Genomic DNA, 203,449 nt, shown 5'->3' on the forward strand with positions numbered 1-203,449 from the left:
ACTAAGTGTTTATTAAAGCAGATAATACATCTCAGAGTATATTTGTGAAAAATTATAATTTCTCACGTGAAGACATATGTTATACTATTACAATTGTGTTTTACTATATTGTCATTCATGATCTGTTTATGAACCTGCCTCCACTTATGGATGACCACAGCAGGAGTTTTGTTGTTGATGAATACATCGATTCGATCTGCTTACATCTACATTATAGTATGTTTAAAACCATTTACAAATCATAAACTGTTCATGTACTACTTATAAATGCTAAAATACAGGATATTAAAGTAAAGTGTTACCGTAGATACATTTAAAATGTTGAAAATATCTTTACGTTTACCTTTTACAAACTAGTGGACTTGAATGACCATCCATTCACATCTGTTTTGGTGTCATCTATAAATGGTATATATCTTTCATTATTGACCCACTTTTATTTGGATGTTTGTGCTGGATTTCATGTATTTTTTTGTGTCATATATATATATCGCACTCACCCAAGCTTTATGAACAAACTGTGTGACAGCAAATCGTCAGTATCGTCAGCATTGTTTTTGTACAGTCATAGTACACAAGGGTTGTCATTTAACAGGAAGAAGAGACAAGGATGTCACTTGGCAGGAGCCCTCCTTTCTTACCTGCTGAGGTCTCTGCACAGACAGGTGACGCGATATGTATCTTTTTACATTTAGATTATAGAAAAAGTAAGCATGTGAGGTTGAAATTAGGATTATCTCACTATGATATCAAGTAGATTACATGCATGATTGTAGCACTGCTAGCCTCAGTGTTTTTACATGTAACTATTCTTTCTTCATACATATCTTTTTAATATACTGTATGTCTTAGGAAATAAAACACAAAATACCTTGACTAGAGTGAAGCAATCCCATTGGTGAGGAGGAGGCTGATCAGGCATTGCTTGTTATACAAATACATATACACACACACACACATACACACTCATGCACACACAAATGTTAACGATAAGATGCATTCCAGTCACCAGCAGCTCAACAGCAAACCCCTGAAATTCTTGTCAACACGGGGCCATGATGTTGTCCAGAATTTTCATCCTTCAGCTCCAAAACTGAGCAAGGCTGGCTGTGTTTGTTTGTGTTTCTGCTCCAGCCCTGCTTCCTGTAGTTCTGTGGTGTCAACCCGCCCACCGTCCTCCCATCAGACCCGGGGAACACAGCCCTGCTGCCACAGCGCACAGGCACCCCAGCGACTGAGGTTTCCTCTTGGACTGACTGAAGTGTTTGCTGTTTCCCACATTGTTGGAATTCAACACCAGCCTGTTTACTGGTCCCCATGTGGCTTCAGTCTCTCTCTCTCTCACCCTGTTTCTTTCTCTTGTTTTTTCTCAACACACCTTCTTTACATGGTATACACACCCAGCATTCATACTAAGTAATGAGATAGTACACTACCACCAATAAAGAAATCATGTTCTTGTCTATATTACTGTTTGAATATTACATTGTTCATCCATATTTGCTACATATATGTGAGATATAACTCAAATCAAACTAGCCAATAAAATGTTGCTCGAATTGATTTTAGCTGTTATTACAAAAATGGTTACGTATGCAAGTGTGTGACCGTACTTTTAAATCACTTTTTTGAGTTTGAATGGAATTACACTGAAAAAAAAATATTGTTTGCTATAAATAGTAAAAATGCCAGATGAAATATAATCTATAAAAGCGTGAATCTTAAGTGTAGAAGCCAAATGTTTAGGAATGTTATGACATGCAGTAGAGCTACTGCTTTCATGTACATCCACAGTAATAAACCAATACCCTCTACAGTAAGCTGAATGTCAAGTAGAAATAAGCTTGAAGCATTACTATCCATGTCCTCACTGTGACATTTGTTTTTTTTTCCACTATATGGGCATCAGGGACATCATTTTCATATGCTTTATTTTGCAGCTGACAATGAATCATACAATGAATCAAAGGAAATAATATACATCTCAAGGAAAATGTTAAGATGATGAGGCGCATGCAAAATGAGAATCTCTTCTTTATCTGCTTTGTTTTTTCACTTCCTTCCCTCGGTACAGCCAGATGGCAAAGCTCCAGCTCTGCAGTCCTCTTCATACACTCATCATATTTGATGGGCATCCTGCTGCCGAGTTTCAAGGAGGCCATGTGTTTACGAAATGACACTTGTGACAAAAGAAAACTTCTATTTAGCAAGCTGATTCTTGGGTGGGGTGCAAGGGGGCAGCAGCGTGTGTGTTCGTCTGTGTTTGTTTGTATGTGTGTGTGTGTGTAACAGTGTGTATGGTGGAGAGCAAGGATTGCGGGAATGTACAGTATATATTGTGCTTACATAGGAGCAAGGCAGTGGGAGAAAGGTTGCATGTCGTCGTGTGTGTGTGTGTGTGTGTGTGTGTGTGTGTGTGCTCGTACCAATAACATCCATACTGTCTCTTGTTTCACACTGTGGTCATGTTGGATGCCTTCTGTCTTTTAACCACATCCTGTGCCTTTCTGTGAGGTTTTTTTTTTTTTTTTTTACTATGTTACAATACATTTTATTTTCATTTTTGTGCATGTGCCATTCCAATACAGACAGTTTTTTTTTTTTCACATTGATATCATAAATATCATACATAGTGGGGTCTCCTCCGTTGATGGATTCAAACATTCAGGACAAACTTTTGTTTAGAAAAAATCATCTGTTGTACATTTGCAGCTGAAACAGGTTTTTATGTTGTTTATTTGTTCTCAATATTCTATCATCTTATCCTAATATTGTCTTTGTCTTCAATGGTGAGGAATTCCCATCAAAGTTTTCCCCTTCTGTTAATACTTTAGGGAATTTTCAAACGTCGGGATGTATGGCTGTAATGCCCCAAGATTTGTTCTCCCTGAAAGAAATGATAGAGTAAGAATATATTAACTACAGAGCAACCTGGCTTTACGGGGTCTGCATTTACTCTTAATTCATTTTAGGTTTACCAATATGTTATGCATAAATATATACTGCATATGTATATAGATATATATCAATATATGCTTTGCAGCATTCCTTTGATTTAAATTTTAAAGCCATGTTCATGCATTAAAAAGCAATTTCATGTTTTTGACTGCAGGGTTTAGATGCAAATCCATGGGGCATTACGTTAAAAACCATAAACATCATAAAATAGGAAATAGAAATTAAAAATGGAAGCAAAAATGAGGAACGACGTTTAACTGGTCATTAATAACTGAATGCTTTCTCTTTTGTTGATGTGAGAAACGAAAATTGTATTCAAGAAAGAACACAAAAATGGCAAGTGTAATGAAAAATAAAACCCATTTAAAGCAAAGTATTTTTTATTCACACAAATTTAATAAGATATATAACAACCGTTTGGTCCATAAATATTTAGGGGGAAATAGTTTCTATACACCATCTTTATCAAGAAACAGGGAAACATGGACAATCTTGATAGAACACTTACTGTACTCAACTATTAACACGAAGATCAATATATAAGGTTCTTGGATTACCCAACTATATCTGAAAGAGTGCACAAATGCTTTCTGTGACATCGCTGCCCCCTTTTTAACAGGATACACCATAAAAAGATCTTCGAAAATAAGATGCAAAACAGTACAAAACTAGTGAGGCGTCAAAAGGATGTGAATCAGTTAACAAAGAACACATATATCCTGAATTTCACAAACTTTCTCCCAAGTTATAGCATAAGGCACATAGTAGAACTGAGTTAGGCATCTACTTCATTAAGTAGATCTAGAGTACCACTTTGTTCTACAATAGAACAAATTGTGACGCTCACAATGAAATGTATCAACTCCATTGAAGATTTGCTCTCTTTCTCTTTCTTTTATCTCTATCTTTCAGCCAGAAGAAACATGTTTTTGGTCTGTTCAGTGGCAAGTGTCATTAAAGAAAGTATAAATATGGCCAAAAAGGAGAACACATGGACAATGATTTCCCACTGGCTGCCTCTTACGACTCCACCTATCTGAGGTCATTTGAATGTTCATGTCAGCTCTACAAATCTAGTCTGCAACGTTGCAACCACTTAATTTCTCACCCCTACTCCTTTTTCCCTTTTAAAATCACATCGTTACCCTGAGCAACATGATAAAAACTATAATGCACTTTTCACCGGGCAGTATATTGTCACTGTGCAATTGAGTTTATCTGTGGGTCTATGGATATGTTTGCTAGTATCCATTTGACTACGGCTAATCTATGAGGCCAACAAATCCGAAAAAGTGCTCTGTCATGAAAACAATCGATTACAACAGTGCCCATAAACTGCTCTCCAATCGGAATTTCTCTTCCTGATCTCTAATTATCAAACCATTTCTGTCAATGTGACTGCATTACATGTTGAACAGTTACCACTGTACAGATTGTGGGATTTGCTTCTTTCTCTTTATCACAGTAGAGTTTTGAATCAAGACAAAACGTTATGTTGTGGTTTCAGCATCTACCCGCCATATAAGCTGCAATAGTTAGGTGCTTAGGAAATCCAATTTAGATGTTTAACATGTAGCTCTGTGAGATATCCCAATGTCTGATTCCATCCAACTCAGTCTAAAGACTGAAACATTCGGAAATAATTAAAGCCTGTTTTCTGGAGTTACCCATATACAGAACATTCTACAAGTTTATTTCCCAAATTATTCAAAAACAGAAAAAAAAAATCTTTAAATTGGATAGTGCGAACACAGTGCATACATATACAGGTTTCTGAGGGCAAAATAGTCATATTATTTTAAAATTACCAATTAACCATAAATTAGGAAGGGCTCACTTTATCATAATTCAAAACAAATGTACAAATAAAGTCAAATCAAGTAAAAAAGAATTCTAGTTTTCCAAACAAGCTTTGAGTTAACTTATTTTTTTCCAGTGAATTGTGGAATCCATGACAATTTTCTAATGCTTTCAACTTCAAAATGTCCCGTCCAGAATCAATCTCTGCATACTGTAAGTCAACTACAGACACGGCTGCCATGCGGTTTCAAATGCTACACATTAAAATGATTTTCTTGTGTTTTAATGTGGTCGCTGCTGTTCTTGCTCTTGTTGTTCTTGTTTGTGTACACAGTACAGCACTTTCTGTTCCAAGGAGCTGTCTCTGGTTGATTTAAAGGTGTCACTTAAAAAAATAAAATGTAAATTGAGGAAAGAAAATTTAAAAAAAAAAAAAAAAGAAAAGAAAAAACAAAAAAAAAAACCAAAAAAAAAAAAATCAGATAAAATAAAAATCAGTCTGCTAGAGATAGCTTGTTAGAAAAGGTTTGTCAAGGTAGTTTGCGAAGGGCTCCCCGAATCATGGCTGTCCAAACTAGAGGTGACGGAGGTCACTACAGTGATAGAGGGGTTTGTCAGGTCTGTTAGTGTGGCCGCGCTGGAGGGGGGGGTCAGGGCCCCACTCTCGGATGAGGGTGGAGGGAGTGAGGTGCCATCAGCCTTATCAACACCTCCATTCTCCTGTCGCAAAACGTTCCTTCTGAATTTGGCTCTTGCGTTTTGGAACCAAACCTGCAAACCAATCCCAGTGTGGCTTTTACTTTTTGTGTTTAAGTAGGAATTATTTTTTAAAAAAGAAAGTATCATTTCTCTCCATGAATATACAGTAGTTTACATTACATGTTATCACAGCTATTACTGTATCAAGTTGCCTTATGTATATATATGGCAATTTATGGCAATTTTCATACATTATTTTGAGCTTTAGGGGCAGAGAACAATGAACCAGTTAGCACCTGAACACTGAATACAAGAGTGTGGATTTTAATAGCAATCAAAAAGTATCCCATTATTTTAAATATTTTATCTGTGAGAGTTTACTTCAGTTCCACAGATAAAAAGGACATGTGCACTCTCATTATAAATAATATTATCTACAGTTTAACACTTAGCTTTCTACGCTTAGGAACTACTTTTCTCCTTTCTTTCCCAAAAAAATAACATTTAAAGATCTACAAAATTTCAGATAAAAAAACCCCTGGATATACATCTAATGACTAAATGGACCAATCAAACAAACAAAAACAAAAAGATGACTTTAGTGATAATTTGGGTGTGAAATGAGAGGGACATGGAGGAGGAGTGGGGTGCAGACACAGATATGGGGGTGATCAGATCAGTAAGAAGAATGGCTCTCTGCTTACCTGTAGAACTCTCTTAGTGAGGCCTGTTTTCTGGGCCAGCTGCTTTAAGTCCTTGGCATCTGGGTTGTGGTTGATGGCAAAGTAGGATTTCATTGTCCGCAGCTGATGGTGCTTGAAGGAGGTCCGCATGCGTTTGGTCTTCTGTGTTGGAGGGTAGGACTGCTGGTCCCGGTCCAAGTGATCGGTGTCGTTCTCGTTACAGCCTGAGAGGGCAAAGAGCAGAGCACAGGGACGGCTGAATGTCTGAAAGGACTTCAAAAACTGTAAATAAAAATTAAACTCAGCAAGGGATTTAGTTTAATTTACGTGAAAGTTTACTCCACCCAAGGATTTTCTTGAGACAAGTGATAGACGACTGACTGGTAATAAAGAGGATTACTCCAGTATCAAGTTAATGTTATTCAAAACCAGAAGCTGCTTAAATCAAATTATTTGCACTGGCGACTAATGAGATGTTTCGCTAGTTTTACAGCCAAATATTGAATTTAAAATATCGTTGCATGTCAATTTTAGCAGAGAGAGAAATGACTGTAGTTTCATTAATTTCCATTGACTTGTTATGTTATAATTGTTATACCTGCATGTCATTAAATGAGGAATTAGTGTATTTAAATGTAATAAGAATATGTGAATCAGCGACAGTGAAAAAAGTGAATGAACAGATAAAAATGAAATTAATTTAGGCTCTTTACATGTGTATAATTAGATATTTCAGTTATTGTGGTTTTAACATAAACTGCAGTTGTAGATTTCAAACAAAGCAAGTAGATGTATTTTAAACACACACTGGGACTGGGATAAATTATTTCTGCTGGTGTTTGCAAAGATTAATAGGCCTAATGGGCCTCATTTGTCAATAGATTAGTATGTGTAAAATACTTAAAGATGGTGCAAAAAACGGATACACTAAATTAAATGCGTGCACGGCGAAACAGTGCTGGTGGAACATTTATCACTGTATTAAGAAAAAAATTCTTAACACACAACTTTAGTGGGATATTTTTTTTATAAATGCAATCTCTGCAAAAATACCATACTGTTGCGCCAGTGAAAATCCCAACGCCACATAAATACTTGTAAGTTAAATTAGGAAATGAGTGACTGTAAATACACAGCGAAAACACCCTCAATGAACACTGATTCTTTATTGATTTTTAATTTTACTATAGAATCTAGTTTCTAAACAAGAACAGGTGTTATAAGATCTCAACTCTTACTTTACTGCAGATGCAGAGAGAAGAACTAGCCAACAAACAATAAGCATAGGATTTCTAAATTATATAGTAGGTTGTATTGATTTCTTTGTTTTCTTGTAACCGAAATGCTGACCAGTTGTTTTTCTCAGTGGCTGAAAAAATCTCAAATGAATTATGCCAACACTTTATCATGAGGATGCAGTGCAAACACTTTCCCACACATCAATTACTGGGTCATGGAAAATAACAGATCATTTTAAATAAAGGAGGTACAGATTTACTATTCTACATGGCAATATGTTATGGTCCATGTTACAATAGTGTGAGTGATGTTTTTTGTTATATGAGACTTCTTCTGACATCTATACACACCATTAATATGACAATCATTGACATCTATGCTCTTCTGTTCCAGCCTTCACTGGATTGTGTTTCACTTGATATTACCCACTAGGGGTCTCTATATCCAAACAAGACCAAACTTTACTGAGTGGTGTGGAATACACAGTAGACCCACACCTTTCCCTGGTGGAAACAAACATGAATGTGCTCGCTACAGAAGAAACAAAACCTCAAACAAAACCTCATCCTATTTGTCATGAATATGAGTTTCCTGATCTGCAGAATGATATATTAACCTACCAAACAGTGTGAGACTGAAATGAGAGGTGTGTGTGTGTGTGTGTGTGTGTGTGTGTGTGTGTGTGTGTGTGTGTGTGTGTGTGTGTGTGTGTGTGTGTTTGGGATATTATATCCCTGCATAGAAAAAAAAAGAGCACTTTGGAAAAGAGAAAATAAAGACTAAATCTTGCAGTTGTTTCCGATCTAAATTAATCTCAGTTTTTATTTTTTCATTACATTTTTTTTATATCCAAGTTAGTGGCTAATTTGAATCGTATGTGGTGGTCAAAAATCCATCACAGAATTATAACATTTACAACATTTAAAAAAACAAACCAAAAAAAAAAGGCACTCAAGCATAAAAAGCCAATAAGCTTCTTTTGAAATATGAATATATTCTATTCTATTCTATTCTATTCTAGTCTATTCTTCTTCCACCTATTTAAATATCCCAAATGAAAAATATAATATTCCCACTGGGACATTACTGTGTCTGTGCTGCTTAATAATGACTTCACAGGGACATTATCTCACTGTATTTTATTTTATGCCTTTTTCCATTACTATGGGATTTTCTTTTGTGCATTTTTTTTTTTTTTTACCTGTTGTGGTTGATGTTTTAAAGCTTTTCTGTGGTTGGCATGTCGTCCTATTAAAGAAAAATCACAGGACTACTATAGCTATTTCCTATTAAATCATCCATGAGAACTTTAGGATTTGCATAATCTCTTGGAATTGTGTTTACGAATAACAAACCAAAGCCCTTTCAACCGGAGCGCTGACTGTACAGTGCTGTGTTTTTCAGCCCCTGGCCTCTCCCTGCAGCAGGCCCCTCTGCACGGCGCTGCTGTGTCCCTGAGAACTGTGCTGACCGCCGCACAGGAGGCCAGGGATTCCAACGTCACCTCCAATTAACGAAGAACAATTAACGCGCAGATTACCCTTATTCCTCCCTATTCAGCAGGAACAGAGGAAACTTGGCGCACAATGACAAACTTTCTCAACCGCACACTAATTCGCAGAAAGCGACAACAAAATGGGGACGCTGCAGGGGGGGGGTGGGGGTCGGGTTATAACATTCAGCGATTCAATGCAAGATCTGAGATGAAACCTATTTAACAGTAGCTTAATGTAGACTGCGATGTTTTTTCTACCCCCAACAGAAGTCAAAGACAGGCAAAACATTATTTTTATTTGGCCACAATTTTTACGCAAACTTAATTTACCCCCCTCAAACTAACTCTATTCATCTATTTTGACCTAATATAAGCCTTAATGATAAAAGTCGATGCGCAAGTTGACGGCGAGGTCAGATTTCGATCATTCTCGTTGCAACACACGCCAAAGTTGCAAACACAGAAACGGTGCGTAAAAGACGCGTGGACAGAAAGCTGATCAATTAGCCCACGGCTGCAGAAGCCGTTACACGCAGACAATGTTCACTTATATTTTCATAGCCTACAGGACGGATGTATTCATTTCAGAAATGTAAGGCAGAGCTACAACTGTTACAGCTGGAGCATTTAGGAACTATCTGGATTAAAAAGCGAGGGTCTTTGTGCGTAATGGAAACAAAACCTACCTAGAAATTAAGATGAAAAACTGAATCATATTAATGAAGTGACTTATTTATTTGTTTATTTATTTACGTATTCGTGTGTGTAATTTTGACTTAATTTTCCTGATGTCGTATTTCTCAGCAGAGTCATTAGATTTTAATGAAGAATACAAAAACTACAATATAGCAAATATAGTAAAGTTCGGTCATTCAATGTCTCCCAGAGGCGTGTAGCCTACTTAAGAAATAGTTCAATGTTTACATTCACAGTAATTTCGGTGTGTTTTACTGCAGATTTCACCGTCCCACTGCTAGGCCTGTCTACATACTATTTGGGTAAACAGTTTTACGCTACAGGTCAATTCTGCACTAAACTTAACCATGACCTCCTCTTGCAGACTGAATGTAAATTGTTTTCTAATGTGTGTTTGTCCATACTTGACGTGAGGCCCTGGTCTAAGCAGCATGCTGTCTCACCTGTGTTATAGCTGGGTATATCTATCCCCATGGCCGGACTCTTCCTCTTGCGCGGCCTTCCCTTCTGTGCCGTGCCGGTGCCGTTAAAGTAAGGGAGGGTGAGGCCGCCGCCCTTGGCTGCCAGCTCGGCGAAGTTGAGCTGGGGGTGATAGTCCGGTCCCTGCACCAGCGTCTCGAAGTGGAGCCGGCAGTACACCAGACTGTCCTTCATGCCGAAGTGGTCGCCCGTAGTCAGCGTCTTGTTGCAAGTGGTGCACGTGAAGCAGCTCAGGTGGTACACGGAGTCGCGCGCTCGCATCACCATCTCAGAGGCCGATATCCCGAGGTGGCAGCGCGCGCACCTCTGCACGGAGAACCTTCTGGAACAGACAAATCGTCAAAACACCTCGACCAAATGGGACAAACACAAAGACAGAAGCTCTGGGCAAGTTAACCTAAACATAACCTGCACTGTCAGGCTAAAAGTCGGCTAACATATGCCTTTGAGGGGTGTGTATATCTGTCAGTGTTTTACTGTTCATGGCCCTACTATAACAGGCCTATACATTGACATTACAATATGAGCTAATAGCCACGTCTGGCCTGAAACTGAGTTACGGCTTTTTGTATGGGCAACATTTTGTTTTGTGTATGTGGATTAAAGAATATTTTCGCTTTTAAAAGTTCAGCTACAGCCTCAGTGACAAAATATACAATTGCTAACTGACATTAAACACTAAAGGCTACTGGTGGGCAAAATGCTAGTAATGGTGAGACAGCTAACACTTTTGGCCTTGGTATTTAACGGCCTCACTTTTCTTTCATGGGTTATTTTTCATATAATACTGCATTAAAGGCTACATAACGTTTTGGCCTCTGCATTGTTGCCTATAACCCCGTGTTACAATCAGGGACAACAAATCTGACTCACAACACCATTTTTTCATTGGTTATTTTCCATATAGCCGCTGTACATACTGACAAAAGACACAAAGGAAGCTGAAATCGCACAAACACAAATGCACAACACTGTGCTCTTTTGTTTCTAATGAGGTGACACATATAGATTCAGAGATGCAGTTTTACACTGCAGTCAGAGCTTTAGAAACTATTAGCTCCATCTGAACCACAAATAAATAAAAATACAAATTCACATTCCTCCTTAACACTCTGCAGGGCTCTTGGGAGATTGTTTTCGATACTATTATATTTTATTCACACAAGATTGAGGCCTAATTGGGCCAAAAGTCTTCAGCATAAATCCTGGTGAACAACCACAGCCTGTTGAATCAGGGCTAACAGTGGTTCTTTAATGTTTTTTTTCCCTAAAATAGTCGTTGTTTGTTTATTTAAGAGTTTAAAAAGCATTTTCCTATAAAGCCAGCAGCGTACAGTAAACGGCCCGCCGCGTGCATGGCTGAGTGTACGCGCGTGCATGCGTGCGTGACATACTGACAGAAAGAGGGGGACTACATTTTTCTTTCTTTTTTTTTTTTTTTAGAAGACTTGTGGGGTAAATTTATAAAATGCTTAACCTTAATTTTTCTTACCTGTAGTAATCCTCCTTGCAATAGATACTCCCATCCTTGGCAAAACACGTTAGCTCCGATTCCAGCGCTAGTTTACATTCACAGCATTTGAGACACCGCAGGTGCCACTGTTTGTCCACGGCCAGGAGGTAGTATCTATCCGAAATCTTGCCACCACAGCCGGCACACAGAGCAGGCTTCTCCGGGCTCATAGAAGGCATGGTCTGGGTCAGAGAGAGAGAAGAAAGCTGATGGCCACTACTTTCTTCAACAGACTGGTAGGAAAATCTTATGCAACGTAAATGATTCAAAATAGTAACAACAGGATTACAGTGGCTTTTTTTGGCTATGTTATATTTAAATTTTCCCTATATTCCCAGCATAAAACGGCCTTTTGAAGACCAAACTAAACTCGATGTTAGCAAATACAGGCTTGGTGTGACAACAGGCCCCACCGAGGGAAGAAAGACCATTTATGAAACCACTGATTTTGTGAAATTAAGTGAATATCGATAAGTTTGAATAAAATTTACATTGATAACCTAACATCTCATTAGTTTAATCGATATTTTTCTTCGTAGGCAAATTCAAAACAAATTCACTTTAACAGTTTTGGACAGAAACATATTTTAAAATATTAACAACTATTCTTTTCAATTAAAAGCAAAAAGCACAAATATAATAATATTAATAATCATCATCATAATAAATCAACATGTTTTTTGTCAACAGTTATTTGTAGATATGTAACTGCCACAACTGAAATTGCTAAATTAGTTGTCAACAAACAAAATAATACAGCTCAATAGGCTTAGACATTATTTATGATGACAAGGGTAATACTGTAAGTCTTAAATATGTTTGCAGAGAACAACATGTCAAGTTGTGGCCAGTTACCGTTTTTACTAATTCTTTTGTGCTGATAATTGAGGAGCTATTAGGACATTTAAACTATCCAAGTGAAATTCACAATCCAAGAGAAAATGTATTGTGGATAAAGGTTTAGAACAAATTATTCTTATCTGAACTGAACAAAAAGGCGTAGGTGGAAATTTCTATCTGTTCTCCTTCCTACTCCAAAAAACAATTGCACGTTTCCTTGCACGTCGACGATGCCACAGTCGTGGTTAACGCAGCAGCAGCGGCGGCGGAGGTTATAAAAAAAAAAGAGTTTTATATTAATTCAAACACAGGTCGAGCTAGCTCTTACCGACTCCCTCCCGTTGAGCTGCATGCCCTTCGCCAGGCGCGACTCCGTTTTCGACCTTCTCTCCATCTCCTCCATGATCCCTTGGATGTGATCCCCGGAGATCCCGTGGAAAAGCATGGCTCCCGGTCCTGGACGCAACGTGCAACTGCCTGCCTCTGTCTTGCAGCCCACAACTTCCATATACTGTACTGTACTGCAGCGCTGCGCCCCGCTCTCTCAGCGCATCCAAATGGGCTTAGAGGCTCTGAGAGAGGCACACAAAACAACACAACCCCAAAGATTCAGATCACCTCCTCGCTTGAATGCAAAGGCAACTGGAAGAAAAGAAAAGAAAAGGAAAAAAAACCCCGAAGAAACTACAACATGGGTGGGACAGGAGGAGTGGTGGTAGTGGTGGTGGTGGTGGTGGTGGTGGTGCACCAGCTTTTTCCTTCTTCCGTGAATGTCTCTCCTCCAGGAAAAATATATAGTCCAACTGATGCGACAAACCGGTGTGGAAGTGGTAGTGGTGATGGGGAGGGAGGAGGAGGGGAGGGGGGGGCTACAGTGTAAACACTCGCCAAAAATAAAGACACAAAGTTTTTGTTGTTTCTTTTTTAGTGATTTCTCTCTCTCTCTCTCTCTCTCTCGCTCTCTCACTCTCTCTCTCTCTCTCTCTCTCTCTCTCTCCCGATTTCCCAGTCAGGGGTTCCTCGGTGCTTGGAGGTCAGGTTGGGACTGCCTGGATTTGAGAACCGTGTCCTATTTGTGAAGAGAGCAAAGCCTGCCCAGTCTGAATAATTTGGTAGGAGGAGTTCCCCCCTCTCTCTCTCTCTCTCTCTCTCCTCTCTCTCTGTCTCCCTCTCTCTCTCTCTCTCTCACTCCCTCTCTCTCTCCTCTCTCTCTCCCTCCATCGCCACTGATTTCTATTCAGCAACAAAGAGCTGTCACTCTTCCCTCAAAAACTCCCGATTCTGGCTGCGCGAAGGACCACTACTTTATGGTATTGACATTTTCATTACTTTTATTCCCCCATTTACAGGAGAGGAAGCTGGAGTGTAGTCATAAGTTGCATAAAACTGAAATTGACTTTTTTTCAAGTGTAAATATTTCATTTGTTTAACATCGCCTCGAACAAATAATACGCATATAAAGTATCATGAAAAAGTGTTATTAAAAGGGTCAGAAATAGACATCAATGAGTATAGATGACGTGCTCTTTGAAGATAGTTTATTTGATTTAATTATGAGCCTGATTTTTATTATTATATTATTATTTTGAATTTTTTTTTTAACAATTTAATTTGTCCTTAATCAGGTGGTTTGGTTGTCCCAAAATAACATTATAACTGTGTGTCTGTGTGGTATATGTTGTTTGGGGCGGGGCAGTGATCAGTGATAGGCTAGAGGGCGGGGACAGATTGCATTAAACAATTTGAAAGAAAAGAGTTGTTTTTTTTAACACAAATGAATGAGATTTTTTTTGGTTAAAAAAATAAAAGCAATTCTTTACGCCATGACAACCTCTTCACTCAAATAAGATAACCACACTCCAGGTTTTTTTTTTCTAAGCACTTAACGTGTGATGCTTCATGTATAATAAGCTTAATTTGATGTGGCGACGAAGCAAACACCTCTTTTATATAAATGTAGGCGAGTGTTTGCAATGCGGGATCAATTTTGGTCTCCATTTAAACGCTCATTTGAAACAGGAATTATTCAGTGGCAGAGCGTTCATAAACACGGCTCTTGTCTTTTCTCTGTCTCTTGAAATAGGCCAGAACCGTGTTACATATACAGGAGAGTTGATTTTTTATGAAAGCAGAAACAGGATTGTAACTGTAAACATATTTAATTTATCTTACAGGATATACAACGAGAAGCATGTAGAGAGATGAAATGTAAAAGAAAAAAACACCTCCAGTCAGTGGTCACCACATGGAAATCCCCTCTAGTTATTACATATTTTCAGAAAATGTTTTACAAATCTCTTTTATAACTGACGTGATATAATCTACGTTATCCAGGCGGCTGTGAAGCTGCACTATAAAGATCTATCTGTGTCAGTTTTAAAGGGTGTGAAAACTCTGTAACGCATTTTCTTTTAAAAAGAAAGCCAGACTGAATGGTTTTACCGTCCTGTAGTTGGCTACACAGGCCAAATATGATGACAACAAACCCAAATGAAGCAGCTCAAGGTCTGTTTTTTTGACAAACACAACACAGGCCTTTGCAGCTGAAATCTTGGACAACGAGGCAAGGTCGATGACTGAAGATTTTTTTTTTTTTTTTGCCATAAAACAATACACCCTGGCTCAATCTGTGACTCGGCTTTGGTCCCATTAATAGATTTACTGAGGCTCAGGGGGGTTTGCAGGTGTGGATGCTTCATCTCAAGACGTGTTACATTATCTCATGTGTGCACCCCCCCTCCTCCTCCTCCTTCCACACACACACACACACACACACATACACACACACACCATGAAGTTGTGTTGGCTTTAATTGGAGGCCCCTTGATAACAGCGCTATAAGACAAGGCTGTAACCCTCCTGGACGGCCTGGACCTGCAGCTGTGCGCTCTGTCAGTGTCTCAGCACCAGCGAGAGAGCGGTGAAAAGGACACACGGATTTCATTTCACCTGGACACAGACACCCTGAGAGGAATGATCAACTCAACTCTGTGTGATATTTAATCTGGCTGCTGTTTTTTGCCCCCACCTCTCCCCTTAAATCTTCTCCGGAAATAAAAAGAGAAAGGCAACAACTGATTTCCCCAATTTGGACACATATTACATCGCGTATATGTTCGTTTTTTTTTTTTATGAAGACATCTATCATACCGTTAATGTCGATAAAGAATACTGATTTGACCCGTTGCCTCCAGCAGTGACATTTCATTTGACTGAAGAGGGTTTAACAATGTGTCAGTGAACACAAGGGGCTGAGGGAATAATGTCTTTTTGTTGTCGTGTTGTTTTGTTTCCTTTCTTTTGCATCTAATTGGGATGTTACTAAATAGGAGGCAATATACTAATGACTTGTTTTGCCTTCTGTAATCATTTCATAATGTCACCATTTTCTGCAGAGATAGGCTACAATACGTGAAATCAACCTTTTATCAAAACTAAGTGCCTGAATTTGAAATAATAATTCTGTTTTTTAATGTTTTTCTAAATCCATGTCTTGAATTTATCCATCTAGTTATTGTATGTTACCTATCACATGTCGTTACTGGCTTAAAATAAATGGAAGTAAGTTAATCTGGGCGATGTTGTGTCATTTTTCGTTTAGTTAATGAGAATGATTTGCCCTAATTTTAGATTTGTGATCTTGTTTGACCAAATTAAGGCTTGAAAAAAAACGCATAATACTTGCTGATTATTCCTCTATATTACCGTGCTTCGTTTAAAACCTGGGCGCCTTTAAAAAAGAAGAAGAAGAAGAAGAAGAAAACAGAAAAAAGTGAAATTAAAACAGTATTAACAACCATGTTTACAATGGCGTGTACACCCAGGATGGCTCAGTGGGCCACGGACTTTTACCATTTAAAATAATAATAATAAAAATAATATTATATCTCAGCTATTAAAACAAAATTACTTAGACTATATTTTCAGAAAAGCGTCACATTATATTTCCCCCTGTACCGTCCATAGATCCTAAATGACTTTAATACTTCGTGCAAATGCCTTGTTAATACATTTATATCATTAAGATTTATGTCAGCCTAAAAATATTTGTTTACAAAATTCCGCAAATAAAAATATAGCATAAGAGGAGTGAGTTTAGGTGGGCTCACCTTCCTTCTCATCCCTGAGACCATTACCTATGTCACTGTATTTATTTATCATGCATTACATCAGTCGCGCATTGCTTCACACGCTTTCCTCCCGCCGTTTTGATTTATATTTTTGTTAATAAATCTCTTATTTTTCCTAAGAAGACATATAGCTACTATAGAGAAGCTCTTACCTGAGGCTGTGCTGTGTGAGATCCCTGTGCAGAGTGCAGGCTGAGGAGCTCCGGACTGTCTGCAGCGTGCAGAGGAGACAGAGGAGACGCTGCCGGTAGATGGGGGCTGTTCCTCGTTTCTGAGCTACAGTTCTAGTTCGAGCGTCAATTAAAACACAAGACATTTAAATATTCCTCTGTCATATGCAGGCAGCCCTCAACGCACCACAGCACGCGCAAATGCACAGAAAAATGTGCAGCCATGAGCCAATGGCCTACTCAGCATGTAGGTTATAATGTGTGATGGAGCCAAAGATTACAGAAGCATAAACTACATGATATAGAGCCGATAATCGCCACATGGCAAAGGAATATCATTACATACTACAAGATCTACGAATATTTTAGGTGTATTTTTCTATATAAATGCTATTATAACTATAATGTAGCTATTAATTCAGACCCTAAAGTTTTGTTATAGAGCCAAAGGATGAATACATTTTGCAACCAGTATTAGGTAGGTTCAAGTGTATAAATATATAAGCTATGATGGAATTAATAACCACAAAATGTATAATTGTTTATACGTTAGTTCATACTGTATGAGATCCAAATCAAATGAGTGCAGCAGCTCTAATTACAGTGGTTAGAGAACAGAGGTTTGTGTGGATAAATCATTAGATAAGTCTATAGTCAAACCAGATCAATCAATCTGACAAAGATATGGAGCACAACAAAACAAGCCTGCAGGGAAAAGAAGAAAATGGACTGACAACACCAAATGACAAAATACGAAATCATTTTCGACATGAAAGTGCTAAATATTTTAATAGTTTAACTCGTTTTTATTGTGTGGACTTGGATCTAAATGTGGGAGAGTAACCTAAACCAAACAGTGGTAGTCTAACGATTACAGAAGACTTTCTTTTTATGGCGGACGATCATTAATTTCAACGTCATCAAAACAGTGCAGGTGTAAATAATGCATTCAAGATGAAATTTGATGGGAATTGTATAACCGAGCTCATCCTCTGGATTATATTGTCCATTGATTATATTGAATGAATCCTCCAAAAATAGCAACATTATTGAAATAATTTTATTTTGGCGTTAATATTTCGTTTCCTGGGAACTGTGACGTAAGCTGTGCGTCTCCATCTATCTCACCTGGAGAATCGTGCTGACAAACTTCATATAAATTCAATGCAATATTGATTGTTATTTCTCACTCTACACACAGTTGGCCTCATATTGCAACATCTAATGAATAAACACGTTTTGATGATGAAAAATTCACCACTACTTAATAATGTCAAGTTTTAAGTAGCCTAAATATTAATATTGTTTATGTTTTGAAGATGTTCTGGTTGTACTTGACCTCTAATGAGACAATATAATGTTGCTTTTTTTTCTCCATTGCATTGGATTATTATTCACCTGATAGGCTGAACAGAATGACAACCAGCCACTGAATAATCATAACACTGGTAACAAAATGTAAAACACTTTTAAATGCATGGTGCCTCCACCTGAATTATATATTTACTGTTAACGTGACAAAGGGAGGTCATCCAGAAGACAGGGTGACCTAAAGCTACTCATACTGGCCACTTGGAGGACGAAACACTGAGGTTTAGATGGACTGATTTCAATAGACAACAAGTGAAAAGAATAATGTCTGAGTGAGCACTGAGGCTGAGAGCGAAGGGTGACAATTAATTAAACCTCTGTACTGCTTGCATAAATGATCATGTGCCATACTGCTAACAGTCATTTTGCTTCGCTCCTTCCGCCTGGTTTGACATCACAATGTATCTCATCAATAATGCAACGGCACTGAGATCCATTTCACTGTGTACCAAGACGCGTACGGAGCACACAGCGTTTTCCGAGAATGATACCCAAGCAGGCTCTGCAGCATGCTCGGTTCAACGGGAAACCACAGATATACAGCACCAACCGGGATGCCTGACTGCCTGCCTGCCTGCCTGCCTTCCTCCCTGCCTGCCTGCCTGCCTGCCTGGCTCCTCTCTGCTGTAGGGCATGGTGGTTAGATTACCACACATCCAGGGTTCATCTGGCGTTATCATTTCTGGGTCACCTCAAGTGACACTCAGCTCTCAGTCACTCCCAAAGCATGGCCAGAAAAGCAACGGAGGAAGAGAGGCAGGGAGGAGGAGAGGAAGGCGGAGGAGGCGGGAAGGCTCTCCCAGGATCCACTGTGGTGCAGGGAACCACAGGCTAAACACTGACAGAATGAAGGAGAGGAGTGGGAAGGGAAGGGAAGGGAAGGGAAGGGAAGGGAAAGGGGAGGGGGGGGGGGGGGGGGGGGGGGGGGGGGGGGGGGTTTGAGGAGGAGGAACAGAGGGAGGAGTGAAGCACTGTAAAGCTGTATCCCAGTCACATGTATCCCAGTCACATGAACCTGGTGGGTGGGTGAGAGGATGGTGAGACATCCTGGAAATATTTACAAACACACAGTGGACATGGCTTCATAATTATTGGAGGAAAGGAAATATCAAAATGCACAAGCAGTGATGAAATACAGCCAGAGTGCTGTTTTTATGGCTGATACCCAGAATTAAAATGTCTAACAGTGATTCAGTAAAATAATGATAGACAAGAATAATCCTATAAATAGATTTTTGCGTCTCAATCCCCATGTATCCTGTTTTTCATTTCCACCCTTATTTTCTCTCTCCAGGTCTTTCTCCTTCACTTTTTCCCCTCCTCCAGCTCCCCCGCTTCTTCCACTTTCTCTTTTCTGTCTCTTCCAACCACGCTCCCCCACCCCTCCCTTCACCCCCTCACACACACCCCACACCCCCCCCCACCCCTCCCTTCACCCCCTCACACACACCCCACACCCCCCCCACCCCACCCCCTACTTCCCTCCACCCCTCCTTCGATCTCCTCCCTGCTCTGCTCTGCTGGAGCTCAAATCACAACCCCGGTCCCTGGCAGATGGAGGATAGGAGAGAGAAGCTCTTAACTAGCCAGCCTGAGCCTCTACTCTCTGCACACCAACTGCTGCCTGCCTCCCCTCCCTGCCTCCAGAACAGCTCCAATAGCACACCGCCACCTCCACACACACCCCCCTGCATCTCCTCTGGGGACAGAGTATCCTCCTGGGGAATGGTGCACGTATTAGTCCATATCTGGCCACACTAGAAAGGACATGGAAACATAATAGATGGATGTTCTTTATCGCTATAATATAACCTTCGGGGGCAAAGCAGCTTTTCTGGGTAGACACACTGGTTTGGGTGATGCTTGCATATGGTCTTGTCAAACAAGCTACTTCTTTCTACTTCAACCATTCATTTAAAGACCGAATCAGAAGGAAATGTAGTGTGACATATTTTAGAGGTTACACTTTAAAGGCAATAAAAAAAGAGCCATTACATCACTTGTCTTGTAAATGTAGACAAGAAATCACAGATATGACTGCACCAATAAATAAACAGGCCAAAGTGCTTCTTGGACTCTTAGGTGTCGGTGACTGCCCCTGACTCTCGTTTTATCAGGGCTCATCTGGCGGCCGTGACTTGGCCTGGCATGAGCCTGACCACCAGTTGCGGTCTGAGGGAGAAACTGCTCCTCTGTGCTATTTGCAGCCCTGTCTGTCCAAAGGAATCTGGTGCGCTGACTGTCACTCAGTGGCCATGTGTGTTTTTTATCACTAATTCTACCACAGGGATCTGGTTGTCCATATGACCACTGCGGAGGCTGCTGCCCCGAGGCAAGCTGACATTTTCTGTGTACAACGACCAGACGTTGATGTAGGGGCTGCTCAAATGCTGCTTGAATATCAAGACACATGTGCACGCGTCAAAACACGTGCACGTGCGCACACAAACGTACAAAGCAGTGCCCGGCCAATTGCTGGGACTGATGTTCCTTTCAGCCATCATAAGGCTGACACTCAAGTTTTTTTTTTTTTCCCCCCGCCAACCCTGTGTCAGTTTCTGGCTGGTCTGGCCAGCAATGATGGAGACACTGTAACTGACTGTGGTTGGGGCCATTGGCCGCAGGGCTGCTGTGCCTGTTTGAGATAGAAGGGAGGGAGGGGGGGGGGGGGATTGAAGGAGGAGGGGGCTGCTTGGCCTGTCAACTGGTTGTGACTACAGCCTGTCTGGTCACAGTTCCAAACTGGACAGCTCTCTTTTTCTCTGCGGCTAGTGCCATCGTCCTGTAGAAAGGCACACGATATGTAGCTGCCACTCTGCTCCAGCACAGCATATGCTTCAGCTGAAGGTCAGAGATGTTCAGTCCAAAATGCCTGAAATAAACACCTCACATGTCTAGTTGGCTGTTGTAACTTGGGAGCACATCTGCACTGAGGGGATACCACTGTCTGTGCTTATGTGTGTGTGTGTGTCTGTGTGTGTGTACAGGTGTGTATATTTGCCTGTATATTGAGAAATAAAACTTTACAAAAATCCAAAAAAAAAAAAAAAAAAAAAAAAAAAAAAGGGGTGGGGGGGTTTGGTGGTTGCATAATCCAGCCAACATCAACAACACAAATTTATTCATGAATGAGGCAGGTTAAGGTCTTCCTGGGTAATAAAATGTATGCTATAAACTTGTCAAATACATTAAATTAGGTATAATTAATTAAAGGCTAGGTAGGCCTGTTATTTAAAAACACCTCAGAGCAGCAAGTAAGAAAGAAATGGATGATCATATTCTTTTTAGTTGAATGCTCTAACATTGTGGAAATAATCAGTCATTAGGGGGGGTGATTAAAGAAAATGCACCAAGACAAAACTCAACGTTTTTAAATTTAAATATGATGATTGACCAGTCTGGTTGTAGAGGGAGAAGATGATTTTCAAAGCTTTCTGCAAGTAAGTTTCTCCATAAATCTGTCGAAGGGATTGTTGTGCTGTTTGTGTCTCACTCACCAACTGCTAGGCTAGAACATGATGAAAAAAAAAAAAAAAAAAAAAAAAACATTTCAAACTGTGCCATCACTGGATTGGGTAGACGTGGAGGGATGAGGCAGACATGAAAGTTGGCCTATTTCATGGTCAGGCTGCGGGACCGCCGAGGCCCCTGAATGGCAACGCATCTACTTTAATGTGACAGACAAGTCCCTAGGCAAAACCCGCAGAGCCGCGGCAGGCAAGCGGGCCCAGGTACTTGATGAGTGTGACACCTTCACCGTCCCGCTGTAGAAATGTTGCTGCCGCACGCTCCGCTGCCTCAGTTTAGAATAACACCAAATAAATTCGCCTCTCATCCCGCCTGACGACGCGTCCCCAAGAACCTGTCCTCCCCAGCACTGTTGGGATCATGAATCTCCTTGTAGCCGCTCACAGGGCTTTGCTCCGATCACTAAGCACTTGCCTTTGGGACCCACCTGCCGTGGAAAACTGTGGCCGCGCCAGTAGGCGGCAGCGACAGAATTCCGCGGCAGACACATCCTCTCATCCCGACGCTGTTTGCCCAATCAGGCGGAGACAGGCGAGTGTGTGTGGCAGGTTCAGAGCCAGCGCCTGAAGGCATCGCGCTGCCTGCCCACATGCACTCACAAATCAAGTCGCGCATCTTTCCTCAACATCTCTAGCACGCACAGGTAGCTGCAGTATGAGCGCTTGACCTTACGTTGTACTATACTGTGGGCTACAAAGTGCGCTGTGTAGTGCAACCTTTATTCTATATTGGCCTATTAGAAGCCACAGGGTGTTCTGATGCTGCTTATGCATGTGTGCTTCTATGCATGCTCTTGAACATGAGCTGATCTATTGCAGGGCTGGGATAAGAGGGCCCAGGAGTTCATTAGGCTGCAGCTCAGGAGAGCAGCCGCAGGGTGCTGTGCTGTAGCCAAGTGTTGCCAGGAGGCTGAGCTGTGAGTCCGGTGGGGAGGGCTGCTGTTGATGTCCATGGCATGTTTGTTAACAGCCTGATTCCATCAAGTGGTGTAAAAGCAGCACAAGTGTGAGGGCCAACCCTTGGCCCCTGCCTATTTTTAACAACACAGTAGCCTATTTCAGTCAAAGGTAGACAGTTTAGTCGAGCACTTGTGGAGTGTAAATTATGCTAATATTCATGCAGTCGTACATTTGGGAGAAAGAAAAATAAGAAGAGATGCAAAGCAAAAGAGCACAAGATTCCATCTGAATATCTGCAGTTACTTTTGCTTATATGCCCTTTATCTTGAGGGCGAAGATCTAAAATGCACTTTCAGTCTTCATCTCTACACTCCCACAACCCTTGTAAATGCATCAGAACAGAGCAGAATACCACAAAACATTAAATACTCATAAAGAAAGATGAAAAATGAAGCTCAAGGCATTTCATTGGACATTCAAGAGAAAATATCTGAAAAATATAACACAACAAAAATGCGATAAAAGACTATTTTACATGAGTTTCTAGTGAACAAATCCTTTCTCCTCCTTCCCTGTCTTGTGAGAATGGAAAAAAAAAACCTAAGAATTGTAATTCATAGGAGGTAGGTATTGCACAGACACTACCCATATTTCATCATTTAGTACACTGATAAAAAATGACTCTCAAAGTAGTCCAAATAACGACAGGCAGAAGACAAGCAACATGTGGTGGGCTCCATTCTAAACAGTATCTTGCCTATTACCTTTTGGCCTGTTAGGCTTATACATAAAATAGAGAATTAAAGTGTTTCTTCATCGCAGGGTCCTTCACGTTGACTTGGCCATATGGACACTGGAGGAGAGAATGAAATAATTAAATGTTGTCGAACGGCTTCATGTGGAGTAGACTTTAAGTCACACAGAGAACAAGACGTGGACATGTGCAAAGAACAACACACCACAGAGGAAAGGATGGGATGAGACAGGACAGAAGAGAAGACGAGGCTGGATGGGATGAAACACAACAGGGACCAAAGAGACCAGAACAAGACACACTGGGACAGTGAGGAGACCAGGGCCCTGTTAACTAAGTATTTTGAGGCTAAGGTGATCATGAAAACCATCCTGTATCTATATCTAAGTACTTCCTTTTACAGCCTGTTTACAAAAACAGTTGTAACTAAAGACGTAAAAACTATTGAGTGTTTCCTGTCAACTTGTAGTTAAATGCTGCATCTAGAAAAGTGCAAACACCTGTGGAAGTAACTACGAATTATCTGTTTCATTCAAAATCTTTTTTTGTTTAGCCAATATCATAACCAGTAATGCTCTCTGTGAATAAAAGTGGTGCTTGGTTCCACGCAGGCTCGACCTAACAACACAAACAATAAACAAACTATTTGAGCCTTTTATATGTTAAACTGGTGATATCTGAAAAAGTGAAACCACAAGAGGAAAAAAAAAAAAAAAAAAGATTTTCTTCAATAAAATGTTGATTTGCTTCAAACACGGTGTGCAGCCTTTGTCACTATACTCCTCTTCTTGATCATGTAAGGGTGTCATTGCAAAGAAAGCAATGATGTAAAGCATAGTCATCGACTGGAATTAATCAGCAATGTGGTATTATACTTTAATTTACCATTATTTGGAGTGTGCCCTCTCACTAAACAAGATGGATTTTTGCCTATACTTCTTCCAATATCACATTGGCCATCATGTCTGGGCATTATTTGGCCAAAAGAACACCTTTCTTGATTTTTTGTTTTCAGTTACCATACTTTCTACTTTTAATTTGTCTATTGTGTTGTATTTTGCTAACAGAGTTCTCATACAGGAAGGTTAATCTAATGACAGAATGACAACATCTGCATTCATACCGCTCCCATTCAGGAATTTCTTAATTTATGCTTAAGGGCAATGCAAAGTAAAATGATTCAAAATATATACAATTCGTCTTTTGTTCTTGTATTTTTGTTGTGTTGTACTTGAATGAATCTTTTTCAGCAACAACATTCAGCTGATGTTAAAATGCTCTTCACAGCCATGCGCACACACTTGTTCTTAATGAGCATCTGTAGGAACATTGTTAACGTCCAAGTGAAATTATTACTGGAAAACAGGGCCCAGAGCGGAAAAGAAAAGAACAGGGTGGGACAGGACAGAATAGAGCTGAACTAAAACTAAACAGCAGAAGGAGTGAAGTAGAGGAACACACATCATGGCAACAACAGAAAACAAAGAGCTCACGTGTCTGCATGCGCTGCCACAGCATTTCCCTCTCTGAAGGTGGGCATACTCTGTGAACACCTTGTACCCACTGGAAGGGTCGACATACATCTGCTTCTTCGCCTGAACATAATGAAGATATTATTATTTAATTAGTACGACATACAAACATGTATGCTGCTGTGTGACCCCTGCATGCATAACCATGTACAGAAGATATACATTACACACTCAAATACAAAAGGCACAATAGTGAATATGATCATATAAAATGAGACAGATTGCTTTGGGTCAAGGAGAAGAGAGAAAAGATGACCTCCATGCATAGAAACAGATGTAAGACAGTCTATGTCTTATGATATTACTAATTAATTAGTGCTGTCCTTTTGTTTGCAATTCAGTAGGTGATAATCTGCAATGTTTATTATTATTGTTATGGTAGCTCCATAATAAGTTTGCTTTTATTCAATTCAGCTTTCCAGGATGCTTAAAAAATATTATGAACACAATCATCCTTTCTTTGTAACCAACCATTCATAGACACACAACCACCTTCTGCAAGTGAAGAACACTGAACTCCTCTGCCATCCCTTAGGAAGTTAGAAAATGTCATCTCTCAGTCTGTTTCAAACTGAGAGCCCACTAGTTGGTGAGCTTTGACAGGCCACAAAGGGAAAAAGGCCCCAGGCCTCTTGGTGACACGGCCTGTCATTTCACATGGCATTGCAGTGCCACATAGTGAAGTTGGCATAGCTGGGCCCCCTCTGTATTGTGCTTTTCCCACCCAGGCCCTACCACTCTCCTCAGGTCGCGGCCAACTTGCCTCAACTTCATCCACACTCAGAAGCACAATATTTACAACAGATAAGCCTAAAGGCATGCAGATGACACCTATTCACTACTGTCACCACCACGCAGCTCACTGGCTCTGTTTGATGGAAGAGCAACTACGATTTGGTGAATATGATGGATCTGACAAAGAAAATTATCATCATTACATATACTCATATGACATGTAGGTAGGTACGCTTGTGGTAAAATTATTACAAAAGTGTTAAAAAAAAGCTAGAATCTTCTTACAATATCAAGTGAATTGAATAATAACACATATTTACTTACTTGTGTAAATTCAGGTTTAGATTTGGCAGAATTTTGCATAATATATGACTAATCTACCCACAATTTCTTTGTGCTGAAAATAATATATTTATATTATATCTTGTAATACATAATATAGCAAAGAAGGTAAGAATGAAAAGACTGAAGCAAAAATAAACCTTTATAGTCACTTTTAGTAACAAAAATGACAGTAAATTTTAATTTTGCCATGGACCCATGGGGAACCCTGCCCTGGGGACAAGTGGGCTCTAGAGATGCACCACAGCTGGCATATCATCATACTATACTGGATATAAGCTTAAATAAACAAAAGTCTTATTGCTCCAGTTTTATTTGTATTGATGATATTTGGTTTATTATGGAATTGATATATGGGTTTGTTGTTTCATGTCACTTACTAGAAACTATAAATATGGTGGTATTCTTTAAAATAACTTAATTATGTCATATTAGTTTGAAAAGCTTCACCTGCACTGAGACACACAACATGCATATCAGGGAGCACTGGTGGTAAATATGGTTGAGAAAATACTGACTTTTGGTACAAGCTCTGGAAAATTGTCAAACAGATATCACATATTTTGAATTTGCAAACAGATTCAGGTTGTGTAGATTAAAAGACCTGTACTGTATTTTCACTGTAGCTTTTTTTCATAGAATTTTTTTTTTCTAGGATGTACTAAGCAAAGTGAGCAATACTTGATTCTCTGTAATCTATTAACTAATGACAGAATGCATCTGTATCATTTTATTCACTTGATTTTAGTTTAGGAAATAACTTTATACATTTTCTCAAGTACCTAATAATAGTATTGAGGTACATGTATTTTGCCTGATTATTCCATTTTGTGTTTCTTCATTCTCCCCTGCATTTCAGAAAAAGTTGCACTTTTCTACTGCTATTATGACAACTATAATCACTTTGCAGATACAGACTTTACATACAAAACATATAATTATCTTGTAAAATATAGCCTGTCTAAAGGTATACAAAGGCAGGTGAATTAGCACCAAACTGACTTACATTGCAGTGCTGCTTACATGTTAATGCAGTGATAATATTGCAATAAGATCATATATATATATATACACAGTATATAACAATAAATAACTCTCATAATGAGTACTTTTGATACTTTTGAAGCATTTTGTAAAAATGTAAAGTAGAAGTTTTACTGGCCATATTTTACATTGTACTTTTGCTTTTTTCACTCAAATGAAGAATATTAATGCTTCCTCCTCTACAGTTATGCAATTCATTTCATTACATCGATTTGAAGTCTTTCAGATGATGCATCTTACCTCACAAGCCTCTCTATGGACCCTGTGGATGGCCATCTCTTCCTCCGTAAACTTTCTTGCAGCAGGGTCGTTTTCATCTCCTCTGCTGCTGACGTCACTGAGGTGAGCTTCACCCCTGTCCTCACTGATCTGTGACATACTGTCACCTTTGACTCGCTTATTCGAGCCGTCTTCTGAGAAGTCCGGTGTTGACATTGTTACAAGTGTTTTTTGAAACTGAACACGAAGAAGAATCAGTCTGCAGACAAATGCTTTACTCGGGTAATGTTGGTAAAGCATGTTGTGTGTGAGAGGTTTAAAAGTTGCTACTTAAGAGAGAACTTTTACATTGTTTCTCGTCTTGCAGTTGTGCGCAAAAAAAGATGCAAGACTCTAGGTAAATAGACCATCTCTGCATGAAACACAGTGACGACAGATTACATTATCCTGTGAGTTACTATCAAAGATTGTCTATTTTGCATGTTTACTTTCTGCCTCCTCCTCTCCTGCACAGAAATGTCCTTTACTTCCTCCTCTGCGTCGTCACATTGGTGACATGTGACCATCACGTAACACGGATCCACAGCTTCACACAGCGCCTCTGCTGTTTCAAAGCAGCTACTAAAAGACATGAGGATAACTGAATAACTGCACTTTACTGAGGAAAAAAACGCTAAAACAAAGGAGAAATCTTAACACATACAGTATATAAACACCGATTTTTTAGATGTTAAAGTCACAAAAGTGATACAGAGGTAAATAAAGTGTTCAGCACAAAGCAAACTGCCAATAGAGACAAAAGATTTCTTCTTAAATGAAATGTTGCACACGTTTGATACCAATTAAAGGGTTAGTTCACCCAAATTTTGAAGCGGTCTATTTCCTCACTTACCCCCAGTAGTATCTAGCCGTGCAGATAGTGTTGTCTTTATTTGTTTTGAAAAGTCCATATCTGAGATGTCATTGGAATTTCATTTGTGGTGCTCAGAGCACTGATAAATAGCATTTAAAATACATTCTTTCAATAAAACAGAGTCCCTACTAATCCACAGAGCTCAGTATGAACAGTTTTAATTAGAACTACTCTCTACTAAGGAAATTGTTACCATGAAAACTTCTGTCTGTGACTCTTTGACTTGATGTATCTAACATTTTGTGAACCATAAGATCTATTAGTGTTTATATAGGTGGTAATCCATGCAGACAGATCTTTACTATCCCTATAAATGTCTAGCTTGGCTATCCTTGACCAGAATGGATTGCAAACAAAGACACCTTCCCCATAATATTAAAGTAAAATGGTGACTTGGACTAAGCACTGCAAGGTTGATGAGTGGACATTAATGAGTCCTTTCAAGGTTATCCACCGCTGTAAGCCACCTCTGATGATGTGTCTCCTCCAGAATTATGGGTAATGAAACCTGACAAGTGTCTTTTGACTGACATTGTGGGGTCAATTTACCCTCAGACAAGTTACATATCACTGTGAAAAAAAAATTAATGTATGCACGCTCACTATGGGGAACACTGCAGAAAAGTATATGATGTATATCTTTTATTAACGTGGTTCTTCTCTATAAAAATCATTTTTCTTCTTTTCTTTTCCACATTTTTGCAGCCCAAGTGTTTATCTTATGCTGCATAACAACTTGATAAATGTAAGATAATACAGATGCTTCACAAATTTAAAAGGCAATAGACTGTAAACCAAGACTTTGTGTTGAGGCTGCATTTAGGCCAGACAGCATTTTTACAACATGAAAAAACACAGGGAACCCTTGTTGTATATTTTCTTGTAAGAGACATTTCAATTCAGCAAGATAAATCATGTGCAACTAAGCTTAGTCAAATGTTTCAAACCATTCTAAAATATATTTACAAGGCCTCAGAAGGACAATGGAGCACTGTATTGTCCCTTTTTTCAGTGTTAGCTTCTCTTAAATGATCATAATCTGGAACTGTTAACTGTTCACAGTTCCTTGAAATGTGAAACCTCTCTGGTTCCCAGTAGCCAAGACTAATAGCTTTATGTATGTGTCTCTTTGTATGTGTATGTACGTGTGTGTGTGTGTGTGTGTGTGTGTGTGTGTGTGTGTGCGTGTGTGTGTGTGTGTCATATTGTTTTTTTAAGTTAAGGCAGCAGCCCTGCCATTATCATTTCATACGGCCGCCTGAAACAGCATGCCCCAGTCTACTGCCACTTAATTACCTTCCAGTCAGCCTGAAGAAATCTGGCTCTGATCCAGACAGACTCTCTGGAGAGGAGAGAGAAGTACATCTAAGCCATTGGTTTCAATTTACCATGGGACAAATATTGCTTAAACATGAGATTCAATGCAAACATTAAAAGGGAAAGTCCACCCTAATACAGAATATACATTGCGTTGTATTCGACATCTATACAGAGATATAAATCTCCACCAAGATGGAAATCAGAGCATCAAAACATTAATTGATTATACCACCAGGTGTTACTTTAGGGAGTTGGTCCACTGACATATTAGTGACTGACGCTGTGGGCTCATAGAGGTTAACAGCTGTGAATCAGAACATGTGCCCATGAAAACAAGGAACTGTCCAACTGAAATTAAAATGCTGAGCTGTATAATGTTATAGAATAGAATATATTTTATCTTAGGGTGTATTTTCCCTTTAAGAGGCCAGTGACTCAGCTAAATCATGAGCAATTAGTTTAATGTAGAGTCCTGAAGTAGATTATAATAGTCATACACAGTCGGCTAACTCTATATGTGGTTTGTATGACACACAGTTTTCCTAATTTAAAAGCTTATGTAACTGAGTTATGTACCGCAACTTCAGCATTTATTTCTTACATGGACTGAAGTCTAACATGGTTACTGTGAGGAGCATATACACATGACACATTGTAATTCTGCAGGGGAAAGTCAAGTCTTCAGTCTTCACCGGTCTTCTTCAGTTATAGTAATGAGGGAGGGGCAAGTGTGACTCTTTCATTTTACCCACCTAGATTAAATTGTTGACCTTCCAGTTAAAACCCGCTTCTTTAACCTTTAGCCTTCCACTGCCCCAGTTGGAGATTAAGTGCTTCACCCGAGTGCAATTTATGTGTAGCTGAGAAATGTGACAGCATCAATATTCCAGAGTCCAATTGATAAAGGAATTTGAACCAATCACTCTCTTGTGAATGTGTGAGCCTTATTTTTGTGTGTAACCCCAGTTTGATAAACTCTGAGCATGGCTGGATTAACTTGTTGAAGGCAAAAATTTGCTGTTTGGTCCACAAATCTATCTACTATGTTCCCTGTCATCTTTGTTTTAGGAATATGATTCACATGAGTACAATGTAACATTGAAATAACAGAAGTCTTATATTAGTTTTGGACAGGACCCTGCATTAACACACCTCACTTGATGTTGTACTTAATGGTAACGGATTTGTAACTGTGAACCTGGGTGCTTGGGTACTTGGGTGCCTGAGACCCCAAGGCAGATGCTTGCTTTACCTGGCTAGTAATCCAGCCCTGGATGTGAGGAAGATTTCAGCAATATTGTTGTGCTGAACATTATATGAAATTGTCACATATACTTCTTATTGTCACTCACTGTACTGTAGGAAATAACTGTGAACTTAAAGCTGCTCTAATCAATATTTTCTTATTGATCAATTAACTATGTATCATGCAAAAAGGGGTCACTTGTAGTGACAATTAGAGAATTATTACCTGACTCTGCAGTTTCCCTCAGCTCTATGGAGCGTTTTAGTGTCTTTCAGCTCACTGTTTTCATGTTTTCACCAAACAACAGACAAAGTTAGCTACAAGTTGGTGAATATGTGGGGCATTTAGCCGCTAAAGAGGCAAAATAAGGCTAAAAGGAGACAGAATATTGGCCAGAAACATGACTAAAAATGAATGCTTATGTTGATCAGTGTCTCCTGGGTGTGTAAATAAGAGAGAGGAAAATAAGCAACTGTTTGCTATGTAAACTTTAGGCTATAAGGTGATAGTATACCATGTTACAGGTCTACAGGTTGTCCCGCAGCACCCAAGTGGCTAATAAATCAATTATTGCAGGTTAAACTACTTCTCATTTTGCTTCTTGGAAGCCTTTAGGCCAGTGGTTCTCAAAGTGTGGTCTGGGGACCCCCAGGGGTGCTCAGAAAAATGGGGAATATTTTCATTTTAATGGATAGAAGTTAGCCCAATGAGAGAATGCATAAGAATGACTAATCAGTTCATAGGTTTCACACTCTTCACTCTTATCTGCCCACCTGATAGTCCCAGGACCCCACTTTGGGAATCCATGCTGTAGGCTACCGCTGGCATAATTATTGAATAAATACGGAAGTCTCACGGGAAAACACGTTTTTATCAAAAGTAGAAATCACATGCATCAGGTCTGCTGTGTGCGTCAGGCTTGTTACTCATCCAAAGTGGAAGAAAAGATGCTCGCAGGCAGAACCAGCAGCAGCAGCAGCAGCAAGGTGCTCATCTGACGCGCTGACGTCACCAAATCTTTGACAGCACTTCCTGGAGTGGTGTTTGTTGTGGGAAATAACCACCGTGGTGCTGAATTGGGATTCAGGCCACATTAACGACGCAAGGACGGCACAGAAAACTACACTATCCCACCTCCAAGCATGTGGCCGCGGCAGCTTTCGACCGGTGTCAGATAAGCCAGAAGAAGTGACGGTGGAGACTGAGGAGCGGAAGGACGAGGTGGAAATATTCTCGGACAGCCGACAGCACGGAGCTGTCGCGATGTGGTAGCTAAACCATGGACAGCAGAATAAAGTAAGACCTCTTTGAGTTTTCTGTTTTTCCACTATTGTCGGCTTCGTGATATAGAAATGTCGAGCTAACGGCTGACGCGCGGTAACGTTGCCGTTAACGTCCAATGTGAAATACGAAGGAATGTTTGGCGTAATGTGAGCCAATCTCCAGCAGTGGATTTAACAGCCAGGCCAGCTGGCTCGACAGCATTTGGGTCAGTCTGTTGCTCTGTCTACTAGCTGACCACCAATTAGCAGCTCTGTTAGCCAACCAGACAACATTAAATCGGTTACTTGTGGACGCGACACCGAGCGACCAGCCTCTGCGCCCCAAGTTTGTCCAGATATGTAGTCAGAAATAAGAAAACTTGCATTCAGACTACAGCACTATCAGCTGTAGCTAAGCTGGTGTTAATGACACTATCGAGTTGTGACACTGTGATTCTTGTGAAGTGGGGCAAGTGACTACAGGTCCACTTAATGATTACACTACTCAGGTACACGTAATGGAATTTGACACATTTATGATGTGAACCAATGCTGAACGCACACTTGTTGCCAGTGATTCTGTGTAAAAAAACAAAACAAAAAAAACAACAGATGCCTCCTCTTTCTCTTTGCTTAACGGTGTTTTATTCTTTTCAGGGAGAAACCAGAAAGAACATTTGATTTGGTTGTACAGGTGGCATGTCCAGCATCTGAAAATGAGGGTAGGTGATGTAATTATTGACATTAATAATTTACTGTCACTGTAACCTTTGACCTGTCTGTCTTTCTCTACTTGGTGTAAACATGTAAAACACAAACGTTTCAAAATCTATGAATAGCACGAGGAATTACAGAGCTGGAGCTGCAACAATTATCTAATTATTTGATCTACAGAAAACAGCAACAATGTATTAATCACTTAGGTCATATTGTAAACCAAAAATGCCAAATATACAGTCAAATATCAGGAGTTGCTGCTATCCTTGGTTTTATATTACTGCAAATCTGGGTTTTGGACTGTGGGTCAGACAAAATAAGCAACTTAAAGATGTTAACTTTGATGGGCATTCTTCCACTTTTTTCTGACATTTCATAGATTAAATGATTAATTGATTTGTCTATGAGATAAATGACAGATCAATAATTAATAGTGAAAATAACCTCAGCTCTAGCATCTACTGTCTGTTGAGTAGGATGTAAATGTGTGTTTTGTATCTCGTGGATGCCTTGTGTTTGCTGAGATGTTTGTAGTGTAATTATAGTAATTGTAAGACCGTACAGTCAAGATGTCATGTAACATTGGAAGCAGTGTTTACCAAAAGAACTTGCACGGTATTTTAAGTCAGACAATAAGCGTCACTTAACTGCTCTGCATGACTGAGTCCAGTCTCGCACAGTAAGAGCAATCATTATGTCTGTAGTGTTGTTATATGCGCTCTGCGGTTTACTTTGTTAAGAAACCGAGGGCAAGAGAAGGTCAGCGCTAAGGTCAGCACTGAGGTCAGCTGTAAAAATCGCAATGTCAGAGATGTTAGTTGCTTTAATATCTTTATTAGTATCATGCATTCTTCATTAATTTGACTGATATTGACAGTATGAACTATTCTGTTACAGAGCCTGACCATAAGTTAACCAATGCAGGCATTTCCCATTTAACTGTGACCCCACAAAGATTGCTTTAGAAAGATCACGCTTGGGTCAGCAAGCTGCATTAACTGTTCTGCTGTTTGCAGTGGTCAAACATTCCAGCAGTTGCGGCCTGGACAAAAAGTGTTCAGACTAGCCCGGGAAATGACTGTGGCCACTGAAGAACAACACTTTATTCTACCTTTTTATGAATATTGGAAATTAAGTAAGCTATATTTCACATCAATATCCAGTGTCACCTATAAGTCAAATATCATGTAAAAACATTTTCACTACATATTACACCAGCTGTCTTATTTTGCCCGCTCAGTTTTGACGTTAAGGAGGTGTTATGTAGACGGTTCACTTGTGCAGCTGCTGAGCTGACCAGAGTAGACTGAAAGTTGTCCTTGGATGTAGTTCTGATATTGGATTTTAAACTAAACTCATAAACCACCGGCCTGTGCTGTAATAACTGACTTCCCCCATCTATGATTCAGGGTCAGACTCATATCCGGACTCTTGCTCCCCGGAGCACGGCTACAGAGCAATGTTTGCACACCCCCCGGGTCAAATGGAACATATGCATTCTGCTCACTCATTTGACCAAAAGGGCTCTCTCTCTCTCTGCTATGTGCTCAACCTTGATTGGCTATAAGACTGTCCCTGATGAGGAAGTTGTCATGATGTAGATATGTACTTTCTGCCAGCAGGGGCTTATGGTTGTGGTATATTGTCTTTTTAAAAGAGCGTTTCAGATAACCATATGAGGAATGAATCACTTCTCTCTGAATCTGATCGGTTTCCCTTTCTTTGACTTGACTTTACCTGAACTCTGTGTGTGATGAAATGTGTCTTGAATGCAAAAACCTGTGCTGCAAGAGCTTTTATCATTGTACTAGGCTGGAATAGATGATATTGTGTAGTTATTATAAATCTAAAACATGCGTTAAACCCTAAATTTAACCTGTCTCATAGCTGCATTAGTCTCAATTTTGTGGAGCTTAAGTTTGTCATGAGCTGAAGTGGTTAAAGCTATGAGTCATAACAGACAGGCTTTGACCATGATATGAAACCTCTACAGTCACTCACCGCAAAGTAGAACTGTTTCTCCTGCAGTTTAACATTAGGTACTCTGCCAGAAAGCACCACTTCACATTTACACATTATCTTCCTACTATCTCACATAGGCAAACAAACAACAGTGCAGTCATGACAGACTATAATTAAATTGTCATAGCAACATGGTGTATATTTGAGCATTTGGAGAGCTGGAGGAAGGTTTCAGCTTGCTCATATTTCTCATATCTCCTCCTTACGGTTAAGGGAATACAAGTTTAATCTTTTTAGCTTTTGTGTGCTCTCTCTGCCATGCATATCAATCCAGTTTATGGTGTCACGCTTTAAAGCCACTGATACAGTACCCTCATTGAGCGACTGGAAAGCTCGTCGTGTGCTCAATTTTGCTGATGCCGCATCACTGTTGCCACTCTCACCACATCCTGAAACTAGATCCATGTGCAATAGCATGACATGATACCAGTGTAATGTAGAGGGTAGCTCCCTTTGCTAATAGCAAATATGAAACTGCAGAGTTTAAAAAAAATGTCGTACGATTGTCAGACAAGAAAAGCTCAGCCTTTTCTAGATGGTCAATACGCCCCGTCCTGCTACTTCCTGTGTTAACTGGGTTTCACACCTTCTGTAGTAAGCACAGTGAGTTCAGGTGACACCCACATGTTTGCAGAGTCAGACAGGCCTGCAATATGCCTGTTTTTTATTAAGCTGCTTCACAGTGACCTTTTAGAACTAATGATCTCAGAATAGATTGCTCACTCATTATAAAGTTAACATTTTGGCACGGAAACTATGCAAGGTTTAAGGTCACAACTCAGTATTTCTTTAAGTGACAGGTTGTCAAAAGCCTGTGAGTGAGTGCTGAATGAAGTCATTAATAGACATTTTATTAATTGTTAACTAATTAGATAGTAGTTGGTTTGACCAAAAATACAAAGTCCTCCTAAAGGTAATTGTTCAAGCTGAATTTCTATAATGTTGGGATAAGTGTGATATCTATATGATGATCAGAGTCTGTGATGTGGGCATGGTGTGAGAACAAGAATATCATGGTGAAAGGTTTTGTTTACCTTCCTCATTTACCAAACCTTCCTTTGCAATATTGCAAAGCTGATCAAAGAAATGACTTGTCAAGAAATGGAGAAGACTTTGCTTTAAGTACGCAGTGTGTTTAGTCTACCTTATCTAGTCAATCTATTTCATGCCCTCCAAAACCACCTGGAAGTTATGCAGACATATTTTGTTTAAACCGGACATGTCATACTTTTTGTGGTTATTTCTATACTGTTATGTCGGATGTCTATTCTAAACATAGTCAGAGGTCCAAAACCTGAGGTGAACATATATAAAAAATGCTCCCTGAAAGTCAAAAGTCCAGCTTTGAATGCTCCATTTGTAAAGTTACCTCGAATTCCCCTCAAACTGATGTCAGATAGTGCGTGAATGAAAGGCTGGAACAATCAGACATCTGTTCCATAGCCTTTGTTTCTAAGGTTGATTGAAGTTTTTTGAACTGCAAACACCAGTAGAGCCCCAAAATATAAATATAGAGCTGGAAATGTGCATGATAACTCCCCTTTAATTTAATTTGTTTGGCCAGTTAACAATAGCTGTAGTGGAACCAGAAGCAGCAGTTTTGAGTGTTGCATTAGTTTGATTTGATTGGGACAGTGTGCAGTTTTTAAACATTAAAGATGCACTGCACCGGATTTAGCTCAAAGCTAATTTGCGTCCGCAGTCAGTTATTTGATTATTCAAATAATTTATTTTTGTTTATTTAAGTTAATACATAGTATAGCAGGGTTTTACTAACACATCGTCAATGTCATATCATTTTGTGTTTTATAAGTTTAAAATAATTATTGATCATCAACATTGTGGACAATTGGTCAAGATGGGATAAAATTCTTATTCCTAATCAATAAGCAGTGTTATAAATAGTCCAGAGGTAAGAGTTGTCAACTCAGTACATTTTGCCACTCTGTATTTCTAGTACCAAAAACCTGACTATGGACAAATCTAAAATAATTCCACTAAAATAATCTTGTGTGTCTTTGGTTTGTACTTTGTTTGTGAGTGTTTACACTGTACAGATCTGACTGTTTAGTAGATTGCTGCTAGCAGAGTCTTGTAAGATTCCTGAAGGTCTGTGATGTTCAGCCAACAGGACTATTCAGCCACTCTCTGAATGATACAGGCTTTGTTGCTATTGATGCATGACCTTTTGGACCTAACTTCACAAGTCTTACTTGCAGGCATCTGGATAAAGTTTTTGTCTTACTGTGGAAAAGGGGAATACTATTAATTTGTAAGTGTGTAGCTAAAAGCATGTAATTTAGGACAATTTGCTCTTCCAGTGTCCTTAGTGTGTTCCTGTTTGACAATGTCCCAATTATTCCTCCCGTGCGTAGGTTTGATTTTGTTCGTCTTTTTTTACAAAATACTTCTGGTAAAAAATGACATCCCTGTAGCATCATCATCACCCCACAGATCTGATTTTAGATATACAATAGTTAAATTGTAGTAAGGATTTTTTTCTGGGCTTGAAAATTCTCTGTAATTGACATTTTATGAGTGCATCAACATTCCATAACAGAAGCGTTGCTGGGCAAAAAAAACAAGAAAATAAAGCTCACAGCTACAATGGTGGCAGTGTTCATATCTGGACTTGGCTCCACACTTCTAACCATGGATGTGTGGATAGATGACAGACACTGGCCCCTTTTCCCCATGCAGGTCCAGGGAGACCTGGCCTCCCTGTTCAGCCCGAGCTCAGTTCTGCTTAGCTCTGTTGGCTCAGTGCTCTGTGGATGCTCAGGCTGTGAGCGAGAGCGTTGCCTGAGTGCGTGACTGGCATGCTAGCTACTAGCGGCCCTGGCTACATAAAGCCATATTGATGTGCTTCCAAGATGCTGCCAAAGCTAGCAGATGACGCTAACGCTGCCAAGGCAGTAGGTGGGGACAGATGCTACCTGTCCTCGCCCGCTCCCTCCAGCCAGATTGTTCCCAGTAACAAAGCAATAAACTTAATAGATCAGCATATCAATTTTACAGCTACATTCATGCTGCAATTAGGGGAAATGATTTACTGTTTAAAAAAAACCCCTCAGTGTGGGCAGCTTGGTTAGCACTGATGCCTCACAGGACTAAGGTCTAGAGTTTGAAACCTGGCTTTGGTTATTTTCTGTGTGGTTGATTTTGCATTTTTTTTTCCGTGTACACCTAAGTTTTCTTTTTCTGTGTCCTCCAGATTCCTCCTACAGTTCAGACATAAAGGTCAAAAGAATTGGGAGCTCTAAACTGCCCCCTATGTCTGAATTATTGTGAATATAAATATGTCTTTAGGTGCCTTGCGATAGACTGACATTCTGTTCAGTATGTGTCTCTGCCTTTAGCCCAGTGCATGCTGGGATTGGCCCCTGCCCCTCGTAAACCCCAAACAGGAATAAGCAACTATAGAGGATGGATGGATGCATAGATAGGTATAAACACTCATCATCTTTTTGCAAACCGACTGTATGTTTGCACCTGGCAGTTGCATACCACTGAACATGTGTCCTCTTATTGTCAGAGACAGCTGACGAGTTCATTGTCTGCTTCAGCATCTCGTGATAGCTTCTCACTCGTATTAAAATACACCGCTGGAGGTTTAACCGTTAAAATATCAGTGCATGTGCGTAGGTTTTAGGAGTCATTCAGACCTTCATTCCTTCAGATACATGAAAAGGAGAACCAGAAAGCGAAAGTATAGAGTAGACACATTTTGCCCTTCGATTCACATGGCCTTATAGCTTCACTTTGTCCAATTATGAAAAGTTACTTTTGTTCTGTATCCTAAGAACATTTTCGCTGAGACCAGGAGGTCTCACAGTGTCGCCTACTGTTCGCTAGTTAGTTATCAATCTGTTTCCATCTCTGCTGTAACCCCCTCAAGCGGCGCTGTGATGTTCCTATTTTTTTTTTTTTTTTTCCCATTGGCTTTCACCCCTTCCATTTCCACCCTGCGTATTCGTAGAGCAAAACTCCTGTGTAGTAGAACTTTTAGAAAAGGTTGAACGTTGACATTCTGCAAAATGTCAGAATTGCTCCTTGACCCATGCTTGCCGGGTTCTGCAGTCTGATTGGATTCCGGCTGCGTGTTGAGTTCACGGTGGGCTCACACTCAGATGGGAGGCCATTGGAGTACTAACAGATGCCATGGCAGCAAGAAGGGTGTTGATTGGTCATTAGAGAGGCCACACTCCTCCACTCACACTCCTGAGAGGACCCCAGGGTCTCACACTTTGTTTATCTCACAACCCTTCTGCCTTTCTCTTTTGTCTCACCCATATGACTTTGGTAAATTGGCTCTTTTAGAGAGAACCAGGCTTTTTCCTCTGAAATGAATTGAGGAAGTCTCTCAACTTCCCTGCTATGGTATGGTAATGACCTCAGTGCTAGTGAACTTTGAGAAATCCCCTCCCACTCTATTTCCTCTGACTGTCAATAAGATCATGTTTGACCGACAGTCTAAATTTAGCAGCATGACCTCTTTTTCTCTTTTTGTTTGCATTAAGTCAGTCTGTATTTCTTTACTGATGTCCTTTTCTTTTATGGACACTGTTAATGACATGACATACTGAAACATTAGGCATATGGTAGGTACTTCTGTCCATAATCCTACATCACCTGTGTCTAAAGCAGATCCGTATTAAAGAGGAGTTTCAGTTAGATCATAACGGCTCAGGCTGAAAATTTAAAAGACTGTAACTTAATGCGATTTAAACAGGAATAAGTGACTTAAATACGTATGTAAGGATGTCAATGGAATAGTCACATGTTCACAAGACTAGACTATTTTTTGATTTGTAATGTGAATTCAGTTTCCGTGACAGATTCTCCCCTTTTCAAAGCTATGTTTTCCCTGCATACCACCCAGTAAGCTATAAAATGAGACTCATTTGTAGTTCGATTTTGATTATTCAGATGACAAAGTTGGCTAGCCGATGTTACTGCTTCTTAGCTCAGTGCTCTCCAGCCTCGTTCTTTTGTTCGTGTCTGGAGTCATTTGTAGCTCCCTACTTGCAGTCACTCATCCATTTAGTACTGTGTAATGGCCTGCTGCTTGCTGGCTCAAGTTCCAGCTCTTTTTTCTTATTTAAAAGAGATGGAAGTAAGTGTTGTCCTCACATTTCACTTTGACCTGCTTTGTTTCAGATTATATGGGGAAGATCGATCTAAAAGTATTCAACTGTCATCATTGTTTGAGTTAGCTTTCGCCTAGCGGAGGGAAATAACGTGATTAGTTTTACACGTGAGGGCACCAATCAGTTTTCAAGCCAGATGAATAGATTTTTTTGCAGTCAGTATGTTTATGGTTTATAGGTTTTTGGCAGTAACGATACCCTACCACTATTTCAGAGCGGCTTTATTATTCCCCTATTTCTAATGCAGGAAAATTCAACATGGCAGAGAAGAAAATAATGCAAATTGATCTGCACCTGTTAATCTGGTTTTGTTGGTCTGGCGGGTTGATTGTGTGGACACACAACTCACTGTCAATGTTTCCCTCTGCCTATTTATTCTAAGTATAGCTTTCTCTTTCATGTGTAAAGGTTTTACCCACATCCCACATCTCCCACGTCTACCTGTTATTACTCTTGCATATCAACTTTTTTTCTTTGTGATCACACGTTGTTTGCACAATCACAAACAAGGCGCAATGCTTCTCGCCCCACTTTCTGATTATCACTCGTTATGACAGGGACAGACGGGCCCTACAGGGAGAGAGTGGAGAGAGAGAGGTACCAGGTCAGTGGGACTTTTCAGGTGGTGCCATGTGACCTCACGACACTCATTTGTTGGCACACAAACTCAAATACACACCACCACCCTCAGGACAGCTGGGAATGGACTTTGTTGTTCCTTCAGAATACAGAGCGTTATTGGCCCCAGCATGAAGAACTGGGGCAGAATGAGACAGGGTGGGGCAGATGAGGAGGGGGCGGGGGGGGGGGAGGATGGAGGAATGGATATGCTGATGGCAGTGGTCTATATAATGAGAGGTGAGATACTGTGGCGGTTGCCGGCTAAGCTTTCCCACTCACTGATGCAGTACTGAAACTCTGGGATTTTTGTGTGCATTTGTGATAACAGGTACACGTTTAAGTGTAGGTGTGCGAGCGCCAACTCGTGCGCATGTAGCACGGCTGCATGAATGTGTGTTGCTGTGCATGAGAAAAGAGACACAGAAACTGTGAGAGCTGGCTCATCTGAATTCACTAATGCTGCCAGACTGGGAGAACATGGAAAGACTTCTAGGCACTGACGCGTACAGGCTATTTTTAGACTTCCCCTTTCCATGGTGAAAAAGTGGGGAAAAGTAGGGACCCGATCAATAATTTAAAATGAGATGATTTTGATGAATGCGGAGGAGTTTCATCACATCAGCCTCACTCACAGCCTCACAGCGCTCTTGTTGGTGTCTTGCCTTTTGTTTGTGTGTGTGTTTGTGTGCATATTCTATGCATCTTTGTGAGATGGCAGATGATTTTATTCCCTTGTGACCACTCGTAAGTTATACTCCAGAGAGCTGTTGGAATTTTATGTGTTTAAAAATAAAAACCACAAAAGCACAGGCTAAGTTCATGTCCAGCTGAATTTAACTTTGAAAAACCACCGGTGTCATCTTGAAAAGCTAAGCTCTTCTTCACATGTATGTCAGGAGATGACAATCGGGAGACCAGGAGTATATGTTCGGCACAGCAGATGGCACAAGCATGTATGAAACAAACGCACACGCACACCCACAAAACACACACACAACCAATTATTCTGATTCAAAGAACAATGATTGGCTGGTTCTTATGCATGTAATACCAATGTGGCCTAGTTTAGCCCACAAATGAACAGGATTAGTGCAGCTCCTGCTTTAATGTAGCTTTGGTGATGGTAATCTATCCTAGTCTGGCAAATCAGATTTCAAAAAAAAAGCCGTGCGCAAAAATATGTTGACTTTTGTGACTGTCATGTTGAGCAGATTTTTATGATGACAGGATTTTAACAGGATTTGGGGTTGACTCACTTCTCATGACTACGTCAACTAGCCCACTTCTCTTGTCACATGCGGAGGGAATTATAACCAATACCAGAGGCTCATAAAGCTTGTTGTATCCAAGATCCCAAAGCATATTAAATAAGACTCGGAGTTTAGCACAAAAATGCATACAATTAATGTCTTCTGGCTGTTCACAGGCGCATATTATTTGTTCTGTATTATTAGCAAATCATGATACTTGTGAATGATGTGTATTTATTTTGCTGGGGTTTCTTAAGGGCTTTCTGGCATTGTGTAAACCTCACTTTTGGACCAACAGAAAAAGCAAAGAAATGCAGAGATTGTTACAAAAGAGATATAGTCTCAGAATGTATTCTGGCCTTTTACGAGCTGCTGCCATGTAGGCTGATGTAAAATGATCTAAAAGCTGAATGATGTAAAAGACAGAAATGTATTTTCTCCCGGCAATTAAGGAAATCAGTCTACTTATTGACATGATATGAGTACTGGTATTCTGACATCTAGACTGTTGTCCTTTAGACCTTAATTTTGTGGCCATGGCCAAACCCAAGTCAAGCACTAGTAGTGCTGTCTGTGCTGTCATCTCAGCTTCTATCCTCACTATTTACATGTCAACAGCTATGCCCCCAGGGTATGTCTCTCCATTCAAGGCCGCTCCTATGTTTCCTAACACCCCACAATTACTGTGAAGATGATGGAGCTTACGTGCATGTAGTAGCCCAACTGGCCCTTAATTTGGGTTCTGGCCTATTTTTCAAGACAGAAAATATAGGTCAATCTTGATGCCTTTGTGAGTGTCTGAGACCATTTATCAGTGCAAATCATGTAATTCATCCATAAGGGTTTGTTTTTCGATAGACAGACACACACAAACACACATTTATGTATCTCTCACCTTCCAATACTACATCTACATCCCAAACCCTGCTCCTAACTTCTATTGTGAGGGGAGTATTCCTTGATTATATTGCTTCATTGGAACCGGTTAAGATGAGGCTGACGGTTGTATAGACATCTAACACCCCTTTTATACTGCCACAATAATGTGGGATAAACCTGTCTTTGTGGTCAGACTGAATAGGTTAACACATGTTATCCAGCCGGGCTTCAGGACCTGCTCCTGACAAGCGTCGAACTGGTGAGATGCTGCTCAGCTTTGGTATAAAAGGTAGAACGTGTATTTCTATAATAAGTATAGGAACCTTATAGTAGATATTGGTGTCAACTTCTACTTAAAGATACTCAAATCTCCAGTATTAACATCGCAGTAACAACTCTAAATGAGCTGAACCGTGATGACACTGTTAAGCAAATATTAAGTTTATATTAGGTCTAGCACTGGAACTATTTGTCTATTGATTTGGCATCTATTGACAGAAAAATAATAGATATCAGTTTTCATAATAGAAGTTATGATAGGCAGTCAGTTCGCTATTTATCTGACATTTTATAGACTAAAGTAGATAATAAAAGAGTTCTTAGTTATTTAGATAAAATGCCAAATGAAGGAAACAAAAAAAAAATCAAGCAGTTTCCTTCATTGATTGTTGGCACCAGTAATAATGAAGTTCACTCAGTTTGTTTACTTTATTGATTAAAATTTATTGCATCAGTTATACAATTGATAATATTGCAAGGTACAATAAGAATAGTCAAAGAAGAAGCAGCTATAGATGAAGAGGTGCAGGCGACTGGCTAACCTCAATTTTGAGTGAACTGAAATCTTCAACACATCGTCAATGACAAACACGCAAAATTATTTTAATTTGCACATGTACCCCAGTTATCACCCAGTCAATTATCCTGTTAATAGAGACTATTTTCACTTTATCGATTTCTGCACACTGTTAACTTATAGATGTGTCGATGAGGCCAAATTATATTTAAAGCTGAAATCTGTGACTATAGCAAAGATAACTGAGCATTCAGTATATTATGAGTGGAACTGTTTCACCTTGTTGTTGGTATGCAGTGAAAATGACGTCAAATGACCGGCTTATGTGAACAAAGATACAGTTTGTCTAACAACGTGCAACCTTGATTTCATTTAAAGGTACATTTGGAGAATTGCAAAGAGAGAATAGGAAAACAAATGAACTATTTTTCTTTTTCTTAAAATGGCCATCACAGATAATCCCCTAAGAAGTTATGGTTCTGCAAAACCTGACATTTTTTACATTTCCACAGAAGCCAGTTAAATTATGGAGAATTGTGTGTGTGTGTATGTGTGTGTATGCTTGATGTATGACGGTGGTTGGATTGTATTTTCCCAGTATTTTTTAAGTATTTCGTCCATCAGTCCTACAGAGCATTGAGACCCCTGCGAATGTCTTTAGGATTAGGCGCTATTGTAGGCTTTTAACAGATACAGATGTATTGTCATCCCTGTGGAAAGATTGGCTGACTGTCTTGACTATCTGACTGCCTGACTGAGAGCTGTCTGTCTGTCAGCCTTTGCATGTGAACTTCAAATCACAGCTCAGCAGCACCGAGCATGTAGCCGCCAAAGGCAAAGCTTTGCACTGTCATCAGCACCACGCAGCTGCCTCTGGGTGCTGTGCCATATGACATTAACTGAGATCGATCCTCTCCACACCTCAAGGAGCTGCTGTGCTACACACAGTGTTTTCTCTGATGCTGCAACCATCACCTCAAAGACTAGAAAAGGAACTCTCCCCTAAGCATCTGTAACTGACTGACAATGACCTGATCACCAGCTTTTCTTAAACTTTATAACTTTAAAACTACATTTTGTCAGACTCATCAAACTAAGGCGCCATTTTCCTGTCAGACGAGACCCCGCCAAATAAACAAAACAACTAAAAAAAACATGGATTCCTACCTGACAGTTAGAGTTTTTGTAAAAGTGTAAATTTATGTAGATGTTAATGGATGTCGTTTTTGACTAAAGCAGATGGTTGGACCATATGGAGAGAAACATGTGATTACATGAAGAAATGTTGGTTTTTCAGCCCGCCAGCTAACAACCAGTGATGGAATCATCACCATAAACCTGTACCGGTCCCCGTCTATTTTGAAATAAAAATGGGTCATATCTCGGATTTCTAATATGTGGTTATATCTCATATTTTACTTGGGATTACTACCTTAATGTCAGCACTTGATTTGTGTTATTCTGCAGCAACTGAACATCATACAGTGAGGATAAAGTTGGAGAGTAGTCTGTCTCAGGAGATACCGGTTTGTTTTTTTTCGTAGCTTAGGAGGCTAACAACCCTCCCAACAAACATGCTGTCTGTGTGTTGTGTTGAAGATGCAGTCATGCAGAGCCGGTGTTTGACATAATGTTGGACCAGTATGGAATCTGACTGGGAATATCAACGCTGATATGTGGTGATACACAGGGGCTGTCACAAAGGTTGCATCCATATGCTGTGCCACTCATTCGTGAAGCTGTGAAATTGGGTTGCATCCCAACTAGCCTGGAGACAGTATCGCTTTCACTTCTATCTTTCCGTCTCTCTGTCTCCCGATCTCTCCACCTCGTCTCCCCCTCTTTCTCTCTCCCTCTCCCTCTCTCTCTCTCTCTCTCTCGCAGCTCATCTCACTGAAGCATTTTTCTCACATAGCCGGGAAGACGAAACAACTAATGTGGCATTAATAGGGTCACATCATCTCCATGCAGCTCTTTCTTTCTTCTTCTTCCAGTGAGGCTGAGGCTGTTGTTTATCTTCTTCAGATTATGCAGAAATGGCTTAGAAAATCCCCCAGGCCGGCATCTCTGAAGCTTTCCGGTTGATTTTTTGGCTGGTAAAGCAGGCTCTACCTTAGAGGTTGTTTTTCTTTTTGTTGATTCAAACTATTTTCAAGTATTGAAATTAAATTTTATCACTCCTTTGCATATCTAGGCCTATTTCTAGAGCTAATCTAGACCAATGATGTATCTGTATGGGTCTATTGTAAGAAATTATGTATTCTTTAGTGTGTTTTTAATCAGCATTTTCTGTTTGTGTTTAGATATAATGAGCAATTTAATATGAAACATAAATCTGTTGTAATTTAATGCAGGTATTTCATGATTTACCTCAGGCTTTCACCATTTCTATCAGTCCCCAGCCCTCATGTGTAACAACATAGTGTGACCAATCAGTATTAGTTAAACTTAAGGACCATATCATCGTTTAAGAAGTTTCTCTTTTCTCAAAACCTCTGCTCACTAAATCAGCATGAAATGTAATGCCATTTGCAGAGTGCAGCCTGAGACTCGATAGGCAAAAGGGAAAAAATGTTTTAAACGTCTGTGAGTGTGTTTTTCTTTCTGTTGGCCTTTGAAAGATGCCAGTTAATCTGCTTACTCCTTTAACTGTGAGCGGAGGGGTTGGGCCTCCTCCCGGCCAGAATAAGGCTACTGATCCAGAAGTAAAACGATGACCACCACAGTTATTCCTTCCTTTAGGTTGTGCAACCCCCCTAGTCTTCTTTAGCCAACCCTCTTCTCCTCCTCCTCCTCCTCCAAACCCTCCCTCAGAGGGAAGAAAGCTCCTTGTTCTGACAATAGACATTTTTTGCCATATGTTGGCTTGACATCTTCATCAGGTTCACAGCAGGTTACCTTAGTTAACTTTCACTCCACTGCCTGATGGGATTTTCTCCCTCTGTTTCTCCAATCGGCCCGGGCTCAAAGTCTAGACGGCCTCTGAGGCAGGGTCCTTCCAGCCCTGTGTCCACAATGGCCGTATTGTGGACACTTAGTAGCTTCCTCCCGTTACAGCGAACACGCTAGCGCTAAAACAATGCTTTTGTCCGGGGGCATACGAGGGGGGCCTAATCCACTACATACTGTGAAATAAATCTCTCTCAGAGATGAGAGAGTAAGCGAGAGAAACGGAGTGAATGAAATCATTGCCAAGGAGGTTAGAGTGCAGCAGTTTAACCCCTGGCCAAGAAAGAGTGAGGAGAGGAGGCAAAGGGAGCGAGAGAAAGGAGGAACAAGGAGAGGCAGGCGCTACATCCCTTCATCTCCGGAGCACGGATGGAGGAGAGGGGCTGCCGGTGGCTTTCACAGCCTCTCTTCTCACCAGAGGAGCTGCTGTTCACCATATGGGATTTGGCCTCTCTTAACAAACAGGCCCCCTATTCACTCACAACACACATTCAGTCGTTTGTGGAATAAGGTGAAAAAAAGTGCATTTTTTATGCTTTTAGAACACTGGATGGCCATGAGGGCTCGAAGTCTGTGTTTGATTCACATAGTATAGAGAATCATAAACTAAGGGCTTTCATCTAAATGTGTATTCACACTGGATTTAGGGTTAGGTCTTTTTGTGTTTTACTGAAATCTCTCAGTTTTAAAGCCAGAACATATATTCAGGCCACTGGTATTGAGCTGATAAGGAGATCTTATAGAAACACTGTGTGCCTCTGCACCGTGGGTTTGCAAAGGCTATTTTCATAGATCCATTCAAAGAAATTAAGTTGGGTTTTCCTTTTTTCGTTTTGTGACAAAATGGCTTAAAGTTAAATAACTTGCCATGCAGCGCTGGGCAGTATGAGGTTTCTGACACATGGTGTTATATGCCAACTTTTTCTTCCAGCCAGCAGCATTAGGAATGACATCCTCTGCCAACAGCTTCTTTTTAGCCTACTTGGAAATCCCAAAAAGCATAGATTTATGCCAAGATGAAGATGCCAACATTTTTCAGTTTTAGCCCACTTGGAAGCGCTAATAGACATAGATTTATGCAGAGAATTGAAGAAATAAGAGATGAAGGGGTAGGCTTATTTCTTGTTTCTCATGTATCAGTGCACACATATCTTGCTAATTTATTCTGTTTAATCCCATCACTTTTAATGATCCACCTGAGTAGGTAGGAAGAAGTGGTATCGAGAGTGGCAGAGGTCTACCTCCCACTTTTAGGCGATCCATCCATCCCTCACCTCAGCTCATCCTTCCTCCTCCCACTCTTTCCCTGTTGCCCTGCTCTCAGTTCCCAACACCCTTCACCTATTAACCCTCCTTTCTCCTCGCTTACTTTCCTCCACCGACTCTTAAAGACAGGCGTCTCAGGAATAGCCAAAACATTGATTTTTGACCATCTCAACCCCCTCCTCCCCACCCTCCACAGTATCTGTGTCACGGCTCAGGGGCTGCCTGCATGTTGCCCCCATCGTGACTGTTGGAGGTCAGCCACGCTTGAAGCCCTCAGGGATCAATGGACATGCTACTGTACAGTAAATATTCACTCCCAAGCTTGATATCTATCTGTAAACACGCTTGTACTTGTACAGTACACATTTGCACACGGACACACATTGCACATCGCAGAGACCAATGGTCACCCCCCTCACCCCCCACCCCCACTCTCCGAGCTTGTCGTCACATTTGCCCACCTCCGTTCCCTTGGGTGTGAATGGAGGAATCTAACTGTGGATAGGTGATTTCAATTCAATTCTCACCCACTGGATCTGTTTACGCTCCAGCAGGGTGAAATATGCTATAGGTTGTTTTCCCCTTGTCACACTAGCTGCCACTGGTGTCACATCAAATGGACTGTTTTTATGCTGTTTGCAACAGCTCTTTATAGATTTTGTCAACTGTAGGAAATACAAGAAACACATTTTGAATGCTTTGCATTTTTGGCTTCGATGGAGATTGGTGATGGAGAAGCTCAGGTCAAACAAATCAATGTATTATGCAGGCAGGCCTAACAGATCATAGTTTACTAGACGGATGTATGGATAAACAGGTGGGAGGCAGCGTTATTGCATGTTGGCATTTGTCAAAAGTATTACCTTACTGAAGTGCCCTTGAACAAAGTTGCGTAGGTGTTAACATACATGCGTGCATGTGTGTGTTTATGTGCGCTTGCCTGAATATGCCATGGCTGTGTCCTCCAGAACCCCTGTGTCTCCAACTTTCTTTTGTATTGGAACTGACAGTTACCATTGTTTGTTGCATGCAGAGAATCTTTTATGACCTTGCAAGCAAACCAAAACATTTATACAGTGCACTTGTAAAATCCACAGCCTCAGCCAGTGTGTCGAGATCCCCGAAAGTCCAAATCCTCAGAGGTTGCAGACAGAAACGTATCTACTGTGGACTCATGTCTGAACATTTTTCATGACATGCAACCTGAGTAAATTGTGACCATATATTTGTATCTCCAGTGTTTTTTGTTTTTTTTATGTGCTTAGAGAAAGATTATTTAGTACAGGCTTTGTCGGTATGTGTCACAGTTGACATTGATATTGCAGCAAGTTCAGAAATGAAATGTAGTATTTTTTTAGGCAGTATCATGCTCTACTGTGTGTGTGTGTGTGTGTGTGTGTTTTTTTTTGAAGGAGGGGAGGGTGGATTAACCGATGCAGGATCTGTCATGGTGACATTTGTGTCCCCTGGCGGAGCAGCAGGGGTCCTCTTCACCTCTGTAACCTTCAACTTTCAGCCTTAACCCCCTTCAGGCCCCCTCTTGCGTCCACCACACGCCCAGCACGTCTGAAGGGAGGGGTATACGAAGGCAAGAGAGTGAGAAAAATAGAGAGGGGAGGGTGGGGGGGTGTGCAGAAGTGAAGAGGACAGAGAGCTGCAGGGGAGGGCGGGATGAGGAGAAAGAAAGGTTGTGAGAAGGAAAGAAATAAGGAGGTAAGCATGGGAAACATAGAGGAGAGATGGAGGGCCAGAAATGAGGCAAGAACGGGGGAGAAAAAAGAAAAAAAAAAAACAGAAGAATAGGTGTAAGAAGACAGTGGGAAAAGAGGACAGAGAGGCAGAATGATTGGCAGAAAAATGTGGAGGTAAGGCAGAACTGAAAGAATAAGAGCCTGTAGGACAGAAAGGAGAGTGCGGAGAGGAAAGCGGAGATATGAATGATAGAGGAAGGTGTTTGGTAGTGCTCTGAATTTCTCATGTTCTCAGCCGCACAAGAAAAGTCTTCACTGTTCTCTGCCTCCTCTGCTCTCCCGCTGTGTGACTCCATGCTGAAATGAACATACTCAGTCCACATGTATAAAATGTTTTGGTGTAAGAGTGTTGATTTGAAGTTTATTGACATGATCTTACATCCGTCTACTCTTAGAGGGTGTATATACGGCATTAGAGCGAAAACAGTTAGTTTAGGCAATTGTTTTAAAATCATTAATAGCCATTTCAGTCATTTTTCAAGCAACGATACCAAACTTTCTGTAGATCTTGGTACTAAATTGTTTGGATGGGCTGCTTTTTGTTTTTCTCATGCAGTTACAAAATTGAATCTCATTGGGTTTTGGACTGTTGGTGGACAAAACAAAGACATTTGGAGACGTCACTGTGGGCTGAAGAACATTGAAACAGGCACTTTTCACCGTCCCTTGACATTTATTGACCAACAATTAATTGATTCATTGTGAAAATAATCGTCAGGTTAATCAATAATATAAATAATCCTTAGCCCTACATGCAACTCACAATTCTTTTTTTTGAAAATGTGTCCATATTTTTTTGAATTAATCAATTTAAGGTTTTGTTCTATTAAATGTCAACCGAGACAATTAACCATTACAAGATATCACAACCAAAACTGAGGGTACTGTGTTATTCTGTATGTATTCGCTTATTATTATTTTATTGATTGTCTAATCAATCAACTTATCCTGTTAGCATGAAATTGAGGTCCATCCTTCCTTCCCTCAACCTTTTTTCTAGTCTTTGTTTATTTTGTATCTTATGTTTTCACCGCATCAGAAAAGCTAAATAGTAAATACTTTATAGGAGCAGTTACCCTTAAATGTGGGATGATAATTAAATAAATGATTCATTTACAAGATGTACCCAATATACCAGCTAAATCTCCTGGTGTGTTTTGAATATAGTCCAGTATGTGTTGCAGCTGCTGTCAGAACCCATCTCGATTTCGGTCACACTCTTCCTGTCTGTTCTGTCAATACCGAGCGCATTGGTGCAGTTCACTTGTGAACACGGACACTGGCAAAGTGGGAACGTGAGGAATGTGGAACAAAGTTGTTTCTGTTCAGTTGGCGCTCCCCCCCCCCCCACCCCATCTTCATACCTGCACATCTGGTCAATCACTACGGAAAGTAGGCAAGGCTGCCAAAAGTTACAAACACTGGACACAACAAGCTGCCCCCCCCACCCCTCCTCATTTTCTTCTGCTCTTCTATACCTCCTGTCCCCTTTCCTCTGTCCTGTATCACTCTCCAGCAGCAGTTCCCATCCTCTCACCCAGTAAATCAGCATAAAATAGCCCTAACTGTGGCAGATCATTGGGTACAGAGAGAGAGAGAGAGAGGGGGGGGGGGGGGTGGTTGGAGTTGGAGTGCAGAGCTTTGAGCTTTGCTGCTTTTTTTTTTTTTTTTCTGTGCCGCTCTTTTCAAGATGGGGCCCATGAAATTATCCAATAGGATTATGTAAGGCATTATGGATTCTGCTGCGTCCTGTCATCCGTTTGTCCATTGTATTTCCCTCTCTCTCATGCAGCCTGGTGTGTTAGCCATGAAGCTACTCTACCCATTGTGTGTAATTGTATGTCCTCTATCCTGAAGTAGCCGAACCTATTCATAAAGGTCTACATTAATATTTTGGGCATATGTTTAGAGCGGGGATTATCTTGTTAAAATTATTTGTGATATTTCAGTTAAGGAGGTTAACAAACCTCATCGTGCATACCTGTTGAACATGTAGCTATCCTCGCACTGGTATGTGTCTTAAGGTGTAATACTTTCAGATCGTCTCTCTCTCTTAGCTAACCAGCTTTGTTTAGGCAGAGGTGGGGGTGTGTTCAGCAGCCTGTAGGCCTTTGTATGTCCATGACAGTGAACCTGGCATGTGAGAGCTCGTCTCTTCAAACCCTCGCTGTTCCCGCTGAGGTCACAGGGTGACCTTGGAGCTGTGGAAACCATGTTTACCAGAGACCCCTGTGTTCAGGCAGAGGCTGGATGGCTGCTTCCATTCAACCACACAGGCCTGAGAGAAGCAAGGCTGGGCTTTTGTGTTTGGAAGCAGAAAAAGTGAAAAATGACCTAGCTTTATGACAGATGCAAGTATGTTGCAGGGAGACTCAGGCGACACTAGGCTGGTGACTTAGTAAGAAGAATCTGATGATTTATTTTGCAACGTTTGGTATATTTGTTCCATTTTTGATGAACATTGCCCATCTTCACTGCTAATATTATTGTTGTACTATTTTTGTCTTTTTTTTTTTATAACACATTACACACTGTTTAAATAAAAATGAACATTATAAGCTGTCTGTAACTAAAACTAATGAATATTGTCACTGTCGATTATGTAATCTATCCGTTACTTTGATTAATCAATTAGCGGGGAGTCTATAAAATGTCAAAAAGAATAACAAATGCCCATCACAGCAAAGCACAAAGATTTTTTTTAAAATTTAGTCTTATCGGCAGTCAAACCCCCCCAAAATATTCCATTTATAATATAATTTTTGAAGCTGAACCCAGCTAATGTCTTGTAGTTACATGTAAATAGACTAAAACCGTTGTAATTAATCACTTTCCTATCGATCTGCGAATCAATTAATCATCTCGGCTAATCTCTCAAAAATCACAAACCAAACTGTTTTAATTACGCCGTAAACCCTTTTAGCTCAGGTTTTACATCTCTCCAGCAAATACCCAGGCTTGTGTCAATGTAGAAATAATTAAGCAAACGAACCAGAGTTGTGTACGTGTTGATACGACTTTCTTAAATGCAGATGATTTGGTGTATAATATAAGCTATCATATCTACACTGAGAATATAGATTTGCATATTTACAGCACATACAGCCTAGACACTCTCTTGTCTTTTCACTGTGCGCTGCTGTGTGTGTGTGTGTGTGTGTGTGTGTAAGCGAGTATATAAGTCTAAGCGTGTGTGTACGTGTGTGTGTGTGTGTGCGTGCACAGACTCGCAGCAGCCACCCTTGCCCCCACCCCTCTCATTAATATGTATGTGTTCTGAGGCAGCTAGCGAAGACGGTGTGTTTCTCACCCGCTGATTAATGCTGTCTGTCAATTACCTCTAGATCCAACCGTGCTGTGGAGCTTCCCCCAGGACCACACAGACCAGGTTGGAACACACTCTGCTTTTTCATTCTTCTCTCACTCTCTTCCTCTCTCCCTCTCCCTCTCTCTCTCTCCAAATCTCTCTCTCTCTCTCTCTCGTTCACTGTTACAGACAACCTCTACCTCCTCCTCCTCCTCCTCCTCCTCCTCCTCCTCTCCCATCTCCCTTCCTTTCCTAATGCCCTCACTCACCCTGCCATCCTGTGGTAACCCCCCCCCCCCAACACCTATCACCACCACCACCACTCTCCTCCTCATCACTATCAGTGCTTCCTCTCCTCCTCTCTCCCTCTCTCTCCTTCCTCCTCCTCTCTGTCTCTCTCTGTCTCATTGTACGTCTGTTGCTGGTAATGAAAAGCAGTGAGCAGGTCTTCAATAACTGACGAATCAGTAATTATCATGCAACCGTGACAGGAATGCGCACCTCTGTTTTCCTCCTTCTCTCTCTCTCTCTCTCTCTCTCTCTCTCTCTCTCTCCATATCTGTTTGTATCCCTCGCTTTCTCTCTCATTGTCCGACTGTGTTCTGCTCCCTTTTGTTTCACATTTACGGCATTATTGGCTTCATTTTCAGTCTTAAAGCCAAATCTGCAGCTGTTTTGAAGTACTTCTTGGCATAGTATGTTCCTCCTAAACTAGTCGGAGGTAAGTATCGAAGGGTTGTACACACCTCAATCACTCTTACCAGGCTGGATAGTTGAAGAATCGTATTTTTCATGAGTTACCATATTAAAGGTTCATTCCAGTTTATTGCATTTTGGATTGCATCTTTGGTCGTCTTTTCTATTTATTGTGGTAACGTTATACCATAATTATCCTCGAAGCCAATCATAAAACCTGTCAATTTTCTCAGGGGGACAACACGTGCACACACATATGTAAAAAATCTTTGGAATAATTTAAATTGATTTAATATCTTTTTTTTTTTTTTCATTTAAAAGGCCTGCTCTTTACCCTTAGAAAAATATGCTGCCTCAGCAGGGTGTCTTTGTTATTTCTCTCTGGCTTCACCTTCAAAGAACAACAGTCTAGATCCAACTTGATCAAAACGATCACACGGCCTGTAATAATAAGTGTATTTATCTCTTGTGTTGTGCACATTGCTCCATAAGAAGTTGAGGTTGAATCACTCTCCTGTTGTTGCTCCAGCATGTGATGATGCCATGACTCCTGCTCTCCGCTGCTGTTGCTTCTCAGGCAGCGTGCGTGTGACAATTAGTTAGTGGAAGAATGGCAGAAGACAGGGATTTGACAGCAAAGAAACAGGACATGCAACATATTGTTTCTGTGCCAAAAGCGGCCACAGACACTAAAAAAAAAAAAAACAGGTCCTGGAGCAAATCACTGGACTGCAGCAGCCCATCACTGGAAGAAAGGGGGAAAAGATGAGAGAAAAAAAATAGAGATAAAGACAACAATATGTGTGTAGGCTAACTATCTCTCAACACAGCAGCCAAGCCACTGATTTTAAACAGCTCTCCTGCTTCTCTGATCCACTTGGAGGAATAAACGGGCTAGAAAGATGCTTCAGGCGATGTCTGCCTGCCCCACAATAACCAGAGGATGCTATGAGAGTGAGAGGTAGAGGGAGTGAGGAAACAAGAGTGTGAGCAAGAAATTACACACTTATGGAGGTAGTCACAGGGAATTGTAGTGATGGAAAAGGTCTAAAAAAGAGCAGCTGAAACCATGAAATATAAAAGAAAAGAAAAAACAGTTTATGTGTTGACATGAGCCTGCCTCATCCACTTCTTCAACATGTCTCTTTTCTTTAGCCCCCCCACAACCTCACTTTTCTTTCATTCTGTTGTCGACCAGATCGTTTGTGTGGATAAGATGGCCCTTAAGATGGCTAGTTAGCGTGCTGTGTACAGAGGGATTGGCCCTTTCCCCCGTATACATAAAGGCTGTATTCACGGGCCTCATTACCAGGATTAGGGCTCCTTTCCTCCTTTGTGGGGCTGTAGGCTGGAGTCCTCTGTAGCCACAGACTCTGTCTCTTTCTGTGGCCCGAGCTGGCCAGCATATGGCAGCAGCAGCCAACAGTCTCCGCAGAGGGGCTCAGAGCTCAGAGCAAGGCCTCCTTTTGTTTAGGCCGTTATTGTTGCTCAGCGTAATGACATTTGTAGGCCGTAGGATCGGGGTGGAGGGGTTAGTCTACCCCAGGGGAGAAGGAAAGAGAGGGAGACAGAAAGAAGGAGAAAGAGAGAGGGAGAGGGATGGAGGGAGGGGGAGAGGCGAAGACATGCAGACAGACAGGAGTGTGGATTATGGAAATATGAATTGATTTTTTTTTTTTCTGTTCTGTGGTAGAATAGAAAGCTCAAAGGAGAACAGACTGCAGGCTGGCTGGCACGCCGGGGTGGTGCTGGGGAAATATGAAGTGAGAGGCGCTTGCTCCCTCTTTCTCTTTCTCTGTCTCTCTCCTCCCTTTTTCTTTTTCCCCTCCTGCTCCCCCTATTCCTCCCTCAGCCCCTGAGACTCTTGATGCCTGGTCATCCACAGATGCCACTTGGATAGAGAGGGGAGAGATGGAAGAGAGAAAGAGGGAGGGGAAGGGAGAGGTGGCTAAAGCATATATTTGAATCGCAAGAAGGGCTTTTTTTTTTTTTTTTTTTTTTCCAAATGAAGCAGACAGATGGAAATCTGTCCATTTCTTCTCAGATCTCATCCCAAAGTTGTGGAAAAAACGCAGCAGAGTGAACACACACACACACACACACACAGTCACACACAGAAAATGGTTCTGCCAGTTAATTCTAGCTAACCACAGTGTGGTGTATAGAAGACCCACTTCTCTGTATAGAACAGAGGATAATATGATAAACATTCAGCAAGTTCCACAAACAGACGACCATTTGAAAACTTGAACAGACTGTGAGCAACTCCACAATATTTAAAAATGTAAAAAATTGGAATCTGCTGCTCTTCTCAGCCCTAAATCATAGGCAGAAACATATTTTAAAGGTTGACAGACTCCAACAGTAACAATTTATTCATATTTTTATTTTCACATAAATCCGCATTTGTGTTTCTGTTTATTTATTTAGTTTTGGGTCGTCATGATGTTTGCTATGTCATTTTCAGTGAATTTGGCCGCTGTCAGCCCAACGTGGAATTAACGGATTTAACAGACAAGTAATCAAGTCTAATCTCCAGGATCGTAACGGTGTGTGCTGTAGATTATGTCGTAATGTCACCAGTCCAGATTCTACCCAGAGTGTCATTTCATCCTTGTATCTCATTGGAAGTCTGATAACCTTGATTCAGAGTTTGAACCGGTTCATCATTGTATTTCTGAAGGAGATCAGACATTCAAAACCAGAGAATCCATCACAAGTTATTCGGATATTCATAGATGCTTATAATGGTGAAAGTAACAAAGGGATTATTGGCAAATTATACAAGGGTATCACCTCAATAAACTAAACTCAACAATATAAGGCAATGTTGGGGGAAGAAGAGGTAAGAATGGAAATACCTGATGAGGTGTGGCGACAAGCCTGGGGAAGTATATTAACACTAAATGAACTGGGACCCAGTACTCTTGCTGGAGGGAGTGTGGATCAACTGGTGGACCATGCCTACATATTTTGGTACTGTCCTTATATTCAGTATTTTTGGAAGAGTTTTAGTTATATATACATGTTTCTGTATAACTGATACAGTCTGAAGATTTTTATGGCTGCAAGTAAAAAAACAGTTAAACAATGCTAACTTTAGTGAAACCCCCCTATTATGGACCTTTTCATAAAGACTGTCAACCATCTACACTCCATGGATTATATTATGTGACTACAGAAACACAAGGGTGAAAAATACTGGATGAAATGGGATTATTACTATCAGGAAAAAGACACCAGATTAGTCTACATTCTGCTCGTACTCTTGTTGAAGACTCCATCTTCTGTTTCTACACTGATTCTTCTTTATCTACTGGATATACTTCCCAACCGTCCTTCTCTGCTGTGCTCTCTTGCACATTCCTTCCTTACAGTTAAGAATAAGCTTTCCTCCCCCGTTTAGTAGCACATCATTCACATACATGCACTCCCATGCATACACAGAGATAACTTTTTGTTTGTTTTCTTGGCATATCATCGTTATGCGTCATTCTAGTTGACCCTCTTAGTGCTATTGCTGATGACTGTTTATCTTTTCTCCTATGTGTCACTTTCTGTCTCCAGTCCTGTCTTTTCTTGCTCTACCTTCATCATTCTCTTTCCGTCCATATTTCTTTTTTTTTTTGTATCCCTCTACCCCTTCTGTTCCCTTTGCATCTCTTGCTCCCTGCTGGCTCATCAACCCTCTTGTTTCCAGAAACCTAATCTCATATTTCCCCACACAAGACACTGTTGCAGGAAATTGCAAATTACATATAAACTGCATTTTTTTTTTCCTGCCAGCCTGGGTTTAGCATAATATCCAGAGAGAAATAAAGGAAATAATGAATTATGAATAGATTTTACTGCAAGGTCTTCTCTCAGCTATGAACTAAAGGTGATGTTAACTCTCTGTGGCCATTCCAGACATTTTAATGGGGAACCTTTGATCTTTCCTGCTGTATACTGTATCGAGTTGACCGTATAACATGCTATTTTTCATTTATGCCAAGGCTACAGTAGGTGGAATTAAATCCTGAAAGGAAAATCTGTGCTTTGATAAGGACTCATACATTGCTATGTATAATCAGGTTGTGATATTTAATGCATTTTAGGATTCATGTTGTGAGAAAATGTAGTAATATACTTTTCCTTCTGAGCAATTTTCCAGTGACTCCCTACATTTCCTAGTTGACCTTTTTCATTAGGTTTGTTGCATACGGAACATGTAGTCGGTGAATAGAGAAATTGCTGTTGCAAAGCAAGAGTTTCCTTAGTTGAGAAACCTCAGTCACTGTTCTTATATAAAACACATTATGTCTTAATTCTACTTTGTAGTTTGGACTAATAAGCTTAGATGGAGTAATTATTTGCTTTGTCTGTGATAGAGGTCTCCTTGTATAGTCATGCAAAACAAAGAGCCCAAAAAGAAGCTCTTGCCCTTTGGTTTAGTTGAACTGACACCAATATCTGATGTTTACAGCAGATGTTTTATACTGTGAAAGTACCTCCTTGTATCAGACTCCATTGTAGCAGAGCTGCTAGCGTCTTAACATAAAGTCATATCTCCTGCTTTTTGGAAATTAGACATGGAAATAAGGCAAATATAGCACAGTCTACAAAATGGATCAATTATTCTGCCTGTAGCTGTGTTTTTCAACAGTTTTAAATTCTTTCAGGCTTCTTATTTTAATCTCTTAAAAATATGGTATTTGATTGTTTTTATGCTTCTTTAGTTTCACCTGCAGTTGACTTTTTTGATAAGCCGTGACTTCACACTTTAAGTCGACTTATTCTCTGTTCACGTAGTCCTGTATATCCATCTCTGCTCAAAAGCTCACTGTCTCATCAGCCAGACAGAGAGAGAGAGGGGACAGACAAAGAGAGAGAGAGAAGGATAGAGGAAGAGGGTCTCCTGAGGCTTCAACCTCGGCAACTCAGAGCGTTGCTCTGACACTGCGCTCCATCAGGAAGGGCTTCCTGACACGCTGTGATTGGTGGCCACAACTCTGGACTGGCCTTGGGTGGGGGGAGGCAGGGAGGAGGCTCTTTGGAAGAGAGGTCGACCGGGCGGGTGAGGCAGCAGTGGTCTGAGGGATTGAGGTAAAGGCAAGGAGCTGGTGGACATGATTGGTGGCATTAGCCCAGAGGGAACTGAGTGTTGTCCCCGAGAAAATGAGGAGATCATGGTTGAGAGCGATGGTGGTGGAGTTAAGGTGGGTGTGAGGAGATTCAGTAGCAGGGGGCCAGAGATGCTAATTTGAAAACGATGATATGTGGCCTTCAAGAAAGACCCTGTATGGCACCTGAAGGGGGGACTAATGTAGAAAAGTGACAGTCATAGAGGTAGACGAGAGAGGAAAGGAGATGGAGAATGGGAAGTATAGGGATTAAAAAGAGATCTATGATTTTTTTAAAAAAAAGGGTGACAGTGAACATTGGAGGGAGGTGAGAAAGTCCTGGGATTAGTAGGATAGGGAGGCAGACAGACGAAGAGAAGGTGAGAAGCATTTGGAATCACAAAATGGGACACATGGCAAAAAAGACGGAGGACAGTGAAAATCAGAGTGAGTTCGTTTGTGAGACAGAAGAGTTGATAGAGTCAAAGTTTTAGTACCACAAAGCTGGTTGCAGATAACCACCTTCATATGAGTGAATGTTTCTATTACATGAAGAGTAATCATTTCCGCTTCAAGGTCTACAAAACCATCCTAAAATACTTGTGTGATCTCAAATGTTGTCTGTAATCCAACGATAAGGGTGTTGTCTACATTTCCTGATTAATTGACAGATTTAGATGTGAAACACCACCATTAAGTGATATAATAGGTGATATACTTTCAATGACAGAGTAATGCACCACATGGTAGAGTTTGTGTAGCTGAGTGCGGTTGACAGAGGAAGGAAGGAGATGGTTGATAACAGGGAAGGAGATGATGCTTGAGAGAAAAGTACAGCACCTCTGTCAGACCAGAGGCTTTTTCAAAGGACAAAGCCAACTTCCCCACCCATCTTCCAGAAAGACAGGAGACAGAAAATCAGTGATGTTTTGTGGCGAACTGTGAGTATTTTGTCAGCTCTTTGGCTGCTGCTGCAAGCCAGTTTTGTGAAGCTGTAACAGCGAGACACAGGGTGTGGGAAACGAAGAGATGAAAAAGATGGAAATTCATACCTTTTTTTGTGTTTGTGTGTATGTGTGTGAACGGGTATAGGCCTAAATGTGTGTGTGCATGTATTTGTGGACATGTATGTGTGTGATGTCTCAGTGTGTCACAGGGTTTCGTCTTTCCCCTTCACTGCACCCTGACAGAAGTGTCAAACAAGGCCTCATATGATCTGTGTATGTCTTTGAGAATATGTGTGTGTATGTGTCTGGGTTGATAGTGTTTTTATTCTTCTCTCTAACCCTTTTCACCCCATATCCCTGGGGTGTTCCAGGGTCTTGCCTAATGGACAGTCTCGCCCCACTAAGCTGGCCTTTGGCTCGGGCACTGAGCCGGACGCCTAACTAGGGCCCTTTGTTGCTCATGGGTCCTGATTGTGCTGACCTCTGGGCTGCCTTCCTGGGAGAATAACGGCGGTGGAGAGGGAAGAGGAGAGCAAGGGGAAGTGTTTTTATGCCTCGCTGCTCACATTTCTCCAGCAGCGCCCAATGACTGGCAAAAAGAAAGTGGTGGTGTGTTTTGGCAATAGAGTAAAGTGTTGTCGGCTGCTCGTGTTTTCCAAGCCGCAAGTGGACAGAAGCGGATTGAACTACAGATGTAGCCATCGTACAAGTCTTACAAGCTAGCCGCACTTTGGTTGCACTGCCATTCTGCTTCCAGGAGGAATTGTTTCAAAAGATTTGAGCTAAAGTAGTTCCTACCTGGTCAGTGACTCAGAGATATGTAAGTGCAATATTGAAAGTGGCAATTGAAAAGAGAGACTTTCATGAGAACAAACCACAAATATAATGTTTAAAAGATTGAATTTTTTTGACATTTAAGAACTTAAGTACTGGTGTTGGCACAGTGCAATACACTTGGATATTCATATTGAACACTAGACAACAACCTTACAGATAAAATGAGTTTATAGAATTAAACCCAAGTGTAGTCAAGCTTCATTCAAAGCACTCTTTGTTTGAAACTGTTTTTGCGCACATGGCCACAGTAAGGGAACAGAGACTTAAGAATAGGGAACAGGGAGATTTAGTCACGTGGTAAAACATTGTTCCACCTTGTTTCATTTTGAGGTCTTGATTCTATACTAGACTTATCATGTCATGCAACAGCAATACCATTAAAAAAAACATGCATTATATTTGTACATGCTGCCAAACTCTCAACCTATAATGGATGCAGTCACAGAGGAAGAAGTAGTATATCTACTCTTGGAAACAGGTTGTCCCTGTCAACAAGCAAACTCGTATTTACCCGTATTGGATGCCAGACTTACTCTGGCTCTGGACAGTACTCTCACACATATAACGATGTGGCTTAATTGGCGTGCATTTTTTTCTTAACTACCCCCATGGCACAATCAGCAGCCACCAGCCAGACACGGAGATGGAAGCAGTGGCAGAACAAACAGGGTGCTGTGTAAAGGGAGAGGATGGAGAAAGGGGAAGGAGAAGGAGGAAGAGGAAGAGGAGAGTGCAGCAAGGACCTGACCCTCTCTGCTAGATTCCATGTACATCTGTCAATGAGACGTCCACAGCCAAATGTTTAGGAGCCGGTGTTGCGCTGCTGCTCCCCTGCTGAGCCTCAATGTATACATTCTTTGTGTGTATGTGTGTGTGTAGGAAAGTGCATGTGTGTGTGTATGTGACGCCATGTGTTAGAGGCAGGCCCACATCAGGGTTCATACAGTCGAGCGAAGCCCAGTGGGAGCTGAAAGCTTAAAGAAGGAAATCCCCCCCGGCTGCTTGGTACACACACACACGCACACACACACACACACACACACACACACACACGTGCGCGCGCTCTCTCTCTATCCCTCTCCCTCTCCTCCTGGCACTTCATTAATGAAGCCCATGCTTGTATGTTTGGGGCATATGCAGCTCTCTTGGCCCAACACTACAAGTGTGTGTGTGCGTATGTGTGTGTGCGTGTGTGTGTGTGTGTGTGTGTGTTAGGGAGTGAGACATCTCCCCCTATCACATGGTAATATATTCAGTGGAAGATCACGGCAGAGGCATAATACTGCCGCTCTCCCCTGTCTGAGCCCATCTGTGATATGTAGAAAGGACATCAGCAGGACAGGGTATTAGCACTGGAATAATGCACACTGTTATTGTTGACGCCACATACTTATTCTCCGAGCAATATGCCCCCTCACCCCATAACATAAATACATCCATTGTGGAAAAAGCAGAAAATAAATGAGTGCAATACAATGGATGGCATGTATACTACCCCAGTGGAATGTTGTTATATTGGAGGTGACTCATTAACAGCTGATAGACGGGGAATGAGTTTGGAGCTGGACAGTGGGAGGTTAAGGGGACGTTATCCTTCTTGTTAACATGAATTATTGAATTCATTCTAAATGTGCATTATATATGTTATAAAAAAAATACTGAGGCAACATTTTACCTCTATGTTAAACTTTAAAAACTATACGGTTAAATGCAATGGCTTCTTGGACCCTAATTTCTCAGTAACATTTATATCCAAGGGGAGAATATAGGTAAGGTGTTGAGGTTGGTGGAAATACGTGCTGTTGAGCCCAAGCTGAGGCCTTCATTTTGTCCTCGGTTTACGCATCTGTGAGGTCCTTAAGGATCCAGAAGTACAGATTTGAAAATGACAACTATTTTCAGCCAACAGGGTTTCTGCTCTCTATAGAGGTGGCACATACACATATGAATATAAACATACATATATACCTGTCTGGTGTTGGCAAGTGTTTGAAGAAGCCAGAAGATCAATCTGCCACCTTCAACACCTCCTGAAGAAGGTAACTCTGGTAACATGGGACCATTGTTAACCAAAATAACCTCCCTCACCACAGAGACTGTGCACCAGAGGGGTCACTAGCAACAGAAACTTGTGGAGGGGGATGAAGAAAAAAAAAAAAAAAACATCTAGAAAGACAAAACTCCCTCTTCCCCCCCATCTCCCTCTCCTATCAGCCTGGGCAGAGCGAGCAAGAATGTGAAAATGTAACGCCCCCGTGTCAATTTGAAAGTGCACCTCATCGGCTCATGCTCATGTGCCCCTCCACCTCTCTCCATCACCACCCCCCCCTCTCTCCACCTTCCCCCTCTCAAGCAGCTCTGTTGCTTTGGTCCGGCTCTGAAGGCCGTTCTTATTACCGGCACAGAGCGCAGGTCAGAATGGCAAGCCGGCAGCATACTATTAAAGCCTAATGAAAGGAATCTCTGCAGGGTCTGAGGTCTGTAGCGGCCAGAGGAGGCTGTGTCTTTGCCCATTGTTCTTCTGCTCCTCTCCTCACTATTCTGTAGGTTTTTTTTTTTTTATTCTATCTCTAAATCTGGCTTCTCTGACATCTCCCGTCTCAGTCTGTGTGTGTGTCTGTCACTGTCTTTGTGTCCGTCACTCATTTTCTGTCTTTTTCCTTTATCTTGTTCTCTCTCTCTCTCACTATGCATCTTTAAGTTTGTCTTCACCTACCTCTGCAACAGATGATGTTTGTTGAGTTACCCCTAAAATATATATTGTAACTGTGGGCTCACACAAGTGCACGAGTGGCATCTGTTGCCATCGCATGTTGTCAATAATACAACAATTGCAGAGACTTAACATGAAGCCCTTGAAGTAAATATCTGTTCACTTTCTTTTTTTATAAATTTTCAAATCAAGATAGCACTGAAAAGGTTCCAGTTGAATGCCTTGTAATTATTTATGCAGGAATCACTTCTTCTTTTAATTGAAGATAAGGAATTTATTACATTGATCTCCACCAGAGAATAATCTTCATTTATGGCCCCTCAACAGGAAGGTCAGAGGTCAAGGTCACCAACAGAGCAGCAATCCTACAGAGTATCCCGCTCAAGACACAAATATGTCCTTAAATCAGGGATTAAACCCTGGTTGTCACTCTCTCATTATCCTGTCTTTACTACCTTCAGTAGCTGTGTGGTACTTACAGTATGTTGTCCATTTTTTCACAGGAAAATGAACATGTAGCTTTGTCATTTCTGCCATACTCTGAAAACAATTTTGCATTTTCAAAGACTGGTTTACATTGACATTTTAAACCATAATATTACTCATGCAAAAATATTCCAGTAACCATCATACCTGCAGTTATTTTATGAGCTTATAAATTAATAGCATCGTCCAAGAAGATGTAGCAGGCTGGTTAACATTATTGGAAGTAAAAGATGCTGATATAGATTTTTTGATACTTGTAAAGCATTGGATTAATATGCTGTGGTCTATAACATGACAGTAGATTAATCTCTGGTTCCTTTTCCATATTTATTTGTTAATTATATGGATCATACAATGTATTTGAATGTAAAGGTACTAGTATAGGAGGTATGAAAATCGACAGAAGTTGAAGAACTACGATTGTGCCCCTCTTTTTTTTTTTTCCTCAGAGGAACAAAAATTGCTCATTATAACAGATGCTACCTTTAGGAAGAAACAAATTTAATGTTTTTATTTCAGTGCCCTATTAAGGTGATAAACATTTACACTTTCCAAGTTTCATCTCTCTTCTCTCTCATCTTTCATTTATTCTTCTGTTCCTTATTTCTGTCTTTCTTAATGTCTTCTCATTACAGCTTTACATCTAGTAACCTATTAATATCTGGTGCAATTTGGAGATAACTGTAGAAACAGGAAGTTGTACAGGAAGTTTGTTGTTTACATTATATTAGATCACACTAACTCACCCCCTTCTCCCCCTAAAAGCACTGATAATAGTCAACAGTTCATTAGTTGTTTTGTGCTAAATATGTATTTGAGACATTTCTTTGTGACTTTTGTGTTTTTCTCAATTTTGAACCTACAATAGTTTTAATCTGCCAGTCTACCCAATCAAGGTTTCATACCATCATACATTTTTATTCTGCATTATTTATTTTTTCCTGTCTTTCTAAAACCAAGGCTCAGCTGTCCTTGTGCCTTTACACATTGCAAATGAATGCATATCCATGCAAATTCTTAAAAAAGAAAGGCTGAGAATTTGAATATTTTGCTTAAAGCTGCACCCAGGTCGACCCTGCCATTCGGCATTTGAAAGCAGTGTGTCTGTTTGAATACTGAGGATCTCTCTTTGTCATGTTCGCCAGAGGGGCTGGGTGAGCGAACCAGCACCGGCAGGATGGGCAGAGATCGGCTGGGTAGCTGCACACAGACAGACTAATTGGGAAAAGGGGGGCGAAAGGGAGGACGAGGGGTGTTGGTAAGGGTGAGGAAAAGGTGGGGTTTGCAGGAAGGGGGGAATCTAAGATGACGACAGGGGGTTTAGGAGGGAGGTGAAAGAGGACAGTGAGTTGGGGGGTGGAGGGAAAGATAGAGAAAAGAAGGAAGGGAGGAGGTGATGAAGAGGGCACAAGAGCGCACAAGAGGAAGAGGTGAAGGAAGGGTGAGTTGAGACACTGTGGTTTCCAGCACTGATGTGTTTGTGGCCCTGCTGACTATGTCATTATACTGTAGAAGCGCTGGCTGAATAACCAGGGTCCCTACCTGCTGCAATCCACTGTTGCTCAGAAAACTGCATTATACTGTGTGTTTGACAAATATAGAAGAGATTTCTTTGCTTAAATTTGCTTTTTTGCAGTTATCAAACATATTCAAACTGGAAATGGTCTCTCTTAACTTTAGACCTCCAAGTGTAATTAGATTCAATCCAACTGAGCGTGCACCAGTGGACATCCTCATATATAGTTTGGGATGACATTATTAATGGATTGTCCTGGGTTGTATGGTGTATGAATTTCAGCATCGTATGTCACGTAGAGTTGGACTGCTGTATGCATAAAAATGAGCAATCTGACAACAAGAAGAAAATGAACTTTACTCAAGATTCACTCACTCGCTTTTTTCCGAAGTTTTCAAGCACATCTCCCGGCCTTCCTTAGCGGGTGGAGTATGCTCAGTTGTCAAGGAGAAAGGCAGAAGCATCCTGGTTTTCATAGGATTTTTACTTCTTCTTAGGTAGTAAACTTCCAAGTCCATGGTATGTCATCCTCCTCTATTTTGAAATAAAATCATTCATTTACTAACTTAATCCACCATTGGTGATAACACATACTGACAACCTGACAGAATATTTATTTAGCCAATGTCGTTTATTATGCGCAGAGTTGTTTTTACATAGCTTCTTGATTAGTAGTTAGTATAGTAGTTAATAGTATTTTAATTATTGCAGCCCTTTTCTTTCAAGAATCTCTGGCAGGACTGACAGTGGTTCACCATAGATGAGCCTAAAGGTCATGAGTTTGAACCCTGAGTGAATGTGTAAGGCCACATTCAGACCAACATTAGCTCTGCGTGAGAGAACGCAGCCCTCTCGTTTATTCAGTTAAACAGAGCAGTGTCGGCCAACGACGAGGTTGAGTCTGGCGTAACTTTTGCTTTTACTTTCTAACATGAATGTCAAATTTCCACCGTCAACCTCGAAAGACAAAACAGTTGCTCTCAGGTTAACTTTACAGAGTTGTGAACTCCTGTCTACGTGTTACAAACTGTTGTGCATTGTTCTGATACCTGATAAGACTTTAAACGTCTCACCGGTACCTTAAACGACACGCCTCCACCAGCACAGCCTCCTGCAGTGTTTTAATGCAGGGGAGTTTTCGGTCTCTGGCTGTCTTCAGTCCCTGCTAATGCTATGGCTTCGTACTGTGAGTTGAAACTATTACATGGCTAAGGAGAGGTTTTTACCCCCGTAGGAATAAAATAATTCAGAGCTGGTTTCATGCCCCAATCCCTTGATGACTTGTGCACATTAGCTGACCATGTGTGACACACTGCTTCAGGACTTAGCGTAGTCCGCAGCTGAATCCTCGTGGAGATGCACAGATGTGTGGCGTACCATTGTGTTTTTGATTTTTGAATGCATTTAGCTACCTTCTCAGCTTTAATTGATTTCCATTCATTTCCATATGCTATGAAAAATCAACTTATAGAGAACTTGAGTTAGGTAATCCATCACAGTGAACATCTTGGCTGCATTATTTTGAGTTATGTTATTTTGTGTGGTAATGCAGCACAGACATTTCAAATCAGTCTGCACTTACAGTTACATTACCAGGAAATAATAAATTAACCTTGACAAAAATAAAGGCAGACAAGATGTTCACTGTGATGGATTATACAGTAAAAAAAAAAAAAAACACATTCAGAAATCTAAAACAGTACAACATCACTTTGAAAACAGCTTACAGTAATGTAAAGTATATGTGAATTGTAGTAATGGGCTAACACATGCAAAAACTCTGCTCAAAAAGTCTGCTTCTAATATTGCTATACTAGTGGTACGTTTACAAATTTGCCTGCCACCAGCCTCCATTCCCTCTAAAACTACAGCCTGTATAGAGGGCTCTGGGGGCCAGGCTGCACTGAACTAGGTTGAGTTACACTGGGTAGCCAGCTAGATTGATCTGGCTGCAGTAGCCAGGGGAATATAAAGCAGGGCAGGGGCTTAAAGTCTGAGTCCCCCCAGGGAGGAGTCCTCGCTGCATGAGGAGAGGGGCATGAACTGAGCTACTTCTCTCTCTCTCCCTCACTCCCTCCCTCCCTCCCTCCCTCCTTTCCTCCCTCCTTCTGCCGTTGTGTCCGTTCATCGAATACCTTCCATCTTTCCGTTTCTGGTGACATTCACTGGGTCAGTCTCTCCTTCCACCTCCATCTTTCTTTTTCTTGATTTTTTTTTTTTTTTTTTTTTTGCTTCATAATTTATTATTTCCAGCATTTTGCCATTTTACTCTGTTCTCATTCCATCCCTCTTTGCATCCCATGTTTCTGTACAGTACTCCTCTACCTCTTTCTGTTTGCAAACACATGGGAAAGTGAATATTGCTCATGAAGTTCACACTTGAAATCAAACACCATGGCTGATGCTGTTTAGTATTTAATCTGTTTATAAAGGTCACATTTTTTAAAAAAAAACTGGTTCGCATCATTCTGTCCACTTGCTATGATCTTGAAAGCTGGTTTTCCCCTTTTTAGTTGATGTTGAGCGGCCAAGAGGGGAGGTGCACGTATATGTGTGTTAGAGACAGTCAAGCCGAGCCCACACAGTATGATCTGTCACGTGTGAAATCCCTCAGTAAATGCTGTACGCCTCAACCATACATAGCTTAACCAACCACAATTACTTCTAAAAGAATCAGAGGTAGAGTAGGAATAAAAGTGAAGTTTAGGCCTATTTTTAAGAGTAGAAAAGCAAGACTGTCGCCCTGTGCAGCAAAGTTTGTTGCTCTTCCCTGCTGTATCGTGCTATTCTGCAGGGGTACGGCGCAAAGCTGCACAGTGCTGCTGTGTGCTGTTGTAGTGTTGTGGTGCAGTGATAGCAGGATCGTCCGCTGGGGGAACCCAGAGCATTCTGTCTCACTGAGTGATACCCCTGTCTCCACTCACGATAAACAGCACATACACACACACACACACACACACACACACACACACACACACCAGCGTCTGCCAAGCTAGCAGCAGATTCCTCCCTCACCGGCCCCCGCCCCCCTCGCAAAGCTGCAAATATATTAGCTGCCTCTTTTTCTTTTGTCTTGGGAAAATGGCAAGCAGGGGGAGTATGTGTATGTGTGGTGGTGGGGGGCTTACTGTAGTAAGAAACTGTGGAAGAACACCCCCCCCCTTTGTGCCATTCCTGTTTAGATATCCCTGTTGTATAGGGCCCAGTCATTGAGGGAGGAAAGCGGAAACAGAGTTACCAGTAATACAGGTATCATGTAGGAAACAGAAAACAGACTCGCAGATGAGGAAAAGAAAGATCGTCAGTGGCGAATCACACACAAGCAGTCTGCTTCTTTGGTTAAAACTGAAAGAGTTGCTGGAACAGCGACATTGTTGAGCTCAGCCAAATCACACAAAAAAAACATATTAGCTCACTTACCAATTGTGGTATCTAACCATACAGATAGTTTTGGTGTTATTCACACAGATATTAAGATATTTGTCTCTTCGATGCTAGATTCAACCACATCATCTCTTTGCATCTGGACTTACTTTCTGCCAAAGAATTAGTCCCAAGGAAAACATTTTAACACTGAGGAATGTGAATACACACTGATTCCAGAAAAAACATTGTGCTTTTAAATGTCATTTTGTCATTTTTCGATTCAGTGAGCACTAAAAAATTATTTCCATTCACCTCTGTTGTATTGGGCCGGGGCAGAAATCTCAGACAAGGATATCTCAAAACCTGGGCAAATAAAACCAAGTGAGAAAATGTTTTAGTAAATAAATAACTAGAATTGACCTTTTAACACAATCTGTGTTTTTAAACTGAGAGATATTTTTGCCTAAATCATTCGTTTGTGATAATGACTTACAATACAACAGTCAGGTAAAGACAAAAAGTGTTTTAAAGTGTCCCCCCCCCCCCCTTTTCAGCAGTTTCCATTCAAAGTTTTTGATTTTCTTCATGCAAACAGCATGAATATATATAATATAAATAGCTAGTGTGCACTCATAATCAGAAAAGAAGGGTAGTTGTCATATTTATGCAGGTATATTAAAGTTAAAATGATTAGTCTATAAATCTATTTACAGAGAGTTAATCAACAACAATTTTGATAGACATTTTTTGAGAAAATTTGCCAAATAATCATTGGTTGTAGTTTCTCAAATGTGAAATTTGCTGATTTTCTCAGTTTTATATCTTTGTAAATGGAATATTTTTGGGTTTTGGACTGTTGGACAGAAAAAATAAACAATTTTAAGATATTACCTTTGGCTCAAAGAAATTCTGATGACAACAAATTGATAAACTGACTGATATATTGATAATGAAAATAATCATAAGTTGCATACCTAAATGTATTACTATACATCGGTAGATAAAGAAGAAGGTAGATCTTGTCTGATTTCAGATCTGTCTTACAAGGATCAGCTGTCGATTGTTTCATGGCTAAAGACAGAAGATTACGGATGTCTCTAGAGTATATGATGGCAGTATACCTGAGGAAAGGGAACTGATACGTATACGTGGTCTTTAGAATGTATATATATAGAACATGTCTGCTGTTTCCATGTCACATTATACACACATACAAGCACATCACTTCCCACTGGTCCTGTTTGAGATCAGAGTCTCCGCAGCCCTGAGACTGTCACTCAAACGCAGATACCTGATGTGGGCGGGGCTGTGACAACTCTCAAATCTGGCAAGTCAAATGTTTTTATTTGCACGGAAAGCGAGTCCCCGTGTATGTGTGTGTGTACGCGCGTCTGTTTGGGTTTGTGTGCCATATGCAGTGCGCCAGGGAGGGCTCTCTGGAACATATTGGTGTGCGTACATAGTGGTTAATAATAGTAGCAAACGCATACAGCGATGGCAGCTCTGATGTGTGTGACAGTTTTACAGCCGCACACGCCAAGACACAGTCACACACACGTACACACACACACACACACACACACACACACACACACACACACACTCCCACAGCAGAGACAGAGACCTCCTCTGCCACCGAGCCCTCTGTCTTTGTTGAGTTCTCAATTTTATCACAGATCCTGATAAGTAAAAACAGCCACTTCCCACCCACCCCGCCTCGCCTCCCTGCCCCTTCCTGTACGCTCCTCATGTGGGCACACACACTAACCATATAGGCGAGTCAAGCTCAGCCACCCACACACACACACACACACACACAAACACACACTGATACAAATGTACATGCTTAACCACCCTCTCACATTGAATACACAAAGTCCTTGAAGCAAGCAAGCACTCACATACATCATACACTCAGATGCACAAACACACACACACACATACCCTCATCCCCCTTCTGTCATAGCTCATTGTTGCTGTTGCTTGCTTGTCTGTGGTTGTGTTATGCTGGGGTGGCAGCTTTAAGTTTTGATAAGGAGGGGCGGGGGGGAATCGGTGACTGCTCCCCACGGCGAGGTCTTAGCAACAGTAGGCAGCGGCGACAGAAGACACCCAAACCTGTCGTCCGGATCAGTCTCCGGGGGTGGCAGAGAGAGAGAGAGAGGGAGAGATTGACAGAGAGATGGTAGAGCAGCATCATCACTCTCAGCTCGGACATCTCCGATCAGAAAGACAGACCTCGGGCTCGAGCTGGCCGAGCTTGGCACACAAGCCAAGATAAAGAGGGGCAAGTAAGTGAGGCCAGAGCACAGACAGCCACCCAGTCCCCAGGATTAGTCTCTGAGCTTGGCAGAGCCTGGCCAGAACTGAGAGCAAGGTAGACGAGCAGAAGGACAGACGGCAAAGAAGACCTGGTGCCCTGCGCCTATTCTGGGCCAGGTTAGTAGCCAGAGAGACGAGGAGACAGAGCGACAGACAGAGCGGGGACCTGGTGCATCGGTGGCTGCGTGGCTGGTCTGGAGTGGCTCACCCATATGGTGCTCTGCTCTGTTCCTGCTCCCTGTCTAAATCCATATGCCGCTGGTGGAAAGGTGCCCCCCCACCCCCCACCCCTCCCCTCCCCTCCCACCTCGCTTGAAGAGCATACAGACCCTCCCCATACTCTCCCCCCCCCCCAACCCACAAGGGAGGTGTTGGGAGGTAAAGCCCTGAAGGCTTGTACCCCCCACCCCCCCCACCCCCTCCTACCTCTTAACCCCTCAGAGCTGCTTAGCCCATTGTCACTACAATCTGCCACCATAGCCTTGGTGTTGTGTCCTCTCTCTCTCTCTCTCTCTCTTTCTCTCTCTTCCTTCATCTTTTCATCTCCCTTTGGCACCCGATAATCGATGAACTTATTAACTGCTAATTATTCAAGCTGTGGATCGAGGATCCCTCCCTATCCTTGGAAAAAAAAAAGGGGAACCTTTCCACTCTGTTCTGCCAAATGAAGTGCTTTATATTGCCCATTCATTTGGATTAAGTGCATTTAGGCTGCAGTGTTCGGGATGTGAGGACTTTGTCAGATTGCTATCAGCAGCGTTTAACATTAATCCTCATTTTGTTCAGCCACTTGATAGTGCCCATTTAGTGGAAGCCCAAGAGATTTTTATATTGAAATACACACTTATTATTTGTTTTCCCTGTGATGTGTGTTTCTCTATAAATGGTGTTTGCCTCTCTCTGTTCTGGTTTCTCAGGAGGTCCTTCAGACGATACCAAAGTTCTGCTTTCCCTTTGACGTGGAAAGGTACGATTCCTCTCCCTCTCTGCTTCCTTGTTTTTTAGCACTGCACACACACACACACACACACACGCAATATTATATTACACCTAGCTCTCCTCCCACCTACAGACACGTGCTTTAAAACATGCATGCATTAAAAAAAATAAAGGAGATTATGTGTATTCTGTGCCTCACATAATTGTGTTATGATAAAATTAGCATAATTTGTAGAGACAGTCACTTGACAATTTATTGATTGTCAAAGTGTAATAATGAGTTTGTGTGTCTGCTCATTTGCACGTGGATATGATTTAAAGGAGCCTTTTAGGTCTTAAACCCCAACAAATGTGACATTTTCTTACATACAGTTTGTACTGACAAGCAAGCAACACAGCTGTTAGCAAAAATATCCCCAGAAATGAAAATGCTGTGATGGTGAGGTCACATGTTAATGATGATGAAGATGATGATAACGATACCAACAAATTTAATTAAGGATGATGCTGATGAGGTCATCACTGACCGGCCCACTTGATGCAAACTGCACAATAGCATGTTTATCACTGCATGTGTATGAAAGAGTCTAAGGACACGCATTTCCCTATATTATATATGTCCGATCAGGCCGGCAGCTTTCTGAAAAGCAATGGGCTTTCATTTTCAGCAAGGAAAATGACATGTTAAAATTCTCATTGTAAGGACACAGAGAGAGAGAGAGAGAGAGGTAGGGTGTGAGGGTGGACTGTGTGTTTTTTTTTTTACTGAAGCTGAGCTGCTGCCATCTAGTGGTTTAGGGGTGTACTGATCTACTCTGGAGTTTACCTTGGGGTTATAAAAGCTTTTTTTTTTTTTTACACTTTTTCAAGCAGCCATACTAGAGATATGTGACATTAGATTAGGACCTTGATTTGAGATTTAGCTCATGGAGAGATTTATACTGAGAAAAAAGAGTTTCTGGTTCAGCTAGACCAAATTGTGTTATATTGTATTTTAAATTTACATGACTTTATGGATTTACTGCACCCTATTGTATTCAGTTGATTGTTAAACCCTGATGTGCTTTTGATCATTTGTGAGTGTGTGTGTTTGTGTTTATCCCTCATGTTCTCTCCCAGGGTTTCCCAGAGTCAAGTGGGGCAGAATTTCACCTTTGTGCTGACGGACATCGACAGCAAACAGAGGTTTGGTTTCTGTCGACTCACTCAAGGCTGCCAGGTCTGCATATGTCTGCTCAGGTAACACATACACACACACACACTCATACTTATACATTCATGTGCTGTCTTACTTTTGTTTATGTTTTTGTGAAACAAACACTACTACAAGGTACATACGTTTCAATTTTATTCTTCATTCTAGATCACTTTGTTCTAATAAACTGTATCCTTGTAGTACTTGAACTCTGGGCATCATAAACTTTATCATTTTTAAAGTAATAAACTTACTAATCTTCCATAAATTAAACAAATGTCAAAAGCACAACTGGATGTGCATGAAATAAATAAATACAAATATGTAAAAGTCAGCCTTTCACATTTTACCCCCTGAATCAGAAACAAGGGAAGAACCGTAAAAAGACTTGTTCAAATAATCAATACTTGGTCTGGTCTACCCATTTTCTAATTATCTATGGACTACTCTCAGAACAGGATTTTTTAAATATCTGCATTTATTTCTTGAGTGTGATGGAAAAGAAAAAAAAAAAAAATTACCAGATCTTAGAAGTGAACGCAGGTTTTGAGACAGTATTTCCATTCATTCTCACACTGAGCTGCACTATGACAGAATAACAAATTTATATTCTCATCTGCCCACACAAATATGTTAGTGATGTGCCTATAATTATCCAAAAGTTTAGCCGTTTTTGATATTTCATAGGTGGATTTATCCTATCACAGCATACATAAATGAGGACACCAAACCAAGGGAAATTGCATTTTCTTCGCATAATTACTCTCCAACAAAGGCTATTATCATTTAATTCTTATGTAATTGCATGTTGACACAGTGTTTTTACAGATGTAATTACCTTACCATTACAAAGAAGGAGCACTCCAGTGCTAATCTCAGTGGACAGGCTTATGCACTTTAGAATAAACTGAGGAAAATGTACAAAATAAATGCATTTTAATGAATGTATTAAGCAGTTAAACAAACAAAAAACTGGAGAAGGAGCACAAAGGCTTTTCTTTTTCTCCATTAGTGTAAAGCAGCACTCCTGTAAGCGCTGCTCTCGCCTCTGTATGTAGTTGTGTGTGTGTGTGTGTGTGTGTGTGTGTGTGTGTGTGTGTGTGTGTGTGTGTGTGTGTGTGTGTGTCTGTTGATGGACAGTCGTGGGTTTGTCGCTGCCCTGATGAGCTGCTGTGAGGAACAGTGTCCCTCCTCCCCACACCACCCACCCTTCCCGGCCAGCTTCCACGGCCTTTGTTTTTCTTTTCTCTCTCTCTCTCTCTCTCCCTCTCTCTCTCTCCCTCTCTCTCTCTCCCTCCTCTCGCTCTCTCTCTTTTTCTCTGTCTCTGTCTCTCTCTCTCTCTCTCTCTCTCTCTTTTTTCTCCTCTTTATTCGGCTACTGCCACAGTGCGACAGCAAAGACGCTTGGCCCATAATTATGCATGAAGCTTCGCTGCCAATTAGCAGAGGCTCCCCTGTCCCTCTCGCTGAGTTAGACATGCTAATTCATTTGACATATGATGTATAAAATTCATTATGCATTCTGAGTAGTTTCCATGGCTTGCTTCATTTATAATAAAATAATGTATAGAAAGTTTTTTTTTTTCTGTTGATTTGAAATTGTTTGTGTGCTCCCCAGTTATGTTTTTCTATCTTTTTTTTTGTACTGATCTCTTTTTTTTTTCTTATCTTAAATCTCCCCCACTGTGTTAGGAAAATATTCTTAAGCATAAAAAACATTTTAGAAATTGAAGAAATGTAGGAATGTGAAAATGAAGTTCCCACGTCAAATGAGGGATTCAAGGTCCTTGGTCAAAAGGGATTTTTTTTTTTTTTTTTTGTTTATTATTCTTAAAACTGTTTTCAGATCTACTAAATTAGTTATGCAAGACAGTATTAAGAAAATGACAACAAACTGCCCCCGTTAAAAAAAATCATTACCATAGAAGAACAGAAAAAATACAGATACTTAAAGTTGTTTATCTTAAAGAATTATTAGTTAAAATGTGTCTGGTTAAAATCTCAAGCAGGAAGGCCCAGGCCCTCTAGTTTATATTCATTTAATCTCTCATTTCCCATGGATATAAAATAAAAGTAATTAAAACAGTTTGCGTCTCTGTGATTGTTGAAGTGCTGGGACCGTAAAATTGTCACCTCTGCTTACAGGAGGAAGTGCCTTAATGAGTAGGACAGTTTTATGTGGACGGCCCTTTGTAGTCTCATTGCTAAAGCCGTGGCCAAAAAGGTCCGCTCCCTCCAGGCAAACCTCAGGAAAAAAAAAAAGAAATAACTCCAAAACAAATAATAATAAATTTCTCTCTTGTACGCTGTTATTCCTTCATCTACTCTCTCTGTCTGACTCTCACATTAGGAAAAAAATCTCTTGAACATGTAAATTGTTAAGGGATGAAAAAAGGTGGATTTCCTCAGTTTTATTGGATGGCTAAGGCTTTAGGATATGTTTTAGGGACTGCATTTCTCTGGTTAGTGGTCACTTAGCGGGTCGCCGGAGGACACTTCCTCCCCTGTATTTAACCCATGACCTGGAAAAGTAAAGGTGTAATGAAATCTTCCACTGAGCCGTCTACAAAGTGTAAGATGACTTACGATTACAGGTGCCTGTGTGTTAAAAGAGATCTAAGACTCATCTAAGGAACAGGAATAAATGTCGTGCTTAACACCCAACAGGTACTTTATGGCTGCAAAAAGGGCTGAAATGATTGCTCCGCTGTTAAGGTTTAATCAGGTACTAGGGATGAATTTGATATATTGTAGGAGTGTGTGTGTCCACAGTATTTAGGGATTTTGTGAATGGTTTGTGTTATTTCCCTCTACAGTAGGTTTTCACTGTGGATATATACAATGCATGTGAAAAGAAATTTCGAAAGGCTCAGTGCAGCTGTATTGGTGTTTGTGTGCGCTCTTATCCATAATAGCATAATTGTAAGTTCCAAAGGCACCACCACGCCACTGTCTTCTGCTAAATATTTCCGTGCTGTTAGGTGGTCTGAGCCTGGGATGGAGAACACGACGGGCTGTGAGTGGGCCGCAGATTAACTGGTTCATTCCTTGAGTACATGGCACTTTGAGAAGACATGTGTTTAAAATGGCAGGAGAGATTGCGGGGCCCCCACGCACTGAGCACTCTAGTGATGGATGCCTCTCTCTCTATCGGAGGATTTGCGCAGCACAAACAGATCTGAGCAATGAACTGTGACGAGTAGGAGTATCTCTCTAAGCTTTCCAAACTTAAACTTTGCATCAACAGAGAGAGCAAAGCAGGAGGGGTGGGATAAGTGGGACAAAACAATACATCTTTAAGTTATATTCAGTCTATTGCATTTGAATAAAGCAAAATATATATATATATATTTGCTATTGCATGAAGATGTTAGAGGAATATTGATAATTTGCTGTTGGCTGCTTTCACTGGTGATCATGTGTTTTCCTCTAAAACAAAGGATTTATAGCACCTTGTTGTAGGAGTGTAATGACTGTGAGATCTGTGAGGCCTGACGGCTGCTCTGACAGCCAGAGTCCTATTTACATCCCCTCCAACAGTGAAAAATGAGGGATTAATGTCCAGAAGCCTGGATTTTTAAACAAGGCGTAGAGGAGGCAGATAATGAAAAGGCTTTGTTCTCCCCCTTAGTCATTATACCAGACTGAACTTTTTCTGTAATGGTTAAATGTAAACTGACCCCATATGCAGATATTTGTGTTGTATGTTTGATGTGGCAGAAATAGGTCTTCAGGTTGATATCCGGTCAGCATGTGAATTAACATAAGCGTCTTTGATTCAGGCCTTCCTGCGAGTGTGACCTGATTGCGGCAAATCTTCATGCAGACATCAAAATATTGGCTGATTGTTTCAGACTAATGGTCACTCTGCCTCTCTGATTGGTGCGCTTGGCTGCACTTCTCCGGGAACCCGGCCTGTCATTGGCCCCTTGTGGATTTAGCGATATGAAAATTTGCATTAGGTCCACTTTATTGTTTTCTTGTTGTCGGTTAATTCCAGTCTACAGAGCAGCCAGTGACCCATGGCCTGGAAACTCCTGAGTCTATAGCCAACTGCTTGAACAGGACTTATAAACTCACACACTCAAAGCCCCACTCTTACAAATGTATTATAATATAACCAAAAAAAAATACACATTTTGGCTCTTTGTCAGATTTTTTTTTAATTTGAATGGAATTATTGTTTTAATGACATGCATTTAAAACTATGTTCACTTTTGAACATGAACAAATGCTAACTGAAATTGAAGAGCAAATAAGAGTCCACTTTTGATAGATTGGTTCATTTGGCCACTAATTAATTTTTCAACCCCTGCATCCAGGCAAGTCAATGAAGCATTAATGGGAATTTCTGTTTATTTCATCTCAATGCTAAGAAGTCCTTATCTAGAATCATTATTCATGCAATGTTCAAAAATGCATGTTAAAAACCAAAACTAAATAAAAATTCAATACCTTGATAGAACACCATGTTTTTACAAATTGATTGCATAACATTAAATGAACTGAGCCCTCACAGCTTTTATGCCAAAAGAAAATGTTGGCCATCTTCCACCTAGAAAGCAAGTCGACTTGGCCAAGAATATGTCAACTTGGTAAAGAAAGCCATGCTGCAGATGCTTTTAGCTTGTGGTGGGTGTGCTTAGTGATTAGCTTTAACACAAACACTGCAGTATAAATTATTTTGAGCTTGTTAATGAATTTATTTATTTTACATTAATTACATAAGGCCAAGCTTTTCTAATATGTGAGGGGCATAAAAAGAAGCATAGAGAGAGGCAGAAGGAGGGGGGGTGGGGGTGGTGGAGGTGAAAAGGGGGGGGGGCAGGAGGCATCTTAGGCTGCATTTTTGTTAAGCCTGTGCATCTGGGAGCAGCATGCTTGTAAACCATAGCATCCCTCTGCATCACATGAAAACTGTGTTGGCCTGGTGTTTTTTTTTTTTGTTAAAGAATCTAAAATCCATTGTTTTTTCCTGCTAACCTTCCTTCCTATTGGCTCAAAGAGCAGACATGACAGGAATTCGTAGCATGTGGAGGCCCTGGGTACGAAGAATTTCATAATAAGGACTAGATAGCATTTACCTCTTCTTTTTTTTTTGAATACAACAATGACTCTGTGCTTTAGAGTAGCTTTTGCTGGGAACACTATACATTTTTAATGTTCTGTATACACATCTTTAAACAATAGGTCATCGACTGATAGGACACACAGTAATATCGCAAGGCTTTAATGGGCCTTTTATGGACATTGCGACTGGCAAAAATAGAGTTACAACAGCAGACTGAGTCATTTGTTGTATCTCTAAATGCAGCTGAAATGGAGAGAGTGATAAATAAGACATGAGCTGTTTTGATTCAACACATCTTGTCTGTTTATTGTAGATGATGATAAAAAAATTATATGACTTTTGCATGTACGAAATGTTAATGTTGAACCTTTTTTATTTCTCTGACTCTTGCAGTTATCTACCATGGTTTGAAATCTACTACAAGCTGCTAAATACCCTCGCAGACTACCTAACAAAACAACAGGTAATCATTTGTTCTTTTGGACATTTAACAACCATCAATAATGTAGATGTTTATGTACATTTAGTGAATTACAAGCACATAGTATGAAAATAAGACGTTGTTGTATGATTTGGCTGAGAAACAAGCACACAGTTTAGTGTATTTGAAACTGTACTGTGGTAAGATATTTCCTCCATTCTGTTCTTCTTCTGCATGCTGCGTGTTGTCTTTTGTGTGCAAGTTTTGTTCACTGTCTTGGGCTCGACTTGACTCCTGTTGTTAGCAGCAACAATGTTGACATTTCACAGACCAAACGCTGATCTGACACTGGAAGTTATTCCTGATGATTTACTGGAAAACAAATCGTTAAGAAAAAAAAAAAAAAAAAAACCCACACAAACACACACACACACACACACGAATGCTCACACTTCACAAAAGTCTTTTCCCCTGACTATTCGCTGCATTGTACTAGCAAAGGGAGGGGAAATGTAAAATATGCAACAAACTGGGGAGATGTGCAGCGTCTAGCGCAGAGGGTGTAGGTGATGTTCCCATGTTTAGAATGAAGAGAAAGGAAGAGGGAGGGAGACGGAGCAAGGGGAGAGATACACAGAGCTCTGGGGCCGCTTTCAATTGTCATGTAGTCACTGCTTCTTCCAAAACCCTCAGGGAGGAGTGATCAGGACCAAGAGCCTTTGCTAAAGTAGATAATCACTAACACATCACATAAAGATTTAGCATAATTGATAAAAATTCAGCAAGATAATCTACTGTAATATAGAGAAGAGGACAGTTTGTGTGTGAGAAAAGAGTGAGGAAGAGAGAGACAGAAAGATTGCTGGAAATCCTGGGTGACTGAAGTGTTAGTGTGCATGATTTGGTTTCTATTTACCCCGCTGTCCGTTCCAGGCGAGAGGGAGATGTTGACAGACGAGGGAAGACAGAAGAGCGATGAGGGTTTAAGGCGAGGGGTAAATGAACTGTTTCCCCAGGCCGTGTTGCTGACCATGCGTGTGAGCATTGAGCCTCTCATGACAGGAGGCTGTTCGATTGCACACTCCCTAACACCCCTCCCTCCCACCCTTCTTCTACTCTTACTGTATATTTCCGCCCATTCCTCTCAGGTTTCTATTTCTCCCCGGCTCGCACATGCACATACATACACACGCATGCACATTTCCTGAAACAAGCAGCGGCTCATAGCCACAACCAAAACAAAGTTCTCAGAGAGGGCAAATAGAAAAAAGAAGTGAAAACAAACAACAATGCCCGACCTCTGTGCTCACAGTAGTTTAGTTTGGTTTAAGTACAAGTTGCAGAGTGTTGTCCCACTCAGTTCTCCAGCTAGAGGCCCGAGAGTGTAAATAGCAGTCTTGTCGTGGAGCTCATAAATGCTGGAAGAATAATCTCGGGGCCTGTTCTGTGGTCAAGCTAGCTCTCTGACGGCTTCTTAAAGCCCCGGTCTTTGGAGTGGGGACCCCTGCTTAATTACTGACAGCCTGCTCTCGGCCGTAAATCAACGCTGCTGGATAATAAGCGTCTGCAGCCCTACACTCAGCCGTCTTTTAACCTCACCATTGCTCGTTAAACATATGTCAGTCGGATGTTTTGGAGCCCTTCAGGCTTTGCTGCAGGATCGCCCTCTGGTCTGCAGCAGCAGCGCCTGTCCCAGCACTGTTGTTAGATTGACACATAACTCATGGCATCAGCAAAACAAGTAAATAAAATGTATGTGTCCTATGTTTTCATGTCTTTTTGTTTTGTTGTTTGTTTCTCTCCCCCCCCTAGGAAAATGACTTGAATGACATGCTGAATTCTCTGTATGATCTGCCTGTGCCAAAGCCCTTCACGCCAGTCAACCTGAGTGTGGTAGGTATAGATCTCATATTCCCCCTTATCAGAGGTAAGATTTCTGAGAGTAGAGACAGAAAGAGGGAGAGAAGGACAGGTAGGTTACCGTGGTAGTGTGTTGCGTCAGGAAGGAGACTGCAGAAAAGAAGAGGAGACGATAACAGTTGGCTGAAGTAGTTTAAAGTAGAGCGAGAGACGCAAAAGACAAAATATATAATAGAAAAAAAAGTGGAGACAAAGAAGGAGGAATAATGAGAACTTAAATGAAATTGACACAAAGAAGAGAGCAGGAGCCAAAGATGGCATAAAAACAGACAGAAAGAAAATAGGGCAGACAGGCAGAAACAGGGAGAGATGGGCAAAGTATCGAGGCTGAGACAGAGGAGATAAATGAGGGAACAACACAGCAGACAGAAAAGTGGAGAGCAGGAGGAGGTTAAGATACACTAGGTAGAAACAGAGAGACACAGAGGGCCCAGGACTGACACTCTGTTTGGAAACAAGAAGTGGCGCTAACAGGTTTTTTGTGTGATAAGCCTGAGCTGGACATGTTTAAACTTGAAGGGTCCTTTCACAACTCGTCATGTCTCCCGCTTATCAAAAACTGAAATGGCTTAACGAGCCCCGGTCCCTCAAAGTCAGCCTGTGTTTGTGTTAACTCTGACACAATCTCTCCTCGTGCCTTTCCAGCTCATACATAAAACACTCTCTAACAGTTTTCATTCCCATACTGTAAGCCTGGCCTATAAAAGTAGCATGTAATAATTTTCAATGGGACTGCTAAACCTTACAGTATTTTGTTCACTAATATCTCTATTTCTTAGTTGCTTAGACTCCACACCTTAATGGGATCCAAAGAGTTTCAGTGTTAGCCTTTGTCCTTGAGGACCACCGCTCCTTTTTTTTTTTTTTTTTTTTTTTTGGACCAATTAAACAAGCAACTCTGGGGCTTTTCTGCGGCATAGGTCTCAGAAGGATATGCATCTATTTACACAGATGAATTTACAACATAACAAGACTAAGATGAGGTAATCAATATATCTCTACGAAGGTTAACAAGGTCAGTTCAGATTCCTTGTGATTTATTTTTTCTCAGTGTCAGTTTGTTTCTTTTTTTTTTTTTTTTTTTTTTTATCAGCTCTCTATGTGAACAAAATCTTTTCATGTGAATCTCAGAGCTTCATTGGGAAAGAAGCCCTGGAGAACAGAGGTGATAGCGTCATCTCTTTTCTGGAGAAGCCACCAGTTTGATATTTAATTGATGAAGCAGAATTATTCCCTAAAAGTGTGTTTTTTTTGTTTTATCATGGCAGCCAAGAAGAAGGATCATTGTCCCCTTTCATGTGTGAACCCTGTTTTGCTCTCTCTCTCTGTCTCTCTCTCTCTCTCTCTCTCTCTCTCTCTCTCTCTCTCTTTCTCATTGTGCAAGAATGAGCAGTTGTATATTGCCACTGGGCAAGTACTGAGAGATCGGCGAAGCAAGGAGCCGGTGAGTGGAGGGGAATGAGTGAACGGCAGAAAGGGAGGAGGAAAAGGAGGCTGCTGTGAAATATGAAACCGCTGCTGTACTAATCGCATGGGAGTCACGGCTTTCCAATTTGGCCAAATAAGCTGCGCTATCTTTTTAAATATAACAAAAACAAACTATCCTGGGCCTTGGTGTATGTTTCTTCTCCTCTGGAAAACAATCAAACTTTGTAAATGATTAATGCCATTCCACACTTCTATATTCTCTCTCTGAATATCAAAAGTTTTTTTTTTCTCTCTTTATGTTTAAAGCAAAGGCAATTGTGCTCAAAAAATCTCCTTGATGCCTTTCCAGTTAACCCACTTTCAATGTTTCTATATAAACATGTCTTCGAAAGAAGAAGAAAAAAGCAGATAAGCAAGCAAACAGCCAATGAAAGCCTGGGTTGAGTTGAGGAGCATGGCTTGTGATTATCACAATGCCATGAATTTGTAGACCAACAGGGAAACATTATTTAGCGCACAGAACACAAGCAAAGAAAGCCAGACATACAGAGAGATATATCCTGTACTAACTGTATTTATGGCTAGGGTTGTCCATAACCTCAGATGTATTGCCCAGAGTCCCAGATCTTTTCTCATAATTAATGTTTTTGGTTCATTTAGTTTTAATTGTCCCATTACTGGTTTTCTTTACTAGAGCTGCAATGATTAGTTGATTAACTGAGTCGTTTTTAAGTCATTTTTTAAATAAAAAATATCAAACATTTGATGGTTTCAGGTTCTCAAATTTGAGAATTTGCTGTTTTTCCTCATCTTACTTTCTAGTAAATTGAATATTTTTGAGTTTTGGATTGTTGGTTGGACAAAATAAGTCATTTGATGACAGTACCTTGGGCTGTAGGAAATTATGATGAGCTTTTTGTCGACCAAAACAATTCATTGATTAATCCAAAAAATAATCGGAAGATGAATCAATAATGAAAATAATTGTTAGTGGCAGCTCCATTCTTTACCATAAATAGGTTATAAATAGGTTTTCCTTCACAACTATTATTTATTAAAGATGAAATAATGATTTTCAACAACACTTGACCATTCAGCTTAATGCAACAGCTCAGGATGAGTTTAATGCCATACCAGCAGTCATTCACTCATTATTATTCATTACATTATTATACAATTATATTATTCATTATGTTCATTATAATTCAACAGTTGTTCAAATATATATTCTAATGAGTCAATGTTCTATTTTAATGGTTTTAAAACACAAGCTAAGCAGTACTATGAGCAAAGCCAGAAAGCCCCTTTTAACTCATGCTGATTAGAAAATGTAGCTAATGATGTTTTAAAACAGATCTCTGAGGAGTATTTCACAACGCAGGCAAATATAAGTAGGATTTACAATGAAAAGCTTGACTTCAGTAAACATGTTAATCCTTTCACTTTTCAAATGCAAATATACTTTTCTATCACTTTTTTTGAATCAATAACTATGTATTTGTATTCCTAAAGAATCACTTTATAAGCCACTAATGATGGGTTGTATATTTCACTATCTAGTATCTTTTGTTGTAATTTATGCAGTAGTGGTTGTGGTCTCACAGTAAACCATTAGCTCTGATGCTCACTAGCCTCCCCCTGATTCTTAGCTACTGTATAAACTAAAAAGTAAACAGAAGTATCCCATGAAATAGGGGATACAGTGGTGCAGAGCATCAGAATTCACTCTTGTCACCAGCTGATATACATTAAAATAAACACATTAAAAATGGGGTTGAAGAAAACCTCTTCTCCAGTCTAATAACTTAAGTAAACTATAGACCTGTTTAATTGGACCTTCCACCGAAAATTATTTTTAGATACATTTATAAACTTTTAGTAGCAGCTGTGCAAATATACATAAACAATATGGCTGCAGTAATTGAAACATTCACCGTAAAGAAGGGGCGTAGGAGTTGACAAATCATATATTCATACTCGTATATATCTTTTGCCCAGGAAAAAAAAAAAAAAAACAATTAAAAAACACAAAGCCTTGGATGTTGGTTCCAGTTTAGTGTTTGTTTGCGCTGCATCTTTATCTCCTCCAAGCTTTCGCTCGACTACAATGACCCTCCTCTGGGAATATGGCGATTGTTTACTCATGATAATTGTTTTCAAATTTTTCACACTTAATACACATGCGCTTAGGGAGTGAAATATTTTAGTTTGTTTTACATTAAACTCATCGTTCCAATGTCAACCACAGATGAAAACTAAGTGGTTATATGCTGCCATTGTTTAATCATTACAGTCTGGTAGTGTTTTCTTTGCTCAAACACTGTCACCCTCAGTCTTTTTACTGATGCTAATGAAAATTTACCACATTTCAGGCTGTAGGTCGAAATTTCCCACTGCTGAAAGAATATAAAATTTAAAGAAATTTGTCAGGCTCTAGAAAAATATCAACCAGCAGCACTTCATGTGCTATTGTAAAACCTGCGCACGGCCATTGTAGTTATTTGGATAATGTTGTCTGCTAGCTTGATGATGTCTAAGGTAAGGGTTAATCCAGCATTGTTCAAACTGGCACTGAATCAAGTGAGTTGGTTTGGGTGTTAATCGAATTGTCACAAACCTGTTAGACACGTAAAGCTGATGGGTTTGGGGTGTTTTTTTCTAGTCGATTTGTGCATTTCTGGATCTTCTCTGTCTGATTCTGATGGGCTTTTTCTTTTCTCTATGTTCTTATATCTCTCTAATCGGAGGTATTTTTTCTTTCTTGGTGGTTTCAGTGAGGCTGCTGATTTTGAATGGCTCTCCTTGTGTTTGCACACTCTTAAGCATGTTGTTTGTGATGTAATGTATTACTGTGCAGATTGACTGAAAACTACAAAACAACTACAAAAAATCATTTCTTATCAGACTTCGGTCATGAATGCAATGCTGTTTTGCAACCAACTCTCAAGTGTTGGATGCTCTTCTTCCTGCCACAGGGTCCACAAATAAATTCTTACACACACTTTGTAATAATCTGACGTTATTTGTTCATTATTTACTTTGAATTAACAAGTAAATTGTGGTCACTAGTTAAGAACCTGTGCAGTCCTAGTAAACAAAATGAATTTTTATTGCACTTTAAATTCTGTGCTCACAGTGTGAAAAAATCCACTGTAGACGTTACAGTGGATTTAAGGGAAGACCTGCAACAGATGGTCGAGTGAAGGCCTAGAGAAACGCAGGTGTACTAAGGATACAGGGGAGTGTGTGTGAGAGACACAATTGTGTGTTTCAGCTGGTGGTTTGTCTACCTGTCTCCAAACAGCACTTCTCTCAGGCCCCTTTGATCTGAACACTGAACCTGCCCTGCTCTCCCAAAGTGAGACAGGCAGCCCTGTGATCCTCTAAACAACCTGTGTGTGTGTGTGTATGTGTGTGGATGCACACGTGTGCTCATGTGCACATATACTTTTGTCTGTCTGTTGGTGCTCCGCAAGCCTTTTTAATGCTTAAATAAAGACTCAGTTTTCCACCGGAGACATCACCCCAGTCTGTGTCTATGGGGAGCTCAGCTGCTATTGAGCTTTCTCTGTTCTGTAGGCCTGATAAAAGCATTGCCACAGTTCAGACACCAGCTCAGCAATTCATATAGACAGAGCTGAAGATGAGCCATAAATCATAGAACAAAGTGAACGGCCCTTTTCCCCCATGTTCCCCTCATTCTCTTCTGTGTGAGTGGTATGCTTCACTTGTGACCTTCCCTCTTCTTTCTCCTGCATGTTTGTGTTTTCGCAGCACTCCTACTTCATCGCCCCGGATATCAATGGACTGCCAACTATCCCTGAGAGCGTAAGTATTCATGGAAAAAGAAAAGAAAAAAGAGACAGAAGGAGATAAAGAGATATCCCTCTCTTCTGAAAACATCTCTGCCTCTAATCGTATTTAATCAGATACACTTGTCACCTTTTGAAATTATTGCACCATCCTCTTGTTTCAGCTTTATCTCCTGTGATGCTTATACCTTTAATGCCGAAGTTCAGTGACTGCCACGGGGATTAGAGGATTCAAATTGAACACGTCTTTTGTTGATTTTGTATTCAAAATGTAGTTCAAGTCAAGCATCTCTTGTCTTTTTCAGCATGGGACACTAGATGAAAACTATTAATCAGGCAAATTTACAAAACTTTGACATCTGTTGTGAAAAAAGTGACTAAATCGGATAGATTAAAGGCACAAAGCTCTTAACCTCTTAAAATCTGTATTTCTTATCCATTTAATTTTATGGCAGTGTGTGCAGAGATGGAAGTCCAAGTCCTTTTTCAGCCAGCACTGTATGTCTCTCTTTATGGCACACTCTGGTACTTTTACTGTCTGTGGCGTTGACACTTTTACTATAAGCAAGTTGTGCAAGGACAGTTTGTTATATACCTGCATATCCTTCTGTTCTTGTCTATTTCCAGAGGAACCTGACAGAGTACTTTGTGGCTGTGGATGTCAACAACATGCTTCAGCTCTATGCCAGTATGCTGCACGAACGGCGCATCATCATTACCTCAAGCAAGCTTAGCACTGTGAGTCCATTCCCTCCAAGTCATTCTCTCAGTTAATATTTCTGGTTTTCAAAACGTTGTTGTCTGTGCTCACATAAGTTTCCTATACAGTTAATTCAAGTTAAGGTGAAGCTTTCAATCATAACATATTATGCTGTGATGTTAGATAATGTAGGTTCCTTGTAGGATATCTCACTTGCATCCAAAAAATGATATTGTACAAGAAGAAAATTGCTAATTTACAATCAAAAAGAGTCACTGTTACCATTTATGGCTTCATATGGAATTCAGATACCGATTTAGCTCAAATGTTGGAACTCTTTCCTTGATTGAACATGAGTTTCTTCATCAATATTCCAGCAGGATATCAAACCCTAAGTAGTACGTTGAGAATATTTATCTGACATGGCTATGCTACTTGTGCAGAGTGAGTTCAACTGATCTGTCTGCCCCCACACACCCCCTCCCCGCCTGGGCATCCTGCAGTCAGACAGCCACACTATCACCATGCTTTGACAAGCTGCGTAATTCACACTAACGCTGGATTATATTTGACTGTTTGTCTTATAACTGCAAAATATTATTGGGGTGAAAAGTCTTAAATTATCCGTTATTACATGTCTTAAATCTCTCACATAATTTAAAGCCACTTCTGTCTGTCTCTATGAGGGAGGAAATCTCTGTGTGTCTTTCTCCCCCTCTTCCTTCCTCTGTTCCTCATTCCATCCTCCCGCTCTTATCTTTGTGGCTGATGAGGCAGAGCCAAATGTTTATGACAGATGAGATGGGAGAGGGAAGTGATGTCATCCAAATCCTATCTGTATCTTTAGTGTAGCTGGTCCTGCCTCTGTATCTACAAGGCTGCAGAACACTCAGAACACTGTACAGCCGGAGGGGCCTGCGGTGGTGATGGGTGCTGGAGGGAATGGTACCCAAGGTCTCCCACAGGAACCATAATCAGGAGAAGCTGTAAAAAAAAAAAAAAATTACCTAGCCCTCAGAGAATTTCACCTGTCTCCTCTCTGCTCCTCAGACCAGCAGCACCTCCGCTCAGGATCTAGGCAACAAACTGTGCTGTGACACAAGGGTTACACGATGTAAATTATCAGACTCGAGGGTGAAGGTGTTTTTCTTTTTAGCAAGGGGAGGGGGTGATTTTTGTCTGTGATTTACAGTTTTCTGCAGCACGGAGACAAATGTTGCCTTGTTTTTTTTTTTTTTTTAACAAATATATGCCGACAGGATATTTTAAGAGCTTCCACGTCAGACCTTTACCTCTGTAAGCCTTTCATCTTCTGCAATCCTTCATCCACTCATCTGTCTATCCATCCATCTTCCTCAGGGAGGGGTGTTTTGGTTTGGTAGCTGTATATGTCAAGCAGTGTAGTACAAAGGTATTTTCACATCTCCACTGGGATTACTATCAGGCCTAGTGTTATTACCGCTCCTGTGATGCGTTATTTTTCGCTGTTGGGTAGATTGACCTCCTGGTTCAAGTGGAAATGACTGCTATGATTCTACATACTTAACTGCAAAGAGCCCGGCTCATTATCCACACCACTGTCATGTGATCAAATATCTTAAAGTACGAGAAATATATAATTAACGTCAGAGTTTGTCAAAATGTTTGTTAAAGTGAGTGTTAGCAGTCACTGGATGGACAGGTAATATTTCTATAGTCTGCTTGCCACAGATAGAGGATGTATGAGAGAAGGTATTGTTAGTAACATCGTTAGTACCATCCAGCTGCTTTTCACCACCTCCGCCTGTCCAGCCTCTCAGCCAAGCAGAGAGAAACAGGGAATAGAAAGTGGAAAGAGGGAGAGAAAGACACACACACACACACACACACACACACACACAGATATATACTGCATTTATTCTGCCTGCTCTAGGTACTGCCTGTGTTAAAGCCTCCGGTGAACCCAGTGTGTCAGTCTGTCGGTACATGGCTGGCGCGTCTCGCAAGCAGCCAACAGCAAAGGAATAAATCATGATCTTACAACAATGCGTCAGTTGACTTATTGCTGTTTCGTGACCGGAGGTGAATGGTACCACTGTTTTAAAAGGCCGGTCGGCGGTGGCGCAGGGGCGGGAGCCAGCCGAGCGTGCAGCCTTGTCATAGGGCCGTATAATAGGACTGCATCGGCCCTTCCTCTAACTAGTCAGTTGGGAGGACCCCCACCACCACCACCGCTGCCCCACCACCCTCCACGTCTTTCATCTGCCGAGGCCCCCCAGCTCTCGAGCCCAGCCTCTGCCCGGCCTATCGCCCAAATTCACACAGCCTGGCCCTAGCACCGGCTGACAGCAGCCGTCTCATCAGCCTGTCAGGCCTATGCTAACAAGGAGCTATCCATCCACCATGCCCTAGAGTGCCAGCTGTCTCTCTGTTTCCTGCTTTTTCCTCTGTTGTTCCACTCCTCTCTTTTCCTGACTTCTTTCTGTCTCTCTACTTTCTCTCTATCTTAGTTATTCTTCTTCTCTGACATATGATTTTCTGTCCATCTGTCTCTCACTCACTCTGGCTACACCTCTCTTTCTCTCTTGACTTTGCTTCCCTCTTACTGGGTGTCTTAATGTGTCTTTCTGTTGTCGGGCATCTGCAGAACATCGGGACATCCTCTCCCCCCCTCCTTCCCCTCCTTGCCCTCAATAGACTTATCTCAGCCTCATGCCATGTGTTTGAGTTAACGTGTGTGTGTGTCGTGCCGCCGTGACCACGAATGTGCATATGTGCATGTCGTGGGTGTCTGTGTCCTTTTTTTTTGCATGCATCTGTTTGTGTGTGTGTCTTCTGCACTCACAGGTGTTTGTGCCTTATGCCTTATGTCTTCCTGCAAGAGATTCAGTGATTGCGTGTGCATGTGTGGGAGGCCTGGCGTTAGCTGTTACCCGCGGCGTCCTGTGTGCCCTATCTCTCTCTCTCCCCGTGCCACCTACTTGTTCATGGCACACCTGCGTCGTGCCGGGCCTGACACCGGTGTTTGTCAACAGAGGGAAAAGCAAAAGCGTGGGTAATTGGTGACTTACTCTATGCAGAGGAGGGGAGAAGGAAAGGCTAACACCGCGATAAACCAGCCTGAGAAACGAGGGAGAGGTGGCAACGGACAGAAGGACAGCAGGAGGAGAGGAGGAAAACAGAATAAGAAATGAAGAAATGGGATGAAAATGAGGCACGGAACGGAGGAGGGAGGATTGAATTTGGAGAGTGGGTGGGGACAGAGTTGCAAGGAAAATCTAGTAGAGGGGAAATGAGCGTTTGAGGCTGGTGTGAGGAGGTCAAGAGCGACTGTTGATACCATTCCTCCTGTCAAATTGAATTACATCGCCTGCAGCAGGAGCTATTTGTCTCGCACTCTGCACTCACTTTAATTTAACATTTGCAATAAGTTCTTTCAACTAAGACTGTGTAAGCAGAGGGAATGAGTTTTGGTTCTAGAAAAATGGCTTAATCTCCACTGTATTACTCTTTTATATGTGAAAGATGTTAAATCTGTGAAAGCTGTGTTTGTTGGCCCCCACAGTAGCCTTTTTTTTCCCTTTTCACTTAAACATGTCCAGTTATTCAGGTAAAGAGGAATGGAGTGGGTGGAAAACACACCACTTACTGACAGAATCTGCAGTGTTGAGAAGATCTGAAGTCCCCGGTGGCTCCAGCTCTTTAAGGAAATCTCACTGTTGAAGGGTTATGTAGCTACTCACGCAGGTATTTTGAATAACACAATCTATAAATAAAGAGAGCTGTTTGATGGCTTGTGAGCTGCCAGATGAGTTAGGGTAGCTGCCCACCTGTAATTAACAATTTTTTTGCCAGTTGTGTCATAATTCTGCTTTTTGGTGCATCCCAGTTCCATACCACCTACTTATTCTAAGCAGGATTTTTGGTATGTAGTGTGGTCACACCTGAAAAGTGACCAAATTAAGTATTAAAGTCATTATGCATACTAAAAAATGCTTGAATTTAGATATCCAGAAGGGCTAAGTCAAGGACAGCTGGACTTGCTTTAGATTCTTGAAGATGTTTCTCCTCTCACCTGAAAGGCTTCTTCAGTTCATGAAGAACTGAAGAAAAACTTCAGCTGCTCACAACTAGAAAATATTAAAACAAATTGCACATGGTGAAGTGGTAAAACAGCTGTTAAATCTGTGCAAAAGCATTTTGATGTCAACTTGTGAGATTTACTTGTTAGTGACGTTCCAAAGTCACAGTCTGATTAATGTTTGTCTTTGCGTGTATTGCATCATTTCCTGTTAGTATGTTATTTTTTGTATACTAACTGCAAGAACAGCCTACTGAGACATTCAATATATATTACATTCTGTATACAATTAGTTAGAAGTATAGACTTGGAAAACAGCAAGTGACTCACACCTAGACACTATAATTGACAACACTGGCGTGTGACCTCTAGCTTAGGTGGAATGCTACCTACTTCAAAGCTGCAATGCAAATTCATTCTTCCTTCTTCTCCCACTTTGACTCCCTCTCTTTCTTGTATTTATATCTCTCTGTCTCTCTCTCTTTCTGTCTCTCCTTTATTTAGTCCCATTCAATGGATCTGGAAAAACCAGTGTTAGTGTGGACACTTTCTGTCTCAGCTACAGCGCACTAAGAAAGCTCTCAGGGCAGAACCAAAGACCTTGACTGCTTTTTGAAGCAGGCTGTCGCTGTATAATCGGTTAGCTTCTCTCAGAGGGAAGGGAACACACACACATACACACACACACACACACACACACACACAGTGTGAGAGGCAGGCAGCCCCTCATTACCGGGCAGAGCCCTGGTCCCTGAGGACTGGACCCAGCACCTAATCCTGTATTTGTTCTTGGGGACTGTATCTGTGATTCTCCATTGAATGGAATATTAAGCACCCAGGTCTTTTGTGGAGCGTGTAAGCCATTTGGCTCCACTCATCTATTATTTATCAGCCTGGCAAATATTTTATCAGCCTTAGCCTCTTATGACCCACTCTCATGTGAAGCCCCCCCTTTCTAAATGAAGAAAAAAAAAGAGGGGTGCGAATTCTCTTTTCTCCAATTTATCTTCTTTTTACTTTTTGCCTCATTCCCTGTAAAATCTGAACAAGGACACAGGGATTTGTATTAAGGTGAATTAGAGAGGCAAATATGTGAACTATTCCTCTGGAGTTCTCACCAAGTTACCTTATCTCGGGCTCACTGCCACCTCCATCGCTTTGGAGATAGCAAATAAAAGAAAACAAAAATCTAGATTTGCTTTATAAATCATTATCTTAGTTTCAGTAACCCCCCTCCACTCTCAGGCAACTCCCCCAAGACAGCCACCCGGCCTGAGAAGAAGAGAAGCAGAGAGAGAGACTCCTGTTTTCCCTTTCAACCTGAGAGTAAATCATGCCAGTTGGGGGGCTCACCTTGAGGCCTGGTGGAGATAATTGGAGTTGGTTAGCGAGGTGTTCTGTGCCATTACCTCCTGGTACCAGCGAATGGCTGGGGCTTGTCTCGCACTCCCAGAGGAGGAATACACTCGCCTGTTGGCTCTCCGCTTAGTGTGTGTGTGTGTGTGTGTGTGTGCGTGCGTGTCACATGTGTATGTATGTGTGTATGTATACCCGCAGCCAGATTGCTGACCTCTCTTCATCACAATTTAATGGCCCCTTACCGTCATCGCTTTGGAAAAGGGAGAAGGGTGTGATGATTTTGATAGTAGCTCTTCCACCAAGTGCTTCACTTTCACACATTAATATTCATAGCATTGATTTACTCTCAGAATTAACAAAAAAACAAACTGTTTGCCAGGGAATTAATCCTGACAGGAGCGTGGCATTGTTGTGTTTTATTTGAAGACGGCAGGCAGTGGAAATATGCATATTCAGATACACAGAGCAAGACACCAATTAAATGTTGATTAAGTCCTAACTATTGTGGGACTGGGTGTGTGAGAGATTTCACGGAGACAATAAAAAAAGATCATTGCTTTTTTTTTCCAGCCGATATGAAAAATGAATGCAGTTAAAACAAACATGCAGGGAGGGAGGCACATGAACTGACACACAAACACACACACAAACACACACACACACACACACTTTCTGTTGTGAGCTTTTCAGATGTCCAGGCTTGATGTTAGGGTAGATTGTGAGGGGTGGGGCCCTCTTTCTCTTTCTCTGGCAGCGGTGGTTTTCAGCCGCCAAGCTCACCCGCTTTTGGCCGGTCAATTGTGACACTTTGTGTGTCAGTGAGCAGGGGGTCTCCTGGTAGTTGTGTGTGTGATAGTGTGTGTCCGCTTCACACATTGACTGTGAAGCTGCAGCAGTATAACAGCGGCTGCTGCTCCGGGGTCCCGGCGGTATTGGCCTAGCCCGCAGTCTCTCTTGGCTAACTCATGTTTCATTCTTTGGCAATTTGCCCTAATGAAGTCCCGCAGGAGCCCCTCAGACCTCTGTTCTCTTTCCATATTTAATCATGTTATTTTAATCTGGGGGATGAGCTAACGCCTCTTTCTCCTGCCATGTGTGTGTGTGTGTGTGTGTGTGTATGCGTGCGTGTGTGTGCGTGTGTTGCAGGTCATTACTATAGCTGAGTTTTCATGAGATGGGATGTCAAGAGGGGGATGCTGGCTTTAAGACAATGGAAGACAATGACTTTAATTTTATGTGCAGTGGTAGTTTGACAATGTAGTGAGCTCCTTTGAAAAGGGATGTCATCTTCTTGTGATTTCTTCTCATTATTTGTTAAAAAAAAGAGGTTAATTATTCCATATTTTTCACCCTAATATCCTAGTCATAGTGGTTGAGATAATTTAGATTTTTATGGTTACTGTCAGTAATCTTTTTGGCTCCTTTTATTGTATTTGTGCAGGTCGGAGCACAATTCTTACTTTGACATTGAATTGAAAAGCAGTTTATTATGAACACCGAGCTTTGTTTAATTTCTTGTGTTCAAAATTGGCTCAATTCTGCACATTAAATTAATTAACAATTAATCATACACTTCCTAAAATCATGTGCAATAGTGTCAGAACTCATGCAGAGATAACCCACCAAAAGCAACTGCTGACGTTTAATACTTTTTCTTCTCACCTCTTTTCCTTTTTCTCTCCTTTGCTGTGCTCCTGTTATGAGGTTAAAGACAGGCTGCTGTCAGCTGGTTGATCTCCAGCTTTTCACTCTTCTTCTTCTTCTCTTTTCCTTCAACAATAGCTTGCAAGTTGTGTGTTCATCACAGCAGCACCAGACATGTCAGTGTACAATGTTCTTGCTGACATTGTTTGATTGTGATCCATATTAAAGGGTAACTCCTTGAAATCAAACATGTAGTATATCGACACATCAACAAAAACCTTCACAACAGCAGTAACCTTGATCACACTTCTTTTTTTTTTTTTTTTTTTTACACAGGATATTAACGGGATATTGTTTGGATGGAAAGAGGGCTTTGCTTATCTGTAGAGCCTAGCAGTGTAGAAATATAGTTGAATAAGTTATGGAAATTTATTAGAAAGAAGAAAAGCAAAGTATTTAGTTCAAATTTATTTTATTCTTTTTTCTTCTTGATGCTGTTCTTTCTTTGGCACAGTTCTTGAAAGTGAAATCAAACAAACTTTGAGTTTAAAAATGTGAAACCACCAGTTAACATACAGTGTGGAAAGGCATTTTTGTCTTTTCTTAGTTTTTGTGTCGCCATGATAAGTTATGCTGAGTTTGTCCTCCCGTCTTTTTCTCTCTCTGTAGTTAACTGCATGTGTCCATGGTGCGGCTGCTTTGCTCTTTCCTTTGTACTGGCAGCACATCTTCATCCCTGTACTGCCCCCGCATCTTCTGGACTACTGCTGGTAAGGCCGACCACCTCTGAAACACACACACACACACACGTACACGTACACATTGACATATACAGTATGAACACACACACACACACGTCACTATCATCGTAATAAATGTTTACACCTCCCCTTCTTCTCTTCTGCCACTTTCTCTCTTCCTTCCTCTAATTTTCAAGCCACCTCATGACACACACACATGCACACATACACACACACCTGACACGTTGACACGTAAACACACACATTATGCCATGTGTTCCGGTTATGCACCGAGCTCTGCCGCTAAAACCTCGGTGTAAAAGTGCAGACACACATGTTCACACATTTTCCCACCCGCTCTTCGAGTTGTTCTCACAATTCCTCTCATGGTGCGCCTCCTTCTCCTGTGTGGCCCCTCAACATAATGAACGGCCCCGGATCACCTTGCTCCATATTTCATGCCAGTGCTAGCACCACTCTCTCATCATCTTAGCCCTCTCAGGGGTTCATTACCACCCATCCAACATAAGTCCAACAAATCTGAATGGACTTGAGCGAAACTGAATGGAGAGCAGAAGTAACATCTCATCTTCAAATCTACATGTGTTCAGGTCAACTTCAGATCTGTACATATTTAAAGGAAAAAAAAAAAAAACACAGCGGGGAAGTCGGCTTACGTAAAAGGAGCTGTTTTTTGTCGAATCAGTGCTGATAGCTCATACAGTACAGTGCTTTACCATGAGGGACACATCAGCCTTAAGAAGCTATTCATCACTGACAGTAAAATGTGATTTTCAACACTCTGTGAAGACTCATCATTATCTTATTTAATCACAGGGGTGTCCTCCATGCACTAGATAACTTAATTATATTAGATGATATGTGTGTGTATGTACAGTACATTTGAGTTGCTGAATATGCTGGTGTGTGTTTATGTGCAGCATGTCTCTATCTGTGTAAATGTTGGTGGAAGTGAGTACTGTATATTCATGAAACGGAGAAAACAGCGACGCAGACCTTACAGGCCTGCTGTTTGTTTTTCTTTTGCACTAAGTTGATTACAAGCCTGTGGCTTCTGAATCATTCTGGCCAGGAATACTCTGACCCAAATCTATCCAATTATTGCTGCCTCTGTAAATGTCATCATAAAAATGGTTTATATTATTTGACTTTTGATTTTATGCATCTTGGTGGGATGGGCTGACAATCATTAAAGAAGAAACATACTTTATGATTCAACATGAATTTTCAATATGAAGATAAATAGAACATAAAATAAGAATGACATGATAATAACCATACAAAACATTGGGTTTTATGTAAAAAGAAAACATATGACACTTAAGCTTTTTAGTTTTTTAGTATCCCAAGTTCATTACTTTCTGAAACTACCAGTACAAAAATAGTCACTGATCATCCATTTTGCAAGAGGAAAAACTCCTTAAAATGTCTTGAAGAATGATTCATTGTTGTTATTAATTGTTTTTATCTTCATAATACTTTAGGTTGTAGTAGTAAGAACGATTAGTATTTTTAATTTTTTCCTGATAGATTAATGCTTACTGGTAGATGGTAGATCTTGTTTTTGACTGAATGTATGGAAACACTTTAAATTGTAATTCATTAACAGTTTAAAGCACAAATCAGTGACTGAAAACTAAAACTACTCATCGGAGGCAGAATTAAGACAAAACTTGTTCGTGTGGTAGCACCAGATCAGTTTCCCTGCTACACACACCAGTTAATCTAATAGTGTTTCCCATTTTGAGAGTGATGCTGGTTCTCTGGGAAATAATGTTCAGCAGCCCTGCCCTTCAAACACTGTAATATAATTGGGTTTAAAAACGACATATTGATGATGATCGTTTTTTTTTTTTGCTTATGTTTGTTATGACATGCACAGCCAAATCAAAATATACAGTTCTGTATATTTTCAATACATCTAATGCACATCTGTTGCATTTCAACATTTGTTACAGAATTTCTAGCAGCTGGTAAAATATATTTTACTTTTAATATAGCTGGTATCTTTATTAGATCTTCTACTGTTTTTTGTCATTGCTGAATGGTGTGTTGATTGTTTTTGGGTTGTTTTTTTTTTAAATCAATGATTTAGTTTGTGAGATGTTAAAAATGACAAATTGCAGTCACAAGTTATATCACAGGTCATGTCTTTCACAAACTCATAAACCCTAAGGACAATTTACATTTATATAAAACAGAGGAAACATTTAATAAGCTGTTGTTTTTTGATATTTTTTGATAAATAACTTGAAAGATTATCAATAGTAATAGTAGTAGTAATAGTTATTGAATAATTTTAAGAGTACCCTCAGTACCCATCAAGCTTTTTAACTTTTTCAGGTAGATTTGTAAAATGTGTTATAAGGGTGTAGCCTACAAAAGTTTTTATTTACTGCATGTAACCATCTGATATTGATTGCTAACAGATTTGTTTTCATCTCTCCATCCACAGTGCCCCCATGCCATACTTTGTGGGAGTTCACCTTAGTCTGCTGGAGGTACGTTACTTAATCCGTCAGTATGTGTACGCGTACGAAAGTGGATGTTTATAATTATGCATTGTTATACTGTATATGCATAATTATATATGCCGCTGCAAAAAGTTAAATGTTGATGTTCTCTAATTTGCATCAGATTTACAATATATTATGAATGTCAGGGGTCCTGTGATCCAGTGAATTTTCTTTAAATAAAACAACTTACATTAAGTGAGGATGCAGTAAATTATACTGTACATCGTCATAGTTTTTTGCCTCCGTGTATATGGTCAGCTAATGCCATACCCGGTTTAGTAAATCGTGCTCTTAATTTCGGTGTAAAATATTTGAAATTTCTACAAGGCAAATTTTGACACCTCCAACACACTGAATCAAAAAAACTGACTGACTGTGTTTTCCTCTTTATCTCCCTCTCTTGCTTGTGTGCATTCTTAACCAGAAGTACAAAAGACAGAGAGAGAAAGGCAGAAAAAGCATCTGCAAACAAAGAGCTTTTCTACTTCATTGTTGAAAACCTGTGTGTTGGTTGGGGGGCAAGCCGTCACCAGCACTGCTGTTTTGTGTGAATGCAAGTTGCAAACACGCGCACATTTGCACTTGTGTGTATGTGTTAGTATGTAAGTGTTTGTCTGTGTGCGCGTGTAATTGTACTTGTGTGTGTGTGTGTGTGTGTGTGCGTGATATTTGTCTGACAGTTGCGGCAGTGGCAGTATTTATCACACTCTGCATCCGAGACAGACCCCCTTTCCGCCACTACATAATTAGTCCAGATCAGCATGTGAGCCTCCACTGCACAGGCTGTCACAAAAGTGACAAACTAGAAATTCACACACTATGCTGCCTCCTCCCCCCCACCCCCCCCCACACCTGCCTGCATCCTGCTCCACACTGAAATAATTGTTGAATTTGTCGCCATCAGGATGCACACAGCACAGCACAGCATCACTGTGTTGTTGTTGATGCATGAGGTTTTGGTGCTGAGGAAAATGTTTTCGCTATCCAAAATGTTCCCTCTCAGTGCCATTCTTCATTTTTTTGAGCGGGTGTGTGTTACAGTAAAGATGTTCTAATATTTTTTTTTTTTTTTCCTACATGCTATTTTTCATCATTAATCGTAAAGAAGTGTGATGACCGCTGTGTTTTCTCTTTCCCGGGGCTTCAGGGCAGCAATGACTTTCTTTGCTGTGCAGTCAAACACCTGGGCAAAACTTAACATTTAAAATATTAACTTGAATTAATGTTTTATGAATTAATCATCAGATGATATTGTCTTTATTTTTCAACATATATCAAACATACAGGATTTTAAAAATGGATGAATTGCTATGGGGTATAATATACCAAAAAACAAATACTGTATGAAAACTTAAATATTGTATGAAATATTGCTGGTTCTCATTTTAGTCAAGAATCAGCATCAAATTCATTATACAAAAACAGAACATATTTTTACTTGTTAATATCTCAATAATTTAAATTCAACATTTTAAGATATTTAAAGGTGGAGATTTGTGCAATATTGTGAAATAGTGATCAGATTTGTTTTGAATTACTGTGACAGTACTGATGATGATACTGGACATTTCCTCTTTCAGAGAGTTCGTAGTCGGTCGCTGGAGGATGTGGTCATTCTGAATGTGGACACAAACACCTTGGAGAGTCCCTTTGATGACCTGCACAACCTTCCCAGTGACGTGGTACGACACACACACACGCACACACACACACACACCTTTCAGAGCTTCTCAACCTTTATCGTCTCATTACACATGACACACAGAAGGTTCATTTTTTCCTCTTTTATGCCGAGTCTCACTTGCATAAACACACATTTTCCTGCCTTCTCATATACTCACTCAGATACACTTGCACCCACGCGCACACAAAAACACACACACACACACACACACACACACAGACAAACACATACACATGAAGAAACTTGTCAAAGTATAGCTCTGTCCCATCCCCACATCATTAATGACTGCAGCACTGGCTCCTTAGATTGTGGCTGTCTAAAGTAAACTCCCGTCGCGTCGCATGACGCTTGAAGGAGAACAGCATTCCCCGACCATCAGAGGCTTGTGGGAAAATGTGCAACTCCCATCCCTTCATCTCCATCCATTCTAATCATTATTTCACAAAGTCTTGCATTTCTGCCTGCCCACTGGCACGTTTCTGAGAACGAGAGATAGGAGGAGGGAACAAGGCAGAGAAAAGAAAAGAAAAGGCAGAGATGGGTGATTTTCTAGGGGGAGAGAGTGGGAAGAAGGGGGCCAATTACCAGTGTGGGCAGTGAAGCCACCTGCCAGCGCATCGTCTCTTTAATTAATGGAGCACTGACGCCGTGGTGATGCTTCCTGTAGCACTGACCGGCGTCAGGGTCACTTGCACATTTATACACATTCTCTCTCACACACACACACACGCACGCACACAAACAATACACATGCTTGTCTTCCCTGTCTTTGTCGAAGCAGGAATCTGTTTGTTTAGCTGTTTTTCAGGCGGTGTGTATTAAAGCTCCTCTGTGAGGTACCGAGGCCCCGCTGAGGCTGCGGATGCACTATTACCCACGCTGCTAACAGTATATACTCAGATTCCACCGCCTACCGGACTCCTGCTGTACCAGCAGTATATAATTCAATCCACTGCCCAGCAGACTCCAGGAGTGCTCACACTCCCACACTTTTCTGGTTCTCCTGAATTAGCACTGCTCAACGTACTACGACTGCTAGTGTGCATGAATACCTCTTTACTACCTGTACATTTTATACAATTTCCTGCCTACTTTTTTTCCCCCTGTTTTCTTTCCGGCCTTATTGCCTGCCTTACTGCCTGGCTGCTCCAGCTTCATGACACCTGTCTGCCTTCTTGTCTCTCTCACAGTACTTACCGCCAGCCTGGACGTTTCTTGCACCCGCTGTTTGCTTCTCATGCTTCTTTGCCTGTGTGCCTGTCTGGCTACACTACCTTCTTCTCACTTCCTGCCTGCTTGCTTTCTGCACCCAGGGACTCAAGCCCTAAATTAAATTGCAAACTGAGTTTGTCATAAAAAGGAGTCAGGGCTTTTGAAAAGCGACAGAAGCAGAGAGAAAAGCCTTTGTCTTTGCCGTGTGATAAATTAAGTGGCAGGCTCAGAGCCTTTTTGCTTTGATCCCCTACTCACCATTTTTCCTGACTAATGACAGAACATAGCCCGCATATCATGTCAAATTACACCACCTGAAACTGAAACTACACCAGCATTAATATATTTATTGTAACAAATTGTTGTTGTTGTTTTTATTCCTATTCATTTTTTTCCCTGTCTCCTCTTATCTTTTCACCGGGGCTAGTAGATTAATAAGGAAGCGAGCAGGTACTAATTGAGTGGAATTCCAGGTCTCTTGTTAGTTTGCTTGTTAGTGATGAGGACATGCCACATGGCATTTGATGTTTGTGTTTGCACACAAAGAGATGTTTGAGGCATTGTGCAGTCAAACAGAGGCCTGAAATCTTGATTAATGCTGAGTGATTCTCTGCCTGGGCTGAGCTGCCACGCGTTGTTTCTGAGCTATTAAAACCACCCTTCATTTCTCTCTAATTCTCACTGTTACACTGGCTACTTAACACTCAGACTTTATTCAGTGTGAAACCGAAGCCCTGAGACCTATGAAGTAATGATTATTCTCACTTAAAAAGCCCAGCATCACTTTGTATGAATATATAAAGCATGAAATGGATTAAAAGGTAAAGGCCACAGGCAATTTTAGTGCATATTTCAAGTCTAACTAAGAGGGAAAACAAAGCACTCTGATGTTGATTTAAGCAAACCTTTCGAGATCCCTCTAATTACGGCAACGCAGGCTGTGAGCACATGTGGACTCTATTACGTGGCTCGGCTGACCAGTGGCCGTGCTTTTAGCAGGTTCAGAGTTCACAGTTGTCCTGAATTAGCCGCCCCCTTTCAGACAGGACCCCTACACCGGCTCCACTAGTGCCCGCCCCTTAATGGTCTTTTCCCGCAATTTCACACATAATATTTTAGATTTATTGACTATTACAAATGCTACCATGCCAGTAGCGGTTCCGTTTGGCAAAAAAAAAAAGGAAAGATCTGAATAAGAGAGTGATTGGTGACGGGTCAAAAGAGGATGCAACAATTGTGTGAAAATACTTTTTGACATTTCTTGAAATTGGAAAGGCATATCAAAGGGCAAAGACTGATCGGGCTTTTGTTCTGGATTTGTCTCGTTCTGACAGTATAAATTGACATCAATCTCTTGAATTTTTTTTCTCCTTCATTTTTTTGTAGTAACATGCTCTTATATTTATTGAAAGTCAATCGGAACATTTTAATTTTTAACCTGTATATTTATAGTACCTTTTGTATGAAAAATAATGCAGATCAAGAACTTTTTTTGTTGCTTTATTTACTTTTTGTTTTTCTTTTGTGACTTATTTTAGAAAAAACATTATGATATTATTATAGAAATATATACATGTGTATTTTTATTTTACATCGTATATTTTTAGCAGGATTTTACACATTATAAGATTTCTTGAGTTAAACTGAAAGTTTCAATATTTTATATGCAGTAATAAACCATATTAATCTCAGGGAGACTGTGCTTGTGTCAGTAAAATCAATGTGTTGACAAGCACACTGAAAGGAAATATTCAATAAAAAAGCAGTAGATTTTCCTTGGAAGATCAAGGTATTTTCGTTTCTTTTTCTGAGATACACAGTTCCTCTTCGGCGCAGACATTGTGCTGATAAAGTTATAATTGGCTTTTGGTTGGTTGAGCTGTTTACCGCGCTAGTCATTAAAAGTATCCAAGAATAGCAAATTAGGAGTCTGTTAATTCTGAAAACAAACAATATGTGACTGAATCAGATTTTTATTTGATCCCAGCAATTGATCTCAAACCAATGACGGAAGAATTTTTTCATGTATTATTCTTTCTGTGCCACCTATTCAAGGTGAGGTGCTACAATGCAGCTTACATCTTTATTTTCAGATGCTCTCTCTCACATCACAGCCTAATTCCTTCTATTCTCCTCCTCTCTGCCTCTCGCTACTTTGCTGACACCGTGTACCCATACATTCCTAGCCTTCATACATTTGATCATTTGTATTCCCAATCAAGGGGGAAATTTACAGCGTACACTCCTACTTCCTGTATTTCAAGCCTGCATTTGGAGGTTTACAAATGAATGAGGGGGTTGAGGTTGTGTCTGCACGCCTCTCCTGAGATCACCTGGCACACTTAATCAAACATCGCGGCTTTAATTTGGTGTTCAGTTTCCGACGCTCGCAGAAAACAACATCTACATCATCATCTACAACACAGTACAGCTGACAGCAGGCAAACACACACACACATGCAGATGCACAGACACACACACACACACACACACACACACACACACACACACACAGACATCTACACGTTGTCGGCCAGGAATGTTCATCAATGACTAAGAATTAATGAGAGATCTAGTTCAGGAGTAAACTTTTGCTACTCACAGATTTTGAGTTTGTCCACCAGATTCCCCCATTTTCAGCTTAGACGTGTCTTATTTCACTGTTGTCTTCTCAGTATAGCGGAGCCGCCTACAGTAAAACCCCCCTCACATGCTGTACTAACTACATGTTAGCTCAATGCTGGGAATGTGGTTGCTCCACCTCAGTTACATACTATACACTACTAACGATCCTCAGCGTCCAACAACAAGCTCCAAACAAAGTATTTGATTTTTTTTTTGTTGTTGTTGTTGTTCTTGTTGTAGAGTCTCTCATTTTACCAACTGCAAAATGTCAACATCTGTTCATTTGAAACATTATATTCCAGGTTACGATTGTTTTAAATGACTCTGAACTGTGCACACACTTCTTCTTCTCTGCAGTGTTACCAGCCCTTCATTTACTCATGCGGAGTTTAAAAGCTGCACTTCATTTTCACATAGTCGTTCTGCCGGCGGTTCGCTCTGGATTAGAAGTCAAAAAGGGAGAGCAGCATCACCCACTGCGTTAGTTATTGAAGTGAGAGATGACATTTAGCTGTAGTTAATTATGTATGCAAAACTCAGCCGCTCAGCTGCTATAAGAGGTCAGCTTGACAAAGTAACCCCACACCGGGGAGAATCTCATGGCAATGAGATAGCCCTATTAAAACACACACACACACATACACACACACACACACTCACACAGACCCCTTCTCCCCCTTGCTTTCTCACTCTTTTTCATTTTGCCTGAGTAATGTATTGTATTGCATGAACTTAACAGCAGATCAACATACTGTATGACTAATAATTAAATGTCTCCCTACATGCATTAATGGTTGAACTATTCTTGTCTTTTTTCATATTTATTTTATCTAGTCACTTTGCTAATTTAATATTCAACAGTTATTTTTGCTATCCTACCAAAGGCTAGTAGTTAGTGATCTTATGTGATAAAATATGAGAAATGATATTTAACTCCACCCCATCAGCCTAAGTAATATCCCCGTTATTGTGCAGTTTCTGTGTAAGTCTGAAACCAGAGGTTATTTTAAAAATATCATAAAATATGTCATATTTATTTTAAATTGAATGAATTAATGAATTTTAAAGAGTTGCACGCTCATTGTGTATATGCATTTGTGTGCATGTGTGAGAACACTTGCCGGTTCTCTGTGTGTCTTTGTTCAGATTTGTGTGTGTGTGTGTGTGTGTGTGTTTGCATGCACTTGTGTGTGTGTGTGTGTGTGTGTGTGTGTGTGTGTGTGTGTGTGTGTGTGTACAGTTCAGACTGCAGCACATCAAAAGAAAGTGGGAGATTTTCATAACTATTTTTTTTCTTTGTAGTTCTTTAATTGCGTCCCCATGGCTTTCTTTCCCTGGACAGAATCTTAAACAAAACATTCTTTTTTTGTGAGAAGAAAACCCAACTTTTTATTTTTTATTTTTTTAACAACAGACAAGTGTCAGGGTCGTTATTTGGGAGGGTTTTTTTTAATGCTCTAGTGAAAATTTAGTGGAAAATTCTAAATATATATTTAGAGGTTTGTGTGCAACTTCCTTTTCTTTCATTTACCCATTTTTTAATTTCTTAAATAGTAAATGTAATATTGTTAGCCAGGCTCTTAAAAGGTTCTTTCAATGTTTTGTTTATTGGTTATTAACTGACAGTAGAAGTTAATGAATTGTCTAATAGTTCGTTAACAGCAGTAAACAGGTTTCATATGTTTTTTTTGTTTTACTATAAAAGGCATTTAAAGTGGCATCATTGTATAGAAATGTCACTTGTTGTCATGTAGAAAATAAAAGGATGAAACATTTTGTCAGGTTAAGTTTTAGAAAGGTACAGTGGCAGTTGTAGTCTGCTTCATCTCCTACAAACAGTGAGATGTGTCAAAGCTCACCATAACAAAAGGTTTTCATTCTGAGATTCTCCAAAAGCTTGTATAGGTGTAAATGTATTACAGAGTACCAGTCAGAAGTTTGGACACACCTTCCCATTCACTTCAATGAGAAAGTGTGTTGACTGGTTCTGTATATAGTACCTGCAATTTATGTATACACATGCATGATAGTGTGATATGAGTTTGTATCCCAGATGTTTGTGAACGTATCAATGCAATCGAGGCACCGTGTTGTCTCAGCGCACACATGCACAGACACACACTCACACACACACACACACACACACACTCACACAGATGCCTGGTGTCACCTACAGTGGTATCATCCCTTACAGTCAGGCAGGGATCATCATTGCACCTGCTAATTACCATCTCCAGCTGGAGAGTTAAATGGAGATCTGTTCTATGTCTGACCTTTGACCCCATGCTCTTTATGTGACGCACTTCAAACCCTGTTTGGGGCTGGCTGGGCTGGGCCTTAATGAGGCCCCATGTCTGCCCTCTGTGGGCTGTGCGCCTTGGATGCCCCGCTTTCATCCCCGACCATCTTCCCTTGATGTAAATTGAAAAGATCACAGCTATGGGGAGAAGACCTGTACTGGAAAGGCCTCTCTGCATAGATTATGAATATCATAACTCAACAGTTTTTTTTTCTTTCTCTTCCCCTAACCACCCACTCCCCTCTCTCCTCCTGCCACCCCTTCCCTGTACAATGCTATAGTTCTAATTGGACCCAATGGGGGACTCTCTGCCTTTGATCTCATCACCGCCACTGTGACTTTACACTAAAAAATGTCACTGCCAAATAGGGTTATCACCTGTAGAGCCTGGCCTTCCTCTGATGCCTGTACGCATCTCGTTAGCTTCACTCAAACTGTAGAAGTTAATTAGTTTGACAGAACCATTACCGTGGAGGCATACCTGATGATTGTGGCGTAGGCGCCATATTCAAAATCCAATTACTAAACACACATTTATTTTTTGTGTCTGATACGTGAAGGAAGGCACTGTTGACTGTGCTTTGCTTTTCTATTAGCAAAACCTATATTCTGGTATTTGTCATGCACTTGCTAATATATTTGTGATATGTGATAATTTAATTAATCTCCACATGTGACTTAAGAAAAATATTTTTCATCATGCCTAATCTCATGAATAAATGTGAAACTTTGAACTTATCGCTTTATCACCCATTTTTCTCCAGCACTGAGAAACAAAACACAAGTGATTGTGTCCCCACCTCATTAAAAAGTGTTTGCCACTGCAGTGCTCTCACCCGTTCAAAGCTGCTGTACAGAACTCTGTGTGCAGAGTAAACTCAGCTATCCCATCTTCTCTGACAGTCTTTGGGGTATGCCTCCCCCAGTTAGACTGACATTGTGTTCGCTTTGATTCTCCCCTCGAAAAAAAAGACAGTTTAATGATTTGCAAGGATGAAAAAAATCAGTGAAAATGCACATAAACATGAAATATTAATTCTAGAAAGGGCTTTACATAAACATAAAAGCATTTAGCACAGTGAGTGAATATGGAGATGACACTTGTTAATTTAACCGTGATAAACTTTCTGTTTGATGCCTTGGAGCATTTGCAATGGCAGCACGGGGATGTTGTGGAGAGTGAGAAAGCCCAGGGGAGAGGAATCAACACTGTTCGTTTTGTCTTTGTCCCAGTTTAAGACTGCCACTCTCTCCGTCTCTCTCTCTGTTGGTTCCCTTTCTTTCTCTCTCTGTTTCTTTCTGCCTGTCCTCTGTATGAGCTTTTGCAAACGCTTTGCTTCTCCTCCCTGAAGTTTTCCTGATAGGCTAATTGCAGACACCAGACCGCAATATCCCCGTATCGCTACAGCTTCACAGCATGATATATTTGGCCACCTCTGATTGAAATAGACCTGATCAAAATTGTATTATAATGCAGAAGAGCATGGGGTAATTTAATGGTAGACAGAACATCAAATGTTCTGCTTTTATCTCTTCTTTCTTTTCCTGCCCGCAAATACTGCTGCTATCAATGGCAGCATTAAGACTAATAATACTGATATATGGAAATAATTATAAATGTGTAAAGAGTCTACACCACAAAATGTTGCACTGTATTAAGGGGTGATTGAATGGACTGGTAAAATATGTAGCACACTGTTAAATGTAAAAGGCAGACTGCTAACTAAAAATGTTAATTTACTGTTGTTTCACACACACTTTTTCAGGTCTTCATGTGTAGTCAGTTTTCTCATCCCATATTCAAGCAGCAGAGTGGTGTACCCAGAGAGCGTTGGTTTAATCTGCCCTGCTGTAGTGCCCATGAGCAATACACCAAATCCTTACCAGCCACAGTTCTGTAGGCGACCCTTCTCTGAGTTCTGGATAGAAAGACTAAGCATTGATCCGAGCATTTGTAGTCTATTATGTGTTGGTATACACTATAGAATATGAAATAAAACAATGCAAAGTTCTCAGTGAAGAATTACAATTAATCTGTTTTTTATCAATTGAGGTTAAATGTTAAACTTGTAGTTTTTTTACTTTTAAAATCATGATTCTAGCCCGTGCTTTTGCTAACAGCCCACACCAAACTGCATTACAGTAATCTAGACCTCCTGTGCAACTCAATCAAACGTTGTGCTTTTGTGCTAAGTTGGCACAGCCCACACAGAGAGCAGCAGTCCCTCGCTATCTCTGCCTCTTCGCTCTGCCACCACAGTCAGACTACTGCTGAGCAGGTGAGGAGAGCCTCTTGACAACTTCCTTCCCAGACTCCCCAGGGCCCAGTGGCCGGGGTGAATCTTTTGTCATCCTAAAACAAGCTCGGGCCTGCTGCTCCTCCACTCTCGCCTGGAGTCCTGGAGACAGAGCCAGGAGAGGGGAAAATAATTAAAGACATTTTATGTCAAGAGTCCCCTTCTAGAGGGAGTCTGGGAGAGCCAACAGGGGGAGGGGGGAAACAGGAGGACTGGAAAGAACAAGTAGGAGAGTAAGAAATGGAGGGAGAGGCGAAAAGCAAAAAAGGTGATGGGGAGGAGAGCGGGGGTGGCATCCTGGAGAGAGAGGGTGAGAGAGGAAGAGCAAGGATGCGAGTTTCTATTTCCTCTCTTCTGTCCCCTCCCTCTCGCTGCCCCCCGTCCTCTGCTCAATTAGCAAAGCAGCAGGTGCTCCCAGCAGCACAACAGATAAGCTTAGAGGGAAGGCTGAAGCTTTTTCCCTTTCTTTTCTTTCCTTTTTTGAGATGACCTGCAAATGTGATACTTCACACCCAGAATAGGCTAGCTGTTTCCTCCACCAATTTCAGAGGTGATAATTTAACTTTTACCCCTCCATCGCTCCTTTTCCTCCCTCCCTCCTATCTCTCTCTCTCTTTCTGACTCTGTGTCTCTCTCTTTCTCTCCCACATTCTCTCTTTTATGTTGTCCACCAGGTGTCCTCTCTGAAGAGCAAGCTGAAGAAGCAGTCAACAGCAACAGGAAGTGGTGTGGCGAGGGCCTTCCTGAGAGCACAGGCCGCTCTGTTTGGATCCTACCGAGATGCCCTCAGATATAAACCTGTAAGCCTCCAATGCCATTAATCACTACTATTCATCCTGTGGAATAACTTTTCTATGTCATATTAGGGCCCTTATATACTTAAATCAGTTTTAGATTACCTTATATGCTTGTTTGCAATGAAACCCAGTGTGAGATAGATCCAGTATTTGAGCTAACCTTGTTTAAATAGTCATCACACCCAAATTACAAAGTACAAATGTGCAAAGAAACACATTTACCCATTTCTTGCTGGTGTTATCTAGCCGTGCAAATAGTTTTTGTTTTATTTGTTGTGCGATTTCAGCGTACACCCAAATACAATGGAGGAATTTGGGATTTTGTTTGCGCTGCTCACACGATTGATTAATTTAATTTAAGAAGTTTAGTAGAAACGTGTCTTTCTAGAAACCATTTACCTCCTTGTTTCGGGGCAGACAGTGATTTCTCAAAACATGGACAAATTAAAACAAAAGTCATTACAACAGTTTATAATATTCACAGACAGGACTTAACAACTCTGGAACGTTGTCAAGGTGGCAGCTATTTTATCTTTTGTCAAGATGATTGTTAGGTAAAGATTGTGAGAATTAAGGCATTTTTTTAAAAGTAATCCAACGGGAATGTGAGCTTGCATGTACGTGATGATTGTCCAGTGTAGCACCTTGCCATGAGGCTTTGTTTATGCTGCAGCAAATGTTGAACCTGTTTCATATTTTTTTGCCTGAGCCCTCTGTTCTGGCACACCCACTGCACAGCCAGACTGACCCTATTCATATGAATGAGAGGGCTCTGTTTTTTTTTTCACATGGACACAATGGCACAAAACAAGCATAACTCCCAAAAGGAAGGAGAGTTCCTGTAAGACTGATTGATAATTACCATTTTTCAACAATGGTTAAATTGCATATGAATAACTAGACAACTTATTGATAAAATATTGAGTATAAAGCCCACAGACTGCATTTTCATTCACAAGCAGAAGTATTCACAGACAAGAATATAATATAAAATATATATATATATATATATATATATGCTCTTCAGAATGTGTAGCACGCTGTAGCGATCTCAGTTTAGGTGAACTGAGTCAAATTTCACTGGAGTCTGGTAAGACTGGGGCAGTTTTGACTGAAGGTAAAAGGTGTGTTTTCAGATGGAGTGCAGAGCTAAGGTGGGCCTGTCTGAGGCAGTGAAATGTCAGAGGAGCTGAAAAGAGTCAGGACGTTCCCTTTGAAGATCCCTTATAGCCACCTTTGGTGTTTTACTCTCCTTTACTAAGCCCCCCTAACATTTCTTTTCTGGATCTTTTCTGCTTATCAAGTCTGAGTCAGGGCAGAGCAAACTACAGCATGTCCTGTTTGTCAAATAGCGAAGCCTTTGTTCCTTTGGCTTTGAGATTAATTGGACTTTGTGGACTCCCGGAGTCAAGATGCTACATTATTGATGCTGTCTCTCTTTTCTCTGTATACAGACAGTATACGAACAAACTGCCTCCCCTCTGACATAAGCACTGAGACTCAGTGTATGTGTGTGTTTGTGTACATGTGCACAGCATGCAGTAATTTCTCAGTTCAATCATGCTCTCAGTGTTTTCTTTTAGACAGGATCTGTATAAAAGCCTTGGAGTTAACATACATGTACAAACTACACATCTGCCTACATGAAGGTACTGGTGATATACCCCATGCTCTGATATCTGTGGAGTATCACTTTGCTCATTGTTCTGAGCTGAGGAAAAGCTCTTCCTAGACAGCACTGATCCGAGCGCCTTGGTTCACGGGCCCATATGCCTTGACAGAAGGAGGGGTGTGGATGCTTGGTGGGAGTCTTGCTGAGTTGTAAATGAAACAATACTGGAAAATGATAATGAGTTGAAAAGCAATCAGCTGATTAGAACAGCATTTCTTAGGTCATCAATTTCAGTACACGTCGACGTTCCCCCAGGTGCCTCTCACCAGCTCAGAGCAGCGCACGTGTCTGGAAAATGAACCTGAAATAGCAATTCAAATTAGTTTTCACCACCATTGATGAAGCCAAGCTGGGTAGGTGGGTGTGCATATTCCAGACTGCGTGCTCTGTACTATTTAGGGGCAGAATTAGCAGAAGTTCTACTCAAGCAGGCATGTAACCAGTTCAAAGCATCCAACCAGATGTGAGAACTCTGGGTGTGGGAGGTCGGGGTGCCATCACATGTTTGAAAGTTGTACTGACAGTTTTAGACACCAAACTTAACAGTCTTGTGTACTGCAAATACATATAACCTGTGCGGTACGAGTCATGCTCAAGTTCATTTAAGTCTATATCGAAGTGCATCTAAAAACAGCTGAATAAATGAATAGTTGTTACCTCAGTGATCACTGTTATTCTACAGAATATTTGGTATTTCAGTCTCCTTAAACGGAAAGGAGCTTATCCTGGTCCTTTTAAAAGAAAAGCCTGTATTTTATCTGATTAATCAGTCCACATGTAACAATATTTAAACAATAATTTACATTCTTTGATAGCTTATTCTTCAAAAACTTATTAACAGCTATCAAACATTACTCACTTACTATGCAGATGAAAACAGTGACACATTTGCCAAAATGTACAATGATTTCTAGCACATAGGTCATGCAGCGTCCACAGATGAGTTTCATGCTCACATATATGAAGGATGGTCCATAATACATACTGCAAATGATTTAGTCCTTATGTAAAACAAAACATGTATGCATGTATGAATTTGAACCCTGACTTTGCCAGTCCATATGTCCAGGAAACATTTGGAATACAATGTTAACATGGTAGTACTACAGTGTGCGTGGAACAAGTTAACAAGTAGTGCTCCCCCACCACTCAGCATTTACTGTAAAAGGACCCTTCCCTTAAGCAAGGCTATAAACCCTTTGCTGTTTCAGTAAATGTGTTAGAGTTATATTGTGTTCATACTTTGTAAGTGCTACTATAGCTTTATTGGCTAAATTCAGCTAAAGGTCCAGTGTGTAGAATTTAGCGGCATCTAGCAGAACAGACTTTGCAGAAATGGAATATAATATTTGTAAGTATGTTTTAAGTAGTCTATAGTCCCATGAAAATAAGAATTGCTGTGTTTTCTTTACCTTAGAATGAGCTCTTTATATGTACATAGAGAGCGGGTCCTCTTCCATGGAGGCCGCCATGTTGCACCTCCATGTTTCTACAGTGGACAAACCAAACACTGGCTCTAGAAAGGGCCTTTCGCATCTTTAAGTTTTGCGGCCACCGTAGGTTCTCCTACACACTTGGAAGAGGAGGGTGCGGGGAGGGGTATTCATTTGGAATTGTATAAATTCTATATATTGGACCTATAAGTCATTGGTTTTTGTACTTGAACTGGAAGTTAATGTCGTCTTTGTTGTGCTAGGTGATGTTGGCAACCCTGTTAAAATGTTAACAATTTGGTGGACGTTTGGAGATTCCAGTAGCAGCAGCGGCAGTTGGCATTCAGTGCAGGCCTGTGTGAACCAAAGGGTTTTGTTGGATACTGATGTGTACACAGACCAAGTCTTAAAGTTCTCTTGGAAAGTTTTTTGTAGTAGCAGTTAGTTGTTAGTCTCAGCATGCTATTCAGTTTTGCTAGCTGCAGTATGGTCCGAGGCTGTAGCAACCAGATGGAGACTGGAAAGATGATTAAACTACAACTGAAGCTACTTTCAACTTGGGCTTTTACGAGAGAATACGCCTTAAAAACTTTTAGTGATGTAAGGGGAGCAGTATTCCTGTGATGTAATTTGGGCCACTGGTATCATCCGCCCATCCCTGAATGGGGTTAGTCTCCAGTGTTGTTAAGTTGTTTTTATGTGCCGCACTATGCTAAGAGCCAGAAACAGACAAAGCACATTGTTTTACACCAAAAGAATTTAGAGCATCATTGAAATATGTGAGAATTATGTTAATTATGAGAAAGCATGAATTGGAAATGACTGTGGGGCTGAGTGTGATTGGCCTGCAGTGGTTCTGTTGTCATCCTCCGTGTCTATAGCTCACAGGCCAACAGACATGATGTAAGAAATAGTAATAATGTGATAATGTGCTCATGTGGAGTACTGTGGAGTTTACTGGGACACTGTCTTCTGGTCTGAGGGAGATCGGGTGCGCTCTGCCAGGGGAACTGTTTTAAAGGGGACTGTTTCTTTTTCTTTTTACTTTACTCTTCCTCCTTTTTTTTCCCCTTCTTCCTCTTTCCTTCCTGTCCCCTTTTTAGACATTTCTGTTTTCAGGCCCACTTAGTTCACTAATGAAGAAATCTTTTGAAATAGTTACTTATGAGGGAAGAGTTTTTACAGTGCATAATGATAATATACATGGTGTGAATTACTTAGTTATTTATTTTATTACAAACAATATTGTTTAGTTTAGACCCCCTGCATTTCAAGGCACCAACCACATCTGCCTTCCTTCCTGGTGTGCATTTCTGAACTAAGTAAACATGGTTAAAAACAGATTGGTACAAAGAATAGTGAGCCAAAATTAATTAATATTAATTGTTTATTTTAATTTTTGCCAATGATGTCTCTGTGGACTCCTCAGGGGGAGCCGATCACATTCTGTGAGGAGAGCTTTGCGAACCATCGCTCGAGCACCATGAGGAACTTCCTATCCATGGCTGTCAACCTGCAGCTCTTCAAACAGGTACAAACAGCTGCCTGTCTGTGTGTTTGTGTGTGTGTGTGTGTGTGTGTGTGTGTGTGTCTGTGTGTGTGTGTGTGAGAGAGAGAGAGAGAGAGAGAGAGAGATTGTGTGAGTGTCTGAGTTTCTGTTAACCACAGTTACTACTCATTTTGGCACGCTGTAACCAGTAAAACTGATTTGACCCTAGAAAATGGGTAAATTCTGGACATGATATTCAACCTTCTGTGTAAAAACAGGACCTTTACTCATCCTCAGATCATAATTATAGTTGGCTAAACATCTGCTGTCACTTACATGGGTACGTTGACAGATGCACAGCTCTATCCTGAAAGCTATAGGCAAGCACAAATAGAAAAAGATGACTGAGTGCTTACTTGGTAGGTTACTCTGTCCTCTTCCATCAATGTCAGTTTTTTTGTTTTTTTTGAGGAGATCCTTTATTTAGAAGGGTGAAAGTCTTCATTTTTACAGATGAAAGTTGTCTCTTGACACCTCTTGTGCTCAGCAAACTGTCGACTTGGTAAAGTTAGCATTTAGTATCTTGACAGTTCAGTTGTTCAGAGTGATGAGAAATGGAGAAAAAAGAGAGGCCTGGTATTGTAGACGGTTATTGACCCTTAGAAAATGTTAACTATGGTGATCTCTGCACACACATTTTAATGTGTCTTTGTTTGCTCAATTTTTTCTGGTGCACAAACACAACCATGACAAGATAGGCCCATTAAAAGGATTTCTACCATATAAAGATATTTTCACTATTCACACATGCAGCTACATTGAGGAACATTTACGTCTTACGCCTTTTCACACATGCCATGTCAACGCCGGAATAAACAGGGCAAGGAACAATCCAGCAGATGGTGGTCATGCAACACTTATGGATGCCAACCGCTCTGCGCGGACTGAGAAGAACTCCCTTATCATAAATCTGTCCAGTTATCAGCCATTCTTGAAAAAAAAGCTTGTTTGCAAACAAAATAACTTGCATTGCTTGTTAGTTATCAAATCACATGCGAAAGAATTGGCAAGGCAATCGTAAACAAGTCGCAGATTCAAATATGTCATCAGCGGAGTCTTGTGATTGGTCGGCTCGCTCCACGTGAAAGCATCTTTCGTAACCCTTTACGTGCTTGTCCCTACAGTGTTACTGGATTTATTCACCACAAAGCTGTACCGGCATTTCCCTGAAATATTACTAAGTCTTAAGGTGGGAAATTGGCGCTACAGATTTTTCTAAATATTGATTCCTGCTCCCATTCAAACATGACCCCATGCAGGAAATGTTCCCGAACATTTCAGGGATAGACTGCATGTGTGAAAGGGGCTTTATTAAGATGTATTTACAGGTGAACCTGTGAAGCAAAAGATGTGACCAGAATTTTAATTCACTCTTCAGAAAATTGAAAATTCACTACTGGTAGATATTGTCAACTCCTCTGTGGTCATGTGTGTATTTATGTGGAATGAACAGTATATGTGTGTGAGTGTGTGAGCAGGTATCCTTTATTCATGTGTGGTTACAGGAGTTTTCCTTACAATCACTCATGTATACTTAATATGTTTTTCCCCCAAATCCCCTTTAGCAACACTAAACTTAGCTGAGCCAGAGCCGAGTGGGAAGACACCTCTGGCTCCAAAGAAAATGTCCTCTCACCACTTGAATTTTTCTTTGTGCTCTCTGACCCGTGACAGTAGTGTGATTTACCCCCGAGAGTACAGCACAGCAGCCCTCAATCAGCCTTTTGTTTCTCTGGACACTCTGCCCCATCTATAATTTTCCCAGGCAGAGCAGATAGCAGAGCAGCAGTTCAAAGCATCCTCCCGGCTGGCTCCTGCCTCAGTGGTAGCATTGGGAAACAGGCCCTTATCTTTTCTCTAGCACGGGGGATGAGGTGAGCTTATCTCCTCCACTCCTCTTTCTACTGGAGTGAGAGAGGCCAGTGGTCTGCCCGAGCTCTGCTCTGGCCATGACCCATATCCGCTCACGAACACGCAAACTCAACTGGTGTGACCACACACATACACATATAAATTTTCACATGAATAAGTACTAACACTGCAGCTAAGGATGCTTGGATATTTTCCAGTACCTCTGCTCATTCTTCTCTTATTGATTATTTTTATACTGTACCATCTGTTATTATATTTCAAGCTGTTTGTTCTGTTATGTACTATATCTATAATCCAATATATTGTCTTTATTGTCAGTCGATTTATTATATTTAGACCAGTAAGTAAGACTGCTGTATCCTCAGTATTTCCCTTAATTCAACAACATAAATAGCATTTTGCCAGTGATTTATAAACTGTGGTTGCTATGTATTGTCTAAAAAATAGATTAAAATTGACATCTAAAATAGACCATTAGTAGTATAATAAAAAAGTTATTTTGTTTGTTTTTATTTATTTTCCCTATTCTCCAGCTACAATGAACAGTTTATTTCTCAAAGGGGTTGTTGACAGAGGGAAACCTCAGGGCGACATAGCTGCCACTTTTTGAGTTTAGTAGTGTAAACAAACAAGTTGGGTTGTTCAATTATCAAGTAACCAATAATCAGTGACTGAAACAATATGTCTAATAGAATATGTTCAGTGATGATGTTCATTAATTCAGTTGCAAACAATGCCCAAGGTGTGGGACTTCTCACTGTCAGCTCTATGTTAGCACCAATTGGTCAAACATGAGTCAAATTCAAACCATATTATCGGGGCTGGGAGACCACACGCAACACACATTACACCACGCTGAAGCACACATGCGTTACCTGAGTTTGAGGTGTTACCATCTCAGCAGGAAATTGCTTTTCTACAGGTACTTTAAATTGTGATTGTGTTTTCTTTTCTCATAAAGCAGCTCTTTTGCTCTGTGATCAGCTAAAAGTAATTCCAGTTTTATAAGGAAACAGTGTGGAGTTGTTGATGAAAATTCAGCTAAATATTAAACACTTTGGGAGGTATATATATGACCTGCTGTAGTGGACAGAGAGACCATTGTGCTACCACATGACACCGAAGGCTAACAATAAAAGTTTTTATTGCAACAATGTATTATTTGTGCATTGTTTTGGATAAACACACCTGCTCGATTACTGCAATATAAATGTGCCTCAAACCAGTCTTATGCAAAATATTTGCATTTCTCTCATTCACACAGATCTGAGCAGCTGAATACCTCAGAAGTATGTGCCTAGGTGACAAAAAGCAGAAACAGAAGTTATTTCATCTCATGTCTCTATGAAATATAGATGCTGAATCAAACCTAAATACATACACACCTCTTAATATGTCAGATGTTCACATGTGAACACACTTCTGTTCCTGAAGTCTTTGCTCTTGCGCTCGGTCCACAAGCCAATCTCCGTTCAGACCAGAACAAGTGGGAGAAATCTCCCCAAAGAATGCAGGGGAAAGCCTGTTGACATTAACCTGCTTCCTATCAACCATCCTCAGCTCCTACACATTTAAATACTCACACACTGCCATGTGTGTACTGTGCCAGCAGAGACTGATTCAATGAACTCTCCTCCTCTTATTGACAAAACTAAGCCCTACACAGGCTTACTGAGTCTGTTGGGGGCACTCATAAATAATTTACTGTCAGGAGCCTTTGTTGACAATATATGTCCCATCAATCAATAATCATCCGTCGTTCTCCGTGTACATAAATGTGATTAGTGAACCATTTTCCAAGAGAGGGAAAGTTGTGTCCTTCATAACCAAATAATTCAATTTTAAGACTGGTCATGTTGTTGGTACATCCACTCCATTGAGTCCAGAAGACCCCATATAATTGCATTTGAAGTAAGCTGGAAATTACAACCAATAGGATGATAGATAAAACTACCTGCCACCACCATGGCCTTAAAACACCAATGACTGCTTAACACTGGCTCCAAAAAGCTCTTATTATACAGAACTCAGTTAAATAAATTGCATTTTCTCTCTCAAATTGCAAAGTCAGTTTTTTCTTGGAGACACAATGGTGTCAACACCTCATTTCATTTACTCTTATACATATCTTGGTAGAGATTTTGTTTAGGCTTGATGAACATGTGTCTCAGCCTTTCCAGTTTCCATAGTGTTTGCCACTCGTTCCCCAGACTTCATCCCCTTTGGGCAAATTTGGATTTCTGTGTGCTAGTAACTAGCAAAGATGGTGGCGAGCTGCAAACCCCGAACATCACAACATCCCCTCAGAAAACTATGGTTGACTTCATTTACTGTACACCATATCTGAGTTTCTGCAGTTTATGGGCCAAAATTGCCAGGTTGAAAAAATAAATTGAATTTCCTTTAAGGTCCATATGTATGGTATTTCTCAGCCAATGATCCCCTGTAGAGACCTAAACCCAATTTCTGGTTCCACTATTCCAGAGTTTAAATAAGTGTAGACCACTGTGACCGACTTGTGAGTGAGTCAGTATGCTGGTAGCCAGATGGGATAACTCTCCCTCTCTACTGTCTACAGCTACAACAGCAACAGGAAACAAGATGACATGCAAACATGAAGAGATGGGGCAGAGTTTGAGTGGAACTCGGCGTGCCTGAATCTGTTCTGCATGTTCTGACTTGACTATATTTACAGATATAATTTGGCTGAATGTTCATGGACAAACATATTACTGGATTCACAAACATGGACAAAATCAGAATTATTTAATACATCTCCTTTTTGATTGGGTGAAGGAAATCCTGATTTGGTCCTAACCTGAAATTATTTTCTTCATCTTTGAGAGTTCTCTTTTTCTATTTTTTGTGATTTAACTCTCCAAACAAAGGAAATGAGCCCTTGTGTTGTGTGTTATGTGTATGTGCTCATGCGCTTGCACATGTGCATGAGTGAGTGTTGTTTAAGTGTTGGTGTGCATGTGTGGTGATCACAGTCTGCCATTGTTGAGTAATATCTAATTAAGGCCCACAGTGAGGCAGGTAATCTGGCCGGGGTGTGTGCAGGGAGAGGGGGGGGGGGTATAAGTGGAGGCTTTGGCTTGGTGATGATTTGGGTTGATTATCTGCACTAATTGGGCCAGCCAAGTAGGGGAGCAGTGGTTGGAACCTGCAGTCTCACCTCTCATTAAAATGATCTAATGATGAGTTTCCAGCTCTTCTGACCAGAGGAGTGGGTGTCCGTGTTGGTCGCTAGTTAGCAGGCTGTCCCTTAGGACACGCACACTAAAACAACCTACACTGTTGTTACACTTTGGATACACTTGCAGAGGTGGGAGTAGGACTGCCACAGTTAAAAATGATGCGACAATATGTTTATGTCAAAGAAAAGTGTGCTATATTTGTTTTTCTAGAAAATACAGTGCTTGAAAGGTAGGAGGTGTTGGTTGTTAATTAATGCAATCATCAGCTGAAATAAATTCCAGCTTCAAATCTAAATGCTTATTTCCCTTAATATGCTAATTATTTTGAGTGACACTACTGGTGATTGTTTGCTGCTTTTCCCTCCTACCTTTACCTTTAAGTAAACCCTAAAAAGATTGAAAAGTGAGATTTTAATCTAAACTTTTAATCTAAATATTAGAAATTGTCAAAAAAAAACTGTAGAAAGTATGTTTTTCTGGAATTGGTATAAATGCAGTTGAAAGAATAATACTTTCCACACATATCTTGGGATGTTAAAGAGAGCTAATTTTAATTATAACTATTCTAATTATCTGTTAACTCCCCCTGCTCTTTCATCTGATTCTATCTACGGATGTCTGAGGTCTCATCCATATATTTACGTAGGATTAGCATTCTAGGCTAACAGTGTGTCAGCTGTGTGACTTTATATCCACGGCGTGACGTCTGTCAGAGCCAACAAACACCGTGAACACACCTGTCACCTGCACAGCACAGTGCCGGAAACAATGCAGCTACACCTTATTTTTATACAGTCTTTGGGCTGCACACAGCATGGCACCGCTATGCTAACAATGCTAGCCATGCTAACTAGCTGCTAACCATCATGCTAGCTGGTAAAATTGATCTGTCGCATCTCTTTGTATCCACAGGTTGGTACTCCTGTCAGTGTCGGCGCCTCCATGTGAGACGCTTCGGTCGGTAAATGTGTGTTTTTAAAGGTGCAGTGTGTAGAATTAAGTGGCATCTAGTTGAACGGACTTGGCAGAAATGGAATATAATATTCAATATGTTTTAATTGGTGTGTAATCACCTGAAAATAAGAATTGTTGTGTTTTTGTTAACTTAGAATGAGCCCTTTATATCTACAAAGGGAGCGGGTCGTCTTTCACAGAGCCCGCCATGTTGCCCGCCATGTTTCTACAGTAGCCCTGAAAGGACAACCCAAACACTGGCTCTAAAGAGGGCCTTTTGCATTTTTCGCAAGTATTGTGGCCACCCTAGGTTCTTATACACGCTTGGAAGGGGAGGAGGATGGGAGGGGTATTCATTTGGTTGCAATCTGCAACCTTACTGCTAGATGCCACTAAATCCCACAAACTAGTCCTTTAAAATCTATTTCAGGACTGCGCTCACTCTGTGCTAGGAGCTCCACTGTAAACACCCCCTGAGAACGAAATTGAAATTGCGCCAGTTCATTTTGAAAGAGCAACAGCCAATACCGACCAATGGTTTAACTTCATCACTCAGTGAATCAGTCAGTCAGTGACAGTCAGACATTCGGGGTTATAGGTCTGGTCTGTGGCATAACACCTTGAGAATTAATAAAGAATATTGCCGCTGCACGTGTTTTTACACCTGCCCAAGATTAGCCCCAGAATGTCACCAGAAAGAATTATATCCTTGCAGACATTTGCTTACATTACTCACGATGGGGCAGGAAACTAACAGCAATTCGAGGTCAATGTGGTTGTATTTAGTTAACAGAAAACAGTGTACCATGTGTGTGACTAAGTGATCTCCACTCCTATAATTGTTTTGTTGAAATCAAAGATTTTTTATGGTTAGTACATATATATATATTGCAACCAATATTTGTGGCCATGTACAATGTGCGGCCTTCCTCTTACATCAGAGTAAATGCTCCTGAATCCAACACATCCTTTGGCCTGTTGTCATTCCCGTCTGCTGCTGCTAATGATTGGAATTTGTTACAAAAAAACACTAAAACTGGATAAGTTTATTTCTTTCACTGCCTTTAAGGGCCTACTTACGGATATTTTAATGATACTTGTAAATGTTTTTCTTCTGTTTGATTAATTAGACATTCTTCTTTTTTTTGTTGTTTTTTTTTTTTGCTTGTTTGTTTGTTTTTTGTCCCCTACTCTCCTTCACTCTTTCAAATGTCTTCTGGCATTTGCCAGGTCGTCATTGTAAATAAGAATCTTCTTAATGTCTTGTCTGGTAAGATAAAGGTTAAATTAAAAAAATTAAAAAATAAATATACTGCACATACATAAATACATACAAACGTACACATGTACATACATACATACAAAAACTACATAGACAACATACAAGATCAGCAGATCACTGAGCCTATAAACTCGGAGGAAAGCAAAAGTTCTTGTAATGAAAAACAAAAAAACCTTTTAATGTGTTTGTAACCATTAAAGACATCAGTTTGTTTTTTCTTCGTCCTCCTCACCTCATCCCTGCTTTTATAACGGTTATTACTAAAACTCACAAGACATTTATCATGCTTTAATGTTTAAAGAATGTTGTTATTGTATCATTTACGTATGTGTCAATTTACATGTGTGTTTACTTTTACTTGTGTAACATATTTACGTGCATTTGTGTGCTTTCGTGAAATGTGTAGCTGTAGCCGTCTTGGCTGTTAGGCCCATATTTATGAGATGGAGTTTTATGCGCTCCATGTTACAAAGGGAGGAAATGAAACTTCCTCATGTCTCAGACAGTGTGCAGCATGTAGTCTGCTGCCCTAATCCCTCACCTGCTACACATTACCAAATCCCTATTACCTGCAAACCACCTAATCTTGGGATGTAGTTTCCGTCAGGTAGGATTAATAACACCCACTTTTGCCTGAGTGTTTGAATCTGTGTCTATGTATGTGTGTGTGTGTGTGTGTGTGTGTGTGTGTGTGTGTGTGTGTGTGTGTGTGTGTGTGTGTGTGTGTGTGTGTCTGTTTAAGTGTGTCCACATTCTCCCCCTCCTCCCCTCTTTAATAAGCAAGTTGTAATTTATGGTTGTAGTTCATCGACGGACGGCTGGCCAAATTGAACGCAGGCCGCGGCTTCACCGACGTGTTTGAAGAAGAGATCACAGAGGGGGGCTTCTGTGGAAGTGAGTAGTGCCAGACCTGTTCATCAATTAGTCAGATTATATTGATTTGCCATATTTCATGCAAAAGGCAGAAGGTATTGTGCCAAAGTAAGATGTAAGAAGAGTGAACAAAACAAAACCTTTTAAAGTCATAAAAATTAAAAAAAAAAAAAACAGAAGACATTCAAAACCTTTCAATGGACACATAAAATCAAACTAGTCTCAAAACTTTTAAACAGCTAGAGGTACAAAGTAGACAAAACAAAAGTGATTAATTGATCAGAAAGGTTTAAAATCATATACTGTAACATTTTTGAATACATTTACAATACGTGAATTTTAAAACATTTTAAAACTGCCCATCGGTCGAGTCATTTTTGAAGAAGCTGTGAGTTTTGAACTCACATGCGACCATATAAAGCACTTCTATTAATGCACCGATGAACTGTGTTAGTTTTGGAAGAATATAATGTAATTATGATTGACACAAAAGACAACATCAAGCTTTGAATTATGCCTTGAAACGGGTCTTTTCAGGCTCCACCTTCCATTGTGAATCGGTTTAATTTGTTATATTTGACATGCGTCTACAATGTCATGTGTAACAAAAAAATCTTCTATTGGAGCTGATAAAAAAGGTTACTTGTAAATCTGGATTGGATGTGGCAAAAGAAGACTGATGAAAGAATTAATAATGTTTTGTCAGCAATGAGTGTCATAACAGGTAGAGACTGTGCCCGAGACATCAGAAGTTTGAGTGTGAAACAAATCCCACAGGAACGCTCAGACAAATTATGTCATTTTGATCCTAACACCTCAGGTTTGAGTCGTATTTACATGGAGGGGAAAAAAAAAACAGATGTACCAGCTAAACATTCATCATATTAGTGAGCTTATCAATTATGATCCTGAACCAAACCTACATTGTCATCTGTAATTCCTCTGAAAACTGTGAGAAAATCACAACTTTTATACAGTCCTCCATTCTACACTTATAATTCCTTTATTTTCCTTTATACACTAATTTTACAATCAACAGTTAATCCTATTCCTTATTTATTTTTTATTATAAAGGAACAAAAGAAGAAAATATCTTTTTAATGTTGCAAGTTTTACAGAATAAAGATATGTGTAATCCAAAGATATATCACAGAGCTTTCATTTTTTAAATTTTATCAACCTGTCTTAAATTTGAAAGGCTCAATAATGTGTGTGTGCGTATCTTTCTATAGGACTGTGTCACAGTGTAATATACAGAGTTAGCTTTGCTTTTGCAATGTTAATGCAATGCTACTGAGTGCAAAATGATTAATTCATATTCCCTGTGTTTTATACATCCCTTCAGGTAACTCGAGGTCTTATCAGCAATGGATGCACACTGTAAAGGTATTCACAGAATGTCCTGTGTATCATAACTGAATGCTTTTATCTATGGCTTTTTTTAATGTTTCACTCATTTTACTCCCGAGTTATATTTAATTGAAAGCGTGATTGACACGACTAAATGTTTGAAGTCGTGGTGTTGCCTTTGGAGTGAAGGGCTGCTTGAATGTACAGATCCAGCTCGAGTGCAGTTTGGTGTGTGAAGCGGCGCGTGCAGCAGGACAGTGGAGACAGACAGGGAGGGAGACAGGAGTGATTTGACGTGACAAGACGTCCTCCGACATGACATGTTGATCTGGCAGCAAGCACAGGCGTTACTTCGTTGAACCGACCCAAGAACATAGATCTCTCCCTCCTTCTTCATCTCCTTTCCGTCTCTTTCCTCCTCTCCGTTTCCTCACTATCTATCTCTCTTTATCTCCCTCTCTCTCTCTCTCTCTCTCTCTCTTTTCATCTCTGTCACAGACCCCCCTCTGTCTTTCTCTCTTTCTCACTCACTGAGTATCTCTCCCTCACCCTCCCCTCTCTCCCCCCGCCGTCAGCTAAGGCTGAATTAGTTCTCTAGAGTGCTCTTCAAAGGTTTGTTAAAGTTCACATTTCCTGACTGACAGGGATCTATAAGAGGGGCCTTCACCTCGGCCCCTCTCCTCCTCTCCCTCTGCCGACTTCTGAAATGCTGTCTGCCATTTACTCTGTTTAGCCGTTTAGCCGACGCTTTGTGCTTACACTAAAGACCAAACAGAGAGAGAAAAAGAGTGAGACGCCAAAGGAACTGGGAGAGATGCAGTAAGTCGGAGAGAAAAAGAAGACAGACACAGAGAGATATTGGGTACCATAATGTCAGTCTGCAGAGCTCAAAGTAGAAATCAATCACGCACGGTCCCTTCCATCGCTGTCTTAGTCTGCTTCTAAATAAAAACCTCCTGAATGCTATGAATCATGCAGTTTATCATGGCTCAGCGATATGATACTTTGTCTGGTGTCACCACTAATTTACTGAAGTTGTATTACAATACCGTTTACAGCTGTAGAGGGAGTTTGACAACGAAAGTTAGGCTTGTGCGCTGGGGTCGCATCATGTGTTTTGAAATTTTGATATTCTTTTTAAACACCGATATACTGTGCATCACTCTATGGCAAATGAATGCAAAATCAAATATAGAATAATCAAACAGATGATCAATGTAATGAATTGTGTTCATCTGTTATTCTTTATGTGTAAAATATTTTTCTTAGATCTTTGTAACAGTTTCCTCTAAGTCATTAATTTGGACAACAGAAATGTTATAGTAAAGTAGATAAATGATAATGATCCTGTGTGCATATGTCAGTAATTAATATGACACAAATTATGGGGTTGAAATGTGTATATATATGTGTTTAAACTCACTCAAAACGCCTCTAAGTGACTGACTAATAATTTTCTGTGTCTATAACAGAGAGGAGGAGCACTCATCAACACCGCTGTGATAAAGGTACGTTCCTCTGCAAAACTGCGTTAATAGGCGTCTACATCAGTGTAGCTTGATGCACTTCCTTGTTCAATATGTACACACCGTAACTCGAATCATCAAGTCTTGAAAATTCATTGAAATAGAGCTCCGATGATGACACGTTGCACGCTTGCATATATGAGAAATTAGCAACTCTTGCCTGTTTGAAATTGGCTGTGGAGGGAATGGGAGAATTGTTCTTGACTAGACTATGTTTGATGAGCAGCACTGTGTCGTTATGTGCTGTACAATAGGTGGTCAGGGTTCCCTTTCATGTTATTGCCTCCTGTTAGTGTGCGAAGCTCTCTTATCCAGCCTTTTGTCTCTGTGTTTTTGCCACAGGGATCAAAGCCTTTCTTGATGTTACATGAAACCAGAACAGAATGTTAATGCAACATGTTTTGATTAATAATCTGTGGGTGTGCGTATGTGCGCATGTGTGTTTTGTTTTTCCTCCTAGGCCAAGAGTCATGCCAAGAGGGGCATCCGGGACATTAAGGGCAGACTTAAAGCGAGGGTGAGCGGCGCAGACCTTCACACCTCTCTGACTCACGTGCACACACTCGTAGAAGAGCGCATACACACATGTACACATAACTCTGTTCTGAGGCACACGGAGAGACACACGCCCCCCTCATAGAAACAGACAGGAAAGCTGCTTTACATGGAGTGTGTGATTCTGATGCAGGGGCCTTTAATGACTGTTGAAGCCTGCTTAGCGCTTTGTTCAGGGCTGTACATTTTTAACCAACGCCCCTCTGGCTATGGCCTGTCATGTCATCCGAGCCCTGGCCCCTCTTTCTCTTTTATTGTCTGCATATTTCATCAGTAAGCCTGTGATTTCCTCAAAGCTAATGTAACGAGGTGTATGTTTCCATAAGCCTGATGGATTTGATAAGGCAATAGCAGTTTGATCTGTCAGTGGGAAATTGAGGAGAGATGGCACTGATGATGAACAAGAGGAGTTTGCAGTGTTCTGCAAAGTGTATGCACACACAAACACGCGTGCACAGCCAGGAGTGGCAAATAGAAATGCTTAAATCTATTTGATTCTGAAGTTAAACAGATTTCCAAGGCTTTCAGAAGACAAATTAATTCTAGTTCTTAGGAGCACACTTATTCTGCAAAGCTTTTATGTCTCTGCCAGCTGTAGACATCTACACTAGGACACTAAAAGGACAAACATATTGACATTCAACTGATTATTGTTGTTATAACCTGCTAGAGAAAAAGTTTTAAGGCTAATTTCTGTTATTGTCAAAAAAAAAAATCCCATGAAGACCAAAAATAACAATGCATCTCTTAATACTTTATGATTCACTACCATGTCTGTGACTCTTGAGACTAATTTCCTAAAACAGCTGGGCACTGTAGTTTTTAGCAAGCATTATTCAAATATGAGTAAATAGCGTATTTGTTTGGGACTATTTTCAGCTGCGGATTTGGTGCGTAATGAGCATTTATGGGATGTGTGTACATGTGTGTGTAAACTACTCAAAATAAACTACAGTGCCCATATTCGTTGTAATAAAAATGACACCCAGTGCAACGGTGGGTTTGGCAGACTTTAGCAACACAGGCAACACTTGTTAGTCGGATTATTTTATTGTTAGTTTTGTTTTTTCATGGGATTTTTTCTGACAATAAGGAAAATATTGACACTCCCACTTTAACTTTCATAAATGTCACTGAGAAATAGCAGCAAACTGGACAAATAGCAGCATTTCTTCAGTTCAGAAACCTATTGGATGAACTTTTATATGGTAGAAATGCATCACATGTGTTGCGGTTTGGACCTTTCACATTTATGCAAACATACAGGATTCGTAAAACTCACTGATATTTTAGTTATGATGATAGTTTAATTCATGTATAACACAAAATATCTAAGATTTATATTCATCATTTCTTCCTCTCAGGAAGAAGAAGAAGAGGGGATGACTATCTGTGCAGGGTCTCCCACCAGCACCAAGAGCCTGTCTCCAAGGAGACTGCAGAAGATGAGACGGGTATGATACACACACACACACACACACACACACACACACACACGCACATCAGTAAATGAGTTAACTACAGCTACACTGATCATACCAGAGCTCAGTTTTCACTTGATCGACATGGATGCAGTGTTCCACTTCTGTACTCCTTCCGTCCACTTTTTCTTCTCATTCCTTTCTTTTCTCCATCTTCACATCACTCTCTCTTTCTCTTTTATCTCCATCCCTCTCCTGTCTCTCCCCCTTTCTCCCCCTACTCTCTCTCTCTCTCTCCCTCTCTCTCCCTTGTAACAACTCTTGGAAGCACATTAGTTTGTCAGGGTGCCAAATGTAATGATAAGCATTTTTTTTTTCCTTTCAACGCACTCATGTTGTACATTCAGTATTTTTCTCTGAACAGCACGGACAGTAGAAGCAACTCATCTGCTGGTCAGCATTTCCTCTGAAGAATTTGCTTTTGCACCATAAGTGGGTAGCACGTTTTTTTTTTTTTTTTTTTCTTTGTTGTGTGCAGAACTGGCATGCGATGTGCAAGCACATGCGCGCTCACAAACTACGCATTCATCAATAAATTCATCAGGAGAGTTAACATTTGAAAATCCGAACATTGTAGTGTGCTATAAATGTAAATGTTCACATATATCTCTTAGCTTTGAAAGTTTAGTTTCAAGTAATTAAAATTGCACACTTCTGTACAGTACTGAACACATGCACACAGCCTCAGGGATACTAGTTATATCTCCCACCTCATATCTTTACCTCTGTACTCACAGCTGGAGCTCTTCCACCTCTTACTGCTAAATAAAAAAAAAAAGTAGACTCCCAATTCAGCTTAAAAAAAAACACACACACACACAAAAAAAAACCCTGCCTGCATGCACACGCTGACATTTTGGTCACAGTCATGTAAGAGTGTGATTAGGAGAGGTTGTGCTGTCTCTAATTAGCGTTGTGTTTCCTGTGTGTGTGATGAGGCTGGAAAGCCTTAGCGCAGAGGAAGGTGTGACGGCCGGGGAGAGGAGAGGAACGGCAATTAGGGCTTTTCTAAAAGCCTCCTCGGACACCCTCCCCCAGCTAATGCACACACAAAGCTGGGCCAACACACACATGAACACACACACACACACAGATTAACAGTTAACATGCAATTGATGTGTGCACACACCCACAAACACGGGCACACCATATTCAGGATATACACACACACGCTCACACCCCTGTCCCTGCCATTGAGGCCTGTTCACTGCCACAGTAACGGGTCCCCGGAGACCACTGGAAGAGGCACACACAGGACACAGGATAGCATGTCCCAGAGCACTGGTTTTGTGTGTGTGTTTGTGTTTGTATATAGTCCATTTGATTCTCTATACACAATGCTCTTGCCATTCTGCTTTTTTTAACTTTGCCTTCCTTCCATTACTTTTTATAAACATTATAGTTTATAACTCTGGTATATCAGTATATTCGCCCGGCCCATACACATTAAAACCCCTTTCCAAACCCTCCTGGGTTTTGTGTCTAAAAAGTCTGACAACCCAAGATTCTTTTCTGTCAACTGAAGCTAAGACTGAAAATTGAGAAGCCTAGAAAGCCCTGATAATTTATGGCCTGTCAGTGTGCAATAACCCCTGAAAGATTGAAACTCTCCAAAACATTTGTCAGGACATTCTTCTGGAAATGTTTGATGCTTTCTGTGTTTTGTTGGTTTTCAGAATAGTCCCATTAGTTTGTTTTCTGTCATTACACAAAAATTAAAGCACAGTAATTATACAAGAAAATTAACTCGTTCCCATACAAAATGTTTATGCTAAATTCAGGAAGAATGCTATTTGTTTACAAAAATCTGGAAAATCATTTGGCAAGAATATAATAAAATAAAGATACTTTTAGTTTTAAGTTGCTACCTTTTGTACTTTTACTTGTAACTGGCTGCTTAAAGCACACCATAATTACATTGCAGTTATAGGAAGTCATAGCTATTGTTCTTACTGCGTCTTACCTCGCTGCGTCTCTCACCTTTCTTTTGTTTTTTTTTTCTGAGATTGCCTCCTATGAAATCTCGATACTGTTGTTCTGCCCACAGCTGTCTTGACCAGGTGCACAAGAAATTGATCTCTGTGGGACTAACCTGGTTAAATGAAGGTTAAGTATAATGAAAAAAATAGAAAAACGTACCTTTATCCACACACCTGCCCACACACAGGCTCCTATAGAGCTGTGCCTAAACCTACCCGCATTTTCTATAAAATATGGTCTCACTCCCTGTCTGTAGACATACCAAGGTCTCGCCTCTGTCCATACAATCCACTTTGTCTCATCTTTGCATTAACAATCTTTAAGTTCAACTTTAAAATGTTCAAATATTTAAAATAAGAAAGAAATATTACTTGTCTTCTTTTTAATGAAGGTGGAAATATATTGAAGCAAGAGCAATGATTCTGCTTATTTAAAGATATTCAACACTAAGCTCACCTCATTATTTACTATAAGACAAACCAAATAACATATTGACATATTTTTTTGTATTATATCCTTGGCTACACCTCCTCCCGGTATCCTCTCCGCGTGTCCATTCCTTTGACCAAGTGACCAACAAAGGCTTATTCACCTGCTGCATAAATTCAGAAATATTTTTGCGCTGTCATAATCTCAAAAAATGTGATCTGATTAAAGAAATTCCATACTCTATGAAAAGAAAAAGGCTGATACATTTTTATCATTCATTTTCAGAAAACCCCTCCATGTCTGTCCTTGAAATGAAATGAATGATCAGGGAGTAGCTCCTTTAATTAATCATAGCAAAGTAATGAGAGTAATGAAATTCATATTCTATTTGATCAGCCAACACATGTACCAAAGTGAAAGTGCTGCTGTCATATGCATACATATTTCAGCTGTATCCGGCAATGTGGGTGATTTGTAGTGTTTGGTGAGCTTGTTGATTAAGAACGGAGGAGTAATCCTTTTGTGTGACAAAAAACAAGACTGAATTGGACTGCTGACTTCTTGTCTGATACAACAAACAACAACTATTGTTCTGGCTTCTGAATGGGTTTGTGTGTGAGTGCCACATCTGGTTTTGAGATTCTGTTACAGATTTAGTGTAGTTGGTGTTTGTTTATGTGTGTGCCGCTGCGATATTGTGCTGTAAGCGTCTGCAGATACTGTATAAAGTGTATCTTTACCCAAGCATTTTCTTTTACATGAGCATGTATGTGTGTGCATGTACACAAACATGCATGCATTTAGCAGTTTGCCTCAGGTTGGAGGCAACAGAGTGACAGCTGTAAAGAGAGCAGAGGAGTGTAGAGGTTGGGACAGTGTAATGGACAATGACAGCCAGCAGGCTTGTGGCTGGGCTCAGCCCCAGGCTCTGGCCTCTTCACCTGGTGGGGCAGGAGATATGCCAGCCCGGAAAACACCACACAGCTCAGGGTGGAGGGGAAATAGGGAGCTAACACAGATGTAAATCAGAGGAACAAAGTCACATGGATACTTCAGTGTGTAAAGGCTGCAGTGTGTGTGTGTGTGTGTGTGTGTGTGTGTGTGTGTGTGTGTGTGTGTGTGTGTGTGTGTGTGTGTGTGTGTGTGTGTGTGTGAGATAGAGAGAGAGAATCCATGGTTGGATGTGTTTGTGTGTGTGTTCCATCAGTGGGAGACAGCTCATGTGTTCATGGCCAGTGGACACATATGTACACTGTACACATGACTTGTGAAGTGTCTGTGTTTGTGCGATGATGATTTCAGGATGAAGAACTATCATTTGTCTTGGAGTTAAACACGCTTACACTAATATGTATTTTTAATACAACAACACTTAACTTGAAGTATTGCGCATAACACATTATATAGTCAACGAGTGTGCATTCTATTCAGTATATGACTGAAAATGCTATAACATGGACTGTATGCACAAGCAATGTAAATATAATAGCTAATAACTATTTCAAAGTATATTCGTGTAAGGTAGATTATAGCGCATACGGCATGTGTTGGTTATAATTCATAATAATGACATTTTTGATATGATTCCAAATTGAAAACGGCTCAAATATGCTCATAATGGTCATTGTACAATTAATATTGAGGATAAATATTGCTGGTTGACTGTTAACATGCCTCACAATGAACTTTAAATGCAGTGGCGCTGTCCATACAGTAGCTATGTGAGCGGCTGTGTGTTCACGCGATTATTTGTATGTGTTGTAGCCTCTACTTCACTGAGTTTCGCCCCACTTCAGACACCCAACTGGCTTCCTCACTGAAACCAAAGTGCCATCTCCTGGCACATTCAAAGTACTGCACTGCAGCCATTCACAGAAAGACACCTGGTGATTTTACTGGATGAGTTTAGTTTAGTCAAGTAGAATGAGCATAATGCACATTTCCCTTCTTTCATATGGCTCCTGTTTTAAGCGAAAAGGAAGTGGGCTTTCAGCAACAGCCAGTTGGACAGATGAGCAGTAGATCTCGCCTCAAACGCTGTTTTTTTCCCCCCCTTTCGAGTGAGCAGCTCTTAAACAGGCAGACACAGACTTGGCCGTACTTCTGCAAAGGCTCTGATTCTCCCCAAGGTTTGTTTGCATTTTACCGGCATCTCTTTATAGACTCTGCCAAGCTATGAGATCAGTGCCCACTCAGAAATACCATATGAAATGTATAATGTAATACTGGCTATTAAAGTCCACTAGCGTTTGGCCCTGTCACAGAGAGGCATAGTTGTTCCTCATAACCATTCATGCAGGGAAGGAAGGGAAGAGGAAAGGAAAGTTTGTTTCTCCAAATGCAGCTACTAAAATGGATGGTGATGACTATTTTCCTCTCATAACCACAGAAATGAAATATAATTTGTTGTATCAAATCTGAAGACTTTTTTGAGGCCCCTTAGATATATTTAATACCTTTACTTATTGTATTAGGAGGCTCAGGGTATAAAGGTTTAGGGTAGAAGATTACTTAGTCATGTTTACAGTTCTACCCTCATTTACTGGCAGTCCAGGACTGTAAAGGCATGTAATCTGCACTGAAGATATAGTGTGTGTTTTATTTTTTCGTCTGAAGCCTGAACTAAAGGTAATCAAGATTCCTTTACTTCTTTAGCCAAGTACTCAGGAAATCAGATCAAAGCATTAAAATAACAAAATAACATAAAAATAATAAAGAAATGTTTCCCTCAGAGAAGAAAAGAGTGCAAGAGATGTCAATTTTTTTCCCTTGATTTAAGAAACACAAGAGGCTTCTCTCCCTCTTCCAAAATACTGGTTTGAGCTAGTTTTACTGAAATAACCGGACCATTTTTATTATTTTCATGACTCCTTTTGCTCTGCTGTATCTTCCCCTGACTGGTTCGCTCTCGGTCTCAGCGTTCTGTGCAGTCTCACTTGTGGCAACGTAGTGGAGAGGAAGGAAGCAAGAACCAGACCGACTGAAATAGTGACATCTGTCACTGACAGCTGAGTGATGGAGGGAGGAAATGGGAGACAGGAAGGCATGGCGGGGAGAGTCACTTTTTTTTTCATTTTCAACTTTCAGCTTCTCATTAGCCGACAGCGTGAAGCTAATGAAGGAGCAGTATGATAATCTGTTGTTCTGCTATTTCATGCTTTCCGCTGTCCTGTCAGGCCTGGGGAGGTACGGGATGGTGGCTGAGCTGTCATAGCTTCAACACGGGACCCGTTTGCACTGGTTGAGAATATCTCATTGTGAATGTCTAAAATTTGAAGTGTCCTCAAAAAAATATTTTTGTTTTATTGTTGTTTTTTTTTACATTGACATACAGTACGACAAATTTCACAAATCTCACATCGACAGGTCTTGAGCAACAGTAATATTATATTCAAGTAACGTAACGGAGAAAAGCACACTTTGTATCTCACATTACAAGTAAAATTAATACAATATGTTTGCCATTCTGAAAAAGTATCATAAACCAACTCCTGTGCCAAATGTGGCGCTTCGCTATCGTAAAATGCTCAGTTGTTGTAAATAGTTTAATCTTAACTGCCGCGCTAAAGGGTCACAGTGAAGAGAGGGAATGACAAATTGATAAAGCCGTGAAGTGAGGTACCATCCATTTACTGCTCCCTATGGAACTTCCTTTTGGGTAGACGGCACCAAAGCTGTAACAGAGATCAGAGGGCCAGGCTTCATGACCTGTGTCTGGTTGTGTTTGGGTTCACCTTGCTTTAATAAACACCTAGACGCAGAGAGAGGCCCTGCTTCCCTAAACACAGCTCTGTTGCTCAAATGAACAGTCTAAATAACTGCACGCACCATGAACATACATTGCATGTGTTTATAGTGTTTGTGTGCAAGTATTTCTGTCCAAAGCCCACCCTCCCCAAGTGTCTCACAGGTGCATCTCCGCTCTGTCGGCCCGCTTTGGCTGGCTGGCATGTCAGCCTGGTCCCAGATTTACTGCCCTGACACAGGAATCCATTAAAGGCTGTTTAGGGATCCCAGGCCCGAGCCCCTCTGAAATCTCTTTCATTATAGCTCCAAGCTACCATGGAAGGGGAGCGGGTTGGCCAATCAGCAGTGCCACCACATGTGTTCGTGTTTAGCCCGATGGCTGAGAGGCTTAAGTGGCTACTGCACACATCTCCTCCGCTGACTTTTATGGAGAAAATGGCACTTTAACTCTTTGTGTTTTTGTAATAGGGTGTGTATGCGACTGAGTGTGTGTGTCTTCCCTGGCCGAACACAGGCCCTAAATGAGGCCAGGCCAGCCACACGTTACATTCCGCCTGTCTGGCTGGCACTGCGTCGGCTAATCAAGACCGGCTTGGTTCACGGTTCCAATACTGACACCCCACCCTCCCCTCTATTCCCATCATTCTTTGGGGCTTTGAGGAATCTTTCCTCACCTTTCAATATTTCCTTCCTTCCTTTTCATCATTCATTCATTACTTTCCTTCCATCATTCTTTTGGTTTTGTGTTCATTTGTGTTTCTGACTATTCTTCCACCTTCCTGTCTCTGAAAGCACAAACACTACTCTCTGTGCTTCTTAAACACTCGCTGTCTTCTCTGTTCACTTTTAGGGTTGTGAGAGACCTTTTCCTCAGTGATGGGCTTTGATAACGTGGCTAAGTTTACAGAGAAACATGTAGAGAAAAATAAAAGGTGGAGTGTAAAAAAAAAAAACAGGGAAAACATTGCGGTGCCCCCCCACCCCCCATTTCGTAAGAGTAACTTCCTGCTGCTAACGCACATATGGATTGTTAACAGTGCTAGCATGTTAACTGTACCCCATGAGTACTGTACTTGTGTGTTGAAAAAACCCACTGAAGGACAATTTGAGATATTAAGGAGGTGAGCAGCAATATGTAAGAAGATAAATAGACAAAATGAAGAGAGTGTCAATTAGAAAGTGAGAGATAGTGCTAACATAAGCGAACATGCACACGCAGTGAGAGAGGAACATGTGCGTCTTAGTGGAAGGCATGTTAATAAGTGGCCTGGGGCAGATTTGTGCTCCCATGGGGAGAGTCCTGCCCCGCTCTGTAAAGCTTATGTCTCTTCTTTAACCCGCCCATTAAACATGGTACACAGGTGGCTTATTAAACCCACTGTGTCAGACAACTACAGTACACACTGATCATTCAACACGCTACACTGACAAATACAATCACGTGCATTGGTGTCGTAATGCAAATGATTAATGCAGTTTCCCATATCCTCGCTCGTAGTGGTTAAGTGCCTTGTAGTTCACATAAAATGCTGAGTTTGATAAAATACTGCAGGGGATCTTAAAGATTTTTATCCCTAGACCCAAATTTGACAAATTTAGTCTCAACCCTTAGGGTCCAGGCCCATTAAAACAAGCTAGTATTCCTATCTTATTGGGACCCACCAGACCTGCAGCTTTTGTCTTTTGGGTCCAAAGTCGTAGTTTTATGAAAAGCTATATTTCAGCAGAACACTATATTTTGTTTAGACTCAAGATTTATAACAGGAGACTTGCATCTTTAAGCTGAGACCACCCCCCCCTCCTCCTGGGTCCACTTATTTTGCTTTATCATTTTATTCTTTGTGTCTAACTACATCCAATTGCTGTGTTATTCTCATTAACAGCACAACTTCAACAAGTTTCCCGTGAGCATGGGCCCTCGGGATCTTGGCTACGGGCTCGATGATGATGAGCTGGACAGTGCGAGCAAGTAAGTACTCCTGTTTTTATGACCTATAGCTATTTTCATGTTGTTTCAAGTATGTATGTCAAGATATGATAACGTCTGCAGGTTGACTGATACATTTTATTTTTAACAAAGTTGACAAGAGAAAAGTGCTTTTCCAAGCAGATTCCATGTTTTTTACTCATGATAATACTGCCCCCAAGTGGACATGTTTAGTAACAGCATAAGACGTGTCAACCATACACTGTAACTGCTTATTTCCAAAGAATCTCACAGTCTAAATGTTGACCGGTTGTCCAGTAATACAATTCCCATCTTGATGTTCTCTAAAAAGTTTTTATGCGAAACATGACATTTAATAATGTTCTCACTCAGATGTAAGGACTGTTAAGCACTGCTGTCTCTTCCAAACGCAGGATCTCCTCAGAGGACAGCGGGGATGTTCCTTCATACATCGAGGACAGCGATGACTCTTACTCGCTTGAACTCGACATTGAACCCACCCGCTCAGGCCAGATGAACCTGCTGGAGGAGATCCTGGACTCTCTCAACACCACAACAATGGAGCAAGGCAAACTCAGCGCTGCCAAGAGCCTGGACTTCTTCAGATCCATGGATGATTTAGACTACAAAGTCCCGGTAAGAACAGAGGGAGCAGGACTAAATCATTGGAAGAGCTGTCATTTAAATATGGGATCAAGAGGGTAGAGAAGATTTAAGTCTCCAACTATGTTCAGAAATATGAGGATAGATTGTTGTTGATAGATGGTTAAAGATAGAGAGTTATGAAATCTGGATGTCACTCATGTCTTAAAAAGGTCTTAAAACATTATATTGGGCTCTTTCAAATAGTTTACTTCCACTTTACAGTATGCTTTGCTTTTTTACACAGTATCTCTACAATTATATCTAATAACCCTTTAGTCCCAAGCCAAAAACTTTTTTTTTTTTTACCACAAGTGCTTCCATTTATCTGCTACTCAAAGTCTATTATTAGCTTCAAATGTGGTTTTATTGCACACACTCTTTTGTAGGATAACCGGTCCTATTTAGAAATGAAGAAATATCTGACATGAATAATCATCCTCAAAATTCTTGGGTTAATTACATTTAAAAATTTAGAAATATTTAGTGATATTTCACAATGCTCAAGGTGTCAAATATAACTGTTCAGTACATAGCGTTAATCTAACTAATCAGTGAAATCTGTGAGGTTTTTGGCTCAACTGACAGAAACTAATAAAAAAGTGACTTACTCTGGTTTTAGCCAAGTCAAACATGTCACTAACCACTCCGAGTTCATATGGGTCAAAGGTCAACATCTAGAAGTGAATACTAACAACAAGCATCATCAATAAAGAACAAATGTGACTATTTAGTGAACTCTTTACAGCTTCTTCACCCATTAAGTAGATTGAGACTAAACCAAACTTTGATGCACACATGTTGCTTGAGTGATATAATGAGCAGATATGTGATGACACTCTTCATAAAAGTAATTGTTTTTTTATGGTTATTCACTGTTTCTTCATTTCCAGAGCAAGGCAACACCTTCCAGCGAGTCTAAACCTGCAGATGACAGTGGCTGTGGTGCAGGCGGGGATCAGGGAGGCTGGAACATGGGCCAAGATGACAGCGCAGTCCACGGGAAACACCTTCCTCCGTCCCCACGTAGACAGCCCAACAAGAGCAACCTGAAGGTGTCAAAGAAACCTGCAGCAGCTCCTCCAATGCCCGTCATCACAGCTACGGCACCAGCCAAGGACACTGATGCCTTCGAGAAGCAGTCACATCTTGACCCTCACGCTCTACCTCCAGGGCGAAAACCAGGAGACCGCTACTCCTACTCGCCCTCACTGTCTCATAGAGTTACACCCACACAGCCGTCTCCCACTCTCTCTCACACCTACAGTTCTCCCGTAACTGTTTCCCACCCAAACTATTCTCTACCAGCGAGCCGGCCTCGGACCATTTCAGACCCCCAAGCCAGCACCGAGCCTCCTCCTCAGGCCCAGAACCAGACTGCCTCCACCAGCATCCTGAGGAGGAAGGTGCTTTCCAAGGAGACAGTGAGGCACTACCAGGAAAAGGCTCTTCAGAGGCAGGGCAGCAAGGGCCACATGGAGGGTCAGGGGAGCCCGTCGAGGAACAGCCAGTCAGCTATGCAGGTCCCGTGGGAGAAAGAGGTGTCCAAGGAGGGGCTCCTGGGGCTCGGCCTGTGTCTGGGTCAGGGTAAAGGCTCTGGGGCGGCTGTGGTTCAGGATCCTGGCCTCCTAGAGGAGATTGAGTCCATGTGTTGCCTGGGCTCAGTGCTTCACACCAGCCTGCAGCTCTCACAGGTTCACTGCAACAACAGTCAACACCAGGTCCAGGGCAAAGCCACAGACGAGTCTTAAGGATGTCAAAGACTCTGTGTCTGTAAAATGCCATAGGTTCTACTGAAATCTATTCACTGTAATTCTATTACAATTAGTCATAGACGTCAATTCAGACCTTTTCTATCTCAACACTCAACCATCAGGAAACGTTACAAATTTGATGTCATACAGGTGGCCACGAACAGAGAGCCACAGCCAGTAGGACAAAAACAGGAAGAATTGCTGCACTGCAAAACAGATCTTCTTCTTATCAAATAATTTCTGTCTATAATTGAGGCTTAAAAACCTTATTTTCTTAAAAGAAGTTAAAAAAAAAAGCTGCCAATGTCGTACGAATATGTCATCTTTTTTTCCAGTAGAACTCTCCTTGAAATGAACGTCTGTATCTTTTGACAAAAAAATAAGGCAGGTCTTTACTTTAAAATGAAGAAATATAAAACTTTATTTCAGAAAACGCTTGAAAAAAAATGAAACAAGTAAAGATAAAAAATCTTACTGCAGTGGCAGATTTAAGGAAATACAACTTTTTGTACTCAATAACAAACAACAATTACTTGATAAGAGAAAGATTTTTGCAACGTGTATTTCTGTCTGTAATTGCTCTAAATTTCGTGACAACACCTACATTTTCACTTGATGTATTTCTCATCTCGTAACGTATTCACAACTGAATGCCCAAAAAAAGACCCATGAATAATATTTTGGGGGAAATATAAGTAGCCAACCGATAATGGAGGAATTTTTCACCTTCCCGAAAGGAATTTAGAAAAAGAAAACTCAGTACTTTGTTAGGATGAAGAAGGGACGATATCTCCTCATCACACCATCATGTCAGTGTTCCAAACATTTCACATGATCAAATTGAATTTGCACTCGTAGATTAACAAATAGTTCTTAGTCGTTACTAGTTGGCACTAAGACTATTTGAGCAAAAGCAACAAAATGAGACAGGATTTTTCGGACACAAAGTCCACTTGGGCCTTTGAAACTAATTATACACTGTGTAATATATTTTTTTTTATCACCATGCCTTAAATGGACATGTGATTTGTTTTTTAATACTCTGGTGTCTTAATCTATAGATACCATAACAGGTACTTTGTAATCCGAATCACTGATAGTGTCAGATCTTAAATGCAACAGTTAGTAGTACTTAAACAGCACTGTATTTCTCTGGATCCATAGAATAGATAATATTTATGATGTGCTTTAAGCTGCTGTTTTTAATTGCATTCCAGATAATGAGATGTGCATGTAGAAAACCTCTCTCTGTCTGGCTCCTCTTCCTGTGTTCCTCAGGACACGTCTGTCACTCTGAAGAGGAGCAAATACAGAAAAATGTTAATGTGGATGATCTGATGCCAGTGCCCAATCTCCATTTTTTTATTTTCTCTCTTTTTCCAACATCATCATTCTCCCGCTCATGTTGTCTCTTTTTTTCTAATTTTCTACCTTTTAGTACTTTCAGGACATTTTTCACTCTTTTGACCTTTTAAAAAATGGCGGCCAGTTGTTGCAGAGCTCATGAGGTTTGGAGCGGAGGCGGAAAAGGTGAACTTTAAAGTATGAGGCTGGCATTCCTCTGTACTATATGTTTCTTATTGTCAACAAATTACATGAAGACCGAAACAAAAAAAACTACATTATTCCGTCTCTGAATGTGTTCAGACTTTTGTGGCATTTGGGTCCAAGCTCATTTTACTGTAGACAAAAATCTTTAAAAATCGTAGTTTTTTAGTTTTGAAAAAGGCAAAATCATTTCCTAAAACTGCTGGACGCTATTTTTTTCCAAACGTTACTCAAACAACGCGTAGTGCATTTCTTCTGGACTAGTTTCAGCCGTAGATTACCTGTTAGTAAAGTAAATTAATTGTTGGTTTAGGTCTTTTCATGGGATTATTTGTCATTAAGAAAAATATAGGATATCACCAGACTTTTATAACTCTTTCTGCCTGTCTCCCTTTCTTTGCTTGTCTTTGTGTCACAAGAGGAAATGCAATCTCTGCCCTTCTAGGTTAGAGTCACACACTGTCATGTAATGCAGTGGTTGATGATTGTACTGTAAACGCAGCAATACGGTTCTCCTCAGAGAGTAGCTACATGGATGCAATGTGTACAGAGTCAAAAGTGTTTCTATAACGGACTCTCCTGTGGAGAGAAACGCTGCGTCCAGAGATCGGATCGTGGTTCCCATCATTCTCTGCGTCGCCACATACCCAGAGAAAAGAGGAAAGCTTTTTCATGTGTTCTTGTGTTGGGATTATTACATTTATGGTTCGTTGTTCTTAAGATTTATGCCAGACGCCAGTCGGTGTGGCAGTTTAATAGCAGCTTTTTCTCTACTTTTTGAGTGCTGCTCTGCGTTAACGATTTGCTCATAAAGTCTTTGGCGTGCTTCTAAAAGCCCAGGAATCAGTCCTAGTAATTCCAAAAAAGGAAAAATTAAAAAACAGACTCCAGAATAATTTCTTTACTGGCCCTATTCATTGTGAACACTTTAAAAAAAAAAAAAACATTTACTATGCAAATATTTAAAATTCAAAAAGGTAATTTTTTTACTTTATAATGCATTGATTCTACTTGAAAAACAAACAATCACAATCAAATTAGTTTCTAAAGGGAGTAAGCCACATGTGTCCCCAAATAAATAAATAAATAAATATCAAAGACTATTTAACTGTGTGTGAGATGAAGTGTGTCTGTGAGTGTTAATGACAGAGTGTATGGTGTGCCTTATACAGTAAGCGTACCACCCGATATAATCAGAACAAGGTACAGTATTATAGAGAGGAGGAGTATGCAATGTTTCAGACCACCTTAAATCACAGTTAGGCCCTACAAACGTTGGTATTTATATGATAAACAGACACAAAAACATTTGTGTCCTGAAAAACAGAAACTGACCTGAACTGAACTTGGGTTCTAACGTTGTTTTCGTAGCTGTTTTGTTATTGAGCTCGGCTGAAGTCCAGCTGGAGTCAGTGTTTCCTTTGCTGTGGTGGTCAGCGGGAATCCTCCTGCCTGTATTTAAGAGAAGATCTCTGGGTTATTTGTCTTTTTGTTAAATAGGTACTTAATTTGAGTCTTTTATTAGGTGATTACTTGTATAGTTTGTGCTCTTTTTCTTTTTGTTTTCTCTCTTTCTTTTTTTTTTTTTTTTAAAAAGACGCCCTCATCCTGAGCTAACTGCATTAAAAAAAATGTTTCTCAGAGGAGATTCTCTAGTTGATTTCATATTGATGAGAAATTATTTTCAACTGAATAGACATGTATTTTTGCTGGCTTGAGTATATTTTACATGGATAATATATGATCGGTGTTGTATGTTGTAAAAATGACACCTAATATTTGAATGTTTTAGATTTTATTTTTTTGAAAAAGAAAAATATAGAGAGAGAATATTAACAAATGTCCCATGTAGCCATTCATGTTAAGAAGCATTTGACACCTTCTAATCAATTTAAGCAGACTGATGCTTGCTTGTACATGGTACAGTGCTTACTGTCATATCTGCATGTATGTACAGTACCTGTATGTATTGTATGCTATTGATTTTGCTTTGTTTAGTTTTTCAGATGTTTTTTTTTTCTTGTATTATTATTTCAGTATTTAGCACTTCCATCAAACGAAGAATGATGGAAATTTACATGGGGTCTGGTACAATACACTCATTCTGCCTTGCATTTGGATATTGTAGTGTTAGATGTCATTTGCCTTGCATTTTATGCAGGAGAAAACATTTCTACTTTTTTGGTTACCAGCTACTGTAAATGTAACTGCAGAGGTCTGTAGAGGAGAAATACTTGAGCAGTCAGCTGCTGTTGAGGGTGATTAAAAAAAAACAAAACAAAAAAAAAAAACGCTTTAGACTGATCCCGTTTACACTAATGTAAAACAATGAAGAAGTTATTGTCAGGGGATTTACATTTCAATGTCTGAAGGTTTGTTATAGCTAAGAATACCCAACCCTCAGTGTAAGACGGTACTCTGCTATTAATACAGCGTAAAGTAATTAATAAACATATATATATTAAGTATGATAGTCCTGAAATTGCAAGTTTGGAGTGAGAGGTGACAGAGATTATGTAGCAGATTTTACAGAAAACACAGGTTCAACTTTACAAAGAGGATTAACATCACTGCCCTCTAAACCACTCATTTATGAAATCAGACATATTTTAAGTGTAGTTACAGTGTAGGAGAAGTTACCTTAATCAATTTTTTTTGCTCTCAGTCTCTTGTTTGGGTATTGTAATGATGATTAACTCTTCGATATGCCATTTACTGATTTTCTGATTCTGTGCACACTTGCATGTTCTCATTGCAGAGTAAACAGCTGTCTTAAAACAACTGAGGTCAATCTAATGTGCTATTGATGAGTAACTTGGTACAACTGCACACAATGTATGCACTGTGAACTGAAAATAAATTATACTGTTTCATGCTTATACATCTCTGGCCTCATTTATAACCACTTTTCTCTATTAAGACAGAATGTATTTTACATACAACATATTGAGTGTGTGTATGTGTGTCAGTGTGTTGGTTTACTGATTAGACAACCACTAAAGTAAAAATGCAAATTCTTTCTTACAGTGGCACCACACTGTTCCTAAATAGACACATGAAACTTTGTAGATATAAAATGAATTGAGACAAATAAATTCACTTTAATTAAACAGCACATTTTCTATGTACAGTTGCCAACAATTGAAGGTAGAAATAAAAATCACAGTTTAATATACAAAATAATCATTACAGTGCATACACTTAAAATGACACAGCCGTCTAGACATTTCTAGTTTTTAACAACATTCAAGTCGGCCCAGAGGAAGCAAAGCAACTATTCTTGACTAGTGCAACTAATCCTTAAATCGGACTCTTGAAGGACATAATTCTGTTTGTGAGGAGCTACAGAAAGTGAGAACGTTCAAAAGAATCAATGATGACAGCAACATTCAGCATATAGACATGTAGTATACAAAGAATTAGAAAGGCATTGTCCTATAATAAATACACATGGATGAAACTTAAGGAATTTAAATTAAAAGGACTATTTGTGTGTCCCAAAGTCTGGTTAAATTTTTTGGGGTGCTCGCTGGTACATCAGTTCTACAAATATGGATCAGGAACAAAGATGCGACAAACTCGATACATTCTGAGCTCAAATCTTTGTATTTAGATGGATGTACTGCTGGAGGCTAAAGCAAGGTGCAGCACAGGGTAGAAAGATAGATGAGGCACTGGGATGCAAAAACACAAAAATGGTGTCGTGAGATCTCATCAAGTCTTCCAGCATGTGTTTATGCAAATGAAGAATGACAGCTGTAATTATAGGATGGAGGAACTGAGAGGTGACAAACGTGTTTATAAGCAGGCTGCAGATATTCTGCTGCACAGTTCAGATGGATATCTCTTCTTTTATGATGTTTTAATCCAGCATGGTCCTCTGTTATCAGGTGTATATCAGTGCATGCAAACACAGTTCCCACCTCCCTCTCATATGAGCCTCTCCATAGGTGGCGGCTGCGTGATGCTCCACATCTCCACTCGAGATCCCTCCTTCTCCTGCCGACTGGGACTGTAGGTGCCGTGGGTGGCACGGCGGTTTAGCGCCACCACTAGGCCGACAGATGTCAGGATGAGAACCAGCAGCAGGGCGATGGAAACCAGACTGATGGACAGTAAGAGGTCAGAGGTCAAACCCTCTGAGGTCAGCTGGAAGGAGGTGGGAAGGAGACAGGAGTCAGAGAGGTTGGCTGCTTACTGGAATTACTGGAAAGTATTCTAAGATGGTCAAACACAAGATACATTGTTTATTTCATCGTTTCATATCACTCTCGCACGGTTTCTTTCACTCACGCACTCACACACAGTTTCCCTCTCCTCACTGCTTTACACTACACCAGGCGCTCCACGCGTGCTGCCAAAGTGCTGATGGATGCGTTTCCCAGCTCAGCAGGTGGGTAGCGACCACCAGGAGCCTCGAGTTGCCTCGAACCGAAACCTCCCTCCGTCTGCCGCCTCTCTCGCAGTTTGGCTACAGCCAGGGCCAGAGCCAGCATCACCACTATCGCCAAGCCAACCAGACACGGTGCCAGCACGGCAGCCACCCGCGAGCTGTATGGAGCACGCTCCATCTGTGGAGGATCACACACACGCACACACACACAAAACACACATGCATATTTACACACATACATACACGCAGGCAAGATGCTGCCTGATGATCCCATCAGTCCAAATACCCCCAGAAACACACTCACACACCAAAAATAGCTCATGCAGTCACACACATGATTCTTTTCAAGCAGGAAGAAAAGCTACTTTACATGAAGTGTCTGATTTGGATGCAGGTGTTTTAATGACTTGTGAAACCTGCTAACATTCATTTTTAACTTACATCCCTGTGGCCCTTTGATCTTCACACACACAAACAGCTTCATCACCAACCAGGAACATAATCACCCTGCATGCAAACACAGCGATTTCAGACCTCACCAGTCAAACCTAGTGAATCAAAATGAGTCAAAGCTTCCAGTGCAGCAGGAGAGTGATTGGTTAACATTCATTAACCAGCAGCAGAACACGGAGGAGCAGATGCACTTACATCAGTAGTTCTGGTTGGTGTGATAGTCGTGACAGTCTGAGTGGTTGCTACCAGGTTACCAACAGCACAACAGCTGTAAGTATCACTCCATAACACTTAAAATTCTGGTTGACAGTATCTTCATGACTAAAGCTTCTTACTGAACTTGTCACTCTATGAAAAAAAATCTCAGAAGTCAGCAAACTTTACACTGAGCAATCAACATGGAGACATAATTCTAATAAAAATACAACCATCCGTATCCTGAGGCAAAAAATAACTTATGCACTCATGCTCGACGCTGCAGATATGACAGTTTCTTTCCCTCGCTACAGGTCCTTTGTTGACTCCTGGAAAGTGCTTACCTGTCACTGCAGCACAGTTGGCTGTCAGAGCGAGTGTGACACAAGCGAGCCGGAGCAGCCTGCAGCCAGGACCCGCCATCAGTCAGCGACTGCCACACACACAGACACGGATATGTCTAACTAACCAGTCTCTAAGGTACACAGCAAGGCCACCCTGAAGCCTCGGCAGAGCAGCTTCGCACACAGAGACAGCAGCAATGCTTCCCTGCTGTCAGCACTATCAACCTGCTCTGCATGTGTGCGTGCGTGTGTGTGTGTGTGTGTGTGTGTGTGTGTGTGTGTGTGTGTGTGTGTGTGCCTGCCAGATAAGCTGCCCTCATATGTTTCTGTGAAGCAGACCGAACTTCTGTGAATGCCACCAGCTCTCTGCTGAAACTGCACTTCAGCACCAGATGCTGCTTTTTCGCTGGCGCAGCACATTTCTCCCTCTCTCAAAGGATGGCCACATCAGTGCCGACACTGAAAAACTGCTTTCCATTTCCTCCCCCCACTTTCCTCAGCATTACCTGTGTCTGCAAAGGATACACGCCACACACACACACACACACACACACACACACACACATACACATGCACACACATGAAAAATGCAAGATGGAACAGAGGAGGCAGGTGTACAAGAGATGAGTGCCATTGCCACATACACTACATGGTCAAAAGTATGTGAACACCTGAATTTTGCACCCATATGTGTTTATTCAAAATCTCATTCAAAATCATGGGCATTAATCCGCTGCTGTAACAGCCTCCATTGGTCTGTGAGGGCTTTCCACGAGATCTTGGAACCTGGCTGCGGGGATTTGCTTCCATTCAGCTACAAGAGCATTAGTGAGGTTGAGCACTGGTTAGGCAATCAGGCCGGGGGCTGAGCCAGGTCAACTTCTTCTAATTTGCACTAATTTCTTTATGAATCTCACTTTAAAGAGGTAAAAGGCTTCCCTCAAACTGCTGGCTAGCCCAAACCATGAAAAACAACCCCCTACCAGTAATACACAAAAGTAAGGCTCTGTGCCTTTGCTCTGCACGTGTCTATGAACTTGAACTATTCTGGACTATACTCACACTACATCTTGTTAGGAGAGATTAAATGTCTATTTTTGGTGTCACGGTGGCCACCTGACTACACTTCTTTACACACACACACACACACACACTCTGATACATGGTTAGGAAATCAATGAAAGGGTTTTGTTAACGTTCGACTGAAGTTTGTCAGGAGGTGAAAATGGAGGAATGAAACAGAAAATTAAGCAAATGTGTGATGATGGAAGAAAAAAAAAACTAGATGAAAAGAGGACAGACAACGAATCAAGCTCATAAGAAAGATTTTTTTTTATTTGACAACAACAAAGACAGACTGGATTTAAACAGACACTGGACATGAGGACAGAGAAAGACAGACAAACAAGAAGTTACAGTCATCCACGGATTCTTCAGCATGACTGAAAGACAGACGACTGCAATGATTTTTAAAGGTTGACCACACGGTGACTGTTGATAGGTAACATTCAAGCGGAGCCGCGGAGAATTTAAGCTGAAAATATCTTCGCCTCTGACAGGAAGGTTTAGAGACAGAAACTTCTTCTTTGTTACAAAACAATGCACAGCAGCCAGTCAGTCAGTCAGTCACCACAGTGATCTGAACGCACATCAACAACAAAGTCAGACATCCTGTCGTCTTCGAGCCCCTCTAGGTGCTTTTGTTACTACAACACTGTTTTGATAGTTCATACATTTAGGCGTACGGAGCTCCCAAAATCCAGCTCAGACGAGACTGACAGGATATCTTCAATGAGAAACATTATAAATAATACTTATATTATAATGTTCTTCACTTCACCAAAAAGTGCATTATTGAATATAGACTATCTCTCCCTTTAGAACACAATAACTATCCTGTGCAATGTAGAAATTATCAATTAATTGACAAGTTGATAACAATCAATTCTAATAATCTTTTTGGACTTATCAGACAAAATAAGCAGTCTGAAGTCATCCGTTTGGGCTCTGGCAACTTGTGATGGACATTTTTCACATTTTATAGACTAAACAATGAACAGATTAATTGTAATAATAGTGAAAATAATCCTTAGTTCTAGCCCTGCAATCACTTTATTTTCACTGTTTTGTCTGTACAGAGATTATTGCTGCTCTGATCCATAGCTACTTAAATATGTAAATTAAGTTATTATCTAACTACATTAAATAAGGTGCTTCATTTTAAGGCACAGGAACAGCTCTGCAGTACAGTTAACCCGACAACTACACAAAAAAAGTCAACTAGAGAAATATGTGTGCAGCAGGTTGGTTTTAAATATTTCCCTGTGCTTTGTATAGAGAAGTACTAGCTATTCCCCTTTTTTATAAACAATGAAACACCCACACACATGCACTGACGAACCTTCAAATCCCACTCTGCATCCACTCTTTCACAAACAGTCCCGCACACATACATGCACACACTCTCACTCGTTGTCTCCCCAGTCCACCTCTGGCTCATCGTCCAGCCTGAGGATGAGGTAGGAGAGCAGCTGGAAGAGGTTCTGCCACAGCAGTACGGCCACGTAAAAGTAAATGTCGCTTACATCCGTCTGGCACATGTCCCCGGCGAAGCTCATGTCGCACACGCAGATGAACTTGTTGATGAGGTTGCGGCAGTAGCCTCCATTCAGACACGGGTTGGACTTGCACTCATCCACCTCCTGCTCACACCTACAGACACAGAAACAGAGATGGATGGAGTACATTTTCTCTTGCATCCATTTTACCTGTTTACAGGTTTTCATGGAGTGATTTTTCCTGTTTTTCTATCATACCGGTGTCCAATGAAGCCAGGTGGACAGTCACAGGACAGCTCTCGGTCAGTGCAGTTGCCTCCATTGAAGCAGGTATAGTTTCTGGTATCATCGCCACACACAGAAACAGGTAGCTTGGGCCTTCTGGTACAGACAAACAGAAGGGGAAAATGTGCGTGTTATTTCAGTTTTATTTGAGGCAGTAGTGTCAGAGGTATTTAGAGGTTCAGTGGGTCGTGTGCATTAGAGTTTGTCGTCTTTACAACAGCCGGAAGCAGACGAAGCAGCCAGGCAGGAGCTGTATTGTTCGACCTCCTGCTGTTCCCCCACAGGGGGGACAAAGAGGCTTAGGAGCCGACCAGGATAATAAGTTTAATGACCTCTGGCAACCATCCAGCAGCAGGTGTCAAATCACATGTACAGGAATGAAAAAGCTAACCATTCCTCCATGACCTCTAGTCTTTTATACTTAATTTTGCCTGGAGCGGAGCAGCTCTGTTCCAAAATCTGCTGGTAACTTGAAATCCATCCCTCAGTACTTACAAAATACCAGTGTTTTTTCATTTTGACAAACGCACAACTTTGATAGGTGAAGTTTTACTTTAGATGCCGAGAGTCATTTTGAACTACAGCTGTCACTCATTTGAAACAGCAGGTATCTCATTCATGTTAAAACAAACAACGTCACAGGGAGCGTTAATATTAGCTTTGCTTGGCATTTTGTTGCACGCAGTTGAACAAAAAAAACTGCAGACATTGTACATGACAATTGAGAGACAAATATCTAACAGGAAACAAATAGGGAACACCTGAGAAATAGGAGAAAAAAAAACAAACTACTTACACATTTCTGACAACAATGTACCATGGAATTTCTTCAACGCGTTCACTGGAGAGAGGAACAGAAAGGAAGATGGGGAAAGAGGGTAGAAAGAGACACAAATAAGAGACACAAACAAAACGAAGTCATTTTGATGAAAACTTTACAGCGTAGATGTTCGCAGTAAAGGGAGATGTGCAGCTTGTCTGGTGGCTTGCTTAGCGAGACACTTGCAAAGGCTTTTTCCTTGTGCAAAAGAGGCAAAATGCAAGAGGCTGTGTGTTTACAGGATAAATGGTTGGAGGCGTTCCCCTGCTGGTTCTCCGAGGCAAACTGTAGATGACAGGGGAAAGAAACTGGCGCTGAACCAGAGAGCCTTGTGTTGTGAGACACCACAGCAGACTGAGGCCTTTTCTGGCTGACACTAGAATAGAAATGCAACTTCTGAGACGCTCACTGCAGGCGTGGTTGAAATGCTGAACAGAGACAGAGATGGGGAAACATTTACAGTGTAGGGTTTTGTTTGTGTTGTGGTGCGGTCCCTTGTCTGTGCAATTTGTCTGAGCATTTATTTGTGTATTTTGTGTTTACTAACTAACGAGGCTCCTGAAACCGTTCACACACGAGCAAAGTCGTATTTAGAGCATGAAATATTTATGTTGGGATCGTCTCATCTTCCACTGCTTGTCTTTACTTTCCACAAGCCTAAGGGACGATTCTATATAAGGGAGTATTCTTTGCAGTTTTATTATATTCTATTGTCGGACTTTTTTCCTTTTCCATTAAACACCTGAACTTACTTGCAAAGGGGTCCAGTGTAGTTCTCAGGACAGAGGCAGGCGTACCTGTCTGGCCCGTGCAGACAGGTGCCTCCATGGGCACACAGGTGGTTTTCGCACATATCCACCTCTTCCTCACAGTCCGCACCTGCGTAGCCGAACTCACAGGTGCACTCGTAGGTCAGACCGTTCACGCTGCAATTGCCGTGGACACAGGGATTAGAAGCGCAGGTGTCGGTGAAGAAGTTGCAGCGCCTCCCGGCCCAGCCCTCAGCACAGCTGCAGTTGTAGGAGTTGAAGAGGTCCCGGCACTCCCCTCCATTCTGGCAGGGGTTCGGCTGACACACAGGGGCCCCGCTGCAGCCAAGGAGCGGTGGATGCCATGATGTCTGAATGAACTGCTCCTCCTGCAGGCGTGGGAGGTTCACGTCAGAGGAGCTGAAGTAAGGCAGGGCAATACTGCCCACCTCTACTGTGCTCAGGCACCCAGTCAGGGACCACCCGGCATCTGGGGCCAGGCCCCCCAAGAATATGTCCACTCCTTGCTTGAGGAAATCCAGGTTGCCCCCCTGGTGCCTGGAGGTGCTGGCTTCATCTATTTCTTCATCCAGCACAAGAGTCCACCGAGAAGTAGGCGCCCAGGGTGCTGCCATGAACAGATGGACGCTGTGCCACTCACCATCACTGACACTGCTCCTGCTGCTCAGGCTGACTGTAGACACTGTCTGCTCTTCTTCCGTCTCCTCTCCTTCACCTCTAGGAGTGCTCTGAAGCTCCATGAAGAGAAAACCATCCTGGATAGAGAGTGTGACGAAGGCTGAGTCCTTCTCTGCGTGTAGGATGGCTGCATTACGCCTCCGTGTGCGCAGGTTTAGGGAAAGGTTAGTTAGATTGCGGAATATGTGGCCGTTTCCCCGGTAGGACAACACAGTGCTGTCATTCAGGAAAGTTGCATTGGAGTAACCTAGGAGGTCAGGAGGAGATATCTGTAAGGTATATTTCTTTACACATTAACACACTTATTTTGTCTCACCATTGAAACCTTTTTGTGAGTGTGGCTCATCATCTGTTTTTGATTTTTACTGCCTTTATGCACAATAATACAAAAAGGGAATCAGCACTGATTCTTAATTTAAAGATGACTGATTGATGATAACACTCAAATCATTGTAGGCAACTACATGAGGTAATTTATCTGTAATGAGCAGGTATTTGTTCCTCAATGAGTTAATCACTGAAGGTGGGGTAACTTACAGGACAGATGGACAACACAGCAAATCATCAATAATCCCAGCAAAAAAAGGATAATCTGGCCTCAGGCCAATCCTGCTTTACGGAGCACATATACTGTGTGGGCAGATTGAGGCCGGTATGTGAGCAAGCATGTTGTATCACTCTGTTACATGATGACTAACATAATGATGACACAAATCCACAAACAAGGTCAAAGATTAGATAACGTACATAGACTGTAGTCTAAGAAGTAAACAACTCCATAGTCTGGGTTTAAGGGCTTTTAAGTAATTGAGAAATGACATCAAAGAGAAGATAACAGCAGAAACAGGCAGCAAAATGGACCACTAATAACACAGCACAAAAAATGAGCTCATTGTTACGATGCTTTGGGGAAATCCAACCTCACCGTTCCTTATAAATAATATGTAGCAACTGGTTCTGTTTAACTGTCTGATCATGTAACAATTTGCCAAAATGTAAAATAGTTGACAAATTAAATTAATGTATCATATTATCAGATAATGTAGCATTATCATCACACTGCTACACTGACAAAGTTCACAAGGGTGAATAATAAGTTTATGAATAATATATGATGATGTGATACTTCACATTATCACATGAAAATATGCTGTAATTAATATATGACATTAACAGCTTGGCTTGAATAACATTTTGAAATCTTTTAGAGGTATATTTTATCTCAAGTTGGCAACTTATTATTACCTAATCTAACAGGTTTTTTTTGTTTTCTTTAAGATTTCTGGCATTTTACACCTACATTACAGACAATAGAGAAATGATAGGAAGTGAGGGAGAGAGATAGATGCATCAGGTCTTGAACTGGGGATGTTGCGGTTCATGCCCCAAAGCTACAGGGGCACTCCATCTAACCATCTAACAGTTATTATACCATGTGTGACATCGTTTTTTAACTAACATTTTCTGATTGAAGGTATCTTATAAGGTGCAGACAATTGTTGGACACAAGTCACACAAATGAGCATGGGGGATTTGTCATACAAAATTGCTTTGAGGCTTGAGTTACTTGACACTTGATACTTGAGCAAATACATTAATTTCTCAAGTTTTAGCCTTGTATAATTGCAGAACAATGAAAAGACAGTGTCAGACAAGCACATGTACATAGCTACACACATTGTATGGACTTGGTGTCCGCTACTACATGTAGAAAAAATACTATAAACATAGCAGTTTATGACTTGACTTGAAACTTACTCTGAAAGACTTGATTTTGAGTTGTCTCAATTAACTTGTGATGCATTTTGGGTTTGCCTTTAAAGACTCTACTCATACAGTATCAATCAAAAGTTTGGACATATTTTCTCATTTAAGGGAATGGGAAAGTGTCTCCAAACTTTTGACTGGTACTGTAAGTCTTAAAATGTTGGACTTCACTTACATTCATATCCCTGGTTCATTATCCTGCACTCTGCATCTATGGGGCACGGTGACAGCTCGCACCACCTGACCTCTTCACAGCGCCGCCCTGCTGTGCTGGCCGGGCAGGTGCAGATGAAGTCGTCCCACATGGAGTAACACATTCCCCCATTTAGACATGGGTTCCTCTGAAGATGAGAAACAGATAAAAGGGGCTTACTTTTACCAAATTCTGCATAATATCTGTTTGATCCCCTTACACTAAAGATGTGAATACTTTCATAGATGTGATTCATTTTAAGATTAATTTTAATCCATTTCTGCACACTCTGATCTATTTTCCACAAAAGAAAGACACTGTCCCTGGTGATGAATGATGAGAATAGACTGACAAATGTTAATGGAAGGACACCAAAACTTTGTGTAAACAAGTTGTTCACTCACACTGCAAGCGTTGTCACCGGAGCAGCCAGCAGTCACATTTTCCATGAGCTTCAGAGGGCAAGATCTCACTGAGGTGTCCAACCCGAAGAACTGCAGCCTCCTGTCATTGATCCTCAGGTCCTGGATACAGCCTTTAAAATATCCACCAAACTCTGATGTTGCCCCCATCTCCAAAAGACCTCCAACATAGACAGTGTCTCCTGCTTGAACACTGACTGTCTTGACCTCTACATCACCCTGTTTCTGAGCTGCCACGTACAGCGCCATGCGCTCCTCCACCACCTCTACACTCACAAAGTGGACTTCGCCGTCATCAATCACACTCTCCGACTTCAGGCTCTCAAAGTTATTGAGCTGAACTGTGACCTTGCCGTCCTCCAGCCACATGTGCAGGTACTGGCTGCTGCTGTTGGCGAAGGCCAGGAGGAGTCCATTTTGCCTCCTTGTACGCAGGAAGAGGGAGATGGAGAGATCATGATCCAAATCGTCTGTGACAGTGAACGCAGCATAGCTGTGAGAGTCCTCGTTCCCAAAGCGTGCAGTTACGTGTTCTGCAAACAAGGAAAAACATGAGAAAACATCTTCATGTGTTAACTCTCAGGTGCCTCAAAGCTTGACAAGCATGCATTATGAGAGGAATTACTGTAGACAGGGGTATATATAAGCTCCAGAATATCACTTATTTGCAGTGTTTTGGTTGTAGAGGAAAAAAACTTTCGCTCAAACAAAGACAAAAAGTGTAACTGATGTCAAAAGGAATTCACACACATAAATCTATGTGAATATCTTTTATGTACCTTTAATTTATTTACTTGCTGCACAAGGGTGTGAAATAAACATAGAAACAATAAATACTATTAAAATCGAATTATGATAGATTTCGGTATGCAAACTCTGTCTGTACTTGCTTGCAGTGAAAACATGGAATCACCACAAGAAGCATGAATCTGAAATTTAAGCAAATTCAGATGAGCTTTCTTGAAGAACGGGAACAGAGAGAGGAAATCTAAGCTGCCACCAGCCCTCATGCATGTTCTGTGTCCGCTGTCAGCACTTTCCGCTGTGGGTTGGTCACCTTATACGGCAGGCGAGACATTGAGAACACATAAAGGACATACAGAGCATGACAGGTCATATAAAAGCTTGCATGTGTAAGGGAGTGGAAATTTCAAGTGTACAGGTGTGTGCATTCATGAGCATGTGAGTAAAAGTGCGTCCAAATTCTCCCATCTGACACCGTGATCAGTAATCTGCTTTGATAAGACTCAAGAGGCTATAGATAGCTTAGTTTAAAAACGGAACTATTCAACGCTTTCAGGGCAAACTTTAGTGAAAATTACATTTATTCATTCTGTTTATCATTAAGTATCTGATGTTTTGATCACAGTTTTCCATAGTCTACTGAATAGTGTGCCATTGCCTTGCATGTTCTGACTATTTCCAAAATAGACTCCCTTATATCCTTAATCCAGTGTGTTAGATAAGAGGATCTCTGCCTCTGTCCTTTACTTGGCTTTTGATTGGCTTCATCTCTACTCCCTTCACTTCTGTTACACATCAGCAACGGAGGATGTTATTTAATTATGCAACTTAGAAATTTTGTGGGAGTGAACTACTACCCAATTAATCAGGTTAGCTTAAAGTTTAAAGACTCTGGTGATGTTGTGTCTGCTTATCCCAAACGTTTTCCTACTGCAATGGAAAAATTCATTCATTTTTCATAGTGTATGTGCATTTAAAGGAACAGGAAAACCAAAATCTAACTCCATTTTTACACTGTATTGCAGCTATTTGACTTATCCATTTGACATTTCACATACCCTCTTCACAGTCCTGCCCCTCGTAAGGCCTTGGACACCGGCACTGGTAGCTCTGCCACAGGTTGACACACTGTCCTCTGTTTTGGCAAGGCACGTCCAGGCAGCGGTCCCTGTGGCTGCAGCCAGGGGACACATTAACAGCAGAGTCGCTCAGCCACTCCTGAGGGACGATGAGTTGCCAGTCCACAAACACATCCTGCATGCAGCCAATGAATGCTGGAAGTGGAGAGTCCTCACCGGGGCCATTTGAGTCCTTAAGCACTCCTCCAATAAAAGTGTTCTGAGGAGGTGACACCAGCCCGGTCAGGATGCTTTGGACTGGGGCAACCTTGTGACATGACTGGCTCTCACAGCTCCCAGCGTCATCCAAGAGTTTCAGGCTGAGCACCCAGTGTCCGAGCACAGCCTCGACAGAATGCCACTCTCCATCCGTGACATTGTGTGGAAGCTCCAGAACCTGGGGTGGGCTCTCTGGTTCAGCCCCAGTAGGAGCCTCCTTCCTCAGCGTGAGGCGAAGCTGCCCTTCCTCCAGCTCCAGGCTCAGCAGCAGCCCCCTGCCTTTCCGCTGGAATAACACCGCCCTGGGCAAAACAGTCTTGAAGCTCAGGGTGATGTTGCAAGAGACCTCGGCATCCACAAGCGGATTCTGAAGCAGCAGGTAGCCGCTGCGTTCAAAGGAGAATGTGGTGGGGGTCTTGCAGAGGTTGCCAGTGTACCCAGGCGAGCAGGAACAGGTGTAGCCGTGAGTCCCATCCAACAGGAAAGGAGAGCAGGAGCCTTGGTTCTGGCATTCGTGGCCATCACAGCCCACAAGCCTCACATCACAGTTTATACCTCCATAGACGATACCATCGCCACTCTCTTTGAGGCAGTGGCAAGTGTAGCCCCCAACATGGCTCTCACACATGCCCCCATTATGGCAGGGACTTGGGTCACACTGGTTTATCACTTCCTGGCAGAGGGAACCTGTCAGCATGAAAGAATAAAATAAAATTACCACTGTGTTTTTTTTTTTCCAGCAACAGAGGTCAGAAACCATATTACCATTTGTGGTTATTGTCATTAAACAACTTAAAACATGATTACAGATGTCAGTTATGTAATTAGCCATCACTTATTGTCATCACGCTTCAGTAGTCTTATAAGCAAAAAGATTCCCCTTTTGTGAGTTTAACAAGTCACATTCATACACTTGTATTTGACTATTATGTGGGCAAGTTACATAATAATGGCAAGTGCAGAAAAATTTGGACATACCCAGTTTTTTTTTCTTCGTTGGACAGGATATAACGGACTACTATGTTCCTCCTCTGACACAGATTCTGTTCTCAGCCACTGTTTTAACCTGACACAATCAATTCATCCCTACTAGAGGCAAAGCTTTCAGGTATTAAACACCGTTCTCTTCGCTGGTTTAGGCACATATCCGTGTACCCGGCTATTACTAGAGCAGTCCACGTGTTTACTTGTAACTGGACTTGTCCGTGTACTGCATTATCCTCTTAACATTGTTTGCCTGTTTGATGTGTTGTTGTTATGCTGTTGTTGTGATCAGCATTTGATATTTTCTGCAAATTTTTAGATCTAAAATCTAAAAAGGATACACTGAGTAGACATTTTGTACAGAGAGCAACAGCTATAAGGCCTGTAGTACAACACAAAACCACCACAGAAAAAAAAAAAAAAAACAGGTGGTTTGCTGCTTCACTGCATTTCATTTGTTAGCTAATTTACTTGTTTTATATTAGAAGAAAGAAAAGAAAAAATAACATCAGAATTTGACTTATTATGTAACACTGTGATACAAAATATCTACTATTACAAAAAGGTGTTACATTGTTACCTGTTACAAGCAACAGAATCCCCCAAATCCATGGTGTGTGTGTCCACATCATGCCGTCACTCTTTCCCCCAGAATAGCCCCAAACTTGTCTAAGTGCACCATATTAGTTTGTGTGTATACAGGCCATCCCAGTGGAGGTCTGCTCCTTGTCTACTTCTCTATAGCCACGTAGGGTTGAATAGCTCCAGTCAGGAGACCGGCAAAGCCAGATCCTGGGGATTACTCTAATGCTATTTGGCCACCTTACTGAGTCAGTGCCACTGCAACTGGCAGAGAGTCAATTTTTAGAACACAACTCCAGCCGGCAACGGCTCACAGTCTTACCTTCACTGCTAGATCAAGTCTTGTGTAAGCAGGAAGACTGACAGGGTCTGCTTTTGTAACCGGAAAGTATTATTTAATACAAATTACAGTGTGAAGTTTCTCTGGACATGGCTGCACCAACAGTATACTGTGAATATATATTTAAATGTTATATGCATTATTATGAACAATATTACCTGTTTCCAATGCAAATTGCTCACTCATTTTGCTCATTTGTAGTTAATGGAGCCAGCCACATCCAAACAGCATTACAGTATAACTCAAATTAAAACTAAACTTTATGTACAATTTTTATGTGATTATAGCATCATTCATTATTGGGATGGCATACGGTTTTTGTTTATAAAAACAAAGAGAGAGAGGCAATCCTGGTGAAAACTTACAGTGAATGTCTGTGAATGCCAGTAGTGACTGTTCATACTACCACTAGGGGGCACCAAAGTCGGAAATTTTCAAATCCTATACATAGTGCCAACGGTCAGTTCTCAGAGTCATAAATGATTTGGGAATGTATGTGTTCATACAGTATATGTGAATTTGGTATTTTATGGCATCCTTTTTTTATGTCTGTCCTTTGTAAAGCACTTTGTAATTGCTGAATTTGATAAGTTATTATTACTATTATTATAATATCACAAAACAGACTCCACAGCCTTCACTTCTAACTGCTTTCATTGAGAATTATTTTGAGGGTAAAAAAATATCAATACAAGTCTTGACAGAGAGGTCTGTGGATTATTCTAAGTAACCTGTACACTGTTCCTGGAAAATCTTGATATATTGCTGTTGCAGTGCTTTGCAATTCATAACACTAGTTTTTCAAATATTTTAATGCTTTGAGCACCACAAACTAAATTCAATTCACCTCCACTGTTGGGTGCCATTTGCAGTCTCAATGGCAGATATATTTTAAATCTTCCCTGAAGTAAAACTGAAACTATCTGAACTGACACTGTTAATATTCAAGTATGTAATATATAAAGGACACTTTTATGTATTTTGATAAATAGCAAAACACTCTCATTTAAATTTACCCTCTAACTCTGCTGTTGCTTCAATCAGCACCTGGTCATTCACCTGACTATACGCACTATTTACTGATAACACAACTTTAGCGTCTTGTGTGTGTCAGTGTGAATAACACAAGCTTCTCCATCCTGCAGAATGTATTGGAAACTAACTACTATTGTGTATAACCAGACCTGTGTAACACATAATTAATTCAACATTACCTGTTGTCCCCGAAGGACAGCTGCAGATGTAGCCTGCTGCACGCTGCTGGTCATAGTGTTCAGGCAGCAGAGGCTCGCTGCCATACAGGTGCTGCCATGACCTCTCAATGCAGTGGCCTCCATGCATGCAGGGGCTGCTGGCACACTCATTGATGTCTATCTCACACTGATGCCCCTCAAACCCTGAAACGAAGATGCAGACAATGTCTTGGGAGGGAATAATGTATAAGAGCGACAGCACATACTGTATGACATCTTAGGAAGATTTGAAAAGAGTCAAAACATCCTGAAAAGTCAGATTTCCGTTGTGTTTTCCCCATCATAGCTTTAATTAATACCTGTTTGGTGTTACTGATGTGTTCACATGCACATTGACACCTGTAAACACACATATTTCTATTCTCTCTTTGCAAATTAGATTCCCATCTCTCACTCTTATCTCTATGTTTCTCTTCCCCGTCTCTCTTTACCTTTCAAATCTCCTCCAAAACTGTAACTCAACAATACATACGTATATCCCTGTTAACCGTGTGACAGAATGTTTCATTTACCTGGCCAGCATTCACAGCTGTAGTTACCCTGATCGTCCTTACAGATGGCGTTGTTGAAGCAGGGTTCAGAGTGGCACGGTGGCTGCGGCGTCTCACAGTGTCTGCCAGTGAAGGCTGTGTGAGAGCAGTCGCAGCTGTACCTGAGAAAATCAGACAAAAAGATAGTTATGATTCGGAAATCACACGATTCCAATTATTTACAGTATTTCTTCAGTTTGTGTTCTTAAGTGTAAAATTGTAATGTATAAATCTAATTTCTATTTTTCTGAACTTGGCAAGAGCAACTTCTTTTCAGTGACTGGGGCTCGGCTACTTACTCATTCACTCCATCTATACACAGAGCCCCATTTTGGCATGGCTGCTCTTGGCACTCGTCAATGTTGATTTTGCACTGGTGTCCCTGGAAACCGGGCAGGCAGGTGCAATTGAAGCCACCAGCATAGTCATGGCAACTGCCGCCATTGAGACACGGCTGTGATTGACACTCATCAATCTGGATCTCGCAAGTGGCCCCTGTGAACATCAAAGCAGTAGAGATGTCAAAGGGCCGGTGATGCTGCTGCAGAGACTGAGGGCAGAGGGTGAAAATGAATAAAGCTTTTATGCGGAGTCACTGTGATCATGTGTGGGATATTTACTTTACTTTTATGTCACAGCAAAGCCTCTGTAGTTGTTTACTGTTCTAAAGTAGACTCTGAACACAGTACAGTGTATTCAGTATCTCCCTCAGTGTATCCCTGCACTATCAAAAAGAAAAAATATCTATCTATCCATGCAAAGTGGGGATGACAATAAAAGTTTATCAGGTCTTAAAAAACTTTAAAAGATGACATTTTTGCTGTCTGAATGCAGGAAAACAAACACAGTAAGTCATTTGAATCGCTGACTCCATTTTGCCTCTTTTCAGATTGGTTCATCAGTGATGGTTTAACTAGTTCACTCTTCATTAAAGGTGCCCTGTGGAGTTTTCCTGTAAACAAGCTAAAGTTTACATTCACTGTTACTCATGAAAAACTAATGTATGTATCCTTGTGATCTAACAAATGATTTTGACAATGACAATTTCCTTTCTTACAGAACATTTGAAAAAGTGATTTTTTTAAACTACTTTAAATCCTGCAGTTTAAATCTTCTTCCTCTCTGCCTTTGTTGGTGCATTGCTGTGTTACAGCCACCTGTGGATCAGTGGAATAGTGTGAAACGATTGGTAGGACTGTGTATCGCATCACCTGCATGCATGAGAATAGCTATCGCGCTACTAGAGTCTAAAAACTCCACAGGGAACCTTTAAATCGGGTAGATTTGGTGAGATTTAAAATATTACTATGCATTAAAGAAGATAAAACGCCTTTTTTGGAAAAAGAGATCGAAATAATTGTTACATTACATTATTCATGAGTTCGTTCTCATGAACTCTCACAGGGACAGAGTGACATGAAAATGACATAAGATGTTTGAGTTTAACATAAACTTTGCACTTCTAAGCAACAATGACTCACGATTCACTCTTTAACTCATGTTAAAATTATTTCTTCTTCTGTCTTCTTATGCTGAGGTGAGACATTTAAGTACTATAGTTCTCGCTAGTAATTTAACATATCTGAGAAACCCTTAAACATCTTAACACTAGATTCATCCTCACTCACCGGTGAATCCAGGAGGACACAGACAGGAATACGTGCCCACTCTATCCATACAGGTGGCTCCGTTCCTGCAGGGCTGTGAAACACATTCATTCACATCAATCTGACAGTGAGCACCCTGGAAGCCCGGCACGCAGAAGCACGAGTAGCCATCCCCACGCATTCGACATAGTGCCTGGTTTTGGCAAGGGTTTGGTGTGCACTGGTCCACATCTGGAGGCAGCCCATCAGGAGATGCACCTATGGACAGATTACATTCAAAGTATTAATATTAATGTATACTGTATGTCATTGTTTTTGGTGCTTATGCTGTACAGACAAACAAACCCGGTGTTATTGCAAGAAGGTATTACAGTGATTACAATCAAAACAGTCCCTTCAATGACCGCCTTTCCTATATACTCCATACTGTAGTTATTTGCATCTGTGTACATCGATGCACTCTATTGCTATTCTAGTTTAATCATGTCTGGCATGAAGCTCTTTTATCTTTTCTTTGATTACATAAAAGCTTTCTGTCTAGCAGTCGTCAGTACAAGAGCTTTAAATTTAAGGGCCTCTTAAGGCGTCATGGCTGGCTTCCATGGTAACCCATTCCACAGTTTGGCTCCACCATTCAATCTATTTCCATGGTGACTGCATCTGACCGAAGTCAGTCATTTGAGGCATTTTTTTTTTCTTTATTCTGTGTTTGAATCAGCCAGACATTAATGACACACTGCCAGAACTCTGTATTCAGGTCTTTTAATTTCAGTCAACACTTGCCATACATACTAATCAGAGGATCAGCACTTGATCCTCCCCAGAAACTACAATGAATAGCAATTGTTCTGAAATTGTGTGTTATGGACTGAATCAGGAATCTGTTTAATAATCTATCCAATACCTAATAAACAAATATTATGTATAGAATTGTTAAATTACCTCAGTCAAGTTACATTACACTGCCAACCTAACTCTTTTATTTTGCTCTCCTTCTAGTATGATCATACATTTTATTAGCTTGATAATTAGACTGAAGTGCTATTTTCTTTCACTTCATTATTCATTGTTCTTTATTATTCTGTTTGAGTTGCTGAACAAATAGGAGACATGGTCGATTCAGAGGTCTTGGACCAGATCTACATTCTATGAAATATTTGCAAAAAAAAAAACGTTGCTGCATTTCATGAACTCTCATGTCTCCTTAGAGGGTGTGTTGTGGTTAATATTAAATTTTTAGAAAAACAGAGGGTTTTGTCTGACATTTCCATGTAATCCATACTTTTGTATTGTTATTTAATTGTTCAATTGTATTGAATTGTTCATGTGTTTAAGAATTATCTTGGCAGCAAAATTATTTAGAAAAAATACTAAATTTTGTATGTCTCTTTTTGCAAATGTAACAAAACCAAAGAATGGAATTGAATACAGCTCATGAATGTAAAGTGAACCGGCTGCTAAGGACTTTTGACCTTTGAACCTATGAGGAAAAGACCAGCAGCTGTGGGTGATCCAATGAGTTTGCCACACCGCCTAATGTGCGTGGGAACACATAGAGATATAAAAGCACCATATCTGTCATATTAATGCAAACTGAAAAGTATTCTTAGATGTATTCTGTAAGCCGGTAAACCCAAGAGATCCACATTTAAAAAGAGTTGAATTACATCAGACTTCATTTGTAAAAGTAGACAAAATCTCACAGTTTGGTTTGTTTGTTATGACTCTTCATAAACTGATGTGGTTGATTCTGAGCTGTCTCAAACTTTTAAATGATGTCCAGAACAATGTTGAAAATGGTAGAATTTTAATGAAGTTATGCAAGCACCAATTCAGGCAATGGAATCTAGTTGCAGGATGGTAATTTGGTCTTTAGTCAAATCCCTGCATGTTTTAGAATATTCTTTTAAAAAATATAGCAATTTCCTTATCCCCTCAAACTCTGATTTTCCTCTCACACTTCCTCTTAAGTTTATTTCATTTGGAAAACAATTCCACTCTGAATAGCAATATATACAGTACATGCTGCACTAACTTAACGATAGAGTGTCATTGCATTGAATTATTATCATGCTTACACTGAGTAAAATATTCCAACACCAACAAACCAACACAATATTTTTTATGTCTACATCACCACATCAAATGAAAATATTCTAGATGATTTGTGCATAATATTACAATATATTTGGCATGTAATATATATTTGATATCTCTGAAAATTCTGGGATCCTCATTACAACTTAAAATAAAGTTCAGTGGGTTTAAACAGCTTCTGCACGTCATGATGTCATGAAGCTGCACCCACCAGTTGGTCAGATAAGGTTTAAGAGGTTAAGAAACAGTTTCAATGTGACCTCCTGAGGAACTCCACCTTCTGTTGAAACATTGCTGTTTTCATCACTCTTCACTCTCAAATCATATATCATGTCCACCTTGAGACTTGCCCCCTACAGCTCTTACATACAGTATGCAAGAAAACATCAAAGACACATAGCTACCAGCAAGGCATCTCAAAATTGTCGTTCCCCAGGCAGAACAAATGGGTCCAGAGCTCAGAGACAATGATCCTTGTAATCCAAGGAATGTGCATAAGGGAGACACAGAGGCATGATGCCCCACGAAGGAGGCTTAAAATCAGCTGAACAAGTGTTGCTTCTATTGGATGATAATCTGACTGCACCATCCAATGGATTTTGGATGGATGTGGCAACACTTGCAGGAAAGATTCATCATTATAAAGCATTTGGGGGAGCACAAAAGTAGCCAGGTTGAGATTAATAATATTCCTCACAGATGACAATCACGCACAATAATCAGCCATCAAGAGCCCAATCAGGCTGAGTGCAGATTTTAAAGACGTGGGAGAGCGCAATTACACTCCAGCTTCACCAATTCAGGCACCAATCTTCTGTCATTGGTGGAGGTCAATCAGTTTCACAGACAGCTGGCAGGGTTCTCCAGGAGCAGCTTATACATGTCTAGACTTAGACTCAGCATGACTGAAGTACAGAGTGAGGAACCCGGGGGTGTGATGGAGATCTTTGGTATTATATGCTCTGACCATATGCATATATTAGTACTCATTACAACAAGAATCAGCCATTAAATTCAGATCAGATCAGAGGAATGTGTAGGCCTATATTATAAGACTTACAAGCTTATAACCATCATGGAAGAAGAAGTTATTTATAATCCATATGTGTAATTTAGAGGAAATCATATGTTGCCGTAAGATTTGCTTTTTACTGAGCCCACTGGTCTTTCAGTATTCCCCTGAGGCAGAGTTCAGTGGATTCAGAGCCCAGCTCCAGCCGACCACACATCCCCTCCCACAGCATGTAAAGCTTTTTCATATGCAAATTGCTTCTGAGGGTCTTTGTTAGGTCCTATCTGGAGGCCCTCAAATGGCACATGCGGGACACCTGACATCTCCTCCAGACCGATGCATGTATGCGTGTCTGTTTGTTTCAGTGGCGATAACATGACATGTTATTGGGTGTTTTGTAGCGCCTCAAAGACATATAGTGCGTCCTCCTTTTGTCCCATCACTTGTCCACACACCCCCACCGCCCCCAAATCCTTCCATCCCCCTCATGGGTCACTACACTGCCCCCCAACTGTTAGATCTCTTTTAGTCATCTTGCGCTTTTCTGTCCTTAGAAAATGTGTAGAGATCGGCAATCAGAGATAGGCAATGATGTCACCTCACAGTCTTGTAATTGAAATTCAAAGCATGGACTGGTTAAAATGCAAGCCAATTACTACACTCAAAATTAAATTACAGAAGCTGGTATCAAATTGGACACTGTTCTAATTATTTTTACAGTTTAGGGAAACATTTGGATGGAAATTTTAATCAAACAGCAGTGTTTTTAAAGTCTGGTGATGTACTTGCAGTCTTGAGAGAAAGCATCCTGCATGGTGAATGTGGGATGCAAAAACAAATTACTCCAGTTTTGTAGAGAGTCAAATGCAAAAAGCCTGAAGAGCCTCATACTACATAAATAGATAGCATATTATAATTAGGGGAATTTATGATGACATAAAGCATGGCAATAAACTATGTATTCATGGTTGATAATAACTGAAAGCTGATCAATGCGGGGGAAAAACATGAAACTCTACAAACTGGATAGAAGAGCAGTCACTTACCATCTATCACCAACAGTGATGAGATGAGAATTGTGCAGGCAAGTAATTCAAAACTATGATACCGAATTAAATCCATAATCGTGACAGGAGATCATCCTGCTCGCTGTGTTGAGGTCTTGTCAGATACTGATATCTCTCTCTCTCTCCCTCTCTTTGCTTCTGCTGCTCCTGCCTGCAGCGTCTCATCTGTTGTCAACTCCAGGAGCCACTTCACGCACACTTCTCTTCCCCGCTGGAGCACCATCAAGAGCCTCCATCACACATGATGGGAGGAAAAAAAAAGAAGAAGAAAGAAAAAAAAAGACTACAGCGTGCATGGCGTGCAACAGGCGACACACACCCGCCCACACAGGAACTGGGGGATGTATAAGGGAGGTAGTTACAGCAATACAAAGACGATAATTGATGTCCCTCCTTGATTAGCATTAAAATATAGGCTATTATTTATGATTACAAATATTTTACACAGACATTCATTTTATAATTACATATACATGTACTTTTTCCCCCCTGCAATATGCATGTCGTGCTCATTTCTGAACTGATTACAGTCCTGTTTAATTATTTAATGAACAAACTTTATTGTACACGGAACTGGAGAAGCCCGAGGCGTTTCCATGGCAACGCGACCAGGAAGTTGAAGCTCAGGGGAGAGTGGAAGAGACATTTCCCCCAACTTTTTTTTCTTTTTTTGGCTGATAAATCTAACTTCTAGCCCACATGACTTTGTTATGTTTGTTTCATAATTGTTCTGGCAAAACCTTCGTGTATTATCTCCGGGAATGTCTGCGTCAATGAGAGCCAGTTCAGCGCCAAGTTCATCGAGGTCGGAGCCAGCGATGGACACCAGAGGTGAAGTCACTGTGCAGTCAGTGGTGGAGGCTAACTGAGCTTAACAAACAAATAACCAGCTGGATACACTTCATTTCACCGTTAGAAACAATTGCCAAACGTTCTGCCTCTCATAAATTCATCTTCTTCTTCTTCTTTTTTTTTTTTTTTTTTTTTTTTTTTTTACATATTCCTTTTAGATTCAAGAGTTCTGCACGCAAAAATGTATTTTTATACACTGTTGTTCTCCAGGTTCTCTGAAGCAACAGCAGACTACTGAGAGGGGTTTTAAACTCTTGGTAAAGAAATGGTTGATGAAAAGTCAATCATAAGTTTTTATTTCTTGTTATATAATTCTTCTGTTTGTTGTCTTTGTCTAATTGTTTGATTGTGTGTTGTTATTTCATGCGTTTTAACCACTCTTTGCCTGACTTGAATATCTGCCATCTTACCCCTTTCCCCCTAAGAGGACCACAATGGAAAAAAGCTTTATTGTGTCTTTATCCTCGATAATTTAATTGTATGTGAAGAATGTAGTCTTGTATGTCCTTTTACTGTTGTCACATGAATCTACATCACATCTATCTAATTACAAAGCGGAGGCTGTGTGCTCTTCTCATAAATACAGGTCACACTTTCCCCCCAGATTTTACCGAATTACATCCATATTATGAAAATAAAGTAAAACAATAGTAAAGAAAAAAAACTACTAAAAACAAAACAGCTCATTCAATGTTAAATGTTTTCAAAAATGCAAAATGTAATTGTGTAATTGTGTTTTACTGCAATTTTTAAGAGTTTAAAGGGAATATAAAGCCTTGAAAGAAGCTAGTAAACAAGTCACTCTATTCAAAGTTTGAAAAACCTTGCAGGTCATTTGACATAATTTACTGCTTTCCAGATTCCTCTAAGACTTTTCTATCCAGCTGGAACAAAAAATATTCCATCTGATGCACTTGAAAGATTTTTCTCACAATCCGTGGCAGAGTATCAATCAAATATGGGAAGCCTGAAGTGTCATATGTCAATGCTCCTTGTGCATAATGCAAGGAAAATATGTTTGGAATATTAAACTGTAAGACACATACTGTATATACGCTTATCATTCATCATAACAAGGTCAGAGCTTGAGTTATACACCTGCTGGTTTGTTTAAATTGAATCTATCTTTTCTCAGTGGCAGAACTGAATATTCAAGTCCCAGTGGATAGCAGAAAGACACAGCCACATCTTGTTCACAACCAGATCATCCCAGATGAACTGCTGGTCAGCCTTACATCCACTGTCTGCAACAGGAAAACACTGGGACACACTGCACACCATCGGCACTGCAAGGTACCTTTGAACACCCATTTATATTTAAACTGATTGCAGAGGGTTATTTCTGTGTGGCTGAAATAATTTGACACTAGTGTTCCTAAACTGAATTCGTATTTTAAAGGGGTGCGGAATCAGACGGCCAGATGCGGTCTGGCATCACCCACTCGGACGCAAGAAATACAAATACTTTCTGGAGCAGCCAACATCCCTGACTGGAGCTGGCAGGTCAGTTAGACCAACAAGACTACATGAACAATGTTGTAATAATGAAGTCTCTACAAAGATTCAGAGTCAGTGGTGTTTTGATAAATTGTAAAATATTAATTGCATGCACACATACACATGCATGCATATTTACCTTGACACTAATAGAGGAAAAAAAAACAGTCTGGTTCTCACTTTGCTCTGTTCATAACACCGGTCAAGCCAAAAAAACTATAATTTTTAGGGTCTGTCAAAAGTAGACTGTTTAAGAGGCATGTTTCCTTAATTTGATAGTTAATCCATAATCAAGGTAACATTAAATGTCTCAAAAGTCTTAAATTCGGATTTCTGCAATCTGCAGATGATCTAAAGAGACTAAATGTGCTTGTTTCCTCTTGTGTGTGTGGACGGTATTCATACAGGGATATTTCATTCCTGTGTGATGCTATGGTGACCCAGAGGAAGACAACAGCCCTCCCACCTCTGACTGACAGGTGTGGCATCGGTGACACACAGGTAAACCGGCTCAGCTGAACTGTTTTGGCTTTCTGAGCTTTTAAACCTTCATGGCGAAAATATAGAATGCCTGAGAAAACACCCTACATTTTCATTTTCAGTTTATTATCTTCTTAAACTTACTCAACCCATTTAGATTTGTTTCTAAGTAGCATATGTTTTTCATCGTTTAGTCTCCCAAATGCACAAAAGTCAACTTTGCTATACAGAAACCTTGTAAATGTGTTTTAAAAAGTTAGAGAGAAATCTGACATTTCCATGGTAGTTGGGTTTTTCGTGTTCAGTAGTAGAAAGTTCCACAGTCTTAAATGCACCATGATTTAATAGTAGTTTGAAGTTTATTGCATGCACAAGTATACAGTGTGTCATGTAGTCACAGCCTCTCTGTCTCCCAGAACTTGAGTGTCTCGGAGAGTCTGATTCCAGAAGAATATCACATTGTGAAAAACAAAGGGCTGCGGAGCCTGGAGTTCTTTGAGGAGTGAGTCCACTTCAATATGTTCAGCTTCTTCATGTTGACAGATATATCATGCTCTGTTTTATTGATGTTAACTGGGCATCCTTATATTGTCATTGTCAAATTGGAATTGGAAAAAAGTTCCTCTCATGTTCCTTCTCTCTCTCAGTGCCTTCACAGTGCAACTGCAGGATGACGAGCAGAAGATACGTGTCTTTCCTTCACTGTGAGTGTAGAAAATATGAATTAATCTTATTTACAGATAAGCCTGTCCAGTCCAGTAGTCTTCACTGGGAGATTTTGTTAGCAATAGTACAGCTTAATTGTAGGAAGTAGTATTCCATGGGGTAGGCAAAGTGCTTGTAGGGTAAGGGATGAATGTTGCAAAAGAAAAGTCAGTAAATGTATAGTAATACAAATTTGTGTGTATGTTCTGTGTGTCCAGGAAGCCCAGTGGCAGACTGGAAGTTGTTCAGCTGATGAGGATGATGGACGACATGCTGGAGAAGGCTGGAGTGGATCAGCAGAGTCAGGAGCTAACTGAGCTCTCACAGGTAGACAGACAAACAAACAGAGTACACAAGCTTCTATGTGTCCGTATGGCTGATACTAGTATTGTGCTGCATTCATGTACAGAACATGTAAACATAGCAGCAAACCTTTTCATTCAGTAAATAGCCTAAAACTTGAAAAAAAAAACAGCACTATCCTAAACATCATCATCAAATATGTAAGATTAAAGAAGGGAGGTTTTTATGTACCCCAGGTCAAGTAGTCTCTGCTCATGTCTTAGCAAAAACATAAAATCTACATCACAATGTGTAGTGTTTTTTTCTTTTTGCTTGTAATATTTATGTCATAATCTCAACATGTTGATGATAGGAGAGTGTTGATGATGATTTGTATATTAAAAACAGAAGTGCTCAGTGATATTATAAAGTGATTCTTATAGTAGTACAGCTATCTGTAGAAATTATAAACACAATGTGATGAAATTGGTTACAGATGGAGGGTTTGCTGGAGCTGGTGCAGACTGAGCAGAACATCTACAACATTGTTTTCCATGAACTGATCAGGCAGGTCAGTGTGGGATGTGCCGAGAGAGGACAGCTGCTTGCCAAACTCAGGTTAGCAGCCAACACGTTAGGACAATGCCAAAATAACAAAACCTTATCACTTGTTGAAGGAGTCTCATAATCCTTATGTGCTTGAAGCCACTTAAAAGCCTATAATGGGAATATGGATGTAAATAAGAACTGATATCAAATGAAGCACAATTCTGCTTTGTTATTACTTTTTTGGCGCCTCGAGTTAATTCTGCATCATATTTTGACAGATAGTATGGGAAAAATGTGACATTTTCAGAAACTATTTTCCAGTAATGACCGCAGAGAACGTTTTTTTCCCAGCAGCTCTTGTGTTTGTGTGTCTAGACAGCGCTACCAGTCCCTGCTTGAGCGAATCCCCCGCCGTCTGAAGGCTCTGCACACCGAGGCAGTGGCACAGCGGGCTCTGGATCGCCGGCTAACCGAGGAAATCCATCGCATCAAGACGTCAATCCAGCAGCTCAGCACGTAGGTCAGGGGTCAGGCTGCTGGGTCACGATGAATGATATAACTGTGTGCAGTAAACATTGGAATATGTTGATGGAATAATTCTATTTTAAGAGGAAATAATAAATGCAAGAAATTAAAATAATAGCAATATGTATGTGTGTGTGTGTGTGTGTGTGTGTGTGTGTGTGTGTGTGTGTGTGTGTGTGTCCTGCTCACAGGGAACTGTCCAGGATCAGAGACCATGATTCCTATGTTTCCCACCAGGCGGAGCGTGCTCACCAGCAGCTGGCTGATGCCCTTGATCAGACTCACACCAACTCAGAGTCAGTGCCCCCTGTAGGACTGAACTGAACATGAGTTAATTCAGTCCAACTCTAATTCTACAACAGGCTGATGCATTCCTAATTTCAGCAGCGTGAACATTATTTATCTGGTTGCCATGAGTATTTTATTTCATTATTCCATATTTGCACCTTGATTAAAAATCCATGAGAAACAGAGGCAATTACATATATGGATATGATATACTTTAAAATAAAGGATAACTACTTTATAAGTAAAGACACTCTATACTGTATCCTTCATTCATTTTGCAAAAAATGTTGAAGAGAACCAAATAAATATAACAAGAAAGAAAAAAGCTGAATTTTCAAACCTTTCATTCTGAGATAGAGCCTAAGTACAGCAGTAGTTCAACAAATGGGCAGTACAAAAGTACAAAATGTGACCCGGTGTTCCCTCTCACATGATCTATGTGCTCTTTTCAGTGTGGTTCAAGGTTACCATCAGCTGTATGAGCTGCAGAGGGGTCGCCTTGAGACTCAGTTGCTCCAGATGACTGAGGAGAGAGACTGCTGGAGCCAACGCACCTTCTGCCTTGCCCTCAAGGTGTGTGAGCCATGATTTTTATGTTTCGTTTTTTACAGCTGTACTCACCTTGAATGTCAGTGACGTGCGTATTATTATGGTGGATTAATAAAATAGATTAATTGATTTTGGTTGTCAGAAGGAATAAGAAAGTTATTAATATGGATAGCTAGGGTTTTATTTTCTGAAAACTCCATGTATCCATGTTCAGTGTTGAAACAGATAGTATGAAAAAGATTTGTCCGTTAATGGGTAAAATTTTATAATATGCACAGTCTTGTTAATGGGTTTGGTAGTATGTATTAACTTTAACCTTACATCAGTATTTTTGGGTTGCTGGGACACAATTTCTACTCAACTGTCAATTTTCTCCAAACAAGTTTCAATATATCTTTCTATGATTGTTAGGTTATCAGTGTGAAGAAGCTGGAGCTGGTCAAACGACTGCATTTCAATGGGCAGAGCTGGTTTAAGACAGCAGAGCACTGCAGCATGTACCTCGCTTCAAAGGTAACAAATGCACTTTTTGCAAAAACCCATAACTCCTCTTTGTAAATATCCCAGGTGGTTCTGTTAGACTCTGACTATGACAGTGACCATCCTGCTGTAGGACACAGAGGACCTGAATATCATCATGGAGCTTACAGACTACTGGAGAGAACAGCTGACTGCTTTCATGTCTCAGCTGAAGAAGACTGAACATGCTCAGTGTGACCAGATCAGTGCCATCCAGCAAGGCATCACTAAGTGGCTCGCCTTCTGCACCACACAGAACAAGTACAGACGAGTAGAAATACCACATGAGATCATTTAATATTTTACTATGATTATCTATTATGAAAAGCCACCCTAAGTTAAAATAAACTTCACATGAGATCATATCTAAAACACAGAGTGTCAACTCAAAATCTCATTACCTGAAAAAAGTTCTTTAGATGTTTCAGTCCCTGGAAAACTATAATAACCTAATTTTGCATTCTTATTGGGACTAAACACCCAGTATGGTGTAGGTGGTTATCATTCAGAACAATTTATAGAAGAGGAGATTGATCTGTGTGTGTATTGTATTGTGTGTGTGTGTGTGTGTGTGTGTGTGTGTGTGTGTGTGTGTGTGATTGTGTATGCCAATGATGCTCCTTCTCCTTTTCAAGGTGTACTGACCCAAAATATGAGAAAGCTTCAGTGGAAGGGATTCATGCTGATTTGAAGCAGTGGTCAGAAGTAAGACAATGCATTTACTTCCTCTGTGTGTGTGTTTTTTCTCATTGCCTTCATTGATGTTATCTATCTGATGTATTTGATTTGTCTCATTTGTGTAATGTTTCTGATATAATCGCAACATCTCATCACTTTTATCTCTCATTAGCCTCATCTCCAATGCTTATCATCACTTGCCACAATGCGTAAACTATGAAAAATTGTCTGATTAGGGTTTAACTGAGCAGTGAACTCTTGGCTTGATGCTCAAACATGCTTCAGCTCAGGACAAACTAGTAGTTCCAAATGATAAAATGTGATCTACACCTTGTGTAGCAGTAGAATAAGACAGTGGACACTTAACCAACCTTCATTTAGATTTTATTCCAAATATCTAGTGTGTGTGGCATATGTTGGGTCATATAGTACAGCAGAAAATGATCCTTTATTGTCTTTTGTTGTTCTTGTCTCTGCAGATGTTGGCCCTGCAGTGTGAGCATTATCAAGGTGAGGAGTTGCTTTGCTGCCAGCAGACATTAGGCGAACTTGGCCATGTTCAGGAAAGGTGGTTGGATATGAGCCTTCAGCTGTTCAGAAGACACTTGGGCCCTAATGGTGAACCTCCTGGAGGCCAGCAGGTCCTAATGGAGCTGGCCAGGGTCATATCTGAGCATCACAAACAGCTGGACTCGCAAGTCAGTGGAGAGAATGGTGAGGGCCGAAATATTAACATTTTTTAACATGTGAGAGATTTTAAAGGAGCTAAAGAGTATGATTTTGAGGCCTAGAGACACTATCACTTGACACTGATTTAGTTTCTGTTTGACTGTAGTCCAAATGGATGTCTGAAACAAACACTGACACACACACACACACAGAGTTGTGTTTCCATCACTTCAGAGGACATTACGTTGACTTATATTTATTTCCTCAAGATTTACTCTAACCCTAACTTTAACCTTCACCAGTACTTCACCCTAAAATGTATTAATTTACATTATGGGGACTTGCTTTTTGTCTCCAAAAGGGAGACGGGTCCCCACAACGTGACTTCGAAAAAAGGTCTATGTCCCCACAACACGAGTAATACCTTCTATACACACACACACATACACTCTAATTACAGAGACTTCATATATCTGCCTCGTTATGAGCTTTGTCAATAAGACAGGAGGAAACTGTTTAAAGGCTTAATGATTTATAAATTAATTAATTCATAAACATTGCAGGGCAACATGCTTAAAGTGGCTTCATTGTCGGGATTAAAAAAGTAAATCCTTGGGATGTGGACTGGTCTGTTGTAACTGATTCCAGCCATGCTGTTTCAGGAATCCACGGACTGATCGTGTCACTGCTCGGATTGATGGAGTCCTGGGTCGCCAAGCTTGGGGCAGTGATTGGCTGTCCAGAAAAGATGCTGGTCTCTGAATGGCTGAGGCTGGAAAAGGGACTGCACAATTGGCAAAGTTTGGCTGAAGAAGCCTTGCAGAAGATCTCCATTGTGCAGACAGTAAATGAAAAGGACAAACACAAGCTCAACCTTTAGTAAGTTTTGCGTTTAATGGTATTACTACTTATCCTAAAATGTAGACACTAATCTGTCTCAGTATAATTGGTTGGTAAGTTTAAAAACTGTGAATTTAATGGGAAAAACAGATGCTTCATTTATCAGCATTTTGTAGAAAAGTTCACACCACAATAAAACTTTAGAAAGTTCTTCAGTATGACGAAGTTTGTGTTTGTCAAATATGCATATACTGTGGTTGCCGCACAAACACCTGTCATTTATCAGTGACCTATTCTGAGAATGTGCCAGGTGTAGGTAACCAACACAGCAACAAAGATTTGCTGATTCATGTAAATCATGAGTATGGTCTTAGAATTGCCATCCACTCACAATTTTGATTTCAAATCTCATTCAAACCCCCTGATTGTTTATTAATACTTCCTGTGAAAATACATGTATTAAGTTGGATAACATCCCAATAAAGTAGTAGTTTCTTAGAAGACATCTAAGCCTCTAAGCTTCTATATACACATTAACAGGTATATTCATCAAAAGACAAGACTCAATGAGAAATTAAGACTACATATGTTTTAATGCTGAAATTGAGATACTCCCTGGCAGTCATGGTCTAAGACACTTTGTTGTGTGTGTGTGTATGTGTTTGAAACAGTGCAGAGACAGAAAAGATGTTAGACAAAGTGCAGGAGTTCATAACCAGCCTGTCCAACTTCACTGACTGTGAGAACCAGAGACTAATGGAGGAGGTGAGCATCAACAAGGTTCAGCCAAACTGTCAATAGAAGTTTACTTTTTTTTTTTTAAATGGTGCAAAAACTATAATCTACTATCTATCTTTTACTATTATTATTATTTAAAGAATGTGTTTGGTTAGCAAAGGTTTCTGTAATATTAGAGTTCTTTGCTGTTTTTGCAATGCTCAATCTTCCTCCCTTCTGCTCTGATCTTTGAACTGTCATGTTCACTTACTGATGTCCCTCTGCAGAAAAGGCTCTAAACCACATATCTCTTGTGGATCTTCTCTGTCATTTAATCCACATCTTTGCAGGCCCTTCCAGCCTCCTCAGTTTTCACAGTGATGTCTTTATAGAAAACCTATTTGTTTTCCAACACCTTGCTTCACCCTGCTACTGTTTTTTTTATACTTTGGTTACTAAGCAGCTCCAGAGCACTTGTGGTTTCAGGGCCTTCATCGGGGACATTGTGGTTGTTGAGGGAGAGGAGAGTGATACTCTGAAATATATTATTTTTATACGAATTGCCTTTTGGCTTTCTGTTGTTAAAAAAAATATGCTGTAATGTACAAAGGTGCTGTCTTGAGTTTAAGTGTTTCCTCTCCTACCAGGTCAATTCCATTCAAATGGCTCAGACTCGTTGGATGTTGGATCTGTTGCTCCTTATGGTGTCTGACCATAGTGAGGACCAGAGCCAAGAACAGGATCACCAATACATTACAAACATCTCACTACAGAAACTGGATGAGGATGCCAAGGTGCTGGCTGAGAAACTTGGCTTTTTTTCCAAATACATCACCAGGTAACAGACGTTATATCCATTTTTACAATTTAGATTTCAGATGCAAGTAATATGAGTAAGTTATAATTAAATAAATACAATAGAATTTGCTACAGAGTGCAGTGATAACCAAAAAATGTACAGAAAAGAAATTATGGCTAAAGCATGTTTAGTTGCTAAAAGACAGAAAGTAAACAAGATGTGTGTCTGGGAGGGGATTGACGAGAGGATTGTCTCCAGGGTTCACTTATCATGAATGTGTGTTTTTGACTTTAGCTCATGCCAGCTGATTGTGGAGGAGCAGATTCTGCAGAACCCACATCAAATTGAAGGTGAAAATGAGATGGATGAGTGCAGAAAGCTACAGGTAAACAACAAGCTGATATGTGTAAAATCATTGCAAAAATCCAGCAGGAGTGTCAACTGTGTCAACAGACAGGATCTGTAATTGTAAGCTTTGCAATGTGTTCTGTGTAAGTTTCTGTGTCTGTCCTCAGAGGGACTGCACTGATTGGGTGGAGACCAGTTTAATCCTGCTCTCAGGAGTGGAAGGTGGCTCTGTGGAGCTGTGTGTCAGACAGGCTGACCCCACTTCCAGCAGTGATGTGCCTGTCTCTCCAACAGACAGCCTGGAGTCTCTGGTGATGTTTCAACTCAAATACAAGCAGCATGGATAGACCTAATTTGAATTTTGATTAATTTTGATGACTGCTGATGAAGAGTGACAGTGGTTGCTTAAACATTTTCACTTAATTAGCTATTTTTTGTGACTAACATTTGATAACAAATAGTGGTTTCTGTGAAATTATAACATTATCACTTCTTCTAAATTCTTGAAAGGCTGGTGACAACTAAGTAGAGCCGATGTCAGAAAATGCAATTGTGATTGATCAAATAACATGCTTGAAGGCCTGACTTTAGCATCAGTTACCTATTTAAGTTGTGATCACCTCAAGACAAAGTTTGAAATCTGGAAAATAATTGATTTGAAAAGTGAACGTAATGAGAGGAACATCAAAGGTATATATTTTTTGTGCACTTTGATGATGGCTATTTGTATGTGCGCATGCATTTTCAGGTGAACAAAGAGGTTTCAGCCGAGCCTGTAGCAGACAATGAGGCCAAAGAGGTCAAAGATGAGATTGAAGCAGAACTGAAGGAGGTCAGTGACATTTACAGCTCAAAAAGTCCGAGTGAGAAGCTGAACTACACTCTGTAATATTTACACTCTGCTTTAGTTTCAATGTGATGCACTGTGTTTACTGTTCATGCACAAGGTTATTCAAACATTTAAATCATTAAGATTCATCAGTTGTCTATAAATAATTATAATTTGACCATGAGTAACTATTATGCAGGCTGAAGAATTACATTTATTCTTATTTTCCTGACTAGCACTTTTTTGGTTTCCATTTATTGTGTAAATAAACCTGAATTATAATGTCTTATAATGTTCATGTGTGACAGATAAGGTATTCATAACTGCTTATACAGAATTAATCCTAATTATGAAGATAATGATGAGGACAGTGATAGTACTCTTCTTTCTTTACAGAGCACTATTGGAGAAGAAGAACAAAAAGAGATTTGTCAGGTATTAATACAGTTTCAATTAAGTGTTATTGGATACATTTTAATTTGCACATTAGACAAAACAAAAAACAGATAAACAGATTTTAGACCTGTTTGTGATAAAAGACATAAGATGCAGAATACTTTATTTCTCTATGTTATATTCATTGTTCCCTCAGGTCAGGAAATCTTTGGAGTATCATGGAATTTGGAAATTTGTGTTGCAGACATTAGTGAATTTTACAAATGGGTCTGAAAATTGAAAAGTGTTGCTGTTGACCTGCAGGGGGAGCTAACGGTTTGCGAGAGCCCAGTGGTGAATCTGATTGACTATGATGGAAACATCACGCAAAGAAAGCTGGGAGAGAGCAGTGTGCGCCTGAATGGGGTTAGACAATTACATCACACACTTTTGAAATATCTGCATGAATTGTGTTAGCATGCTTAGATTATACTCGTATTTTCAAATCCATATTCAGATACAAGACAAACATAAAGTACATGTACAGTAAAAAGCTCCCTTGCCTGTTGTTGAGAATAGTGCTTCCATTGTACAGAAAAATTTAACATGCACATATGCAACTAAAAACAAACTTTTTTTATAAAGCTTATAATTCAAGCCTGTAGTCCACATTAATCATTTAATTTGTCCAAAAGAAACATTTCAATTACATTTCCTATAATTTTCTTTTTTTTTCCTTGTTTGTTTTCTTACCATTAACTCATAAAAGGTTGTTCTTATAAGTAATTTTTGAAATGGTGGTGTTTCTCCACTCTTTTAGCCTAATCTTTATCCAGTTGTAAACCCTGGGAGCATTAGTGCCATGCCTTCACTTTTGTGTAGAACTGAAAAGGCGTGTCTGTGTTTCTGTCTCTTTCTGTCAGAGTGAGGAGTTGGTTGTGTCTCCAGCAACAGATGAAGCCCAGAAAGCTTTTAGTGATCTGACCACAGTAGGATTACTGCAACAGGAACTGCAGTAAGTTTACCTTGTTGTGGTTGAGTAGAACGTGCATTTATGGAATATTATGTAGTAATATGTACTATTAAGCTGTTAGTATAATAATCTATTTTTTCCAAACTGTTGACGTTTTTTCTCTGAGTGCTCCAAAACAGTAGTGATACATTTTATATCCAGTTTTTAAAAGATTTTTCATGTACTGTTATCAACACTCGCTGCCTGTTTGCTCTCTTCTGCCACACAGACAGTGATGATTTTTCCACTTTATGTGGAATAAGAATTGGGTAGCTAGTATGAGCAGCAATCACTACCATGGCTGAAAATATGTGCTTTTGTTTTGCCTTTCATAGTTAGTCAAAAAGAAACTCTCACATCTGGCAGACTCTAGTGGAGTTTATTAAACAAAATCACATCAGGAGGGTAACACGGAAATAAAAATAACCAATTTGCTTTAGTAACCATCAAACATTGTTGGTTGATAATTGGTACACGTGTCCACACTTCAGCTGAGTGCAGTTGCTCAGAAAGTGAATGGGCCCCTATTGACCTGTGGATTTGCAAAGTGCGTCTAGGCCAGATTTATTATCTGCATGTGTTTGTCAGTGAGTCAGAGTTGCAGGTCCAGAGTGCTGAGCAGCGAGCTCTGAAGGCTGAGGAGGCCCTCCAGGCAGCACTGGAGAAGATTAAAGACCTGGAGAAACAACTGCACGATCAGTCCAGCCTGGAGCCCAAAAGTAGTGAAGGTATCGAGCAAATAACTAACTGTTTTAACTTTTAACTGAGAAGGAGAGACAATAACACACTGTTAAAGCATAGACACACACTGTTTGTGTTGCAGAGAAAAAGAAAACACCACCACCTTCCCCACCACCAGTAACAGACCCGGCTCCTCCAAAGAAAACCACTTCTGAAGCCAAATCATCAAGCAGCACCAAAAAGACCAAGAAACGCTGATCTTAGAAACAGCCGTTGTTACAACTTTGTATTTAATGTTGGGAGAACTGCTTTTAGAGTAACTTTTAGGGTTTTATGTTTCTTGTGTGTTCTCTGTTGTAACAAAGGTCAGAGAGAAACTCCTCGCATGCACTCAATCACAGTCACACTCATAACACCTGAAAAAAATCAACAGTATAATGACTTTTTGTACACATGTACTGTGTTCAAAGTAGCATAGCACACAGGAGTAAAAAAAATCATTAACCAGTGCTGACATCTAAGTATTAAATAGTATCAGGAGGTTGTCCCTGTTCAGAGTGCTTGACTGTTTTATCTTGTGTGTATTTTGTATTTGAGTGTAAAAGCAGACCGCTTCTTGTTTCCTTCCAAAAATTAAAATATCTGTAGACACTACATTTTAAAATGTCAGACTGTACTTGACCTTTATTGTAGACTGAAGTTGGAAGATTTTATCGCATTTTACCTTTTCCCACAAACTTTTCAAGACATAGAAGTTGTCAAATTGTTACACAAACCCAGTTTGCCTACAGCACAGGTTCTCAGACCCTTCAGTGCAAAAGCTCACAAGTCTAAACTACCCTAATTCATTCAAAACATTTATTATGAACTCATGTCTCAAATTCTTTACAAAAGTCTTTAATGAAACTAATAAGAATTATTAGGTCAATCTCACTTTCCATGTCATTTAGAAATAATTAATATTCACCAACATTTTATCTCAATAAAGTCTGTCACATCATGGGTGAGTCCGTCTCCCTCTCCCTTTCTGCCAACTGTCCCTCTCCTTCCAAAAGAGGGGGAGGAGGAGGTGGTGGGAGAGATGAAAGGTCAGGGTTCATGTTGAGGAGATCTGGGGGGAACGGAAGAACCAGGGCAGGATGGAGGAGACGGAGGGAAGACCTGAACCCCTCCCAAGCAGCTCTCTCTCCTTCAGCTGCTTTTACCTGAAGGAGAGAATAACTGCTGCTTGAAACTTTACAAACACTGCTGAGAATCCTGAAGTTATCTACTGGAAGAGGTTAGCTTCTGTTGGTAAGGCTAAATAACCAGAGAAAGGTTATGCTTAGGGTTGGAAAAAATGTAGCAATGTGGTTTTAAATGGATATGGAAAACATGGTGTATTGAGCACTGCTGCTAGGCACTGGAACTGGCTGGCTCTGTTTTGATACTGCCACTAAAAGTTGCCAAAGTCAGAAAAGTTCAAACCGTAAACACACAGTAGAGGCTTTAATTGCTGGATTTAAATTTTAAACATAACATTATAAAAGTTTAATATGGTTACTTACCCTGACCTGCTGTTGTCTCTTGGCCTCAGCCTCAGCAGCCAGACTCTGCTGTAACTCCACAGGAAAACTGAGCTCATCTCTGACAGAAAATCAAACACAAGCACAGCCAAGCCTGGTCAGCAGGAAGATCACAGCATGCTACAAATCTCTACATGCACCTACTGAGAGGTCAGCTGGGATCAAGGTTCATTTTCTGAGGAATTTCCTTCTTTTATGGTTGCACCAACTCCTGCACTGGACAGTTGTTAACTTATGCTCGTCTAGATGGCGGCAAGATAGAACTGTTAAAATATTTGATGTGTATTGACTTGATATCACACAGTGGTCATTCACTCTATTGCCACTTCATTAAAGATATCACATTTGCTTGTCTGAGCAGAGACGAAAGAGTCCCTCTTTGCTCTTTACCTGGCAAAATCACTGTACACAGAGGAAAAAATCCTTCATGGAAGCAGTGCCACCATCATGTATTGTACAAATCAGCTTACTTTTCTTTTGAGCTGATATGCTTTGACAAAAATCACCTTCATTTTCTGCAGCCGTTAAAATCATCGGCTAAAAGAAATGAGTGTCAGGTTTTTATCTCCGCCCTCAGAATCAAATTGCAAGAGATTCTTCCTGGATCCACTGTTTTGCAGAAGTGTTCAACAAATGCACAGGATCCAGCATAAAGAAGCAGCAAGATCAGTTTCTACACTCACAATAATACAAGGTAGACCAGAATGCATTGCTGCCACAGGATGTAATATTTAACATTTGAATTGGGCTTACATGAATGCTCACTCAACTCTTGGCACATTTGTCCATGTGTATTGATAACTGTATTGAGTCACTTACTGAAATAGACAAGGTTAGTAAAAAAAAAAAAAAAGTTCCAACACTTGATGATAAAATAACTGTGTTAGAGGATCTGATTGGACTTTTCTTTTATCTTCAGTCTTACATGTCTGTTCTCTCCACCCTGATCCCCCAGCGGCAAGCCACAGAGTCAACAGCTGTCTGTATCTGCTGACCGATCTGCCCCCTGTGCAGCAGGATGTGGCTGAGAGTGTGTTGGGCGAGAATGTCTCTGACCACTGACTGGACCAGAGTCTGCAGCATTGTGGTCAGACTGGACAACGCTGTGCTGCACAGAGCCACGTTTTCTATCTGGTAATAACATACTACACTCAGCTCCGGCCTCACCAAGTCCTTTGTCACCACCTGGGTACAGATATATAAAAAAAAGATAATCAGCCAGCAGTGTAATGCAATTAAACCCTTGTCACTGTCTCATAAATTAGTTCAGTGGTGAAACTGTGTGTGTGTGGGGGGGGGGGGGGTGTCTTAATGGATGTTAATTATGAAAGATTTACCATTACAGTGTATATAAAAAGTAAATGTATCATGAATCATTTCATTTCGTTTCATTCATGGAAGTAAATGTTAATATTTCAGGTGTGTGCTTGCTTATTTTTCTGTACCGTGTGGGTAGGAACCTTCAGCATTTTCAGTCGGATGTCCACTTTGTGGCACACATCAAGGAGTGGGAGGTAGAAAAGAAGGCCTGCAGAGAGGTGGGGGGATAATTTGATCTGAGAACATGTTGCTGACAAATTAAGGTTTTAAATCATTTTTACTACAGTATGACTTTTGTGTGATTGAAAATGTGAAGATCTCAGACTTAAAAAATGTATTACTTTCATTTTTAACATAATTTTAAGCAAAAACTAATTGTGGAGTGTCCAAATTTTTACATGGCTCCACAGCTTTATGATCACTAACCAACAGAAACCAACAGTAATTCAAACTCTGACACATATTTTCAGAAATGGCAAGGCAACTATTATGGCACACCCTTAATGTAATCAAAATAATAAACTATAGTTTTTAAATCACTGCCAACAGATGAGCCTAAAAGATTACAGTAACTACAGCCAACCTGGTCCTCTGGGTCTTCCCCGCAGTAAGTGACCCAGTCTGAAGATCACTGCTCTCTCGTGCTCCCTCACTACCTGTCAGTCAAAATGACAGCCATCAGCAGTGTCCAACTGGATATGACATACACATACAAGTGGACCTGCTTTTTAACATACAGTGTTGTAAGATTGTATGAAATATAATGTCTTATGACACATGAGACAATTACACTTTTTTTCCCTCCACACTATGTACTGTGCACGTTGGATTAGAATCAAAAATAATGAAGTTGAAGTGCTGACTCACTGATTCTCTCTATAATGTCCCATTTTCATGCTAAACATTTCCAATATCCACACTTCTTGTCTGAGTGGGAGAGACTCTTTAACACTATTTCGACTGCCAAAAGACAATTAAAGTCTCCACTGAAACCTGAGTGATTAAAGTCTGTTAACAGATCTTTCCACCTATGAATCAGACTATTCAGACGCATTATTTTCATCAGTTGGTCACATGAAAATGTTAGCTAATGGTTTGTTTTAGCAGCTGAAATGTTTCTGGGATTGATAAATGTAAAATTCCTTTCTAGTTATAAACCTGTCATGAGGTCAGACTAGATCACCTGATCTCCAAACCTTCAGTTTTCCATTATAAACAGCATGTATCTGATGCATGTATTTCTCCCCCATCTAATCTATGACATATTTCCATTTAAGACCTCCGACTGATTTTTGTGAAGTAGATTAATGTACAAATTTGGTTTCTGTTTGGTCTTTAATGTAGTTCATACTTTGACACAGAACCAGATGGTGAGAGGGAGGAAGAGGAGAATCAGAGTCAAGACGAAGACCATCAGCAGCCACTCAAAAGCTCCCAGGTTCTTGCGCTTTAGACCTGCAGAAATCCACAGTATGTAAAATGTTGACCTCCAACCAACTTTACACAGAATGAGTGAGTCATTTAGCATTTTAGTCCCAATTATAAACAGCTCCCAAGCTTCCTTTTCCTTGTTTTTGAAGAAAATGTACAATTTTTTCATCCGGTTCCTGAATGTTTATATATTTTTTATATTATTTGTTTATCTGTGACAATCTATAAATTGTTTTCCAGAATGTGTGCTTCAACAAATTCAACATAAAGAAAGTTTTGGGTCACAGACTTACATCTTTCTTGATTTTTAGAACTAATAACTTTGAATAAGTAAACTTCTCGTTACAGAAATAAAGACACTGTTAAGCTCTCTCCCACACTATAAAGCACCAGGCCAATCTTCAAGCTTTGACTCACCGTCCTCCTCCTCCGCTGCTTCCAGGAGCCCTAGGTTCTCCTCATTTACCTGCTCTCTCACGCTGTCTATGTCCACCACAGTGGATATCGCCTTCACTTCTGTCTCCTGCTCCACTGTCACCTCATTTGTCTCTGGCCTCTCCTTCTTTAGCCTCTCCTTCCTCACTGATGATGCCTCAGGGAGCCGGCCTGCCTTGGAAGCCTTTGGATGTTGACTCCTCTCTCTGTCCTTCCTTGGTGCCATTCTGGATCTCGGAGGGTGACTGGGATGGACATTGGTGGATTTCTCCATAGTGGCTGGAGGCTCTGCACTGAAGAGCATATGAGGAATGGTTGTTGGGATGTTGGCTTTTGTGTCTTTTACTGGTGTCAGCTGCTTCCATGGGCTGTAACTGGAGTCAATTGTGCTGTCATTCACTGTGGCAATGACACAGACTACATGGATGGTAGATCAGGCTGACTGAATATAGGAATATAGGAGAGCAGTGGAATGCCACCTACTGTACCACCCCCTCTCTGTGTGAGCTTTTGTTGGTATGACATTAATTTCCTGTTTGTTTGGATTGTGTTCCTTCCTTCTTTGTTAAAACTAGTGTCATTCAGATTATCTCAGGGAGTCACAGTGTGTCTTACATGGGAATGTGCAGACTCAGATATGACCTCTGCCTAATTTCCAAAGAGCTGACATAGTTTTTTTGTGTTTTTACAGGAAAAGACACATATTATCCTCCCTAAATGCAGCCTTAATTAAACTGAGAAGGAATCCTGTGGCCCACTTGTCTGCTGTGGGAGTCCCAAGTCTTTTTAAAACATTATGTATCTTTGGCATTTGACATGTAACCATGCTGGAGACAACCCCTGGGCGTTGCGGTTGTGTAGTTTGTGTCTCAACCGTAGGCTGCTGGGGTGTCCCGGAGCTGCTAACTATAAGTATTTGTGTGTATGTGTGTGTGTGTGTGTGTGTGTGTGTGTTTATTCACATTTATTCACATTCACACTGCTCACACTCCATCAGTGCGAGCGAGCAGTGGTGCTAACATTAGCCAGTTAAAACTTACCTGACTCTGTGTTGAGGTGGGTCATTTGTTGATGTTAGCGGACATTAGCTAATGTTAGCTAGTGTTGCACCCTGCTGGTGCCGGGGAGAGGCAGGCTACTCAAGAACGCACATAAACATCATATCCTTTGGATTTTCGTGGGAAAAACTGGCCTGAGTCCTTCACATAGAAATCAGTCCACACGCTGTTACAGGCAATTGAGAAAGTCAGGGAAGGTCTCATTTTTCAAACCTGCAGTGTGGAACTTTTAAACGAACGTCCGTTACATTCAAGCCCTTGCCAAACGAGTTCATACAATGCTGATTAAGCATATCACCACCAAATAAATCTCTCAATATTTCACAGTACAGAGTTTTTAATTTGGTTTCGGTTTTGACATTCGTGTGCTGACTGGATGAATATTGCGCATGTTCTATGGGCAAAGCATGTGCACTAGAAACTTGCGCCGACCAAGCCAGCTAACCTCCAGTTAGCTCTCTGCTAGCTTGAATGGGGATAAAATAATTTAATTGTGCAGCTCTAGACTTTCCAAATGTTATCAGTCCAAAGGGATCAAATTCTGATTCTATGAGACATTTTGCGGGGGTTGTGTGACAATTTATCCACCGTTTTACAGCTGTGACAGTAGCAACGGAATAAGCTACAGTGGAGCCTATGACATAAGCACGTGTCTACAGTGTTTTTGTAATTACTGTCACTGCCAGAAGGGGGGAGACAAAACTCTCACACTGCAGCTTTAAGTTACATTACAATCTGTTCACTCATTGACAATAGAAAGCATTAATACATCCAAATTGCTTCGCAATCCTTACATATAGCACATAATTGGACTTTCCTGTTTTCGTGCTGGGAAAGAGACAAAACAGGACATCAACTCACAATTTGTATTTAACTGAAATTATATTTTATCACAAAATAAAAAATATAATAATATAGATATAATGGTTGTGATGATCTGTGCAAATCCTGGCTTTTATGAAAGAGAGGTTGGTATAAATTAAAAAGTCCTTATGTAAAGCCTGTTTTTCAAGGCTTTAAAATATTACATTGACAATTTTACTTTTTTGCAGTATGTCCAGCTCTATCACATCAGTGTTGCTGTACGTCGCCATGATACACAGACGTAATGAGCCAAACGTTAGATGAGTTCTGTGCTAGTCACCATCATGTATTCGAGCTGATTGCGTTGCTACGGTAACTTAACATTACTGCCACAGGTAGGGAAGTTAGTTTGCCAGTGTATTTTAATTTAGGTAACGCTAGCTATCTGGAAGCACCCTCCTTGTGTTTTCGATTATTTTTAAACTACATCTGAGCAGCGACATTGACGACAACGTGCGCGGTGTTTTCTTTTTCCGGTTGCGCTGCAACCCAACAACGTGTAACGTTCAACGCGGTCTGCTGGCGTTAAGCTAGCTCAGCAGGTGTGAACGTCCTGGGAGGAAGCGGTAAAGATACTGGAGTTTCGTCCAAGTTATGCCCAAGTTCGTATTTGAACCATTTGATAGCATGACAAGACTGCTCTGTCATTATTCTTTGTATACGTTACAGTAGAATACTCAAAATTGCTGCAGCTGCATCCTATTAAGTGTAGGATGTGGTCGGCAAGGTGGAGGGAGGCTATCGATAACTTTTACAATTGAATGGGCAGGCTAACTAATTACCCCTGTTGTTAACTGTTTATAGTGTAAGCATGTTACTTCAAGAAGGTGTATTGGGCCTATAACGTTAATGTCATAAATAGTGAAATTAGCTTAGCATACTCGAAGTGCAAAGACAACAAAATATGGCGGATGGTTCAAGTTGAAGCCTGCCCTCAATGTCTGACTTCATCACCATATTTTTCCCAAGATTTTAATTTAATCTCTTCCACCTCTGACTTTAGCGCTTTAACGCGAATTTGGTTCAGTTTAAGGACATATTTAATGTGTACGGTGAACCAAAGTTGACCATACAATTTTGTGTTGAGTTTGTTAATATTCACATACTTAATTACTGGCTAGTCATGCCCTTTAAAGGAATATGGGACTTGCAGGTAGCTTGTTTATTGCAGAGACTTGTCTACCTTCCTGAACCACAGTACCAGCTGGTGGTTGTGTTCTGGCTCTCTTCAGGATGTTTTGATCCATTTGTCTCGTCCCTGTGTTCTACAGATATCAGCAGGCAAGATGAACCAGGAAGACGTTTTGGCAAAGCTGAAGAAGGATGTTCGCTCCTTACTCATTTCATCTAAGATGGGCTTGGACCCTGACCAGCTCAGGCGGGACTATGTTGGCATGTTGGGACACCCCATGCCCCTGAAACTCCTGGGCTTCAGAAACATCCTGGATATGGTGAAGGAGATGCCTGACGTGGTGTCAGTTCACCTCAGAGCAGATGGCAGCACAGTCTTAAAGGGTCTTTTTTTCATGTGCTTTGTATTTTAGTAATGTTTCGGTTCAGCATTTGAAATAACACTAAAGCTAACGTTTGATGTAGAAGTCTTAATATATATTGCCTTTCAAACACCTGAACAAGTTCTAATATTTCATGCTCTCACCTTCTTCTCTGCCATCGCAGCTGTTAGTGACGAGTCCACCCGAAACATAGAGGATCTGGTAGCCAAGCAGCGCATATCTAAGGCCGACAAGAAGACCAGGCGGGGAGGTGTCAACTACTTCTCGCCCCGCTTCTCTCACTTTTCACCCGCTCTGATCCTTCCCAGACGAGGCCGTGCTCCTCCAGCCCTCCCTGCCCAGCTGAGAGCACAGCTGCGCCTCTTGCTCTCCCAGGTATGACTTTAAGGTACTCTGTAGAGATTTTTTGTTACATTAATTGTTACTCACCAAAAACATTGTCTATCCTCCAGAATGACTTGGTCTGTTTGAGTCAGTTGGAGACTTGGAGTTTTTCAGCTGTGTGATTAAAGTTAGCTGAGCCAAACCTTCTTTTCCCTTGAAATGGGACAAATAGGAATTTTTTTCAGCTTCATGGTGTTAAGACTGTTTACATGAGTTTTACAGTGCCTTATTCAAACACACCATGCTAAATCAGAGAACCGGAGGCCTGACTAACTTTTCTTTTATGTTTTTATTTTTCTAAAAAAGTATATGTGTAAATGTAGCTGTGTTATTGTAAAATGTAATTTTGTTTGGAGTAATGATGCAACCATTGTCCCAGGGCCCTCTCAGGTTGTCTGACCTGGAGGCTTGCTTCCTTCGCTGCTTCGGCCACCCACTGCGTGTACACAACTATGGCTTCTTCTCCACTGGAGAGATGCTGGAAGCAGCAGCGGACCTGGTCCTTATCCAGCAGAGCAGGCTTGGCTCAATTCTGACCCTGAGGGAGCACATGCTGCCCAGGCCCCTGCTCAGACTGTCCAACACACCACGGAGGACTGGACCAATAAAGCCTGTATCAACCAGAACTGACAAGTCAGCCTCCAAAGGACCAGACACCAGAGCTCAGACACCAACAAAACTCCCAGGTATGTTAATAGAGAGGCGGGTTTTATATAGACGGGAGATGCATCAGTGTTTGGAGACATTGATGCATTTACATGTTTTGAATATCTTGGCTGGAATGTGGCATGTAGATGGGGTTATTAGGTTAGGTATTAGTATTGACAAACCAATACACTTTTCAAAATCTGTATATTAAATGATTTTAATGTGAGTTTTGCACAGAAGAGAGCTGAGCATGGGCTCCACATGTTTTGTAGCCTTGTTATTTTTAGTTATAGTCTGACCTTTTGAAACACCGTTGTGCTTTACTCAAGCTGAAGTCCCAGTGAAGCAGAATCCTCTGAGTGAACCCACTATAAAGACAACATTGGGCCCTCTCCAGAAAGAGCCGGCATTTATTGTCAGTAGTGAGCCAGAGATGGTTGAGAAGAAGCATGAAGCAGAACCAGAGCTCTGTCAGGAACGTCAGCTCTTTCAGAAACGTGTCCTGAAGGTTTGTTCACATGTAAAACAAGGAGACATAGTACCTGCACTTGAAATATGGACATGCTGATTAAAAGATAGGATATTTTTTTCAAGTCTGTCTTAAAACAACACTTGAGGAGGATGTATGACAATGACCAGTAACCCTTTCCTTGTACATTTGGTATGTTTATATGTGTATATGGCATGCAAGTGTTCTTTTAAAAATAGACTTGAGATATGAACCAATCCTTCAATAAGACAAGAGAATGTGAAATGAGGAAAAGGAGAAATAAAGGAAAATGTTTCCAAAATTCCATTATTTCAAGGTTGTTACTTAAACTGGATACACAGGTAAAACCTGATCAGTAGCAAATTACAGATAACTTGTATGAAAAGCATAGAGATAGAAGATAATTCTGTCTAGTGTCTTTGTTGCATCTGCAATTTTGTGTTGCAGCTACCAATCTGAAGACTTTTTTGTTGTTTTTGTTTTGGTCACATGAAGCTTGTTAAGCATTGGACAGTTATTTATTATACATACAATGTCTTTGTTTTATCTACTTCAATTCTACATCAGCTGGAGGAGGAGCTTCGCCAGCAAATCCTTGAGAATGGAGTTGCTGGCACCATTAGTCAGGAGCTGAAGGACAAGTTACGAAAGGTCAGACTTCCTAATAGTTTGTCCAAGTGTGACTAGTAATCACAAGCCTCAAATATGCTTTGCTTTCATAGCAATATTTACTTTGAGAGGGAAGGTAACCAAGAATAGTCGAATATAGTTGAATACATGGAGTCTTGTAATGAAACCCTTTATATTTTCAGGTTGTAGGTCAAACCAGTGGTGGATTATCGGTGCATGATCTGCCTGCAGAGTACAAGGTAAGAAATGATAGTGAAGCAGTGCATGTGAGGGATGGATTCAGTGTTTCCAGACTCTAGTAAGTAAAGAAAGAAAGTAAACCACTCACTCATTCTTACACATTCATACACACACAGACAATCAGTCTGTCTGCCCCTATTGGTCATTGGAACCAGCTCAGATCCAGGATCTGTTTAAAAGCTGTTGATGTGTCATGGAGCAGAGTGTTGTTAATAACGAAAGATGGGTGGTGGTCTTGTCGGCAATTGTACCTGTGTTATTTTTTGCATCGCAGAGGCTTTTTGGCGAGGAGCTGCCGCTACTACAGAGCGGTTTTGTCAGTGTCACTGAAATGGTCGGCGCCATGAGTGACATCTTTCACCTGAAACCTGCAGGGGATAACGATGGCCACCACTGGATAGTCATGGACATACAGGACAGTGACAGATCGCAAACAGGTGTTTATGTGCATGTATTTAAATACCACCAGTCAATATCACATTAATTGCTGATGTCAGGTATTTTATACTGTATTTCTGTGGAAATTAGAGATGCACTTTTCAATTATATAATCAGACTCTTGACATTTCATGTGGATAACCAAGCGCTTGGAATAAAGCTGGAAAAATGATGGAGGTAGACAAGTAATTTGGGGATTACACTTACTGCTGGTTAACTTTTCCCCTTTGTATACAGGAGTTACTTTGCCACCAGCAGTACCTCACTAGAACACCAGTTTGTATTTCTTTCTTGGTTTCACCCTGCATGTTACTAGTCTTGCTTTCTGTTCTTCAAAAAACTGTAAAAAAATAATGATGTCTGAGATATAAAACATTCTTAATGTATACTGTAGGTGAACAGTTACTTTTGACTTTCTTGCTTTCTTTATTTCATAGATTCAGGGGAGTCTGTGAGTTTCGGTGATCGTGTGAAGATGCCAATTATGAGCTACTACTTTAGCTGCGGAGAGTCTTCTTGGGAAGACAAACTGGAAGGAGACGATGATGATAATGTCTCAGCAGTTGACCAGAATGAGGAGCTAGAGACCAGTAACAATTCCAAGTCCCAAGAAATGGTTAGGCAATATCTTTTTTGTAATGTTATTTCATCATACAAGGCACTTCGAACAACCTCAACTGTTAAAATATTGTATAGTGTGTAGGAACCTTACTGGAGATTCTGTCAGGTAATCAGAGCATCACAGCATCGAAGTAAAAGGCAAAGACCAGACATCTGTAGTAGGAATAAAACTGAAAATGTCCTGCTCCCCTCTCTCACTTTTCTCTTTCTGTGTCTGTCTGTAGATGTCTGAGATGTATCCTGCCATTCAGGTACATTGCAGCTCTGCTGTGCCCCTGGACGCCCTGCAGAGTCAGCGTCTTAAACCGCCGACCCGGCGTTGCGCTCGGGAGTTGGTAGAGGTCCTGGTGGGACAGGTGGAGTCACCAGGACATTTCTACATCCGCTTCAGTGAGAGTGAGGAGGCACGAGCTATGGAGGACATGATGATTGAGATGAGGTGAGGAGCGTGTATGGTTTTTTTTTGGTTTTTTTTCCAAACGTGTGGTTCAACATTACATAAATCAAAATACACTTAATGATTAAGCTAGACATATTTGTGGCTAACGTGACTTCCAGATTTTTTCTAAGTAGCTAAAAAGAAACTGTATAAAATCCCTAAAATTAGCTTTTCAAGTTACTCATGCAAGTGTGACCGCCAGATAACCAAATGTATCAGCTGGACACCATTTTAAGTGAGTCTTAAGTGGAACAAAAGGTTAAAGAGCTTTTGAGGAGGTCAAATATTTTTCCGATTTGTCTGGAAGAGAGCATTAAACTAAGTTTAAAGCTGGATCTGTTGGAGGTTTAGAAGAAATGTTATAAAACATCACAAACTATACTGGCTATACACAAACCATACATAACAAAAGTTAATTAATATAGTTTCAACACAATGTACAAATAAACTGTCCACTGGGAGCTTCCTGATGCTTCCCTATGAGCAATCACATCTCGTCTCACCTCTTCTTTCTCTGATCCTCTCCTCTGTTTTCCTCTAGACGATGTTACACCTGTCCTGAAGTGTCAGAGCGCTACCGCCTCCCTGAGCAATTTGTCAGACGGGGTCAGGTCTGCTGCGTGTCACCCAAGGGAATGTGGTTCTACCGGGTGGTGATCCACCAGGTCATCAGCTCCACTCAGGTCGAGGTGTACTATGTCGATTTTGGCGATATCACCGTGGTGCACAGTGCCAACCTCAAGTTCCTCAAGTAGGGGCATCTAAAACATTTAAAGGTTCTATATGTAGAATTGTGAAGCAATTTCCATGCATTAATTGTTTTTGTTTATTGCCAATGAGTGAATGAGATACTTTTTCGGTTGTCTGTAACAGCCAAAAAGCCAACGGAAGTGACGTTTTTGTGCACTCCCGAGTGCCTTGCCTCTCTCCCGCTAACATCAACAAACGACCGGCATAACAACACAACATAAACAGTGCTATCCTAATAGAAATTACCCTCCAGCCAATGAAACAGCTAGTAGCTTCCATCAACCACTGCACAATTCACAACAAAACACCCCCGCAATGACCGGTCGCCCATTCCAAACAAGCTCAAGCGTGATAGCAGAAGATAGCTGTTGCATTGCTCCCCAACCACAGCTCACATATAGAACCTTTAAGCATTTAAACAGTATGAATGCTGCAACTCAGCTGGTCAGTGTGTTTTGCTATACTCTCTACAATTCATCTCTCTGCTCTCAGGTCATGTTATTCGATTCTCCCAGCACAAGCTGTCCCGTCATCACTCGCTGGAATTAAACCTACCACTGTGAGTATGATAGCGTCAGTGCTAATATTGTCACAGTTACCTGTCAAATGTGAGCTTTCCTGCAAAGTTCTGCACCCTTCTTGTTAATACCACGGTGTCAGCTGTGTCCAGCTTCCATCCTGTATGTATACAGTAGACAATGTTGAACTAATCCTTTTTACCAGATATATTATGTCTCTTAACAAACCTTTTATGAAGCCATTAGTTTCCCAAGGCTTTTAAAGAGAACAAGCTTAATAGTGTAGAAATATTACTCTTCTGGATAGAGCTAGAGTAGAACAGTAGTTATTGTAAACAAGCTTGGAGTTCAAAGGCATGACAAATTATTCATTCAATTCGTTTAAGTGGTATATCATTGAAAGTCATACATGAAAGTGTTTTTTGCTTTGATCTTATTACTTGCAGTCACATTTTTGCTCTTGCAAATGTGAATAAATACAAACTGTCCAACTGCAGATGTTACACAGTTCAATGCTTTTACTTTTCAGTTTTATGGATAAGAACCTTTCAGTTTTATGAATAAGAGCGTTGATGTGATTTCTGTCCTGCAGGGCAGCTGGACTGCTGAGGCCTCAGCTTCTTTCCAGAAGTTGTGCTCTGACCGCACCCTGGTGGGTGCTCTGGATTGTTACACTGGAGACACGCTACATGTCTACCTGTGTGATACACACACCGATAACGACATCTACATCCACACTGTCCTGCTGAGCCAGGGCCACGGGACAGCCTGCAGCCCCTTGGCCAGTGCAGCGGTGAGCCACTCACACAAACATACGTGTATTTGCACTATGGCCACGATCAATGCCGATTTTTGATTGGCTGGCAGGTGTGTTTTAAAACATATGGAATATATAACAACACACCTTAAACATCTATTTGGTCAACAGTTTACCCACAATACCATAGAGCAGTAATAATGATAGTTAGCCATATCATGAATACTTTTCTTTTAGGCTGATAAGTCATGAGTTAATCCACTGGTGAACTATGAGTCAGACTGACAAATGTTTAAAAATTGATGGCAGCCCTTTTAGCCTTTTGCATGTGGCTATGGTATAAGTATAATGTTGAAATACAATTGATACTGCACTTGATCTATACACCTTTCTCTACGTAACACTTTTCTTGCTCAGCTGTGTGTTAAGGTCAACCCAGTGAGTCTCTACCTGGGGGAGGGGATGGTTGACCTGCCAGAGGTAGAAGGAGAGACCACTTCCTGTCCCACACCAGCAGTAGACAAACATGAACAGTCCATGTCAGCCACACTGAAGGTACTGTAGTCTTAACCCCCCCCCCACATACACCAAGCTAGCTGCTGCTGTTCTATGTAAATATCTTTAGGTTGCTGTATAGCTAAAATATGTCCAGTATGGGGTTACTTGTTGTTTGTGGTGGATTTGCAGTTTTATCCCTCAATTGCTTCTTATCTGTGAGTACACTCTCTTTGTCTGTACTCACCCTCCCTCTCTCACGCCCTCTTTCTCACCCAATCTTTTAATGTTGCTGTAACCAAGCCTTTATTCTCTGATGTCTGTAGCTCTTATCTTACTAGCCATACTGCCACTGCTTCAGGCCCACTGCAGCACCAAGCACCCTCAACACACACACACACACACACACACAACACACACACATTCATTGTCAACACTCAGATGAAATGCACATTCTTTTGCAGAAGGGGGGGGTTGCAGTCCAACTCTGCTTAATGTATAGTCACACTGCTGGAAGGTCACAGCTTGTTGTTGGCCAATAAATAAGATGACAGCCAATCAGTGGGCTGTTTAATGGATATTGGATTACAAGATTGTCTCTTTCTTATGTTAATGAGTGGACGGTTGTTACACTGAACATAAAGGAAAGGGAATTTTACAGTGTTACTGTCTATGACTGCATTAAAAACACTCTAGAGGTTTTGTTTATTGTTTAATAAAAAGTTAAAGTAAAATTATGAAATAAAAAAACTTTTATAAGCACAGATACAACTAGACTGAATAACAGTGGCAGAAGAATAAAAGGATAAAGGAAACAAACTGAATAATAAGTAAACCCCCTATGAATAAAGCAACACAACAATTTTTGAAATATGCTTGTTGCTGTATCATGTTTGAGAGTGTTTTAGCCGGCTTAGCCGGAAGACTGGAGTCAGGCGGTCTAGTTTAGTCACTGGTGCTTTCCCAGCTGTCTTATTTACAAGTTGTGGAGATATGGTTCATAGATTGTGAAGTTAAAATGTGTCACTACTTTGACAGTTAGGTACTGGAAAGGTTTCACAGACTAGGTGGAATGGCAAAGTGTGTTCATTTGCTCCTCTCTAAAATAATCTTCTGATGAAGAGGATCAACATGGAGCAGATGAGGATCCCAGCTAGTAAATATCCAACTTGACATTAACCAGATCCATGCTGTATATGAAATGTGTGAACAAACTTCAACACTGTCTTTATCAGCCAACTTGTGCTCTTAAACATTACTCCTCACATATCTCCTACTCCCCAGACTGGGGAAAACATTCTGAATGTTATCTGTCTTTTAACTCAACATTGCAACATGCTGCTCAGAATAACTACTGTGATGAGAACATGTGATGGGTAAGGTGTTCCCTTAATACTGAGACCTGCAAAGTATGACAGATCCTGATGTTATTTCTCCTTTTGTAAACAGTTCATCTATTAAATTAAGCTCTTAAACGTTGCTTTATTGACTGTTTGACATCTGCAGTGTTATTAGCACATCTGCTCATTTCCCCTAAAGATTCAAATTTTATTTCATAAGTATTATTTTCCTCTGATGGAAGGTGAGGCAGTCTTTAATTCAGGAGAGGTGGCCTATCTCCACTATAGACTACTCAGGAAACCCTGTAGTATGTCCCGCACAGTTAACATGGACATAAATCTATAACATAGATGAATAGGCATCTTCTCTATAGGTTGTGGTGCCCGACTCTTTAAGTTCATAAATGCAATTCTTCCAGCTATAATCACTCAGTTTGTCATATTAATAACAAAAATAATATACAGTTAGGTTTCTATATGTAACTTTATGAACAGATCAATCAATCTGCATCACATACAACTAAAGATCAGCGTACAGTTGCATTTGTTAATGAACTATGTATCTGAAGGAAACAGGAAGTTTCTTGATGTGTCAGGTTGAAGAGGAAGAGGTGCCGGCTCTGGAGTTCATTGAGGACAAAGAGGTCAGCTCCCACATCCAGGTATGACCACACACACCACCACTGCTTTCATTCCATTTATTAAATAACTTATATTTAACATACTGCAGAAGCTTTCTGCTTCTGGATGGTACTGCAACATGTTGTTTGCTTTGTTTATTCAACATCTGTAAACAGCAACAGGTGAAATGAGCATATGAAAAAGCTGAAACATAACATGATGTGGTAAACTGAAAGACTGAGCAGAAATCTTGCAGTTATCTGGGTTTTGTTTAGTTGAATATGATTGTACTGCAGTTAACATAATCAATCATTGTAGTTATTGGAGCATTGCTTAAACAGGGTTAAAACTGATGTATTAATGTGTTTTTAAACCCTTCTGGGGAATCTAACTCAGATTGTGTGTTTGGATTGCTGATGCCGCTTCAGTGCTTTTCACTAGGATAACATAATTTACTGTAAATAAAAGATTAAAGGGGAAAATAAATGTTTATCTACAATATCAGTCAGAAGTTTGGACACAACTTCTCATTCCCTTGAATGAGAAGTTGTGTCCAAACTTCTGACTGATATTGTATATATGGACAAAAATGTTATGTTATCAAAACAAGAGAATAATGTGATCAAGCGCTACAAAAGTCATGTTTGTTGCTGTGTCTTGTTCAGGGTAAGGACGCCAACCCCTTCAGTGCTCTGCTACATGACCAAACCCTCAGTTGTAGTGAATTGGACTGGGCCTTGAACCACCCTACCAGTCCCACCTCCAGCCCTCTTGCCCCTCCAGATCTGATCCAGACCAAGCAAATCCCCGCTCACTGTAAAGCTGATCTTGAAGTGAGGAAACTTGAGTTGTGTTTGGTTTTATGGAAGCAAAGTTACTTTGGATTTAACATGTTTGTAAAGCTCTGCAAAACAGAATAATAAGTGATGTTTTTTAGTCTTATTGTCTTATTTAACACCATGTACAGTGTTAAACATAAATATAACTATTTGATGTACTGTACCAGTACACCAGAGTTAGCTTATAGCTAATGTTCTGCAGTCCCCTAGGCGGGTCACAATTAAAACATATAACAGCACAATAACAAACAGTACAAAGCAAAAAACACACAGGACACATAATACAAAATACAAAGCTACACACAACAACACATCACATACACCCACAATGTCAACTAGAAGTGACTAATGTCATTGTCACTAAAGATGCTTTACTCTGTTTTCAGACATTGAGCTCGACCCCTCCACCAACTTCATGCAGCACTGATTCCTGCAGTCCAACACCCAGAGAGGTGCAGCACAGGCCCATGGTCACTTCCACTTCCCTGGTCAAGCCACCTCCAATCCTGAGGACCCTGAGCCTTCACACCCCTGACCTGGGGCAAATCCAGGACTGTTCTCATGGTACGTTCACACACACACATGCACGTAAGTCATGACCTAACGTGAAGAAAATTGTTAATGCGCAAGGATTCAAAGTCAGTAACAGATTCATATAAATAAGTACTTTGACTTTTTATTGTGGAGTGATAAGTGAGTTATTGTGAAGATATTTCAGCAAATAAAATTTCTTCTTTGTAAATTTGTTTCACAGGAGAATTTAACTGTGATTATTTGTGTTATTTGAGACCACATTTGTTAATGTCTGGCAAAATTGTGCGGCACACAGGACAGAACGTCAGAGTTATTAAGACACTAAAGTCTGAACTTTAGAGGACACTATACTATTAACAATCATGTGCTGCCTGGTGCTTGCAGATCACAGTCGATTCAGAAATACACGTTGAATGGTAACTATTGTTTTTCAATATTTCTCTACAATATGAATTTAAAAAGTGCATAATAAATGTGGAACTACAAATTTGCATCTGCTTTCTATTTAGTTGACCAATCAGTTAAAAGGAGTAATTCTGAGGGGTTATGTTTAGCTAAATGTTCTTACATCCTGTTGCAGTCAACTACTGCACTTAAAATCAAATGTTTATATTTCTGCCATCACACTGAGCTTTCATCATTTGTAAGAGTATTTATCATGTTCTCCTAACTGGGGAATTTAACAGTGTGGTAAAAGGGCTATATACACACAAAGACTCGTTTTCTCTCTTACACACACACACACACACACTCATTTTCTAATACAATTATACAATGCCCTTCATTAACCTGCACATAAATACACTCGCTGTGCCTCTCCCTCTCTAAACCACACACACACACATACACACTCATATACACACAAGCCTTCAATGAAATTAGAGTGTATCCATGGATGCAGAGAGGACGTATTGATTTCCATCCTGCAGTCTGCAGTGGTGGATGTACCTGCACTGAGAACCTGACACAGATTCAATTAGACCTGTTACCAGAGCTATTTGACCCAACAAGCTGCTTTCATTGCATTTGTCCTGATATCGATACACTGCTGCTGCACAATACTTTCACTTGCACGGTGTTAATGAAAAAAAGTAAAACCCTTTGCACAGAGTGAGTCAAGGCCGATTTATCTACAAATAGGGAACTATAGTATCACAAAATGCTTTGCACAGCTACATGAATGACAGATGAAAACAAACAAGATAAAGACAAGAATGTTTACATGACAGATAAGAAGATATGATTTTTGAGTTTATGTGTATCTGAACATGTATGAGTGCAAAAACAGTAGAATCTGACAATCTGCTGACAATATTCAGAGTAGCTAAAGGCATTTCTTCCCCCTTTGTATTTTGACTACCTGCTTGCCCTGAGACTTGTGCTTCTTTCAGAAACCTGATGTTGCAGAAATTCGACTTCAATATATTTTAAAAAAATCTACACTATAACTCACAAACGTAAAGGAGGCACTTGTCCCATGTTGCGTTTATCTTTGATCGTCTATAGCTGAGTTGGACTGCTCAGCAGATTTGTGTTACATAATAGTGGTCAGTACTCAGCTTGTTGAACAGCTCCTCAGAGGAAACACTGTGTGGAGTCTTTGCAGAGTATGAAACAGAACTGAAAATTACAATTCTTTGTTTTTGGTTTTTTTTTTTAATCATTATGAATGTTTGAAGAGTAACTTAACACCCGCTGGGAGTCTTGTTTTTGCTTACCTCCAGTGGTTGAGGTTCTCACTTTGTTGCTATAATGTAGAAATGTCCTCAGTGTGTTCAGCACCATGACATCACTGTCAGGTGTGGATGCAGGTTCAACAGAGCTCTGAGCAAAACAACAGGTACGTCATGAAACTCACTCTTAGCCTGGGACTTAAAATGGCCCATTAGGTGTTGGGCAGGTAATGCTATGGCGGGCTCTCCATGTGGAAGCTTTTTTTAGACTAACACTGATAATGTAGAGGTAAAGTATTTATTTCTATGAATCTGTAACTATTTATGTGGTTGTAATATTTAGAGGAATAGTATGTTTATGTTAATATTGATATTAATAAAACGTTCGATTCTGGTCTCCAGGTGTACCTGTTTCTCCGCTCCACCTGCGAAACTCAGGCATCTTGTTTCCTCTGTTTGGGGCCAGGTAGTTCATGACCCCTACATCCACACTAAATCAACCCCCAACCGCCTGAATGAATCAAAACACGAAGGAGGGAATATCTATTCTTTAACAACTACATTACTGATGACATATCTGGACAGTCTTTGAGAATCCAGTTTTTGAGAAATCATTTTGTCAACAAGGACTTGAGTTATGTACTGACTTAAAGGGGCTAAAAGCATTTTTATAAGGAGTTGATTTTCATGTCATTTTAATATAATGTAGATTATTTACATAGTATGTTAGGCTGTGTTTGATATTGGTGTCATTATAGCACTTTCCCCAAAGTTTGGTCTTGGACGACTCAGAAATATAAGAAATGGATGGCTGTTCTTTTTTAAATGTGAGTAACTTTGTGAATGCTTTTTGTTTTAAGGAACTTTTTTTCTTTGGATGTAGCATCTTATCATTTTCTCAGAAGCCATCAAGATGTCTGTGATGTGTTAAATAGTTTCATTTCCTTGTACATGTTAATATTGCTGTTCTGGACAAGGTTAAAACATTTCAAAAACTGTTATAACGTGCAAGTCATGACAAATGTAATTTCATTTCAAAAAATAAATATTATTTGATAAAATGTTTTGGTATTTCAACTTGTGTCATGTGATTCTTAGTAGTGGACTCTGATGTTGGATGTTGCTTTTCACTGTTTCTTCTTGGCTTCAGTGGAATGTCTCATAAATATGTAGACCAATTTTAAAACACAATGGAATAAATTGAAGCAAATCGTTTTCTTTTTGCTTTATTCTCTACCATGGATATGAACATTATAACACTCTTTTTCATTGTGTGAAGGAAAATAATTACAGCCAAAATATTGAACAAAAATATGAATATGACTACATAATTAATATAATTGTTGGGAGTAGCAGAGCAGATGGACCCAAATGCAGGAGACTGCAGACAGAAGGAAGTTGAAGAATACATCTTTATTACAGACAGTGCGGGCAGAGCAAAACTGAACAACACAGAACAAAGCGGAGCAGAGGATCCAACAACACTGAACTGAAACACAGGACTGAAATACAAACTAAACAGACAAGGGGATGAGGTGCAGGTGGAAGAGGAGAACGAGAAAGGAGCGGATTGGCTGCAGAAGTCAAAGGGAGCAGGGCAGGTGTGCAGGGAAAAGGCTGGGGAGACAGGAGGAAAAACAAAGGGCAAACAGAAAATCAAAAACCCAGAAACATAATCCTCGTACATATCCAGCAAGTCCATCTAAGAATATACATGAATAAACTTAAATATACAAGTACACTATAACCTGCAACCCCTCTTATTTACAATTTCATGATGATGCAGTTCTTCAAACACAGCACATAAAGGCTGTAAATGCAAATTATTCAAATCTACAGAAACAAATGTTAAACTCCTTTTTCATACTGTGTTGAGGATGATGAACCTGTCAGTCTCTGGATATAAACATCTGTTAAATGCTCTGAAATGAAGACGTGGAATGAACTGCCTAGTGTATAACTTGCTGCATCTTTGGAGTCTAACTAGATGTGTCAAATTCCTCAGTCACATGCCACAACTTCTTTATAGTGTGAAAGCAAACTCCCACTCCCACTCAGTCCAGTTCAACAAACGGAAAAAGTCTGAGGGCATCTGGTGGACTGGTGGAGGATGGCAACCGAGGAACAAAGAGCCAGTCTGTGACAGGATCATGACAGTTGTTATTTCAGTATTGTTGGTCCAGTAATCCTGCAGCTGTAGTGCTCTCCGCCCTGCTCCCACCTACCTCATCAGAATGACGTCAATGTATCCCTCAGCCAGGCCCCAATTAATTTATACTTTGCATCATCGTGCAGACTCAAACTTCTATTTTATACAAATGTTTTCCTGCGTTTGACTCGCGTGACTCAACTCTTCCAATGAGGCAGTATGCGACTTGTCTCAGAGGGAATATGAATGACTAAAGAGACAAGATCAGCGTGCAGAAACAATGAATAAAACAAAACAAGGAGGCAATCTCTAAACTCAATGATGCTCGTTGCCGTGAGTCAAAGCACATTACTGAGCAGAGCTGACAGTTACAGAGCTACACTGTGTTTGTGTTATTTAGCAGAGCCGCCCACACAACCCAATATAGATTCAAGTCCTCTCTGCAATTCCAAAACCTCCTTCTGTCAAAACAATCAGAGCATATGTAGTAATTCTAATGGTTATGAAATTATAATGATGATGCCACCAATCAGCATACCAACAACACAGCTTACACACAGTACTGTAGTGGGAGAGTAGAGATAACACTACAGAATTGTAACTGTAATTATCTTAACTTATTTATAGCACCTTTAAAAAAAAAGTTCTAGTGCTTTACAGTAAAATAAAACATTAAAAAACAATAAAATCCAATGTGTAAAAGGTAAAACAAATAAAACATAATTTAAAACAATTACAACACTTAAAATGAGTTTTAAGAAGAGATTTCAATAGAAGATGTTGCATTTTATCGTGTGATGTAATGTATGAAGTGATGCTTTTTAGGTAGCTCAGTGTTTTGTTCTGGGCAAAATCTTACCAAGTGATATCATAAAAAGTTTTAAACTCGTGTGCGTTCATGGACTTGGATCTGTTGGTATTTATGTTCAGTTTTCAAGGTGTCTCCTCTGTCACTAATTCACAGCAGCTAGCATGTGAAGCTGGCTCGTGCGACTTCAAAAGGATAAGGTTAGTTGTAGTTCAATATGCATCATGTCTGGTTTACTAGATTCAGTTGGATTACATGTCTCATAATTTCCTGTTGTCCTTTCCCTTTTCAGAAACCATCTGGTTTCGGCAGCTGTGTCTGGTGCTGTTTTGTCAGAAGGGTCTTCACTTCATTTTCTGATAAGAGTGGAAACGCTAAAACTCCAAACTAGAGCTCAGTAGCCAAAAATGCGTCTGGATGCATAAAGGTTAAAGCAGTATGTGCTGTGTGCTGGATCATTAGTCTGCGTCCTGCTGGGCTCCCTGACCTTTACTGGCTCAGCCAATTAGCTTTTTAAAAGGCTCCTAATGAGAATAGCTCCTCCTCATACAAGAAAAAAGCTACACAGCAGAGAGCATTAACCTACATCCTGTACACACAAACACACACACACACACATATACACACACTCACCTCCTGCTTTTGTGACACAGGTGTACATTGACATGTTATAACCTACATTTACATATTGTACATACACATATGTATACCACACCTGTCCTTGTTTTCATTTCTCTAGTTTGCATAACTTGTCCTGATTTTTCAAGCAGACACACAGTGGCAGTCTCTAACAAGCAGGCGCATAATCACACACACCAGTCTCATTTTTCAACACCAATACACAAGAAAAAGCGTTCACAAAGGCACACGCACTGCAAGCCGTTGCTTGTTACAAGCTGTATTAGTGTATGTGTGTGTGTGTGTGTGTGTGTGTGGGTGGAGGAGGGTGAGGCTCGGTAAGGCAGACACACAGTAAACCTTATTAAGGAGGAGAGTAATGTGGTTGCAGCTGAATTAGCAGCAAACAGCAGCAGAGCATCTGTGTGCTGAATGAAGCATGAAGATCTGATGGCTCTGATTTACAGTCGAGACCTTAAAACAAAGTCAAAAGAAGATTGTTTTTGTATGACAGGCTTTGGTTTGCACATTATCTGAGAAGATGGTGGATGCAATTGATAATTTAGATGTGTTAGTTGTTTTTTTTTTTACATTTACTGTACATTCATATTTTGGGCATTGGGTTGATGCCAGAGTAGTAATAGTAATAGTAATGTCTGACTATCTACCAACCAGAGTAGAAAACAAAGAGCTTCCTTAAAGCTTGTTGTGGTGTGTCTGTAAATCTATTTGTGTTCTGAAAACCAAGATTTTTTCAGATTGTATCAATAATATTGTTGATTTAATACTTACCAGTGTCAAAATCAAGAAATTTGCACCATCTGTTGTTGCCCATTTGTATCTTCAAGAAATTGCAATATTCAGACTTACATAAACTTATTAAAATGTATGACTCATTTTTTCCGGACATGTTTGTGACGTAATATGACCTTCAAAAGCTGTCTAATCACACTTTCAGTCGCCTCAGTGATCGGTAATGACATGATCAGTTCAGTCAGACAGAAATTAACCATGTCTGCTCACTTGTGTTGAGACAGTCTGCTGATGGAAGACAAAGACTTTAAATATGGCCACCAGAGGGTGTCTTTCTACACCTGAAATATGACAAAAAGATGACGTTTATTTTAGAATGGATAAAAGGATGAGAATTAAACTGAATTAGTTCAGTTAGTGAAACATTTGTCTATGATGTCTACAGATAATTGTATCAGTGTCAGCCTTCAGAAAACATGCTCAGTCGAGTCCTTTTTGTTGGTGCTACAGTGTCATATGTTGCCAAAATCACAGGAATTTAAAGGTTAGAAATATTAAATGTATCTCATATGGCCAGTAGACCTGCTCCAGTCTTTTCACTTCTTTTTCAGTGAGGGATTTTCACAGTGTTATGTTTATATTTTTCTTGGTTGTGGATTTTCAGAAAGCTTACTGAATCAGCCTCCTCACCAAAATGCACAGGAACAATTAGCTGCATAATCTGCTCTCCCTCCTTCCTTCAAACCATCCCACCTTCCTCCCTCTATTGTTCTTTTTATTGTCTTCCCTCCAGTTCAGCTCCATGTGCATTGAAATTTTCACTTGGTGTTTTTGTATTTCTGTCTGCCTTTACATGGTGATTGATTCTGGATGTTTGTGTGTGTACTGTAAGTATGTCCGTGTGTGCTTACTAATGGGATGTGTAGTACTTGCGTAGGTTTGTGTGTGAGCAGCTGTACACGTGGGAATTCATACGCTGTGTGTAAATGAGCATGTATTAAGTCACACTCATCCGCTGAAAGATGATTTCTGAAAGAGAGCCGCCTTTATTTTTATCCCAGTGTCAAAATTCTTATCAACTGAATTAATTTGAAGACAATTGGACAAAGCTTCATCCTCCTGCTAATCCCTAAGGCCTCTGGTTCTTCTACTTGCACACACACTAGCAGAAGCAGCACTTATATGAAAGCTTTTCTTTTTTATTTATTGAGTTTTACCACATTCAGTTTGAACAACAACATGATACAAAAACAAAAATGTGTGCATTCACCCCCCCAGCCGACTCTTGTGAAAATTAAATTAAAAAAGAAAGTAAAACAATTCGAAACGAAAGTAAATGACAATAGACAAATACAGCGCTGCATAGTCTCTAGACAGTTCAAAAATGTTCAAAATTATGAGTTTCCAAAAACTTAATATAAGGACTCCATAAGCGAGCAAAGGTCTTGTCCTTCCTTTCTATGATATAAGTCAGTTTCTCCAAGGCTAGACTGGCTGCCAGTTCCTTTGTCTATATACCCACAGAAGGTATGTCCTTGCTCTTGTATAAGAGTGCAATTATCCTTCTGGCTTGTGAAAGTCCAAAGTCAACGAGTAATTTTCCTTTCCAATTATCAAGCTGATACATTCAACCACACTCTTCAAGAATTGCTGTAGTTTCGTACAATCCCATAGACAATATATTAGTGAAGCCTTTTCCTCCCTGCATTTCACACAAGTGTCCAAAACTTCAGGAAAGTTCACAATAGCCACTTGTATTGTAATAACTTCAATTTTGTATTAATAGACTGTGTCTGGGCCTTAAGACATGCAGTTCCCCCATCTCCTTCATGAATATCCTCCTTCATGTCTACTCTCTATGCCTCTAGCTTTCTGGAGGACAAATTATTTGAGTTTAACAGTAAACCATAAAACAAAGAGAACTGATCTTTACCATTCATATGTCTTAGAGTTAGTTCCTCAATTTTAGACAATAGAGGTACAGACAATAGTTGCTTATGTGTGGATGAAATATTTCAGCTGTATTTAAAGAAATGCTTTTTTTTGTGAATACCATATTTCAGATCACTTTCTACATAAAGGACCGAAATTTTTTCCACACTTTGTTAAACCACAACTTAAATCCTCCATCTGCGTTCTGTGTGAAACAAATTTTACCCCATATGGGGGAGGAAATTAAGCTTTTCTACTATACACATACACATGACACGCTTAGTTAACAATTTCCTTGTTACTTACTCCACACAGTACTTTAATAATCAGTGCATGTACATGTGTGTGAATTTGCCTTGTTGAGGCAAGACCATTTGTGGAGCTCTTGATCAAAAGAATAGTCTGAAAGAGCTCCATAGGCTCATATCAGAAACAATGACATCCCCCTCAACTTCAAAGAAATCTGGGGAAATTTGGTTATTCGCTTTCTTGTTGAGCTTTAGATGAGAGGATAGATACTACTTTCATGTCTACCACTCTCATGAGTACGGTGCTTGAGCCATGGATGTATAAAGAGAAATGGATACAGCATTGGATGCGGGGCCCCGTTCATTCCTATGAAAGTTGCTCAGTGGTGCATGAAGCTAAAAAAGCCACTTCCCGCTGTAAAAAATTACACAGCACACACACACACACCCAGCTGTGGTAGCAACTTGTCAATCACAAGGTAGCCACGCCTTAAAGCATACCCTGCTTTATCATCAGTTTTACTCTAAATTGGGCCATAATTTACAAAATGAACATCATGCTGTATTGAAGAAGACTTGAAACTATAGACTTCCCATAGACTTTTATACAAACCGACTTCTTTTTGGAGCCTGTGGAGTCGCCCCCTACTGGCCGTTAGAGAGAATGCAGGTTTAAGGCACTTCCGCCTTGGCTTCACTTTTCAGACCTGGAACTACCCGCTTGGTTAACCCACATGACAAACACAGGACATCAGGACCCTAATGAGCTAATGGAAGCCATACAGAACTGTTACTATATGGTTTTAACTATAACTTAAACTATAAAGATAACTCTCTTGACATACTTGCTGATAGTGTTTCTAGGAATCTCAACAGAACAATAAGCAATTTTTGTCTTTTTAACTGAAGGGACCATCATTGATCCATCTGATGATTTCGTGTTTAGCTTCTACTACAGATGTGTTAGTTAGCCGCCACTGTCAATGTTGACACTATGGTTACTGTATCTAGGTAATAACTGACAGCACTGGCTGTAGAATCCATTACTTATTTATATTATTTATTTCATACATTTTTAAATTTCCATTTGCCACCTGCTGTGCTGACATTCCCGTTAAACTCCTAGCCCTGCTGCCTGCCAGTCTGAGTGTGAGAATTTATGGCTCTGTGAATTAATGGAGGCCTTGAAGAGACCCTGGGCGCAGAGGAGAGCTGTTTGTTGGAGGGACAGAACTGGACTGAGGGAAGGACTGATGGCTGGAGGCAGAGAAGAGGGATGAAGAGCTCATCTCTTCACCCTTGTCCTCAACCTTCCCCCTTATGACTTCGCATGAAAAATGTGGTGTCCCAGTTTAAACTATGTGAAGTGAATGCCATAGAACAGATCTCGTTTTAAGGAGTATGAACCACTTTCACTAGTTAGTTACATGTTGGTGATTCAAAAATATACGCCAGCACCATCAGTTTTATGTACATCTACATTTAACTGATATTTAGGCAATTTAATTTTTTCACAATTTATTAATTTATTGTTCTTATTTATTAATTTATATTTGCATCTGTATGTATATTTGTGGGGATTGATACTGTTGTTGATCAATAACAATACCCCACCCCCACCTTCAGTCCCATCTGCTGTCATTCGCAATTGCTCAGGGATCAACAGATCATCAAAAAGCTTGTACTCTGGTAAAAGATTAGAGCCAATTCCAAAGCAGCTATATTATTCGAGTATTCAGCATGATGGAATATATGGGTTCACTGTTGAAATTAAAAAATGTGAAAGTATTTTTAAAAATACCAGTCTTGTTTACACAGCTGTTGTCCATATTCAAGTTAGACTGCTTGCTATACTTCCTGCTGTTCTCCACCTGGATGCAGATGTGGCCAGCATTGTTTGCCAGCAGCATCCAGCTGCAGCTGAGCCCCAGGCTCAGTTAATATGCGATGGCACACACTGACAGTTCCATTAAACCGTATTTATGGCAGCCACAAATAATCGATATGCAGAAACACCAGGCTGTCCGCATTCGCAGAATTGTCTTTGGTCCAGCAGTGCAATGCATCAAAATGCCATGCTCAGTGACAACAGAGACAATATGCACCATCACTGTATTGTTTGTCCCCATGGACCTCTCTCCCTCATTTTCTCTGTCTCTTGTCTTATCTTTCCTCCCTTATTGTCATCTTTTCCTCACCTCATCCATTCTCCTTTTGTTATTCCTCTCTATTCGAACAAACACTTCAGTCTATACTGAAAATCTTTCAGTTTTTCAAAGGTTATAAATTATACTGGGCAAGGTAGAAAGTACTATTGTATATATGTTGAATGTTCCTGTAAGGAGTGTTAGCCCTCAAATAAGTACTGTGCATCTCTGTAGTTAAACCCTCTCTACTCACTCCACAATCAGTCCCTTTGGTGCAGTAGACAGGATTTGTTCAACAAAAGACAGTCAGCTATACAACATATCGGGGATGAACAGGGTCAACGTTACAAAACAGACCAGCAGTGTTCAGGCTTACACAGCCACAGAGCACTAACTGTCAGTGGTGGGACTCACAGCAACCCCTCAGTTGAGTCATTCATTACGTAAAGATACAGTTTGCAGCTTTTTT

The 203,449-nt window shown here is 40.5% G+C and overlaps 7 protein-coding genes across 26 annotated transcripts; 3 read left to right on the forward strand and 4 right to left on the reverse strand.

The window, feature by feature from the left end:
- Positions 1-1,914: 1,914 nt before the first annotated feature.
- lhx9 (LIM homeobox 9) lies at positions 1,915-18,954 on the reverse strand. 3 transcript variants are annotated; one of them, XM_044362033.1, is made up of 6 exons: positions 16,686-18,954; positions 12,732-12,975; positions 11,543-11,745; positions 10,014-10,372; positions 6,162-6,364; positions 3,321-5,529 (listed from the first exon to the last, which is right to left on the reverse strand). In XM_044362033.1, the coding sequence occupies exons 2-6, from the start codon at positions 12,909-12,911 to the stop codon at positions 5,275-5,277; spliced, it is 1,200 nt and encodes a 399-aa protein (XP_044217968.1). In that variant the 5' UTR covers positions 12,912-12,975; positions 16,686-18,954; the 3' UTR covers positions 3,321-5,274. The 3 variants fall into 3 exon arrangements, with proteins under 3 accessions (XP_044217970.1, XP_044217968.1, XP_044217969.1); XM_044362035.1 differs by lacking the exons at positions 3,321-5,529; positions 16,686-18,954 and adding an exon at positions 1,915-2,887 and having other exon boundaries at positions 12,732-13,310; XM_044362034.1 differs by lacking the exon at positions 16,686-18,954 and having other exon boundaries at positions 10,014-10,369; positions 12,732-13,310.
- A 3,996-nt stretch (positions 18,955-22,950) lies between these two features.
- On the reverse strand, positions 22,951-27,863 carry c9h1orf53 (chromosome 9 C1orf53 homolog). The gene is made up of 3 exons (XM_044361575.1): positions 27,149-27,863; positions 24,749-24,850; positions 22,951-23,354 (listed from the first exon to the last, which is right to left on the reverse strand). The coding sequence occupies exons 1-3, from the start codon at positions 27,425-27,427 to the stop codon at positions 23,283-23,285; spliced, it is 453 nt and encodes a 150-aa protein (XP_044217510.1). The 5' UTR covers positions 27,428-27,863; the 3' UTR covers positions 22,951-23,282.
- Positions 27,864-31,478: 3,615 nt separating this feature from the next.
- dennd1b (DENN/MADD domain containing 1B) lies at positions 31,479-139,977 on the forward strand. 3 transcript variants are annotated; one of them, XM_044361525.1, is made up of 23 exons: positions 31,479-31,902; positions 32,526-32,590; positions 52,614-52,657; positions 71,479-71,528; positions 72,620-72,739; positions 78,160-78,229; positions 80,000-80,080; positions 81,492-81,551; positions 85,310-85,363; positions 85,975-86,085; positions 93,780-93,880; positions 96,327-96,372; positions 97,968-98,069; positions 107,179-107,304; positions 111,836-111,937; positions 120,067-120,157; positions 121,482-121,522; positions 122,959-122,994; positions 123,473-123,529; positions 124,932-125,021; positions 133,088-133,173; positions 133,566-133,788; positions 134,688-139,977. In XM_044361525.1, the coding sequence occupies exons 1-23, from the start codon at positions 31,886-31,888 to the stop codon at positions 135,543-135,545; spliced, it is 2,631 nt and encodes an 876-aa protein (XP_044217460.1). In that variant the 5' UTR covers positions 31,479-31,885; the 3' UTR covers positions 135,546-139,977. The 3 variants fall into 3 exon arrangements, with proteins under 3 accessions (XP_044217460.1, XP_044217462.1, XP_044217461.1); XM_044361526.1 differs by lacking the exon at positions 31,479-31,902 and adding an exon at positions 32,282-32,377; XM_044361527.1 differs by lacking the exon at positions 81,492-81,551 and having other exon boundaries at positions 31,482-31,902.
- A 236-nt stretch (positions 139,978-140,213) lies between these two features.
- Positions 140,214-161,976, reverse strand: crb1 (crumbs cell polarity complex component 1). Of its 4 annotated transcripts, none has more exons than XM_044361014.1 (13): positions 161,507-161,976; positions 157,373-157,609; positions 156,044-156,239; positions 155,727-155,866; positions 155,176-155,358; positions 151,777-152,742; positions 149,957-150,507; positions 149,535-149,700; positions 146,897-147,839; positions 146,121-146,165; positions 145,298-145,417; positions 145,067-145,193; positions 140,214-141,245 (listed from the first exon to the last, which is right to left on the reverse strand). In XM_044361014.1, exons 1-13 carry the CDS (start codon positions 161,580-161,582, stop codon positions 141,027-141,029), a joined length of 3,969 nt encoding a protein of 1,322 aa, XP_044216949.1. In that variant the 5' UTR covers positions 161,583-161,976; the 3' UTR covers positions 140,214-141,026. The 4 variants fall into 4 exon arrangements, with proteins under 4 accessions (XP_044216949.1, XP_044216948.1, XP_044216951.1 ...); XM_044361013.1 differs by having other exon boundaries at positions 145,298-145,420; XM_044361015.1 differs by lacking the exon at positions 140,214-141,245 and having other exon boundaries at positions 143,796-145,193; positions 145,298-145,420.
- A 158-nt stretch (positions 161,977-162,134) lies between these two features.
- axdnd1 (axonemal dynein light chain domain containing 1) lies at positions 162,135-175,385 on the forward strand. Of its 4 annotated transcripts, none has more exons than XM_044361020.1 (26): positions 162,135-162,358; positions 163,515-163,672; positions 163,779-163,882; positions 164,284-164,377; positions 164,773-164,858; positions 165,004-165,060; positions 165,280-165,388; positions 165,840-165,961; positions 166,268-166,408; positions 166,609-166,713; positions 167,158-167,278; positions 167,666-167,767; positions 167,868-168,034; positions 168,409-168,478; positions 168,931-169,165; positions 169,783-169,999; positions 170,632-170,725; positions 171,325-171,515; positions 171,771-171,861; positions 171,992-172,135; positions 172,573-172,656; positions 173,050-173,088; positions 173,353-173,454; positions 173,952-174,043; positions 174,629-174,768; positions 174,837-174,927. In XM_044361020.1, the coding sequence occupies exons 1-26, from the start codon at positions 162,289-162,291 to the stop codon at positions 174,839-174,841; spliced, it is 2,940 nt and encodes a 979-aa protein (XP_044216955.1). In that variant the 5' UTR covers positions 162,135-162,288; the 3' UTR covers positions 174,842-174,927. The 4 variants fall into 4 exon arrangements, with proteins under 4 accessions (XP_044216955.1, XP_044216952.1, XP_044216954.1 ...); XM_044361017.1 differs by having other exon boundaries at positions 162,136-162,358; positions 174,864-175,385; XM_044361019.1 differs by lacking the exon at positions 173,353-173,454 and having other exon boundaries at positions 162,136-162,358; positions 174,864-175,385.
- A 180-nt stretch (positions 175,386-175,565) lies between these two features.
- Positions 175,566-183,102, reverse strand: nphs2 (NPHS2 stomatin family member, podocin). 3 transcript variants are annotated; one of them, XM_044361031.1, is made up of 8 exons: positions 183,052-183,102; positions 179,455-179,765; positions 178,958-179,061; positions 178,190-178,262; positions 177,732-177,814; positions 177,212-177,471; positions 176,269-176,347; positions 175,566-175,926 (listed from the first exon to the last, which is right to left on the reverse strand). In XM_044361031.1, the coding sequence occupies exons 2-8, from the start codon at positions 179,744-179,746 to the stop codon at positions 175,714-175,716; spliced, it is 1,104 nt and encodes a 367-aa protein (XP_044216966.1). In that variant the 5' UTR covers positions 179,747-179,765; positions 183,052-183,102; the 3' UTR covers positions 175,566-175,713. The 3 variants fall into 3 exon arrangements, with proteins under 3 accessions (XP_044216966.1, XP_044216965.1, XP_044216964.1); XM_044361030.1 differs by lacking the exon at positions 183,052-183,102 and adding an exon at positions 180,513-181,367; XM_044361029.1 differs by lacking the exon at positions 183,052-183,102 and having other exon boundaries at positions 179,455-179,882.
- On the forward strand, positions 179,865-195,402 carry tdrd5 (tudor domain containing 5). Of its 8 annotated transcripts, none has more exons than XM_044361022.1 (18): positions 179,865-179,900; positions 182,666-182,909; positions 183,072-183,283; positions 183,672-183,978; positions 184,270-184,448; positions 184,998-185,081; positions 185,243-185,299; positions 185,575-185,737; positions 186,176-186,354; positions 186,584-186,798; positions 187,340-187,549; positions 188,041-188,107; positions 188,659-188,859; positions 189,241-189,378; positions 191,228-191,320; positions 191,945-192,112; positions 192,505-192,706; positions 194,728-195,402. In XM_044361022.1, exons 1-18 carry the CDS (start codon positions 179,880-179,882, stop codon positions 194,793-194,795), a joined length of 2,808 nt encoding a protein of 935 aa, XP_044216957.1. In that variant the 5' UTR covers positions 179,865-179,879; the 3' UTR covers positions 194,796-195,402. The 8 variants fall into 8 exon arrangements, with proteins under 8 accessions (XP_044216957.1, XP_044216963.1, XP_044216962.1 ...); XM_044361028.1 differs by lacking the exon at positions 179,865-179,900 and adding an exon at positions 181,613-181,706; XM_044361027.1 differs by lacking the exon at positions 179,865-179,900 and adding an exon at positions 181,639-181,729.
- The last annotated feature ends 8,047 nt before the right edge of the window (positions 195,403-203,449 follow it).

This window comes from Thunnus albacares, chromosome 9 (genome assembly GCF_914725855.1).
Source record: "Thunnus albacares chromosome 9, fThuAlb1.1, whole genome shotgun sequence".
NCBI classification, from domain to species: Eukaryota; Metazoa; Chordata; class Actinopteri; order Scombriformes; family Scombridae; genus Thunnus; species Thunnus albacares.

Bases quoted from the DNA above. Each gene is read 5' to 3' on its own strand.
- crb1 (XM_044361013.1), bottom strand. From the start codon at position 161,582: ATGGATTTAATTCGGTATCATAGTTTTGAATTACTTGCCTGCACAATT. The intron at 157,610-161,506 runs GTAAGTGACTGC...ATCTGTCCATAG, and splicing joins ATCACTGTTGGTGATAGATG to GTGCATCTCCTGATGGGCTG. The intron at 156,240-157,372 runs GTGAGTGAGGAT...TGATGTTCACAG, and splicing joins GTGTCCTCCTGGATTCACCG to GGGCCACTTGCGAGATCCAG.
- nphs2 (XM_044361029.1), bottom strand. From the start codon at position 179,776: ATGCTCTTCAGTGCAGAGCCTCCAGCCACTATGGAGAAATCCACCAAT. The intron at 177,815-178,189 runs GTTGGCTGTAGT...ACCTCTCTGCAG, and splicing joins GGGAAGACCCAGAGGACCAG to GCCTTCTTTTCTACCTCCCA. The intron at 177,472-177,731 runs GTACAGAAAAAT...ATCTGTACCCAG, and splicing joins TGAAGGTTCCTACCCACACG to GTGGTGACAAAGGACTTGGT.
- tdrd5 (XM_044361021.1), top strand. From the start codon at position 182,518: ATGCCCTTTAAAGGAATATGGGACTTGCAG. The intron at 187,550-188,040 runs GTAGGGGCATCT...CTCTGCTCTCAG, and splicing joins GCCAACCTCAAGTTCCTCAA to GTCATGTTATTCGATTCTCC. The intron at 189,379-191,227 runs GTACTGTAGTCT...ATGTATCTGAAG, and splicing joins CCATGTCAGCCACACTGAAG to GAAACAGGAAGTTTCTTGAT.
- lhx9 (XM_044362033.1), bottom strand. From the start codon at position 12,911: ATGGAAGTTGTGGGCTGCAAGACAGAGGCAGGCAGTTGCACGTTGCGT. The intron at 11,746-12,731 runs GTAAGAGCTAGC...TCTCTGACCCAG, and splicing joins AGCTCAACGGGAGGGAGTCG to ACCATGCCTTCTATGAGCCC. The intron at 5,530-6,161 runs GTAAGCAGAGAG...ATTGGTTTGCAG, and splicing joins TCACTAAGAGAGTTCTACAG to GTTTGGTTCCAAAACGCAAG.
- dennd1b (XM_044361525.1), top strand. The intron at 120,158-121,481 runs GTGAGTAGTGCC...ACATCCCTTCAG, and splicing joins AGAGGGGGGCTTCTGTGGAA to GTAACTCGAGGTCTTATCAG. The intron at 122,995-123,472 runs GTACGTTCCTCT...TTTTCCTCCTAG, and splicing joins TCAACACCGCTGTGATAAAG to GCCAAGAGTCATGCCAAGAG.
- c9h1orf53 (XM_044361575.1), bottom strand. From the start codon at position 27,427: ATGCTTTACCAACATTACCCGAGTAAAGCATTTGTCTGCAGACTGATT. The intron at 24,851-27,148 runs GTAAGATGCATC...CATTATGTTCAG, and splicing joins TCCATAGAGAGGCTTGTGAG to GCGAAGAAGCAGATGTATGT. The intron at 23,355-24,748 runs GTGAGCTCTTTG...TCTCTCCTCCAG, and splicing joins GTGGCAGCGCATGCAGACAC to TGTCCATATGGCCAAGTCAA.
- axdnd1 (XM_044361017.1), top strand. From the start codon at position 162,289: ATGTCTGCGTCAATGAGAGCCAGTTCAGCGCCAAGTTCATCGAGGTCG. The intron at 167,768-167,867 runs GTAACAAATGCA...ATCCTGCTGTAG, and splicing joins GCATGTACCTCGCTTCAAAG to GACACAGAGGACCTGAATAT. The intron at 171,516-171,770 runs GTAACAGACGTT...TTTTGACTTTAG, and splicing joins TTTTCCAAATACATCACCAG to CTCATGCCAGCTGATTGTGG.